The sequence below is a fragment of the Fringilla coelebs genome, assembly GCF_963513975.1.
Source record: "Fringilla coelebs genome assembly, chromosome: 25".
NCBI classification, from domain to species: domain Eukaryota; kingdom Metazoa; phylum Chordata; class Aves; order Passeriformes; family Fringillidae; genus Fringilla; species Fringilla coelebs.
In genome coordinates, this window is record NC_140051.1 from 1 (window position 1) to 222853 (window position 222853).

At 51.2% G+C, this 222853-nt stretch overlaps 9 protein-coding genes across 11 annotated transcripts; 3 read left to right on the forward strand and 6 right to left on the reverse strand.

The window, feature by feature from the left end:
* Positions 1-64942: 64942 nt before the first annotated feature.
* On the reverse strand, positions 64943-66096 carry LOC311162944 (uncharacterized protein). Its single transcript, XM_084221568.1, has 6 exons — positions 65966-66096; positions 65846-65887; positions 65710-65753; positions 65565-65608; positions 65443-65483; positions 64943-65361 (listed from the first exon to the last, which is right to left on the reverse strand). The coding sequence occupies exons 1-6, from the start codon at positions 65983-65985 to the stop codon at positions 65208-65210; spliced, it is 345 nt and encodes a 114-aa protein (XP_084077694.1). The 5' UTR covers positions 65986-66096; the 3' UTR covers positions 64943-65207.
* A 24523-nt stretch (positions 66097-90619) lies between these two features.
* Positions 90620-108603, reverse strand: C2CD2L (C2CD2 like). The gene is made up of 14 exons (XM_084221663.1): positions 108328-108603; positions 106995-107090; positions 106501-106620; positions 104497-104607; positions 103551-103664; positions 102816-102933; positions 102529-102652; positions 101927-101991; positions 101205-101332; positions 100731-100902; positions 99285-99386; positions 98516-98649; positions 97745-98027; positions 90620-96342 (listed from the first exon to the last, which is right to left on the reverse strand). The coding sequence occupies exons 1-14, from the start codon at positions 108571-108573 to the stop codon at positions 96122-96124; spliced, it is 2034 nt and encodes a 677-aa protein (XP_084077789.1). The 5' UTR covers positions 108574-108603; the 3' UTR covers positions 90620-96121.
* Positions 108604-109726: 1123 nt separating this feature from the next.
* DPAGT1 (dolichyl-phosphate N-acetylglucosaminephosphotransferase 1) lies at positions 109727-115358 on the forward strand. Of its 2 annotated transcripts, none has more exons than XM_084221446.1 (9): positions 109727-110399; positions 110477-110597; positions 110683-110896; positions 111429-111575; positions 111720-111804; positions 112268-112456; positions 113072-113159; positions 113511-113666; positions 113784-114809. In XM_084221446.1, the coding sequence occupies exons 1-9, from the start codon at positions 110245-110247 to the stop codon at positions 113814-113816; spliced, it is 1188 nt and encodes a 395-aa protein (XP_084077572.1). In that variant the 5' UTR covers positions 109727-110244; the 3' UTR covers positions 113817-114809. The 2 variants fall into 2 exon arrangements, with proteins under 2 accessions (XP_084077572.1, XP_084077571.1); XM_084221445.1 differs by lacking the exon at positions 113784-114809 and adding an exon at positions 114841-115358 and having other exon boundaries at positions 109730-110399.
* A 1999-nt stretch (positions 115359-117357) lies between these two features.
* Positions 117358-117841, forward strand: H2AX (H2A.X variant histone; the record flags this gene model as incomplete). The annotated part of the gene is made up of 1 exon (XM_084221450.1): positions 117358-117841. The coding sequence occupies one exon, from the start codon at positions 117358-117360 to the stop codon at positions 117757-117759; it is 402 nt and encodes a 133-aa protein (XP_084077576.1). The 3' UTR covers positions 117760-117841.
* A 644-nt stretch (positions 117842-118485) lies between these two features.
* Positions 118486-127635, reverse strand: HMBS (hydroxymethylbilane synthase). Of its 2 annotated transcripts, XM_084221560.1 has the most exons (13): positions 127466-127635; positions 125834-125906; positions 125111-125160; positions 124963-125018; positions 123894-123971; positions 123512-123589; positions 122507-122582; positions 121697-121810; positions 121137-121175; positions 120182-120301; positions 119894-119947; positions 119234-119320; positions 118486-119016 (listed from the first exon to the last, which is right to left on the reverse strand). In XM_084221560.1, exons 1-13 carry the CDS (start codon positions 127610-127612, stop codon positions 118843-118845), a joined length of 1146 nt encoding a protein of 381 aa, XP_084077686.1. In that variant the 5' UTR covers positions 127613-127635; the 3' UTR covers positions 118486-118842. The 2 variants fall into 2 exon arrangements, with proteins under 2 accessions (XP_084077686.1, XP_084077687.1); XM_084221561.1 differs by lacking the exon at positions 123512-123589.
* A 179-nt stretch (positions 127636-127814) lies between these two features.
* VPS11 (VPS11 core subunit of CORVET and HOPS complexes) lies at positions 127815-137927 on the reverse strand. The gene is made up of 16 exons (XM_084221552.1): positions 137752-137927; positions 137271-137415; positions 136944-137079; positions 135729-135892; positions 135378-135625; positions 134772-134973; positions 134346-134497; positions 133214-133400; positions 132661-132804; positions 132019-132207; positions 130991-131152; positions 130379-130518; positions 129863-130065; positions 129114-129285; positions 128782-129004; positions 127815-128083 (listed from the first exon to the last, which is right to left on the reverse strand). Exons 1-16 carry the CDS (start codon positions 137907-137909, stop codon positions 127919-127921), a joined length of 2790 nt encoding a protein of 929 aa, XP_084077678.1. The 5' UTR covers positions 137910-137927; the 3' UTR covers positions 127815-127918.
* A 3741-nt stretch (positions 137928-141668) lies between these two features.
* On the reverse strand, positions 141669-157387 carry DDX6 (DEAD-box helicase 6). The gene is made up of 14 exons (XM_084221379.1): positions 157263-157387; positions 154847-155310; positions 153482-153545; positions 152913-153017; positions 151594-151723; positions 150972-151118; positions 150605-150703; positions 149967-150085; positions 149348-149476; positions 148901-149017; positions 147342-147405; positions 146390-146491; positions 145475-145658; positions 141669-143864 (listed from the first exon to the last, which is right to left on the reverse strand). Exons 2-13 carry the CDS (start codon positions 155044-155046, stop codon positions 145483-145485), a joined length of 1452 nt encoding a protein of 483 aa, XP_084077505.1. The 5' UTR covers positions 155047-155310; positions 157263-157387; the 3' UTR covers positions 141669-143864; positions 145475-145482.
* A 1768-nt stretch (positions 157388-159155) lies between these two features.
* Positions 159156-163966, forward strand: CXCR5 (C-X-C motif chemokine receptor 5; the record flags this gene model as incomplete). Its single annotated transcript, XM_084221374.1, has 2 exons — positions 159156-159267; positions 162890-163966. Exons 1-2 carry the CDS (start codon positions 159229-159231, stop codon positions 163964-163966), a joined length of 1116 nt encoding a protein of 371 aa, XP_084077500.1. The 5' UTR covers positions 159156-159228.
* A 6497-nt stretch (positions 163967-170463) lies between these two features.
* On the reverse strand, positions 170464-214896 carry BCL9L (BCL9 like). Its single transcript, XM_084221619.1, has 8 exons — positions 214779-214896; positions 180628-180991; positions 178835-178957; positions 177490-177700; positions 176573-176657; positions 173788-176179; positions 173093-173353; positions 170464-171842 (listed from the first exon to the last, which is right to left on the reverse strand). The coding sequence occupies exons 2-8, from the start codon at positions 180926-180928 to the stop codon at positions 170683-170685; spliced, it is 4533 nt and encodes a 1510-aa protein (XP_084077745.1). The 5' UTR covers positions 180929-180991; positions 214779-214896; the 3' UTR covers positions 170464-170682.
* Positions 214897-222853: the final 7957 nt, after the last annotated feature.

Below are 222853 nucleotides of genomic sequence, written 5' to 3' on the forward strand. Positions count from 1 at the left end.
GGGCAGCCAATCAGCCTAGGGTTAGGGGCAGGTGCCAAGGAGAAAGGCTCGAGGAGGCCAGGTTGTGGCAGTTTTGCGATGCCCCTGGGATGCCCTTGTGCAGCTGCAGTGTGCCCGCAGCTCTGGGCCTTTTAGTTTGCGGAACCCTAACCCTAGGCCTAACCCTAACCCTAACCCTAGGCAGTGGGCAGCCAATCAGCCTAGGGTTAGGGCAGGTGCCAAGGAGAGAAGGCCTCGAGGAGGCCAGGTTGTGGCAGTTTTGCGATGCCCCTGGGATGCCCTTTGCAGCTGCAGTGTGCCCGCAGCTCTGGGCCTTTTAGTTGCGGAACCCTAACCCTAGGCCTAACCCTAACCCTAACCCTAGGCAGGGCAGCCAATCAGCCTAGGGTTAGGGCAGGTGCCAAGGAGAAAGGCCTCGAGGAGGCCAGGTTGTGGCAGTTTTGCGATGCCCCTGGGATGCCCTTTGCAGCTGCAGTGTGCCCGCAGCTCTGGGCCTTTTAGTTTGCGGAACCCTAACCCTAGGCCTAACCCTAACCCTAACCCTAGGCAGGGCAGCCAATCAGCCTAGGGTTAGGGCAGGTGCCAAGGAGAAAGGCCTCGAGGAGGCCAGGTTGTGGCAGTTTGCGATGCCCTGGGATGCCCTTTGCAGCTGCAGTGTGCCCGCAGCTCTGGGCCTTTTAGTTTGCGGAACCCTAACCCTAGGCCTAACCTAACCCTAACCCTAGGCAGGGCAGCCAATCAGCCTAGGGTTAGGGCAGGTGCCAAGGAGAAAGGCCTCGAGGAGGCCAGGTTGTGGCAGTTTTGCGATGCCCCTGGGATGCCCTTTGCAGCTGCAGTGTGCCCGCAGCTCTGGGCCTTTTAGTTTGCGGAACCCTAACCCTAGGCCTAACCCTAACCCTAACCCTAGGCAGGGCAGCCAATCAGCCTAGGGTTAGGGCAGGTGCCAAGGAGAAAGGCCTCGAGGAGGCCAGGTTGTGGCAGTTTTGCGATGCCCCTGGGATGCCCTTTGCAGCTGCAGTGTGCCCGCAGCTCTGGGCCTTTTAGTTTGCGGAACCCTAACCCTAGGCCTAACCCTAACCCTAACCCTAGGCAGGGCAGCCAATCAGCCTAGGGTTAGGGCAGGTGCCAAGGAGAAAGGCCTCGAGGAGGCCAGGTTGTGGCAGTTTTGCGATGCCCCTGGGATGCCCTTTGCAGCTGCAGTGTGCCCGCAGCTCTGGGCCTTTTAGTTTGCGGAACCCTAACCCTAGGCCTAACCCTAACCCTAACCCTAGGCAGGGCAGCCAATCAGCCTAGGGTTAGGGCAGGTGCCAAGGAGAAAGGCCTCGAGGAGGCCAGGTTGTGGCAGTTTTGCGATGCCCCTGGGATGCCCTTTGCAGCTGCAGTGTGCCCGCAGCTCTGGGCCTTTTAGTTTGCGGAACCCTAACCCTAGGCCTAACCCTAACCCTAACCCTAGGCAGGGCAGCCAATCAGCCTAGGGTTAGGGCAGGTGCCAAGGAGAAAGGCCTCGAGGAGGCCAGGTTGTGGCAGTTTTGCGATGCCCCTGGGATGCCCTTTGCAGCTGCAGTGTGCCCGCAGCTCTGGGCCTTTTAGTTTGCGGAACCCTAACCCTAGGCCTAACCCTAACCCTAACCCTAGGCAGGGCAGCCAATCAGCCTAGGGTTAGGGCAGGTGCCAAGGAGAAAGGCCTCGAGGAGGCCAGGTTGTGGCAGTTTTGCGATGCCCCTGGGATGCCCTTTGCAGCTGCAGTGTGCCCGCAGCTCTGGGCCTTTTAGTTTGCGGAACCCTAACCCTAGGCCTAACCCTAACCCTAACCCTAGGCAGGGCAGCCAATCAGCCTAGGGTTAGGGCAGGTGCCAAGGAGAAAGGCCTCGAGGAGGCCAGGTTGTGGCAGTTTTGCGATGCCCCTGGGATGCCCTTTGCAGCTGCAGTGTGCCCGCAGCTCTGGGCCTTTTAGTTTGCGGAACCCTAACCCTAGGCCTAACCCTAACCCTAACCCTAGGCAGGGCAGCCAATCAGCCTAGGGTTAGGGCAGGTGCCAAGGAGAAAGGCCTCGAGGAGGCCAGGTTGTGGCAGTTTTGCGATGCCCCTGGGATGCCCTTTGCAGCTGCAGTGTGCCCGCAGCTCTGGGCCTTTTAGTTTGCGGAACCCTAACCCTAGGCCTAACCCTAACCCTAACCCTAGGCAGGGCAGCCAATCAGCCTAGGGTTAGGGCAGGTGCCAAGGAGAAAGGCCTCGAGGAGGCCAGGTTGTGGCAGTTTTGCGATGCCCCTGGGATGCCCTTTGCAGCTGCAGTGTGCCCGCAGCTCTGGGCCTTTTAGTTTGCGGAACCCTAACCCTAGGCCTAACCCTAACCCTAACCCTAGGCAGGGCAGCCAATCAGCCTAGGGTTAGGGCAGGTGCCAAGGAGAAAGGCCTCGAGGAGGCCAGGTTGTGGCAGTTTTGCGATGCCCCTGGGATGCCCTTTGCAGCTGCAGTGTGCCCGCAGCTCTGGGCCTTTTAGTTTGCGGAACCCTAACCCTAGGCCTAACCCTAACCCTAACCCTAGGCAGGGCAGCCAATCAGCCTAGGGTTAGGGCAGGTGCCAAGGAGAAAGGCCTCGAGGAGGCCAGGTTGTGGCAGTTTTGCGATGCCCCTGGGATGCCCTTTGCAGCTGCAGTGTGCCCGCAGCTCTGGGCCTTTTAGTTTGCGGAACCCTAACCCTAGGCCTAACCCTAACCCTAACCCTAGGCAGGGCAGCCAATCAGCCTAGGGTTAGGGCAGGTGCCAAGGAGAAAGGCCTCGAGGAGGCCAGGTTGTGGCAGTTTTGCGATGCCCCTGGGATGCCCTTTGCAGCTGCAGTGTGCCCGCAGCTCTGGGCCTTTTAGTTTGCGGAACCCTAACCCTAGGCGTAACCCTAACCCTAGGCAGGGCAGCCAATCAGCCTAGGGTTAGGGCAGGTGCCAAGGAGAAAGGCCTCGAGGAGGCCAGGTTGTGGCAGTTTTGCGATGCCCCTGGGATGCCCTTTGCAGCTGCAGTGTGCCCGCAGCTCTGGGCCTTTTAGTTTGCGGAACCCTAACCCTAGGCCTAACCCTAACCCTAACCCTAGGCAGGGCAGCCAATCAGCCTAGGGTTAGGGCAGGTTGCCAAGGAGAAAGGCCTCGAGGAGGCCAGGTTGTGGCAGTTTTGCGATGCCCCTGGGATGCCCTTTGCAGCTGCAGTGTGCCCGCAGCTCTGGGCCTTTTAGTTTGCGGAACCCTAACCCTAGGCCTAACCCTAACCCTAACCCTAGGCAGGGCAGCCAATCAGCCTAGGGTTAGGGCAGGTGCCAAGGAGAAAGGCCTCGAGGAGGCCAGGTTGTGGCAGTTTTGCGATGCCCCTGGGATGCCCTTTGCAGCTGCAGTGTGCCCGCAGCTCTGGGCCTTTTAGTTTGCGGAACCCTAACCCTAGGCCTAACCCTAACCCTAACCCTAGGCAGGGCAGCCAATCAGCCTAGGGTTAGGGCAGGTGCCAAGGAGAAAGGCCTCGAGGAGGCCAGGTTGTGGCAGTTTTGCAATGCCCCTGGGATGCCCTTTGCAGCTGCAGTGTGCCCGCAGCTCTGGGCCTTTTAGTTTGCGGAACCCTAACCCTAGGCCTAACCCTAACCCTAACCCTAGGCAGGGCAGCCAATCAGCCTAGGGTTAGGGCAGGTGCCAAGGAGAAAGGCCTCGAGGAGGCCAGGTTGTGGCAGTTTTGCGATGCCCCTGGGATGCCTTTTGCAGCTGCAGTGTGCCCGCAGCTCTGGGCCTTTTAGTTTGCGGAACCCTAACCCTAGGCCTAACCCTAACCCTAACCCTAGGCAGGGCAGCCAATCAGCCTAGGGTTAGGGCAGGTGCCAAGGAGAAAGGCCTCGAGGAGGCCAGGTTGTGGCAGTTTTGCGATGCCCCTGGGATGCCCTTTGCAGCTGCAGTGTGCCCGCAGCTCTGGGCCTTTTAGTTTGCGGAACCCTAACCCTAGGCCGTAACCCTAACCCTAGGCAGGGCAGCCAATCAGCCTAGGGTTAGGGCAGGTGCCAAGGAGAAAGGCCTCGAGGAGGCCAGGTTGTGGCAGTTTTGCGATGCCCCTGGGATGCCCTTTGCAGCTGCAGTGTGCCCGCAGCTCTGGGCCTTTTAGTTTGCGGAACCCTAACCCTAGGCCTAACCCTAACCCTAACCCTAGGCAGGGCAGCCAATCAGCCTAGGGTTAGGGCAGGTGCCAAGGAGAAAGGCCTCGAGGAGGCCAGGTTGTGGCAGTTTTGCGATGCCCCTGGGATGCCCTTTGCAGCTGCAGTGTGCCCGCAGCTCTGGGCCTTTTAGTTTGCGGAACCCTAACCCTAGGCCTAACCCTAACCCTAACCCTAGGCAGGGCAGCCAATCAGCCTAGGGCTTAGGGCAGGTGCCAAGGAGAAAGGCCTCGAGGAGGCCAGGTTGTGGCAGTTTTGCGATGCCCCTGGGATGCCCTTTGCAGCTGCAGTGTGCCCGCAGCTCTGGGCCTTTTAGTTTGCGGAACCCTAACCCTAGGCCTAACCCTAACCCTAACCCTAGGCAGGGCAGCCAATCAGCCTAGGGTTAGGGCAGGTGCCAAGGAGAAAGGCCTCGAGGAGGCCAGGTTGTGGCAGTTTTGCGATGCCCCTGGGATGCCCTTTGCAGCTGCAGTGTGCCCGCAGCTCTGGGCCTTTAGTTTGCGGAACCCTAACCCTAGGCCTAACCCTAACCCTAACCCTAGGCAGGGCAGCCAATCAGCCTAGGTTAGGGCAGGTGCCAAGGAGAAAGGCCTCGAGGAGGCCAGGTTGTGGCAGTTTTGCGATGCCCCTGGGATGCCCTTTGCAGCTGCAGTGTGCCCGCAGCTCTGGGCCTTTTAGTTTGCGGAACCCTAACCCTAGGCCTAACCCTAACCCTAACCCTAGGCAGGGCAGCCAATCAGCCTAGGGTTAGGGCAGGTGCCAAGGAGAAAGGCCTCGAGGAGGCCAGGTTGTGGCAGTTTTGCAATGCCCCTGGGATGCCCTTTGCAGCTGCAGTGTGCCCGCAGCTCTGGGCCTTTTAGTTTGCGGAACCCTAACCCTAGGCCTAACCCTAACCCTAACCCTAGGCAGGGCAGCCAATCAGCCTAGGGTTAGGGCAGGTGCCAAGGAGAAAGGCCTCGAGGAGGCCAGGTTGTGGCAGTTTTGCGATGCCCCTGGGATGCCCTTTGCAGCTGCAGTGTGCCCGCAGCTCTGGGCCTTTTAGTTTGCGGAACCCTAACCCTAGGCCTAACCCTAACCCTAACCCTAGGCAGGGCAGCCAATCAGCCTAGGGTTAGGGCAGGTGCCAAGGAGAAAGGCCTCGAGGAGGCCAGGTTGTGGCAGTTTTGCGATGCCCCTGGGATGCCCTTTGCAGCTGCAGTGTGCCCGCAGCTCTGGGCCTTTTAGTTTGCGGAACCCTAACCCTAGGCGTAACCCTAACCCTAGGCAGGGCAGCCAATCAGCCTAGGGTTAGGGCAGGTGCCAAGGAGAAGCCCTCGAGGAGGCCAGGTTGTGGCAGTTTTGCGATGCCCCTGGGATGCCCTTTGCAGCTGCAGTGTGCCCGCAGCTCTGGGCCTTTTAGTTTGCGGAACCCTAACCCTAGGCCTAACCCTAACCCTAACCCTAGGCAGGGCAGCCAATCAGCCTAGGGTTAGGGCAGGTGCCAAGGAGAAAGGCCTCGAGGAGGCCAGGTTGTGGCAGTTTTGCGATGCCCCTGGGATGCCCTTTGCAGCTGCAGTGTGCCCGCAGCTCTGGGCCTTTTAGTTTGCGGAACCCTAACCCTAGGCCTAACCCTAACCCTAACCCTAGGCAGGGCAGCCAATCAGCCTAGGGTTAGGGCAGGTGCCAAGGAGAAAGGCCTCGAGGAGGCCAGGTTGTGGCAGTTTTGCGATGCCCCTGGGATGCCCTTTGCAGCTGCAGTGTGCCCGCAGCTCTGGGCCTTTTAGTTTGCGGAACCCTAACCCTAGGCCTAACCCTAACCCTAACCCTAGGCAGGGCAGCCAATCAGCCTAGGGTTAGGGCAGGTGCCAAGGAGAAAGGCCTCGAGGAGGCCAGGTTGTGGCAGTTTTGCGATGCCCCTGGGATGCCCTTTGCAGCTGCAGTGTGCCCGCAGCTCTGGGCCTTTTAGTTTGCGGAACCCTAACCCTAGGCCTAACCCTAACCCTAACCCTAGGCAGGGCAGCCAATCAGCCTAGGGTTAGGGCAGGTGCCAAGGAGAAAGGCCTCGAGGAGGCCAGGTTGTGGCAGTTTTGCGATGCCCCTGGGATGCCCTTTGCAGCTGCAGTGTGCCCGCAGCTCTGGGCCTTTTAGTTTGCGGAACCCTAACCCTAGGCCTAACCCTAACCCTAACCCTAGGCAGGGCAGCCAATCAGCCTAGGGTTAGGGCAGGTGCCAAGGAGAAAGGCCTCGAGGAGGCCAGGTTGTGGCAGTTTTGCGATGCCCCTGGGATGCCCTTTGCAGCTGCAGTGTGCCCGCAGCTCTGGGCCTTTTAGTTTGCGGAACCCTAACCCTAGGCGTAACCCTAACCCTAGGCAGGGCAGCCAATCAGCCTAGGGTTAGGGCAGGTGCCAAGGAGAAAGGCCTCGAGGAGGCCAGGTTGTGGCAGTTTTGCGATGCCCCTGGGATGCCCTTTGCAGCTGCAGTGTGCCCGCAGCTCTGGGCCTTTTAGTTTGCGGAACCCTAACCCTAGGCCTAACCCTAACCCTAACCCTAGGCAGGGCAGCCAATCAGCCTAGGGTTAGGGCAGGTGCCAAGGAGAAAGGCCTCGAGGAGGCCAGGTTGTGGCAGTTTTGCGATGCCCCTGGGATGCCCTTTGCAGCTGCAGTGTGCCCGCAGCTCTGGGCCTTTTAGTTTGCGGAACCCTAACCCTAGGCCTAACCCTAACCCTAACCCTAGGCAGGGCAGCCAATCAGCCTAGGGTTAGGGCAGGTGCCAAGGAGAAAGGCCTCGAGGAGGCCAGGTTGTGGCAGTTTTGCGATGCCCCTGGGATGCCCTTTGCAGCTGCAGTGTGCCCGCAGCTCTGGGCCTTTTAGTTTGCGGAACCCTAACCCTAGGCCTAACCCTAACCCTAACCCTAGGCAGGGCAGCCAATCAGCCTAGGCTTAGGGCAGGTGCCAAGGAGAAAGGCCTCGAGGAGGCCAGGTTGTGGCAGTTTTGCGATGCCCCTGGGATGCCCTTTGCAGCTGCAGTGTGCCCATAGCTCTGGGCCTTTTAGTTTGCGGAACCCTAACCCTAGGCCTAACCCTAACCCTAACCCTAGGCAGGGCAGCCAATCAGCCTAGGGTTAGGGCAGGTGCCAAGGAGAAAGGCCTCGAGGAGGCCAGGTTGTGGCAGTTTTGCGATGCCCTGGGATGCCCTTTGCAGCTGCAGTGTGCCCGCAGCTCTGGGCCTTTTAGTTTGCGGAACCCTAACCCTAGGCCTAACCCTAACCCTAGGCAGGGCAGCCAATCAGCCTAGGGTTAGGGCAGGTGCCAAGGAGAAAGGCCTCGAGGAGGCCAGGTTGTGGCAGTTTTGCGATGCCCCTGGGATGCCCTTTGCAGCTGCAGTGTGCCCGCAGCTCTGGGCCTTTTAGTTTGCGGAACCCTAACCCTAGGCCTAACCCTAACCCTAACCCTAGGCAGGGCAGCCAATCAGCCTAGGGTTAGGGCAGGTGCCAAGGAGAAAGGCCTCGAGGAGGCCAGGTTTGTGGCAGTTTTGCGATGCCCCTGGGATGCCCTTTGCAGCTGCAGTGTGCCCGCAGCTCTGGGCCTTTTAGTTTGCGGAACCCTAACCCTAGGCCTAACCCTAACCCTAACCCTAACCCTAGGCAGGGCAGCCAATCAGCCTAGGGTTAGGGCAGGTGCCAAGGAGAAAGGCCTCGAGGAGGCCAGGTTGTGGCAGTTTTGCGATGCCCCTGGGATGCCCTTTGCAGCTGCAGTGTGCCCGCAGCTCTGGGCCTTTTAGTTTGCGGAACCCTAACCCTAGGCCTAACCCTAACCCTAACCCTAGGCAGGGCAGCCAATCAGCCTAGGGTTAGGGCAGGTGCCAAGGAGAAAGGCCTCGAGGAGGCCAGGTTGTGGCAGTTTTGCGATGCCCCTGGGATGCCCTTTGCAGCTGCAGTGTGCCCGCAGCTCTGGGCCTTTTAGTTTGCGGAACCCTAACCCTAGGCTACCTAACCCTAACCCTAGGCAGGGCAGCCAATCAGCCTAGGGTTAGGGCAGGTGCCAAGGAGAAAGGCCTCGAGGAGGCCAGGTTGTGGCAGTTTTGCGATGCCCCTGGGATGCCCTTTGCAGCTGCAGTGTGCCCGCAGCTCTGGGCCTTTTAGTTTGCGGAACCCTAACCCTAGGCCTAACCCTAACCCTAACCCTAGGCAGGGCAGCCAATCAGCCTAGGGTTAGGGCAGGTGCCAAGGAGAAAGGCCTCGAGGAGGCCAGGTTGTGGCAGTTTTGCGATGCCCCTGGGATGCCCTTTGCAGCTGCAGTGTGCCCGCAGCTCTGGGCCTTTTAGTTTGCGGAACCCTAACCCTAGGCCTAACCCTAACCCTAACCCTAGGCAGGGCAGCCAATCAGCCTAGGGTTAGGGCAGGTGCCAAGGAGAAAGGCCCTCGAGGAGGCCAGGTTGTGGCAGTTTTGCGATGCCCCTGGGATGCCCTTTGCAGCTGCAGTGTGCCCGCAGCTCTGGGCCTTTTAGTTTGCGGAACCCTAACCCTAGGCCTAACCCTAACCCTAACCCTAGGCAGGGCAGCCAATCAGCCTAGGGTTAGGGCAGGTGCCAAGGAGAAAGGCCTCGAGGAGGCCAGGTTGTGGCAGTTTTGCGATGCCCCTGGGATGCCCTTTGCAGCTGCAGTGTGCCCGCAGCTCTGGGCCTTTTAGTTTGCGGAACCCTAACCCTAGGCGTAACCCTAACCCTAGGCAGGGCAGCCAATCAGCCTAGGGTTAGGGCAGGTGCCAAGGAGAAAGGCCTCGAGGAGGCCAGGTTGTGGCAGTTTTGCGATGCCCCTGGGATGCCCTTTGCAGCTGCAGTGTGCCCGCAGCTCTGGGCCTTTTAGTTTGCGGAACCCTAACCCTAACCCTAACCCTAGGCAGGGCAGCCAATCAGCCTAGGGTTAGGGCAGGTGCCAAGGAGAAAGGCCTCAGAGGAGGCCAGGTTGTGGCAGTTTTGCGATGCCCCTGGGATGCCCTTTGCAGCTGCAGTGTGCCCGCAGCTCTGGGCCTTTTAGTTTGCGGAACCCTAACCCTAGGCCTAACCCTAACCCTAACCCTAGGCAGGGCAGCCAATCAGCCTAGGGTTAGGGCAGGTGCCAAGGAGAAAGGCCTCGAGGAGGCCAGGTTGTGGCAGTTTTGCGATGCACCTGGGATGCCCTTTGCAGCTGCAGTGTGCCCGCAGCTCTGGGCCTTTTAGTTTGCGGAACCCTAACCCTAGGCCTAACCCTAACCCTAACCCTAGGCAGGGCAGCCAATCAGCCTAGGGTTAGGGCAGGTGCCAAGGAGAAAGGCCTCGAGGAGGCCAGGTTGTGGCAGTTTTGCGATGCCCCTGGGATGCCCTTTGCAGCTGCAGTGTGCCCGCAGCTCTGGGCCTTTTAGTTTGCGGAACCCTAACCCTAGGCCTAACCCTAACCCTAACCCTAGGCAGGGCAGCCAATCAGCCTAGGGTTAGGGCAGGTGCCAAGGAGAAAGGCCTCGAGGAGGCCAGGTTGTGGCAGTTTTGCGATGCCCCTGGGATGCCCTTTGCAGCTGCAGTGTGCCCGCAGCTCTGGCCTTTTAGTTTGCGGAACCCTAACCCTAGGCCTAACCCTAACCCTAACCCTAGGCAGGGCAGCCAATCAGCCTAGGGTTAGGGCAGGTGCCAAGGAGAAAGGCCTCGAGGAGGCCAGGTTGTGGCAGTTTTGCGATGCCCCTGGGATGCCCTTTGCAGCTGCAGTGTGCCCGCAGCTCTGGGCCTTTTAGTTTGCGGAACCCTAACCCTAGGCCTAACCCTAACCCTAACCCTAGGCAGGGCAGCCAATCAGCCTAGGGTTAGGGCAGGTGCCAAGGAGAAAGGCCTCGAGGAGGCCAGGTTGTGGCAGTTTTGCGATGCCCCTGGGATGCCCTTTGCAGCTGCAGTGTGCCCGCAGCTCTGGGCCTTTTAGTTTGCGGAACCCTAACCCTAGGCCTAACCCTAACCCTAACCCTAGGCAGGGCAGCCAATCAGCCTAGGGTTAGGGCAGGTGCCAAGGAGAAAGGCCTCGAGGAGGCCAGGTTGTGGCAGTTTTGCGATGCCCCTGGGATGCCCTTTGCAGCTGCAGTGTGCCCGCAGCTCTGGGCCTTTTAGTTTGCGGAACCCTAACCCTAGGCCTAACCCTAACCCTAACCCTAGGCAGGGCAGCCAATCAGCCTAGGGTTAGGGCAGGTGCCAAGGAGAAAGGCCTCGAGGAGGCCAGGTTGTGGCAGTTTTGCGATGCCCTGGGATGCCCTTTGCAGCTGCAGTGTGCCCGCAGCTCTGGGCCTTTTAGTTTGCGGAACCCTAACCCTAGGCCTAACCCTAACCCTAACCCTAGGCAGGGCAGCCAATCAGCCTAGGGTTAGGGCAGGTGCCAAGGAGAAAGGCCTCGAGGAGGCCAGGTTGTGGCAGTTTTGCGATGCCCCTGGGATGCCCTTTGCAGCTGCAGTGTGCCCGCAGCTCTGGGCCTTTTAGTTTGCGGAACCCTAACCCTAGGCCTAACCCTAACCCTAACCCTAGGCAGGGCAGCCAATCAGCCTAGGGTTAGGGCAGGTGCCAAGGAGAAAGGCCTCGAGGAGGCCAGGTTGTGGCAGTTTTGCGATGCCCCTGGGATGCCCTTTGCAGCTGCAGTGTGCCCGCAGCTCTGGGCCTTTTAGTTTGCGGAACCCTAACCCTAGGCCTAACCCTAACCCTAACCCTAGGCAGGGCAGCCAATCAGCCTAGGGTTAGGGCAGGTGCCAAGGAGAAAGGCCTCGAGGAGGCCAGGTTGTGGCAGTTTTGCAATGCCCCTGGGATGCCCTTTGCAGCTGCAGTGTGCCCGCAGCTCTGGGCCTTTTAGTTTGCGGAACCCTAACCCTAGGCCTAACCCTAACCCTAACCCTAGGCAGGGCAGCCAATCAGCCTAGGGTTAGGGCAGGTGCCAAGGAGAAAGGCCTCGAGGAGGCCAGGTTGTGGCAGTTTTGCAATGCCCCTGGGATGCCCTTTGCAGCTGCAGTGTGCCCGCAGCTCTGGGCCTTTTAGTTTGCGGAACCCTAACCCTAGGCTAACCCTAACCCTAACCCTAGGCAGGGCAGCCAATCAGCCTAGGGTTAGGGCAGGTGCCAAGGACGAAGCCCTCGAGGAGGCCAGGTTGTGGCAGTTTTGCGATGCCCCTGGGATGCCCTTTGCAGCTGCAGTGTGCCCGCAGCTCTGGGCCTTTTAGTTTGCGGAACCCTAACCCTAGGCCTAACCCTAACCCTAACCCTAGGCAGGGCAGCCAATCAGCCTAGGGTTAGGGCAGGTGCCAAGGAGAAAGGCCTCGAGGAGGCCAGGTTGTGGCAGTTTTGCGATGCCCCTGGGATGCCCTTTGCAGCTGCAGTGTGCCCGCAGCTCTGGGCCTTTTAGTTTGCGGAACCCTAACCCTAGGCGTAACCCTAACCCTAGGCAGGGCAGCCAATCAGCCTAGGGTTAGGGCAGGTGCCAAGGAGAAAGGCCTCGAGGAGGCCAGGTTGTGGCAGTTTTGCGATGCCCCTGGGATGCCCTTTGCAGCTGCAGTGTGCCCGCAGCTCTGGGCCTTTTAGTTTGCGGAACCCTAACCCTAACCCTAACCCTAGGCAGGGCAGCCAATCAGCCTAGGGTTAGGGCAGGTGCCAAGGAGAAAGGCCTCAAGGAGGCCAGGTTGTGGCAGTTTTGCGATGCCCCTGGGATGCCCTTTGCAGCTGCAGTGTGCCCGCAGCTCTGGGCCTTTTAGTTTGCGGAACCCTAACCCTAGGCCTAACCCTAACCCTAACCCTAGGCAGGGCAGCCAATCAGCCTAGGGTTAGGGCAGGTGCCAAGGAGAAAGGCCTCGAGGAGGCCAGGTTGTGGCAGTTCTGCGATGCACCTGGGATGCCCTTTGCAGCTGCAGTGTGCCCGCAGCTCTGGGCCTTTTAGTTTGCGGAACCCTAACCCTAGGCCTAACCCTAACCCTAACCCTAGGCAGGGCAGCCAATCAGCCTAGGGTTAGGGCAGGTGCCAAGGAGAAAGGCCTCGAGGAGGCCAGGTTGTGGCAGTTTTGCGATGCCCCTGGGATGCCCTTTGCAGCTGCAGTGTGCCCGCAGCTCTGGGCCTTTTAGTTTGCGGAACCCTAACCCTAGGCGTAACCCTAACCCTAACCCTAGGCAGGGCAGCCAATCAGCCTAGGGTTAGGGCAGGTGCCAAAGAGAAAGGCCTCGAGGAGGCCAGGTTGTGGCAGTTTTGCAATGCCCCTGGGATGCCCTTTGCAGCTGCAGTGTGCCCGCAGCTCTGGGCCTTTTAGTTTGCGGAACCCTAACCCTAGGCCTAACCCTAACCCTAACCCTAGGCAGGGCAGCCAATCAGCCTAGGGTTAGGGCAGGTGCCAAGGAGAAAGGCCTCGAGGAGGCCAGGTTGTGGCAGTTTTGCGATGCCCCTGGGATGCCCTTTGCAGCTGCAGTGTGCCCGCAGCTCTGGGCCTTTTAGTTTGCGGAACCCTAACCCTAGGCCTAACCCTAACCCTAACCCTAGGCAGGGCAGCCAATCAGCCTAGGGTTAGGGCAGGTGCCAAGGAGAAAGGCCTCGAGGAGGCCAGGTTGTGGCAGTTTTGCGATGCCCCTGGGATGCCCTTTGCAGCTGCAGTGTGCCCGCAGCTCTGGGCCTTTTAGTTTGCGGAACCCTAACCCTAGGCGTAACCCTAACCCTAACCCTAGGCAGGGCAGCCAATCAGCCTAGGGTTAGGGCAGGTGCCAAGGAGAAAGGCCTCGAGGAGGCCAGGTTGTGGCAGTTTTGCGATGCCCCTGGGATGCCCTTTGCAGCTGCAGTGTGCCCGCAGCTCTGGGCCTTTTAGTTTGCGGAACCCTAACCCTAGGCGTAACCCTAACCCTAACCCTAGGCAGGGCAGCCAATCAGCCTAGGGTTAGGGCAGGTGCCAAGGAGAAAGGCCTCGAGGAGGCCAGGTTGTGGCAGTTTTGCGATGCCCCTGGGATGCCCTTTGCAGCTGCAGTGTGCCCGCAGCTCTGGGCCTTTTAGTTTGCGGAACCCTAACCCTAGGCCTAACCCTAACCCTAACCCTAGGCAGGGCAGCCAATCAGCCTAGGGTTAGGGCAGGTGCCAAAGAGAAAGGCCTCGAGGAGGCCAGGTTGTGGCAGTTTTGCAATGCCCCTGGGATGCCCTTTGCAGCTGCAGTGTGCCCGCAGCTCTGGGCCTTTTAGTTTGCGGAACCCTAACCCTAGGCCTAACCCTAACCCTAACCCTAGGCAGGGCAGCCAATCAGCCTAGGGTTAGGGCAGGTGCCAAGGAGAAAGGCCTCGAGGAGGCTAGGTTGTGGCAGTTTTGCGATGCCCCTGGGATGCCCTTTGCAGCTGCAGTGTGCCCGCAGCTCTGGGCCTTTTAGTTTGCGGAACCCTAACCCTAGGCCTAACCCTAACCCTAACCCTAGGCAGGGCAGCCAATCAGCCTAGGGTTAGGGCAGGTGCCAAGGAGAAAGGCCTCAAGGAGGCCAGGTTGTGGCAGTTTTGCGATGCCCCTGGGATGCCCTTTGCAGCTGCAGTGTGCCCGCAGCTCTGGGCCTTTTAGTTTGCGGAACCCTAACCCTAGGCCTAACCCTAACCCTAACCCTAGGCAGGGCAGCCAATCAGCCTAGGGTTAGGGCAGGTGCCAAGGAGGAAGCCCTCGAGGAGGCCAGGTTGTGGCAGTTTTGCGATGCCCCTGGGATGCCCTTTGCAGCTGCAGTGTGCCCGCAGCTCTGGGCCTTTTAGTTTGCGGAACCCTAACCCTAGGCCTAACCCTAACCCTAACCCTAGGCAGGGCAGCCAATCAGCCTAGGGTTAGGGCAGGTGCCAAGGAGAAAGGCCTCGAGGAGGCCAGGTTGTGGCAGTTTTGCGATGCCCCTGGGATGCCCTTTGCAGCTGCAGTGTGCCCGCAGCTCTGGGCCTTTTAGTTTGCGGAACCCTAACCCTAGGCCTAACCCTAACCCTAACCCTAGGCAGGGCAGCCAATCAGCCTAGGGTTAGGGCAGGTGCCAAGGAGAAAGGCCTCGAGGAGGCCAGGTTGTGGCAGTTTTGCGATGCCCCTGGGATGCCCTTTGCAGCTGCAGTGTGCCCGCAGCTCTGGGCCTTTTAGTTTGCGGAACCCTAACCCTAGGCCTAACCCTAACCCTAGGCAGGGCAGCCAATCAGCCTAGGGTTAGGGCAGGTGCCAAGGAGGAAGCCCTCGAGGAGGCCAGGTTGTGGCAGTTTTGCGATGCCCCTGGGATGCCCTTTGCAGCTGCAGTGTGCCCGCAGCTCTGGGCCTTTTAGTTTGCGGAACCCTAACCCTAGGCCTAACCCTAACCCTAACCCTAGGCAGGGCAGCCAATCAGCCTAGGGTTAGGGCAGGTGCCAAAGAGAAAGGCCTCGAGGAGGCCAGGTTGTGGCAGTTTTGCGATGCCCCTGGGATGCCCTTTGCAGCTGCAGTGTGCCCGCAGCTCTGGGCCTTTTAGTTTGCGGAACCCTAACCCTAGGCCTAACCCTAACCCTAACCCTAGGCAGGGCAGCCAATCAGCCTAGGGTTAGGGCAGGTGCCAAGGAGAAAGGCCTCGAGGAGGCCAGGTTGTGGCAGTTTTGCGATGCCCCTGGGATGCCCTTTGCAGCTGCAGTGTGCCCGCAGCTCTGGGCCTTTTAGTTTGCGGAACCCTAACCCTAGGCGTAACCCTAACCCTAGGCAGGGCAGCCAATCAGCCTAGGGTTAGGGCAGGTGCCAAGGAGAAAGGCCTCGAGGAGGCCAGGTTGTGGCAGTTTTGCGATGCCCCTGGGATGCCCTTTGCAGCTGCAGTGTGCCCGCAGCTCTGGGCCTTTTAGTTTGCGGAACCCTAACCCTAGGCCTAACCCTAACCCTAGGCAGGGCAGCCAATCAGCCTAGGGTTAGGGCAGGTGCCAAGGAGAAAGGCCTCGAGGAGGCCAGGTTGTGGCAGTTTTGCGATGCCCCTGGGATGCCCTTTGCAGCTGCAGTGTGCCCGCAGCTCTGGGCCTTTTAGTTTGCGGAACCCTAACCCTAGGCCTAACCCTAACCCTAACCCTAGGCAGGGCAGCCAATCAGCCTAGGCTTAGGGCAGGTGCCAAGGAGAAAGGCCTCGAGGAGGCCAGGTTGTGGCAGTTTTGCGATGCCCCTGGGATGCCCTTTGCAGCTGCAGTGTGCCCATAGCTCTGGGCCTTTTAGTTTGCGGAACCCTAACCCTAGGCCTAACCCTAACCCTAACCCTAGGCAGGGCAGCCAATCAGCCTAGGGTTAGGGCAGGTGCCAAGGAGAAAGGCCTCGAGGAGGCCAGGTTGTGGCAGTTTTGCGATGTCCCTGGGATGCCCTTTGCAGCTGCAGTGTGCCCGCAGCTCTGGGCCTTTTAGTTTGCGGAACCCTAACCCTAGGCCTAACCCTAACCCTAGGCCGGGCAGCCAATCAGCCTAGGGTTAGGGCAGGTGCCAAGGAGAAAGGCCTCGAGGAGGCCAGGTTGTGGCAGTTTTGCGATGCCCCTGGGATGCCCTTTGCAGCTGCAGTGTGCCCGCAGCTCTGGGCCTTTTAGTTTGCGGAACCCTAACCCTAGGCGTAACCCTAACCCTAACCCTAGGCAGGGCAGCCAATCAGCCTAGGGTTAGGGCAGGTGCCAAGGAGAAAGGCCTCGAGGAGGCCAGGTTGTGGCAGTTTTGCGATGCCCCTGGGATGCCCTTTGCAGCTGCAGTGTGCCCGCAGCTCTGGGCCTTTTAGTTTGCGGAACCCTAACCCTAGGCCTAACCCTAACCCTAACCCTAGGCAGGGCAGCCAATCAGCCTAGGGTTAGGGCAGGTGCCAAGGAGAAAGGCCTCGAGGAGGCCAGGTTGTGGCAGTTTTGCGATGCCCCTGGGATGCCCTTTGCAGCTGCAGTGTGCCCGCAGCTCTGGGCCTTTTAGTTTGCGGAACCCTAACCCTAGGCCTAACCCTAACCCTAACCCTAGGCAGAGCAGCCAATCAGCCTAGGGTTAGGGCAGGTGCCAAGGAGAAAGGCCTCGAGGAGGCCAGGTTGTGGCAGTTTCGCGATGCCCCTGGGATGCCCTTTGCAGCTGCAGTGTGCCCGCAGCTCTGAGCCTTTTAGTTTGCGGAACCCTAACCCTAGGCGTAACCCTAACCCTAGGCCGGGCAGCCAATCAGCCTAGGGTTAGGGCAGGTGCCAAGGAGAAAGGCCTCGAGGAGGCCAGGTTGTGGCAGTTTTGCGATGCCCCTGGGATGCCCTTTGCAGCTGCAGTGTGCCCGCAGCTCTGGGCCTTTTAGTTTGCGGAACCCTAACCCTAGGCCTAACCCTAACCCTAACCCTAGGCAGGGCAGCCAATCAGCCTAGGGTTAGGGCAGGTGCCAAGGACGAAGCCCTCGAGGAGGCCAGGTTGTGGCAGTTTTGCGATGCCCCTGGGATGCCCTTTGCAGCTGCAGTGTGCCCGCAGCTCTGGGCCTTTTAGTTTGCGGAACCCTAACCCTAGGCCTAACCCTAACCCTAACCCTAGGCAGGGCAGCCAATCAGCCTAGGGTTAGGGCAGGTGCCAAGGAGAAAGGCCTCGAGGAGGCCAGGTTGTGGCAGTTTTGCGATGCCCCTGGGATGCCCTTTGCAGCTGCAGTGTGCCCGCAGCTCTGGGCCTTTTAGTTTGCGGAACCCTAACCCTAGGCGTAACCCTAACCCTAGGCAGGGCAGCCAATCAGCCTAGGGTTAGGGCAGGTGCCAAGGAGAAAGGCCTCGAGGAGGCCAGGTTGTGGCAGTTTTGCGATGCCCCTGGGATGCCCTTTGCAGCTGCAGTGTGCCCGCAGCTCTGGGCCTTTTAGTTTGCGGAACCCTAACCCTAACCCTAACCCTAGGCAGGGCAGCCAATCAGCCTAGGGTTAGGGCAGGTGCCAAGGAGAAAGGCCTCGAGGAGGCCAGGTTGTGGCAGTTTTGCGATGCCCCTGGGATGCCCTTTGCAGCTGCAGTGTGCCCGCAGCTCTGGGCCTTTTAGTTTGCGGAACCCTAACCCTAGGCGTAACCCTAACCCTAACCCTAGGCAGGGCAGCCAATCAGCCTAGGGTTAGGGCAGGTGCCAAGGAGAAAGGCCTCGAGGAGGCCAGGTTGTGGCAGTTTTGCGATGCACCTGGGATGCCCTTTGCAGCTGCAGTGTGCCCGCAGCTCTGGGCCTTTTAGTTTGCGGAACCCTAACCCTAGGCCTAACCCTAACCCTAACCCTAGGCAGGGCAGCCAATCAGCCTAGGGTTAGGGCAGGTGCCAAGGAGAAAGGCCTCGAGGAGGCCAGGTTGTGGCAGTTTTGCGATGCCCCTGGGATGCCCTTTGCAGCTGCAGTGTGCCCGCAGCTCTGGGCCTTTTAGTTTGCGGAACCCTAACCCTAGGCCTAACCCTAACCCTAACCCTAGGCAGGGCAGCCAATCAGCCTAGGGTTAGGGCAGGTGCCAAGGAGAAAGGCCTCGAGGAGGCCAGGTTGTGGCAGTTTTGCGATGCCCCTGGGATGCCCTTTGCAGCTGCAGTGTGCCCGCAGCTCTGAGCCTTTTAGTTTGCGGAACCCTAACCCTAGGCCTAACCCTAACCCTAACCCTAGGCAGGGCAGCCAATCAGCCTAGGGTTAGGGCAGGTGCCAAGGAGAAAGGCCTCGAGGAGGCCAGGTTGTGGCAGTTTTGCGATGCCCCTGGGATGCCCTTTGCAGCTGCAGTGTGCCCGCAGCTCTGGGCCTTTTAGTTTGCGGAACCCTAACCCTAGGCGTAACCCTAACCCTAACCCTAGGCAGGGCAGCCAATCAGCCTAGGGTTAGGGCAGGTGCCAAAGAGAAAGGCCTCGAGGAGGCCAGGTTGTGGCAGTTTTGCAATGCCCCTGGGATGCCCTTTGCAGCTGCAGTGTGCCCGCAGCTCTGGGCCTTTTAGTTTGCGGAACCCTAACCCTAGGCCTAACCCTAACCCTAACCCTAGGCAGGGCAGCCAATCAGCCTAGGGTTAGGGCAGGTGCCAAGGAGAAAGGCCTCGAGGAGGCCAGGTTGTGGCAGTTTTGCGATGCCCCTGGGATGCCCTTTGCAGCTGCAGTGTGCCCGCAGCTCTGGGCCTTTTAGTTTGCGGAACCCTAACCCTAGGCCTAACCCTAACCCTAACCCTAGGCAGGGCAGCCAATCAGCCTAGGGTTAGGGCAGGTGCCAAGGAGAAAGGCCTCGAGGAGGCCAGGTTGTGGCAGTTTTGCGATGCCCCTGGGATGCCCTTTGCAGCTGCAGTGTGCCCGCAGCTCTGGGCCTTTTAGTTTGCGGAACCCTAACCCTAGGCGTAACCCTAACCCTAACCCTAGAAAGGGCAGCCAATCAGCCTAGGGTTAGGGCAGGTGCCAAGGAGGAAGCCCTCGAGGAGGCCAGGTTGTGGCAGTTTTGCGATGCCCCTGGGATGCCCTTTGCAGCTGCAGTGTGCCCGCAGCTCTGGGCCTTTTAGTTTGCGGAACCCTAACCCTAGGCCTAACCCTAACCCTAACCCTAGGCAGGGCAGCCAATCAGCCTAGGGTTAGGCCAGGTGCCAAGGAGAAAGCCCTCGAGGAGGCCAGGTTGTGGCAGTTTTGCGATGCCCCTGGGATGCCCTTTGCAGCTGCAGTGTGCCCGCAGCTCTGGGCCTTTTAGTTTGCGGAAGCCTAACCCTAGGCCTAACCCTAACCCTAACCCTAGGCAGGGCAGCCAATCAGCCTAGGGTTAGGGCAGGTGCCAAGGAGAAAGGCCTCGAGGAGGCCAGGTTGTGGCAGTTTTGCGATGCCCCTGGGATGCCCTTTGCAGCTGCAGTGTGCCCGCAGCTCTGGGCCTTTTAGTTTGCGGAACCCTAACCCTAACCCTAACCCTAACCCTAGGCAGGGCAGCCAATCAGCCTAGGGTTAGGGCAGGTGCCAAGGAGAAAGGCCTCGAGGAGGCCAGGTTGTGGCAGTTTTGCGATGCCCCTGGGATGCCCTTTGCAGCTGCAGTGTGCCCGCAGCTCTGGGCCTTTTAGTTTGCGGAACCCTAACCCTAGGCCTAACCCTAACCCTAACCCTAGGCCGGGCAGCCAATCAGCCTAGGGTTAGGGCAGGTGCCAAGGAGAAAGGCCTCGAGGAGGCCAGGTTGTGGCAGTTTTGCGATGCCCCTGGGATGCCCTTTGCAGCTGCAGTGTGCCCGCAGCTCTGGGCCTTTTAGTTTGCGGAACCCTAACCCTAGGCGTAACCCTAACCCTAACCCTAGGCAGGTCAGCCAATCAGCCTAGGGTTAGGGCAGGTGCCAAGGAGAAAGCCCTCGAGGAGGCCAGGTTGTGGCAGTTTTGCGATGCCCCTGGGATGCCGTTTGCAGCTGCAGTGTGCCCGCAGCTCTGGGCCTTTTAGTTTGCGGAACCCTAACCCTAGGCGTAACCCTAACCCTAACCCTAGGCAGGGCAGCCAATCAGCCTAGGGTTAGGGCAGGTGCCAAGGAGAAAGGCCTCGAGGAGGCCAGGTTGTGGCAGTTTTGCGATGCCCCTGGGATGCCCTTTGCAGCTGCAGTGTGCCCGCAGCTCTGGGCCTTTTAGTTTGCGGAACCCTAACCCTAGGCCTAACCCTAACCCTAACCCTAGGCAGGGCAGCCAATCAGCCTAGGGTTAGGGCAGGTGCCAAGGAGAAAGGCCTCGAGGAGGCCAGGTTGTGGCAGTTTTGCGATGCCCCTGGGATGCCCTTTGCAGCTGCAGTGTGCCCGCAGCTCTGGGCCTTTTAGTTTGCGGAACCCTAACCCTAGGCCTAACCCTAACCCTAACCCTAGGCAGGGCAGCCAATCAGCCTAGGGTTAGGGCAGGTGCCAAGGAGAAAGGCCTCGAGGAGGCCAGGTTGTGGCAGTTTTGCGATGCCCCTGAGATGCCCTTTGCAGCTGCAGTGTGCCCGCAGCTCTGGGCCTTTTAGTTTGCGGAACCCTAACCCTAGGCCTAACCCTAACCCTAACCCTAGGCAGGGCAGCCAATCAGCCTAGGGTTAGGGCAGGTGCCAAGGAGAAAGGCCTCGAGGAGGCCAGGTTGTGGCAGTTTTGCGATGCCCCTGGGATGCCCTTTGCAGCTGAAGTGTGCTTGCAGCTCAAGGCCTTTTAGTTTGCGGAATCCTAACCCTAGGCCTAACCCTAACCCTAACCCTAGGCAGGGCAGCCAATCAGCCTAGGGTTAGGGCAGGTGCCAAGGAGAAAGGCCTCGAGGAGGCCAGGTTGTGGCAGTTTTGCGATGCCCCTGGGATGCCCTTTGCAGCTGCAGTGTGCCCGCAGCTCTGGGCCTTTTAGTTTGCGGAACCCTAACCCTAGGCCTAACCCTAACCCTAACCCTAGGCCGGGCAGCCAATCAGCCTAGGGTTAGGGCAGGTGCCAAGGAGAAAGGCCTCGAGGAGGCCAGGTTGTGGCAGTTTTGCGATGCCCCTGGGATGCCCTTTGCAGCTGCAGTGTGCCCGCAGCTCTGGGCCTTTTAGTTTGCGGAACCCTAACCCTAGGCCTAACCCTAACCCTAGGCAGGGCAGCCAATCAGCCTAGGGTTAGGGCAGGTGCCAAGGAGAAAGGCCTCGAGGAGGCCAGGTTGTGGCAGTTTTGCGATGCCCCTGGGATGCCCTTTGCAGCTGCAGTGTGCCCGCAGCTCTGGGCCTTTTAGTTTGCGGAACCCTAACCCTAGGCCTAACCCTAACCCTAACCCTAGGCAGGGCAGCCAATCAGCCTAGGGTTAGGGCAGGTGCCAAGGAGAAAGGCCTCGAGGAGGCCAGGTTGTGGCAGTTTTGCGATGCCCCTGGGATGCCCTTTGCAGCTGCAGTGTGCCCGCAGCTCTGGGCCTTTTAGTTTGCGGAACCCTAACCCTAGGCCTAACCCTAACCCTAACCCTAACCCTAACCCTAGGCAGGGCAGCCAATCAGCCTAGGGTTAGGGCAGGTGCCAAGGAGAAAGGCCTCGAGGAGGCCAGGTTGTGGCAGTTTTGCGATGCCCCTGGGATGCCCTTTGCAGCTGCAGTGTGCCCACAGCTCTGGGCCTTTTAGTTTGCGGAACCCTAACCCTAGGCGTAACCCTAACCCTAACCCTAACCCTAGGCAGGGCAGCCAATCAGCCTAGGGTAAGGGCAGGTGCCAAGGAGAAAGGCCTCGAGGAGGCCAGGTTGTGGCAGTTTTGCGATGCCCCTGGGATGCCCTTTGCAGCTGCAGTGTGCCCGCAGCTCTGGGCCTTTTAGTTTGCGGAACCCTAACCCTAGGCGTAACCCTAACCCTAACCCTAGGCAGGGCAGCCAATCAGCCTAGGGTTAGGGCAGGTGCCAAGGAGAAAGGCCTCGAGGAGGCCAGGTTGTGGCAGTTTTGCGATGCCCCTGGGATGCCCTTTGCAGCTGCAGTGTGCCCGCAGCTCTGGGCCTTTTAGTTTGCGGAACCCTAACCCTAGGCCTAACCCTAACCCTAACCCTAGGCAGGGCAGCCAATCAGCCTAGGGTTAGGGCAGGTGCCAAGGAGAAAGGCCTCGAGGAGGCCAGGTTGTGGCAGTTTTGCGATGCCCCTGGGATGCCCTTTGCAGCTGCAGTGTGCCCGCAGCTCTGGGCCTTTTAGTTTGCGGAACCCTAACCCTAGGCCTAACCCTAACCCTAACCCTAGGCAGGGCAGCCAATCAGCCTAGGGTAAGGGCAGGTGCCAAGGAGAAAGGCCTCGAGGAGGCCAGGTTGTGGCAGTTTTGCGATGCCCCTGGGATGCCCTTTGCAGCTGCAGTGTGCCCGCAGCTCTGGGCCTTTTAGTTTGCGGAACCCTAACCCTAGGCGTAACCCTAACCCTAACCCTAGGCAGGGCAGCCAATCAGCCTAGGGTTAGGGCAGGTGCCAAGGAGAAAGGCCTCGAGGAGGCCAGGTTGTGGCAGTTTTGCGATGCCCCTGGGATGCCCTTTGCAGCTGCAGTGTGCCCGCAGCTCTGGGCCTTTTAGTTTGCGGAACCCTAACCCTAGGCCTAACCCTAACCCTAACCCTAGGCAGGTCAGCCAATCAGCCTAGGGTTAGGGCAGGTGCCAAGGAGAAAGGCCTCGAGGAGGCCAGGTTGTGGCAGTTTTGCGATGCCCCTGGGATGCCCTTTGCAGCTGCAGTGTGCCCGCAGCTCTGGGCCTTTTAGTTTGCGGAACCCTAACCCTAGGCCTAACCCTAACCCTAACCCTAGGCAGGGCAGCCAATCAGCCTAGGGTTAGGGCAGGTGCCAAGGAGAAAGGCCTCGAGGAGGCCAGGTTGTGGAAGTTTTGCGATGCCCCTGAGATGCCCTTTGCAGCTGCAGTGTGCCCGCAGCTCTGGGCCTTTTAGTTTGCGGAACCCTAACCCTAGGCCTAACCCTAACCCTAGGCAGGGCAGCCAATCAGCCTAGGGTTAGGGCAGGTGCCAAGGAGAAAGGCCTCGAGGAGGCCAGGTTGTGGCAGTTTTGCGATGCCCCTGGGATGCCCTTTGCAGCTGCAGTGTGCCCGCAGCTCTGGGCCTTTTAGTTTGCGGAACCCAAACCCTAGGCCTAACCCTAACCCTAACCCTAACCCTAGGCAGGGCAGCCAATCAGCCTAGGGTTAGGGCAGGTGCCAAGGAGAAAGGCCTCGAGGAGGCCAGGTTGTGGCAGTTTTGCGATGCCCCTGAGATGCCCTTTGCAGCTGCAGTGTGCCCGCAGCTCTGGGCCTTTTAGTTTGCGGAACCCTAACCCTAGGCCTAACCCTAACCCTAGGCAGGGCAGCCAATCAGCCTAGGGTTAGGGCAGGTGCCAAGGAGAAAGGCCTCGAGGAGGCCAGGTTGTGGCAGTTTTGCGATGCCCCTGGGATGCCCTTTGCAGCTGCAGTGTGCCCGCAGCTCTGGGCCTTTTAGTTTGCGGAACCCTAACCCTAGGCCTAACCCTAACCCTAGGCAGGTCAGCCAATCAGCCTAGGGTTAGGGCAGGTGCCAAGGAGAAAGGCCTCGAGGAGGCCAGGTTGTGGCAGTTTTGCGATGCCCCTGGGATGCCGTTTGCAGCTGCAGTGTGCCCACAGCTCTGGGCCTTTTAGTTTGCGGAACCCTAACCCTAGGCGTAACCCTAACCCTAACCCTAGGCAGGGCAGCCAATCAGCCTAGGGTTAGGGCAGGTGCCAAGGAGAAAGGCCTCGAGGAGGCCAGGTTGTGGCAGTTTTGCGATGCCCCTGGGATGCCCTTTGCAGCTGCAGTGTGCCCGCAGCTCTGGGCCTTTTAGTTTGCGGAACCCTAACCCTAGGCCTAACCCTAACCCTAACCCTAGGCAGGGCAGCCAATCAGCCTAGGGTTAGGGCAGGTGCCAAGGAGAAAGGCCTCGAGGAGGCCAGGTTGTGGCAGTTTTGCGATGCCCCTGGGATGCCCTTTGCAGCTGCAGTGTGCCCGCAGCTCTGGGCCATTTAGTTTGCGGAACCCTAACCCTAGGCGTAACCCTAACCCTAACCCTAGGCAGGGCAGCCAATCAGCCTAGGGTTAGGGCAGGTGCCAAGGAGAAAGGCCTCAAGGAGGCCAGGTTGTGGCAGTTTTGCGATGCCCCTGGGATGCCCTTTGCAGCTGCAGTGTGCCCGCAGCTCTGGGCCTTTTAGTTTGCGGAACCCTAACCCTAGGCCTAACCCTAACCCTAGGCAGGGCAGCCAATCAGCCTAGGGTTAGGGCAGGTGCCAAGGAGAAAGGCCTCGAGGAGGCCAGGTTGTGGCAGTTTTGCGATGCCCCTGGGATGCCCTTTGCAGCTGCAGTGTGCCCGCAGCTCTGGGCCTTTTAGTTTGCGGAACCCTAACCCTAGGCGTAACCCTAACCCTAACCCTAGAAAGGGCAGCCAATCAGCCTAGGGTTAGGGCAGGTGCCAAGGAGGAAGGCCTCGAGGAGGCCAGGTTGTGGCAGTTTTGCGATGCCCCTGGGATGCCCTTTGCAGCTGCAGTGTGCCCGCAGCTCTGGGCCTTTTATTTTGCGGAACCCTAACCCTAGGCCTAACCCTAACCCTAACCCTAGGCAGGGCAGCCAATCAGCCTAGGGTTAGGGCAGGTGCCAAGGAGAAAGGCCTCGAGGAGGCCAGGTTGTGGCAGTTTTGCGATGCCCCTGGGATGCCCTTTGCAGCTGCAGTGTGCCCGCAGCTCTGGGCCTTTTAGTTTGCGGAACCCTAACCCTAGGCCTAACCCTAACCCTAACCCTAGGCAGGGCAGCCAATCAGCCTAGGGTTAGGGCAGGTGCCAAGGAGAAAGGCCTCGAGGAGGCCAGGTTGTGGCAGTTTTGCGATGCCCCTGGGATGCCCTTTGCAGCTGCAGTGTGCCCGCAGCTCTGGGCCTTTTAGTTTGCGGAACCCTAACCCTAGGCCTAACCCTAACCCTAACCCTAGGCAGGGCAGCCAATCAGCCTAGGGTTAGGGCAGGTGCCAAGGAGAAAGGCCTCGAGGAGGCCAGGTTGTGGCAGTTTTGCGATGCCCCTGGGATGCCCTTTGCAGCTGCAGTGTGCCCGCAGCTCTGGGCCTTTTAGTTTGCGGAACCCTAACCCTAACCCTAACCCTAGGCAGGGCAGCCAATCAGCCTAGGGTTAGGGCAGGTGCCAAGGAGAAAGGCCTCGAGGAGGCCAGGTTGTGGCAGTTTTGCGATGCCCCTGGGATGCCCTTTGCAGCTGCAGTGTGCTTGCAGCTCTAGGCCTTTTAGTTTGCGGAATCCTAACCCTAGGCCTAACCCTAACCCTAACCCTAGGCAGGGCAGCCAATCAGCCAAGGGTTAGGGCAGGTGCCAAGGAGAAAGCCCTCGAGGAGGCCAGGTTGTGGCAGTTTTGCGATGCCCCTGGGATGCCCTTTGCAGCTGCAGTGTGCCCGCAGCTCTGGGCCTTTTAGTTTGCGGAACCCTAACCCTAGGCCTAACCCTAACCCTAACCCTAACCCTAGGCAGGGCAGCCAATCAGCCTAGGGTTAGGGCAGGTGCCAAGGAGAAAGGCCTCGAGGAGGCCAGGTTGTGGCAGTTTTGCGATGCCCCTGGGATGCCCTTTGCAGCTGCAGTGTGCCCGCAGCTCTGGGCCTTTTATTTTGCGGAACCCTAACCCTAGGCCTAACCCTAACCCTAACCCTAGGCAGGGCAGCCAATCAGCCTAGGGTTAGGGCAGGTGCCAAGGAGAAAGGCCTCGAGGAGGCCAGGTTGTGGCAGTTTTGCGATGCCCCTGGGATGCCCTTTGCAGCTGCAGTGTGCCCGCAGCTCTGGGCCTTTTAGTTTGCGGAACCCTAACCCTAGGCCTAACCCTAACCCTAACCCTAGGCAGGGCAGCCAATCAGCCTAGGGTTAGGGCAGGTGCCAAGGAGAAAGGCCTCGAGGAGGCCAGGTTGTGGCAGTTTTGCGATGCCCCTGGGATGCCCTTTGCAGCTGCAGTGTGCCCGCAGCTCTGGGCCTTTTAGTTTGCGGAACCCTAACCCTAGGCCTAACCCTAACCCTAACCCTAGGCAGGGCAGCCAATCAGCCTAGGGTTAGGGCAGGTGCCAAGGAGAAAGGCCTCGAGGAGGCCAGGTTGTGGCAGTTTTGCGATGCCCCTGGGATGCCCTTTGCAGCTGCAGTGTGCCCGCAGCTCTGGGCCTTTTAGTTTGCGGAACCCTAACCCTAGGCCTAACCCTAACCCTAACCCTAGGCAGGGCAGCCAATCAGCCTAGGGTTAGGGCAGGTGCCAAGGAGAAAGGCCTCGAGGAGGCCAGGTTGTGGCAGTTTTGCGATGCCCCTGGGATGCCCTTTGCAGCTGCAGTGTGCTTGCAGCTCTAGGCCTTTTAGTTTGCGGAATCCTAACCCTAGGCCTAACCCTAACCCTAACCCTAGGCAGGGCAGCCAATCAGCCTAGGGTTAGGGCAGGTGCCAAGGAGAAAGGCCTCGAGGAGGCCAGGTTGTGGCAGTTTTGCGATGCCCCTGGGATGCCCTTTGCAGCTGCAGTGTGCCCGCAGCTCTGGGCCTTTTAGTTTGTGGAACCCTAACCCTAGGCCTAACCCTAACCCTAACCCTAGGCAGGGCAGCCAATCAGCCTAGGGTTAGGGCAGGTGCCAAGGAGAAAGGCCTCGAGGAGGCCAGGTTGTGGCAGTTTTGCGATGCCCCTGGGATGCCCTTTGCAGCTGCAGTGTGCCCGCAGCTCTGGGCCTTTTAGTTTGCGGAACCCTAACCCTAGGCCTAACCCTAACCCTAGGCAGGGCAGCCAATCAGCCTAGGGTTAGGGCAGGTGCCAAGGAGAAAGGCCTCGAGGAGGCCAGGTTGTGGCAGTTTTGCGATGCCCCTGGGATGCCCTTTGCAGCTGCAGTGTACCCGCAGCTCTGGGCCTTTTAGTTTGCGGAACCCTAACCCTAGGCCTAACCCTAACCCTAACCCTAGGCAGGGCAGCCAATCAGCCTAGGGTTAGGGCAGGTGCCAAGGAGAAAGGCCTCGAGGAGGCCAGGTTGTGGCAGTTTTGCGATGCCCCTGGGATGCCCTTTGCAGCTGCAGTGTGCCCGCAGCTCTGGGCCTTTTAGTTTGCGGAACCCTAACCCTAGGCCTAACCCTAGGCCTAACCCTAACCCTAACCCTAGGCAGGGCAGCCAATCAGCCTAGGGTTAGGGCAGGTGCCAAGGAGAAAGGCCTCGAGGAGGCCAGGTTGTGGCAGTTTTGCGATGCCCCTGGGATGCCCTTTGCAGCTGCAGTGTGCCCGCAGCTCTGGGCCTTTTAGTTTGCAGAACCCTAACCCTAGGCCTAACCCTAACCCTAACCCTAGGCCGGGCAGCCAATCAGCCTAGGGTTAGGGCAGGTGCCAAGGAGAAAGGCCTCGAGGAGGCCAGGTTGTGGCAGTTTTGCGATGCCCCTGGGATGCCCTTTGCAGCTGCAGTGTGCCCACAGCTCTGGGCCTTTTAGTTTGCGGAACCCTAACCCTAGGCCTAACCCTAACCCTAACCCTAGGCAGGGCAGCCAATCAGCCTAGGGTTAGGGCAGGTGCCAAGGAGAAAGGCCTCGAGGAGGCCAGGTTGTGGCAGTTGTGCGATGCCCCTGGGATGCCCTTTGCAGCTGCAGTGTGCCCGCAGCTCTGGGCCTTTTAGTTTGCGGAACCCTAACCCTAGGCGTAACCCTAACCCTAACCCTAGGCAGGGCAGCCAATCAGCCTAGGGTTAGGGCAGGTGCCAAGGAGAAAGGCCTCGAGGAGGCCAGGTTGTGGCAGTTTTGCGATGCCCCTGGGATGCCGTTTGCAGCTGCAGTGTGCCCGCAGCTCTGGGCCTTTTAGTTTGCGGAACCCTAACCCTAGGCCTAACCCTAACCCTAACCCTAGGCAGGGCAGCCAATCAGCCTAGGGTTAGGGCAGGTGCCAAGGAGAAAGGCCTCGAGGAGGCCAGGTTGTGGCAGTTTTGCGATGCCCCTGGGATGCCCTTTGCAGCTGCAGTGTGCCCGCAGCTCTGGGCCTTTTAGTTTGCGGAACCCTAACCCTAGGCCTAACCCTAACCCTAACCCTAACCCTAGGCAGGGCAGCCAATCAGCCTAGGGTTAGGGCAGGTGCCAAGGAGAAAGGCCTCGAGGAGGCCAGGTTGTGGCAGTTTTGCGATGCCCCTGGGATGCCCTTTGCAGCTGCAGTGTGCCCGCAGCTCTGGGCCTTTTATTTTGCGGAACCCTAACCCTAGGCCTAACCCTAACCCTAACCCTAGGCAGGGCAGCCAATCAGCCTAGGGTTAGGGCAGGTGCCAAGGAGAAAGGCCTCGAGGAGGCCAGGTTGTGGCAGTTTTGCGATGCCCCTGGGATGCCCTTTGCAGCTGCAGTGTGCCCGCAGCTCTGGGCCTTTTAGTTTGCGGAACCCTAACCCTAGGCCTAACCCTAACCCTAACCCTAGGCAGGGCAGCCAATCAGCCTAGGGTTAGGGCAGGTGCCAAGGAGAAAGGCCTCGAGGAGGCCAGGTTGTGGCAGTTTTGCGATGCCCCTGGGATGCCCTTTGCAGCTGCAGTGTGCCCGCAGCTCTGGGCCTTTTAGTTTGCGGAACCCTAACCCTAGGCCTAACCCTAACCCTAACCCTAGGCAGGGCAGCCAATCAGCCTAGGGTTAGGGCAGGTGCCAAGGAGAAAGGCCTCGAGGAGGCCAGGTTGTGGCAGTTTTGCGATGCCCCTGGGATGCCCTTTGCAGCTGCAGTGTGCCCGCAGCTCTGGGCCTTTTAGTTTGCGGAACCCTAACCCTAGGCCTAACCCTAACCCTAACCCTAGGCAGGGCAGCCAATCAGCCTAGGGTTAGGGCAGGTGCCAAGGAGAAAGGCCTCGAGGAGGCCAGGTTGTGGCAGTTTTGCGATGCCCCTGGGATGCCCTTTGCAGCTGCAGTGTGCTTGCAGCTCTAGGCCTTTTAGTTTGCGGAATCCTAACCCTAGGCCTAACCCTAACCCTAACCCTAGGCAGGGCAGCCAATCAGCCTAGGGTTAGGGCAGGTGCCAAGGAGAAAGGCCTCGAGGAGGCCAGGTTGTGGCAGTTTTGCGATGCCCCTGGGATGCCCTTTGCAGCTGCAGTGTGCCCGCAGCTCTGGGCCTTTTAGTTTGTGGAACCCTAACCCTAGGCCTAACCCTAACCCTAACCCTAGGCAGGGCAGCCAATCAGCCTAGGGTTAGGGCAGGTGCCAAGGAGAAAGGCCTCGAGGAGGCCAGGTTGTGGCAGTTTTGCGATGCCCCTGGGATGCCCTTTGCAGCTGCAGTGTGCCCGCAGCTCTGGGCCTTTTAGTTTGCGGAACCCTAACCCTAGGCCTAACCCTAACCCTAGGCAGGGCAGCCAATCAGCCTAGGGTTAGGGCAGGTGCCAAGGAGAAAGGCCTCGAGGAGGCCAGGTTGTGGCAGTTTTGCGATGCCCCTGGGATGCCCTTTGCAGCTGCAGTGTACCCGCAGCTCTGGGCCTTTTAGTTTGCGGAACCCTAACCCTAGGCCTAACCCTAACCCTAACCCTAGGCAGGGCAGCCAATCAGCCTAGGGTTAGGGCAGGTGCCAAGGAGAAAGGCCTCGAGGAGGCCAGGTTGTGGCAGTTTTGCGATGCCCCTGGGATGCCCTTTGCAGCTGCAGTGTGCCCGCAGCTCTGGGCCTTTTAGTTTGCGGAACCCTAACCCTAGGCCTAACCCTAGGCCTAACCCTAACCCTAACCCTAGGCAGGGCAGCCAATCAGCCTAGGGTTAGGGCAGGTGCCAAGGAGAAAGGCCTCGAGGAGGCCAGGTTGTGGCAGTTTTGCGATGCCCCTGGGATGCCCTTTGCAGCTGCAGTGTGCCCGCAGCTCTGGGCCTTTTAGTTTGCAGAACCCTAACCCTAGGCCTAACCCTAACCCTAACCCTAGGCCGGGCAGCCAATCAGCCTAGGGTTAGGGCAGGTGCCAAGGAGAAAGGCCTCGAGGAGGCCAGGTTGTGGCAGTTTTGCGATGCCCCTGGGATGCCCTTTGCAGCTGCAGTGTGCCCACAGCTCTGGGCCTTTTAGTTTGCGGAACCCTAACCCTAGGCCTAACCCTAACCCTAACCCTAGGCAGGGCAGCCAATCAGCCTAGGGTTAGGGCAGGTGCCAAGGAGAAAGGCCTCGAGGAGGCCAGGTTGTGGCAGTTGTGCGATGCCCCTGGGATGCCCTTTGCAGCTGCAGTGTGCCCGCAGCTCTGGGCCTTTTAGTTTGCGGAACCCTAACCCTAGGCGTAACCCTAACCCTAACCCTAGGCAGGGCAGCCAATCAGCCTAGGGTTAGGGCAGGTGCCAAGGAGAAAGGCCTCGAGGAGGCCAGGTTGTGGCAGTTTTGCGATGCCCCTGGGATGCCGTTTGCAGCTGCAGTGTGCCCGCAGCTCTGGGCCTTTTAGTTTGCGGAACCCTAACCCTAGGCCTAACCCTAACCCTAACCCTAGGCAGGGCAGCCAATCAGCCTAGGGTTAGGGCAGGTGCCAAGGAGAAAGGCCTCGAGGAGGCCAGGTTGTGGCAGTTTTGCGATGCCCCTGGGATGCCCTTTGCAGCTGCAGTGTGCCCGCAGCTCTGGGCCATTTAGTTTGCGGAACCCTAACCCTAGGCCTAACCCTAACCCTAACCCTAGGCAGGGCAGCCAATCAGCCTAGGGTTAGGGCAGGTGCCAAGGAGAAAGGCCTCAAGGAGGCCAGGTTGTGGCAGTTTTGCGATGCCCCTGGGATGCCCTTTGCAGCTGCAGTGTGCCCGCAGCTCTGGGCCTTTTAGTTTGCGGAACCCTAACCCTAGGCGTAACCCTAACCCTAACCCTAGAAAGGGCAGCCAATCAGCCTAGGGTTAGGGCAGGTGCCAAGGAGGAAGCCCTCGAGGAGGCCAGGTTGTGGCAGTTTTGCGATGCCCCTGGGATGCCCTTTGCAGCTGCAGTGTGCCCGCAGCTCTGGGCCTTTTAGTTTGCGGAACCCTAACCCTAGGCCTAACCCTAACCCTAACCCTAGGCAGGGCAGCCAATCAGCCTAGGGTTAGGGCAGGTGCCAAGGAGAAAGGCCTCGAGGAGGCCAGGTTGTGGCAGTTTTGCGATGCCCCTGGGATGCCCTTTGCAGCTGCAGTGTGCCCGCAGCTCTGGGCCTTTTAGTTTGCGGAACCCTAACCCTAGGCCTAACCCTAACCCTAACCCTAGGCAGAGCAGCCAATCAGCCTAGGGTTAGGGCAGGTGCCAAGGAGAAAGGCCTCGAGGAGGCCAGGTTGTGGCAGTTTTGCGATGCCCCTGGGATGCCCTTTGCAGCTGCAGTGTGCCCGCAGCTCTGGGCCTTTTAGTTTGCGGAACCCTAACCCTAGGCCTAACCCTAACCCTAGGCAGGGCAGCCAATCAGCCTAGGGTTAGGGCAGGTGCCAAGGAGAAAGGCCTCGAGGAGGCCAGGTTGTGGCAGTTTTGCGATGCCCCTGGGATGCCCTTTGCAGCTGCAGTGTGCCCGCAGCTCTGGGCCTTTTAGTTTGCGGAACCCTAACCCTAGGCCTAACCCTAACCCTAACCCTAGGCAGGGCAGCCAATCAGCCTAGGGTTAGGGCAGGTGCCAAGGAGAAAGGCCTCGAGGAGGCCAGGTTGTGGCAGTTTTGCGATGCCCCTGGGATGCCCTTTGCAGCTGCAGTGTGCCCACAGCTCTGGGCCTTTTAGTTTGCGGAACCCTAACCCTAGGCCTAACCCTAACCGTAACCCTAGGCAGGGCAGCCAATCAGCCTAGGGTTAGGGCAGGTGCCAAGGAGAAAGGCCTCGAGGAGGCCAGGTTGTGGCAGTTGTGCGATGCCCCTGGGATGCCCTTTGCAGCTGCAGTGTGCCCGCAGCTCTGGGCCTTTTAGTTTGCGGAACCCTAACCCTAGGCCTAACCCTAACCCTAACCCTAGGCAGGGCAGCCAATCAGCCTAGGGTTAGGGCAGGTGCCAAGGAGAAAGGCCTCGAGGAGGCCAGGTTGTGGCAGTTTTGCGATGCCCCTGGGATGCCGTTTGCAGCTGCAGTGTGCCCGCAGCTCTGGGCCTTTTAGTTTGCGGAACCCTAACCCTAGGCCTAACCCTAACCCTAACCCTAGGCAGGGCAGCCAATCAGCCTAGGGTTAGGGCAGGTGCCAAGGAGAAAGGCCTCGAGGAGGCCAGGTTGTGGCAGTTTTGCGATGCCCCTGGGATGCCCTTTGCAGCTGCAGTGTGCCCGCAGCTCTGGGCCATTTAGTTTGCGGAACCCTAACCCTAGGCCTAACCCTAACCCTAACCCTAGGCAGGGCAGCCAATCAGCCTAGGGTTAGGGCAGGTGCCAAGGAGAAAGGCCTCAAGGAGGCCAGGTTGTGGCAGTTTTGCGATGCCCCTGGGATGCCCTTTGCAGCTGCAGTGTGCCCGCAGCTCTGGGCCTTTTAGTTTGCGGAACCCTAACCCTAGGCGTAACCCTAACCCTAACCCTAGAAAGGGCAGCCAATCAGCCTAGGGTTAGGGCAGGTGCCAAGGAGGAAGCCCTCGAGGAGGCCAGGTTGTGGCAGTTTTGCGATGCCCCTGGGATGCCCTTTGCAGCTGCAGTGTGCCCGCAGCTCTGGGCCTTTTAGTTTGCGGAACCCTAACCCTAGGCCTAACCCTAACCCTAACCCTAGGCAGGGCAGCCAATCAGCCTAGGGTTAGGGCAGGTGCCAAGGAGAAAGGCCTCGAGGAGGCCAGGTTGTGGCAGTTTTGCGATGCCCCTGGGATGCCCTTTGCAGCTGCAGTGTGCCCGCAGCTCTGGGCCTTTTAGTTTGCGGAACCCTAACCCTAGGCCTAACCCTAACCCTAACCCTAGGCAGGGCAGCCAATCAGCCTAGGGTTAGGGCAGGTGCCAAGGAGAAAGGCCTCGAGGAGGCCAGGTTGTGGCAGTTTTGCGATGCCCCTGGGATGCCCTTTGCAGCTGCAGTGTGCCCGCAGCTCTGGGCCTTTTAGTTTGCGGAACCCTAACCCTAGGCCTAACCCTAACCCTAACCCTAGGGAGGGCAGCCAATCAGCCTAGGGTTAGGGCAGGTGCCAAGGAGAAAGGCCTCGAGGAGGCCAGGTTGTGGCAGTTTTGCGATGCCCCTGGGATGCCCTTTGCAGCTGCAGTGTGCCCGCAGCTCTGGGCCTTTTAGTTTGCGGAACCCTAACCCTAGGCCTAACCCTAACCCTAGGCAGGGCAGCCAATCAGCCTAGGGTTAGGGCAGGTGCCAAGGAGAAAGGCCTCGAGGAGGCCAGGTTGTGGCAGTTTTGCGATGCCCCTGGGATGCCCTTTGCAGCTGCAGTGTGCCCGCAGCTCTGGGCCTTTTAGTTTGCGGAACCCTAACCCTAGGCCTAACCCTAACCCTAACCCTAGGCAGGGCAGCCAATCAGCCTAGGGTTAGGGCAGGTGCCAAGGAGAAAGGCCTCGAGGAGGCCAGGTTGTGGCAGTTTTGCGATGCCCCTGGGATGCCCTTTGCAGCTGCAGTGTGCCCGCAGCTCTGGGCCTTTTAGTTTGCGGAACCCTAACCCTAGGCCTAACCCTAACCCTAGGCAGGGCAGCCAATCAGCCTAGGGTTAGGGCAGGTGCCAAGGAGAAAGGCCTCGAGGAGGCCAGGTTGTGGCAGTTTTGCGATGCCCCTGGGATGCCCTTTGCAGCTGCAGTGTGCCCGCAGCTCTGGGCCTTTTAGTTTGCGGAACCCTAACCCTAGGCCTAACCCTAACCCTAACCCTAGGCCGGGCAGCCAATCAGCCTAGGGTTAGGGCAGGTGCCAAGGAGAAAGGCCTCGAGGAGGCCAGGTTGTGGCAGTTTTGCGATGCCCCTGGGATGCCCTTTGCAGCTGCAGTGTGCCCGCAGCTCTGGGCCTTTTAGTTTGCGGAACCCTAACCCTAGGTCTAACCCTAACCCTAACCCTAGGCAGGGCAGCCAATCAGCCTAGGGTTAGGGCAGGTGCCAAGGAGAAAGGCCTCGAGGAGGCCAGGTTGTGGCAGTTTTGCGATGCCCCTGGGATGCCCTTTGCAGCTGCAGTGTGCCCGCAGCTCTGGGCCTTTTAGTTTGCGGAACCCTAACCCTAGGCCTAACCCTAACCCTAACCCTAGGCCGGGCAGCCAATCAGCCTAGGGTTAGGGCAGGTGCCAAGGAGAAAGGCCTCGAGGAGGCCAGGTTGTGGCAGTTTTGCGATGCCCCTGGGATGCCCTTTGCAGCTGCAGTGTGCCCGCAGCTCTGGGCCTTTTAGTTTGCGGAACCCTAACCCTAGGCCTAACCCTAACCCTAACCCTAGGCAGGGCAGCCAATCAGCCTAGGGTTAGGGCAGGTGCCAAGGAGAAAGGCCTCGAGGAGGCCAGGTTGTGGCAGTTTTGCGATGCCCCTGGGATGCCCTTTGCAGCTGCAGTGTGCCCGCAGCTCTGGGCCTTTTAGTTTGCGGAACCCTAACCCTAGGCCTAACCCTAACCCTAACCCTAGGCAGAGCAGCCAATCAGCCTAGGGTTAGGGCAGGTGCCAAGGAGAAAGGCCTCGAGGAGGCCAGGTTGTGGCAGTTTTGCGATGCCCCTGGGATGCCCTTTGCAGCTGCAGTGTGCCCGCAGCTCTGGGCCATTTAGTTTGCGGAACCCTAACCCTAGGCCTAACCCTAACCCTAACCCTAGGCAGGGCAGCCAATCAGCCTAGGGTTAGGGCAGGTGCCAAGGAGAAAGGCCTCGAGGAGGCCAGGTTGTGGCAGTTTTGCGATGCCCCTGGGATGCCCTTTGCAGCTGCAGTGTGCCCGCAGCTCTGGGCCTTTTAGTTTGCGGAACCCTAACCCTAGGCCTAACCCTAACCCTAGGCAGGGCAGCCAATCAGCCTAGGGTTAGGGCAGGTGCCAAGGAGAAAGGCCTCGAGGAGGCCAGGTTGTGGCAGTTTTGCGATGCCCCTGGGATGCCCTTTGCAGCTGCAGTGTGCCCGCAGCTCTGGGCCTTTTAGTTTGCGGAACCCTAACCCTAGGCCTAACCCTAACCCTAACCCTAGGCAGGGCAGCCAATCAGCCTAGGGTTAGGGCAGGTGCCAAGGAGAAAGGCCTCGAGGAGGCCAGGTTGTGGCAGTTTTGCGATGCCCCTGGGATGCCCTTTGCAGCTGAAGTGTGCTTGCAGGGCTGGGCCTTTTAGTTTGCGGAATCCTAACCCTAGGCCTAACCCTAACCCTAACCCTAGGCAGGGCAGCCAATCAGCCTAGGGTTAGGGCAGGTGCCAAGGAGAAAGGCCTCGAGGAGGCCAGGTTGTGGCAGTTTTGCGATGCCCCTGGGATGCCCTTTGCAGCTGCAGTGTGCCCGCAGCTCTGGGCCTTTTAGTTTGCGGAACCCTAACCCTAGGCCTAACCCTAACCCTAACCCTAGGCAGGGCAGCCAATCAGCCTAGGGTTAGGGCAGGTGCCAAGGAGAAAGGCCTCGAGGAGGCCAGGTTGTGGCAGTTTTGCGATGCCCCTGGGATGCCCTTTGCAGCTGCAGTGTGCCCGCAGCTCTGGGCCTTTTAGTTTGCGGAACCCTAACCCTAGGCCTAACCCTAACCCTAGGCAGGGCAGCCAATCAGCCTAGGGTTAGGGCAGGTGCCAAGGAGAAAGGCCTCGAGGAGGCCAGGTTGTGGCAGTTTTGCGATGCCCCTGGGATGCCCTTTGCAGCTGCAGTGTGCCCGCAGCTCTGGGCCTTTTAGTTTGCGGAACCCTAACCCTAGGCCTAACCCTAACCCTAACCCTAGAAAGGGCAGCCAATCAGCCTAGGGTTAGGGCAGGTGCCAAGGAGAAAGGCCTCGAGGAGGCCAGGTTGTGGCAGTTTTGCGATGCCCCTGAGATGCCCTTTGCAGCTGCAGTGTGCCCGCAGCTCTGGGCCTTTTAGTTTGCCGAACCCTAGGCCTAACCCTAACCCTAACCCTAGGCAGGGCAGCCAATCAGCCTAGGGTTAGGGCAGGTGCCAAGGAGAAAGCCCTCGAGGAGGCCAGGTTGTGGCAGTTTTGCGATGCCCCTGGGATGCCCTTTGCAGCTGCAGTGTGCCCACAGCTCTGGGCCTTTTAGTTTGCGGAACCCTAACCCTAGGCCTAACCCTAACCCTAGGCAGGGCAGCCAATCAGCCTAGGGTTAGGGCAGGTGCAAAAGAGAAAGCCCTCGAGGAGGCCAGGTTGTGGCAGTTTTGCGATGCCCCTGGGATGCCCTTTGCAGCTGCAGTGTGCCCGCAGCTCTGGGCCTTTTAGTTTGCGGAACCCTAACCCTAGGCCTAACCCTAACCCTAACCCTAGGCAGGGCAGCCAATCAGCCTAGGGTTAGGGCAGGTGCCAAGGAGAAAGCCCTCGAGGAGGCCAGCTTGTGGCAGTTTTGCGATGCCCCTGGGATGCCCTTTGCAGCTGCAGTGTGCCCGCAGCTCTGGGCCTTTTAGTTTGCGGAACCCTAACCCTAGGCATAACCCTAACCCTAACCCTAACCCTAGGCAGGGCAGCCAATCAGCCTAGGGTTAGGGCAGGTGCCAAGGAGAAAGCCCTCGAGGAGGCCAGCTTGTGGCAGTTTTGCGATGCCCCTGGGATGCCCTTTGCAGCTGCAGTGTGCCCGCAGCTCTGGGCCTTTTAGTTTGCGGAACCCTAACCCTAGGCCTAACCCTAGGCAGGGCAGCCAATCAGCCTAGGGTTAGGGCAGGTGCCAAGGAGAAAGCCCTCGAGGAGGCCAGCTTGTGGCAGTTTTGCGATGCCCCTGGGATGCCCTTTGCAGCTGCAGTGTGCCCGCAGCTCTGGGCCTTTTAGTTTGCGGAACCCTAACCCTAGGCGTAACCCTAACCCTAACCCTAGGTAGGGCAGCCAATCAGCCTAGGGTTACGGCAGGTGCCAAGGAGAAAGCCCTCGAGGAGGCCAGGTTGTGGCAGTTTTGCGATGCCCCTGGGATGCCCTTTGCAGCTGCAGTGTGCCCGCAGCTCTGGGCCTTTTAGTTTGCGGAACCCTAACCCTAGGCCTAACCCTAACCCTAACCCTAGGCTGGGCAGCCAATCAGCCTAGAGTTAGGGCAGGTGCCAAGGAGAAAGCCCTCGAGGAGTCCAGGTTGTGGCAGTTTTGCGATGCCCCTGGGATGCCCTTTGCAGCTGCAGTGTGCCCGCAGCTCTGGGCCTTTTAGTTTGCAGAACCCTAACCCTAGGCCTAACCCTAACCCTAGGCAGGGCAGCCAATCAGCCTAGGGTTAGGGCAGGTGCCAAGGAGAAAGCCCTCGAGGAGGCCAGCTTGTGGCAGTTTTGCGATGCCCCTGGGATGCCCTTTGCAGCTGCAGTGTGCCCGCAGCTCTGGGCCTTTTAGTTTGCGGAACCCTAACCCTAGGCCTAACCCTAACCCTAACCCTAGGCAGGGCAGCCAATCAGCCTAGGGTTAGGGCAGGTGCCAAGGAGAAAGCCCTCGAGGAGGCCAGCTTGTGGCAGTTTTGCGATGCCCCTGGGATGCCCTTTGCAGCTGCAGTGTGCCCGCAGCTCTGGGCCTTTTAGTTTGCGGAACCCTAACCCTAGGCCTAACCCTAACCCTAACCCTAGGCAGGGCAGCCAATCAGCCTAGGGTTAGGGCAGGTGCCAAGGAGAAAGCCATCGAGGAGTCCAGGCTGTGGCAGTTTTGCGATGCCCCTGGGATGCCCTTTGCAGCTGCAGTGTGCCCGCAGCTCTGGGCCTTTTAGTTTGCGGAACCCTAACCCTAGGCGTAACCCTAACCCTAACCCTAGGCAGGGCAGCCAATCAGCCTAGGGTTAGGGCACGTGCCAAGGAGAAAGCCCTCGAGGAGGCCAGGTTGTGGCAGTTTTGCGATGCCCCTGGGATGCCCTTTGCAGCTGCAGTGTGCCCGCAGCTCTGGGCCTTTTAGTTTGCGGAACCCTAACCCTAGGCCTAACCCTAACCCTAACCCTAGGCAGGGCAGCCAATCGGCCTAGGGTTAGGGCAGGTGCCAAGGAGAAAGCCCTCGAGGAGGCCAGCTTGTGGCAGTTTTGCGATGCCCCTGGGATGCCCTTTGCAGCTGCAGTGTGCCCGCAGCTCTGGGCCTTTTAGTTTGCGGAACCCTAACCCTAGGCCTAACCCTAACCCTAACCCTAGGCAGGGCAGCCAATCAGCCTAGGGTTAGGGCAGGTGCCAAGGAGAAAGCCCTCGAGGAGGCCAGCTTGTGGCAGTTTTGCGATGCCCCTGGGATGCCCTTTGCAGCTGCAGTGTGCCCGCAGCTCTGGGCCTTTTAGTTTGCGGAACCCTAACCCTAGGCCTAACCCTAACCCTAACCCTAACCCTATCCCTAACCCTAGGCAGGGCAGCCAATCAGCCTAGGGTTAGGGCAGGTGCCAAGGAGAAAGCCCTCGAGGAGGCCAGCTTGTGGCAGTTTTGCGATGCCCCTGGGATGCCCTTTGCAGCTGCAGTGTGCCCGCAGCTCTGGGCCTTTTAGTTTGCGGAACCCTAACCCTAGGCCTAACCCTAACCCTAACCCTAGGCAGGGCAGCCAATCAGCCTAGGGTTAGGGCAGGTGCCAAGGAGAAAGCCCTCGAGGAGGCCAGCTTGTGGCAGTTTTGCGATGCCCCTGGGATGCCCTTTGCAGCTACAGTGTGCCCGCAGCTCTGGGCTTTTTAGTTTGCGGAACCCTAACCCTAGGCGTAACCCTAACCCTAACCCTAGGCAGGGCAGCCAATCAGCCTAGGGTTACGGCAGGTGCCAAGGAGAAAGCCCTCAAGGAGGCCAGGTTGTGGCAGTTTTGCGATGCCCCTGGGATGCCCTTTGCAGCTGCAGTGTGCCCGCAGCTCTGGGCCTTTTAGTTTGCGGAACCCTAACCCTAGGCCTAACCCTAACCCTAACCCTAGGCAGGGCAGCCAATCAGCCTAGGGTTAGGGCAGGTGCCAAGGAGAAAGCCCTCGAGGAGGCCAGCTTGTGGCAGTTTTGCGATGCCCCTGGGATGCCCTTTGCAGCTGCAGTGTGCCCGCAGCTCTGGGCCTTTTAGTTTGCGGAACCCTAACCCTAGGCCTAACCCTAACCCTAACCCTAGGCAGGGCAGCCAATCAGCCTAGGGTTAGGGCAGGTGCCAAGGAGAAAGCCCTCGAGGAGGCCAGCTTGTGGCAGTTTTGCGATGCCCCTGGGATGCCCTTTGCAGCTGCAGTGTGCCCGCAGCTCTGGGTCTTTTAGTTTGCGGAACCCTAACCCTAGGCCTAACCCTAACCCTAACCCTAGGCAAGGCAGCCAATCAGCCTAGGGTTAGGGCAGGTGCCAAGGAGAAAGCCCTCGAGGAGGCCAGCTTGTGGCAGTTTTGCCATGCCCCTGGGATGCCCTTTGCAGCTGCAGTGTGCCCGCAGCTCTGGGCCTTTTAGTTTGCGGAACCCTAACCCTAGGCCTAACCCTAACCCTAACCCTAGGCAAGGCAGCCAATCAGCCTAGGGTTAGGGCAGGTGCCAAGGAGAAAGCCCTCGAGGAGGCCAGCTTGTGGCAGTTTTGCGATGCCCCTGGGATGCCCTTTGCAGCTGCAGTGTGCCCGCAGCTCTGGGCTTTTTAGTTTGCGGAACCCTAACCCTAGGCCTAACCCTAACCCTAACCCTAGGCAGGGCAGCCAATCAGCCTAGGGTTAGGGCAGGTGCCAAGGAGAAAGCCCTCGAGGAGGCCAGCTTGTGGCAGTTTTGCGATGCCCCTGGGATGCCCTTTGCAGCTGCAGTGTGCCCGCAGCTCTGGGCCTTTTAGTTTGCGGAACCCTAACCCTAGGCCTAACCCTAACCCTAACCCTAGGCAGGGCAGCCAATCAGCCTAGGGTTAGGGCAGGTGCCAAGGAGAAAGCCCTCGAGGAGGCCAGCTTGTGGCAGTTTTGCGATGCCCCTGGGATGCCCTTTGCAGCTGCAGTGTGCCCGCAGCTCTGGGCCTTTTAGTTTGCGGAACCCTAACCCTAGGCCTAACCCTAACCCTAACCCTAGGCAGGGCAGCCAATCAGCCTAGGGTTACGGCAGGTGCCAAGGAGAAAGCCCTCGAGGAGGCCAGCTTGTGGCAGTTTTGCGATGCCCCTGGGATGCCCTTTGCAGCTGCAGTGTGCCCGCAGCTCTGGGCTTTTTAGTTTGCGGAACCCTAACCCTAGGCCTAACCCTAGGCAGGGCAGCCAATCAGCCTAGGGTTAGGGCAGGTGCCAAAGAGAAAGCCCTCGAGGAGTCCAGGTTGTGGCAGTTTTGCGATGCCCCTGGGATGCCCTTTGCAGCTGCAGTGTGCCCGCAGCTCTGAGCCTTTTAGTTTGCGGAACCCTAACCCTAGGCGTAACCCTAACCCTAACCCTAGGCAGGGCAGCCAATCAGCCTAGGGTTAGGGCAGGTGCCAAGGAGAAAGCCCTCGAGGAGGCCAGCTTGTGGCAGTTTTGCGATGCCCCTGGGATGCCCTTTGCAGCTGCAGTGTGCCCACAGCTCTGGGCCTTTTAGTTTGCGGAACCCTAACCCTAGGCCTAACCCTAACCCTAGGCAGGGCAGCCAATCAGCCTAGGGTTAGGGCAGGTGCAAAAGAGAAAGCCCTCGAGGAGGCCAGGTTGTGGCAGTTTTGCGATGCCCCTGGGATGCATTTTGCAGCTGCAGTGTGCCCGCAGCTCTGGGCCTTTTAGTTTGCGGAACCCTAACCCTAGGCCTAGGCCTAACCCTAACCCTAACCCTAACCCTAGGCAGGGCAGCCAATCAGCCTAGGGTTAGGGCAGGTGCCAAGGAGAAAGCCCTCGAGGAGGCCAGCTTGTGGCAGTTTTGCGATGCCCCTGGGATGCCCTTTGCAGCTGCAGTGTGCCCGCAGCTCTGGGCCTTTTAGTTTGCGGAACCCTAACCCTAGGCATAACCCTAACCCTAACCCTAACCCTAGGCAGGGCAGCCAATCAGCCTAGGGTTAGGGCAGGTGCCAAGGAGAAAGCCCTCGAGGAGGCCAGGTTGTGGCAGTTTTGCGATGCCCCTGGGATGCCCTTTGCAGCTGCAGTGTGCCCGCAGCTCTGGGCCTTTTAGTTTGCGGAACCCTAACCCTAGGCCTAACCCTAGGCAGGGCAGCCAATCAGCCTAGGGTTAGGGCAGGTGCAAAAGAGAAAGCCCTCGAGGAGGCCAGCTTGTGGCAGTTTTGCGATGCCCCTGGGATGCCCTTTGCAGCTGCAGTGTGCCCGCAGCTCTGGGCCTTTTAGTTTGCGGAACCCTAACCCTAGGCGTAACCCTAACCCTAACCCTAGGCAGGGCAGCCAATCAGCCTAGGGTTACGGCAGGTGCCAAGGAGAAAGCCCTCGAGGAGGCCAGCTTGTGGCAGTTTTGCGATGCCCCTGGGATGCCCTTTGCAGCTGCAGTGTGCCCGCAGCTCTGGGCCTTTTAGTTTGCGGAACCCTAACCCTAGGCCTAACCCTAACCCTAGGCAGGGCAGCCAATCAGCCTAGGGTTAGGGCAGGTGCCAAGGAGAAAGCCCTCGAGGAGGCCAGCTTGTGGCAGTTTTGCGATGCCCCTGGGATGCCCTTTGCAGCTGCAGTGTGCCCGCAGCTCTGGGCCTTTTAGTTTGCGGAACCCTAACCCTATGTCTAACCCTAACCCTAGGCAGGGCAGCCAATCAGCCTAGGGTTAGGGCAGGTGCCAAGGAGAAAGCCCTCGAGGAGGCCAGCTTGTGGCAGTTTTGCGATGCCCCTGGGATGCCCTTTGCAGCTGCAGTGTGCCCGCAGCTCTGGGCCTTTTAGTTTGCGGAACCCTAACCCTAGGCGTAACCCTAACCCTAGGCAGGGCAGCCAATCAGCCTAGGGTTAGGGCAGGTGCCAAGGAGAAAGCCCTCGAGGAGGCCAGCTTGTGGCAGTTTTGCGATGCCCCTGGGATGCCCTTTGCAGCTGCAGTGTTCATGCAGCTCTGGGCCTTTTATTTTGCGGAACCCTAACCCTAGGCCTAACCCTAGGCAGGGCAGCCAATCAGCCTAGGGTTAGGGCAGGTGCCAAGGAGAAAGCCCTCGAGGAGGCCAGCTTGTGGCAGTTTTGCGATGCCCCTGGGATGCCCTTTGCAGCTGCAGTGTGCCCGCAGCTCTGGGCCTTTTAGTTTGCGGAACCCTAACCCTAGGCCTAACCCTAACCCTAACCCTAGGCAGGGCAGCCAATCAGCCTAGGGTTAGGGCAGGTGCCAAGGAGAAAGCCCTCGAGGAGGCCAGCTTGTGGCAGTTTTGCGATGCCCCTGAGATGCCCTTTGCAGCTGCAGTGTGCATGCAGCTCTGGGCCTTTTATTTTGCGGAACCCTAACCCTAGGCCTAACCATAGGCAGGGCAGCCAATCAGCCTAGGGTTAGGGCAGGTGCCAAGGAGAAAGCCCTCGAGGAGGCCAGCTTGTGGCAGTTTTGCGATGCCCCTGGGATGCCCTTTGCAGCTGCAGTGTACCCGCAGCTCTGGGCCTTTTAGTTTGCGGAACCCTAACCCTAGGCGAAACCCTAACCCTAACTCTAGGCAGGGCAGCCAATCAGCCTAGGGTTAGGGCAGGTGCCAAGGAGAAAGCCCTCGAGGAGGCCAGCTTGTGGCAGTTTTGCCATGCCCCTGGGATGCCCTTTGCAGCTGCAGTGTGCCCGCAGCTCTGGGCCTTTTAGTTTGCGGAACCCTAACCCTAGGCCTAACCCTAACCCTAACCCTAGGCAGGGCAGCCAATCAGCTTAGGGTTAGGGCAGGTGCCAAGGAGAAAGCCCTCGAGGAGGCCAGGTTGTGGCAGTTTTGCGATGCCCCTGGGATGCCCTTTGCAGCTGCAGTGTGCCCGCAGCTCTGGGCTTATTAGTTTGCGGAACCCTAACCCTAGGCGTAACCCTAACCCTAACCCGAGGCAGGGCAGCCAATCAGCCTAGGGTTAGGGCAGGTGCCAAGGAGAAAGCCCTCGAGGAGGCCAGCTTGTGGCAGTTTTGCGATGCCCCTGGGATGCCCTTTGCAGCTGCAGTGTGCCCGCAGCTCTGGGCCTTTTAGTTTGCGGAAACCTAACCCCAGGCATAACCCTAGGCAGGGCAGCCAATCAGCCTAGGGTTAGGGCAGGTGCCAAGGAGAAAGCCCTCGAGGAGGCCAGCTTGTGGCAGTTTTGCGATGCCCCTGGGATGCCCTTTGCAGCTGCAGTGTGCCCGCCGCTCTGGGCTTTTTAGTTTGCGGAACCCTAACTCGAGGCCTAACCCTAACCCTAACCCTAGGCAGGGCAGCCAATCAGCCTAGGGTTAGGGCAGGTGCCAAGGAGAAAGCCCTCGAGGAGGCCAGGTTGTGGCAGTTTTGCGATGCCCCTGGGATGCCCTTTGCAGCTGCAGTGTGCCCGCAGCTCTGGGCCTTTTAATTTTCTGAACCCTAACTCTAACCCCTAACCCTAACCCCCTAACCCTAACCCCTTACCCTATCCCTTACCCTAAACCCTAACCTCTAACCCTAACCCTGCAGATAAATGCTGAAAAATACCCTAAGCCTGCAGATAAACACTGAAGAATAAACTTACCTATCATCCAATTTGGCGGCGCCCAGTAGGTCATGTAACACAGGACTATATGGCGGTGTCCTCTGGTCACGTGGTATGCGGCAAGATGGCCACCCCCAGGGAGTCATGTGGTCCGCGGCAAGATGGCGGTGCCCATGGAGTTGCCTGATGCAGGACAAAATGGTGGTTTTCGGGACAGATGTTTTTTCCTCGGTTTCTGGTGCTTTTTTGTGCTTTCTGCGCATCCCGGCTAGACGTGCTGCTACTCTACTTCGTCAGTGACCAGCGGTGTCGCGGGAAGTTTTTTTTAGGGAGCAGTTTTTATATTGCCGTTTCGGTCGGGCAGCTGGCAGGACAACTATGTCGTGGGGTCTTTTCTGAGGCACGACGCATCGGTTACATCATTAGTGAGCGCCTGCAGCGCCCCACGCAAGACAGCAGGGGGAGCTGTGAGTGCAATGCGGTTTGAAGGACAGCAGGGGGCGCTGTGAGTGCAATGCGGTTTGAAGGAGGGCAGGGGGCGCTGTGATTGCAATGCTTTTTGAAGGACGGCAGGGGGCGCTGTGAGTGCAATGCAGTTTGAAGGACGGCAGGGGGCGATGAGTGGGTGTTGGGACGAAGGGAGACCGGACATCATTTGATCATCTTTATTAGGCGAATACAGCAGGTTAAATACATTTCTTAATAAGCTTCATACATATTGCAAAAGCTGAGCTCAGGATTGGTTAGCTTACTTATCATCCAGTTACATCTACCTCTACAATCTTCTAGGTTTTTATTGTAAACTATTGAAACTGATCTCACTATTCTGGCAAGGTATTATCCTCCTACCTCTTCATGTTGCAGTAAGGTCACTATGACCCAGCTTTACCATTGGACACTGACTGATGACTGTCAGGCCTGTATACATGCTCTCTGTCAGCTAATCCTCCCTGCTATGTCCCTTGCTCACAAGCCAGTCCTGCACATAATCCTTCTACATTTCCCCCGTTTTCTTTTTGGACAAGCAAGGTTTAATTAAATGCAGCAGATATCAACAATATTTTGCAACCATATACAAAAACAAGGCAAAATTAACACTACTAACAAAGCTATAATGCTTACTATAATACCAGCTTTAGCAATAGCACGTAGCCAGGACCCCAGGCCTAAGGATTTAAGCCAACTATCAAGACCAAGGCCTGATTCTACCTGCAAGTTCTCAGTCAGCCTCCGCAACTCAGAGAGCTGGGCGTGGATAGACTGAGAATGGTCAGAAAGGTTCATACAACACATGCCTTCAAATTCTTCACAACTATGGCTTTGTGCAAGCAAAAGAAAATCAATTGCAGCTCTATTTTGAAGCGCTGCATGGCAAATAGAATTAACATCAAGCAAAAGGCTAGAAAGCGCCATAGAAGTAGCATTGGTTTCTTTCGCGAGCCAGCATCCCAACTTATTTAGGGTGTCATGGGCACCTGCAGCTGACACCCCTGGAGCTAGAAAGGATGCTGTAATAATGGCCTCTGGGGACCAAAACTTTACATCATCTTTCCAGTCAGCAGTAAATGCATGGGCCATTCTTTTACTGTATAATGGCAGCGGCTCATGGAAGTGTTTGGTATAAGCAGAGACAGCTGTCCAATTGTACGTGGCCCCCCTGGCAGCATAGAGGGGATACTAGGCTAGGCACGGTCTCCATATATTAAAAAGTAACCTGCTGGCAATTGAATAGGGTCATTTGATGAGATTGACACCTTCTTTGTAATATAACTGCACTAGACAGTTGCAGTATGGTGTTTGTATCATAGAGAAAGAAATATTTCTAAATGAAATTAGTACATTTAATGGTAGGCTTCACTTAGCAAACTACTTGGTGTAAAGCAAAAATGTGTGTGCAGAAGCTTCAGACTGACAGTGATTTTTGCTTTAGTGTTTTTTGTTTGTTTTTAAACTCTTGATGGAAAGGTACATTTGTAAAAAAGTCATTTGTTGCAATTCCACTTGTTATTGAGCTATCTGCCACTGTTGCCTCATATGCAGACACAGATATCATATATAGGCTTTATAGTATTCATCTGCAAAATAGTCTTTTTCTTTTTTTTTTTATGTCATACGAAAATTACTAAAGATGTTTTCTATAGTCACCTATAAAATACCAGATGTTAGCACAAATTATATAAACCTCTATTTGCAAATATTTTAAGTAGCCACCAAAATACTAGAAATCACTAGAAACTACAAGCATCATTTATCAGTACAAAGCTAAAATAGTTTTGTTCCTCTTTTTAAAGGCAATTGCTCAACCCACACCCGGTCTTCTGTTTTCTATTAGGAAAGTCCATGCAATGGCAGTCTTTATAAAGATGTCTTAATTGTGCTCACAGGTCACAGCTTAGCAAGGCATGGACACCCTCAGGGAGTGGTATTACAGAAACCGCACAGGTGACAGTCTTTCCTCTATAAGAATTTTCAGCAGAGGGGATGTCCATGCAAGCGTGAGTCTTGCTACTCCTGTCACTGTAGCAGTTCCTTCATGGGTGGGCTAAGGTGGCCATTTCTGCGTCCCTATGATGCTGACGTCTGCGCCGGCGTCCAAGAGCGCAATCAGGGTGTTGGTGTGACCTTGATACTGAACGTCAATATGTTTTTTAGGACAATGCTTTAAGTCCACTGTTAACAAAGCCATTGTTCTTGTGGAGCCAAAACTACTCTCACCCCGTTGCTGCTTGTCTAGTGATAAAGTTCCTCTGGTTAACTGAGGCAAGCGAGTAATTCGTGATCCAGCCCGAATGAACAAAGGGAACAACGTTTGTGCCATTATTTGTATTTTTCTTGTATAATCAGCATCAATAAGTCCAACAAGAATATTAAATCCCACCATGCTGGCAGACGAGCATCCAATCTATAAAGCCACCACTGATTGTCCACTTGCTGTAACAGGACTTTTAATCCCCGTGGGAATACGCTGAGGTTTACAGTCTCTTAAGGAACAGTCCACCGAGGTTGCTAAGTCCAAGCTGAGGCTTCAGCACCAAGTTCTCTGATACATCCTCATGGGTCAGAGGAGCAGCAAACCTGGTCCATCGGGCAGTTGGTGACATGGCCTGACATTTGCTAAGTGGATTGCCTAAAGCACACAAACAGGAATAGATGTTTAGAGTTGCTTCAGAAAGTGAGACTTGAGCAATAACCACTGCTTCAACACACTATTCAATGCTCACCGTGCCTACCTCACCTTGACTGCTGATATCTGCCTTGACTTCCTAAAAAGAAAGACCAAGAGCAGTGCTGTGACAGAGTCACCATTTCCACTCCTCCTGCAGAGACAAACACTGACTGACCTGCTCGGGGGATGCCCCTCACCCAGGATGGGGCACGCAGCCCTAGATTTTATGCTTCCTCACCTGAAAGAAAGTGAGGAAAGAAGTCAAAGTGCTGCAGGATAATTTAAGAGCCCCAGACATCTTGCGTCCATCTACAAATCCTATCTAGAGTCCAACTACACCCCACATTACCAATTTCAAATCCCAGGGACATCTCCTATACCACCACACTATGCAGCAGGGCAGAGCAGCTCCAGCACAAACCTGTGCAGACACTCGTGACACAGGACAGGACATGACAAACAATGGGCACACAACAGGGACAGAAAGCACGAGGCAAGGAAAATGACTGCAAGGACTGAGAGAAGGCAAAATGAGATAACTGAGATGAGACCGAAGGTGAGCTGATGAGGCTCAGAGAACCCTGGAGGAAGAAGATGCTAACTGAATGCAGTTCTTGGAATAAATCAAAGATGGATGCCTGAGAATCCTACAGTCAGAAGCCTCTACTTCATCTCACATTCTAACAAGTCCTAGTCTGACATTGTGGATCCTTGTGAGGCACAGCTGTCCATACAGCTCATAACAAGACCTGAGAAGACATGGGACTGGATGCTTCTAAAGAGAGAAGAGATTCTGATGCCTGTCTGAGCTCCCGAGTCAAGAGTTCTATGGCATTGGTGCCAGGAAAAAGAACATAAAGAACACAGATGCCAAGAATGGTTTCTGATAAGCCCCTCAAAGGGCTAAGGTAAAAGACAGGACATACCCAAACAACACAGAATGCACGACAGACAAGTGACACAACACACACCGGGACGGCTCTGCCCTGCGCACCTCACCTCTGTCATCAAAAGTGAGAATTTCCTTTTATGTGGTCTAAGGAGCCACTTCATGGACACCCCCATCTCCAAAGCCAAATCAAAAACCCCTCCTGGTAATTCATGATCATCTCCTCTGTGGGTCTTGGCCCTCTACTTATCTCTCAGACATCTGGGCACGCCAGTCTGTGTCAGGTGCACAAGAAGGCCACCTGGCCATCTGGGAAGCACCTGCTGTCACCAGGCTGTTGTCTCTCAGTCTGCCAAGAGAAAGGAAACCAAACATCAAAGCACAACCTCAGCAGCACAGCGGCCAAAACAATTCTGCTACTCACTATTCTCCTGAGAATGCCCGGCTCCTCAGGCCCCAGGCTTCAGGCTTGCTCGGAGGCCAACACCATTGTGGCAGGGTGCACCTGGGTTAAGGGGAAACAAGGTGATGTGGCACTGCTGACACCTGAGGGGAGCCTCGCTCCTCCTCCTCCTCCCTACCTCCCCGACTCACCACGTCTCCTCAGCAGTTGCCGAAATCTACCTTGGTGACACCTGCGAATAGAAAAGGCTGAGGCTTCATCACCAAGTCCTCTAATGCATCCAGAGGGCTCACAGGAGCAGCAAACCCCGTGCATCGGCCAGTTGGTGACGGGGCTTGGCAGACTCCAAGTGGATTGCCTAAAGGACACAAACAAGAATAGATGCTTAGACTTGCACCAGAAAATGAGACTTGAGCAATTACAACTGCTTCAGCACACTATTCAATGCTCACCTTGCCTACCTCAACTTCACTGCTGCTCTCTGCCGTGACTTCCTAAAAAGAAAGACAAAGAACCGTGCTGCAACAGAGTCACCACTTACACTCCCCCTGCAGAGACAAATGGTGACTGACCTGCTCGGGGGATGCCGCTCACCCAGGATGGGGCACTTTGGCACAGATTTAATCCAGATGAATCTGAAAATAAAGTTAGGACAACAGTCAAAGAGCTGCAGGATAACTTAAAAGCTCCAGACATCTTGTGTCCATCTACAAATCCCATATACAGTCCAACTGCACCCCACATGACAAATTTCAAGTCCCCAGGACTTCTCCTTTTGCACCAGGCTAAGCAGCAGGGCAGAGCAGCTCCAGCACAAACCTGTGCAGACACCAGTGACACAGGACAGGACGTGACAAACAATGGGGACACAACAGGAACAGAAATCTCTGGGCAAGGAAAATGACCAGGAGAACTGAGAAAAAGCAAACTGAGATGACCGAGCGAGGAGAGATGTTGAGCTGATGAGGCTCAGAGAATCCTAGAGGAAGAAGATGCTAACTGAATGCAGTTCTTGGAATAAATCAAAGATGGATGCCTGAGAATCCTACAGCCAGAAGCCTCTACTTGATCTCACATTCTAACAAGTCCTAATCTCACATTGTGGATCCTTGTGGGACACAGCTGTCCATACAGCTCATAACAAGACCTGAGAAGACATGGGACTGGATGCTTCTAAAGAGAGAAGAGATTCTGATGCCAGCCTGCGCTCACAAGTCAAGAGTTCTACAGCATTGATACCAGACCAAGGAAGGCAGGGATCACAGATGCTAAGAATGATGCCAGGGATTCTGATAAGCCCCTCAAAGACCTAAGGTAAAAGACATGGGATACCCAAACAACACAGATAGCACGACAGACAGGTGACATGACACACATCGGGACTGCTCTGCCCTGTGCACCTCAGCTCTGTCATCCAAAGTGAGACTTTCCTTTCATGTGGCCTAAGGAACCGCTTCATGGATGCCCCCATCTCCAAAGCCAAATCAAAAACCCCTCCCGGTGGGTCCTACCCCAGCACCCCACTCTCATCCCCTCTGTGGGTCTTAGCCCTCTACTTATCTTTCAGACATCTGGGCATGCCAGTCTGTGTCAGGTGCACAAGAAGGCCACCTCGCCATCTGGGAAATCCTTGCTGACACCAGGCTGTTGTCTCTCAGTCTGCCAAGAGAAAGGAAACCAAACATCAATGCACAACCTCAGCAGCACAGCGACCAAAACACAGTTCTGCTACTGGCCAGTCTCCTAAGAATGCCCAGCTCCTCGGGCCGCAGACTTCAGGCTTCCTCGGAGGGTGACGCCATTGTCACAGGATGCACCTCGGTTAAGAGGAGACAAGGTGACGTGGCACTGCTAACACCTGAGGGGAGCCTCGCACCTCCTCCCGACCTCCCCGACTCACCACAACTCCTCAGCCATTGCCAAAGTCTTCCTGGGTGACACCTTTGAACAGAAATGGCAGAGCCTTCATCACCAAGTTCCATAACACATCCAGAGGGCTCACAGGAGCAGCAAACCTGGTCCATTGGCCGATTGGTGACAAGGCCTGACACAATCCGACGGGACTGACTAAAGGGCACAAATGAGAATAGATGCTTAGAGTTGTACCAGAAAGTGAGACCTGAGCAACAACTACTACTTCTATACACTACTCACCTTGCCCAGCTCACCTTTACTGCTGGTATCCAGAGTTACTTCCTAAAAAGAAAGACAAAGAACAGTGCTGTAACACAGTCACCATTTACACTTCTGCTGCAGAGACAAACATGGACTGACCTGCTCAGGGGATGCCCCTTCACCTGGGATGGGGCACTCTGGCACAGATTTAATCCAGATGAATCTGAAAAAAAAGGGAGCACAATAGTCGAAGTGTTGCAGGATAACTGAAGAGCCCCAGACATCTTGTGTCCATCTACAAATCCTATCTAGAGTCCCACTACACCCCACATTACAAATTTCAAGTCCCAGGGACATCTCCTATACCACCACACTATGCAGCAGGGCAGAGCAGCTCCAGCACAAACCTGTGCAGACACCCGTGACACAGGACAGGACATGACATGACAAACAATGGGCACACAACAGGGACAGAAAGCACGAGGCAAGGAAAATGACTGCAAGGACTGAGAGAAGGCAAAATGAGATAACTGAGATGAGACTGATGGTGGGCTGATGAAGCTCAGAGAACCCTGGAGGAAGATGCTAACTGAATGATTTATTCCAAGAACTGCAAAGATGGATGCCTGAGAATCCTACAGCCAGAATCCTCTACCTAACCTCACCATTCTTACAAGTCCTAATCTGCCATAGTGGATCTATGCCAGGTGCAGCTGTCCAGACAGCTCAGAACAAGACCTGGAAAGACATGGGACTGGATGCATCTAAAGAGAGAAAAGATTCTGATGCCTGTCTGAGCTCCCGAGTCAAGAGTTCTATGGCATTGGTGCCAGGAAAAAGAACATAAAGAACACAGATCACAGATGCCAAGAATTGTTTCTGATAAGCCCCTCAAAGGGCTAAGGTAAAAGACACGACATACCCAAACAACACAGAATGCACGACAGAAAAGTTACACGACACACACGGGGACTGCTCTGCCCTGCGCACCTCAGCTCTGTCATCCAAAGTGAGACTTTCCTTTTATGTGGCCTAAGGGGCCACTTCTTGGACACCTCCATCTCCAAAGCCAAATCAAAATCCCCTCCCGGTGGGTCCCACCCCAGCACCCCACTTTCATCCCCTCTGTGGGTCTTGGCCCTCTACTTATCTCTCAGACATCTGGGCACGCCAGTCTGTGTCAGGTGCACAAGAAGGCCACCTCGCCATCTGGGAAATCCCTGCTGTCACCAGGCTGTTGTCTCCGAGTCTGCCAAGAGAAAGGAAAGCAAACATCAATGCACAACCTCAGCAGCACAGCAGCCAAAACACAACAATTCTGCTACTCACCATTCTCCTGAGAATGCCCAGCTCCTCGGACCACAGACTTCAGGGGTGCTCAGAGGCAGACACCATTGTGGCAGGGTACACCTGGGTTATGGGGAGACAAGGTGACAGGGCACTGCTGAAACCTGAGTGGACCCTTGCTCCTCCTCCAGACTTCCCCGAGTCACCACAACTCCTCAGCCATTACCAAAGGCTACCTTGGTGACACCTTTCAACAGAAAGGGCAGAGGTTTCATCACCAAGTCCCGTAACACATCCACAGGGCTCACAGGAGCAGCAAACCTGGTCCATCAGCCGATTGGTGACAAGGCCTGACACACTACGAGGGGATTGCCTAAAGGGCACAAACGAGAACGGATGCTTAGAGTTGTACCAAAAAGTGAGACTTGAGCAATAACAACTGCTTCGGTACACTACTCACCTTGCCCAGCTCACCTTTACTGCTGGTATCCAGGGTTATTTACTAAAAAGAAAGACAAAGAACAGTGCTGTAACACAGTCACCATTTACACTTGTGCTGCTGAGACAAACGATGACTGACCTGCTCAGGGAATACCCCCTCACCCGGGATGGGGCCCGCTGGAACAGATTTCATCTATCTCAACCTGAAAATAAAGTTAGGACAATAGTCAAAGTATTGCAGGATAACTTAAAAGCTCCAGATATCTTGTGTCCATCTAGAGACCAACAACACCCCACATTACCAATTTTCAGGTCCCCAGGACTTCTCCTACTGCACCAGGCTATGCAGCAGGGCAGAGCAGCTCCAGCACAAACCTGTGCAGACACCCGTGACACAGGACAGGACACGACAAACAACGGGGACACAACAGGGACTGAAATCTCTTGGTAAGGAGCATGACTGCAAGGACTGAGAGAATGCAAAATGAGATAACTGAGATGAGATCGATGGCAGGATGATGAGGCTCAGAGAACCCTGGAGGAAGAAGATGCTAACTGAATGCAGTTCTCGGAATAAATCAAAGATGGATGCCTGAGAATCCTACAGCCAGAATCCTCTACCTAACCTCACCATTCTTACAAGTCCTAATCCACCACAATGGATCCTTGCAGGGTGCAGCTGTCCAGACAGCTCAGAACAAGACCTGGAAAGACATGGGACTGGATGCTTCTAAAGAGAGAAGAGATTCTGATGCCAGTCTGAGATCCTGAGTCAAAAGTTCTATAGCACTGATGCCAGGCCAAGGAATGCAGGGATCACAGATGCTAAGAATGATGCCAGGGTTTCTGATAGGCCCCTCAAAGGACTAAGGTAAAAGACAGGACATACCCAAACAACACAGAATGCATGACAGACAAGTGACACCACAGATACTGGGACTGCTCTGCCCTGCACACCTCAGCTCTGTCATCAAAAGTGAGACTTTCCTTTCATGTGGCCTAAGGAGCCACTTCATGGACACCTCCATCTCCAAAGCCAAATCAAAATCCCCTCCAAGTGGGTCCCAACAGCACCCCACTTTCATCCCCTCTGAGGCTTTGGCCCTCTGCTTATCTTTCAGACATCTGGGGACGCCAGTCTGTGTCAGGTGCACAAGAAGGCCACCTCACCATCTGGGAAATCCCTGGTGACGCCAGGCTGTTGTCTCTGAGTCTGCCAAGAGAAAGGAAACCAAACATCAATGCACAACCTCAGCAGCACAGTAGCCAAAACACAATTCTGCTACTCACCATTCTCCTAAGGATGCCCGGCTCCTCAGGCCCCAGGCTTCAGGCTTGCTCAGAGGCCGACACCATTGTCACAGGGTGCACCTGGGTTAAGGAGAGACAAGGTGATGGGGCACTGCTGACACCTGAGTTGAGCCTCGTCCCTTCTCCCTACCTCCCGGACTCACCACATCGCCTCAGCAGTTGCCAAAATCTACCTGTGTGACACCTGTGAATTGAAAAGGCTGAGGCTTCATCACGGAGTCCTCTAATGCATCCACAGGGCTCACAGGAGCAGCAAACCCGATCCATCGGCCAGCTGGGGATGGGGACCTGGCAGAGTGGATTGCCTAAAGGGCACAAATGAGAATGGAAGCTTAGAGTTGTACCAGAAACAGAGATCTGAGCAATAACAACCGCTTTTCTCCAATGCTCACCTTGACTGCTGGTATCCAGGGTTACTTCCTAAAAAGAGACACAAAGAACAGCGCTGTAACACAGTCACTATATACATCCCCCATGCAGAGACAAACACTGACTGACCTGCTCAGGGAATACCCCCACACCCGGGATGGGGCCCTCTGGTACAGATTTAATCCATATGAATCTGAAAAAAATGTGAGGACAATAGTCAAAGTGCTGCAGGATAACTTAAGAGCTCCACACATCTTCTGTCCATCTACAAATCCCACCTGGAGTCCAACTACACCCCACATTACAAATTTCAAGGCCCCAGGACTTTTCCTATCACACCAGGCTATGCAGCAGGGCAGAGCAGCTCCAGCACAAACCTGTGCAGACACCCGTGACACAGGACAGGACACAACAAACAATGGAGACACAACAGGGACAGAAAGCACGAGGCAATGAAAATGACTGCAAGGACTGAGAGAATGCAAAATGAGATAACTGAGATGAGACTGATGGTGGGCTGATGATGCTCAGAGAACCCTGGAGGAAGAAGATGCTAACTGAATGATTTATTCCAAGAACTGCAAAGATGGATGCCTGAGAATCCTACAGTCAGAAACCTCTACCTGACCTCACATTCTAACAAGTCCTAACCTGCCATAATGGATCCTTGCAGAGCGCAGCTCCCATACAGCTCAGAACAAGAACCTCAGAAGACATGGGAGTGGATGCTTCTGAAGAGAGAAGAGATTCTGATGCCTGTCTGAGCTCCTGAATCAATAGTCCTACGGCATTGGTGCCAGGATAAAGAACACAGATCATAGATGCTAGGAATGGTTTCTGATAGGCCCCTCAAAGGCCTAAGGTAAAAGACAGGACATACCCAAACAACACAGAATGCACGACAGACAAGTGACACGACACACACTGGGACTGCTCTGCCCTGGGCACCTTGGCACTCTGATCAAAACTGACACTTTCCCTTTATGTGGCCTACGAGGACACTCATTGGATATCCTCATCTCCACAGCTGACTCAAAACCCCTTGCAGCCAGCCCCATCCCAGAGGTGCCTTTTCATCCCCTCTAGCCCTTGACTTATCTCTCAGGCATCTGGAGATGCTAATCCCTCTCAGGTGCATGCCGTCAAGGAAGCTGCTGCTGACAGCACTCTGTTGTCTCTGAGTCTGCCAAGAGAAAGGAAACCAAACATCAATGCACAACCTCAGCAGCACAGTGACCAAAACACAATTCTGCTACTCACCATTCTCCTGAGAATGCCCAGCTCCTCGGGCCCCAGGCTTCAGGCTTGCTCAGAGGCCGACACCATTGTGGCAGGGTGCACCTGGGTTAAGGGGAGACAAGGTGATGCGGCACTGCTGAAACCTGAGTTGAGCCTCACCCCTTCTCCCGACCTCCCCGACTCACTACAACTCTAAGGAAATTGCCAAAGGCTACCTGGCTGGCACCTGTAAATTGAAAAGGCTGAGGCTTCATCACCAAGTCCTGTAACACATCCACAGGGCTCACAGGAGCAGCAAACCCGATCGGTGCTGGGGGCCTGGCAGAGTGGATTGCCTAAAGGGCACAAATGAGAATGGAAACTTAGAGCTGCACCAGAAACAGAGACCTGAGCAATAACAACCGCTTCTCTCCACTGCTCACCTTGACTGCTGATATCCAGATTTGCCTCCTAAAAAGAGAGAAAAAGAACAGTGCTGTAACACAGTCACCATTTACACTCCCCCTGCAGAGACAAACACTGACTGACCTGCTCGGGGGAACCTCCTCACCCAGGATGGGGCACGCTGCCCTGGATTTTATCCTTCTGCATCTGAAAGAAAGTGAGGACAGAAGTCAAAGTGCTGCAGGATAACTTCACAGCTGCAAACATCTTGTGTCTATCTACAAATCCCATCTAGAGTCCAACTAAACCCCACACTACAAATATCAAGTCTCCGGGACTTCTATTTCACCAAGCTATGCAGCAGGGCAGAGCAGCTCCGGCACAAATATGTGCAGACACCCGTGACACAGGACATGACAAACATGGAGACAGTAAACACAACACATTATGCTACAAACAGAGGGACACAAGGATAAGGGAAGAGTTCCTGGCAGGATTAATAATGGCAAGGACCAAGAGGATGCAAAAGGACATGACCGATGCTAAGATGACAGTGGATGGAGGAAGCTCCACTAAGGAGCAAAAGAAAAGACTGGAACAGAGTGACCTAAGAACTGTTGGTCACAATGACCAAGATGCCTGTGAGACAATGCTACATTTAAAATGCTCTCCATATCATACCATCTTATAAGGCCCTGAATGTACAGCTCACAGCTGGAAAGGATGGATAGTGATAGGCCTGGAAACAAAGCCTCAAAACACACCTGACTCGATGCTGCTGAGATGTGACTCGGATGTGGCCGAGCCCACAGGTAAAAGAACAAATTATATTGGCATTGTGCCGAGAAGTGCGAGCATTTGAGAAGCCAGAGATGATGGCTGATACTCATGGTGAGGGCCTCAAGAGGAAAAGGCAGAGATATCTGATCCAAGGTACCCCAAAGACACACGAGGTAACACAGGACACCAGACAACACAACACAGACTGGAGCTGTTCTGCACCGCATACCCTACAGCTGCAATGAAAAGTAGAGCCTCTCCCTTTAGCTGTCCTAAGGGGCCTCTTAGAGGACATCTCTTCACCCTCTACTAATTTTTAAATCTGTCCCAGGAATTTCCAACCCACTACTCTCCCATCCTCCCACCTCCAGGCCGTGGCCCCCAACTTATCTTTTGGATGACTGGTGATGTGAATTGGACCTGAAATGAGCCTGCCTCAGAGGGCCCCGTGATGGCCTCTTAGCCTCTCGCTCAGCTACAATAAAGAAAACCAAGAACAATGTATGAGTTCAGGGTTATGTGGGCCAGATCCCAGCAAGTCAGCTACTTACCCTCACCTGAGTGCGCCTGGGTCTTGAGTCTCCAGCTGCATCCTGATTCCAAGGCTGTGCCTGTTATCTTGAGTGGCACCTGGGTTAGAGAAAGAAAAATTAGATGGCATTCATCTGAGTGCAGTGGAGGAGTTTGTGTGCTCTAAGACCTGGGAATATCTCCACTACACATGTAAAAACACTTTGGGGGCCCCTCAAACAGACACCCTTTCTCACCCTGCTGCCTTCAACCCCCCCCAATAACTCCTAACCAGACACCTGCTCACCCTCCCTCTCCTCGTCACAATCCTCAACTCACCTGAGGCCTCAATCTCAAACACCATCTTTGGCACTGGGCAGATGCCTTTTGGGACACAATGAATCTGCTGAAAAACATGCTGTACTTGACCCAGCCTGGAGTTTCTGGAAGCTGCACTCCTCCTGAAAAAAATAAATAAAAAACAACAAAATAAGAACAAAACCAGGAATTACAAAAGCACTTTACCACCCCTGAACACACAACCCAAAACGATGAACTTAAATACTCCCTGTGTTCAATGCTGCTTTCTTCCAGGATCTTCAAAGCCTCTATGACTTTGGATGCCCAAAAGCACCGACAGAAAACAAGCAGAAAAAGCCTTATCTCAGAAACAAAAGGAGACCACTCACCCCAGCACAGCCCAGAGACAGAATGAAGCCCCTAGCCAAGGCTGGGGTTAATATACCCCTGATTGTGCCCACCCCTCGTTCCCACCACACCCAGGAAAAGGGAGGGGGCAAATCCCACTGGGTATAAAAGCCCTCGGAGCAGCTGCAGCTGGTTTGGCTCCTCTGACTTGGATTCCAGGGGGTAAAGGGCTTGATAGAGAAAAAAAAAAACTCTTCAGAGAAATAACAGCACTTTCTTTTTTGCCACAACTACTTGGGGAAGAAAACTGGTAAGAAATAAAACTTCAGGAAACCGCTAAGAAATAAAACTTCAGAAAACTGATAAGAAATGAAACTTTGTGCTTAGGAAGCACAGCTAGGTGAATCAGGTAATTTGCTGCTAACTTACATAATTATTCCTACAGGTGTCGCCCAGATAGCCTTGATGACTACTGAGAAGGAGAAGAATGTTAATGATGTGAAATAGTGTAAGCCTCCATGGGACTGCTAATTAGGTTTATCCATATTGTGAACAAAAATAATAAATAAATAAAAGCCTCCTTGGCAGTATAAGGGTGAAGGAGATGCCAGGCTCACCCTTCTCTGAGTTATCTGGTCCTAAGGTACAGAATGAAGTGCCCTGAAATGCACATTTAAACGCTTAAAATGCTGGCCCTCAGGGCCCCTCTCGGCTTCTGTGAGTCATCCTGAATCCCACTCCTTTGCCCCTTTGCCCCTCAGCCCCCTCTCAGCTGCTCTCAGCTCCTGTGTGTCGCCCTCAAGCTCCCTCTCAGCCCCTTGGTGTCACCCTCCAGCTGCCCCTGCCACCCTCAGCATCTCTGTGTGTCACCCACTGTCCCTTCTCCCTGCTCCTCCCTCAGCTCCCAGCCTCTGCCACTCTCAAGCCCCCCGTTTGCCCCTCAGCCCCCCCTCAGCTCCTGTGTGTCACCCTCAAGCCCCCCCTTTGCCCCTCAGCCCCCTCTCAGCTCTTGTGTGTCACCCTTATTCCCTCTCCTTTGCCTTTCAGCCCCCTCTCAGCCCCTCGGTGTCACCCTCCAGCTGCCCCATGCCCCTCAAGCCCCCTCTCAGCTCCTGTCTGTCACCCTCAAGCCCCCTCTTAGCTGCCCCTCGACTCCGGTATGTCACCCTTAGCCACTCCCCATTTGCCCCTCAAGCCCCCTCTCAGCCCCTCTGTGTCACCCTTATTCCCTCTCCTTTGCCCCCCAGCCCTCAGCCTCTGTCACCTCCAAGCCCCCCCTTTGCCCCTCAAGCCCCCTCTCAGCTCTTGTGTGTCACCCTGAATCCCTCTCCTTTGCCCCTCAAGCCCCCCTTTTGCCCCTCAGCTCCTGTGTGTCACCCTCGAGCCCCCCCTTTGTCCCTCAAGCCCCCCATTTGCCCCTCAAGCCCCCTCTCAGCTCCTGTGTGTCACCCTTAGCCCCTCTCCTTTACCCCTCAAGCCCCCTCTCAGCTGCCCCTCAGCCCCTGTGTGTCACCCTCAAGCCCCCACTTTGCCCCTCAAATGTCCCCTCAGCTCCTGTGTATCACCTTTAGCCCTCCATCTGCCCCTCAAGCCACACCTCAGCTCCTGTCTGTCACCCTCAAGCCCCCGCCATGCCCCTCAGCCCCCCCTCAGTTCCTGTGTGTCACCCTTAATCCCTCTCCTTTGCCCCTCAAGCCCCCTCTCAGCCCCTCAGTGTCACCCTCCACCCTAACCCTAGGCCGGGCAGCAAATCAGCCTAGGGTTACGGCAGGTGCCACAATTAAAGGCATCGCAGAGGCCATGTTGTGGCAGTTTTGCGATGCCCTTGGGATGCCTTTTGCAGCTGCAGTGTTCCTGGAGCTCTGGGCTTTTTAGTTTTCAGAACCCTAACCCTACCCTAAATACACGTGCTTCCGGTTTCAAAATGGGGGCGCCCGTCAAAAAACACGTGCTTCCGGTTTCAAAATGGCGGCGCCCGCCAAAAAACACGTGCTTCCGGTTTCAAAATGGCGGCGCCCGCCAAAAAACACGTGCTTCCGGTTTCAAAATGGCGGCGCCCGTCAAAAAACACGTGCTTCCGGTTTCAAAATGGCGGCGCCCGCCTAAAACCACGTGCTTCCGGTTTCAAAATGGCGGCGCCCGTCAAAAAACACGTGCTTCCGGTTTCAAAATGGGGGCGCCCGTCAAAAAACACGTGCTTCCGGTTTCAAAATGGCGGCGCCCGCCTAAATACACGTGCTTCCGGTTTCAAAATGGCGGCTCCTGCCTGAAAACACGTGCTTCCGGTTTCAAAATGGCGGCGCCCGTCAAAAAACACGTGCTTCCGGTTTCAAAATGGCGGCGCCCGCAAAAAACCACGTGCTTCCGGTTTCAAAATGGCTGCGCCCGTCAAAAAACACGTGCTTCCGGTTTCAAAATGGCGGCGCCCGCCTAAAAACACGTACTTCCGGTTTCAAAATGGCGGCGCCCGTCAAAAAACACGTGCTTCCGGTTTCAAAATGGCGGCGCCCGTCAAAAAACACGTGCTTCCGGTTTCAAAATGGCGGCGCCCGTCAAAAACACGTGCTTCCGGTTTCAAAATGGCGGCGCCCGCCTAAAAACACGTGCTTCCGGTTTTAAAATGGCGGCGCCCGCCTAAAAACACGTGCTTCCGGTTTCAAAATGGCGGCGCCCGTCAAAAACACGTGCTTCCGGCTTTAAAATGGCGGCGCCCGTCAAAAAACACGTGCTTCCGGTTTCAAAATGGCGGCGCCCTTCAAAAAACACGTGCTTCCGGTTTCAAAATGGCGGCGCCCGCCAAAAAACACGTGCTTCCGGTTTCAAAATGGCGGCGCCCGCCAAAAAACACGTGCTTCCGGTTTCAAAATGGCGGCGCCCGCCAAGATCACGTGCTTCCGGTTTTAAAATGGCGGCGCCCGCCAAAAAACACGTGCTTCCGGTTTCAAAATGGCGGCGCCCGCCAAAAAACACGTGCTTCCGGTTTCAAAATGGCGGCGCCCGCCTAAATACACGTGCTTCCGGTTTCAAAATGGCGGCGCCCGTCAAAAAACACGTGCTTCCGCTTTCAAAATGGCGGCGCCCGCCTAAATACACATGCTTCCGGTTTCAAAATGGCGGCGCCCGTCTAAAAACACGTGCTTCCGGTCTCAAAATGGCGGCGCCTGCCTAAAAACACGTGCTTCCGGTTTCAAAATGGCGGCGCCCGTCAAAAACACGTGCTTCCGGTTTCAAAATGGCGGCGCCCGCCTAAAAACACGTGCTTCCGGTTTTAAAATGGCGGCGCCCGCCAAAAAACACGTGCTTCCGGTTTCAAAATGGCGGCGCCCGTCAAAAAACACGTGCTTCCGGTTTCAAAATGGCGGCGCCCGTCAAAAAACACGTGCTTCCGGCTTTAAAATGGCGGCGCCCGCCAAAAAACACGTGCTTCCGGTTTCAAAATGGCGGGGTCCGTCAAAAAACACGTGCTTCCGGTTTCAAAATGGCGGCGCCCGCCTTTAAACATGTGCTTCCGGTTTAAAAATGGCGGCGCCCATCAAAAAGCACGTGCTTCCGGTTTCAAAATGGCGGCGCCCGCCAAAAAACACGTGCTTCCGGTTTCAAAATGGCGGCGCCCGCCAAAAAACACGTGCTTCCGGTTTTAAAATGGCGGCGCCCGCCAAGAACACGTGCTTCCGGTTTTAAAATGGCGGCGCCCGCCAAAAAACACGTGCTTCCGGTTTCAAAATGGCGGCGCCCGCCAAAAACACGTGCTTCCGGTTTCAAAATGGCGGCGCCCGCAAAAAACCACGTGCTTCCGGTTTCAAAATGGCGGCGCCCGCCAAAAACACGTGCTTCCGGTTTCAAAATGGCGGCGCCCGCAAAAAACCACGTGCTTCCGGTTTCAAAATGGCGGCGCCCGTCAAAAAACACGTGCTTCCGGCTTAAAATGGCGGCGCGCGGGACGGGGTTTTTTCCTCAGTTTCCGGCACTTTTTCTTGCTTCCCGTGCCTCCCGGGTGGACCTGGTGCTATTCAAGTGCAACTGCAACCAACGTCGGCGCGGGATCTTGGTTTCAGGACACAGTTTTTGTGTCGGTGTTTTGGTCTGGCAGCTGGCTGGACAACTGCATTTTGGGGGTCTTTCCTGGGGTGTGTCGTTATTCTGATGTCATTGAGTGGCTCTGTGCGTGCAACGCAGTGCACAGGACAGAAGGGGGTGCTGTGAGTACAGGTCACGAGGCACTGCGCATGCAATGTGGTGTGTGGGACAGCAGGGGGCACTGGTGGTGGCAGCTGATGAGCACCAGGTATGGGGAGCTGGGTTAGGGGATAGGGTTGTTGGTGGAGGGGTGTCAGGAGCTGGGTTAGGGGGTGGGGTGGGGGCTGGTGATGGTGCTTGATGAGCACCAGGTGGGATGGCGTGTGGGTGGGAGGGGCTGGGTAGGGGGACCCTCTATACGATATATAAAAAGAAGAAACACTATATGTCCAGTGCAGCAGTAGAAATTTTCAGGCTCCCGGGGAGTAAATGGGGTGCTTTTTTTCTTTTTTTTTTTGCATGCTTCACAGGGGGTGGGTGGGACTTGGTGATTGACAGGGGGTGTGGGTCAGGGGGCTGGCAGGGGGTAGGGTGAGGGTGATTGAGAGGGGGGTGGGGTGAGGGGGTGGGACCTGGTGATTGACAGGGGGTGGGGTTAGGGGTGGGGTGTTGGTGATTGGTGAGGGGGCCTGGTGATTGGCAGGTGAGGGGGGTGGGACTGGGTGATTGACAGGGGGTGGGAGGGGATCCCTATACATAAAGAGAATAAAAACTATGTCTGGTGCAGCAGTAGGAATTTTGGTGCTCCCGGGGAGTAAAGGGAGTGCTTATATTTTTTTTTTTTTTTTTCCTTCCCTTTTACTCCCTGGGAGCCTGAAAATTCCTACTGCTGCTTTTTAAAATCTAAAGCTAGAAAGGAAAGGAAAGTTAGAAAAAGGGGGAGAGAGAGAGAGGAAAGGGGTGAGAAGAAGAGGGAGAGAAGAGAGGGACAAGAGAAGGACAAGAGAGAAAGGACAAAGAGGGACAAGAAGAGAGAGAGAAGAGAAGAGAGACAGAGAGAGTGAAGAGAAGAGAGAGAGAGTGAAGAGAGTGAGGAGAGAAAAGAGACAGAGAGAGTGAAGAGAGTGAGGAGAGAAAAAAGAGAGTGAAGAGAGAAAAGAGACAGAGAGTGAAGATAAGAGAGACAGAGTGAGAAGAAGAGATGGAGTGAAGAGAAGAGAGACAGAGATTGAGGAGAAGATAGAGAGAGTGAAGAGAAAAGGGACATAGAGACAGAGAGTGAGAAGAAGAGGGACAGGGAGTGAAGATAAGAGAGACAGAGAGTGAAGAGAAGAGGGACAGAGAGACAGAGGGTGAAGACCAAAGACACAGAGACTGAAGAGAAAAGAGAGACATAGGGTGAAGAGAAAAGGGACATAGGGTGAAGAGAAAAGGTACAGAGTAAGGAGAGAGAGAACACAGAGAGGGAAGAGAGAGAAGACAGAAAGGCAAGAAGACAAAAAAAGGAGATGGGACAGAGAGAGAGAAAAGACAGAGACAGAAGGGAAACTGAAGGAGGAGAGGGGTGTGAAAAGAAAAGGTGAGTTTAATAACTGAAGGAAGATGAAAGTTAGAGGGAAAAGAAAAGGAGAGCGAGAGACTGAAAACAGAGAGGAGCTAGGGGGAATAGAAAAGGAGAGTGAGAAACTGAAGAAAGACAAGAGCTAGAGAGAAAATAAAATAATTAGAGTTACAGTTAAAGTGAAACAGGGCTAGAGGGAAAGAGAGATTAGGAAGAGAACAGACAAACCAAAAAGAGGAGAACACAGATAGGAGAAGAAAGACAACTTACTTACCTTTACAGGTAAAAAGGGGAAAAAAAGCTGCAAGGTATAGACAAGAGAGAGAAAGATAAATACAGTCAGAGACAAATAGTGACACGGACAAACAGAAAGAAGGAAAGACAGAGGCAGAGACAGAGAGTTAGAATGAGTGAGGACCAGAAACAAGGGGTTAGACACAGATGGTAATTTAGAAATAGAAGACTAGAGAGAGGAAGAAAAGGAGGGAACGGGGCAATAAAGTGACACGACCGCACCAAAAGGACATGAAGGCCGGGGTTGGGGGAGGGTGGGGGTTATCTTTATTAGGGTTGATTGAACTTTATTAAATGAATGATTTTATTTACACTTCGGCAAAACACATGGAAATGTTGTCTACAAATGTAGGTACAGATACAATCCATATACACACTGGAAAAGGTCTAATTTACATAGACAGCAATACAGGGAAATGCAGCAACTAATGCAAATACAGAAGAATACAGAACAATACAACACAGAACCCATATTTACACAATATGATAGCCTTTTGTATATTTTCATTACAGTATGATGTATTGTTACAGGAACCCTAGAACAACAAAGGCACACAGAAAACAATGCTCTACCTTTAATAGCCCCCTCAGAAAACACATAAACTCACCGTTGCTCTCATTACAACTGCTAAATAAGACACTGGTAATCATTGGTCCTCGGGAACGTAGTTCCTGGGAGCCTCCCGGAAGATCCTCCTGCCTGACGAAAGCCCCGGTCCCTGGACAGTCCGTGCCCAAACTTTGGCGATGAACGTTGCCTCGCGGACTGGCCGGGACCGAGGAAAAAAAAACCCAGCCGGGGGGGAAAAAAAAACCCCCCGGCTGGGGATTTTTTATTCTAAATTTTAAAATGAGTTGAAAAGCCTGAAAGGCAAAAGTCAAACAAGGTTAGAATCCTACAACACACACACACACAGAAAAACACACTTCCTTCGGCTTACACACCAACCCACCCTCGCTCACACCTCAGCCGCTCCGCTAACCCCCCAGCACGCATTCCCACCGCTCCTCGGGAACGTGGTTCCCGGGAGCCTCCGATACATCCTCCTGCCTGACAAAAACTCCGGTCCCTGGACGGTCCGTGCCCAAACTTTGGCGATGAACGTCACCTCGCGGACCGGCCGGGACCGAGGTAAAAAAACCCTGCCGGGGGAAAAAAAAAAAAGACCCCGGCTGGGGATTTTTTATTCTAAATTTTAAAGTGAGTTGAAAACCCTGAAAAGCAAAGGTCATACACACAAGGTTTAATCCAGTCCACATGCACTCACACATGCAAATATTGGCAGACGCAGACAGACATGGTCGCATGCTCTAACACACGCTCAAATGCTCTTCCGACCTACACGCTCGCTGAGGCCTTTACTCGAGACAGTGAAGAACATGCTTCGATGCATCTTCTGGCTGCCGCTCCTCAGTGCCGGATGGTAGATTCTGGGGAAATCGGTTTCCTCGGGACCTGTGAGATGACAGAAAGCGGTCGATGAGCAGCAGTCTGACAGCTGAGACTTGTCCCCGCTGTGGCCCGATAAATTTTCTACCCAAAATCCCATAGAGGACAGATAGAGAGTAAAGATTTTATAGATGTTCTACCTAACTGACTACATGCCAGGGCAGGGCAGCTCTGATCATAAGTGGTACAACATAAGTACGCACAATATAGGCGGCGCATACAGTGGAAGCATACAGTGTAAGTTCACAAAATATAAGGCGGCACAGTTGCCCACAGTGTAAGTAGACAAAATATAAGGCGGCACATACAGGGAAGCATACAGTGTAAGTACACAAAATATAAGGCGGCACATACAGTGGAAGCATACAGTGTAAGTACACAAAATATAAGGCAGCGCAGTTACCTACAGAGTAAGTAGACAAAATATAAGGCGGCACATATAGTGGAAGCACACAGTGTAAGTAGACAAAATATAAGGCGAGGCAGTTACCTACAGTCTAAGTACAATAGAAACCAACACAGGTACGTACAATATAATTACACACAAAATAAGCCAGCATAGGTACATGCAATATAAGTACACACAAGATAAACCAACATAGGTACATGCAATATAAGTACACACAAGATAAACCAATACAATATACATATACAATAGGTACATCCAATATAAGCCAGGCTTGAGATAACTCTCTGGAAGATTAATTCTGGAGCCCTAAATCCTTTGAGAAGATGGAACCTACGGAACTACTGCGGTCACGTGAGGAGGGTGTAAGACGCTCCCTCTAAAAGTCCAAGAGAATGGCGTGGAAAAAAAGACGCTGCCAAAGCTGGTAGTGGGAAAGATGATGGATGAGAACACGTTTTGCAATCCTTCCTGTCTCAAAGAGTAATGATGTAAAGGTGGCAGAATATGGGATATACGGGAAGGACCGGGAGTAAAGTAGGGCCGAGATGGCGCAGGATAGTGCCGATAAGGCGCTTAGATGTGAGGAAGGCCTATGACACAGAAGAAAATAGACAATGACTACATAACACGGACATGGACAACATAACATCGACACAGGTGACATAACACAGAGACGAGTGGAGACTGCCCGGTGGTCTTGCATTATAGACCCAAGATTCGTAGCACAAGATGAGCCAGAGGCCGAGGATGCTGAAGGAAAGAGAGCCCTATGATGATAGCGCATGATGAAATGTAACTCATCAAGATAAATTAGTGCCAAAGCACTTAAGAGGATGCTCAAGAGGCTCAGTAGGCCTGGAGAAGGAAGAAGAGACTGCCGGGTGACTGCGGCTATAGCTCCGGCCCCGAAGGCGAGCTCCTCGGGGGAAAGATCCGTGACGTCGGGTCGAAGGAGGCTGACGACACGAAGGTCACGAGCGTGTGGACATCAGTCGAAACTGCCCTGTCCAGCAAAGACTCGGCTGAGGCTGAGGAGAAACCCTCTTCCTTTACTTCCAGACAGCCTAGCCCACTACAGACCTCTCTGCTAGTCTGACATCAGATTTCCCCCCGTGATGGCAAAGGTTTTACCCCTCCGCCTGACCGCCGGCCCTGACACTTAGCTTTTGGAAGATGAGAGGACGGAATCCATCGGCGGTCGGATGTGGACATTGAGAGGTTCTCCGCGTGTGCTTTGGTGCTGCCATTTCCAAACTTTGGCTACAAACTTCCTCGGGGTACCTAAGGCAAAACGGAAAATGTGACTATTGCCCATGAAAAGAGTTATCCCCAGGACTCCTCTGCACCGCTGCCCCGGCTCACCTCGGATCTTGATTTGACTCGGGAGGCTTCCCAGAAGATCCCTGCAAAAAGAAAAGGTACACGCTCAGCATGCTGCTGCATAACATTCACTTATGAGTCGACCTGCCTAAACACCGACTCACCTGCTCTCCTCTGTTCCTTGGTAGGCCTAGGGCACTGACAGCACCTGCAAAGAAACAAAGCAGAAAAGCATGCTGAGATACTGGGAAAAAACAACCTCCCTAATCTGACGAGTGTGCCACACCTATACCTTAAGCTTGCACCCACCTGGCATGGGCTTGCTCCGCCCAGATGGATTGCAAGTGGACCGCCTAAAATGAAAAAAACAATAGATGCTTAGAGCTGCACCAGAAAGCGAAACCTCAGCAATAACAACTGCTTCTGTATGCTACTCAATACTCACCTTGCCCATACAGACTTGACTGCTGCTCTCTGCCTTGACTGCCTAAAAAGAAAGACAAAGAACAGTGCTGTAACAGAGTCACACTTGACACTCTCCCTGCAGAGACAAACACTGACTGACCTGCTAAGGGGAATCCCCATGACAAGGATAGGGTGGTCTGCCCAGGACTTTATCCATCTGCATCTGAAAGACAGGACAAAAGTCAAAGGGGTGCAGGACAACTTAAAAGCTCCAGATATGTTGGGTCCATCTACAAATCCCATCTAGAGGCCAACTAGGCCCCACATTACAAACTGCAAGTCCCCAGGATTTTTTCTACTGCACCAGGCTATGGGGCAGGGCAGAGCAGCTCTGGCACAAACCTGTGCAGACACCCGTGACACAGGACAGGACAAACAACGGGGACACAACAGGGACAGAAAGGACTTGGCAAGGAAAATGACTGCAAGGACTGAGACAATGCAAAATGAGATGACCGAGGAGAGAATGACAGCAAGCTGATGGGGCTCAGAGAACCCTGGAGGAAGGAGATGCTAACTGAATGATTTATTCCAAGAACTGCAAAGATGGATCTCTGAGAATGCTACGGTCAGAATCCTCTACCTGACCTCACATTCTAACAAGTCCTAATCCACCATAATGGATCTTTGCAGTGTGCAGCTGTCCATATAGCTCAGAACAAGACCTGAGAAGACATCTGACCGGATGCTTCTGAAGAGAGAAGTGACTCTGATGCCTGCCTGCGTTGACAGGTCACAAGTTCTATGGCATTGGTGCCAGACTACAGTATCCAGAGATCACAGATGCTAAGGATGATGCAAAGGTATCTGAAAGGCCCCTCAAAGGCCTAAGGTAAAAGACACGAGACACCCAAACAACACAGAATGCACAATAGACAAGTGACACCAAACACTGGGACTGCTCTGCCCTGCACACCTCAGCTCTGTCATCAAAAGTGAGACTTTCCTTTGAGGTGGCCTAAGGAGCCGCTTCATGGACACCTCCAGCTCCAAAGCTGACTTAAAAACCCCTCCCAGATGGTCCCAACCCCTCACCCCACTTTCATCCCCTCTGTGGGTCTTAGCCCTCTACTTATCTCTCAGACATCTGGGGGTGCCAATCCGTGCCAGTTGCAAAGGAAGGCGACTGCAACATCTGGCAGCTCCTGCTGGCACTTTGTTCAACATCCTGCTGTTTTGTAATCAGCTACATTAAAGAAAACCAAATATCAATGCATGATCTCAGCAGCACAGGGGCCAAAACCCAACAATTCTGATACTCACCGTTCTCATAAGCATGCCAGGCTCCTTGGGCCCCACGCTTCAGGCTTTCTCGGAGGCTGACACCATTGTGGGAGGGTGCACCTGGGTTAAGGGGAGACAAGGTGATGTGGCATTGTTGAAACCTGAGCGGATCATCGCTCCTTCTCCCTACTTCCCAGATTCACCTCGTCTGCTCGGCTGTTGCCAAAGGCTACGGGGTGACAGCTTTAAAAAGGAAAGGCAGATGCTTCATCACTGAGTCCCATAATATCTCCAGAGGGCTCACAGAAGCGGCAAACCCGGTGCGTCGGTCGGTTGGTGTCCAGGCTTGGCGTGCTCCGAGGGGAGCACCTAATGCACACAAACAAGAACGGAGGCTTAGAGTCGCACCACCAAGGGAGACTTGAGCAACAACTGCTTCCGTACACTACTCAATGCTCACCTTGGCCACCTCACCTGGACAACTGATATCCAGCTTTACTTCCTAAAAAGAAAGACAAAGAACAGTGCTGTAACAGAGTCCCACTTTACACACCCCCTGCAGAGACAAACACTGACTGACCTGCTCGAGGAAACCTCCTCACCCGGGGTGGGGTGCTCTGGCTCAGATTTAACCCATAGGAACCTGAAAAAACAGTTAGGAGAAAAGTCAAAGTGTTGCAGGATAACTTAAGAGCTCCAGATATCTTGGGTCCATCTACAAATCCCATCTAGAGGCCAACTACACCCCACATTACAAACTGCAAGTCCCCGGGACTTCGCCCTTTGCACCAGACTATACGGCAGGGCAGAACAGCTCCGGCACAAACCTGTGCAGACACCCGTGACACAGGACAGGACGTGACAAACAACAAGGACACAACAGGGACAGAAATCTCTTGGCAAGGAAAATGACTGCAGGGACTGAGAGAATGCAAAATGAGATGACCGAGGTGAGAATGATGGTGAGCTGATGAGGCTCAGAGAACCCTGGAAAAAGATGCTATCTGAATGATTTATTCCAAGAACTGCAAAGATGGATCTCTAAGAATGCTACGGTCAGAATCCTCTACCTGAGCTCACATTCTTACAAGCCCTAATCTGCCATAATGGATCCTTGTGGAAGGCAGCTGTCCATACAGCTCAGAACAAGACCTGAAAAGACATCTGACCGGATGCTTCCGAAGAGAGAAGTGGCTCTGATGCCTGCCTGGAAAGGATGGATGGTGATACACCTGGAGACAAGGCCTCAAAAAACACCTGACTTGATGCTTCTGAGATGAGAGTCAGACACTGCTGAGCCCACCTGTAAAAAAACAAATGACATCGCCATTGTGCCGAGAAGTGCGAGCGTTTGAGAACCTAGAGATGATGGCTGATGCTTTTGATAAGGGCCTCGAGAGGAAAAGGCAGAGATATCTGATCCAAGGGCCTCCAAAGGCACATTAGGGAACACGGTACACCAGACAACACGACGCAGACCGGAACTGTTCTGCGCTGCGCACCCAACAGCTGCGATCAAAAGTAGAGCCTCTCCCTTTAACTGTCCTAAGGGGCCTCTTAGAGGACATCCCTTTACCCTCTGCTAATTTTTAAATCTGTCCCAGCAATTTCCAACCCATTACTCTCCTACCCTCCCATCTCCAGGCTGTGGCCCCCAACTTATCTTTTGGATGACCGGTGATGTGAATTGGACCTGAAATGAGTCTGCCTCAGAGAGCCCTGTGATGGCCTGTTAGCCTCTCGCTCAGCTACAATAAAGAAAACCAAAAACAACATATGAGTTTAGTGTTATGTGGGCCAAATCCCAGCAAGTCAGATACTTGCCCTCTCCTGAGTGTGCCTGGGTCTTGAGTGTCCAGCTACATCCTGGGTCCAAGGCTGTGCCTGTTATCATGAGTGGCACCAGGGTTAGAGAAAGGCAAAGTTACGTGGCATTTCTGTGACTGCAGTGGATGAGGCTGTGTGCTGTAAGACATGTGAATGCCTCTGCTATGCTTGTGAAAAGCCTTGGGGGGCCCTCAAATAGATACCATTTCTCACCCTGCTGCCTTCAACCCCCCCCAGTAACTCCTAACCAGATACCTGCTCACCTTCCCTCTCCTTGTCACAATCCTCAACTCACCTGAGACCACAATCTCAAACATTATCTTTGACACTGGGCAGATGCCTTTTGTGACACAATTAATCTGCTGAAAAAAGTGTTGTAGTTGAAACAACCTGGAACTTCTGGAAGCTGCACTCCGCCTAAAAGGAAGAAAAAAAACCCAACAAAATAAGAACAAAACCAGAAATTACAAAAGCCCTTTACCACCCCTAAACACCCAACCCAAAATCATGAACTTAAATACTCCCTGTGTCCAATGCTGTTTACTTTAGAGTATCTTCAAAGCCTCTATGACTTTAAATGCCTACTGAAAAAAAGCTGAGATAAGCCTAAAAAGCCTCTTCTCAGAAATGAGAGACCTCTTATCCCAGCTGATCCAAGACAGCCAGAGAGAGAATGAAGCCCCTCAGCCAAGGCTGGGGTTAATATACCCCTGATTGTGCCCACCTCTCATTCCCATGACACCCAGGAAAAGGGAGGGGGCAAAACCCACCGGGTATAAAAGCCCTCAGAGCAGCTGCTGCTGTTTGGCTCCTCTGACTTTAATTTGAGGGGAATAAATAGCCTGATACAGGAGAAAACTCTGCAGGAAAATAACAGCATTTTCTTTTTTGCTACTGCTACTGTGAGGAAAAGGGCAAAAAACAGGTAAGAAATAAAGCTTTATATTCAGGCACCAGGGCTGGGAAGTTAGGTAATTGGCTATCAACTTACATATTTAGTCCTTAGTGACTATTAGGTATTGCTACACGTGTGACTAAGTACAGTGGAGAGGAAGACTAGTTTTACAAATAGCCAAAGTCTCCTCGGGACCTCTAAGTACAACTATCTACATTATGACTAAAAAAGGAAAATAATGTATTCCCAGGCAGCATTAGGTGTAAGTATGTGCCGGGCTCACCCTCCTCTGAGATACTGGTCCTAGGGTACAGATAGAGGTTAGGGTTAGGGTTAGGGGTTAGGGTTAGGGTTAGGGTTAGGTCCTGAAATGTAGCTTTAAACCATTAAAATGCTGAAAAAGGAAAAGCTTCCTTTGAGTCAAGCACTTAAAATGAGGAAATGGGCAGTGGCTGCCACTAAAACTGATAAAAATGCAAATAAATCTCTGGTGCTCTTTAATTTAATCCCTTAAAATACTGGGGAAAGAGGGAGTTTCCTCACTTTAAATCTCTCCAGTGATGAAAAAAGAGGGATTTTTCCCTCCATCCAATCCCTTAAGAAGGGGGAATGGCTGGGCTTTGCCCTCAATTTAAGCCTTAGGACATCAACAAGGGGGCAGTTACCCTTAATTCCAACTGATAAAAAACATCATCAAGGTTTTCTCCTTCTATTTAAACTAGAAAATGATGGAAAATTTGGATTCCCTGTCAATTAATACCCCTAAGTGCATAAAAAAGACAGGGATTCTTTCAACTGAGACCACTGAAATTGCAGGGAAAGCAGATTCCCTCACCGTTTGAACACCAAAAATAATGGAAAAGGAAGGTTATTCCCTCGATTTAAACCCCTTTTCTCCTGATACTCCCTCTCTTTTCTGGGAGTGCTGCAGAGGGTCTGGGAGCTCTAGGGAGGGACTGACACAATAAAAGGAGAAAGTTGAAATCTCTCCCCTGGAACCCCACGTCCTGCCCAGGTGCTGCCGCTTGGCAAGAGGGCCCTTCCCTTGGCATTTTTTCGAAGCGCTGCTCTGTGCCCAGGTGGGTCTGCCTGCGCCGTGGTCCCTTGCTGAATGTTCCGACCGTGGTTCCTAGAGGGACGCTTGGGATACCCCCGTTGGCCCCTCTGGACTGGTGGCTCCGTGTGTGGGTGTGCCCGGGTAACCCTCTGACAATGGTCGGTCGCACAGGTGACCGCTACACCTTGGAGTGGGAGGCGAGGTGAAGAAAGGTCCTGTGGGGAGTTCCCTCCCCTACACGGCCCTTAAACAATGGGGTGTCGGACTTTTCTTTCCAAGGAAATTGATGGTCTTTCCTCTCTGTGTGCCCGTGGCCAAAACTGGGATTAGGCCTCCAAAACTGCAGACAGTGAACGATTTCTCGCAGACTGCAGCTGCCTTTTTGGAGGGTGTGTACTCTGACCCTGGCCATAATTGTCAAAATTATATAAAGAGTCCTAAAATGGCTTTGAAAAAGCCCCCAAAATACCCTAAAGAATCCCAGAAAAGTCCTAAAAAACCTTCCAAAATCCCCTAAATATCTTTAAAAGTCCTAGGAAAAAAATCAAAAACACATGCTCAGCCTCCAAACTATACCTTTTGCTCTCTAGTCCTCAGATGTCATCCCTACCCTTTTAGCAGTGGGTCTTCTTGTCTCTGAGGGTTCTGTCGTTGTCCTGGTGTGAGGGTTGCCGTCTTGTCCCACCGGGAGGGTTCCGGGGTGATCTCGCTGTTTGGGTTGCTGTGTTGTGCTGCTGTTGAGGGAAAAGGCTGTTGTTAGGGGGGCTGGTTAGGGTGAAGTTAGGGCTGAGGTAAGGGGTGGTACGCCTGTACACAAACTTACCTCCTAAGGTGTACTCTGTACCCCTGATCTCCACTGGACTGGCCAGCCCTCAAGCCCTCTCCCTTTACCCCTCAACCCCTCCTTCTGCCCCCCAGCCCTCAGGCTCTGTGCATCACCCTTGAGCCCCTTCTCTGCTGCCCCTCGACTCCTGTGTTTCATCCTGAATCCCTCTCCTTTGCCCCTCTTCCCCCAGCTTCTCTGTGTGCCCTCTGGCTGCGCCTGCCACCCTCGGCATCTCTGTGTGTCGCCTGCTGTACCCCTGTCCCTGTTCCTCCCTCAGCTCCCGGCCTCTGTCAGCCTCGAGCCCCTGCAGTGCCCCTCAGCCTCTGTGCGTCGTGCCATGAAAAGACCCTAAAAACCCCCAATCTTAAAAATGTCCTAAAACCCCTTCAAAATACCCTTAAAATACACTAAGAACCCTGTACTTTCAAGAAACACCTAAAACACCCCAAAAATCCCTAAATATACCCTAAATAGTCCTAAAAGAGCTGAAAAAATACCCCAAAAATCCTTAAAATTCCCTGGTAAGACCTTTAAAAAAAACCCCTAAATATTCCCTTAAAAACAGTAAAAATACCCTAATCCTTATAAAGTCCTCATATACCCTCAATAGTCTTAAAAAAGCCCCAAGAACACCCAACACCCCCCTAAGAAATTCTAAAAAGTGCTAAGAAAGCCTTTAAAATACCCTAACAAAATCATTTAAAAGCCCTAAAAGTATCCTACACATTCCCTTAAAGTCCCTAAAAAACTCCCACAAAAAAACCTTAACATTTCCTTTTCAGGCCCTGAAAAGAACACTAAAAAAAACCCTACAAAACTACACAGTCACCAGTTCCTACCTTTCACTCTCTAGCCCACAAACATCATTGCTACCTTTTTATTAGGATTGCTGCCTTGTGCTGCTGTTGGGGAAAACTGGTGATGTTTAGGGTGAGTTTAGGGCTGGGGAGAGGGCTTCTGCACCTGTAGCCTAACCTTACTTGCTACTCTGTGTCTTGTCCTTTTTACCTCTAACCTGCAGTGTGTGCTGTCCACCTGTCAAACCACCCCTCTTTGCCCACATGTCTTTGTGTCACCCCCAGCCCTCCAACTTTGTCCCTTGGCCCCCTGACCTCGACTGCGAGCTCTCCACCTGGGTAGGGGTGGTTTTTAGGGTGAGGAAAAGGTCAAGGCTACATCAATGAGCCCTGTACTCCTTCCCGAGTTCCCGTGAGAGCGACGAACAAGGTATGTTGGCCCATTTTTTATTCTCGGCATAACATGCATGGACCATCTAAAACATGCAAACAATAATGGATGCTTAGAGTTGCATCAGAAACACAGGTAGACAAATACGTAAGTTTTAAACAACAAAACTCAAAAAAAACTCCACCAGAAAACCCAGCTCCAATTACCTATAACCACCTACCTAATATAAAAACAAAGACCCCATGTACAATCCCCCTAATAAAACCTGTAAAATCTTTACCAAAAAATCCCTAAAACTAAAAAAACCCTTCCTGTTACCAAATAAAAGAAACATGTCTTTTGATCCATACAAAATCATTAACCTAACACATAAAAACCACAAAAATATAAAACCTTACTGAACAGCATTACATGCTAATTTCATTACAACATATAAAATTCCACCTATTTTTAACATAACAAAATCTAACTACAATAAAACCTTAAAAACCTCACTAAAAATAAAATTTGAAAATTCCATTATAACCCGAAAACTCATACATTACTCATACATACTAAACATGGATTTTCTCCAAAAAAAAATTCCTAAAACCCAAATATCTCAAATAAACATTTGAAATAGCTACTAGTACATAAAACAATTAAAAACCTGGCCTCAACTATCTAAAACCATGTATAATAACTCTTCTTAAAAAACACTCCAACAAATACCAATTACCACCTCAACAATACACCATCAGCAACACCCAACAACTCAAAATACTGTCATTTCTGTCCCAAAAATAAACTAAAGCACCAAAAACAAAAACAAAAAAAACCCCACAAACCAGCAAAACCCACTCACCCTTTAACAACCCCATTTAACCTACACACATAACCAAAACAAATAAAAATTAACTATAAAGTATCATACCTTATTTAACTCCACCATTAAACACTGCTATACTAAGCTTAATTTTAAAAAAATCACAAAAACCAAATTACAAGTAGTAAATAACACCAAAAAATAAACCGACGCACTATATACCACCAAAAAATGCATAAAAGTCACATATAAATGCCCCTATTTATTAAACGGCACTGCCATTAAATATATTTACCTGTATGTATACATAAATGTATACATACAATTAAAATAGATTAATATGAGCATTAAACCGACACTATAATAAAATAAGACATCCTAAAGTGATCATATAGTAGGATATCCGCTATCATCCTCATCCAAATCCTCTCTAAACTATATTGCCAAACACCAACAACAGAAAAAAATTCCATTTTTTACTTATTTTACCTAACGTCTCATGTATTAGCCAAAATGAAAAATTTGGTCAAAACTGTAATTTCTTCTTCTAAAGCTATTCAACTTTCTTCTAAAACTCTTAACCACTCCGATACAAAAAACCAAACCACCAAAAACCTCATGACGAAGAGACGCTCGTCACACCCCCTCTGCAATTCCTTCTGCCCCTGCCGCTGGATGGACGCAGCAATGAAAAAACGCACACCCGGAGGGCTCACGACACAGTGCGAAAAGCATGGAACGCTGTTTTCAGAAGACGCCCGCGGTATTACTTAAAGCTGTGACTCGCTTACAGAGCAACACCAACAAATCCAACACACAAAAAGCCTGCGTGGTCGGGGCTGGGTTTTTTTTCCCCTTCCCTCCTTTCAGCGACTTTCGCAAGCACGCTCCGAAGACGAGAAGCCGCAGGCGTCCCCCAGCGCCCCTTGCCGGGACTCGCTCCCGGCTGGCGCCGCGCCGGGGGCGGGAGGCGCCGGGAAGACCACGCGAGCCAGGGGAACGGCGGCACTCGGCGCCCCGGGGTGGCCCGGCGGTCCCGGCACCGGATGGAGCGCGGCTCCCGGCAAGAAAGCGGCTCCGCCGGCACGCGAGGGCAGCGCCGCGCCGGGAGACTTCCACCCGCTCCCACCTACCTGCCCGGCGGGGCTGGCACCGAGCCCGAGGGCCCCGGCGGCGCCTGGGCCCCGCGCCCGGAGTGGACAGAGCGGAACCGGCCGGAGCAGCGCAGCGCCCGTGCCGCCCCTCCCGCCCGCCGGCCCGGCGAAGCTCCCCTCGCCTCCGCACGGCTCTCGCCGGCGCGTCCCGCCCGCGCGCCACCCCGGAACCGCCCCGGCGGGAATTTCCGGCACGAGGTCGCTTCCGCCGCCTGGACAGGGGCGCGCGCGGGGGTCGGGGGGGGTGCAGCCCTGTTCCGACGCTGCTCGCCCACCCCCGCCCGCTGCTCCCGGCCCGCGGAGCGCTGCGACCGCGCCCCTGCCGCCCGCCGAAACCAGCCCGCCGGGCCACCCTCGCCGCTGCCATCCACTTCAGTCATCGTGTCCTTTTGCACTCCTGAATCTCCTTCACCCCTCCCTTCTATCTACAGACACCGCCCCGCTCGCCGCTCGCTCCCCCCCCCTCGCCTTCCCTCGCTCGGCAGCTGCTCTTCGCCCGCGCCCCTTGCGCCCAGCGGCGAGGGACGGGGCGGTGGCTCGGGGGGTCTGCAGTACCGCTCTCTGTCCACAAGGTGGCAGACAGACCGTGATCCTCGATTTTCCCCACCTTTTCCCGCGCCATGTTGAGAAGGTCAAGCGACTCCGCGACATCGGCGACACGCCACTCCAAATATGGCGAGAGCCATGACAGGACCCGGGCAGAGAGAGGCGTTTCGTCGATGCCTGTCGGCAACCCGCCGCAATAAGCCCGCTCGTGGCGCCGCTGACCACACAGCCCGTGTTCGAGGCACTTGAAATGCCACACAAAATCCCTCCAGGGCCGCGTCGGAGTCGAGGTGTCGTGCAGGCAGCCCGTTTAGACAGACCGCGGTCCTCGATTATCCCGCCCTTTTTGCCGCCACCTTGAGAAGGTCAAGAGAGTCCGAGACACCCGCGGCATGCCACTCCCAACATGGCGGCCGCGCGGCTGCCTGCCGCTGTAGGGCTGCAGTACCGCGCTCTCCCACAGTGCGGCAGCACTGCCGCGCACCCCAGCCGGGGGCTGCCTTGGGGCTGCGGGCAGGGAAGGCGGAAAAAAAGAACAGGGGCGATCCCCGCCAAAAACTCCTCTAAAATAAGTGCCCAGGATTTCTCCCGGAGCAAAGCTGCCCCTGCCGAGAACTCGTGCTGCCCTGGCAGTGCCAAGCACCTCCTGCAAACTGGCATGAGGAAATGCAGGGGGTGAGTTTTTCTGCGCAGAAGTTCTCCAAGACCAAAGGTGAGGGCATCTAACCCTAACCACAACTTAGCTAGGTCTAAAACGTACAGTCTTCGGACTGGCAGTGGGGGACCTAATCCACTGTGCCACCACTGGCCCCTTTCTAAAGCATTCCACTGCAGTCCTAAAACTTTGCTTTTTCAGAGGGTGTTTCCTCTGACCCTGACCATAATCTTCAAAATATGCTAAAGAACCGTAAAATGGCTTTGAAAAAGCCCCAACAATACCCTAAAGAATCCCAGAAAAGTCCTAAAAAACCTTCCAAAATCCCCTAAATATCTTTAAAAGTCCTAGGAAAAAAATCAAAAACACATGCTCAGCCTCCAAACTATACCTTTTGCTCTCTAGTCCTCAGATGTCATCCCTACCCTTTTAGCAGTGGGTCTTCTTGTCTCTGAGGGTTCTGTCGTGGTCCTGGTGTGAGGCTTGCTGTCTTGTCCCACCGGGAGGGTTCCGGGGTGATCTCGCTGTTCGGGTTGCTGTGTTGTGCTGCTGTTGAGGGAAAAGGCTGTTGTTAGGGGGGCTGGTTAGGGTGAAGTTAGGGCTGGGGTAAGGGGTGGTATGCCTGTACACAAACTTACCTCCTAAGGTGTACTCTGTACCCCTGATCTCCACTGGACTGGCCAGCCCTCAAGCCCTCTCCCTTTACCCCTCAACCCCTCCTTCTGCCCCCCAGCCCTCAGTTCCTGTGTGTCACGCTTAACCCCTCTCCTTTGCCCCTCAGCCCTTCTCGGCTGCCCCTTGACTCCTGTGTTTCATCCTGAATCCCTCTCCTTTGCCCCTCTTCCCCCAGGTTCTCTGTGTCACCCTCCAGCTGCCCCTGCCACCCTCAGCATCTCTGTGTGTCACCCACTGCCCCCTCTGCCTGTTCTTCCCTCGGCTCCCAGCCTCTGCCACCCTCAAGCCTCCGCAGTGCCTCTCAAGCTGCCCCTCGGCCTCCATATGTTGTACCATGAAAAGACCCTAAAAAACCCTAAAGATTTTCAAAATGTCCTAAAAATCCCACAAAATCCTAAAAATAGCCTCAGAATACAGTTAAAATACACTAAAAATACCCTACTTTTAAAAAACCCTGAAAGCACCTGTAAAAATCCCCAAAGAACATTTAAAAATCCCTAAATATACCCTAAATAGTCCTAAAAGAGCTCTAAAAATACCCCAAAAATTCCTAAAATGCCCTGATAAGACCCTTAAAAAACCTAAAAATTCCCTCAAAAACCCCAAAAATACCCTAGTCCTAAAAAGTGCTCAACATACCTTCAATAGTCTTAAAAAAGCCCCAAGAACACCCAAACCACCCCAAAAATTCTTAAAAGTACTAAGAAACCCCTTAAAATAACCTAATAAAATCTTTTAAGAGCCCTGAAAAAGCCCTGAAATGATCCTAAAGATTCACAAAAAATTCCTAAAAACTCCTCCAAAAAAGCCCTAAAATATCCTTTTAAAGCAATGAGAAAAGCCCTAAAAAATTCCCTAAAAACCTGCTCAGCTCCCAACTCCTGTCACTCTCTAGACCACAAACATCATTGCTACCTTTTTATTAGGGTGGCTGCGTGCAGCTGCTGAGAGAGTTCTGGGGCTGTCCCACCATTAGGGTCGCTGCCTTGTGCTGCTGTTGTGGAAAACTGGTGACCTAGGAGTGCTGTTTATGGTGACCTTAGGTTGGGGGTGAGGGCTGCTGCACCTGTACCCTAACCCTACCTGGTATTCTGTGTCCTTTGCACCCCAAACCCTCAGTGTGAACTCTCCACCTGTCAAGCCTCCCCCTCTTTGCCCCTCAGCCCTCAATGTCTGTGTGTCACCCCCAGCCCCCCAACATTGTGCCTTGGCTCCCTGACCTCCACCGTGCACTCGCCACCTGGTTAGGGGTGGATTTTAGGGTGAGGTTAGGGGTGGTGTGAGTGCTGGCTCACCTGTCCCCCTCAAGCAGCCCCCACTATTCCCCTCAAGGTGTCTGCTCCCCCTCAGCCTCTCCTTGTCACCCTCAAGTTCCCCACTGCAGCCTCTCAGCTTCTCTGCACCTGGAGCCATCCAGTTGCTCTTAAAGCCCCCTTCTGCCTCTCAGCTGCTCCCATCCTCTGTGTCACCCTCCAGCCCACCCCCCTCAGCCCATGGCCCTTTGTGACACCCTGCAGCCCACAGATGTTGTCCCTACCTGTCTTATTTAGATGTTGTCCTGCTGCGAGAGCTGCACTGTCCTCCAAGGGCTCAGGCTCCCACGTGCTGCTGGATGGGACTCACAGGTGGGCGGTGAGTGAAATAATGGATGGAGCAGGGAGCATGCTGGGGAGAGGTGAAAGGCAGAGAGAGGGATGGAGCAAGAGCGGGCTGGAAAACAGAGTAGGTGTTAGGGGTGGAGAAGGGGATGCAGCAGTAGGGGGCTGAGATGAGGAGATAAGGGTTAGGAGGAAGCACCCCATAACTCCAAGACCAAACCTGCAGCCAACGAGAACTCTGAGTGACCTGGGAGTGCCAGACACCTTCGGCAAACCGATGTAAGGAAACTGGGGTGGTGAGTTTTGTTTCCCATGGAAAAGGGAATGCATTCGTGTCCATGGGCCTGCACCCTGCCCAGGACCTTTGGTCTTGAGTGGGCTGCCACCTCCTAAAATTCCAAACATTGCAGGTGAGACAGGGGCTTGAAACTTGGGGTAGAAACCAATTTTGGATTTAGCTGGTAAAGTCTGCTGGTGAAACTTGTGCAGTCTGTTAATTGGTGTACTTGCAAAAAGGCCTGCAGAGAGAACAAAGGAAGGTCAAGGCTACTTAGAAAGAAATGCAGGCATCCAAGCTGAAGAGAGATAAGGAGAGGGGCCCCCACCATCGGAAAAAGTGAATCTGGATTACAACTGAGTGCATGACCTTGTCCCTGTGTGAGTAAAAGTTTGAGGTTTTGCCGGCAGCCATCGCCGAGTGCTGAGGGGCCCCCTGGTCGATAGGGCAACTATGGATGGGTATAATTTTAACTCAAGTCTCGGGACAGAGCTGATGGCTCCTTTAGGACAACAATATTTACATGTAGAAGCAATTCCCTCACTTTCATCTCATTTTTATTTAATCCCCAATAATTCAATACATATCACAAGCAATGTGCAGTTCTGGATTTTCTCTGTACGCTATTTGTACAAAGGACTTGAACACAGAATGCAGTCGAGATTCAATTGAATAAATCCTGGTTTACATTTCAAAGGGTCACGCTGTGAAAAACATGTTCACTCTGCTGTGAAGATTTAAAAAGTTTATTAAAGGACAATAGGAAACAAGAACCATAAAGCAAAGGTTATTAAACTATTTTACATTTTCCAGGAACTATTTTACGTGGCTCCTCCTCGGGCCCGCCTTTTAGAGCATGCATGTTTCTTGGCTGTGGTTTTGGCTCCTCTTCATCACTTCCAATTTGGTCCTTGGTCCATATTTTATTCAGATGGAGAGTGCTGATAGTTGGCATATCTGTAGCACGTGTCCTCATCCTGTGTTCATTGGATGTTATCTCATCCAAGCAGGCATTTAAACACAAGCACAGCTATTTCACTGCTATGTCTAAGCTTAATTAACAGTAGAAATAGAAGCTATATTTTTACAACAAAGTTACCTTAACATCGCACATATAGAATCCATTTTAATATATGTGAAAAGCCAATATTATAGTATGTATCTAAAACATGGCACTAGCACTGCATATTTCCAGATCTGGACTGCTCAGCTACCCTGGTGACCACATTCAAGTATGTGTGCAGCCCCAATCACAGCCCTGCAGTGCTTACAGCTCCGGCCCTACAAGTCCCCTTTCTGAACATGGGTGCTTTTGGCCCACAGCCCACAAACTTTATTTCACTACCAGCTATGTTTTTCCACCTCCAGTTGAAGATTTCTCCAGCTCTGCTTCAGGGCAGGTTCTGCTGCCCTTCAAAGGGAAGCATATTCATCTTGGCTCCAGATCTGCAACAATTCAGCTCCCCCCTGAGGGCTGCTAAGCCCACCCCAACATCAATATCCCAGCCCCACCGTGACTGCCAATCCTGCTCTACAATCCCCTGTAACTGTGACAGCTCCTGCATGAATTCACCTTGATGCCCAAAAGCCCATTCTCAGGTCTAGATTCTTTTCCATTTTCATTCAAAGTCCCAGCCCAGCAGTCCACTTCCCACCCCACAGTGATTTCACGTCCAGCCCTACATTGAAAATCACAGACCTAGGCAAAATCCTGGCATCATTAGGATTTTGAGGCACAATGTTGCAGCTCCCATTTCAGATCCACGTGTCAATTTTCAGTCACTATACGAAGTACCAGCATCGATGTCCAGGGCCTACAATTATACTGGTGCGAGAACACTGGATAATGGTACAAACACAACAGTTCCTATGCCGTGTTCAGCCCCGATGCCAGCCCTGCAGTGATGAAACCACTGGCCCTAAAGACACCTTCACACACAAAGCAATTTTAGCTCTTGACCCACAAGCTTTATTTCACTGCCAGCTCTCTTCTTCCAGCTCCAGCTCTGTGTTTCTCCAGCTTCAAAGGGCAGCATCTTGGCCTCAGCTCCAGCTCTGCAGCATTGCAGCTCCCACCCGAGAGTCTCTAAGGCCACCCCACCATCAAGATCACAGCCGCACTATGATTTCAAGTCCTGCCCAACAATCCCCAGGCACTGTGTCAGCACCAGCATAAATTCAACTCAGTGCCCACAGCCCCATTCACAGATCCAGTATCTTTTCCATTTTCATTCCAACTCCCAGCCCCACAGGGGTCCTGGCTCTATCCCTAGAGGTACCATCACATACCTAGGTAGTATCCTGCCATCGACGGCATGTGCAGGGGCAAGTTTGCAGGGCCCTTTTCCACCCCTCACAACCCATTCCCCTTTCAGCCACAATACCCAGCCCCTGGACGCATGTCACAGGCCAACAGCGGTTTCGGCACAACAACACTACTGTGTCTGTGGCAGCCCTGTGGTTCCTATGCCGTGTTAGGCCCCGATCCCAGAGACACAATGATGACACCTGGAGGCACAGTGACTTCAGCCCTTTCAGCTCCTGACCCACAAGCTTTATTTCACTGCCAGCTCTCTTCTTCCAGCTCCAGCTCTGTGTTTCTCCAGCTTCAAAGGCCAGCGTCTTGGCCTCGGCTCCAGCTCTGCCGCATTGCAGCTCCCACCCGAGAGTCTCTAAGGCCACCCAAACATCAAGATCACAGACGCACCATGATTTCTGCTCCCGCCCAACAATCACCAGGCACTGTCACAGGGCTAGCATAAGTTCACCTTGGTGCCCACAGCCCCATTCACTGATCTAGTATCTTTTCCATTATCATTCCAAATCCCAACCCCACAGTCCGCTTCCCAGCCCCACAGTGATTTTGGCTCTATCCCTAGAGGTACCATCACATACCTAGGTAGTATCCTGCCATCGACGGCGTGTGCAGGCGCAAGTTTGCAGGGCCCTTTTCCACCCCACACAACCTATTCCCCTTTCAGCCACAATACCCAGCCCCTGGACGCATGTCACAGGCCAACAGCGGTTTCGGCACAACAACACTACTGTGTCTGTGGCAGCCCTGTGGTTCCTATGCCGTGTTAGGCCCCGATCCCAGAGACACAATGATGACACCTGGAGGCGTAGTGACTTCAGCCCTTTCAGCTCCTGACCCACAAGCTTTATTTCACTGCCAGCTCTCTTCTTCCAGCTCCAGCTCTGTGTTTCTCCAGCTTCAAAGGGCTGCATCTTGGCCTCGGCTCCAGCTCTGCAACACTGCAGCTCCCACCCGAGAGTCTCTAAGGCCACCCAAACATCAAGATCAAAGAGACACCATGATTTCTGCTCCCGCCCAACAGTCCCCAGGCACTGTCACAGGGCTAGCATAAGTTCACCTTGGTGCCCACAGCCCCATTCACTGATCTAGTATCTTTTCCATTATCATTCCAAATCTCAGCCCCACAGTGATTTTGGCTCTATCCCTAGAGGTACCATCACATACCTAGGCAGTATCCTGCCATCGACAGCGTGTGCAGGCGCAAGTTTGCAGGGCCCTTTTCCACCCCAAACAACCTATTCCCCTTTCAGCCACAATACCCAGCCCCTGGATCCATGTCACAGGCCTACAGTGGTTTCAGCACAAGAACAGTACAGCCTCTGCGGCAGCCCTGCCGTTCCTATGCCGTGTTAGGCCCCGATCCCAGAGAGGCAATGATGACACCTGGAGGCACAGTGACTTCAGCCCTTTCAGCTCTTGACCCACAAGCTTTATTTCACTGCCAGCTCTCTTCTTCCAGCTCCAGCACTGTGTTTCTCCAGCTTCAAAGGCCAGCGTCTTGGCCTCGGCTCCAGCTCTGCAGCATTGCAGCTCCCACCCGAGAGTCTCTAAGGCCACCCAAACATCAAGATCAAAGAGACACCATGATTTCTGCTCCCGCCCAACAGTCCCCAGGCACTGTCACAGGGCTAGCATAAGTTCACCGTGGTGCTCACAGCCCCATTCACTGATCTAGTATCTTTTCCATTATCATTCCAAATCCCAGCCCCACAGTCCGCTTCCCAGCCCCACAGTGATTTTGGCTCTATCCCTAGAGGTACCATCACATACCTAGGTAGTATCCTGCCATCGACGGCGTGTGCAGGCGCAAGTTTGCAGGGCCCTTTTCCACCCTACACAACCTATTCCCCTTTCAGCCACAATACCCAGCCCCTGGATCCATGTCACAGGCCTACAGTGGTTTCAGCACAAGAACAGTACAGCCTCTGCGGCAGCCCTGCCGTTCCTATGCCGTGTTCGTCCCCGATCCCAGAGAGGCAATGATGACACCTGGAGGCACAGTGACTTCAGCCCTTTCAGCTCTTGACCCACAAGCTTTATTTCACTGCCAGCTCTCTTCTTCCAGCTCCAGCTCTATGTTTCTCCAGCTTCAAAGGGCAGCATCTTGGCCTCAGCTCCAGCTCTGCAGCATTGCAGCTCCCACCCGAGAGTCTCTAAGGCCACCCCACCAAGATCCCAGCCGCACCATGATTTCAAGTCCTGCCCAACAATCCCCAGGCACTGTGTCAGCGCCAGCATAAATTCAACTCAGTGCCCACAGCCCCATTCACAGATCCAGTATCTTTTCCATTTTCATTCCAACTCCCAGCCCCACAGGGGTCCTGGCTCTATCCCTAGAGGTACCATCACATACCTAGGTAGTATCCTGCCATCGACGGCGTGTGCAGGGGCAAGTTTGCAGGGCCCTTTTCCACCCCACACAACCTATTCCCCTTTCAGTCACAATACCCAGCCCCTGGACGCATGTCACAGGCCTACAGTGGTTTCAGCACAAGAACAGTACAGCCTCTGCGGCAGCCCTGCCGTTCCTATGCCGTGTTAGGCCCCGATCCCAGAGAGGCAATGATGACACCTGGAGGCACAGTGACTTCAACCCTTTCAGCTCTTGACCCACAAGCTTTATTTCACTGCCAGCTCTCTTCTTCCAGCTCCAGCTCTATGTTTCTCCAGCTTCAAAGGGCAGCATCTTGGCCTCAGCTCCAGCTCTGCAGCATTGCAGCTCCCACCCGAGAGTCTCTAAGGCCACCCCACCATCAAGATCACAGCTGCACTATGATTTCAAGTCCTGCCCAACAATCCCCAGGCACTGTGTCAGCGCCAGCATAAATTCAACTCAGTGCCCACAGCCCCATTCACAGATCCAGTATCTTTTCCATTTTCATTCCAACTCCCAGCCCCACAGGGGTCCTGGCTCTATCCCTAGAGGTACCATCACATACCTAGGTAGTATCCTGCCATCGACGGCGTGTGCAGGGGCAAGTTTGCAGGGCCCTTTTCCACCCCACACAACCTATTCCCCTTTCAGCCACAATACCCAGCCCCTGGACGCATGTCACAGGCCAACAGCGGTTTCGGCACAACAACACTACTGTGTCTGTGGCAGCCCTGTGGTTCCTATGCCGTGTTAGGCCCCGATCCCAGAGACACAATGATGACACCTGGAGGCGTAGTGACTTCAGCCCTTTCAGCTCCTGACCCACAATCTTTATTTCACTGCCAGCTCTCTTCTTCCAGCTCCAGCTCTGTGTTTCTCCAGCTTCAAAGGGCTGCATCTTGGCCTCGGCTCCAGCTCTGCAACACTGCAGCTCCCACCCGAGAGTCTCTAAGGCCACCCAAACATCAAGATCAAAGAGACACCATGATTTCTGCTCCCGCCCAACAGTCCCCAGGCACTGTCACAGGGCTAGCATAAGTTCACCTTGGTGCCCACAGCCCCATTCACTGATCTAGTATCTTTTCCATTATCATTCCAAATCCCAGCCCCACAGTGATTTTGGCTCTATCCCTAGAGGTACCATCACATACCTAGGCAGTATCCTGCCATCGACAGCGTGTGCAGGCGCAAGTTTGCAGGGCCCTTTTCCACCCCAAACAACCTATTCCCCTTTCAGCCACAATACCCAGCCCCTGGATCCATGTCACAGGCCTACAGTGGTTTCAGCACAAGAACAGTACAGCCTCTGCGGCAGCCCTGCCGTTCCTATGCCGTGTTAGGTCCCGATCCCAGAGAGGCAATGATAACACCTGGAGGCACAGTGACTTCAGCCCTTTCAGCTCCTGACCCACAAGCTTTATTTCACTGCCAGCTCTCTTCTTCCAGCTCCAGCTCTGTGTTTCTCCAGCTTCAAAGGCCAGCGTCTTGGCCTCGGCTCCAGCTCTGCAGCATTGCAGCTCCCACCCGAGAGTCTCTAAGGCCACCCCACCATCAAGATCACAGCCGCACCATGATTTCTGCTCCCGCCCAACAATCACCAGGCACTGTCACAGGGCTAGCATAAGTTCACCGTGGTGCCCACAGCCCCATTCACTGATCTAGTATCTTTTCCATTATCATTCCAAATCCCAGCCCCACAGTCCGCTTCCCAGCCCCACAGTGATTTTGGCTCTATCCCTAGAGGTACCATCACATACCTAGGTAGTATCCTGCCATCGACGGCGTGTGCAGGCGCATGTTTGCAGGGCCCTTTTCCACCCCACACAACCTATTCCCCTTTCAGCCACAATACCCAGCCCCTGGATCCATGTCACAGGCCTACAATTGTTTCAGCACAAGAACAGTACAGCCTCTGCGGCAGCCCTGCGGTTCCTATGCCGTGTTAGGTCCCGATCCCAGAGAGGCAATGATGACACCTGGAGGCACAGTGACTTCAGCCCTTTCAGCTCTTGACCCACAAGCTTTATTTCACTGCCAGCTCTCTTCTTCCAGCTCCAGCTCTGTGTTTCTCCAGCTTCAAAGGCCAGCGTCTTGGCCTTGGCTCCAGCTCTGCAACACTGCAGCACCCACCCGAGAGTCTCTAAGGCCACCCAAACATCAAGATCAAAGAGACACCATGATTTCTGCTCCCGCCCAACAGTCCCCAGGCACTGTCACAGGGCTAGCATAAGTTCACCTTGGTGCCCACAGCCCCATTCACTGATCTAGTATCTTTTCCATTATCATTCCAAATCCCAGCCCCACAGTCCGCTTCCCAGCCCCACAGTGATTTTGGCTCTATCCCTAGAGGTACCATCACATACCTAGGTAGTATCCTGCCATCGACGGCGTGTGCAGGCGCAAGTTTGCAGGGCCCTTTTCCACCCCACACAACCTATTCCCCTTTCAGTCACAATACCCAGCCCCTGGACGCATGTCACAGGCCTACAGTGGTTTTGGCGCAAGAACAGTACAGCCTCTGCGGCAGCCCTGTGGTTCCTATGCCGTGTTAGTACCGATCCTCGAGACGCCATGGTTTCAGGTCCCACCCGACAGTCCCCAGTCATTCTGACGGCCACTGCATAAATTCACCTTAGTGCCCACAGCCCTGTTCACAAGTCTAGTATCTTCTCCATTTTCAATCCATTTCCCAGCCCCACAGTGATTTCTGCTGCATCCCAGATGTTCTGACACACACACATAGGCATTATCCTGCCACCGACGGGGTTTTCAGGCGCAAGGGTACAGCCCCCTTTTCCACTCTGCACAACCCATTCTACTTTCAGTCACAATACCCAGTCCCTGGATGCATGTCACAGGCTTACAATGGTTTTGGCGCAAGAACATTAAAGGCTCTGTGGCTACCCTGTGGTTCTTTTGGGGTGTTCAGCCCCGATCCCAGAGATGCAATGATGACAACTGCAGGGCCAGTGATTTCAGCCCTTTCAGCTTTTGACCCACAAGCTTTATTTCACTGCCAGCTCTCTTCTTCCAGCTCCACCTGCGCTATTCTCCAGTTCTGCCAGACAAGCGTGTTCCAGGTTGAGACAAGAAGGTTTTGTGTTTGGGTGCAGTTGTGAGGTTTCAGCTCCAGGTCCCGATACCATTCTCACCCCATTCTAGCAGTTGCTGTTCTATTTCTGGCTTTTTCATTTTTTGTCCTATTCTATGATTATTTTCCAGATTTACAGTGAGTATCCCTTTTAGCAGTGATTGATGCTATAACACTGTGATCCCCACCCTGGCCCCAGTGATTTCAGATCCAATCCCACAAGCTTTATTTCACTGCCAGCTCTTCTGTTGCTCTTCCTGCTCAACATCTTCCCAGCAGTACTACATAACGCTACTTGTGCTTCTCAGGGCAGGATCTTTGTTTTAGCTCTAACTCTGTGTGGTTTGAGCTCAGATCACAGCCCTTACAGCAATTTCAGGTTCGACCATGCAGTTCACCTCCCAGCTCCACATTCCCTATCCCAGCACCATAGGAGTTTTACCCCAAACCCTACCATATTTCTGTCTCCTCCAGCTCTGCTGCCTCAGCTCCAGCTCCTCAGCTTCCTACTGCCTGCAGCTAAAAGCTGCTTCTGCTTCTCACTGCACCTGGAGGCTGTTGATAAGGTCACAAATCAGTTACTGCCATCATTTCAACATGTCTAGAAGCTGTCCCACCCATACTCATGGCATTCCAAGTTCGGGGACACTTGAGGCCTGAAGCCCAACATCTACCTTCCCCCTCACCCCGGGTCTCAGCCCAGCACCTGCACAAAGGCCCCCTCACCTCCCCCCAGGCAGCTCCAGGGGCTGGGAATAGCTACCGAGTGCCAAAAGGCACCCCTGGGCTGGTTCTTGGGCCCTCAAACCCTCTGAGCCCCCACACACGCAGCCTCTGCTTGGTACCATGGGGCAGGGGCTGGGAACTCCCAGGCATGTCCTGCAGGCCCTGTGCTGCAGCTCCATACCCTTCTCCCACGGCATTTATCTAGCCCCAGCATTTCCACCGCTCCACAATGTTTTGTGCCTGACTCATGCCAAAGTCCTTATTCCACACCCTGGGGGTTTGTCCCCACTGATCTCACAACTGGTGTTTCAGCCCCAGTCCCACAACCCTTACTGAATTACCATCAGAAATCTAGTAAAGAAAACAAATTAAACCAAAAAAATGTGACAAACAAAATAATAAGAAAATAAAGAAAAAAATCATTATTACTAAAAGCAAAAACAAAACAAAATAACTAAAATGCAAAAAATCAACTTTATTCGCAGTATTCTGAACATTAGTTTAATCCAGAAATTGCAAAATGTCTACTTCCCGGCCTCCAATAAGAGCAGCCGGTCACCCCCACGCCGCTCCAGGCCCCACACACCAGCCGCCGGCTACCCAAGCCGCACAGGGCCCGGCGGTAAGAACCGGACAGCGCCAGCCCCCAGACGCTGCCGGAGGCGTCGCGTCCGTGCTCACCAGCGCTCCCCAGATCAGCTGCCGCGGAGGTCCCGTCCTGGCGCAGCGCCGCTCCTCGGATCGCGCATCCATCCATCCAGTCGCTCCCAGCTCCGCCGCCGAACTGACGCCTGCGCCACTCCAACGCACGCTATTTATCCCCCAGGGCCGGGCCAGCCAGCCAATCACAACCCGACGCAGCGCCGGCCCCACCAATCCCAGCCCGCCCATTCCCGCCGCTCTCGGCTCCGCGACCCCCCGCGATCCCCTCAAGTACTGCTCCCGCCGCTGCCGCCGCTGTAGGGGCCGCGTCCGCCTGCTCCCCGCCGTCTGCCCGTTTCCCTGGGAGAAATCCCGGCGAGAACCTGAACTGGAAGCTCCCGCCCGCCCTTCCCGGCCCCAACAGCGCCTGCCGAGACTACGGCAGCGGGGACACAGCTCCGCCGGCTCCCAAAGCGGCGGTGGCGGGAGCGGCGCCTCAGGCGTGGGGGGGAGTGGAGCCAGGCTGAGGGGCCGGGCCGCGACTGAGCGGGCTGAGATTGGCGGGACCGTGGTCGGATCGAAAGGGCGGCTATGATTGGACAGGGCGGGAAAAGGCGGGCCGTGATTGGCAGGTTTAGGCGCCGTGAGGGTGCGGCCCGTGGGAGCGTGGGGCGGAGCCCGGGCGGCTCGGAGGGCTCGCGGGCGCCATGGGACCCGTTCGCGAGACCCCCGTACCCTTCTCCGGCCCTCTGTCGTGCCCAGGTCCCGGCGAAAAGACCCCGCAGAGCCCCTCCGGAGCGCCCCATCGGCACCCAGGGCAGGGAGCGAGGAGGGGCGTAGCCCGGGAGTTCCGGGCCGCAAAGGCGGACTCCCCGACAGCCGGGCGGACCAGGGAGTGGCGGCGACGTGGTGAGGAGGGGGCTCCGCAGCAGGGAGTGGGGAGGGCATGCAGAGCCCGCTGCGGGCTCTGAGCGCCTCTTCTCCCGCAGTGCTTCCGCTTCGGGGGGGACTTTGCCTGCTCCGACTGGCCGAGATCAGCACCCTGGCCAAAGTTAAGTGCCCGCGTCCCCCTGCCCGCCCTTCGCCGTCCCGCTGCTCACCGTCGTTTTCCCCCACAGTCGTCGGATGTTATAGATGATAAAACAATATTTGCTTTCACATTCAAAGATTAGCTTTTTGCATCACAGGTATTTTGATATGGTACAACTTATACTTACTTTTAACTGCTTTGTATAGTGTAATATGCCAGTTTGTGTATGCACTGTATATTTCATATGAATAGTAGTGTGATGAATATATTTTATCGTAGGCTTTAGCAAAATGTTAAAATAGAAACTAAACTACTTCTATGTAACTAACTCAGAAAATGGTGTAAATTATTCTGTTTCTTATTACTGCAGATTGGCCCTACCAAGTGGTAACAGTGACAAAAAGAGCTTAAGCATCCAGGAAAGATTTATCGACTCTTATTGGCGTTATCAGGGAGTGTGAAGCAACAGGATAAAACTACAGGAAGAAATAAAATATGTAGACCTAATTTACAGAATGTTCTGCAGCCAAGTCAGAGGTTAAAACCAAACAAGAGTGTTACTGGAACATCAAAAACTCAAAGGAATGTTTGAATAATGTATAAGCTAATGAATATGCATGTAACCCCAGTAATGTAACCGTATGTAGTGAACATGATTTTAAGCTACCTCTGTGCTCTTTAGCTATGTGCCAAAAGCACCCCAGTGCTGGATTATTTTTTCCTTTTATTGTTTTATTAAACTTTCAAAAATTTTAAAGAGTGAGCTCTATTTATCACATCAGTGAAGCTGAAGCTGATCTGCATCCAGGTGCTGCGGGACCTGCTGGGGGAGGCCATCGAGGTAAGTGTGGGGCTACCACAGTGGAGGCCAAGTATTTCAACACCACAATAGCATAATCAGCAACATTCTATACCGCCCAAAAAAATCTCTTTTCCCAGCAATAAAAACAATTTTAGAAATAAATAATAAACACTTTTATTTTTAAACAATTCATCTTTAAAACAATACCCCATAAAGTAACATAACCCATAAACACAACTATAAAAAACAAAAAAATTCTCAATTACAAATTTCCCCAAACAACTACTATTCATAAAAAAATTAAAAACCACAAAAAGCCTATTTTTCCTTATAAAGAAATCTCCATAACATTAACAAAACAAACTTCTCTCCTTAAACTGAAAAAAACCTAATTTAAAAGTAATAAACAAACTAAAATTTTAAGGTTTGTTTCTTTAAATTATCAGTAAGAAAAACATTATAAAGAAAAATATTCTAAAAATTTTATTCTAAAAATTCTTATTACTTTTTTTTAATTACTATTAGTAATTTTTTCTTTGTACCCTTTTAAAATTTTAAACCTATTTTACCTTTCCCCTAATCCTATCTCCCAACAACAAAAAAAAAACCCATTAAAAATTAGCCAACACCAAACTCACCACACTCTTTAATACGTTAACCAAAAATATCTCAAAATTAACAAAATCTCCAATTAACAAACCAAAATCACTACAATATTTTTTGAACAAACACACCCCCTAAACTCCCAAGCATTTTTTGGCTGTAACCTTCCTTTTTTGGGAGAACCTCACCCAAACCTTCTCATAGCTTACTCACCTTCTCCTCCACTGTAGGTATTTCTCCTATGTGACAACCTAGAGTAAAGGAAACTCAATTTACCCCCACATATTTAAATGTTTCGGGGTGTTACAGACACTTGCATGAATATACACAGTTTGCCATCATTTGAGTGGGAAAATTCAGGGCAGAAAAGGACAGGTTGGAGGGAAATTCACAGCACTACAAGTATAAAATCAGACTCAGGTTTTGATTTTCATGTGGTTTAATAAATTAACAGATTCAGCCATTACACAGCAATAGAATTCTTCTTTGAGATTTACAAAGGTGCAAGAACTTCATTTAGTCATATGTAGTTTTCTTTTCATTATTAGCTACACAGTTCCAATTCTTTCCCACCTGAACAATGTGGGGTCAAAATAATCCACCCAGACAGAAAGCATCAAAGTACAAAAGAGCACACACAAGGAAGGGTGTTAATTCAAATTCCATGTGGGTATTTGGTCCAGTACCTTACAAAGCAAGGAACGGTGATGTGGAGCAGTCATGCCTGTAGAAGGAGCTGCGATATCACAAGCACACCTTTGCCAGAAGTTTGACCAATGCTGGGACTCTTACTCTACCCTGAGACTCACAGTGACCTTGCAGCAGGGGAGGTGGGATGGAGCGAACAATGCAAAAAGACCACAAACAACAACCCTCCAAACACTCAAGCATCTCCACAGCTACTCAGAAGTAACTTCTTTGTAGGTTTAGCAAACAATGTCCCAAGAGAAGCTACAGCATTGCTTTAACAAAAACATTTGCCACACATGCAGTTCTAATCTAAAAATAGCACTTGCCTGTGGTTTGAACAAGTTTTCATTACATTTCCCTTCACTGAACTTGCTCTTCCCCGTTTCAGTCAAGCTGCCTAAAACCCCACCCTCAACTGCATAAGCTGCATGAGGGTGCTTGCAGGGGGCAGGAATTGGACTTGCTTGCTCAGGTCTGCCCCCGCAGAAGTCTGTGCAATAAAGGGATATGAATGCCACAGAAGCTGGTACGGCCACTCTTCTGTCCCATCTATCGGCACTGTCATCCTCAGTCACTGCACCACATACTCTATAATTAAAGTATGCTCTAATTATAAGCACATGCAAATACATATCCATGCACCCAATTCCTCTGGCCTCAGACAACCATCATGTTAAATCCTATGGCACCCTCAGAACACTGAGGTTTTGAGGTTCCCTTCATTTTTTTGGTGTCTGTTCTCCACTGACTCAAGAGGATATCTCTCGTGGGCCAACGCCGAGGGCTTTGTGGATGATGAGACTCCTAAACAGCCTTGCCTAAGCATAGGGAGAAGATTTACCCAGAAATATACTTACAAGCATAGTTACAGCTTTCAGCTAGCGTAAATCTATTTTCTTCAGAGAAGTAAAAATACACAGGTAAATTCTAGTAAATCTGTTCAGCCAAAATAGGAAACTAACAAACAAAACCAACAAAACCCACAAACAAACAAGAAACCCCCAACAAACCAAAAAACCCTCCAAGCAAACCAAAACAAACAAAAACCCAAAATAATCTCAACAAAATGCCTACTTTGGCTTCATGTACAAGTCAGTGCTCCACTTGTGCAGCCAGTCGCAAAAAACAGCATCTGGAAAGCAGGCTCTCATATGCAGGTTGAAGCCTCCATGCATTCAAGCCCACTGCTCTGCTGCTCCTCTTCCACCATACATTTGGTCAAAGACCAATTTCACAAGGTGCAAAAAGCAAGCCTACCCTGAGACAACAATCTGCCAACTGCAGATCACTCGAGCTTAAAAATTTTGATGGTGGCCTGTGCCATTCATGGGATTGCTCTGTGATCCCAAGCATTATGAAATGCCACAGAGCCCACAGCAGCACCAAGGCAAGGACACAGGTATCTGAAGTTAAACAGGGGAAGTAGATTTCAAATAGCATTTCTTCTGTCCTAAAGCCAGAAACACAAAATACATTAAATACAAAAGAGGTTTCGGAAAGCAGCCATTCTGTGGGGGGAAATTCCCGGGGACTTCATCTTTGCAGCTTCTGGAGAACCCTCTGTCACCTTCTCTTTCCATCTGAGAAGACTAGGATACACAAATTGTTTCTCACACCAATAACCACACCTCCACCACGAGGCAAATTCAATACCATTGATGCCTTTGAGGAACCAGGAACCTGTGCTCTCAAAGTCAGGATTAAAAAAAAAGGCACCTGCTGCCTGGGGGATGAAAACATCTTTGTGGGACAGAAAGAAAGCCTCGCTCAGATAAGAAGAGGAAAGATTAACACATTTAATGAGGAGAGTATCAGAACCAAAAAATTTCCAATGCACACGGCAGACCCATACCCTGCTACCCCTCTGTTCCTCAAACAGTACTTTTGACAAACAGCTCGAAAGCCAGTCTGGACTTACAGAGAACATTCAAAAGAAAATAAAAGGTTACAATACCACTCCAATGCTGTACAACTTTGCAAAGCAACACAGTGTCAGAAAAATACATCTCCTCTAGGGAACACAAGCAGATGTAGGACCTAATTTTTGGGGAAGCGCTCTGCCAGCACTTGACAACATCCCTTTCCTTTGCAAGCTGCTTAACCCAATAGTCATTTGCAGCACAATTTACTGCCAGTGGTAAAAAACACTGCTAAAAATTCAAGGGAGGATATGCCCCTACTGGCATGCTTCCCATGTACCAATCACTTTGCCAAAGACAGTGCAGATGTCTTCTGCCACATCAAATTCAAAATCAAAAACCATACCTCCACTTCAAGTGACTGGAAGGCACAGCCTGGAGCCAACCAACCAGGAACAAAACAGGAAAGCCAAAGATGTTTCTCACACCAATAACCACACCTCCACCATGAGGCAAATTCAATACCATTGATGCCTTTGAGGAACCAGGAACCTGTGCTCTCAAAGTCAGGATTAAAAAAAAAGGCACTGAAAACAGTGAAAATAGAAACAGGAACTGCCCATTTAACATAGCTAGAAAGGGTCCCCAAGGCCATTAAGTTAACTTGAGCTTTTGTTTTACTCCCTTTCCTATCACCTCCTCCTACAAGCCACACCAAAATACGCTGGTCAAGAATCTAGGTATGTGTTTGTCAGACAGAAACCTTGCCTTTTCTGCCTCCAGTCTACAGTGACAAGGACAACACCGGCTAGCCCTCACAGTCCTCCTTGCGTTCATGAGCCTCAGATCCCTGATTCTGAAGAATGGTGAACGGTGTTCACCTCCAGCCCCTCCACACCAAGACAGCTCAAGCTCTTACAGTTTAAAGAAAAGAACACAGGACTATCAAATGTGACTCATGGTAGGTCCTTGACTAACCCACAACTGAAATGCCATAGGCTCTTCTGCTCAAACCAGCATTTCTAGTGCAAGGCTTCACAGTCTCCTACCAGAGAAGTGGTGCCGTCTGGATTCAAGTCTTCATGGTTTAGTACCTTGAGATGGTGGCCTAATGAATAAATAAAATCCAAAAATGGAACATAAAGTACTGTCATAGCTACAAGTCATAGAGGGGATGGTGCGAGAGAGTACCAAAGTGAAACCAAACTCTCAGACTTTGAGAACAAGGGTGTGTCAGACCACATGTGACAGCACCGCACCAACCCAGCAAAAGAAGGTGATGTGAAACTGGTGGCTGGATTGCTATAGGCAAGCTACAGATTGCCAAGTTCTAATGGCACTGTAGTGCAAACCAGTCACTCACATCAAGGAAAATTAGTCTCAGCGAGAAACAATGAGTTCTCTGACATCCGTAGTGCACAGAAGTGCAAATAAAGCCACAGTGCCATGTGGACAAGGAACAAAGAAACAAAGGATAAAAGACATGACAGAGCTTGGGGACAACAAAAGACTCCCAGACCAAAACAGACGTAGAGGTTCCTGGTCGGCCAGCTGAACCAATGTGATTTTTCAGATTCATACATGCCCAATCATGTGAGGGATCAGCAGGAAAAACAGCCAAGAGTCCCTCCTGCTAGCACATGCAGGCACTTTCAGTTACAACCCTTGGTAACTCTGGCCTTCCCCACCCGTACAAATTCGCAAGAAACAGCCATGTGTAAATCCTTTTGCTACAGCACACCAAACACATTCTGGTCCTTGGAAATGGCACACAACAGCACTATCAGCAAGTTAGGGTTTGTCCTTCCAAGAAACACATTTTACCTGTGCCATCAAGAGAACTGCTTTTTCAGTTGGCAGCATCCTGTACAAGGAAGGGCAGCAGACACCACCACAGTAGATACTCTGATGGAAAAGCAGAACTAGAGAATCCAGTCAGGCCTGGGAAATAGCTCTTCCGTGAGGTTTTTTCTCCCCTCTGTCCTACCTCCTTAGCTCAACAACCCACAGCATAGCAGGAGGTTTCTCTCAAACCAAGCATGTAGACAGGGCATGAGTGTTTCTCCAAAGAGCATTGTTATGTGCTATCTGAAGGGAACCTCTGGGGATATTACACATAAAATGTGTATGGGCCAGGAGACTGAACAACTGTTTCTCTAGAAGGACAGTCTCCTCCTGCACAGGGACCCCTGCATACCTCTCCTTCTCTGCAAGTACCTGCTGCAGAAATGCGCTCTGTTTGAACAGAGGGGACCATGTTTGCAAGAAGAAAGGAAATACCAAATACAATCCAGAAAGATTCCCTCTGCTAAAGGAAACCCATCAGTGACAATATGTAAACTCTTGCCTCTTTCTGCCATGTGCCTTCAGGCTCCCCATTAGACTGCCCTTCACTAAATTCCTTGTCTTATTCCTTGCCATCCACCCCCAGCATGGTGCCAGTCCTTGGCATGAGAACCATGACAGAACGAGACTGGACACTCGGCAGGTCTGGAAGACAGCCTGGCAGCCCTTTGGCAACATCCCCAACCATCCGCAAGAGTAAGGGATCTGCTCATACAATAGCTGGTGTGTGCATTCAGTACAGGCCCTTCCCGTTCAAGAACACAGATGTGGAAGGAGCGTTGTGTTACGGGGTGGCTACACAGGGTGGCAGAACCGACAGCACTGACTGGGCATTCTTGCGAGGGCGAGGGCTTCTACGAAAACTGGTGCAGTGGTTAAAACTTCCTTCTTCTTAGAGACTTCTTCCTTCACCAACGGAAAACAGGGGTTCCTCAGAGCTGTCTGAACTAGATACTGTTCCAATGGCAGAGCCAGATGGAGGACCACAACTCTGACAGCTGTCTTCTGAGAGCTCACAGCCCAGGAACACATCACCCTGTAGCACACCTCAAGTTACAGCCTCTGCACCAAGCACAAGCAAGAATAGTGTTTAGATCATCAGTAACTGCGTCACTCTCTGCCACTAGAAGACCTCAAGGAGGCTACATCTCACACTTCTCGGCACTGTAGCTAACCCAGTAGTTTCTCGATTTTAACTCTGAAGGTTGCCACTTGAGAGACCTGACCCTCGTTTCCATGAGGCGCCTGATGACACACACCGAGTCATTTCTGCAGTTCCTGGAACCCCCAGGGGGGATTAGCATGCCACCTGGATTTTCTGGGAGAGCACAGTAGGGTGCAACAAGCAGAGAAGGCTAAGCCAAGGCAGCCAAACTACCTAAGTCCCGGGTTTGCCACCTCCGCTCCCCAAACGGCATAAAGCACTGGGGTGTCTTCCCTCAGCCAAGGTTGGAAAGAACTGGACTGCAAGTCACAGATACCATGGAGTGGGAAGACAAGAGACTAGAAAACAATCTCTGAGAAATCTTTCCAATGGCCTTCTCCCTCCTTCAGTTTTCACCAGCTGATGTGTTGTCACCACCTTTGGGTTTGGATTTAGACTTGAAGGAGAAGCGTTTGATGAGGCGGTGAGAGAAGCTACTGGTTTTTTTTCTGGTGGTGGAGTTGGCAGTGACATTGGACAAGTCATCGTGTGACTGGCTCAGGCCTGCTTCCTTCTGCTTGCTCCTTCTCCGGAAGATGAGCTTGGTACCACTCCGAAGAAAGCTAACTGCAGAGACAGGAAGAAGACAGAAACCATTATAGCGTCCTGCACTGGCAAGTTTCAGGGACAGTAACACACCCAGCCATTCTCGGATATGCAGCAGTCCTCTTCCACACTGGGAGGCAGAAGTACGCACCAGGTTGGCTAATCCCAGCTTCCCAAGGCAAAGTCTCAGTTCATGACAGACTGCAACACCAACAAGCTGCCTCACTAAACATTCCGTCCCAGCACCCCCCTGCATAAACTTCCTTTTACACAATATCCTCCTCTCAGTGGAAGCGTGCGGCACTTCAAATGACAACCAAGATGCATATGAATGGAAAATAAGTGAGATCATCTGAACCCGAAGACCCTGAGAGGAACATACAAGATGGAAAAGGCCTCTCAGATCAGCCTGTCTCAAGGGCACAGGGATTAACTTTGTCACCTAGCACCTGGAACAACTGCCTGCATTTTCATGACGTGCCCAGTCTGGAGGCAAATAATGCCAATGACTCCTTATGACTCCCACAAGCAGGAGAAGGTGGAGATGCCAATTGCTTTCAACCTCAAATGGATCAGAAAGACAGATACAAAACCTGCCGGCCATATAACATTACAATGGTATTTCCTACAGAGGGGGTTTGCTTTCCATTTTCCCTCTGTTCCCCACCCACCAGCTCTCTTGGGAATCTGGATTGCACACCCTTCTACCCACTGACATTTAAAAAAGGGGCCCCTGCAGCTCAAACCATACCTAGTTGTAACAGGGTACAACTCCCCAAAATTTGTCCCACTCTAACACTCTGAGTAATCAAGATTTTGATTTGCATTTCTTTACATAAGTCGGTAGCAGAAAAATCCAAGGGGCACCATACACCTGACAAATGTGTGGAAAGGCCAGGACAGCAGTTAAGTTGGGGCAGCCCACTCCATCATTTAAAAGAAGTGAGTTTGTGTGAACATCTTACATTACAACAGGTCAGAGGCACTAGCTGCTTCGATACTAATAGAAAAAGAAGGAAGGCAATCAAGGCCCATACAATCCACATTGCTGGGCGGCCTCCATGTCCACACCACAGGTGGCCAAACTCAGAGGCTGAATCATTATTTATGGACATGCGCCCGATCTATGAACCCAGAGACCAGGGAGAGAAAAGGGGTTCTCTATAATACCAGGGTTCCCATCTAAAAGAGCACAGAAACTTGAAAGGCTACAGGAATCAGACACCTACAAATGAAGACCTTTCAAGTCACTCACAAGACAAAGGCAGGCTCTTCCCAGCCCCATCAGAAGCTGCTCTTTGCTATGCTGAGAGGTGGATGCAGACCCCATGCTTGGGTGGGGAACCTGGATGTCACTCTGTCCTCACGTACAGCTAATGTTATGGGCTCATGTTAGCTAACCTACCTAACAGCTCATGCTTACCTTTGTGATCTTTCAAGCTCCTTGTCTCAAGGGCTCCCGTGGAGCCAGTTTCAGATTCAACATCTTCCACGGATGGTCTTTCAGAGACATCTGATCGCGTTGTCTCATCCAGCTCCTGACTGTCCCTTTGACCCAATGGCAACGCTTCCAGTGGCCGCGACAATTCAGTAAAATCGTGCATCTGGTCAGCTGTGCTGTCTGCCTCAGAGTCCCCATATGCTGTGGCCTCCAGGGATGCAGCATAACCCAGAGAAAGTGCCATTTCATCTTGAGCAATAGGTACCTGAAGAGAGGCAGACAGGCATGAAGACAGGATCAAAAGAATTCCATTCATCTGCCTACTTCCATCTACACCTACATATGGGTGGCCCAGTTCAGACCATCGGAGCTAGATGGCAACAATGGCTAACTGTCACTCTTTGGCTGAAATATACTGGAACGTGGCCGATTACAAGGCATTCTGCTGCGCATCCCTCACTCCCTCAGCAAAGTTTAAGGAGAACTCCTTATATTCTCCATAAGGTTCAAAACCAGTTATGGCAGCCACATCCCCTTCTACAGCTGCCCATTGTGAACTCCCACTGGCAGCTGCCCTGCAGACTGGCAAGGAACCTTTTAATGCTCACTGGGGAGCAGCTAAAGGTTTCTGATGAGCCAGTCATCCATGCTGGAAACTTCCCACACCAGTCCCTACAGGACAGGTTAGTTTCATGCACATATCCCTAGAAACAACCTCCCAGACTGGAAATGCAGCTCCTAACTACCAGAGACCTTGGACACTCCTGAGATGATCAGTGTACTACGTTTCGTTGGTGTCTTCTTGGTGGTCTTGTTATTCGTCTCAGTTAGCTGCCTGATTGCCGTCTCAGCCACCGGATCAAGGCCATTGGGCAAATGGCTATCCCCTGAGCACAAGAAAAATACCGATGCTTAGAGAAGCAACCTTCAGCAGAGGCAAAAGGTCACTTGCGAACTGCAATGTCTGCAATAGGCAATTTACATGCACACAAATGCAGTTTCCCCACCCAAAGTCTATGACAGACTTGTCCAAATAAACAAAGTGAACGAAGCTCAGTATAGGTAGCTCTTGGCTTTTTCAGGTCCTGAAAAGTTTCATTTCCCACCAGGCATATCATTAAAATACACCTCCCCTTCCCCCCACCACTCAACAAAGACTTCCAAAGACTCCCAATAGTTTGCTTTGGCAGAAAACTGTCAAAACGGCTGCAGTGCTCTGTTCTAGACACAGTCAGAGCCCCAAGTGCAGGGTGACCAAAGTTGTTTGGGTCCAGATAGCCTGGAAAGTTCTTGTCAAGCAAGGAAACGCTCAGAGTCACTGACTGGATAGTCAAAGGGGAATGTCTTTTACCTGCCCACACACCACCACCACCACCAGCCTTCTGCCCCCACCTTCACTCAGGCACCTGGACATTCTCTAAAGCAGAAAATGTCAGCAAGTTCAGGGAACCACACTCAGACTGCCACTTTCTAAAACAGGCTAAGGCTCTTCAGTAAGAGCCTCAAATTTCAAAGCACTTACGGCTACTGCTGGGCAAGTGGCCGTGAGGACAGCCCGTCTCCAATAGCACTGTTGTCTTCTTTTCAGTCACTTCCACTTTGGAAGGCGACCTCGATGGTGAATCTTCACGGCAAAAGAGACACCGAGATACCAGTAAATGGAGATGAAACTTACTACGCTATCATATTATGCCCCCTACACAACACCAAAAAGCCTCAAGTGAGCATTCAGAGAGCCTGCAAGGCAGATCTGTAAGGCTTGGTGGCAGTAAGAAGCCTACTGGGGAAAAAATCAGAATCCCTGAATGGTTTGGGTTGGAAGGGACCTTAAAGACCCTTAAAGACTTAGTTCCAACCAGACTGCCATTAGACCAGGTTGCTTCAAGCCCCATTCAGCCTGCTCTTGAACACTTCCAGAGACAGGGCAGCTACAGCTTTCCTGGGCAACCTGTGCCAGTAACTCAGCACCCTCAGAGGTAAAAATTTCTTCCTAATGGCTAATATAAATCTACCGTCCTTCAGCTTAAAGCCATTCCCCTTGTCTTATCACTGCATGCTCTTGTAAAACAATCCCTCTTCAGCCTTCCTGCAAGCCCTCTTTTAGATACTGGAAGGCTGCTTGCTGTAATGTCTCCCCAGAGCCTTCTCCTCCTCCCTGCCCTAAACAGCTCCAAACTCTCTCAGCCTTTCTTCACAGGGAGGTGTTCCAGGTATGTGACCAACTTAGCGGTCCTCCTCTGGACTCCCTCCAACAGGTCCATGTCTTTCATGTGCTGGGGGGCTGCAAGGCTGGACACAGTACTCAAGGCAGAATCTCACAAGAGCAGAGCAGAGGGGGAGAATCCCTTCTCTCAGCCTGCTGGCCACGCTTCCTTTGATGGAGCCCACAATATGGTTGCCCTTCTGGGCTGCAAGTCCTGTGGGGCTGATGCACCACAATACCTCATTCATGTCATTTCCCAGCCCCACCTCTTGGAATAACCAGCACCATATTCACCTGGATGCCAGACCGCAAGCAGCAACAATCCCTAGTAAGCCAGGTCAACATGCTTTTGGCTCCACAATCAGTATGCTCAGCCTAACTTCTTTAGCAGTGAAGAAATTAGAGAAAGCATGGCTAAACACACATCATGCACAGGTTATGTGGCAGCATATGCACTAGACCTCCCACCACCAAAAGGGTGTGTGAAAGGCTCATCCCTCCCTCAGACACAGAACTGCAATTCTCTACCCTAGGGCTACACAAGAGTTTCCAGCCGGCCACGAAGATGCTAGGGGAACAGCATGGATGCCCATGTTCTGACCCACACACCAAAAGCAATACATAAAGCGTGAGCCTGCAATACCCAGGTGTGATGGCTAAACAGTTTTGCTACTGCCTTCATAAGGAGCCATGGGAATATTGCAGCTACGTCTATGCTGCCATAGGAGCCACCTGTACAATACACCTGCCGCTGCACAGCCTCACCCAGTTTGCAGTCTGCCTTGGGCCGGGACTGAATTGTGGTGACAGTAGTCACGATGGTGCCGTCAGGCATGATGGTCCTGTCCATCTCCACCTTCTTAGTGGGGGTGATGCTGGTCCTCAGAGATGTGGCATGCGGAGCATTCAGAGATGCAGGAGACTCCTGGAACAGCAGCTATAAACAATAAAGCACTGATCAGAGAGGCACTCTTCTTCACAGATGGAAAGGCAGGCATGTTTGGGCAACAAAAGCTATGGCTCTGAGCATCAAGGAGCCATCTCCAGTACAGTATCAGATCATCAGCGGGAGGCTCAGGGACCAAGGGTCAGGTGACATCCACCCCTCCATGGCACAAGGGTCTGCTAGCCCTCTGTGCCAAGCTAAGGCTCAAACATGCGTGTCTCCAGCTAGAGGCTCACATTATGAACTCTTCCAGAGCATGCACGTGTGCAAAGCTTGTGGAGTCATGAGCTCACCTCCAATGTAATGGTAGCTTCAGCTGTCAGTGACTGTCCAGCTCCCGGGGCCAGTGAGCAGACCTGTCTCCCAGATGGCTGCTTGTCCAAAGAATCGATGAAAAGTGTGGCATATGCCAGCAGCACATCTGCAAGAAGGAAGAGCAAAAATGAAACACTTCACATGACCCCAGCACCTCAGATATCTCCAAGGTAATCCCTGCATTTGGGAAGCAGCACAATAGGCTAACAGAGCAGATGGCCACAACTCTACTAACTTCCAGGTTCAAAAGGGAGAAGGGGCAAGCAATGCTCCTCTGCTCCTCTTTAACAATTCAGGAATCAACTCCCTTAAAAAGGTGACCACTGTGTGGCCTCCATCAAAAATAGATGCTGTAGTTAGTCCTCGACTGAGTACAAAAGAACAGTTAAGAGCCTTATGCAAAGCTCTCCTAATACAGGAGGCAAAATCCTGCATGCTTCTCCCTGCTTCAGAATGCAGACAGGCAGGCCACAGGAACCTCCTGATTCAAGGTCAGACCCAGACCCTTTTGGCAAGAAGAAGAGAATGAGTTACTTCACAGTCACAGAATGTCACATAAAGCTAAATATGAAAAATCCTTTGCAGAACTCATCACATGTTGCACCAACAGAGAACTACCATGAGCTTAAAGCACAGGGAGTCCCTTAGGCAGCTTTGCCTCCCAAGTCTTAAAATCCATCTCATGGTTGTTGGTACTCACTTCCCCCTCCGTCGCTGCTCCCCAGCACCTGTAGTTTCAGTTCTTTGCTTCTAGGTCCCAACTCCCTGTTAAAACCGAAGATGGGCCGGTGTTAGGCAATCTTTCTTTAAGTGGCCACGGAGCAAACAACCTCATTCTGTATCTTCCCTCCCTCAGATCTCACATGCCTTGTCACTCTCCCTAAAGCTTCAGTAGCATGCACTACCATGGAGAAAATGACTAGAGCACCAAACGACACAAATGAGAACTCTGGTATGTGTGCCCTGTAGAGCTGTGTAGGCAGACAATGGAAGTCGAGAGGGTAATGCCTCTGGAAGGCTGTTTATGCTACAGCCCTATTGCACCTGCTGCGCCTACATTTAGCATTTCTGCCCACCCAGTTAAAACACAGAGTGTCCAGAGAAGTGAGAAATATGTATGCAAGGTGGGGCCAAATGCTCAAATCAGCAGTCCGGCACAGGGACAGCATAAATAGACATTGGCCTGTGGCACAGCCTTCATCTCTGCTCTGTGCACATCACTTACTGCAGCATGGTAATGATACCCAGAGACCACGCCAGTCTACCTACACTGTGCCAGCCAGAAAGAGAGCAGACACTTACAGAAAGAACTCGTCATTCCACTCCATCTCTCCTGCAGCACCGACACTGCCACCTGTCATTGGCCTCGTCCACTTCTGCTGCGGGGGGCTGTCTAGCTCTGCCACGCAGCAGATCTCCCCAACTCCTACAGGAGAGACAGAGGGCACATATGCACTCGTCAACAAGAGGCAGTGGTTCGTCATGCACACACCCCTCTTTTCCGTTCAAACCCACCCAAAACAACAACTCACTCCAATCTTGCCACCTGCACACTTGCCCCTGTGGATCAGCAATGTTTTCATGCTTACCTCCCTTCCCCTGGCAGCCCAAGTTCAGCACTCGAAGATTCCGGAGCAACAGCTTAGAACCCAGAGGGGCTGCTGATACTCTGGATGGGGACTCTCGAGCCAACTTATTGCTGGGTACCTGAGGAATGATGAGAGCGAGACCAATACCTTTATCATTCACTTGCCAGCAGACAGCAGCAAGAGGCATCGTCCTTCTATCAAGTAGCTCCTCACACCAACACAGGGGAATACCCGCAAAGCCATCCAGAGATGCTGCAGGTTTCCAAGGCTATTAACCTCCAGTGGGCCTTCGTCTTATTTCAGATGGGAAGTTTAAGGCAGACAGAGAAGGAGACGGGCAAGAACAAGCTTGCTGGCTACAAGACAGTCAACTGACAATGACAAAGCATGGGACATTCCATGTATGTAAAGGCTGCCTTGGAGAGAGCCCTGGTATTCAGAGCAAGAGCAACTGCTAAAAGAGAGATGCACCTCAGGCAGTCCAGCTCCACAAGTACATGACCGACAATCAGCATTCAAGAAAAAAGGTAGAAGCAGCTGCCCTTGGGAGCAATTTCTAATTATCCCTAAGCACCACGTTGAAGTACCCAAACTCCTATGATAGTGCAGGCCAGGATTCGGCTGCCGCCCAAAAGCGAAAACTCAAGCCTTGGATTCCTGCCTGAGCCTCAGCCCTCAGAAGTGTCTCGGGGCCTGTGTTTGGGGCACAAGAATGGCACAAAAAGAGTGACTTACCGCACTGGCTCCAGCGGTACAGGCCATCAAATTCACCATCATGGCTGGCTTCGTGCTGACAATGGTATCCTCAATCAGATCCTTTATAGTGGACAGATCTGCTCTCCCTTCATCCTTCTCTCCATAAATCAAGGGGAAATGTAGGAACGTAATTAAAAAATGGACACATTTACAGCTCCGCCTGCCTCTCAAGCCTCTAATATGCTACACAGCTATTCTCCCAGTAATAACCTCCCAAATACTCTTCCCATATTCCATACTCACTCTCCTCAGAGCTTAAAGCTTCTGTGTAGCAGCTGCAAGCAAATGCAAGCTTTCTAAATGAGACAAACTAAGCCTCTAGTTTATCTGGTGTAAATTTTTACAATACAGATTTTATAGTTTGTCACATGCTCACCACCTCAGGAGATGGTGCCACCACACTTTTGGGAAAACAGCCGAATTCCTATAACTACTCAGGATAAAGTAACAAAGGTGTCAATAAAACAACAAATCAACCAACCTGTTTGAATCATGGAAGTGCGAGCACACCCACATTCTGTTCATTAAACCTCTAACCCAGGGATTCCCCACATTAATCTCTAAAATCTTAATTAATCCCTTCAAAAAAACCCAATCAAACTTAACCGGCACAACAACAACAAACACCACCTCACACAAAGAAAGAGTGGCAACCCAGCTCGTTTTAGCTCTACATCTGACAACAGCAGGAGGAACCAACATAGACAGAAAGCCTTCAACAGATACTGGTGCTACTTCAGCCCTCTTGAGGATGCTGCTTTGACACAGTTGAGCTAGTACTGATTCCAGGATGAAAGAATCCTCTCCACTGTCCATGGCAGTGAGCTGCCAACCCTTCTCCTCCACTGCAGCCCACCTTCTAGCTGTTTCTGTTCCTTCCTTCCTTCCTCCGCTCACAGTCAGCCTCCCATTGTTATCCACTCACCTCAGGAAGCCCAAGTCGTGGAAGAACAAAAAGGTCCAAGTCTGGTCTGTCTTTGAATGTCCATGACACCAGGAGACCCTCATTCCGTATCTCCTCCAAGTGGATCTCCACCTGGCCCAGAACAAATATCCACAGTCGGAAGCAGTTTCTGCTTACATTAGGTGATTTTTGCCCCATTCCAAATTCAGCAATTGAAAGGCCCTCACACCAGCACAACAGTAAAAAATAGAACATAGGAACACAAGCGCTCCCAGGCCTACAGGATGAAGCAGCTGCAGAAGCTCCATGGCGCAATCTGGCTTCCTCACTGCAGCTGGATGCCCAGGCACCAGAGGGAAAAATGATCAATTTTTTTCTGAAGAAAAAACCTGCAGAGTACAATCCAAAAGTGCCCAACTGGGCACCAACACATAGGATATTTACTGAGTTACATTGCTTATGCATTGCCAAATGTAAACACAACCATTTATAAGTTAGCAATGCATCTCTAGGAGATAATCCTCAGGTTGAAGACCTACCTGGATCACCAATAGTCTGCAACAACAAACTAGAATATACACCATCCTGTAGTTTAGCTGAAGTTAAGAATTTGCACACCCATGTATCCATAAAAGCATCACTAATGAGACAAGAGGCAGAACCACACATGAATGGAACTGAACTGACCTGAGAGCTCTACTAAAAACTGGGTAATAGAATTCGGTGTAGTTCTCAATTGCCAGGTTGACATTTACTGACAACACAGAAGGTCATCGGACAGAAGCAACATATATGAGACACAGTGGCCACGTAAGTAACCAAAGAGAGGTGTGCCAGAATAGACAGGGCACAATTGGGAACACAGTACTTGAAGTATTCCAAAAAACAGGTAGGCATGTGGCAATCTAACCTGCATTTCATAAAGCAGCAGCAGCAAGACCTCAATTAGAATACTATACGCAACTCCTTACATGATCGACCCAAAACTTCACCAGGTGCAGACAAGGAGACCTAGAAAATGCCAATGAGTAGGGGAGCAATTGGATGAGACGTGAAAAAGGGGACCTTTCAGGAACAAAAAGTGACTGCCGTTGCTGCCCATAACTAGACTGGCAGCAGGCACACTACGTGCTAAAGAGAGAGAGGAGCTCTCTGGAGCTCTGGATCTCTGGAGGAGATGACCATAGAACAGAGGTACAAAATCAAACTGGAATTACCCGATAAATGTAGGCTGAAAATTGTAATAAAGCTTCTGAGAGCAAAAAGGTTCCAGAACAAGCTTCAAACTGTCTGCAACAGCATGGGATTGGCTTCTGCTACCACTGAGTTACTTCTCATTTTGCCACGTCTATTTTTTCCTTTTTTTTTTTTTGGTGCACATATGAGCACACTACCTCCAAGCAAGATACCATCTCCAGCGTCATGTCCTTCATCAAACAAAACCACATTCCAAAGAATCAAATCCAGCCAGAAAGAAACTATGGAGTTACCACCCATTGTGATTTCAGAGCTTCTTTGCTGGAATAAGCATCTCCAATATCTAACACAGAGAAAAAGTTGCACTGTGCTCTTGTGAACATAATGAGGGGAACTGACAAGCAAACTGTTCCTCACCACAGATTTCTTTTTCTCACCCGCTACCAGGACACCATACTTTTACATAGCCTTTTTCCTTCCATACCTTTCCCCTTCCACTATGCCACAAGGGAAAATGAATTTTCTGAACTTCTCACTTCCTAAATAACCACTTGAAAGCAGTATATAGAATGCTGCCATGTCTCGAAACTATCTGGAATTTCTTACAGCTATGTTTCATAGCCAAAATCTGCATATGAAGACTCAAAAAACAAGACTCAGCATGTAGATGGGGAATACTTGCTACCTCACCAAATGTTAGTGACACCACACTGCTTCTTCCAGCCCAACACAGCCTTTATTTGCACTTTGAATCAGATCCTCCTTCCTCAATCAGTGTGGGACTAGATGGAGGAGTAAGGTCAATGTTTAACTTCTCGTAATCCTTACCTGAGCCTGCAGCACAGCCAAAGTGACATGATACGTGTCCACAGAAACAGCAGCTGGGGACTGCTGAGTAACAGAGACAGGGAATTTCACAGCTTCAGCTGACAGATGGCAGCACAGCACCTAAAAAGAAAAGGAAAAGATGAGTTTATAACCCAGCAAGAGGCTGCTGTGTTATTCTCACCAAGTTCAAAGCTGCAAACCTGCAACTTCAGACCCTGTGCTGTGACAAGAGCTCTCCTCTGCTCTCCAAAGAGGAACCCTGATGTTTGGGTTCAGCCTCCACACATCCCGGCTCCACCAACATATCTTCTCTCACAGAGCTCACTGATGCACAGCTCCAGAGCCTCCAAACAGGAGACAGGTCTCCAAACTCCTCCAAACAGACCTCACCCAAAACCTCCCTGGTTCCACCATCTCCATCAGAAAGGCCTCAGCAGCCTCTGTAGAACACACCATCACACCAACCTACACAGTTCAGAACAGCAAAGCCTTACCATGCTGTGGTCCGACTGTCCCTTGCATGTCACACAACTTATATTGGCAGCTTGTGGTAACTGAGGACCCTCTTCAAATGTGATCTGCACTGAACCCTGCAAAGAGAAAACTCTGCTAGTTCCCAGTAGTCAGAGCCACCCTAATAGTTCCAAAGAGGATGAATGATGTGGGGTCCCAGAGACACTCCAGCCTGTTTTCACAAATCCAGCCAGCACCCAGAACTATCACACATGTAATTCTACCCACATCGACTTGTCTACACAGAGAAAGGAAACAAGGTGTCCAGTTGAAGCTTGAATTCACAGATACACGAGCACCTTCAGGAAAGTCCAAATCTCAACCAGAATCTCACATAAGCAAAGTCCTTCAGGACAACTCCCAGACCCCGCTTCAGAAAACAGGTTTTAGACCCAGAAACTCACTGAGGCAATGCTGCTTTCTGAGCAGACATGCTCCAGACAAGGAGCAGCTACAGCAGAAACTGAAGCGCAGCCTTCCAGGGGCCTCCATGCCAATTTAGCCACCGGATAATCCTCCCTTTACAGGAGTCCTATATTCTGGAACTTATACATTCAGGTCATTTGGGGATAATCTGAGTAATTCAACACATGACAGAAAAGCACAGCATATGAGATATGGGAAACTGGCGACACTTTGACTGTTGCATCGTGGTAAGAGGGGCACGGAAGCAGAGGGTGAGTTTCTACAGGGGAAGCCAGGGAGCACAATGCCCAGTGGGGGAAGGCACTTCACATTGAATCCAGCCTAGAATTTGTTACTCATTCAAAAAGGGTTATGCTTTTCCTGTCTTGCTGAAAAACTCAAATACAAGTTTTCATCATATTCTTCAGGACTTTAAATGCTTTTTATTCAAGTATGTCAGCTTTGGACCACAGTTGCTGTAGACATTAAGTCCCTGCCTTGCAGGCAACACAAGCTATAATGGAATTATTTCCATATGGAATCATCAAGGCATACTCTCCTTCATGAACTTCAAAACTGCAGATAATACAGTGGTAATACTGGGAGATTAAAGAAAATAAGCACCAGAAAATTTCGAAGAGATTGCTGTGGAAACATCAGTGACTACAGCATTGCCCCAACCCGCGTTAAACAACGCGTGGTCACGCACTCCGCCCTTTCCGCGCTCGCACATCGCAGCGTGCTCCCCGCAGGCCGAGCTGAGCCGTCCGCAAGGTGCCTCACGGCTCCTCCGGCCGGAGCGCCGTGCGGGGAAGGGCTGCCCCGGCACCCGCGAACAAAGAGCAGGCGGGTCGGCCCGCCTCACCTCGCCGCCGCTCCCCGCGCTCCCCCGCTGGTGCCCTGCCGTACCCCGTGCCGGCGCGCCTGGCTGTTGAGAGCTCGCACCCAAGCTCGCTGCCACTGCTCCCGTAGGGACCTCAGGGCGAGAAGGGCCGCCAGCAGCGCCCGGGCCCCGGCCTCCTCCCCCGCCGCTCCGCGATGCCGTAGTGCTCGCAGGGCCGTGGACCGCCAGTACTGGAGCAGCCAGGCCGCCACGGTGAGTAGCGAAGCGGCGAAGAGCAGCACCAGCGCGGCCCAGCCCAGGTCTGGCCCCATGACACAGGGCGCGGGGCTCACGGCGGCGCGGCGGGCATGGCGGGCGGGCCGCGGCGCTGCCCCGCTCGCGGCACCGGGTGCACGTGGCCCCGCCGCAGCCCCGCGGCACCGCACGCGCACCCGCCGCGCCTCTTTCCTTCCGGCGCGGCGGAGCGCGCGCGCCCCCCGCGGCCCGGCGGCACCGCCCGAGCAGCGGCGCACCCCCACCCGCTGCTCCGCCCCGGGCCTGCGGCCAGGCTGTGGCACCCGGTCTGAACGGCCAGGAAACCTCACAGCTGCTGCCGCGAGCCTTCTCTTCTGGGGGACTGAAATAGGAGCACAGCCGCGATCTGAAAGCCCAAGTCCCCACCGGCTTTCCGAGCTTCGATTAGCGACGCTTTTCTCCTGCACGTCACGCTCTTTTCTGCTGCGAGTCACTACCCCATTCCCGCCAGGCACGCAGGACACAGCAGCAACGTAGAACCTTTCCGTTCGTCGGCTCGCGATTGTGCCACTCTCGCCGTGGAGGGCAAGTAACACGAGTTTTGATCACCTCCCGACAGTCACAACCCAAACTGGCAGCGGCCTCAAGCCAGACATTCTCCCCTGCACCTCCGTGTTGTGCTTTTCTCGCCGGCAATACCGTGTGCCCGCCTCAAAGATGATTTAAAGTTTACAAAATCACTTTTGCATATGTGCAACAGACAGCAGAGCAGAGGTGGCCTCTCAACACAGCAGCAGCTCCTTAGGTGGCCATAAAGCCATCAGAAAAATCAAATAAAGCCATCAGAAACCATTTCAGGTTGCCATACAGGTGCAGGGCACGTAAAAGTTTTTCTTAGTGCTACCGGACTTTCTGCTGCGTCTCCCCCTCTGCTCATCGACTCACACCTGAACGAACAGAACAGTGAATGGACATTGACCCTATCCTGCCTTCCCCTCTCTGCCCCCCAAAAATGCCCCGAGGGCCCATCAAATTCCCCGACAATCAAAAATCTCCAGTAAGGCATTTTACTGAATTTTCCCAACATCTGAGGAAACACGTGAGGAAACGAACCCAACGGCCGCTCACTTTTCCGATCTCGCGCATTCTGCACACCGGTAACATAGCTCGCCACCCCGCCGGCCGGCGGTAACTGCGCTGGCCGGGGCTCGCCCGCAGCCGCGGCTCCCCAGAGCTGGGCAAAAGGCGGTTCCGGCCGGCAGGCGGGTGGAGCCGTCGCTCATTCAGCGCGGACCCCGGCCGCCCGCCCTCCACTGGGGCTCACCCGCTCCCCGCATGGGAGGAAGTGACGTACCTATGAGGGGCAAGGGGGTGGGGCAAGGCGGCCATGGCGGTTGTGGGCATTGCGGGGCTGGGCCGTCCCCGGGCGAGCGCTGCTCCCGGCGTAGAGTTTCCGAGGAACCCTGCGGAGGAGAGAAGCACCGCAAACCTTAGCACCGGGGACAGGCCCTTCCATGCGCCCTAAGCGCAGGCTGAAACCGCTACCGATCCCGGACGTCGTGCGAGCAGACCTCCGTGCCGGCAGGAAGCTCATGCCAGGGCTAAAGATGGCGCCCCCGCCCCCCATAGGCCGCGAGGGCCCCGCGCATCCGGCGCCGCCCGCGTAACGCCCAGCCGGGAAGGCGGTGGGCAGCGCCCCCGCCCGGCCTCGCTCCGCGCCCTTGGCAGGGGCAGCGCCCGCCGCGGCCATGGCCGCCTGGCCCGCTGTGCCCCTCCTCATCAACCTCGGCGGGTCGCTGCTGGGCTTCGCGGCCACGCTCACGCTGATTCCGGCCTTCACGGACCACTTCCTCGCCGCGCGACTTTTCGGAGAGGACCTCAACAAGACCTCAAGGCGGCCCGTGTGAGTAGCGCTGCCCCAGGGAGCTGCCCCGCGGGGCCGGTCCAGGCACGGCTGACTCCCCCCGCTCTGCCTTCCAGCCCCGAAGCACAGGGCGTGATCAGCGGTGCCGTGTTCCTGATCATCCTCTTCTGCTTCATCCCCGTGCCCTTCCTGAGATGTTTTGTGGAGGAGCAGTGCGCGGCCTTTCCTCACGACGAGGTGAGGCTCGTCTAGTGCTGCAAGCGTGGCAGGCAGGGGCAGGGAGTGGCCACCGGTGACCGGGGTACTGTTCTCTGTCCTGCAGTTCGTGGAGCTCATCGGTTCTCTCCTTGCCATCTGCTGCATGATTTTCCTGGGCTTTGCAGATGATGTTCTGAACCTGCGCTGGCGCCACAAGTTGCTTCTTCCTACCATGGCTTCCCTCCCACTGCTCATGGTTTACTTCACCAACTTTGGGAACACGACCATTGTGGTGCCTAAGCCCTTCCGGATGCTGCTGGGCATGCACTTGGACCTGGGTAAGTTATGAATCACCAGAAGCCACCATCCATGTGGCAAGCAGTCAGTGGAAGGGATCACCTGAAGCACTTCTTACTGCAGAGGGAGCAGACTAAGGATTTACTTAAGTAACCAGTAAGAGAGTGGCAGTCCACCCACTAAACATCAGGCTGGAAAGAACATCCAGAAACCAAGCACACATTCAGGTGTGCACAGACAGACACCAGTCATTTTCCCATGATCCTGGCAATACAGCTGAGTAGTGGGGCACACAGCACATGGCCGATAACACCAGGACGTTAGAAAGACAAAAACAGCACTACAGCTGGCTGCCATGTCACGGCAGTTTGTCACAGTCACAGTACACGTAGACAAGACAGCCAGCTCATAAGAGAGGAAGCAATCTTATTTGTAAGCTACCACTATCAAAACTCGCTGAGATTGTTAGGCAATAGGTTGCTGTATAAAGCAAGAAGTGAGAGCTTCAGTGAATTGGTCTAGGGCCTGCTTTGCCTCCAAATACTGAAGCACTTGGCTTGCTCTGCTCTGCAGGTATCCTCTACTACGTGTACATGGGTATGCTAGCAGTGTTCTGCACTAATGCCATCAACATTCTTGCTGGAATTAATGGAATTGAAGCAGGACAGTCGCTGGTGATAGCTGCTTCCATTATCATATTCAATATTGTAGAGCTAAACGGTAAGGAAAATAACAAACATTTGTGGGAACAAAAAGCAAAGGAAGAATGAATCTAGAATGAAATTCTAGATTTCAGTAGCTGGTATTACTAAAAATGAACCAGTCTTGTCTTATCACAAACACATGTTTTTCTTTTTTCTATAGGGGATTATCGAGATGATCACATTTTTTCTCTCTACTTTATGATTCCCTTTTTTTTTACCACGCTGGGCCTATTTTACTACAACTGGTAAGAGGATAGACATTCAGAATTTGTTTGGAAGCATCCTTTCCCTCTAGTTTCTCCCTTTTTGAATGAACAAAACCACTTGAACACCTCCAGATGTGGAATGCTGGAGGGTAGAGAGGCTTCTTGCCAGAACAAAGAACAGAAAGCATGGATGGAATAGTAGCTTTTCTTTGTATTAAAAGAATTGTGGTCACACCAGCTCACCCAAACATGCAGAATACACTGTCTCCTGTGCCTCACTGGCTGTCTTTTCATAGAATATTCTCCGCTAGTCAGGTGGTGGGTCCCAGTCCTGCAAATCTTAGAATAAACACCTACAATTGTTCTTACTCTGTAGATCTGCTGCAGATCTCCATTGGCCCCTGACCTGCAATGTGGGCACACATTCAGTGGTTATAAATAGTCATTTTTGAGGCAGTAGCAGTTATGTCAGTTCTTTGCATTTCTGCTTAATGGATTACAGGTACCCATCTCGAGTGTTTGTCGGGGATACCTTCTGCTACTTTGCTGGCATGACCTTTGCTGTGGTGGGGATCTTGGGACACTTCAGCAAAACAATGCTGCTTTTTTTCATCCCGCAAGTACTCAACTTCCTCTATTCGTTGCCTCAACTCTTCCACGTCATTCCTTGTCCCCGTCACCGGCTACCGAGGTAATGTACCAAGTGACCTATAGTGGTACTACAGGTTGTGTCTTTACCTCCAACACCAGCTGAGAAAGGTGGTAGAAGGTGCTCTTTTAAAGAGAAAACATACTTTGACGGCTTTTAAAAAGACAGCAGCTCACTCTGCCAGCTACAGTGAGATCATACAGTAGAGGTTTCTCAAAGAAGTGCACTTTTCTGACCAGCCTGCCACTCAGATACAGAATAATTTTTAACAAGGTTAGAATATGATGATTCTAACCTACAGGACCGAGAGAAAGTGACACATGCTGCTTTTAATACTGCAGCAGTGGGATCTGCTAAGATTTCATAGTAGCAAGCATTCTGTAGCACTATGCCACATCAGCAGTTCTCTCTGCAGATGTTAGATTCTTCTGTTTTAATCTTTAAACTACACAGCATATATTGGGGGTGCAATGGGAAGGAGTCTTCTCTGCCCCACTTGAGAGGCTAGATACCAGCAGCTGTTTTTAAGTGCATCAGGTTATTCCTGTTTCTTCCACCACTGGATTTCTTTCTCAGCTATGGATCTAAGTCTGCTTACAAAGTGATCTCTCTTATCTCCTTGATGCATCTGGACTAAATTTTAAATGTTTCTTTTAGGCTTAATCCTAGTACAGGGAAGTTGGAGATGAGCTACTCCAAATTCAAAACTAAGAGCCTCTCTGCCCTGGGAACAAGCATTCTGAAGGTAATTTGTGGAAAACATTAAAAATTCAGATGCATTTTGAGGCAGTCATCAAGTGCAAGAGAAACAGGGTGGGAAAAAATGCAGAACTTCAGGGTTCAGTAGTTACTGCGTGGCTCAAATCTGGAAGAAAGTCTTACCATCCCTCACAGTCACCTGATTGTGTTAAAAAATCAGTCTTTCAGAGTAACCACACGTAGAAGTGCCCCAGGACCATCCTAAGTCTGTCCTGTCTTTTCAGTAAGAGCACAACCAGGATTTCAGGGCTGGTGCAGCAAAAGGGCTCTTGAGCAAGATTAGCCAGTGAACACCAAACATACCTGGTGAAATAGCGTCCAATATTTCTTTCCTCAGGTAGTCAAGATCTTGCACGTAGTAGATGTGAGGAGTGGAACAGATGAAGATGGCGAATACACTGAATGCAATAATATGACACTTATTAATTTTGTCATAAAGCTGATCGGACCCACCCACGAGCGAAATCTCACTCTCCTGTTGCTCCTCATTCAGGTCAGACAAAGGGTTCCTCCAGCAGAAAGACTTACTCTGCAATAGAAACAGATCCAAGTCAGTCTCAAGAGCTTTAAGGGGAAAGGGGAAAGTAAAATACCGTGCTCTTCACACCAGGTACAGTTGAGCTGTGGAGCTTGGGAAGAATAAGAGGCTTACACACCTCAAGGAGGAAAGAAATCTGCACACACCTCCCTGTTCAATTGAGAGCTTATAAAAAAAGTCAGAAGATTAGCTTAAAAAGATTCCCGAGACACAAGTCATTGGTTGCAAGAAAAACATGAGCACAGCAGAGTGCCTTGTCACTCTGACTCAAGACAGCCTTTTGGTATGTTCCTGTTTTTCAGTAATACCAAATAACAGTCTCAGAGTTGTTGCCGGCAAGCAGACTTGTGTAAGCATGGCATGTGGCTCAGCAGTCTCTCAGTCTGAGGGGCATGCGCAAGCATTTTGAAGCCACTTGGAGCATAAGGATATGCTTCACAGATCCTGCCACTACCTCTATTCAGCATGAGAATTCTCAAGCGTAGTACAGTAAAAATACCACTTTTGGAAAGGCCTGCATTGGTTAACTGCCCACAATAAAATAATTCTTTTCATCTTCAGATTTGAGATAAGGGATTCTTACTAGGAAAGAGACACTTAGACAGAGTCCGATTTGAGAGGAAGAACTTGCAACGAAAGCCTCTTGAGGGCTCAGGCAGATGACATCGGGAATGGGAGAAGACAGGAAGTACATAGCACTTACCTTGATCCCAGTCACAGCAGAGAAGTCCTGACAGCACCTTATTGTAAGGATGCTGAATTTCAGCTTTGACATAAGGTATTTTCCATTACAAACCATGGGGTTTATATTAAAATATAGGCTCCTTAAAGGGGAAGGAGTTGTTCCCAAACTCTTATCTCATGCACATGTTCTTAGAATGTGACTGTGTGCAGGCACATGGAAATATATCCGACTGATACCTAAAATCATCAGAGAAAGAAACCATGTATTTGGATAGACTTCTGCCATTTATCTTCCTATACCTAAAGAAAGGAGCCTTTAGTTGCTCTTTTATGAAATGAGGCATGCTAGAAAGCTTAGCAAATCCATTTGGAAAGGAGAAATCTGACAGCCTGTACACCATTTGACAGTATAATATTTCTGTTATGTGTCTTGATTTTTACCTAGGTCCTTGGCAGCACGATTGCATTTTCGATCCGGTACCAACTAGTGCGCTTGTTTTATGATGTCTGACTGGACTGTCAGGAGCGAGGGAAAGAGTTCTTCTACCTGCCAGTCCATTTTCTCCAGTTGCTTGACCAAATGATTCAACTGAAGTTGCTCCCACCCTCTGGGAACCTCAGAATACCTGTCAAAATGCAAGCAACTGCTTTACATGGGCTAGTTTTGAAGGAGGATTTTGTGCACCAAAGGGTTTTGTCCAATTCTGTGATAGAAAAGATTCACTGCTACTTGGACATCGTTACTAGGAATACCTTTTAGAGGGGAAGCAAATGACAGCACATAGGGAAAGTGGGAAAGGTGGAATCTCTATACGTCTAACAAAGACATTACTGTTCACCAAGAGAGAAAACAGCAACTTTAATTTCTGTGAGCAGTATAAGTAAACCAGACTCTGTTCCTGGCTTCTTCCCATACTCCAAACTCAGAATGCTCCAAGAATAAAATAATTCATGGTACCCTTTTCCCTGCAGTGGTTTGCCTTGACAGTATTAACATGCAGTGAAACTAGGTTGCATGATCCATCCCTAGCTTTCTACCCTGTTAGGCAGCTGATCATTTCTGCAGTGGACACTCCCTGTTTTTTTATGGCTACTGGGAATGTTCCTGCTGATGAGCTTTTAATTCTGAATACCTTTATCATCTGCCTTCCTCCCTGGAAGAGGACACATCTGAAACAGACTAGCAGAATAAAGATCCCCATGTCCTTGTCTTAACAGGGCATCAGTAAGATCCTTTTATTAATGCAGAACTAAGACTGCTGACTGCCAATCCATGTTCTTCAAATACAAATAATTATTTATAGAGCAATATTAAGCACCATAGTTAAACACAGAATTGCTACCTACCAGACAGAAGAACATAGAACAGCCATTGGGGTACCAGGTTATAGTCTTTGCAAGTGCAGTGGTAGTGAAAGTGAGATAATGCAACAGCAGAAACAGGGATGCTGAGGTGACTAGGAGTAGAAATTGCCAGGTCCAGTACCCCAGTAGAAGTAAGGGCACTGCACCTCCCCACACCCAAGCTGAGCTAGTAACAAGGCTTGGAATGTATTACCAGAAGGCAAAAATGCCTGTGTCCAGCAGCACTGATCAACACAGAAAACACACAGCACTCAAGTATGGATGGTATGAGTGGCTGAATCCTCTTCCTCCTCTCCAGCCGATAAATTTGTAAGTCTACTAGTACAGTATATTCATTAACACTTATACACAAACATCATGAAATCATTCAGTACCTGGCTGTAAACAGTCTGTCCAGTAACCAGCTGCTGGATTTCCTGGCATCAGGGCATATGAACAGAGAAATTGATCTCCCTGCCAGCTGATCTAGGAATGTGGCCTTCCAATAGGTACTTCTCAGGCAGCCACCCCATTTTCCCCAGTAAGCTGGCTTAGCCCTACCTCCAGTAAGCATCCTGCTGACCCTGATCTCTCCCACATCTGGTCCTGGGCTCCAAAGCCCATTCTCCTACTTGCTCTCTAGTCTGGCTCCTTCCCTAGGGATCACACACGCTTGCATTCCACCTAGTGCTGGCCCCTCCCTGCACGTGCTGAAGTCTTCCCATTTGCTGGAACCACTGGCTGCTCTGATCTGTGTCCTAACACCAGCTGCTGGCACTCAGACCTCCAGAGGCACACGGTGTAGACAGTCTGCTCACTCTGCAGAAAAAAAAACATACATGCATATGGGTTAAGTAAGACAGCACAGACTGCAGATATAAGTCTTACTGATCAGCAACATTTTAAAACATTACCACTTTCTTCACTTATATTTTTCCTCCAATGTTCCCATGGGTTTTTTTCTTCTAATCCAGTTTGACTCCTCACTTTCCTTTGCTGCTTCTCTTTATATACCCATAGTAGAAACCCATAATATATCTCACACATTCCCAGAATTCCCTAATAAAGGACCTCATGGTAGGCTTTTTCACATCCCTAACTGCTCTTCCCCCCATGCGCCGCCCTAACACAAATGCCCCTACAGACAGGGATACCTCTCAGTCTCTAAGCATCCCAGGAGCCCCTCTTCCTCGCTCTGGGTGGAAGCCAGGCCCAGACAAGGGAGCAGGCCCAGGGACTGACTCCAGCCCTCATAAAGCACCGTGCGCCTGGGCCGGGCGGCGCGAAGCGCTCTGAGGGATCGGCGTCCCCCGCCGTGGGCGGGCCGGCATCGCGCATGCTCGCTGAGCCCGGCGACAGCGCCCCACCAATCCCCTCGGCGTGGTTTAAATTTGGCGCCTCGCTCGCTGATTGGTCGGACCCCGCGGCCAACACGTTCAGAGCAAGCGCGTTGGTATCACACAAGCGACCAGTCAGCAAAAAGCTTCTTCCGGCAAACGGACCAATAGTTAGGGGCGGTGGCACTGTCCAATGAGCTGGACCCTACTTGGCGGGAGGTTATAAAAATCCCGGGCGCGGCCCCTCCAGTCGCATCGGTTCGGCAGCGGAGCGAGACGCCATGTCCGGCCGTGGGAAGAGCGGCGGTAAGGCCCGTGCTAAGGCCAAGTCTCGCTCGTCCCGGGCTGGGCTGCAGTTCCCGGTAGGGCGCGTTCACCGACTGCTGCGGCGCGGGCACTACGCGGAACGGGTGGGGGCTGGTGCGCCCGTCTATCTGGCGGCCGTGCTCGAGTACTTGACCGCTGAGATCCTGGAGCTCGCGGGCAACGCGGCACGCGACAACAAGAAGACGCGCATCATCCCCCGTCACCTGCAGCTAGCGGTGCGCAACGACGAGGAGCTCAACAAGCTGTTGGGCGGCGTTACCATCGCGCAGGGCGGCGTGCTGCCCAACATTCAGGCCGTGCTGCTGCCCAAGAAGACCAGCAAGAGGGGCAGTGGGCAGCAGTCGCAGGAGTACTAGGCCGGCCGGCCCTCCCGGCCCAACTCAAAGGCCCTTTTCAGGGCCACCCCATTGCTCACTGGAAGAGCTGCGATCCGCGGAGGAGTGGCGTGGCTGCGGAAAGGGGGAGGGGAGGGGGCGGTGAGGGGAGCGGAAGCGGCCCGGGACCAGTCAAAAATTGAGCGTGAGAGCTGCTCCGTAAGGACCCGTTATTTTAACTCTTACCTACCTCTGGTACATTCAGTGAACGTTGCCTAGAAAAATAAACCTTCTTTATTTACGACACAGGACTGCCGTTACAGTGTTTCTGGAAGGCACTGTAACAATTAAACCCTGCTCGAAGTATGCTGACCTAGTAGCAAGTGCAAGAAGCCACAGTATCTGGAATTTGGGCTTCTGCTTCAGCTCTCCCTTCACTGGCAAGTCTAGCTAACTGGCTCTCATGACTTTTGTGGACAAACATACAAGGAAAATCAAAATGACTCCACCCCCCTCATTTAATACTAGCCAATCCAGCTAGTATAGCTAATAGATAAAAATATACATATAGAGTATCAACCTAATACTAGCCAATTGGCTAGTATATCAGGTGCATCTACCTGATAACAGTGAACTTAATTTATCTTCACTAAGGCCAAGGGTGAATGTAGCATCTCTGCTACTTTACTATAAGGAACCTAGTGAGAGCCTTCAGTGACACAGTGAGTGAAAGGCCCAAATAATGACTCCCAAAAGCACTCAGGAGAGCACAGCATTTTAGTACCAGCACAGCTGCATATCCAGTTATAACCCACTGGGCACATCTGTCCTAAATGGAATTGAACATTTAAAGGCTTTTATTTTTAATTTTTTGTTTTAGCTCTAGCTACAAAAGTTGTTGACAATACTTCATAGAGACGCTTAACAATTTAGAGAAATGTGGAGAGGGGTGAAAACTCTCAAGAGCAGAAACTACTCAAGTTAGCTTCATATTTCAGGTTTTTTGCACCCAAACATCAGGTAAGACTGGTGTGAACGTTGAAATAAATCCCTCCAGAGGATCATGATGTAGCTGCACAGACTTGTAGCTAGAGTTGTAGCACTCCTGTTGGCCACGCCCCAGGTTCAGTGGGCATCATTGAGCTGCCTTGCCACGCTAAGGATATGCTTTGCTCCCTTGCTTAGAAGTAAACTAGCTAGTTCAACACCCAGGTTCTCTGCAGCTTCCTGGGCCTGACCAGGAACGTTCTTGGCTGTGATGCCAACATGCTGCACGTCATCATTCGGTCCATCTTCATTCTGCAAATATAAACACCTCAAAGTAAAGCAGCAGGAAAACAGTGGACAAGGAATTAAGACACCCATGAAACAGGGTAAAACCTAGTCTGAAGAGCCTCAAGAACAGTATGCTGTTACAGGTTACAAGAAACCAGACCAAGTATAGTTTATTTCTAAAGGCCCAGTTTTTGTCATTTAGCTTCAGATTTGAATTTTGAAGCCACCATCATTCACGTACCTGATGGGGATAACTAACACCAGTTTGCATGGTCTCCTTCAGGCTATCAGATCCATCCAAGCTGTAGACTGCTCCTGTCAAATACAACTTGGAAAAATACATGGAATGGATTATTACCACATTAACAAACAAACAGGCAGCCAACTACCCTCTCTTTAAAAAAATCCAGCCAATATACAAAGCTTACTCCGTCAGGAAGGGCTTTTGTCATGCAGTGGGATCAGCATGAATAGCGATACAATACAAGTATAAAGAAAAGTAATCCCTGTTAGGGAAGATGTGACTTCTCAAGGAAAAGGCCGAAGTTTTTTTCTAGTTTCCCACCTCCTTAATCACACTCCACTGTCTAAAAACAGGTTTGGTAGGGTCAAAAGCAATAGTTTCAGACATCAGGACAGCATGAAATAAGTAGCAGGGGTGGAGGGGGAATCTGGTATATATTATAAGGGAATTTTCTGAAAGACAGCTTCAGTAGCCAGACCCATTCTTGTACTCCTGCTTTGGACACAAACACAGAAGGGTCGAGTCAGGAGACTATCTGCGCTAACTGGCTATAAAGATACCTGCTGAAATTAGCTTCAGGAAAAGATATGGAAACATGCACAAACTTGGAATAGCTTTTCAGAAATAATCAATGGAAAAATACAAAGTACGCCTCACCTGGCCATCCTTCAGCAGGGTGTTGACAGCAACAGGGACGCTACATCCACCCTCCTAAAACACAAAGCAGCTGACACTGAGGCTCCTACACAACACTTTCAAAGCAGAGGCCTCTGAAAAGTTTAGGCTGCACACAACCCTGCCCATCACTCTTCTGGCCCTTTTTGATTCAGAAGTACTCTCCTTTGCAGTTTAAGAGAAGTGTAACAGATTTCCCATATTATGGCATCAAGTCAACTAGCAGATCAGTATTTACTGCTGCAAGCAGAGGAAGAGTGCCAGACCTACCAAACGTTTCATAAAGGCTCTCTCAGCAATGCAGCACAACACAGTGTCTGCATCATGCAGGGCAGATACCATATTCAGTATCTCTTGGTCTTTGGCACGAACTTCCACTGCTAAGGCACCCTAGAAGAAGAAACACACAACAAAATATAATTCTTCAACTACATACATCAGCATTGATCATGAAACAGAACTCAGACCCTTTACACTAAGGGAAAAAGAATGTTTACAGAAATTAATTACAATACACTCTGCTGGCTGCAGGGTCGTCCTACAGCAGGTGCCATAAGCAGAAGATCAGGACTTATTCACACAAGTGTTAAAGATCATGCTTGCCACCTCAAACCATTCCAGAACTCTGCAGGTACTTAACAAATGCATGATCAAAATCACTTTTCAAACTGAATGTGCAGATTTGTCACTTGCAATCACTAACAGATCACCAGCTCTAGTTTATTAAGTTTGATACTAGCTGCATAAGCTCAGCCATGCAGCCAGCATGGACTAGAACAGTCCGCCCACCCAAAAACAGGAGCACTAAGAAGGTGCTCCAAGGCAGGTGTCTCAGCTCCACCCTGCAGGAGTCAGGACACCAGGCACAAAGGAGGGAGCATCACAGACCAAAGACACTGCAGTGGCTTTGCACAGTTATCCTGGTGCAGCATCTTACTCACCCTGCCAGAACCTGCCCCATATCTGCCGTGCTGCCCCGCTGTACCTTTCCCATTTACTGTTTTTTTACTACTGATAGGAACTAGTCCCTAACACACTGGGTAGAAGAGCAGACTTCCAGTCTTCAATCAAGTTGTGCCTCAAACAGTTTAACAGCCAACAAAAGAGATCAAAGTACTTTTCTGATAACCAAGACATGAGAAGTCTTCATCACAGTTAACTATTCAGATACATCATATTGCTGCTGGCTTTCACTGCCCTTTAAGGAACAAAAGTTGTAAAGTACCTGTCCGACAGCATACAGACAATCTTCAGGGCCTAGGAGCTGGAAGAAAGTAAAATCAAGAGTTAACTCAAGTTGCACTGTTCACAATACAGAAAACAAGAGCCAGATTCCTGTCTCTAATACTAATTGATTTCATGTCAGACCAAAGAAATATCACCTCTCCCTTCCCACGCCTCAGTGTTTCCACCACAAAAGAGAGATAACGCACTTTCCATCAACTGAAGTGTAACACTTTGTGAATTAGCTAATCACTAAAATCTCAGTCTTGCACACTGCTGCGTTGCTAGACATGAGTGCTGTGAAGTGCTATGAGACAATCAGATTACAAACTGTTACTGAACCATGGAAAGCTGAACATGAAAAATTTCTGTATGAAAAAAAAAAAAGCAAGCAACCAAAAAAGCCAACCACTCCTTCCAGAAGTGCCTGAAATTAAAGCTAATATGGCAATGGAGTCAGGAGATCGCATGCCTATCTTGGATAGGACAACCACAAGGTCTGAAAGGCAAACAGTTGGTATTTCAGTAGAGAATGGTATTTTCTGCTTTGCTGCACCTCACCTGGCCAATGCGACTTTCCCAGCCCATTCTCTTCAGCCCAGCAGCAGCCAGGATGATGGCACTGAAGTCTTCCTTCTCATCTAGCTTCTTTAAACGAGTATTTAAGTTTCCTCTCTGTAGAAGTGATTAAGCAAGCACAGAAACAGCCAGAAAACAGTCCTACAACCAGGTGAGTCTTTAAAGACTGTACAGAATCCAACAGTCTCCAAACAAGAATGTCAGTACCATCCTGAAAGAAGTGTTAAATATGCACAATTGTTTCTTGAGATAGAATTTTGCCAAGTATTATGGAATATTAATTCAAGTGCTGAGTCTACAAAGATACGCAAACCAGTGAAGTGCACTATTAGCACCCAACTCCTTCTGTACTGCAAAGAACTCTGCTCCTAGGACTGAAGTAACAATGCCTTTTCTTAGTAGGTCAGCCACCCACAACGGAATTAGTGGTCCAAACAGCATCCAAGGTTACTGGAAACCCAGCAACATTTGGTCACATGCCCATGACAAACACATGGGAGGCACCATCATGCAGTTTTTCAAACACTGCAAAACATACAATTCATCTGTATGCTGAACCCCCTGCTAGATCAAGGCCGGCTGCTTCTTTACCGCCTCATGAGAAGCAGAGGACAGAATGGCTACAGTACTACCTCCTCCTCAGAACGGGGTAGTGGAGAACAGCCTTTGAGGAAGCAGTTTGTTCTTGTAAGTGAGGTGGCACAAATCAGCCTCGAATCTAGATTTTACACAAAATTGTACTTTCCTGTTTGCAGCTTTACCCAGCTCCCACGGCTTGCCAGGAAAGGATACAATATCCCTGAATTCTAAATGAGGGAACTTCTTCTTGAGCTGAGCTGCTCTCCGAAGTGAACTGGTTCCAATCACACTGCAGGGAAAAATATAATCACTGAAATCCAGAACACTCCTAACAGTTACCTCCAGCCACATATATGACAGAAGTTTCAAGGAAACAACAACTTCTTTTTTGCTGTTGTTGAGATGAAGATCAAAAAAACAGTCAATGATTTGTATCTCCTTAGAAGAAAGAAAACCACTCTGTGAAGTTTAGCACAAAGCATGTCTGAAGCAACTCCCAAGGAGCCAATTTACAGGATATGCTTCTGATGAGCAGTCCCTAGCCACTGTCAAGGACTGATGAGAACTCACTGAGACAACATTTTTCACAGAAAAAGGCTCCACTGCCCCAAAATGAACCAGACAAAGCCAGACAACTAAGTGATGAAGTGACTAAAACAGAGGAACTTCACCAAAGAAATGCAGTAACCTGAAACCTAAACCTAAACGGAAACACAAGTCTTTGTGTCATGGCTAGTTTATTTCTTTCACTTTAATAAAAAAATATCTTTCTAATAGCTACCTTAATCTGAGTAATTTCAATCATCTGTCTCAGACAAAGGATTCCAATAATCTCTATGGAAAGACAGGTCATTAAAAATGGAGAAACCACAAGAAAGTGATGCCAAAAACAAAAGGAAGAAATCAGAAGAGGCTAAGTGAGAACAGAAGCATAGTTCAGGTCCATGAAAGCCAAAATCCTGCACCAGACACCCTGTCTGCATTGTACGCATTCCCTAGCAGTAGGCAGAACACCAAGGAACAAGAATTCACTCAGGAGGTCATGGCAAGAAAGGTTCTAACTCGAGAAAGCATTGCCACTCTGTGGAATGCTCACAAAAGGCTGTGTAAAAACCACTACAGGATAAAGCAATGAGCTGACTGACTTGCCAATGGAAAATATCAACCAACTGATCCCTTCTGTTTTTACACCTGTCTTCCCCTTCTTCTCCCACTCACCTCTTTTCAGGAAGGAGGCTCAGTGTTTTTCCACAGTTTTTGGGATGAAAGACAACAGCGTCAAGTGGGTTTTCCCTTCTGCAAAATAACGCAAGTGCAGAATGCCTGACACATCATTTAAGGGAAGGCTGGCAAGGTCAACAGTTCTGCTATCACTTCCGGGAAGAACTACCTCTGGCTCCACAATACTTCATCATCACTGTACAAGCAAGAATCTTCAGAACACTTGCCAGCTATGGAACACTAGGGCAACCCTAGTGTTCCACTAAAGCTTCCACTGTTTTGGAGACCAATCACAGGACCTACGCTACCTTTGCTCTCCTTCACCAACACTATAAAATGCAAGACTCTCAAGAGAATCAAGTCTCATGTCCACACTTACTTGCAGACAGCGCCAATCGTAAAGCCAGGAGGAAGACAAGTTGGCAGGTCCTTCAGGGAGTGAACCACAAGGTCAACCCTAAAAATTAGAGGACAGTAATCAGAGAACAGATGGTGAAGCTCATTCAGGGATCTACCAGAGGCCTGCAGGTCACCTACAGAAAAGTTTGAATCTATTCTGGGAATTAATTTGGAGAAGGGAGAAGAATTTCAGGATTCCATAGCCAGGATTACTATACAGTTTTTGTGTTACTCCTAAAAGGCTACTTCACCTTCCTCTGTCTCGCTTTTCCCCTTACCCAGTGACAAAAGACACTTAAACAATCAGACTGAATGAGGGGAAGATGCTGGAGATGTTCACACAGAGACACTCACCGTACCAAAATGCATCAGTATGTGAGTTGGCATTATGTATCAAACTTTAAGTAACAACAAGCCAAAGTACAGGCTACCTGTTTTGTCACACAGGAACTGAGCATAATGGTAAACACTTGAGTCTCCAATAGCTTTTCACCAACTTCACTGAAAATGCAGTATGATGTAACTATGTGGCAGAGATGCAGAAGAATACCTTTGTTTTTAAACATACTTTAACTAGAGACAAGTTGCATAGAACACAGCACAATTTGCCCATGTCGAATTCTCCTGCACCTTTAGCTGTCATAACTTAATAAATTTTAACATTTATAGGATGACAATAAATCTGTTTTGCAATACATTACCACTAGTAAGAAAAGTACTTTTTAAAAAAATATATTCATAAGCATTAATCAGACGAGATCACATTCTCCCTATGTATTACCGCATGTAATACACAAATAACAGAAGAAAACCTAACTGGGGCAGACCAAGTGACACAACAGCTCCACTTCAATATACATTGCCTGAGCCCAGGGTAGAGAGAAAAAAAAGGGAGGAAAAAAAAGACAGTGACTTATCAAAGGATTACTTTTTTGAGCCTGAGAGGTACTGGTACAGGACTGAAGGAAAACAGATCACCTATGCAGCAAGGCAAATATGTCCAAAGAGCACCAAATGCTAAGGAGAAAGACAAAACACCAAGTTCTTACTCATTTCTTTCAAGCGCATTTTCCAACTCCTTGGTGAAGAGGCTCTTCTCCCCAATCTAGACATAAATGGAAAACCATAAATCACGAAAGAACATCAGCCAATACAACATAAATACAATTAGTTCTTGAATAAAGGAAGATCCTTTACCTTGGAAAGCGCTGTATCCAAGATCTTGTCCCCAGTTGTTGACATGGCCACTGCTCAGAGACAGTACAGGTAAAACGTGAGGCTTGATAAAAGCACTGGGCTTAGGCTGAAAATATCTATGCAAAATGCCATGAGCGGTCACACACTACTGGGTGAACACTGACTCAAGCTCAATACAAGAGCAGCTCACTTCTAGAAATGCATCGCACTTAAGACAAGTGAAATTGAGACTTCTTTCACTGTCCTCAAAAACAAAAGCAAGGTGAAAGAGGACGGCCGGGGGGGGGGGCGGAGAGCAGACCCATTGGAAACTGGCATGGTCTGTCTCTGGAGTGCCAGTGAACACATGTAAAGCAGTTCTCTTCAGTGCATGGCTGAGCTCCTGTTATTCCTGCTGAAACCCTTGAGCCCCACACCAGAAAAGAGGCGCGCAGCCAAAACAATACCAAGTTTGCAAATGTAGCAACACAACACCCTATCCATCCCATACTCAGCACTAAAATCATCAAGGGCTTATGAAATCCAGCTATCTCCCCGAGAAGAAACAAGCAGCAGCAGTTCCTCAGCCACACAATTGAGCTGAATTTTCAGATAGCACTCTCAGATAAATTTAGACAGATCTCCTCCTCCTGACTCTACACACACCTCTTGCACACAAAGATAACCCGCTGGGCTCCTGCTCCTTGCCATCTACCCCGGGGCAACATCCAAAAAAAAACTTACCAATCTCAAAGTGGAGGTCAGGGTACCGCTCACGGAGCATCGTAACTACACTATCAGTCTGGATCCGGGCCAGCTACAAGGAAGCAGAAAACAAAGTCCTAAAGAAAGAGCACACTGTCCATACAATAGCTAAGGAGGCTTTGCCCCTCTCCCACAGCAAGGCACGCATGACAAGTACGTTCTCTCTAAATCAAAAGCATTAGAAATAGGTTGCTTCAAATTAAATCGCTCATAGGTACAAACTCCTTGAATTGTATGAACTCCTCTCATGACCAGAACACTTCACTGAAGAACTTCTTTTATTGACTACAGTGCCACAACAACATCTCCCCATGTCCAGCATTACTGTGGTGCAACCCCTGATGAAACACTGCAATAAATTCATCGAAATAGGGAGAGCGATTACAACAGGAACCTACAGATCATAATTCTCATGCTTTCACTTCTTGGTTTCACCTATGTGGAACACAACTGCTAAATGATGAGCGCTCATCAACAAGTGGGCAGAAAATGTATGCAAAACCATTATTCTGTTGCTCAGCAATGAAAGACGAAGTCATATTGCACACTAGGCTGGGGTTGAGGTTAGGGTTAAAGCCTCCTTCTTTCTCTAAGAGTATGAATTTTACCAATACTGCAAGCTTTGGGAGAAGCCAGTAGGACTTCACTGAGCTGGCGGAAAAATCCACAGTTAGGGTCAAATATAAGTTACTTATCTTCTATAAGAACAAAGACCTAGTTAGGGGTTCTACACACACACAAAATTAACAGCTTAAATCATCACGTACAGCAAGAAACAAATCTCAAAGCAGTAAACTGCATGAAGAACATTCCTTTGCATAAGAAAACCAGAAGCAAGTAAAATACAATCACTAATGTATCATCATGTTTCTGCACATGCAAGCGGCAGCAGACTCAAGCAACTACAGATGAGTTTCAGCTTTTCTCCCACCGAAGGGCTCAAGACCCTTTGGTAATTAACGTCGTTCTCAGGACTGCAGTTCCCTATAAGTACAATGAATCTATGTAGCTGCCTCCCTCTGTAAAGTGTCCCAAAAGCCTCAGGTTATTACATGAGATAGCATATATGCACGGCTATCTCCCTTGTCCTGATGTCTACGTAAAATGCCTTTGTGACAGCACGGAACTCTTCCCAGAACGTGCTACCAAAAGGAACGAGATTATCTCAGTGCAAAGGCCTGAGGGTCGCTTTTATCTCTCTTTGCGAAGCTGCTCCTCCCTACTGTAGCCCGCTGGCAACAGATACCTTCTCTATCTCTGGATATGTCCCTTCTCTGGCCTTTGAGCAGGCTGCAAGCATCAGTTATCGGGGTGTTTTCCCTACAAGACCTGCACAGACTTTGCAAGTTGCTCCCAGCCAGATCCGGGAGAGACCCGCGCCGTCGCCCCCGGCCCCTGCACCACGACAGCGCTAACAGAGCTGACCGTCCCCTGGGTTCCGAAGGAAGGGCTTTCCAAACTTCTTCCCGGAATTCCACGGCAGGAGTCGAAACGCGCGAACTCAGGAAGCTGAGGCCGCTCCTCAGCCCCGAGAAGCACACAGACCCTGCGCCGCCATCAGGGTACCCGGGCGGCGGGGGCTCCCCGCACCCTAATCCTGCCACTGCGTACCTGGCTCCGGCGGGTGCCCACGCGGATTGCTCTGCCACCCACGCCGTTCTCCTCCTGCGGCAGCAACGGGTCGCCGCCCGCTCCGTCGGCCCCGCCGCCAGACTCCGCTCGCCCCAGGCCCACGGCGGCCGCCCCCGGCTCTGCCATGACCTCCGGCCCTCGGCGCCGCGCGGCCCCGGCCCCGCCCCCACCACGTGACCGGCCGCCTCGCCCCCGCTGCCCCACCACGTGACCAGCTGCAGCGCGGGAAAGCCCCGCCCGCTCCAGAGGCCCCGCCCCGTCCCCCCGCGCCGCCGGAGCCGCCCGGCCGGGCCGGTCAGTGAGGGCCGGGGTGCGGCACTGCCCGGCCACTCTGCTTTATTGGGGGCCAAGGGATGAAGCCAAATACAAGTGGCCGAGGACACAGCGGGGGACCCCGTACAACACGAGAGGGCGTGTAGACAGGGCCTGGAGTCAGGTACTGCGCTTGGTGTGGATGAGCAGCTCCCGCTGCAGGCCAGCCTCAATCGTTGTAGCGGTCTTTCCCGGAGGCAAGTCCGTGATCAGGGTGAGCTTATTGAAGACGCCGCGACCAAAGTAGTCAGCAACGACTGAGAAGCCATCATTTGAACACTTGAGCTGCCAGACAGAAAGCAGCAGCATCAGCAAAAGCCTTCAGAGCCTCTTACTTCTCACCTCCTTCCTTTCTCCCTCTGCACTTAGAAGCCTTTGGCTTAGTGGACAGGGCAGCTCTTTGCTCAGTCCAGGCAAGGGCTGGGTGTAGCAGAAGAACCTGCTCGATTTTCCAACACTGGCCATTCCAGCTCCTGTTTCAATGCCATTTCTGAGCCATGCACCGAGGTAACGAGCAACTGAATTAAGCAGGAAGGTGCGTGCCTCAACTGCTCTAGTTTCCATGCGTGTTAACATTTTCCAGCTAATGTCCCATTCTCACACTCACCACTTAACTAATTCTTGGGGAACACAAGGTAGATGTTACATTTTGGTGCTGTCCCCATTCCAATTCACACTGTTCTTCTCCCTTTCTCCCCAGTTAGTTCTATAGAACCTGTTGACCACCTGTCACACTGATCAATAGGTCTCAAGGGTCAGGTGAGGATAGATTCTCTCTTTCACCTTCACAGAGCCAACAATGACGCTTCGTGCCCTTTACACAATGCAGTCACCCTAGGGTCTAATGCCTCGTTATCCAGGTTAACATAGCCTTGTTTACAAAATACTTTCAAGCCTTACCTGTCTCTACCAGCCTCCATTTACAGATCCATAAATGAATCTAAATTTATTTCAACTTGTTAAGATAGACAATGTTACCCTACCTGATGCTGAAACTGGTCATGCAGATCTCTCTTCTGCTCCTGGGCTCGGATCATGTCCATCACTTTGCGATTTTCTGGCATGCAAGTAGGACATTCTGAATCACTCTCAGAGTAGCTTTCAAAGCAGTGCTGGTGAAAGGAATGACCGCACAGGAAGTGGACTGAAGGGAGCTCCAATGCACTGGTGCAAATGCTACACTTGGTCTTCTGAAAAATCTTGGGACTGAGTGACAAGATGGAAAAGCATGAGAAAGACAAACTACACCTTACTAAAAGAAAACAGCAGTTCTATCCTTGAATAGGACTAGACAAGACAGCACACATTCCTGCACCTTGCTTTTAGCTCTTCAATTTCCAGGCGGATCCTTGTAGTTTCTTCTCGGTATTTCTGAATTCTCTGCTCATCCTGCTCTATCTGGCGGCTTTGCTTCTGCAGCTTGTTGACAAGATAATCCTTAATCACAGACAGGGTGGCTGTGGAGTTATGAGCCAGCGTCTGCACAACTGAGAGCAACTGAGATGTTAGTTTAAACACAAGCACAAAAACTGCAGCTACGCTTGTACTGCCAGGGCAGACTGCTTTCCTGGGACAGGCCACTTACAGGCAAAGACAGCTGGCATTCTCACAGAATTGGAAGAGCTCACTTAAAGATTCTCTTTCAGTTTGATCTCTTCCTGAAATGGGTGACTGGGAGCATGTCCGGATAACTCAGACCAAAAGGGACATAGGAAGGATCTAATAGTGGATTGGATTTTAGTTCTCCACCAAGGCTCAACAGCAGTTTCAGCACACCCTGCACTGCCCCACAATGACAGACAGAAATCATGTATGAGACATCTCACTGACACTGCAGATCTTTCTCCCTAGCTAGGGAGCTGTGACTGACACTTTTTCTCTATGGAGCAGGTTATTACTTCAAATGGTAGGCTCCAATTTCATTGATTCTTCTAATGTCTGATCTACAGAAAGCACTACAAACAAGTCTGGGTTGGAGTCTTTTGTGTTTTGTTTTTCTGCTTTTTGCTGTGCTTGGGGTTCTATGGCAGGGAAGGCTGAGGGTTGAATGTCCTATGTCATTACCAAGCAGCGGAGGCATAAGATTCTTGTTCTCGATGTGTTTCAGCACTGCAGCAATATACTCTTTGCAGTTCTCCTCCTTCCGTGCAAAGTAGCTAAGAGCTTGTTCCCAGAGACAAGCCTCTTGGTCGCCATACAACTCGCACACCTCAATCACCTTCTTGTACTGCTCATTCTGCATGTGGTAGTGCATGATCTGTTGGAAACTATGGGAGAAAGACTCATCAGCTGCAACAATCCATCTTGCCCTTTGATGTTTTACAGGGACCTCAGGTTTTCATCCAGCCATGCAATCCCCAGACTCACACAGAAGCCAAAGAAAAGTCTTTTTTTCACTCTATATAACTGCCTTGCTTCAACAGTGAGGCATTTCTGCAGAGCAATCATCTACCATGCCCATCTTGAGATGCTAAAGAGGTCACTACCATTAATAATGGTACAGACATTTATGGCTCAGAAATCGCTGCAGTGGGGGCAAGAGGGGAAGGACAGGACTCTATAGACAAAAGTAACACTCACAGTTTGCCCTGCTCATAGAGGTAGAGAACACCATCCTTGAAATTGTGCATCTGACATAAGACCAAGGCCTTATCAAAGACTGTTTTGAACCTTCCGCTCTTCAGGAGGGTGAGGGCTTCATTGTGCAACTTCTCCTTGATCTACAAAGAAGGAGGAGAGGTCAAGAAGAGGAACCCCGGCACACCCACATACACACTATTTTGCACTAAGACCTGACAATTTGGAGCTCTTTCACGCAGGTCAGTTTTGGTACTTGCTCTTTAAACCTTTTAAGCAAACAGGACATGATTTTCTCTGCCCAAACAGCCAACATCCTCACAGACCTAGGCAAGCAAGTAAAGATACTTTTGTGGGCAAGCCATCTGCTCAGAGGCTGTGTTGTCTGGAATCTGTCCTTAAATGACATACAAACAAAACAAGTTCAGCCATCCTGAAGGGAATACTCTTCCAGATACAAGGCTGCTTTACTATTTCTGTGTCATTTGTCCAGCACAGCATATGTATTGCCTCATGTTGTCAATGCCCAGCTGGAAAGGGCATTGTAGGAATACAAGTATGACTCACAGACACCAAATCTTCCCTTCAAAACACAATGCTGGAGGGAGCTCAAACCTGCTCATCTTGTTCATGTGCCCAGTTCTGCAGTCGAAGTTCCAGTAAAGTGTCATAGACACCCTGTGGAGAGTCAGCCTGCACCTCAGTCATGTGCTCCAGAAAAGCTTTCAGTTCTCGGGAATTGTTTGCAAAGACTGGGATGAACTCCTCTGAATTAGCCTGTAAAACAGTCAGAAAAAGACAAGCACCCACGTCAGTCTAAGCCACACTAGTGCTTCCTTCCTGCCATGAGGAATGTTTGTTTCCAGAGTCTCAGACAGGACAGATACAGCACAATACAGGATGCTGACAACATCAAGGATCAATCCTGAGCAATAACTTTAAGAGGTCCCCTGCCTCTAGGACTACCAGTACATCAGAACGGGGCTTCTCACAGAATCATTGAATAGTTTGGGTGGGAAGGGAACTTTAAAGGTTGTCTAGTCCAATACCTCTGCAAAGAGCTGAAACATCTTCCGTTTCACCAGGTTACTCAGGTCCACATCCAACCTCACTTGAGTGTTTCCAGGGATGGGGCCATCTACCAATTCTCTGGGCAACCTGGTTCAGTGTTTCACCAATCTCATTACAAAAAGTTCCTTCCTTCTATCTAGTCTAAATCCGCTCTCTTTTACTTTAAAATTATTACCTCTTGTAGCATCACAACAGGCCCTGTAAAAGTTTGTCCTCATCTTTCCTATAAATTGAGTACTGAAAGGCTGCAATGAGGTCTTCCTGAAGCCCTCCCTTATCCAGACTGGGCAACCCCAGCTCACTCAGCCTTTCTTCAGAGCAGGTGTGCTCCATCCCTCTGATCATTTTTATAGCCCTCCTCTGAACCCACTCCAAAAGGTCCATATCTCTTCTCTGCTAAGGGTTCCAGAGCTAGACACAGTATTTCAGGTGGGGTCTCATCTGAGCAGAGTTTATTAAGTTATAATTCTCATTATACCTAAAAGATCAGGATGGCAACACAACGTATGCAGAAGCACTCACTGCGAAGTTACTACTGGAGAGCAACAACTCTCAGTCAACACAAACCCTACCTTTTTTCCTTCTAGCATCCCAGGGCCTTCATTAACTCCCGAGGGACGGTAATCAGTGCAAAGGATCTTCAGCAATTCAGTGGTCTCATTAGGGACATGGTGCATCAGAATTTTACCATATCGCTTCATGTTACTCTCTGCCTGTTCAAAGGGCAGTTTTCCAATGTAGTGCAAAGCCTCTTGGTAGTTCTGTGAAGACAGACAACAAAACAATCACAGGACACTGGCCTCTGCTCTCCACTTTGAGCTTAGGACAGAAAGCATTGAAGACATGCTGTGAGTATGCCACAAATACCATTTGCTCTGAATTATCACCTAGTTCACTATTCCTGCTTATTTTCCTCCTCGGGGAGAAAGAGTGGATACAGCCTGCGGGAAAAATTTAGGTGAATCCCCAACTAAGCACTCTCCTTAGAGTGTTCCTCTTAAAGGACACTGTAAAAAGCCACATCAGAAAGAAAACAAGATGTTCTGATTTCCCCATCTAGTCTAACACACAAGCCAAAAGCAGAAAGGCATGGTGCTCTCATCAGCATGTTATCCTCAGCAAAGAGGTCAGTGAAATTATATTCTCACTAAAGAGGAGGCATGGGAATTGGTATTCTCCCTAGTAAGAACACACGTGCAGTTTTGTCTCCTCACCTTGATGTCCTCTAACTGGATTTTGAGGTACCATTCATGATGCTCATGCTTCTCTGCCAGGTACACAGCATGGGAGTAGTAACCAGCTTGGCGAAGTACCTTGATAGCCGTTTCCACATCAAAGTGGACCTCACTCTCACTTGTCTCCAAGAACAAGAGCAAAGAGATGGTCCCTCAGGAAAATTCTAACAGTCCAGAAGCAGTAATCATTTATGTCAGAGGAGGAAAGCATGAGCAGAGACAATCATAGTACCTCTCATGCAAGAGAAAAATCACCCATGCACAAATGAAGGAGTCTAGCCACTTCTCATTTGCTTGCCAGTTGCACTGGCAGAAGCAAGCACACTCCAGACCCAGATGGCAAACCAACCAAACTGAGAAAGTAAGAAATAGAGCTTGAAAATAAAGGAGCAAAGACCAGGGTATTGAGCGGTAAATTCATTATTCTCTCTCTCAACAGTCGCAGAAGAGGGAATTTACAATGTCACCACAGCCCCTTTTTTATTATTATGATGACATAAAAATGCAGCATGAGTCCATGTCTCCCCAATACCTTAATGAACTCTTCCAGTTTGGAGCTGTCTTTGAGTTTGGTATAGCAATTCAGCAGAAGTGTAGTGTGGTCTGCATTGGCCAGGGACTGCAGATGGAGCATCTGTAGATAAGCAGTAAGGTTGTGGATACGCTGAGCATCCAGGAATTTCCGAATAACATAAGATGGTTCTAGCTTCCCTATAGTTCTGTAAGGGAAAGAGTGACAAGGTATTGTATGCTCATCAAATCAAAATAAATTGAGAAATTAACAGCAGAACACAGAGAAGCCTTAACTTCAGCAGGTACTAACCCTCTTGGGACTACTCAGCTATGCATCAGAAGCAACAACTAGTTATGGTGTAACCCATCTGCACACACACTGATACAAAGGCCTTGATTGGGACAACCATGACAGCATACAAGGAGTTAATCTTCCCTTAAAGGTGGCAGTGAGAAGACAGATTAGGCTCTGAGCACAACAAACTGGAACAAAAGCTACATTTTCCTTCATTTTAGTCACATAACTCAAAGTCAGCTTTAAATGCTCATGCTCTAAACATGGAGCAGTTTAGCCACAGTTACTGTGACAGTTAAAACAAGTCAAGGTAAAAAGACATGCTGACTCTCACTGGATGTCAGGGACTCCAAAGCATCAGCTCCACAATAATTTACCACTTTGTGGCATTTTAAAAATTGAACATTAAGTTTTCAGTAAGCCCCAAAACAAGGCTGCTCTGAGTTCTGGTTTTAAAAAGCCCAGGATGTTTTAAAACTGAACACTGAACTGTTTGAGTACTTTACAAGAAGACTGCCATACATGGTCAAATTCCATCATCTATCTTGCACAGAGTGATCCCTTCTTTATAATGATGTCACCAGGCCCCACTCCATCCCAATGGGCCTACATTATTCATGTTAAATATGATCAAAGGGAAGAACTTTATCCTAAGGTGTACAAAGTGATTTTCAAGCAACTTGTTCAAAGACTTTTAGTCTCACTGAAATCTTTCTCTGTACACATAGAATTTTCACCTCAAGTCATACTTTTTTTTGTTTTGGACTGTTTTAATTCCTGTGCTGAAACAGAAATCAAGGCCTATGTTGCTCCTACTTGTACTACAACATCACAGCTCCACAGGACCCCCACCTACCGGATATACTGCTGGATGGCTCCATCATGGTTTCCCTTGTTATAGAGATGATCACCATACTGACGGAAAATCTCTGACAAACCATCGCTGTCCAAGTGGTGGCTCTTGGCCAGGTTAATGGCCATTTCAAATAAGTTCTTTCTGAATAGCATCTGTTAAATACATGGTAAGAGCAGTATGAGAGAAATACCACCCCACAAAACAAGCTCAAACACACCTGGAAAATAAATTGTTTCTTCATCTTAGTGCATACATGCACTTGGGCCTTTACATACCAACTGTCTTACAACACTGGCTATACCAAAAAGCTGTTTGGTCACTTGTTATGTAAATCACTTACCTGAATGGTTTACTTTTTCAGTCTGCAGAGCCAGTACAATCTTACAGACATAACGCAGAGACTAATAGTAAAACAAATTCACATGCCTCGAGTTTGGTTTGTGTATCCTTCTCCTGCAGTACATGGATCTTCCCATCTCTGGTCAGCACATAGAGAGATCCCCACTCTGCCAAGACATCCACTATGTCATCAAAGATTGAGCTGTATGCAATGAATTTGTTGCACAAGTCATAGATATTCAGGACTTGTTTGTCTGAATTCTGTGCCTCATTCCCAGCAAATTCTGACCTGGAGAGCAGAATAAAATTTTAGAAAACAAGAAGAACATAACTTCAAATCTTGGTACCTTTTCAAACTAGGGATGTATAGAAAGCAAGACAAACAGAGTTCATTCAGGCAATTAAACTAAGTGGATCCTGAGGGAAACCACCATGTATTTAGACACAAATTCCATCATCCTTTTACACTGAGAAATTCACAGGACTGGAAAAAAATCCCCCTCATTCAGCACATTTAATTGTGCTACTCTCGTAATGGAAGTTAATCAATACATGGGTCGGGATGAACCTCAACAACATCTGACAGAGTTGCAATCTGCCCCCAAGAGCAAAGCTTCACAGGGAAGAAGGAGAAGGAGAAAAAGCATGAAGCTGCGTGAGCAAAAAGAACTCATCTGTTTCAAGGAGACCTACTTTGGGGAAGTCTTTCGATCCTTGGAGACAATGATGAGGTACCCCCGATACCAGTGAACAATCAGCTTTTGTCCCTCGAAGGCAAAGCAGGGGCCACGTTCGTCTGGTTGGTAAAGGTACACACATTCATTTCCTGCCACAATGAACTGGAGATCCTGGGAGGGGTCACTGAGAGATGAACAGCGCAATCCACAACCGTGAGTGTCCAGCTCCAGGTGAGGATAGTCTTTCACTGAAAGCATATAAGACTACAGAGGAAACTCGAGGGTTTGGGGAATCCCTCTGAACTAGACTCTGAAACCAAGAGAATTTGGAAGTCAGAGTCACATTTTTTTTCAGCTAGCTTCTCACCTGGATGTTCTCTGTGGTCACCACAAACAGATGTGTTGTTTTGCCAGACTGTCGAAAAGCAAGGCCAGTAACAGGGTAATTGCCTTCATGTAGGATCTGGGTCTTACTATGCCGATCCCGAGTGATGTCTCCTTTAGTAAGTACAACACTCCCATCTGCAAAACCTGGTGAAGCAGACAGACTAAACTATTACTTATACAATACACCTGAAACTTTATCCAGCGTAAGTTAGGGAAGCTCCAGTCAGCAACACCACCATGTTCACTAGCACAGTATAAAGCAATGGGATTGCCACAGGTTCTCATGTCAAGTCAATCTTTGCCAAATCACTTCTCACTGCTCCAGTTACAGTTACAGTTCAGAGCTGCCACACCACTGCACATCGGATAGCACTGTTCAGCCAGGGTTAACTAGCTTTCCACACACAAACTTCACATGCAGATTAATTTGGTTTGTCTGTATTTTGTTTTACAAATGGCCTTTCCATACTGCAAGTGTAACTATAATTTCCAGTCCCTTGCTTATTCAAAACATACTACACACTGCAAAAAAGAACAGAGGGAGATTTTTTTCAGAGTAAAACACACAGTTTTCATAGCTTGGCAACAGCCCCAGTCTTGTAAGTTGTTCCAGGGTTGAAAGCCACCATACACACAAGGAAAGCTTTTTTGATTTTCAGGGACCAAGTCAGCTGAGATCACTTGTAATCTCACAACATTATTGCTCTTATTCTGTCGGAAGAATTAAGCAAGAAACATTATCAAGGAACGGTTAAATCCAAAAAGGGAAATTTGCTTCTTTTCTTTGAAAAAAGGTTTGCATAACAAGCTTGAAAAAGTATCTCTGTAACATTAGGTATCGCAAAACTTGCATTTTTTCCTGTACCAACAGAAGCTAAATTTAGTACAAAGTTCAATAAATACGTAGCCTTCCCAACTGCCAGGGAAAAGAGGACACCAACTAAAAATACATGCTTCTAAGTATCAAAGTTATTAGTGAAAAATATACACTCAGGCTAAATTTACGCATTTAGCTCTTGAGCTCTAGGGTAGCAAAAGATGCACAGTATCTCTGTGAGGATAATGTAACAATGGAGTGAGAAAAAAGATCATCAGGATCTTCTATGCTGGTTTTTGTATTATCTATTCATGTTCCTTACCTCTCAGTAAGGACTGTAATATTTTTCCTAAGCTATTATAGTTCAGCTTTACTTACCGATAGCCATGAAATTAAGATTCTCGTGGACAGTTAGGCAGGATACAACCGTGGGCTTGTTACCTGGTATTGCTGGAAAAATTCGGGTGCAAAGAGGATTACCACCATCTCGTTTCTCCAGGTTCCAGACTTTCACCTACAAACAACAACGATCTGGCATAAGCAAAACATGGGGTATAAGTAGGCCATGACCTGGCATCAAAATGTTATAGGACCCAGAATGAAGAAGCTACTCGAGGTAAGAAAGGGCAACTGAGATGATCACAATAGTTTTTAAGAAAGAACCGTACTACAAATGCATTTCCCTCTCTTTGTCATTTAACTTACCAAAGGATTTATACCTTCTTCATCCTCACCAATAGAAACCAGGATACTGTGCTGCTTCAGCTGGTACAGATGCGTCACCCTTAGCTTGTAAGCCTGGAAACTGCTGAGTTGAAGGGAGCGAGGCAAAAACCAAATCTGACCTTCCATATTTAGATTACAGTTAAGGCACATAAGGGGACCAGAAAAAAAAAAAAAAAAGAAAGCCCCACACCTCCAATCGTACAAGAATCTGCACGCCTTTTGCTGACTCCTGGTAGAGTTACAGCAAATACTTCTGCAGAGCAACCCCGGAGCACCAACACATCCAGCGGCGCTTTGGGGTTTTTGTTTAAACAAAGCACAGCCAAAAGCGGAAAGCTGCCGCATTTCCCAAGGCCGGAGTACCCTCCGGCCCGCGCTAGACAGCGCCCAGGACTCGCCTGCCACGCAGCCTCGGCTCGACCGAGCCCCGGGCAGGCCACAGCGCCCGGCCCCGCACAGGATATCTCCGAACACGAGGCTTCCCCGGCCCGAGTCGCAGACTGCGATGCCCGGGGGCAGCGCGAAAGGCTTCGCACCGGCTCCATCCGGCCCCGACGGCTCCCTCACCGTCTCTCTGTCGAAAAAGACGAACCGCCGCCACTGCAAGTAGGCAGCCATGTTGGGGCCAGCCCCGCGCGCCCGCCCCTCACGTGACCGGAGCCCCGGCCCTCACGTGATCAGAGCCCCGCCCCTCGGGTGGCGCAGCAGGGCGTGGGCGGGGCAGCTGCCGAGCCAAGACGCTTAAAGACTGAATTTTGAACATACACATTGGAAAAAAATCCCAGAGCCTGCTAGGAACTTAAAACTCAGAACGGTATCAGCAACCTTAAATGAGTCATTTTACAGTAATATCTTTGCACTACGGTGTAGAATATATAACCTTTTTAATTTCCCTCTCTCTAACGGGAAATAAGTAGTAGTATATACACAATAATTGTATATACAGTTAATAGTATATACAAAAAGGCTTAACCTTTAAATGTGGGTAAGAACTAATGAAATCTGGATATTTGCTGTGAGCTCAGCAATATGATTGTTTGTGTTGTCACAGATTAGGCTTCTTGGCTTAACAAAAGCAAATATATTAAAGTAAATATATTAAAAATAAAGCTATACCTTTGAATACATGTGTAAGTTAGTTTCAATGTAACCCCAGCAAACCAGAACACATTCGGCATTTATGTACCTATGCAGTACTTAATTTCACTGCAACTGTACACTTCTACTGCTCCAGTGCCCCAGGCACTGCTCAAAGCAGGACCTTGTTTACAATCTGAAGTACTTAAGTTACTGTTATGGTAAATTCCATACGAATCTTTTGGTAAATTGTTTCACTTAAGCTATCAATTAAGTGCTGTTAAAACTTTATGCATAAACCACTGGCCAAGTACAGGGCCTAGCTGAGCAGGGGGGTTGACTCTGAACCCTGTGACTCCACTTATCTATTCCTATCCTTACTCTTTTGGCCCTCCTCCCCCAGCCCCCATGTCGGTAATTTTGGGTTTAGACTGGGCGTAGCTTGCTTTAACACTGCGTGCTGTAACCATCTAGGCCACAGCAGAGAGAACCTTGTCACTGAACTTTGCCCTGCTTTCACTTTTACATTAAACCTGCTCTCGCCAACTCCTTTGCTAGTGATTTTTAAAGCATCTTTAAAAGACTCTTACCAACCACCAGAACCACAGCACATACAATGTCTTCTGCAGCACGAACAGCCAGCAAGGTAGAAGTCAGGATGACTCCTGATGAAAGACATGAGGACACAGCCCCAGCAGTGCTCTTCTGGCCCCTTGCAGAAATTCTCATCGTCAAAGAAGCAGCTAACTTGGCACTGCAACCAGATGCCACGCAGAGCCTTCTAGTCTCGACGAGACAAGACTGTGGAGCATTCAACCCTGGAAAAAACAGCTGCCGTGTGGAGGGTCTGTGCAGAAAAAGGATGTCCTCTCACAGACATAGGAGAGCACTTTTCCTTTCATTGTGAGCCTCCTTTTCTTGAGGCTTCTCTCCAAAGGTTGTTGCATCCAATGCAGACCTTGAGTCTCTATATGGACACCAGCATGTTTTTTCACTCAGCAGAGTTAAATAAAAAAAAAAAAAAAAAAAAAAAAAACAGAACAAATGGGAGTTCCAGGGAGCTTTTATTGAGTTTAATTAACAAAATCAAGATTTTTCCATTCATCATTTTTGCACTCACAACTCATGAAGCTCTTCACAAGTCAGTGCTGCAACACATACAAAGCCAGAGAGAACACATTCTCAACAAAATCTGAGCTCCACTGGAGAGTTTGCCAATTGCCAATTTAACAGAAAGCCAATTTTCCCCTCCCTCCCTTGACTGTTTTGAAGGACTAGACCATATTGTTTGCTGGTCACCAGTTAGAATAGCAACCCCTTGTCTAGGGTCTACTGGATCATGACACTCCACTTGAATTGCAAATTTTTTTTTTCTTGAAATAAAAGTTCCAGTTTCTTTCAATAAGGGGAACAGTGACTATTTTCTTCTCCTGACAACCCTTCCCCAAAATTACTGGTTAAAATACAGCAAGGCTGTATCTTAATAAAGACATCCCTACTTCCCTCCCCCCACCCCCCCCCTCCACTCCTTCCTAATTTGTCTACAGCAGAATTTAACAATGCTTCCACACAGAGGCATTTTAGCAATGCAGTGATGAACTGAGCAAAGCCTACAGGATAATCGGCCAAAGCCTTCTTGTGAAGTTCAGATGCATGCTCTTTGGTCCAGAGACCTGGCTGATTACAAAGATAAACTGTGATTTGAAAAAGATGGACCAGAAGTTCACAGCAAGCAGAAACCTCCCTGCAGGGACTACAGTTGCCCAGCCTCTACTATGGCAGCTCTACTGCTGGAGTCTCTGGGAACAAAATTAACTTTGTTCTCAGGAAGTAATGACCAGCAGCTCCAGCAACATTATGAAGTTCAGCATCAGGGCAAGAACCACCACAACAGCAGCTCAAGAGATGTGGCATGACAGCTCTGTAACCTCTCTTACAGAAACTGAGGCAAGACAGCCATCTGTTCAGGTATGTGTCCTATCAGTCATTTGTAAAGAAAAAAGTGTTTGAAGCATTTTTAAATCCTTGGAGCAGACACCCTCCCCCCCATCCCAAATAAAAATAAACAGAAGATCAGAATGAGATGATTTGATACCACCATACAACACAACATGAATTCATGTTGAGCTTCCCTGATCTTACCCACAAAAACAGTCACAGAGGGCAAGGAAAGATGCTCCCATCTCATTCTGGAAATTGAAACATGTATTTGAGACCAACCCACCCCCCTCCCTTTGGGAAAAGGCCTCCAGCAGCTACAGTGCCCACCTGACAGTGGACACCCAGAGACTGGCCTATAGGTTCTCTCAAGTGGCTGAAGATTTCTTCTTCGCAGCCACCTCATCCAGTTGTGAAGCTCCATTTCAGAGACTCAAAGAGTGACACTTTCAGGCTTCCAACAAAAAAAAGGAATGCAGAACACATCAGGTCCTCATTCTCATCAACTCTGTCAGAGAAAGTATTTGACCTAGGGCTCATCACTGAAGGTTCTGACTAATCCATCTGTAAAGGCTGATAACCAGCAAAAACTGGAGCTCACAAGAAATCTCAGGAAGCCAAGATTTATACACACTCCTTACTCTTCAGTAGGGAACAAAACTACCAAGAAAACCCCAAACCAAAATAACTGAAAACAAGTAAAAGCCCTGAACAAACAAACAAAAAAGGGAAGAAAATAACAAAACAAATTAAAAAAAAAAAACCCAAACAAAAATGAAACAAACCCCCCCCAAAAAAATAAAAACAAAACAAAAACCCCCCAAAACAAACAAACAAACAAAAAACACACCAAAAACCCCAAACAAACAAACAACAACCAAAAAAAAAAAAAAAAACAACTAGGATTATCCTAGTCTTCTGGAGCATCTTTCCATTTGCAAGATCACATCTGTTTGAGATAGCCTACTCACACCAAAAATAGGCTGCTTCTTCCTTGACAAGAAGCCACCTAAAAATGGTGCCCCCGATAGTTTAGGTAAGTGCCATTCCTCAATGAGAGGCCAATTTTAAAGTAATACTTTCAAAAGTTCTGTGCTTCAAGAGGGACCATCAATGCATGGCACCAGGCTAACCTACCACAAATCCATGCAGAGCACACACACCAGACTTGACATCGCTATCCTGTTCTTGTTACATGTGCATGCCCTGGTGAGATATTTACATTTTCATGTCTTTGTTGCATTAAAATGATCCCTCTTCTGTCTGGAAAATCATAAGCTGGCTGCAGTACAGGAGCAAGATTTTACTTTTGGTCAAAGTTACCACCCAGAAGCTCCCACCCCCCACCCCCAAAAAGCACCCCAAAACTGTTTACATTTAGTACCTGCCAGTCAGATATAAGCTATGTGGCTCACAGAGACCAAGCTCTTGAGTTTGTATTCTAGTGCAGCATTTGCTACAATTATGGAGTCACTGCTGACAAAAAGAAGAAAAACATCCCGAACACAAAAACCTTTCAATCATGTAAAGTTGTTGTCAGGAGGCACCTGGCTTCTATTTATGATCATCAAGGAAAGGAATGGCTAGTCCACCTTGTGATTCCAAACTATTTTACTCCAATTCAAAAAAAGGGTCAAAATGGGGAGAAATTAAGACAATTAAATCCTGCCTCAAAGGTAAGCAAGCATGGTGTGATGCAGCATCTGTATATGCAATAAATGACTGAGCAAAAGGGATTGCATTCACCCAGGTGCCTCCTGACAGTGGTGGTTAACAGGTTAAAAGGGATTTTAAAAAGAGTAATTTTTTGATTTGTCTCACTCCTCTTGCCTGTAGATCAGGCCAAACATCAAGCATGTTGGGAGGGGCACAATTTAAAGCAACACTACTTGACCAGAAAGCACTTTTCAGCAATATACAATGCAAAATGACAGACAGCAACTCATGGCAAACAAGCGTAGTTGACAAGCAGCTTCCTGCAGCTTCTGACAATAACAGGGGTTTGCCCTTACCTGCTCTGCACAGAGGCCCCTCTGGGCAGAAAACGCAGCACTGCAGGAAGTGAATCAATTCCACAAAGCTCCAGAACTGTCAGTTTATGCACGTGAACTGGTTTTTTTTTATGGTCTCTCAAACCCAAATCCACATCTTACGCATATACTGCTCAGCGACACCCACTGGATTTCCCTCACACCATGGTGGAACACAGGTCATGGACTCCTTCAGAGCTTGTCAAGTTCCTGAAGTTTCTAAAGAGGAAAATCAAAGAGCATCTCCCAAAAGTCTGAGCTATGGATTTGGAGGCCTTGGAGCCCCACAAGAGATCTCTTCCATACAAGCAGTACAGGACTGTTGCTAGCACCAGAGTAAATCCACCCTGACAAGGGATACTTGTGGTGGCCTGCAGTTCACAGAGGTCAGAGAACTTCTCATTGTTTAGTGTTGCAGAAAACTGAGCCCCTCTCATCTTTAGCTGCTCCCATAATCAGTCTAATCCCTTTAACCTCAGCAACCTTCATCATAAAAGAAAAAGTTATATATGAACCCAAACAGAAAAAAAAAAATCATATTTACAAAGTTTGTACAATATACACATCTGATTTTCTATGGGACACACTGCACCAGAAGAAAGAGGGCCATGGCTCTGAAACAAGTCTACCTATCAAGTGCTGTAACTACTAATGAAGACTCATGGAAACCAGTCTTTAGTGTTCTGCTAGAGCACAGGGCTTTTCTTATGGCTCCTGCAAAGGATCATAGGCTACTCTTTCCTTCTGGAGCTATGATGCTGCACCTAATCAGCCCAGATTTTAGGTTGGTTTCATTTTAAATACAGATATTTACAGTTTGGGTGAACTGCAGATGCATATCAACTCCTCCAATTAAAAAAAAAAAAATTAAAAAGTTTTTTAAAAAGTTGAAAAAAAAAAAAAAAAAAGGAGTATTACCAATAACCAATGCATTTCACCTCCCAGCCCTGGGCTTGAGTACATGGGAAGGAGGAGAAGGGGAAGAGAGGGGAACTTTGACCTGAAACCAAAAGCAGATGTCAATTCCTTGGGCTGTGTGGGAAAGGTGATATTCTGAATGGTCTCATAGCATAAGGCACTTTGCACGAATAAGTAAGAAGCTCTTTAGCTTAAAAAACAGATGAGTAACCGGGGAGAAGTTGAAATGCACTCAGTCAATAGTTAGAGAATTTGAAATAGCAGACAAGCTCGTGTTCATCAAGATTCTTCTCTTTTCAGGGTTTCTCTTCTTCCCTTGCTGACCCTCCCGCCCAAAGAAAACAAAATTTAAAACCAGCAGTTAGTGCAACTAATGTTCAATCAGCACACAGTGCAAACAAGTGGAAAAACAAAAAGACATTCCTCCTTTTATCTTCTTTCTTCCTTGCTGCCAAATTTAAAGGGAAAAAAAGGCCGAGCTCTTTTAGTCTTCATAGTTCCAAAATGAAAAGATGAAGAAAAACCCACAAAGAGAAGGGTATCCCCAAAGAAACGATGTGTCACAGATCTGGATCATAGGGCTTCACCTTCTGGCATGTGTAATCAAAGCCTAAAAAAAAAAAAAAAATGAAACAGAACAACAACAAAACCACCAAAACAAAAAAACCACGAAAACCAAACCAAACAAACAACTCCCCCAAAACAAAAAACAAACAACCAAACAAAAACCCACATAAAAACAAACAAACAAAAAACCAAATAAAAACCAAACAACCAAAGAAATCCCACAAACAAAACAAAACAAAAAATAAACGAAAAAAGGCAGAAAAAAACCCAATAAAACAAACAACCACAACACCCTCAGTTAAACCAGTTCTATACAAAACCAGAACACAAAGTCATCAATCACATACAATAACTATGCAACGGCTCTCAAAAGGCAAAGGGCATATTGAACAGCTCAATACCAATTTCAGCTCTGTAAACAGAGGCGCTGCTAAAGCCCTTCTGTACCTATGGAACATGACTACCTCCTGGTTTCTTGTATTTTACATGACTACCTCCTGGTTTCTTGTATTTTAGGAAGCAGCAAACTGCTCTTTGGCAAGGTCCCACCATTCCCCTTGGGGAGCTGTTCCACATGCATTAACTGTTACCATCCAGGAACCTGTTCCACATTCATTACCTGCTTTATATTTATTTATTTATGAACACGGAGAAGGTTCAATCATCAAAGCAGAAGTTTTCAAGTCAGCTTGGTATGACTATCTAGGGCTATCCTTGGATGACTTCAAAGCAGGAACCATAGGTTCATTTTAATGCTATCAAGCAGACTGCTTCTATAGCCACTTTTTTTATTTTTGGTCATCTGAAAAGAATTTCAGCAGCTTCACTGGTATTGTCTTTCTAATTTCTGACCTCTGAGAAGAGTACACATAAGAATGATTTTCAGCCCAAACTGTATGGTGATGGATCTTGCGTGACATCTTAACTAAGGTCAGATCATCATCCTGCAGCCAATTTAGCTTGACTGCAGTCTAGGGCAAGTCATCTTCCTATAAAAGGACTTAACTCAGCAGCTTTTCCTGAGACAATGATCAGAAAGGGAACACTTAGATGAGTCTCCAACAGTGAAACCTCATTTTCTGTTGAAACTACGTAGACGACCTCAAGTGGCAGCAAAGATGAATTACAGCTTCACTCCCTACTTTGTTCACTTCCTAGAATTCTATGAATCAAAGCATACAAAAGAGGCAGCACATTTTGCTTGAACCTGGTCCTTTTCGGCTGGTGAGGTGCTTACTCTTCGGTTGATATTCTGTTCTCACAGCTATCCATTTTATCTCCTCACATTTTTGAGGACTACTTTCCTCTATGCCCCTCACCAATTTCTCATTTCAGCTTGGCAATACAGAAAGAATTCATTAGGCTACTAGTACTCCATCCTGGCCTCTCCCAACACCATTACCCACTCCCCCTTTTCCCCATTTTTGAACTCCTTACCACACGGTCAGCATTTCAATTAAAACAACTAAAAAATACCCATCCCTCCCCTCCCACCTTCAGCATATCCATGGAATTCCTTGCATTGATACTCTATTTCAAACCCTCACTTTCACATTCAGGGCTTTTTCATCACATCAGTTTCCCTCTTCCCCTGAGGTAACACTGACATTCCTATCATTCAACACATCACCATTCAGCAAGGCACTTACATACCTGCATGTTTACTGTTTCTCTTCTTCTACAGGTTCACTGTGGTATTCTGCCACATACAAGCTCTTGTCAATGTTGCTTGGTATGGGTTTAATTTCAGTTCCCAACTGCTCCTCAATACTTTTCAGGTTGAATCGATCATCATAGGTGATTAAGTTGATGGCCAGGCCAAGATGACCAAAGCGACCTTGACAAAAAAAAGTCACACACCTAAACTGAACTGAGTTAACATAAGGGCTGACAGAAAAAGTCTGCAGACTGTGAAGTTAGTATCATTCTGTGATGTTAAAAACAAATCCAACCACAGGTCTCTACACCTTTCACATCAGTTTTTGGTAAGGAGTTTTGAAGTGCTGTAGAAGTAAGAAAACTCAGGAGGTTCAAAATGCTCTGACCAAAGCTCCAGGATAATTACCATCAAAAAGTCTTCCAAAGCTCTTGAACAAGTCTGAACTATAAATAAAGTTCAACTACACCAAGTTCCTATGGGTTTTGCCTTTCTTCAGGTCATCTGCTGCTGATTCCCAGACAGCAGAAACAGACCTCAAAACACACACAGAAGAGAGCATACATCTCTAGGCTTGAGACACTCTGAAGCTGAGATTTTAGTATAGAATTTTCCCAAACTGCAAACAGGGGGAATAGTAAGTCTCCTGAGATAAAAGCAAAATATGCCTTTTTTCTTTTTTTCCCCATTAGATTGTTCAGACCAGTTTCAAGAGAACAGCCCTTTATTCAGATAATATCCTCAGCGAGGATAGCCATCTGAAATGATACCCAAAAATAAATTTGTCAGAAAAATCAAAGCTACCTAAGGTAATTCTCAAATATAGTAATAAAAAACCAAAAGCCAATTCAAGGCTAAAAAGCATCACAGTCATCTGCAAAGTTGCGCCTAAAACAGGTTGTTCTTCTTACCTGATCTGCCAATGCGATGAAGATAAGTTTCTGCCAGCTTTGGGAAATCAAAATTTATCACCACGTTCACAGCCTGGATATCAATACCTCGGGTAAACAGATCTGAAAGACAATCCAGATCACAAAGAAAGTTAATTTCAATGAGCTCAAATGCTGACAGTATTAAGGGTGTAAAGATTGACAGTGATTAACATTGCTTTGCACTAGCTTCCAGATATAAGCTTTCCTTGTATCAAATGCAGTTTACATACAATCCTGTTACGGCTTCCTCTTGCTCTGCATACCTTGTAAACATGAATAACGTAAGAAGAAAAACCAAAACAGAAAAAATAACCACAAAACTATTTTTTCCACATTACACTCTTTCAGAGCAGTTCTTCTCAAGCATCTCTTCACACAGAATTGTGCACTGCCAGTGTCACAACAGACTTGAGACCTGAACTACATTCCACCACCTCAACTACTTCTTTTCTGCTTCTAGCGATTTTTGTTAAGACGGCCCAGACATATGTAGTGATAGCAGACACTGCCAGGTATTGCCAAAAACAGTCCATACAATAAAGAACTCGGATCATACACAGGCCAGTCAAAACTACAGAAGTATTTAGAAAAAGTGAGCTATGAATACTTTAAAAAATCAGATAACTTCAGAGCTCTACTGATATATCATACAGTTTACAACCCAACAACTCACACGTGAACCCCCACATGTGAAACTGAAAAGAAAACACTACTGCAGTAAAATGATTTCTTGGCAAGCTGCACCTTCACAAAAGACAAAATTCCTCATGCCTAAAGGAGTGCTGCACACTGCTAACATGCAGGCTTCACAAAGAGATATCTTACTAAAACATCTTGTTTTGGTTTATTACAGCTAACTGATCTGCAATACTGGGATAATGCACTTTCTATCATAAACTTTAGGAACATGAAAATGTTTAGGAACTCTCACCAGTGCAAACGAGATTGCGGCACAAGCCATTTCGGAAATCATGGAATACACGATTGCGGTGCTCCTGGAAATACATACATATAAACAAAGAGAAACAAAAAAACCAAAACCTAAAAACCAACCAGCTGTTACTTTCAGATATACTCCAGTAACTAACACTCAACTTCAATCACATGCATTTCTTCTCCTTGTAGTTAGAGAACAGCTGAATTGAAACAAGATGCCAGCACAAATTTTTTAGCACTCCTTATCATACATTCTAAACAATTAACTCTAGAGGGTCTTGATCCCACTTCTCAACAATGGCAATTAACTTACTGTGTTTTAAAACCTCCTATGGTGGCATCAAAACCATCTCAGAAAAGGACTATCTGAAGTTAAAACCACATCAAGGAAGTTAAACTGATATTCTGACTGCTCTCTTTCTCCAGTCTCCTCTTGTCAAATTTCCTATGTTTGATTCAAAAACTGAAGCTGGTAGTAACTTCCTTTTCCACTATGAAGTATTTCTCACTACCAATTCAGAATTAGGGGTGGGATGAGTCAGTTTTCTGTGAAGACTCTTCCCCTCACCAACACCTCCCTTTAGGCCACACTAAGATTAAGTAATATCACTGTTGAAAGAAATTTAGAGAGGGAATGAACAAACTGAAGCATTCTGCAAAAACATAGCTGTACTTATCCAAAGATCATCTACTGACTGATCAACAGCATACAAAAATCAAACATCGGAAACCCACTTCCAAATCTCTCTGTTCTCAATAACACCACCACTTCTGTTTCTGTGCAATTATTGCTCTGCCTCTGGCCCAGCAGACATTGGCACTACCTGTCACTTGCATGAGCAGCAAGCTATACTAGTTAACATATAAAATTTAAAAAAAATGTTTCAAAGTAAGCCTGCTCTACACGCATCACTTCAGCCTTCTGACAGCTTTTAATAGTATGAAGCTAGAGGAAGTATTGTACAGGAGCTACTGTACAATTAACAGAAACTTCTGCACCAGCAAAGCTGCAATGGCATTTTTTACCAGCACCACCGTGGCCACAAGTGTCTGGTCACCATACACTAGCCGCAGCTTTCACCAAGAGGTTTGATCCAATCCATCTCCTCAACTTCTCAGATTCCCTTGCAGTCACAGTGCAAGATTACTGTTTGCAAAGCCACAGAGGGCACTCAATGGGCTACATACTGGGGTTTTTGTAATTTAATTCAGGGCTGTTTTCATCTGAGCTAGTTACACTGTGTGCTCTACCCTGGCTCCCCATGCGGCCAAAGCAAGGCAGCAGCGCTAAGACCTGTGACTTCTGGCTGCAGTTTGTGATTATACTGGGACTAATTAACCTGACCTGAAGTAGTAAAATACCAACTGGTCACCGAATAGTCCGGAAAGAGAGCTGGGATGGGGGAAGGTTGGCAGTGGGTATCTAAAACCAAAGCTATAGCAAAGCAATACATGTTTCAGTTTATGAAGAACATGCAAACTTAAAGCAAGCATGAGACTTAATTCAGCTGTTCAGTAAAGCCTGAGGTGGGGTGGAAAAGACTTCATACTCACCTGCCTCATTTTAGCATGGATATAAAAGCAGGAATAGCCCAGCTGGGAGATCTTTTTGGCTAGCAATTCAACCCGTTGAGAGGAGTTGCAGAAAATGATCGACTGGTTAATCTGGAGCTGAACATATACACAGTGTTCTCAATAAATGCAGCGGTTTACTAACAGAGGATCCCAGAAACATCTAAATCCCATTCAGAAAGAAAGCACAGCAAGTATGCTGCTGGTGATTTACATCAGATATATTTTTGTATAGGAAGGGAAATAATTAAGAAAGTTCTGTAGCACAGAGATGCTGGACAAGAAGCATGCATTTTTAGCCTTAGATACCATAGCACGTTTTGACAAAGAAAAACTTTCATTAGGCTGCCTTTAAAATACTCAGCCTTATTCATGATCCCAAGAGAGAAAAAGCTTCTGGTATGCTCCTGACACATCCCTGCTCCTTACCCTGGAAAAGAGTGTATTGAGGCAGTGCACTTTCTGACGCTCAGTGACATAGGCATAGTACTGAGTAACTCCCTTCAAGGTCAGCTCCTCCATCAGATTAATCTCATAGGGTTTCTGCAAATGGGAATTCTGAAAAATAAAGATATTGATAGAGCAGGCAGATCTACGTGCAAAACAATGTACATAGTTCCCACTCTACACCACACTTAACTTCCTCCAAGGCAAGGATGCACTACTTAGCCACTCACTCTTCATGCTATGCTGAAAACAGACAGGGTGGGTAAATTTTCATAAACAATTATTTATAAATCCAAGGTGACTAAGCAGGCCAAACAGGAGCACCCTCCAGAAGCAAATCCATACAGACGATGTAACTAATACACAATGTGGAAAACAGCACCTGATAGGCATACACCTAGCTTCCCATTAATGCAACTACGGGTCAAAAACTGCTTTCAAACTTCTGTCCTAGACTTAGGCTGATTTAGATTAAACCTGTGAAGTTTAGATATTAGGTATTTAAAATACCAAGCACTAACAGCTATGTACCACTCATTCACACCCTTCCTGCACAATGTCACCACCATCACCATACCTACAGGGACACATCTCCACTCACCATGAACTTCTGCACGCTCAAAGGAAAAGTGGCTGAGTAGAGCAAAATCTGTCTGTTTTTAGGTAGCGTGAGAATTATGTCTTCCATTATTTGAACAAAATCTTGAGACAGCAACTTATCTGCCTGTAACAACAGAAGTAATAAACAGCAAGTTAAAATAATGGCATAAGATTTTGGCCTTTTGGTAGCTACATATTTGGGGGAAGGAAAAAAACCAGTTACCAGGGCTCCTACCAGAGCCATCTAAGAGCTTTTAAACTACTATATTCTCACTCAGAAGCTTGTATGCTATTGGATGTTCATAAATCAATTTTATATACAATTACATGGTAAGCACAGCTGATTCAAACAGAAACCAAATGAAATGCATTCCTCTGTTGCAGAATAGACTGCTACTCTATTCTTCAGCATCGGCAAAGACAGGAAGGGCAAATCTTCCTAGGCTGCTTTCTTAGAAGATTTACAGGCAAAAAATTCCTACTGTCAAAACAGTTTCTCAAAAATACTCAGAAATGGAGGAGACCTTAAAATGTTTCTAAGCAAGTGTGAATCACTGCTGTGCACCAAAAGGACACTCACTGAGACACATCATTCTTTTAACTTGGTGTTAAAATCATGGAATATTTAACATAAGCAACTTGCCTCATCCAATACTATCATCTGGACATGCTCAACTTTTGCTACTCCTTTCTTGATGAGATCGAGAATTCTCCCAGGGGTAGCTATCACCACATGCACTGTAAGATTAGAAGAGAGAGAGAAAAAAAAAAAAGAGTGAAACAAAAAAACCCACAATGTTATGGTGATTAAAACTGTCTTTCCTTCCAGTATTCATGGCCATGTTTCACATGAACACTTTGGAAGAATGACGACAGTATTCGAACACCAAACAAGACACTGTAGTCTGTTCTGTAAACAGGCAAATAGTAAGAAGCAGAAATTCTACGACACCATTGCAAAAGCCACAAAGAAACAGCAACCTTAGTGTAGCTAAAGTGCTCTGACCTGTATCATCAAGTCTCATTATGTCATCTCGCAAATTGGTTCCTCCCGTTGTTGCCATCACTTTGGCACCTCCCATGTGCTTGCTGACTTGGATACAGATTTGACTGACCTGCAGGGCTAGTTCACGGGTGGGAACAATCACCATTGCTAGAAGTTAAAAACATCACTGTGAGTTACTAGTAACACCCTGTATCTTAAAAACTCATCCTCAAAGGAGACAGAGACTTCATGTAAAACAATGAAAAGCACAGTCTAGGAATTCCACTCTGGGTATCCTGAACAAGACCTAGGAACTGCTTTTGACACGCCAAATTCTGTGCAAGGGTTCTCCAGCCCTTGATGCACCCATTGCACAAGTATCCCAGCCAGCATGCTTGCTTATTACTCCACATTGGCTTTCCAGGGCAAGACAGAAAAGTCTACAAGCCTTCTTCTATTTGAACCTTTTGAAAACAACTGTGGGACTTTGCAAATTCACCTCCCCATCATCACTCCCCATAAGCTTTCTCTGGAAGCACAAGCAGATAACATACACTGCCCAACTTCATTAACCAGTTTTAGATTCAAATCTCTAATGTAGTGACTGACACCACTGGCAACAGTGTGATCCACCTCAACTGACCTTGTATATTGTCCTTCTTTAAGTCTAGCCGTTCAAGTAAAGGAATGAGGTAGGCTCCACTCTTGCCTGTTCCATTTTTTGCTCTAGCCAAGATATCCCTACCAGATAAAGCAATGGGGATGCTCTCCTCCTGAAATGCAAGGACAGAAAATGCATGAGCAATTAATATAAGTCATGTTTCACTGAAGAGGCTGACCAAATTTAACTCCCCTCACTAACAATACCACATGAAAGCTGACTGTTTCATGACCATTATTATTATTACTATCCTGCAACTACAAGCATGAAAGACTCACAACAGGAAGAAGTTAAACCCATCAGCAAAGACTTCCCCAGCACTTCCCACCTAGAAATCTTATCTTGCCTGATCATAAGAAAGGGATCAAGTACCACAGGTAAACCCATACTAACACATTAGGAAAAAAGTGAAAAGTTGGGAAAACAAAGCGAAGAGACAGTGACAGCCACTAGCAAACGCCTCCTAAGGAAAAAGATTTCCCCCTTAATCTGAACATTAGAACCACCTCAGCCCACGTGATTCCAGCCTCTATATTCCTGTGATACACTTCTCATAAAACCTTCAGCCATCCAAACACAAGCCCCATGTATTTTTAATTTCACTACCTTTTTCAGCAACATCTAAAGAAATCTCAGCGTTTTGGAAAAGTGGCATAATTACAGTCAGCTTATAAACAAAGCAAGCCATAGTTTTCTCATGCCTTAAAGAGACAAGGTGGTAGAGCTGTGTCAGTGATAAACCCTGAGAGACCATTTAAAAGAGAATTCAACCTTCCACCCCCTGAAGTTTACAGTAAAAGAAAGGTGGAGGTACAGAAAAGTAAACTTACTAAGATATTATTCTCTCTCCTACAATCTTCACAACTCATCTTCCACAAGATTACAATAAAACAAGCCAACACTGTGATAAAGCCATAATTATATTTTTAACAACTAAAGCTACATAGCCACTGGTAATTCAGTTTTGGAAAATTTCTAGAACAGACCTCTGGGACTACTTATGTGAAAGTACTGTTACTGAACAGAGAATTAACAAACTAACACCTCCAGCTTGAAAAGGAAAATGCAAGTTGAATGTTTCAGAAGTGTAAGGCAGCTCCACCACTAAGTCACTCAAGGACTGACGTAGTGATTTAGTTGGGGGTTAGAAATTCTTGCTTTTCCCAAGGGACACCAAGTTCTTTCATTCACATCTTCAATTTCCCCCAATGACGGCATAAGTATTGGACATTTAGGCATAAGAATGTCAATACATTTACAGAAGTTAAAAGCAGCATCTAAGTAGTCTGTTTGCAAACAACCTGAATAGGAGATGGCTTTTCCCAGCCCATTTCAAAAATTCCCATCAGCAACTCCCGTTTCAAACAGTAATCTTCAAACTCATTTCCTTTTGTGGAGGTCACGTCCTGAATAATCAAAAAAATAAGCACATCCATAAGATCAGGTCACACAACTTGCAGCTGTTAATTTGATCTGAAATTGCCTGTACAGGAAGACCACAAATTACTATACAAGAGTTCCCATTAAGTCATGCAACACCCTACAGCGGCAAAGGAAACATTGGCTTTCTCAGAGCCAAACACAGCTCCTGAGTGTATACAGTGACACCTTCCCATCCGCCTCACATGATGCAGAGGCTGCCTGTGTCATGTTATAGTACTAATAAAGTAAGACATCCACAGTGAACTCAATTTTTGAGCTTTCCAAGAACAGCATCACTCGCAAGCAGTTGACAGAACAAATGAATTCTTCATTTAAAACAGCAGGAGCTGAACTACTTTTTAGCCTTCACTCAGGACAGTATTTTACCACTGCAATCTCTCCCACAAGTTTTATTTAATATTTATTCCTACAATTCAATCATCCTTACCGAAGTTTTGATTCTCAAATCCTTTGGAGGGAGTTTTAAAGTCTTCTTCCAGTCATCACCAGGTCTATAGCAAAATAAAATTAAAACAGATTTTAAAATAATTATTATTTTGATTTTGCACTTCTTTTCCTTAGATATAGTGATGAACACATAATATTTTCACCTCCTCAAATCTAAAAGCGCCTACACATGAGCTCAAGTCTTCTCTGAGCTAAGCAGGATGTAACAGGCAAAAGACTGTAAACAGACAAAATCAACTGTCTGCCAAACAAATCTGAGAGATCTTTATCCCGTCATGATTCAGGTCCCATTTTTAGGGCACTGAATCAAACAGCAGAACAGATATAAAACTGAGCACTTACTTAGTCACATAACAGAAACTGGCTATAATAAAGGCACACAAGAATATTTCATGACTTAAAAGAAAACATCTCTTGCCCAGGGAAGATCCATTCTTAATCCCTAAGTAAGGTAAAAAGGTAAAAAACACTCCTGGTGAAAAAACTTAGTAAGCAATCACTCCACGTGTTGACCAAACTTCGTTTTCTCTCAGCGAGATTTAGATACCCATCCTCTCTTGAAAGCCACTGGAGAGTGGAGAGAAAGCCTTTCTTGTCACCAGCCCCAGGAAGTTATGCGTGAATTTTGATGAGTTTAATTCAAAATATTCATTAGAGTAACCATGTAATGCATTTTTAAAAAAGGAGGGGGGGAAGGAGCAGGTTAGGCAGATTTTAAGAACACATTACCATACCGTCCAAGTATTTTACACCTTTTAGAAATTCCAAGCAGCACACTTCCAAAACTAGCTGGATGGGAGCAGGATATCACAGTGGGACTGTATCCTCTCAGCTCAGCCTTTGGTAAATTAAAGCCAGAGCATTACAATGAGGAGATCGGGTACTACTATTTCAGATCAGTGACAAAAGATAAGTGACTTCAGAGCATTTCTCACCATGGGAAAGAAGTGCAACAAACTGAAAGGCATAAACAATTAGACTGAGACCAGGTGGCATTTCCTCCTCAATCTTAAACGTCAGTTCAGTTCCTTCCCACTCCTATACTTCCCTCTTGCACCACTTTCAACAAGCAAAAAACACAGGATTCTAAAGCTAGGTTACCTCTGACCGTGGCTCACACTCAGAAAAGCACAGCATCAAATTGGATTTTCATAACAATAACTGTTGGGAGAGAAGCTTCCACATGGAAATACAGCTTTTTTCATAACGTACATGACAGGACACTTCTAACCACCCATGTGACAAAACAACAGAAGAGAGCATTTTCCAGGTGGGAATCCAAGAATGCTTTCCCATACACAACTTTTAAAACATTCCTTTCACGGCAGCCAATACAAACACTTACTTAATAGTGGTGGTCATACTCTGTGCTTGCTGTTGAGTGCCATTATTGATTGTGTTGGCATTTTTCAGCTGGTTCATCTGTTGCTGAGTTTGTGTGCCTCCACCTCCTGGGCCCCCGCTGGGTTTTACAGGGCCTCTCAACTGCCCATTCTGACTGGATAGACCCATTATAACAGGGTTCTCTGTTCTGGCCGTGCTCATGCTTTTATCTTTAAAGATGTCTTTTTAGACTTCAAAACTTTGAAAGTCAGTACAGAAACTGTAATAACAGTTTATTAGACTCTCCAAAATGAAGAGATAAATAAGTCTTGCTCAATATATGAGTCCTTTATTGCAATGCAGGCAAGCACCTGTAAGTCACTCAAAAGTAAAGCAGTAACTTGCTCTGATGCACTGTGGAACAACTTTTTTTTAAAAAAAGCCCTCTATTGAAGTTCAGTTATATCACAATTCACTTGCTTCAATCTGAAAGAGAAGCAGACAATAACAATTAGTATGTGGATTTTTGTCTATGCAAATCACATCAGTTTACTCTTGTATTTTAGAAAAATTTCTTCCCAGGCAATGTGCAACAACAGTACTTGCTTTTTTGTTTCCTCAGTGATAATTATAAAGACATGCATCAAACTTTTTTTGCCTTTCTAGAAAGTGTTGCTTAACATCTTTGGACACCAAAGAAAACTTCCTAAACAGCTGTACTTTCAGCAACCTTCCACTACCTATCCCCTTTCATAAAGTAACCATTAAGTGTATCAATTGCTTTGATGGCTCTTCAATTCCCCCATAAATTCCCACACTTCCAGGATGCAGCCAACCAGCCCTAAAACATGAAAAATATCATGCATAAGTTTGTGACAAGAAGCAAGACTACAACAGCAAGTGGACAATCCAGTTAGAACTGACAAAACCCTCACGTTACACTGACTGCCCTGTTCGGTTTGCATGGGAAATATAGATTATGTAAACCCAAAACAACAGCTTACACTCCTCCAACCCAAAATGCTAGCTCAACCAGCTTACCCCCAGTTTTCAACCGGGTATTGATTTAAGGCTATTCAGAAGAGTGACGAAACAACACCATTGTGCTGAATTGAGAGCAGCTGCCTTTTTCAGTCGAAGGGACTGAGCTTGAACTGAGGCAGTAATGCTGCTGGTTATGCAGCTTCCTGCTTGTGATCTTACCTTCCTGCTGTCAGCGACAACTTATGGGGTTCTCAGAAGATAACATTTCATACACATGACTTAATATTGACTCTGCATGTAACTGAAAGGTTGTAAAACTGTGGAAAGACAATACAAAGTCTGCCCCTTACATAAAGCAAGCACGGACGAGAGCTAAAGACTCCTTACAATAGTACCAGGGAGACAAAATGTCCCTAGTCCAAAATCTTTTGGAACAAAAAGTAGGCTCACCTTGAGCATCTGCATCTTGGGAAAACACAAAGGGAAGACCAGAAGACTACTGCTTCCTAACCTCGGCATTCACAACAAAATGCGTGTTTTCCCAGTGAATAAAAAGGCACATGGAAGAACGTTTCAAGAAAGTAGAAAAGGAATTCAGACTTCCCAGCTGTTTTAAGGTGTGTCAGTGCTGGCTTCCAGCAAAATTTTAAAGTTTGCGATACTAGGATTTTTTGCTAGTTAACTTTCAAGGCATGTTCGAAAAGGTATTTCTCTTGACCATTAACTTCGTAAAAAACAGAGGAGTTACGAAGGTAGCCAGAGACGCCAATGAGACCCGACTACTAACGCCGAGAAGTTCTCCAATAGCGTAGGAAATGAAACCTCTGTCCCTTGTGCCCACACGCTCGTAACTATCTTTTAGAAGAACACAAGTTTAAAAAACCCGAGAGGCTCACGGAACACAAAAAAATCTCCCTGTTCCGATAAAAGAGACGCCACCATTTCGCAAACCAGCGGACTGAAAAAAAGGGGCCTCCATTGCATATCTCTGCTCTCCGGGCGCGGGCGGGCAGGGAGTCCGGGCATCAGCTCCGGACCTTTCCCTTTCCGTCGGCTGGGCCCGGCACAAAGGGAGCCCTCGAGGTGCTCAGTGTGGCCACTGAGCCCGGGCCGCAGCGCAGAGCCCCGGGGCAGAGCAGTGGGCCCGGCGCCGCCCGCCGATCGCAGCTGCGCCACACCAACACCTCCCGCCCGCGAACAATGGAGCGGCCACAGTTTGCCGCCTGAGCCGGCGGGGAGCGAGAGCCGCCCGGGCCCGGCCCCGCCCCCGCGGTCCCCCGGTCCCGCCGCTCCCGGTGCGCCCAGGCCCTGTCCGGCCGTCCCCGCCCCACCCGCGGCGCCGCCAGGCCCCGCTCAGGCCCGCGCTCTCGGCGCAGGCCGCGAGGCGCGGCCCGCCAGCAGCGGCCCCCTCGCCCTGCTCCCACGGAGCTGTGTCCGCCCTGGCCCGTCCTCACCGCCACCAGCCGCGCTCCCCCTCGCCCAGGTACAAAATCCTCTCGCTCCCCCGGTGCCTTGTTATGGCGACTCGACGCTCCAAGATGGCGGCTTCCTCCTTCCTCCTGTGCGCCCTCCCCCTCCCGGCGGGCGGCACCGCCCCGCCCCACACGCACCACGTACGTACGTGCGTACGTACGTACGTTCGGCGTGCGCCACGCGTCACGCGTCACGTCCCACCCAGCGTGCGGTGCCCGCGTGACCGCGCTTGCAGGGCTGCTGCTCGTGCTGCTCCCTCAGGCCTGCCCCTTTCCTTTTAACCTGGAAATGTAACGGGGCTGCGCTGTGTGGCCATTAAAACAGAGCCAACACGAACGTAAGAATGAGGGACTGAGCCACAGCCTGGAGGAGTCCTTACCGCCGATCGTGACAGGCTGGGGATTGGCATTTCTTTTTAGACAGCTGTTACTTAGACGTGAATTTTGACAAACCGAGACACAATGGGAACGTAATCTTAGTAGTTACTGCTTTGCAAACAAATTTTTCTTCAAATGTTTTTCCAAAATACATGCAAAACATTCCAGACCAGAACATTCCCGGTTTTATCTAGTTCCTCACATCTACAGCTGTCTGTAGGTGGTTGTTTTTCCACCCTCAGCAGCAAGAGCACAAGCCCCACCCTGCAGTTGTAGCGGGTTGAGAACATCCTTCCTGACCTCTTCGTCTCCCGGGCCCAGTGATGCCCCACTCGCCTTACCCCTCAGCCCTCGCAGCACAGGGCTTGCTCAGTCTGTGCTCTCCCTGTGAGTGAGGCACAGTGCGAGCTCCCTCCGGTTTTGCTGCTCTCCATCCTCTCAGGAGAAACAGTGCCCAGAAGCTGATGAGCACATGCAGATGCACACAGAGGTACTCACGGCAGGGGAGGACAGCGACATCCTCCGGGCAGCAGGTGCCCAACAAATCGGCATCTAAGAAACGTGAGGAGTGGTTGTAATCCAGCAGTGTTCACGAGAATAACACCGCCTCCTCCTTCACCAGTCCAAAGTCCCACCAGAGTCCTTGCTGGTAGGGAGGCCTTGATGCAGCTGTGCCTAGACAAGAGGAGGACAAGAACTGTGCTTGTCAAACCACCTCAGCTGCTCTCACAGGAAAAGCTTTCTGCCAAAATGCCAGCTGCAATGCCATCCTACTCTGCTGACTCAGACCGGGGCATTCTCACTGTGAGTCTGTTGCTGTGACATCACTGAACAAAATGCCCATTTCCCTGAGCAGAGAAAATCTTGATTTCCCATCCTGATTCTCCTTTGTTACCCTTGTGAAGTCAAGCTGCCCAGCCCCTGCTAGCCCTGCTCTAGACTTGCAGAGTGGCTGCCAAGGCCTTGCTTTCCTGTGCAAGCCACCTCACACTCCCCCAAAACCCAGACGAGGGGTGAAGCAGCAGAAGAAGGAGCAGAAGACAACTACAAGTCACTGGGGTTAAAGCAGCCAGGAGGACCCCAAGGCAGAGGGTGATGATCATACAGACCATACCCATGCTTCAAAGTCCTGCACAGCTCCAGAGAAGTGCCTGGATCCAGGAGGTTTCTGGTAAGGGTGGACCTTAGCACAGACCTTTTCAAAGCCTTTTAGACTACCTGTAACAAGGACAGCTGTGGGCAAGAAGGTTTCCAGGGAAGACCTAAAGATGGATCGCAAGATTTTTTTGGGTTCGCAGGATTCTGGATCTTCTGCAGTATAGACCAAAGGAATATGGACTCTTAAAACTGTACTTTAAAAGTCAACTTACAGCACTAGTAAAAAGATGATAAAGCTAGGTGTTAATCTTTACATCAATCACGTCACTTTATGCCTGGAACTCATTTGCCTTGCAAATACTCTGTTGTTACATTCTGTGCCTCTCCCCGCTCACTTAAATGGTTAACTCCACCCCAGAAAAGAACTTTTGTCGCAATTTCTGGAAGAGAGACGGATCTTGTCCCTCAAACCATGGGGCCTGTCAGCTACTCCTCAGAGACCTATGACTTGGTGAGTTGGGCCTGGCTTTGCTTGCTAACAGGGATGGCAGGTAGAGCTGGGGTGGGCTGAAAGGCCAGGTTTCTGGCCATCCATCTTCTAACCCTCCTGTTGGCAGAGGCAGAGCTTGAGCCGAGCATAATCAGTCCTTGCATTCCTTAAGTCCATACCTGACCACAAGCTGTTGCTTGCAGAGAGCTGGTGTAGTGTGGCTACAGCCACTGGGATCCAGGGATGCTGGGTATTCTGTTGGGGAAAGCTACCAGGATCTGTACTGGCAAGCACTAAGCCCGAGTGCTGTCCTTGCATGAGGACACAGACCAGAGGCTCTGCAAAGGGCCAGGTGACTCACCTGGAGAGCGCAGCTCCAGCAGTCCCATCCTGTGCTGCCAGCCTCTGCTTCCTGCTGCCTTGCTGTCTGCACACCCATTAGCTCAGTGTGGGCATAAAACACTTATTCTGAGCTAGGCACCTTTTGCACCAGTGGTACAAATGACTGTGTACACAGTGTGCAAAGCCCTGTACACCTTATCTGCTCTCCTTTGACAGCTGGAATACCCAAGCAAACCCAGTCTTCTCTCTCTGTGTGTGAAAACCCTTGGTATGACCACCCTGCTTGCTTGCTCCACATACAAGCTTCCATACATATGGCTCCACATATGTACAGGCTCCACATGAAAGGGGAGCATGCAGTATATTTACAAGAGAGGAATTTTAAAGAGTGGAAGATAAATTGCAAGTACTACTTCTAACGGGGAGTGATGACACTAGGTATTCTACCTCATAGTGTCTTCCCAGCCTTTACAAGTGAAAAAGAGCAGCTGCACCTTATAGAGTACGTTGTGCTATCCAACGGCAAGGACACAGCAGCATTATCATTACCCTGGTTTTCAAATATTGCATCTCAGAATTTATTTCTTTACTACAGTGGCTCCCTGCAGCAGACCGCAGGATTAGTTATTCCAAAAAGAGAAATGTTGGATTCAATTGTTACCAAATTTTCTGTTCCTCCTTTTTTCCTACACACCAGGGAAGAGCAAGCCTTACCCTTCATGGAGAAGACCTGTACAAAGGTCCCTCTGCATGCTCACTGTTGACTTATCCTGTCCCAGATCAGGCAGCCACCCACTTCCAGTCCCAGAATTGCAGCAGACTTCCCAGAAGTCTCAGCTTGTCATATTCAGTGCATCTCCTGCAGCTCTGGTCCCTGCCCTTCCTGTCTCAGCCCAGAGTCTGATTTTTCATCCTCTTTTATTTGTCTTCAGCTCATCTCTGTCCACTCCTGCCCCTCTGTGCTGCTCTGCTCAGAGGTGCAGGCAAGGACGATTCAAATGCAGCTCCACACATGCTTCCCCTACCCACAGCGAGTGGTTTACAGTAAGAGCCCTCCCTACTTGCTCTCCATCAGCAATCAGATGGTGTCTGATAGTGGCACTCAGCCTCTGCACTTCCAGCTCCAAATACAAGGTGATGCTGGAAACTGGTCTGCAGCCAAAGCCAGTGAACACCGACCAAGCTGCCCATCCACTGCCATCAATGGTGCTGGCATGGCTCCAAGGGAGGACGGACACTCCAGCCACCAAACCCTGCTATTTTCCATAATTTCATTTTTCCCTTCAAAGCTTTTTCCCTTCAAAGTCCAACCTCTCCTGAGTGAAATTTCCCATTCCATCATATAATCTGTTTGGGGTTTTCAGCACCGTCACCTGCACTGCCTGAGCAGCCTGGTTTGGTCACTACACAAAATTGCAAAGGTTTTTAGGTTGTTTTGCTTTTTATCTGAGAGGTTCAAGGATCTGGCCTTGGCCAACACATCACAGATTTCTATGTGTGTTGTTAACTCCTCATGAAAGGTCCAGGTACAGTGTAGGTAGGAAATACTTTCAAGCTGGGTAGGAAAATAACTGGGAGGGATTTCTTAAGGCCCAAAATCATATCCTAAATCAGAAAAAGAAAAGTTCTTTGGTAGTACAAAATGCTTCTCACCAAAGGCTTGCAGCCCCACAGTTAGATTAGCAAGAGCTGGGCAGGGTTATTCCACACTTTTCCCAAGGACTCATTCCCTTGGGAAACTGGAGTGCTCCTAGGGAGTGGACCCTCCTACCATCCATTGCTTGGAGACTGCCTGCACCTGCTGTCTGCTCTACAAGTTTGGTAATGCCCCATAGACTTATGCCCCATCAGCATGCCCAGGTTCTTGGAACCATGCAGATGGTTTCAGTAACAGAGGAGTTTAGATAAGCCCCCACGGTCATGTGCAGAGGCACCCAGTGCATTACCCAGGGAAAGCTGCCTGAGAGAGAAGACACATTAATCACCCTTCCTTAGCTAGGTACAACTCCAGGCTGGTCACAGTAATTTTGCTCTGTAGCCCCTTGGGTGAGCAAAAACCCCCAACATCAGGTCTAAAACTGTGTAAAGCAGGGCTTATATTTTTAGACAGGAACTTTGGCTGATGAGCGAAGGAGCAGCAGGTGCAAACTGTTGCAGCTGGCAGTGAAAGGTATGAAAGCATTAGCAGAGACTTCCGCTGTGGTCAACACTGAAGTCTCAGCACAAGTCTCCAGAGAGGGTGTGGGTGGGGGACCTCCGGGTGACTGCTGCTGAGCTCTTCCCAGTTGTCACTAATATTCATATTGCCACAAGCCTCCTCCACTGCTCTCTTTTGTGCAAGGCCAGCTGAAGCATGACCACCATCCAGGAAGCTCATCCTGAGCAGAATTCCAGCTTCCTGGTGCTCGAGACTTGCCCTCAGCTTCAGCCTGAATGCAGGCTGGTCAAGATACAGCAAGCCAAGGGCAAGTCACATCAGCACCAGCTCTATTGCACTTTCCTTACTGGATATCAGTCTGGGGTCTGAGTGGTGTTTTCCCTTCCCTTTCCTGCTCTGACTGCAATTAACTCAGAACTGAAAGGTTTATCAATAGAACAGATCTCCCTCTCCATCATCTATTCCTGTAGCTATGGCATCACAGTGCCTCAGAGGCTTTGCTCCCATTGTGTTGAACACCTGCCCCACACCTTCCTCCGAGTGTGTGGGAAGCGATCTCAAAGGGCAGCTGCTGCTGACCCCACCTCACCTTGCTCTGTCATAGGCAGCTCTCAGGCCTCTGAGGAGGATAAGGGGACAGTTCACTGCACAGAATTTGAGGTACGGATGTGCTGTGTGGTGAATCCTACCACCTTCATACTTGACAGCAGGCAGGCAGGACAGGAGTGGTCCATATAAGAAGTGGGTGGAAAATATCAGGAAAGCTGGTAGAGGAGGGTTCCATTCTATGTGAGAAAGCAAAATTCGCCAGCAGCTAACTTGGCAAGAACCAGAAGATGAAACTGATCATCTGATTGGACACCAAAACATCTCCAAATACTCCAGTTAAAGATTATAAGACTGAGCAGCCCTCACTGTCACAGATGGAGAAAACCCTCTCCACTTGCTGCTGCACCTCTTGGCAGTAGAGGGGCATCCAATGCAAGAGGGGCCTCATCACACTGCAGACAGCACCTCCTCCTGATGTAGGTGGGCTGCAGGACATGAGGGTGCTCTGCTTTAGGTCTGCCAGGTGCAGCTGGGGGACTGGGTTCTTGTGCTGAGAAACTGCCCTCCATTAACAAGACTCTCTCTGTTCCCCAGAGCCAGGTGGAGCTGAGTGGTTACTACGAAGCTGAGAACACCACCCCTTCTTTGGAGGGCTACTTTTGCTTCAACCCAGCCTCATCTGTGGTTGGTAACCAGGGAGACCCCTTCAGAAAGGTCTTCATGCCCCTCATATATCTGCTGATGTTTGTTTTGGGGACGCTGGGCAATGCTCTGGTCCTGGTGATTTTAGAGAGGTTCAAGCGGTCTCGTACCACCACAGAAAACTTCCTTTTCCACCTCACCCTTGCCAACCTGGCACTGTTGCTCACCTTCCCATTCAGTGTGGTGGAGAGCCTGGCTGGGTGGGTATTTGGAAAGTTCCTCTGTAAGATACTCAGTGCTGTCCACAAGATCAATTTCTACTGCAGTAGCATGCTGCTGGGGTGCATCGCAGTGGACCGCTACCTGGCCATCGTCTATGCAATCCACACCTACCGCAAACGCCGAGCTCGCTCCATCCACCTCACCTGCATGGCTGTATGGCTCTGCTCATTGCTTCTGACTTTACCTGATCTCATCTTCATGGAAGTCTGGACAGATGACAGCAACCGCAGCATTTGCTATTTTCCAGAGGTTGGGATTGATGGAAACAATGCGTGGCTGGCAACTCGCTTCCTCTACCACACCGTGGGCTTCTTTGTGCCTCTGCTGGTCATGTGTTACTGCTACATGGCCATCATCCGGGCACTGTGTCAGTCCCAGCGCCTGCAGAGGCAAAAAGCTGTCCGTGTGGCCATCCTGGTCACAGGCATCTTCCTCCTGTGCTGGAGCCCATACCACATTGTCATCTTCCTGAACACACTTACCAAGCTAGAAGCCTTCACCAAGAACTGCCTCCTGGAAGACCAACTGGACACAGCCATCATGGTGACAGAGGCCATCGGCTTCACACACTGCTGTCTCAACCCCATCCTCTACGCTTTTATTGGGGTCAAGTTCCGTAATGACTTTTTCCGGATCCTGCAGGAGCTCGGCTGCATAAGCCAGGAGACCCTGCAGGAGATCCTGGAGGTGACAAGGAAGGGTAGTGGGATAGAGTCTGACAACACCACCTCCATCTCCACTTTCTAGCTGGGAAAGGCTGCCTGTGGGGCAGAACTGGCCTGGGTCTTTCCTTCCCAGTGGGACACTTGCTGTGGTTTCAGTTACAAGTTTCACAAGCATCCCTACAACTTTCTTCACTCCTCAGGAAACAGGTCCAATAACCACCAAACACCCAAATCCCATCAGACACCTTGCTTGGCTCTTCCTGGTTCTCAGACTTGTAGAGATCCATCTAGCAGCTGTTGGTGAATGCTGGAATGTCTGATGGTCACTCTTGTGGAGCTGGATGAAGATGGTCACTCAAGAGGATTGAAACTGACATTCCAACCTCTGCCTTGAAAAACCGACTACAGGCACAAAGCCCGGCACAGGACTGGGGTGCCAGGGTTAAGGAAAAATGTGCAGCCATGTAAATGAGTCATGTCAGTAAACAGGTCTCCATTTCACTAGCTAAGGTTGGTACATGCATGCTCAAGGGAAGCTGTGGGACTCAGTGGCCATCGCAACTAGAGAGATGCAGGTAGGACTGATGGGGGCTGCAAAGCTCAATCCAATAGCATGTACTGGACGCTCTTTGACTGCAACATTGTCCTCCTGCTGCATAACATCCCCCCAGTCTGCCACAACACATTCATCTTCCCAACACAGCTCGTGCCAGGAGGTCCTCCCACAGACTGAAAGATCTGACTGTCGCAGACTCCTTTCCTGACACCAGTTGCCTCCTTCCCCACTCATTTGATCTGTTTTACTGCTGTTACGATCTCCTGTGAGTGGCTGCTGAACTAAATGCCTGACTATGCAAAAGTTTTCCTTTAAGGAGGAACACCATCTGAGGAGATGGCTTCTGTCTTGTGAATGCACACAGGGGAGAGAAACCATACAGCTTTGTAAAGCTGATGGTGTAACTTTTTTTTTTTTTTTTTGGGCAGCTAGTTGTATGGCTATTTATGGGTTCTGAGAGCAAGGAGACTCACTGCCCCAGAGGAAGGGAAAGTCTCCTTTGTTTTTAGCAAGGCTAGAGGAAATGTGGCATTTTGTTTTGCACTATGCTGTTAGTTTTCCTCCACCTGCACCTACAGGGCTTTCAGAGATTAACTGCATCCAGGTGTACAGAGGACAGACCTGGGTGGTGATCTTGCCCTGAACTGCAAGTATGGAGAAACTGCTCTGATCAGGGCAGCTTGATGATAATTTGCTTCAAAGTCAGAGCAGCAGCTTTCCCCATCATTAATTCTTGCACCACAAGCTGGTGTATGGGGAAGCCCCAGCAGACTCATGACAGCTTGCTGATGCCTAGGAGGTCTTGTCACAGTTTAACATGGCAGAGGGCCCAGAACACTGCTCCATGACATTTCTGTTCCTAAAGAGTGCTGTGGCCTGAACTGTAAGAGAGCCATACATACCAATGTCAACCTCCTCACATGCACACTTTAAATGTCCTCTACCCTTCACCTCACATTTTAAGCAATGTCGAAACAATGTTAGTTCTCCTGTGGCAACAGGAATTTTATGCTAACCTCACTTCTGAAGTTCATCCCACTAGCAGATGGCTCAGCCCCAGGTGAACTTCACAGTACTCAAGGGCCCTGCTAAAAAGACCAGCCAGTATGGAATGGGCCACATTACCTCAGCATGACTCAGGCAGAGATCTCAACAGCTTGGTCTCACATTGTGACTTGACGAGAAAATTCACCTAGTATAAGGCAGTCCTCCATTTCCTGCAGCACGGCATCTTCAAAGATGAAACTTTCAAGTAATGGCAACTGTGGTTGTTCAGGCACATACACGCAGCAGAGAAGGGCAAGTCTCTTAAGCCTGCAATTGTGTTCTCCATGCTTGTACCATTGAGAAAACCCATTGCAGAAGCATTGTAAACAACTCCCCAGCAGGTTATGATGACAACTGTGTTTCTACATGAAAAAAATAATAAAGTATTCAATAATAATGAAAATTTTTACAGTGGTCACAAAGTAAAAAGAAAATCTGCACTCAAATGAGAGTGAACAGACTACACATCTATTGTTACTATACCTTTTAACACTGGTATGTACAAGCCTTTAGGAAGTCTTGAGGTAAGCTGTTATAAACAGGTGAATAAAACACCATGTTCTCATGTGCAGTGCTTGTAAGCATTTGTCTGTAGCTGTGTCACTTTATTCAAGGGAGACACATCAGAGAGGACTAAGTGGGCAGATGGCACCTTTCTGACAAGCTCTGCTCAAAGAGCTTAGGGGAGCACCTTGCACAGATTCCCCTTCACCAGTGCCGCAGAAGGCTCTGCTGTGTTCAGAACCAGTCCAGACCTGTATTACCTCTCTGTTTTACGGAGCCTCTTCCACTAACTGCAGCACCTCCTGCCCCAGTTTTACAGCAGCTGCTAACCTGACTGGAAAACTGCCCTTACACCTACGTTTGGCCCAGACAGCCTGGGAATGGCTTGGCACAGAGCTGGCAGACCTTCCCCAAAGAGCTGCCATTGCTCCTCCCAGAGCTGCCTGCAGCCAGCCTGCTGAATGTGGATAAGAAGAAAGCAAGAGGAATTTTCCTTCACTGCAGAGGAAGCTCTGCTTTCCACTCAGCAAAATCCCTGCTACCTCCTTAAGGTTTGCATGGCTGTCACAACACCTTGCCCCAGAGCGGGCTTCCCTGCTAAGTACTCACACTGCCAAAGCCACCCCTGCAGCCCTCGGGCAGACCTTCATCCTCCCCAAGGGAGCTCTGCTCAGCCCCTGTGCTACAGCTGCCGAGTCAGGCAGATGCACTCTGCCCACCCAGGCTACCAGGAAGGGGGATTGAGCCAAGGGGGGCTTCAAGGTGGCTTCTGTAGAAAGTAGGGAGATGATGTGTGGGAAGGCTATGTCACCACCATCCACAGCACAGCTTCCGCAACCCCAGTCCCTGACTGTGCTCTGCAAACAAGGCTCCAGCAGACAAGAGGAAGCCCTGATGAAGGCAACCCCAAAGATGGGAACACAAAGACCCTCACAACAGCACACTGCTCTGCATTTCCTGCAGGGCAACCAAGTCTCCCAGGAGACAGAGCTGGGGTTCCAGCAGAGCATCCCACTACGCACACACAGTGATCACAGGGCCGTGGCAGGCAGTGGAGCATGCATGGGTGAGTGCAAGTAAGGGAACGCATGAATGAACGTGTGCCTGGGAGTGCTGCAGAGAAGGGGCTCCCCCGATGCCCACACAATCCTTCCAGCACCTCTCACACTCTGTCTCTGCTGCAGTTCTGTGGAAAATCACGTGGAAAAATACAGGCACAGGGTCAGGTCTTGAAATTTGTCTTTTTAATAAAAAGGCACCTATAAAACAGGTCAATACATTACAGGCAGCACAGATACCCAAAAACAAGCCTAAAAATTGTTTCAAATAAAAACCAATAAGATGTCTTCACATATTGTATTTATATATTTATATTTATATATATATATTTATATAATGGTACAAAATGACTGGGGAAGTTTCTCCATGGGATGACAGAGAACAGGTCAGTCAACTTTACCTCAATGTGAAAGCTAATTCCAGATGTGTGATTATCCAACATACTGAAAGATGCAGTTTCCCAGCATTCGCTTTTTTGGAGCTGGAAAAACATGGCAAAGTCATGGCTAAAAGATGGGCAAACCTTCTACTGTGATTAGGTGGAGTCAGTACACAGAACTCAAGGTGAGGAGCCGAGCAATAAACTACAAGACACAAGACTAGACACAGGTCACGGCAGCGGGCAACCAGCTGATGGCAAACCTTGCCCAAGTCTAACAAGGACTGGCTGTCACTGAGCCTCCAAAGGAACGCCTGCCACACTGCTGTTCACAGACATGGTTGGGAGCCACGCCCAGGGCACAGGGGTGTTAGGCAGCATTTCTCCTCCCCATTGTTCAGCCATCACAGTGGTAGGGGTAGGGCTGGCTCCAGGGCAGTGAGATTTTGCAGAAGAGCACCAACTGCTGCTCCAGAGTCCTCAGCTCTGACCTAGCATCAGGATTTCCCTTCTATATCCAGGGCTGCTGAGTCAAAAGGCTTATTGGTCACTGAGGGACAGGTCTTCCTCCTGTTGCCAGGCAGAAATAGCATCACACTGCCATGTCCCTGTGAGCGCTCAGCACTAGTCTTCAGAGCACTGCACATCAGCCTGCAGGCTCCTGCTGATACAGGGACAATGTGCTGCTGACACAGTGAGGACGGCAAGCCCCAGGCAACTTCTGTGTCGGGCTGGGCAAAAGGGACAACAGGGAAAGTACAAACACATGGAGAGCTCAACCAGGCTAAAACAACAGCTATCTACAGGCAAACAAAAAAACTTCCATATAGAAAATGTTATGGCTTCAAATTAGCCAAGACTTGCTGGTAGGTGATGAGCAAAGTTTGGGACTATAATTGGTATTTGGATGTTTATGAGAAGCTACCAGCAGCCAACAGCCTGAAGAGCAGCCAAGAGAAGCTACAGCCTTTCAGGCAAGTCAAGCTTAGAAAGAGCTACATCTGTTTTAGCCACATCCTCCTGCATGAAACACACACTGAAAGGATCAAGAATCCAACCAGCTAACATGTCAGGTCCAAAGCCTGAGCTGAAGATTATTTTTCTGCGCCAACTGCCTCAGCAGGAAGGAGAACTTCTCATGATTGTTCCTGTTTAACCACTTCAAACAATGTTACTTGCTCACATTGTATACAACAAACCCCTGCAAAGCAGGAGACTAGAGCAGGATCCTTCCTCAGATCGAAACCCATGCTTCTCACCCAGCACTACAAAATGCCCCAAAGCTTCAGTGCATTCCTAACTGGACTTTATGGTTCCATCTTTTCACAGACTGGATCAAGACAACTGCTGGGCTGACACTTCAGCACCTACCAGCCTTTCCGAACAGCTTGCAACCTGATAAAAAGTGTTGCTGTTCACTCACTACTTGGCAATCTCCCTTTCCAAAGCCCTCTCCTCCTGGCAACAGCAAGTTGGGAAAGATGAGCTCTGTTATAAGAGAGGTAGTGTGTTAAGCCTGCCTCTGCAGAGATAATCCTCTAAGCAGTGTTCCTCCAGCAATTGTGTGTCCCAGGTTCACCACTGGATGCTGGAATTGCAAGTCCTCACAGAGGTCCAGAGATACTGTGAAGTGTGCAGAAATGTGCATGCATCATGACACATTCCCCTCTGTGAAAAAACATGGGAAAGACCATCAGGGCTGCATGCAGGAAGACCTTATGGAGTACAGGATGGAGAGGGTGGAGTGCATCCAGAAAAGCCAGAGTTATCCAAATGGCATGCTTTTGCCAGCCTAGGAATTCAGACTGCAATTCAACTTTGGCCCCTTCCGTCTGAAGCACAGGATGGCCATGCTGCTGACATGAACGCTGAGGTAGAGTATTGCACTCAAGGACCGGTCCTCTTCAAGAGCTGGACCTCTCCTGTGCCACAGGGCAGGGCTGCTGCCAGTAGCTCAGGTTATCATGGAGTGAAGACTGCCTGCAAAACTCTACAGATGAAGAACTGACAAGCACAAGGAAAACCTGGGAAAGCATTCAATGGCGGGGAAGCAGGACGCAGAGGTGAAGGGTAATGGATGGGTAATAGACTGGTGTAGGAAGGCTGCAGAAGATCAGGGTTCCCAGCTAGCCTCTCCTGGAAGCACTGGAATGCATCACCTCACTCACCTCAAAGCCCATCTATCCCTACCCACCACAACACCTTGCCTACAGGGGACACAGCATGAAGGGAAGAGAAGGGAGTAGAGGTGACAGAGCTGGTCAAGACCTTCAGGTCCAGCACCTTCAAGTCCATCTGTGAAGCCCAGATTCTTCATGCTTCTCCAGCTGAAGGGCCGGTATCCTTCCCATCCCAAACACAGCAGCTTCTCCAGAGAGCAGCAACAGCTGCATCCTGTAAAACTGTGGCCTCTGCCCTGCCAGATGAGCACCGCTCCAGCAGCATTTCACTGGGGCTACAGCTTGGCGGCCTCCCCCCGCCCAACGGCCCTTGGTCAGTGGTTGTGTTTGTGTACTCAGCATAGTATCCATGTATCCATGGGACCTGAGGTCTGCATGATACTGCACCACCCCCTCTCCACACACATGCAAAACCATTCTGATTCGTGAACAACACAGGTCTGACAGAGTCACTCTACAATGGGATCTCTCAACGCCCTGTGCACCCTGGGGATCCTCCTGCCTCCCCCACGGAGAGATTTCAATCCTTGTACACTGTTGCCTTTAGCATGTTTTTTCTTTCTGTTTTTTAAAACATTTTTTGAGGCTTCTATTAAAACACAGAAATACAGGACAATTAAAAACCAGCACAAATTTTGCCTTTCCCAGCGACCTATTTACAGCTAGTTCCAAAAACCCTCTTGCACATTTTGGTTGCTTAAAAAGGAAGGACAAAAGAAAAGAGAGAGGAAAAAAGGGCAAGAAAAGCACTTGACGGAGGAAAACCATAAGTGAAAACTTTACAAACTGCCACAAGCTCGGGATGTCCCTGGTCACCACACAGGGTTCAAAGTAACAGCCCCACTCCCAGCCTCTTCACCCTCCCCTTCCCCAAAAAAGAAAGGAAAAAGAAACCCAATTCACATCAAGTTTACTGCACATCTGGTTTGCTGTGTAGAGGCAAATCCAATATGAAAAGCATCCCACGTGGTGTCCTCCACTGGCATTGGCCCCCAACCCGCACCCAGAGAAAGGTTTAAAAATGTTTGTAGGTGCAGCCCCATCCCCGCCCCAGCCCTGAGCGCCAGTCAGGGTTAAAAAGGCAAGTTCGCCATGTTCCCAGGCCCGGGGATATAACTCATCTGGCTGTCCAGGGAGACACTCCTCTGCCTCATCTGGTGTGTGACCATGAGGTTCTGCTGAGGCGGGGGCCCCATGAGAGAGCCCTGAGGTGACATCATATGTCCTGTCTGGGCATACATCTCCCCTGACACAGACATGCTTCTCTGCTTGGCCTGCATCAGCATGAAATTCTGCTGGGCCATCAGGCTCTGCTGCGGAGACATCATGCCCTGGTGCATGCTATTGCCCATCATGCCTTGCTGGGGCGGTATGCCTGTCCTGCCCAGCATGGGCACTTGTCCAGGATGGCACATGGGCATGCTGAGTCCCCTCTGCACGCCCTGCTGCCCGGGGAGGCTGGGAGCATTCATACCTGGACGCACGGGGGGCTGCTCAGCCATCATGTTCTGCAGGTTCATGAGGTGGAGGTTGGAAGGCTGAGATTTGGGTGCCTGGCTGTCGCTCTTGGGGAAATACTGCAAGGTGCTGCTTGGCTTCTCTGATGGGATGATCCTGGACAGGTCAAACTCCGGGATCCCCGTGGGCGTGGGGCGGATGACCTCACTGAGCTCGGGGTCGTTCAGCACCGACGCCACCCCAGGAAGCACGGGCGGGTAGGGGTCACCAATCCGAGGAGGGATGTTCTTGCCCATCATGTGCTGCTGAGGGGGCATCTGGCCAGGCTGCTGGGAGGGAAGGTCCTCAGGTGGCAAGGGCATCCCTGGCGGGTAATGCTGCTGCATCCCAGGGCCACCTCCTGCACTGGGGGCCATGGGCATTCCTCCGGCAGGAGACGGCATGGCATTGTGGGGCTGCTGCATGCGGGGGAACACGAGCTGGTTGGAAGGAATCATCTGTGAACTGTTGGGCACAGGGCCACACTGCTGGTTCAAAGAGTCCTGGGGACCCGGGGGCAGCATCATGGGGTTCTGGGGGGGCACGCCTGCCCCTGGCCCACTCGGATGCATAGGAATGTTGGAGCCCAGAGGGTTTGGGGAGGACATCATGGAGGTGGGGGGTGGTTCGTGGGAAAGGGGCTGCTGACCAGGTAGGTTCATTCCCATGGGGCTCTGAGAGGATCCAGGCCCCACAGAGTTCAAGTGCAGTTGATTTGGCTGATTCCCCGTCACGCCTAAGGACAGGAAAAAGAGAGAAGAGTTAATCCTTCCTACAGACCTTTCAGGGCTGTAAAATCCACATCCTGAGAGCCTGCCAAGCAGTCCTGCTCAGAATGCCCTGAGCCTGGAGCATGATGCTCAGAAAGCAGCTCCAAGATGGGCTTACAAAGCACCAAATCAGGAAAAAGTGTCTCCAACTCCATCTCCTCAAGCCCACAAGCACCAGAAGGCTCTTCCAGCTTCATCAGTCCCATGCTAGATTTGTAATTTCTTACATTCCCCTGATTTTAGAGCCCTGACTGGCTCTGTGTGTGCCTTACATCATGGTCTCATCAGGTTTCTCAGCTACCTGAAAGGCAGCAAGGAGTGACCCTTCACCCCTGCCTGCCACAGGTTTTGCCACCCAGCAAGCTCCAGTGACCACACAACCTTGGGTGCTGAGGAGGAAAAAAGCAGAAGAATCAGCAGCCTGGCACAGGTGCTGTCTGGGCAGGAAAGTCTGTGCCCCTCAGAAAAGCAGAGCAGCCATCAGTGCCTGCGGAGGCTGCCAATGCATTTGCATGCCTTTGGCCAACCTAAGTGACTGCTCAGTGGTGAAAAAGTCAAAAAGTTGATTTTTCATTTTTACAACTGACAAAAATATTTATCAGACAGCTTCAGCCCCCTAAATCAAGTGGTAGAGCATGTTGGAATTCCCCTTTGGGCTGGTCACCACGTGACCAAAAACACTAATTTGCCTAGATGTCTTCACCAGTGCCACCAGTTAGTGAAGCGTATCTGGCCTACTGAAATCACAACTGCGCTACAACACAGCCCTGCCTGTGCAGGCACTTGGGCTCCACTCAAAACACCAGACTCCCAAGCCCCATTCAGAGCATCCCTGTCCCACTGCACAGGAACACAAGGGCTCTACGGAGACCTCTGCCTGCAAGTCCTGGACCTCACAAAACTCCAGGAGCCATGAAAACTTGGGCCAAATACATCTCCATGGGTAAAGGTAAAAAACTTCCAGGTCTTGTGGAAGAAGGAGTCCTCAAGCCAGACCAGCTCATGTCCTTCCACCCAAGCCAGAAGCTGATGGACAGCCTGGGCAGAGGGCAGGGAAATGCACAGACTGTTACAAACAACGGGAAATTTAAGCTATGGGACATGGCAATCATGGGGAGATCAGAGTTCCTAATACTTTCTCCACCTGCTGCCTCAGGTCCACTGGCAGCCACAAGACAGTCCAACCCCTTGCAAGCCCACCTCCAGAAGTAGATACCTGATATACTTCCAGGTGGGAGCATAGGCCTGTCTGGCAGCAGCTCATCGTCAGAGGTGGCGATGGTTTTGATGGCATTGTGGTAGAGTGGTGTGGAGCTGGGCATGGCATACTTGGACATCTGGGACATCATCAGTGAGAGGGGGTTCTGGGAAGGGGATGGATCTGGAGAGGAAGTAAAAGGCATGTTCGGATTCATGGTGCTAGAGGTGTTGCTGGCTGGCGCAGAAGAGCTGCTCCGAGGCCCAGAAGGGAGAGAACCTGCAAGAATGGAAGAGATCAACTTAGTATTGTTCACATGCAATGGCTTGCTCCCACCAGAGAGCAACCCTGACTTCTGGTCATCGTAACCAGAGGAGGCTGTAAAGCACAGAGCTGGCACAGTGCAGCACTCTCTGGACTCTAAGAAGGCTCATGCAGAGACCCTCCTCCAGAGCAGTGACAGACTTCCACTGAAACCTGCCCCTGACTGGGCCCAGCACAGACACAGTGTTTGCTGCATGTGTCACAGATCTACCTGAAAAGGCCCTGTTTGCACTGCTGGGAAAACATACTTGCTCTGTGAGATGCGGGGCCAGGCACAGGAACATGTGTTCCTGCTCCACAGAGAGCTTGTGGGCTGGAGAGAAACCCTGTCCACACACTCATCAAAACGAAGCACAGACATGCACTCGCATGCAAGACACCCAGCATACCCTGCTCCAGTGCTCCGATGGAAGCAGATGAGTTCATATTGAGAGTCTGCTTGCTCTGGTTGACTCCTGGGCTGGGCATGGTGGCTTTGGGAGATGGCACCCAACCAGGGGAAGAAACAGCCATAGAAGGGGACTTGAGGCGGCTTGGTGAGCCAGTCGGAGACCGGACGTTGAGGGAGGAACTCATCACCTGGGGGGACTTGAGGGGTCCAGACTGGTTCGAGGGTGGCATGCTGATCATCTGCGAGGGTGTCTGTGGGGACTTGAGACTGGCAGATGGGGAGGTGACCAGCGGCGAATGCACCTGGCTAAGGGTGGGAGACTTGAGGTGACCCATATTGGGGGAATTCATCTGGTTGATGTTGATGGTGAGGTCAGAGGGCCGGCGGCCCAGCCCCCGGGAAGGTGCTGGGTGCATGTTGGCCAGGTTTCCCCCCGGTGTGGGAGTGGGATTGGAGGCTGGAGGCAGAGGAATGTGGCTGAGTCTGGTGGTGCCACTGATGCTCCCAACAGGCATGGTGCCCTGCTCAGGGCTAAACATGTCTGAGCCACTGCCCATCTCCTGGGGCAAGTTGGGATATGACCCTTGCCCTGTCGAGAAGCCTTGCTGTCCTTGGTTAGGGAACTGTGAGGGAATCATCATTTTCTGGGGTCCCGTTAGTATTGCACTGCCATTGCCATTCTGAGCCCTAACCCTGGCCAGCTCCTCAGGGTTCATGCCCTGGTGGGTCATCATTTCAGGGCCCCTCATCTTCTGGGACATCATCATCTGCTGCTGTGGGGTCATCTGGACATTGAGGTTCATGTTCATGTTCATATTGACATTCATATTCATGTTGAGGTTGCCAGGGCCCATGGGTGTGTCCATGTCCCGAAGGCCTGACTGACTCATAGGGGGGCTCAGCATCCCCCGAGTGCCTGCAAAATCCATTCCCATTGGGGCACTGCTCAGGGTCTCACCCGTTATCTGCCCAGCAAACATGGATGGATCCATCTGCCTGTGAGCCTGCATCATCCTCTCCATTTCCATGCCCTGGCTCATGGAGTTGTTGGCTATCCCCATGGGCCTGTGCATTGCCACTGGGCGTTTCTCCATGAGCTGATGCCGCAAGATCTCCTCTCTGGCACGGGGATTCATAAACCTTTCTGGGTCTCCTTGCCCTGGTGGGTAGGGCAAGGTGCCCTGTGGAAAGTTTCCAGGGCCTCCCATAGGAGACATATCATCACTCCATCCCATGCCAGGCCTGACTGGCCTCTGCATGGCATTCATGGGCCCAAGAGCATCCAAGGGCATGTTCTGCATCCCTCCAAAGCCAGAGACTCTCTGCATTTGATTCCCAGGGAACCGTGGGCCAGGGAAGGGTGGCCCTCCCCGCAGCTGCAGAGGGTCCTGCACATCTATGGGTCCCCGCAGCTGGTTGCCCATCCCCGGTGGCCACTGCTCTCCAGGCTTGCTGTGGTAGGGTGGTGGAGGCCCACGCATCATCATGCTCCCCATCGACTGAGGGATCATGATCTCCTGCATGGGCCGGCCATGGATGCTGATCTGCTCCTCTTTCCGTCGCTTTTCCTCGTAGTACTCTTCCTGCAACTTCCTCCAGGCCACTTGCTCTGGTGTCAGGCTGTCCTGGTTCAGCCGCTGCATCATCATGTTCATCTGCTGTCCCATGTCAGCGCCAGGGTGGTGGGGCACCTCATGTTCTAGGCTGGGCCCACCAAGGCTCTGGGTCTGGGAGATCATGGACTGCAGAGGCTCTTCATACTTCTTGATGCTGGCAGGGGGCGCGGGGGGCTGGGCAGGGGCAGCCTGTGGCTGAGGAGCAGTCCCCCCCTCACCGGCATTTTGGCCGGACTTCAGGAAGGGCTCGGCCTCCCCACTGCGCAGCAGCAGACGCTCAATGTCTCTCAGGGTCTGCAGAGAGCGCTCTCGGTGCTCCAGCTGCTCCTTTGAGAGCCCTTCTGAGTTCATGGTGTTCCTGGGGCCCAGGCCTGCCTGCCCATTCCCCGGCATCCCTGGGCCCTCTCCAAGGAGGCTGGAGCTGGGTGTGGCAGAGGAGTCCACTTGCCCAGGCTGCATGGTGCTGGCAGATGCAGTGGGTGTATTTGGATGGTTACTTCCAGGCTGGTTGTTGCTGCTATTGTTCCCCAAAGAGTTGGGAGTCAGATCTCTCCGGCCATCTTCACTTGTCCCTTCCTGGGGCAGGCTGCTGGGTGCAGGCAAAGGTGTTTGACTGATGGCCGGAGGTGGTGGGGCTGGAGGCTGTGGTGGGGGAGGCTGCGGCTGTGGTTGACTTGCTTGAGGGGCCAGTGGCTGGGACTGTGGAGTACTGGCAGCAGGAGGGTTAATTGGAAGTGGCTCAGCAACGCCCAGCACTTTAGGAGCAGGTGGTGCCTGGCAGAGAAAAGGGGAAGAAGCTTGAGCAGGGAAATATCATAGGAAGATATTCTTCCCTGCACCCTGCAGGAGACCTCTCTGTCCCAAAATGAAGCCCCATGGCAGTTCACCTTCATTCCTTGCAGGAAAAAAAATGTAAGTACTACTACATGATCTAGGAATGCACAAGCAAGTACTCTGCACACATGGCTGTGGGGAACATGCCACGTCCCATCCCAAAATTGGGCCAAAGAGATTTTGCAGCAAAGCAGCTTCCCACCCCACTGAAAGGGCACTCTGGCAACCCCTTCTTTCACAGCTGAGCCAGGGGATGGGGGAGAATGACCACATCAGACTGGAAGGGAAACAGTCGTCAGCACAACAGGAGCAATTGCTTCACAGGTGGTATACCTGGTCCAGCTTTGCCCGCGGGACGTTCTGTTGATGGTAGGCCAGAATGGAGTCAGCTCGGCCCTGCAGGACAGCTTCTGCAGCTCTGGGGAGAGAGCACAAATCACTTGAGAACAGGCACTGCGCCCCATCCTACCCATCCAAGGCCCCAGCTGCCACCTCCGTTCTTCAGTTCAGCAGAAAGAAAGAAATCCCTGGAGGTAACCAAGAAGGGGGAATGTTCTCAGAGTCCTTGCATATGTCCTGCACAGCCCCCAGTGAGGATCTCCAATGGATGATCACTTGAGGTTCAATTTCCCTCTTCCCACATCCCATGACAGGCTTTGCTTTGTGCCTGCTGCCCTAAGGTGGTTGTCACCAAGATGCTTTGGAATCTCCCACACTGAACCTGTGATATAGCAGAGCTCTAAAACTAGGCTAGTTTTAGCCTAGGCTAAACAGGCTAAACTAACTTCTAATTCTCTATGGCTGAGACAATGCAGGACAGAAGAGAGGAATTGTATGGAGAATACTATGTGTTACATTACACTCCCCCCTTAGATACTTACACACCCACCCCCTTAGATACTTTCAAATCAGACCAGCAGCCCACACTGCTTTGGAAGAATCATTTTGTTGGATGCTGACTACACAGGCTCCACAGTGGGTGCAACAGAGTGCAGAGCCAGGCCTCACTGGTAGGAAGTGGGCATTTAAGTCCAAGTTTGTCCACCTGCAACAACTGTCAGAATACCTCACAAACCCCAGAGGTTTCCCACTCTGTGCAACCAGAGGGACACAGATTTCTTCAGCCTTCTTGTGCTCAAGTGCTGCCCGCAGCAGGCAGGTGTGACAAGGCTGGCCAGGTGTGACAAGGCCGGCCAGGTGTGGCAAGGCCAACCAATACCAGTGGGGGAGGTGTGGGGTTTACCGCTTACGTGTTAGCAAGGTGCGTTGTAAAGACGTAAACAAACTGTGAAGGCTGCTTCCCTGTTCCGCCGCCTCCGCCTCCTGCAGCCTCTGACCGCAAGCCAGGGGCAGCACCATGGGGCACGCCGGAAGCACTGCTCTCGCTCAGGTTAGGCAGCGGGTTGGACCCTGGGCCAAGCTGTGGGGCCGTGGACATCGCAGGATCTGCTACATTACAGCCTGCGGGAGCAGAGGAGACGAGCTGCCGGCGGCGCTGCTGCGGGGCCGAAGCCCGCGGGCGGCGCGGACGAGCGGCCAGCAGGCGGCAGCACCGGCCCGCCCGGCCCGGGGCCGCTGTCAATCGCCAGACGTTATTAAGTAGGACCCATAATTAACATTACTAAGCGCTGCAATTACCAGAGGCATGCCTTGCCTTCCTCTACCTTAGCCCAGCTGGCTCCCTGCTCCCCTCCAGCTGCCTCTCCCTATCGCAGCAGCTTCTGCAGCGCGACCCTGACACCTCGGCATTTACACAGGAGACATCGCTGGGAACCTGGTGCGGGGACACGGGCGCTGCCTCGTTGGCAGCCCCTGCCCCTGGGCAGCCCCACCGTGACCCATTCCCGCCAGAGAGATCTGGGAGCAGGCTGACAAGGGAAGCGGCACTATCCCTTCCCGCACAGTCTGTGGACTGTGCTGAGAAGTGTAAGTGGATGTTCCAGAGACAATGGCAACAATGTGCTGGCAGGCACAGAGGCCACCCTCTTCTTGCTTTTCTACACGTTCATGTTCTCCAACAGAGAACACAGGCTTCTCCTCGGGCCCACAGGACCTTGCCCCATCTCTCATATATTCTCCCTGTTACAGTTTGAAAGCAAAGCGAATTGTGGATACAAAATGTCAAAGAATGCTGATGCTTTTGGAAAACAGAGGAGACCTACAGTTCATTGTGCCAAAAAGAGCACACCTCAGCCCAGCTCTTTACACTGAGCTGTCTTTACAACACAGCTGCAGAGAGAAAGGTGAGTGGCTTGGCAGAGACTCAGCTGCTGCAACAAGAGCAATGCACATTGCACTCTGGCTGCCATTATGACCACGGTAGTGTGGCCAGAGCAACGTAGAGCAGGGACATTCAACCTCAACACTTTTCCCTCCGGCATGTCTGCAGCATCTGCACAAAGTAGGTCCAAGGCCTCACTGCATGGAAAGCATTCTCACAGCATAATGACCACCAACTGCAATGGGCCCCACAACACTCGGCTAAATGAGCACACACAGGCAAAGCTAGAGGTGCCAGTGTCATCAGCCCTCCTGAGCCGTAGGAAGGACCTGGCTTTATTCAAGCTTCAGAGTGGTGAGGAGGCAGTCACTCACTGTGTGCACTGCTGATGGGTTTGTCGTCTTCCTCGCTGTCCGGCCCAGAGCACCATTCATCGCCGCTGTATGGCTGCTTCCTTTCCAGCACACACCGTCGCTTGCTGCGGGGAGCCACCTCACCTGCAAAGGGAGAGGGCCAGCAGAGGTGCTTAAGGGGCTGAAAGGCTGGGGTCCTGCCCAGCTGGGTGCTGTGTGCTGGCAGTGCCAACCCAACCAGGATGCACTGAGCAGTAAGCCTTATGCTAACATCTGCCAGCACTGGTTGAGGACCTGAAGCATCTCCTCAGTCTGGGCTCCTTGTCTTAGCAGCCAGATCTAGTGAGACTTCCCTATGAGAGCCAAAGTTTCAGAATGAGATGTATTTCTTACTGCCTGAAAGGAATCTATGCACACAGGATGTGTCTACCTGCAGTTCCAAACTAGAGAGCTTTGGACATTAACTGTAAATTTAAAGGGTCTGTGATTCAGCAATTAAAGGAGGGGAGGGCACATTCACATCCTTTGTAGGAACAAGAGACAGACTCTGCCCTTTGTTGACATCAATGAGGCAGAGGCCTTCATGCTCTTTATAAACTTGTATGCTCCCTCCACGTGTCCACCCTCTCAGATGGGACTGATGCAGCTCAGAGAGGAAGTGGCTTGCCTAAAGGCACTTAGGGACGTGGGGAGAGCAATCAGACACAGGAGGAATAACTTCCAGTCGTGTGCTTTAACTAACGAAACATTGTCTGGCCTTACTTTTTTTACATCGTCTTTTTTACATCATGACCATATTCACATGGTCTGTCAGTGTATTAGGAACATAGGAGATTCGGGCATTTCTGATCAGGGCATTTTAATAATTTTCCTGTGCAAGTGTGGTTACAAGACAGCTCTGGGATAAAACTGCAAATGCTTCTGATCAGCAGTGTATGGTTACCCCTGTAACACTATGGGGAGAAAGCCTTCCTGGTGGCAGGAGGTTCATTCAGGTACAGTTTACCTGTTGTTCCATGGCACAGCTCTGGTCTAAGCCAGTCAGGCAACGTGACTTTGACTGTGAAAACAAATCCTTAGGGTCACAAGCCAGAACTGCAGCTCTGCGTCTGCAGACTGGGTGTGAGTCTTGCTTGGAACCAAGGGCACCACCGGAGTTTTTCCCCCTACAACTGTCTGTGAGATGCTCAAGTATCCCACACAGCCACTGAGCACAGAGCTTGATGGAATGCAAGAGGCTACAGGGAAGGCCTCTGAGGACAGGGTAGGCAAAGGGTTTAGAAGCACTGACTCAGCCCTTTTCCAGAAGCCACATGCTGTAACACAAGAGTTATCCATTGCTGTTGAAACCACAGAACTGTTCAGACTGTGACCCTTGCAGCACCTCCTTGCTAACCATGACTGAGTCGTTAGGCAGCTGCAACACCACAAAGTACCTCTCTACCAGCAACAAGATAGAAAACAACTCAGTCTCAAGTTAAACATTTGCAAATCACACATGCAGGGGCATTCGGTGTAGTATCAGTGAATCATGCTGTTGCTTAAATGGCCTCAATAGCCTGTGAAAACCAGTGCCAGATTCTGGGTGTAACAAATGGTTCAGAGAATGAAATGCAAAGCAACTGAGAATTCAGCCACTCTAGTCCAAAAACTGCAGATGTGACAAGCAGTGATGCAAAGTCACACAGGCAGCCAGGACAAGCCTGAACAGAAGACAGCACAGAAACCAAAGGTGCTCCCATCTCAAGTCCTGCCAGGATGTTTGTAGCAACTGAGAGGAGGACATGCTGAGGCAAGGTCTAGGAGAGCATTACCTTTTGATTCTGTGTCCTGTGATGGGGTGCTGGCTTCTCGCTGTTCTCCGGAGTCCACCGAGATGCTTCGTTCCCGCTTCACCTTGCCCTTCAAGGAGCTGAAGTTTGGGACACTGTTCTGGCTGTTTTTCAGTCCAGAGTTGCCAGGGGAAATCTGAGTGGCCTTGCTGCCATGGCTGCCTGCCCCCACACCCTTTGAACCCAAGTTACAGGTGGGTGCTTGGCTCACATTGTGGTGTTGGGCCAGGGCACTGCTGCTGCCTGCCTTGCCATGGCTGGGCAGTTTGTTGTCAGGGTGCATTGGCTTGGCTAAAGCTTCCCACAGTGCCAGTGGAGGGAGCTCGCAGGCCCTTCAATCAGAAACCTGCAAGAGAAAAGAGCAGCAAGTCAGCACGGTGCCCCTCACACGGGTGCAGCTGCTGGGGGCACAGCGCAGGACCAGTGCACGGGCGCTGTTAGTTGGTCACAGGGCCAGACAAAGTCAATGGCAAGGCCCAACCCAGAGCTGCTCATGCTGGGAATTAGCCCTGGCCCCTTTGAGCAAAAAATCCTGCTCTGCAGTTACTCACATCATGACAAGCTGTAAACTCTCACCCAGGCATGGCAGACTTGCCAGTACTTCAAGGAACAGCCACAGACACAAGAGCCCTTATTTTCAAGGCCAAGATGAGAAATGGGTTCTCCATGCCAGCCTGGACCTTTGGTGGGTAGAAGGATGCTCAGAGCTACTTTCCAGGTGGCTCCCAAAGACATCTTTGTGACCCTAGAGAGAAATCGAGTGCCCTACTGTTTTCAGGAATCCCCTTTGCTGATAAATAAGTTTCCTCTGTGCTGCAAAACACACAGAAGACAACTAGACAACTGAGCAGTCTTGACACAAGCCTATAAAGAGAAAACTGGGACAGAGGAGGGGACAAAGGTTGAGGCAACCAAGAAGGAGGCAGTGGGTTCCAAGGCAAGGACAGAGCCGGGAAGTGCAGGCACTCATCAGACAAGCTCTGCCTCTCCCAGGGGCCTGAGGAACAGTTCCAGCTCCTGCTTTAAGGCTCTGGGTGAGGGGGTGTCCCCTTTAGCAGGAGCTTCCAGCCCAGCAGGATGATGCAATGTGCCACATGCCTGGGTGATGCTCTCCTGCTCAAAACCCAGCTCAGCTACCTGAATAGCCCCGCAGCCTGAGGCAGAGTTTGGCAGAAAAGAGAAGGTTAGGGCAGAACACAAAGGTTTCTGGGCTGAGGGACATGCATGCAGCTAAGCCATGCTACAGCAGCCCTCCTTGCGGATCTAGTTGCCTTGGCAGAGTCTCATGCTCACACCTGGAATATTCCCCTTGGAACTCTGCACAGGCATTAGAGATGACTGGGATGCAGCTCTGTATCACACTGTATATTCTGGAAGGCCACCACAAACCCTTGGTCCAACACACAACCCTAATCCTGTCACAGTAGTTTTTACTTCTTGCGGAAGCAGGAGGGAAGGAGAGTAAACCACACGTTCATGGAAGCTGAGGTATGACTCTGTTTGCTCACATCTGCTATAGGCTTCGCATGATACCCCCACAATGCACCTGAGAAGCTTCCCTGTGCACAGGCTGAGAAACTTCCCAGCACAGAGGAAGGGGGTTGCTGTGGTCTGCTCCTCCCATTTGGACCACGCAGGCCAGATGCTGTGCACAGATTTCTTCTGCCACCCAGGGACAGGAAGCACCAGCTCCAGACCAAACCCCAGGTGTCTGAACAGTAGCGCAAGAGCTCAGCAGCACTACACATGCTGCTCCTGGCTTGCTGAAGGTGAGCCTGGAGATGCCACTGGCAAAAGCCAAGTGCTTGCTCTGTCAGGGCAAATCACTGCACCCTTGCAAAGAAAGGAGAGTGGAGCACATTTGGCAGATCCATAATCCCCAAAAGATTGTGATCACCACAAGGCACAGGCTGCAGCTTATCATGCACCGTGAGGGAGTCCTGTGCTTGCAGAAAGGGTCGTCTCTGCAAAGGGGTCTTCTTGGCACCTGCCTCCCTGCAAGCTGAGCCAGGGGCTGCTGGCATGCTATGCAAACATGTGGCACAGCTCGCCCAAGCATTCTTCCCTAGTTATGCACAGCTTGGCCTATCACTGCTTCCCAGCTAGGAGTTGTTACTTGCTCCCTCCTCCTCCACCTCCGCTCCATACACCTCGGTGAGGGCTTTGCTCAAGCCTGGAGGAAGATGGTGAGCTACGGCGCTGATTAATTTTCACAGCACATAAGGGAGTTGCTAGCCCTTTAAGTGTCAGCCAGTCTCACTTGCTCGCTCTTGTTCTCCAGAGACCTATTAATAGCAGCTGGAAAGATCACATCACTCTCTGGATATTTATACCCCTCATTCCACACCAGGAGAGATTTATGTCAGAGCTGCTGTCCCAGTGCCTGCCCAATTGCTCTGTCAAACCACTTGCAGGGGGAGGGGAGCTGAGTGGGGAAGGAGACACAGAGAGGGCAAGCAGGGAGGAGGAGAAGGTCCATACGGCACAGGCTGCAGCATTAAGCACACATGCTGCCTGCAGTCGCTGGCTGGCCAGCCACAGGGAGCCTTCAGCCCCACTGGAAGAGGTTGCTGCCAGACAGTACTCCAGAAAGCAAGCCCTGCAGCAGCTCCTGCTGCTGGTGGCTCAGAGGCCCTCCCCCACCTCTGCTTTGCCACACTCACAACCCCTGCAACGCTGCACCACAGTCCTGAGGGTCACAAACCCACTGACGCCATTGTGTGGCTGCACCCGCTGAAGATGTGCTTCCATTTCAACGGAAGGTTGGGAATCCAGGTCTGCCTGCGGCACATCTGCACAGGCACGATATTGTGTTTGTAACAGATCCCAAAAAGCTTCACTGAAAATGTGAATGCTCAGCAGCACTGCAGCACAGCCCTAGCACAGTCCAGCACGGTGAATACTTCAGGGAGGGAAGAAGAAGTCTGGGGCCCTGAAAATCCCACACCTGCAGAGTCCAGAGATATACCTCCTGTCTCCCCGGTTCTCAGATGAGACTGCATGGAACACACACCTCGATCCCAAAGGACCCAGCAATTGCCATGACAAAACCTTCAGGCACTGCCTGCAGCGTGGATGAGCTTCATCAGCCGTGAGGTTCCTCCAGCATGTAACATTTGGGGGACACCTACCTTCTTTCTTTAATTTGGATTAGGCTGCTGCTCCAGGGAGGTCATTCAAAACCTTGCCTGAGGCAGGATGGAAAGCTACCCTGGGCTGACAGAGGGACCTGGCTAAACTTTGGAAAGCCTTCCTCTTCTAGTGACCACTCAAGGGATAACACTTGCCTCACAATTCCTAATGGGACAAATGCCAGAAGCAGCTGCCTGAAGATTCTGCTCTGCTTTCAGAAGTAGCAACAGCTGGATTCTGTTGCAGATGGATAGCAGGGATCTGCCTCAGCCTCTCATCTGTCTGGCCGCAGCCTGACAACAGGCATCTCGACTGCTGTAAGCTCTTTCCCCATACCTTGAGATTCAAACTAGATTTCAGCAGGCATGCCATATATCTGGGCCACAGAAGATAATTAACCCGAAAGTAGATACAGTGACACAAGGAGACAAACAATTCAAAACATCTTGAAAAGAACACGACAAAAAGAAGACTGCACAGAAATCTGTCTTTCTCAGCAATTTAGCAACACACCCACTCCAGCCTGGTACTTTTAAAGACAATAGCAAACTTAATTCCCAGTCCTGGTTTCTGCCCCTGGATACCTCCAATCCGAAGCAAGATGTCCGGGTTTTGGGTGCCTTGATTCCACCGCCATTATACAGAGGGACAACCCAGCCAACCTCATGCAGGGAGGGAGGCTTTCAAGGCACAGCAAGTATCTGTTGAACAAAGGGCTACATCCAAATGCAGACAGTGTTTGCACCTGAAAAGTCACAGTTTTAAATCAAAGCCTAGGACCTTCGCAGACAAGAAATCTTGAAAAAAAACAACAAAAACTGCTCTCAGAAAGTCTCCTCCAGTACAGGCTGAACAGCAGCAGAGGGAGAGAAGGAGTAAACTCTGGGCAGGAGAGACTGGGCTGACATATTTGCAGTCTGGGAATCGCTAGCTGATAGCTGAAGAAACCTGAAACCCCCCCCCCACCGCTGCATTCCTGGAAGACTTTCTGGTGAATCATGCTCCCGCTGTCATAACGCTGTCATAACGTGGATTGCCAACACAGCTGCAAAGATGAGGAGCCCACCCCTGCCACCAGCCTTGCAGCTTCCACATCTGGAAGCTGGCTGGCATTGCTGCTGTGCTATCCCTCTTGGAAGAAGGTACAAGAGAGGAAGCCAAGACAACAGAGCCACAACGATTCAAAAAGGAAGGAAGGTGCTTCACCACACCTCCCTCCCATCAGATGCTGGGAAAAGCTCTTGTGAAACTCAGAAGACTACCAAGTTGAGCAGACACAGTGGATATCAGAACCCAGGCCTCCTGAGCTGTGCTGCGTGTTCCACAGGTCACAAAACCGAACGTACAAGACACCCAACATACAAAACGGGCTGTGACACGGTGATGCAACACACAAAGTTCATCGAACCCTTCTCTGCCAGCCTGTCCAGGAAGTAACAAAACCAGATTACTATTGCAAACACCCTCTAAGCGGATAACCTATGATGATAACCACCCAATCACTCACTACAAGATGCAATCTTGGACAATCCAATCCAAATCCCATCGACACCACCAGAAACTCATGCTGAACACCTTGGCTTTGGAAATGAGAGGTCCTAAGCAAGCTGAAGGGCTTGTTGAAGAAAGACATTAGGCAGAGAACAGCAGGAGAGACTCCAGAAACCCACCGCTCCTTCCTGACATACTGTGCACTCAAAATCTGGATGAGATCCCCAGTACATTACCCAACACCTAGATCCTAGATTACCAGTCCTCCCAGGGGTTGAAGCAGAAGGGGTTGAACACCACAAAAAAATACCATACTATGTCAATAGAGTCAGTGTATTTCATGAAGGGAAAGACTACGACAAAATTTCCAGAAGTGAGATCTCTGAGGTGTGAGACCCTTGAATCATTTATGATTTGAGAGAAGACCAGAATGAGAAACTTGAGCTTTCCCATGCAAAAATCATTGTTTGAAAACAATCATTTTCACAAGACCATTCAACAGGTTTTGAGTCTATTTCAGTGAGAAACAAACCCCCCAAAACCAGTAGTGAAACAGCATTGCTGTCAGCCAGCCAGCTCCAGCCAAGTCAGGGGTGGGTTTGAACACCCAGATGAGCCTGAAACCGACCTGAGCCCTACAAGCACAGCTGCGAGACAATCCACGCTACTGCCACCAGTGACTACAGGACCATCCCCTCCGACCCCGGTATGGGAACACCTGCCCAAGAGTGCTCATCACCAGCATCAACAGCTTTAACCCAGGCCACTGCTGCTAGAGGCATTCTCATTTAAGCTTTGCTTTGGCCAGAGAGACTCAGAGACACTTGAAGACAGGGAGTTCTACTGGGCAACTCTGCTAACAAGGGTCATCTGTTTTGAATGTGTCATGAAATTATCTTGCCCTTATATCATCAGACTGATAAACTAGAGAAGCCCCTGTTCACTCATATTTATTTCTTGGATCCTTCTCATGCCCTTTTAAAAGGCAGAGAAGGTGGTGCCCTCGACAGAGATATGGGAGGGCTCTAAAAGACCTGCAGAGAGAATCTAGTGCTCTTTTGAATCCTAGCACTTCTTGAAGTCATTTTGGCAGGCCCTGCTGGCCTCCTGTCATTTGGAGCTGTTTTGAGAAAGATGAATTTCTGCGGGGCTACTTGGCCACAAGTCTCAAAGGTCTTTAGTAGAACAGAACCTCAGATTCACGTTCCCCTCCACCTGGAGACACATATCCCATGTAATGTAGGTGGAAGCTGAGGCTCAGAGACGGCAAGGTGAATCAGGAATGCCATTTGCTTTCTGACCAGCACCCTACAACCTCTCTCCTGTAACAGCTTCAGCCCAATCCGGGTTAGAAGACCTCTTCTAGCCCTTACTTGTCCTCCTAGTTCAACAGTTTCTCCCACTCTTCTCCTCCTTACTGCAGCACCAGCCAGAGCCTGGTTTCCTATCCTGTGCTGAGAGAGTTTCCAGGTCTAACGCTAAATTTGCAGATCTAGCTTCCCAGTTCAACTGGTGTATTCCCTACAGAAACCCTGTGCGTGCCAGACATTACTCGACAGTCACATGTGGCTCCCTTGGGACTATAACAAGGAATTGCATGATACCATGGCTAGTGCTTCTTGCTAGGGATGGGTCAGCGAGAGACCTGCAGGAAGCTGCAGGTGCCCCACACGGAGGGCAGAACAGCCACCTGTATGCTGCACCTTGGTAGACTGCAGTCGAGTAACAGAATCCAGTAGGTCAGGAAGCAAAGCCAGAACTCTCTTCCAAAGGTACTACTGCCGCTCAGGGAGTTCAATTTCCTCTGAGGCAGGATCTCATCCTGCAGTATATGAAATCTGGCCAGGAACATGGGCTGCTGCGACAGCTGGATACCCCCACGCAGCCTTTGGCTGCACTGGGATGCACAAAGACAAGCTCATCTGTAGATGAATGGAGCAGTTTCCCTGAGAAAACCCTTCTGGCAGATAACACCACAGGCTGCAATGCAAGGCCACAACACAGATCTCCCTGGACATTTGCTACATGGGATGAAGAAGACCTCCTCAGGCCATTTCCACTGTGTTTGTGCACTGGGGTTACTGGGACTGGGCAAGTAATGCTAAAAAGCCTAGCTAGTGAGCTGTGCCTCACACTGCATCTGCTACACCAGCTCTCACGAGCAGCAGGGCTCACAGCTGAGACCTTAAACACCCACCTTTTCACAAGAATTGCGTGTCTTGCCTAAGGTCACACATGTCAGGTAAACAGCTGATGTAGCTGAGCCTATGAGGACAGTCTTACCCCCTGCATCTAGAATTCAGTAATCGCTTTAGGATCCTTTGGCAAGAACAAAAGAAGTCTGCAATGCCAGCAGTGTTCAGGATTGGAACCCAGCAATGCCAGAACTTCCTGAGGAGCTTCCAAGCTTTAACGCAACAGTTTCTGCTCTTCTTTTTACGAGAAAGTCTCTTTGCAGGGCTCTGTGACAGACTAGCCATCGTCAGCAGGGAGGGCCATCACACTGGCAGCCTTCCCTACCCCCTGTCTCCAAGCCAGAGACACATGGGCTCCTGAGCACTGCAGGGTCTGTTGCCTGTGGTCGGTCCAGCTACATGCCAGCTGTCCAGAAGCTTCAGATTTTCTGGGTGCCACACCTCTGGGCACGAGGTGGAGCCTATGGGACGAAGCCACTAGGTGTCACCGTCAGCCAGGGCATCCCCAGCACAGCCCGGGCTAAGCCCAGGCCAACTGGCGGCACTCCTGCCAGAGCAGCATGCCCGGGCTGGGGCACGGTGTGTGTGCTCAGAGCCCAGGCTTCCTCGGCACCTCAGCCCTCAGCCAGGGCCTCCGCAGGGTGCGGAGGGTTGTGCTGGGGAGCACAGCCATGCACCACATCCCTACACTCTTTCAGATTAAAGCTGCACGGAGATGCCTGTCGCACACTGCAAGAGAGGCCTAGACACCCACCTTGCAGAAAATCTCTGAAACACTCGCTCTCTCTCTGTGAGCAAGCTCGGATCACTTTCCAGCCTGAAGAATGGCACAGTCCTTGCAGACAGGGTCCCAGCAGGAAACCCTCATGGCAGGGGCTCCTCTCCCGCCTCTCTCAGCGCCATGTACCCCAACTGCACCCTGCTGTATGACCAGCAGTGCAACAAGTTTGTTCGCCTTCGAGGAGGCTCATGGCAGAGAGCTGGGGATGAGCTGGACTCTTCCTATGCCCAATCCTGGCACTACATACAACATACAAAGGATACACCTGCACTAAAGGAAGAGGTGGGAACATCTGCAGGCCTGCAAATTGCCTGGATTGCAGCACCATGTCTGTGCAACACGCATCCCTGGGGAGGGTGAGCTGACAGAGGAATGTGGGAAAGAGAGGGAAGCAGGGTGGCTGCCCCAACACCTTGCCCCCACACTGCTCTCTGCCAGCTCGGACTGTAGAAGAGATGCAGTGAGCTGCTGAGCACTCCTCCAAGATTATAAATACCAGGCCCAGCAGCAGCAAATGCTGGGCTCTATAATTAAACCACGGCTGAGGTCACTTCCTTTTCCCAGCAGCTCCCTCCAGCCCCCACCCCCTTGCCTCGTATTTGCATGCCATCATGACTAAGGCACATCAGGGTGTAAGGTCATAGGGGAAGCAGCCATGCAACTACCTCGCAGGAAATTCCACCCTGGGAAACCTTTCACCTTCCCCAGTGCAGAGAGGATCAGCACAGGCAGCTGATCCTGCAGCTGAGTTGGGCTGGAAAGGGAGGGACATACCTCGAGGAGAGGGGAGCCACAGCTCCCCATCTAGCTTTACCATCAGAGTCTGGGCTAGCAGTGATCTGGAGAGGTTAACCCACTGTGCACCCCAAGACAGCAGCTGCTCTACCTCCTCACCACGCTTCACCTTTACCCCCTCCATACAAAAAGCTGAAACTCCCCAGCTTCTGCTGCTCGACAGGTGCAAAAAGCAGCACGGCCTTCCCCATAGATCCAGTCCTGAGTCTCGGGGGCTATTCTGCCCTTATGCAAACACTCACGCAACTCACAGAGCTCCTCCAGAGACAGGGATCTAACCCTGGCCAAGCCTCCAACCACCCAAAAAAAGGAAACAGGCAAAAAGAACTAAGAATTGCCCCATCTCACTAGCTGCATCCTTCCAGGGAGGCAGTGAGCCCTCTGCAGGGCTCACTGTGAGCCCTACAGCAGATGTACAGCCACAGATGAAGAGAAAGGCCCGGAGGCAGCCCGCCCTGCGGCTCCTACCACAGAGCCCCTCTTCCCCATCAGGAGGGAGGCATCTTATTAACTTGTGACCGGCCAAGTGGGCAAGGACTTCTGACATTCCTCCAGCTCTGAGGTTTGCAGGAGGCTTTGGGGTTTGCAGTGGTCCTTGTGGCCAGAGGCCAAGTGCCCAGACTCAAGCAGATCAAGCTCTGAGGCATTGCTTGCACTAGGTACAGTAGCTGGGGTCATCAAGTGCTCACAACTCAGCCCTCGGCCCTCCACAGTTAACTCTAGTTCTGCCCTAATTTAAGAAACAGAACATTTTAAGAAAAGTTATTGCAACAACAAAGACCAGAGTACAAAGGAGGGGAGAAGAGTGCAAAGGCTACTGAGTGGGAGGAAATAAGAGATCTTTTGGGAGCAGGACAGCCGTTTAAATAATGATATAAACAAGTTAGCATTGGGGTTTGGAGAACAACTAGTTGGTGACTTTCACAAGCTATCTATTAGGTTTCAAAGTCCTCAAGTGTTTGGATTACCGAGCCAAGTCTCCAGTCTCTGAGCTAGCATGACATATATGGGGGTTGACATCTCTGAAGACTGACATCCAGAAAGTTTCCTGTATAGAGCCTTAGCATGCTATTCAAATGCTTCTTCCTCTCCCTCGTCCCATGGATTCTGGAGAGGAAGTTTGTGACAGAGGCAGGGGTGCTGAGGCAGCCCTATAACCCCTGGAATCAGCTGATCAGGAAACACACATAGCAGAAAGCTGTGGGGAGGCACAACTGCTATCGAAAGATGGACAGTGCAGAGCCAGCGAGCAGAGCGGGACACGATTGCCCAGCTCCTTTGGCCAGCGACAGGGTACTTGTTGTCCTCTTCAGCACACGGATATTGTGCTTTGGCTCCGAGCCTGCACCCGCAGCGAGGCACGCCTGTGCCCTCCAAGACTCTGTCTCCACAACAACAGGAACCAGAAGCCACAGCAGACCCTGAGCAGCTCATTGGCCCGAGATCACATTACAGGACAGGAAGGAAGAAGGCACTTTGATCAGTCTGGAATTGCTTTAAACAGGTTCCACACCGATATCTCAGCCACTGGAATTAACCCCCCACCACCCTAAATGTCCCATTCCTAAAAACATGTCCTGCTCCGGCATGCACATCAGGGCCCAAGCAACCCAGCCACTGGCGGCTGCTCCTGAGGAAAGGTCATGGCAGAAAGCAGCCTAGAAGAAGGCAGAGAGCCTCCCTATGCCTTGTCAGAGGAAATCAAGGCTCAACAGGACCCTACCTCTCTGGTGTATGTCTTTAGCACAGGCACATGCTAGCTGTCCTCAAAACAGCAGCAAGAGGCAATTTTAGAGGCAGCCAGCAGAGACAGGCTGGTGCTCTGCTGCAGCTCCCCTCCTCACAGTCAAGGGCAGTGGGAGCTCCTCCACCTGCCTATGGCACCTCCTGCCCCATGCATGCCCATCCTGCAGCCTGCTCCTAGCAGGCAGAGGGTTAACGATGCCCAGGGAGCTGCAGGAAGCCTCTTCCTTGCCCTCTCAGGAACAATGGGGCCTTTGTGGGAGGCTGGGCAAGTGTGGGCAGATCCCAGGACTGGCAGTTACCCAACTGGGCACATTGTTCCTGCCAGGTTCTCTCTCTGCCTCCTCAGGTAGGAGGAGAGCGGGTGGCTGCCAGCCCTTCCTGTGGGCCCTGGAAGAACGCTGGCCAGCCCAGCCACAGGAACACCACGTCAGCATGCCCCGTGGCCCCACCAAGCAACCTCGCTCCTACCGATACGTACAACATGCAGTCAGACAGCCACAGACACAAAGCTGCCAGATGACACCACCACGCAGCAGACCAGACTGTGAGCTGGTTGAGCGCTGCCAGCACAGCCAGCCTCACACCTGGGTATCCAGCAGGATCAGCTGTGCTTTCAGGATATGTGGGGGGGAGGCGCTGCAGGAACCAAAAGTAGTTTTCCTCACCATAAAGCCACATTTTGATTGTGGGTGCAAGTGCTGACCTGGGACCAAGAGCTTCTGGGAAAACTGAGAACTCCTCCATGTGACACACAGGTGAGCAGTGAGAACACAACTGTGTGTGGGGGGACGACGGTGACTGCTTTCCAAGCCCCCGCAGTCTGAAAGCGGAATGGATAAGCAAGGACGCAAACAGCTCCAATATACTCCCCCTCCCTACAGATTTGCATCTCCCATGCCCAGCACATCAGTGTACAGAAAACTCGGGGATGCTCTGAATTCACACCCTCAAAGCACAGAGCTGATCCCCAAGGCAACATGAGCACTCTACGTCACACTCCCAGACTTTCCAGCAGAGCTTCATGCCCCCTTGGGCATGGAATCAGGATAAACAACAACAAACCCAGCTCACTGAGGCATACACTGAGCATCTGTACAAAACCTTTGGCCAAGCACCTGACTCTGGACAAATAGCCTGCCTTAGGGCTGCTGCATGCCACCTCTAACATAGGAAATGCCTCTGGCTGGTTCACAGGAGATGCAGTGCAAAGACAAGTGGAAAACAGCCCTATAAGACTCAGCATTGCCTCCCTGGAATCTCCACGCTAGGCACAAGCTGGTAGGCAGAGAGCAGCTCCAAATATCTGGATTAGCTGAAGTCCCAACAGAGGAAAGGTGCAGCCCAGGTGCATGCCATGTGTGCCACTGTGCACAACCACTGCAGCTCAAACCCTACAGGATCAAATGCCTATGGTCAGTTGTGAGGGAGGAACGTCCTTTTCCACTTGATGCTGCAGCTGCTTCCCCCATCTCACAGCAAGACTCAATCTTCCAATTTTTAGGAGCACAGATACAGACCATTGTTCTTGGACCTAGCAGCACCAACTCTTCCAGTAGCAAACATTTCTGTTTCTTTTTTATCCAGTCTCAGTGACCTGCACCAGCTCCAGGAGTGCCGCTGCTCCCTAATGTTGCCAGAGGCACACTGAAAAGCAGCTTGAGCAGACACACAGCTCCCCAGGTCTGCACCCCAGTTCATCCTTTCAGAGCCAGTGTCTTCTTCCCTCCAACTCTCAGATAACTGCTCTGTCAGTTCTTTACATGTCCCACCCGAGGGCATGGCTTTCTTCCTTCCCCCCGATCACTTTCTCCCATGTCTGATACTCAGCTCTGTGAAGGCCACTTCAAGACATGCCAGACAAGTTAAACACAACACTACCACAGACCCCAAAAGGGAGGCTAGATGCTCTCTAAGAAAGGACTGCAAATAGAGCTGTCACTGCAAACCTGCCATGCGCCTCACTTGGCAGTCAGTTCTGTTCAACAAAGCAGCACAACCCCCAGATGAGTTTTGCTCTTCCCTAAATGCTCAAGCACAAGAGTCCAATATGACGGCAGGTAAAGATGGATCTGACAGGGCAGGGTTTAATCTGTATCTCTTAAGAAGATGGCAGTGCCTGAAAGAAAACAGAGTATCTGCTTCCAACAAGGAAAAGGAAGAATCCACATAACCTTTTGCTAAAAGAGAAAAGAAAAAAAAAAAAGGAAAAAAAATCAGGGCAAGAGGGACAAAACAATCTTTGTCCTCATTTTGCTGGTCACGCAGGCACAGGGCAGCCGGAGTACCCGCTGCCCCAGCTTGGTCAGCAAATAATAACCACAACCAGCCCATTTTTACCGAGGTTTATAGAAACCAGGCTCCATGGTCTAGGGAAAGCTGCATCCTTTGAGAAAGAGGTAGAGCGTAGATGGGATTTCCAGACTACACTGATAATCGGCTCACAGAAACCAGATAGGACAGCACACCCTCAGAGGTCATCACTTGGCTCTACCATGTTTGCTCCAGATGCTGTCCCTTTAAACATGGCTCCAGAGACCACACAAGGGTTAAATCTGCCTATAAATATCTGTTCTCAGCAGGGCTGCTGCTCTGAACCCTCCAGCCATCTGTTCTAGCTTTCCCCCATCTAAGACTCTAACATCTGAAACACGCTTACAATTCTTAGGAGTGCTCCCAAAAATAGACCAGTGCCACGGCTTAGCTCCGTTGCCAGTGTCTGTGAGCACAGGAGCATATACACTGGTGCCTGTGCCAGCACAAGCCCGGAGTCATGCAAATATGAACATGTCTGCCTCTATGACAGCAAGCAGGCCTGCACCAGCACGGGTCTGTGCTGGCGTGGGTGTACCTGCTTAACTGCAAATTCATGGGAATCCGCACGAGCGTGTTCATGCTGGTGTGAACCTGTATCTGCACACGTGTGCGTGTCAGTACCAGCGCGTGGGTGTGAGAGAAGGCAGAAGCCTCTCTGCTGGTGGATGTGATGGAAGTCCGGCCGTGCCTTCTTCCTCGGCGGACAGCAGCGCTGCAGGACACAGCCAGACACCTCTCCTCCTGCAGGCCCAGCCCTGCTTGGCCTCAGCAAGAAGTCCCACTGCATCCAGGCCCTGGCCCTCCAGTCTAGACAGGGAGCCTACCCTACAGCACAGCAGGGAACAGAGGACACCAGTTCTCTTGTTCAGTGCTTGGCTCAGCAAATTCAGCAGTCCCACCTCTGGGCACTAGAACCTCACTGCGAAAGCAAGTAACGCCTGATATGTGTGAGGCCAGGACACACCACCCTGCTCACATCCAGCTGCAGCGTAAAGGATTTTCTCAAACATTCCAGAGAGAGCACGGGCAAGGTTGCAGATGTATCAGCTTTGGAGCAGAGTGAGCTCCAAGTCCCTCATAGCTCTTTCCAAAGATCCCAGACATGAGTGGGTTCACCCTTCTGACTGCCAAGTCCATTAGCCTCACTCCACATGGGCAAATCCAGGAGACAACAATCATCCTCATAGTCAAATGCAAAACAGGAAATGAGCTGTCAGCTCCCAGATCTGGACATACAGTCCAGGAGCAGACAGACCATTCTCCTGAGCATCCTCAGGACACAGCACCCGCTCTGTGCCAAACAAAGCTCATTCCTGAAGTCCCATTATTCACTGGAGACCATCACAAAGAAACTCAGCCCTGGCTACTGGCCCTGCTGACACCACATCACAGGATGATGTACATGCACGGCCCCAGGGAAGGGACATGCAGTGTCCATCCTCCGCAGAGTGACAACAGCCCGAGGATGAGATAGCAGCTACATTTTCATCTCTAACTACTTCCACAAGAGTGATTTTCCCCTCCAGACCAAGTAAAACTAGAGACAAAGCTCCAAACACGCAGTGCCTGGCTGTGGAGGATGGGGCTTTTCCAGAACGCTCCAGTTCTACCAGCCCCTATACCCCATGGTGACGTGATGGCAAACACCTGCCACAACACAGCACACATGGGGCTGAGCCTCCTTGTCCAGCACATGCACACACAGAGCCCAGGGCAGGTAACACTGGGGGGGGCTCCCTCAAAACTCTCCCTAGAGGGATGGGCCAGTGGCAGGGACCAAGTCCCCTGAAGTGTCATTTGCCTTTTTCCAGAGTGCATTCAAAAAGGCACCTGACAAATAGGAAGGTTGGACGGCAGAAAGTACATACCACCACAGTTTTACTCAGGATTTGCCAAGCTGCCCATTGCCTTTCACCCCTCTGATGTACTGGAGATAGGCAGCTAACTCCAAGAAATATAAGCAAGACTTGTAATGGAGCCTAAAATGCAGGTTCTCCTTCAACTCAGGTGACAACAGAAATGGAAAAGAGCTTGATATTCCAGCTCTTTATTTCAGGCTTTGGCAGGGAGATGACCTAGGAAACAGCCTCAGCAGACTGAGTCAACACAGCTGTATTCTGAGAGAGGTAAAAAAACCCCATTGATTCAGGTATTGATTTGCTGCAGGAGTTTGTGTTTGTTTAGAAGTTTGCCCATGGGTCAGACCTTGTTACAAGCATCTTTCCTGGTGATGAGGTTAGAAACAGACTGTGCCAAGCTCCAGTCACCTGCCTGGGGAGCAAAATGCAAGCAAGTCTGGAAGTTAAGTAGTCCCTCAGGGATGCATCCCTCCTCCACTCCCTCAACTTTAAAAACCATCTTGTTGGGTGGAGGAACACCACAAACAGCTGTAAGACAGCACCAGCATTTTGAGGAGTCCAGCTAGGGTGTAAACAGAGGGGCTGAAGGTCAGGCAGTTTATCAGAAGTTTCAGATCATGAGATGGAAAGGATTTAAACAGCAGATCCATTTCAGGATTATTTTCCCCACCCCTATCTGTCAGAAAGAGCACTGGGATTTCGAGATCCCCACAGGTTTGCAATTCAACCAGGCAAGGACTGAAAAATGAACCAAAACTGAACTGACAAGTCTTGTTTCCTTCTCTCTGGCAAAACCAAAAGGTTAAGTACCAGGATCAAGTAGACATCCACTAACAGAGACAATTACCAAAAGCACTGCACACAAAAAGTTCCTGTAGGGGGTCGGGTCCCCAGTGTGCTCCATGTTTGGTGGAAAACAATCATGTCCACTTCAGTACCTGGCCACAAGTGTCAGCAAGACCACTATATTCTTTTCCAAACCGTTCCTCCTCCTCTTCTGCCTTGCATGGTTGCTGAGTGAATGACCACAAATCGGTTTAAGGAAAAAGAGTGGCTCTGTCAGGCACAGTGATTACTGAGAGATACTCAGGTATTGCTAAAGAGCTCTCTTCTTCCCACACCTCATCAAGCCTATAGGCATAAGCTCTTAAGAGATGGGAAAGGAAAGAAAAGTGATGACAGACTGAGGACTAGGCACTAGGCTGGAGATATATCCCCTGTATCCTCCTGATCTGAAAGCTCCCCTTACCACTCAGCAAGTGTGCAGCATCCATTACCCTCTACTAATTTCCAGTCCCAGAAATCTCTGCCAACACCAGCTCCCAGCATCGCTTCTCACTTTTCCTCACCTCTTCTGAGTTGCTGCCATAATTCCTGTATGAACTGCATATGTCTCCCCACTGCAGCACTTCCACAGCCACCTCCAGCTTAACCCCATAGCGGACCACCAGAGGTGGCCACCAGCCATCAGAGAAGAGGTGGGGGCACAACTACATGTGCAGAGACATACATCTTGGGGAATAATAGAGCTATCTTTCCTCGCATGTCTACATTCCCCATGTGACAGGTGGAAAACACGCTCAGCCTTACCAGCAACTTGTGGGTACCTTTCCCCACTGTGTTCTTAAGCCTTTGTCCATCTTTCAGTCCCCTTCATTTCAACAGAGCAAAATATTGTGAAGGATTTACTTTGCCTTTTAACATCACATCCTTGCTAAAATAAAAAACAGTAAATCAGCTTCTCCCCTTCCCCACTTTTGCTGCCTTGCAAGTATGTCCTGTGATTAAGTTGTGAGATATGACAGAGGAAGCAACAAACTAGTTCAGACCAATGTGGGTATCCTCAGCTACTTCAAGGCTCACAGCAGGCAGCCAGCTGCTTACTCTCATGCACCTCCGTGCTGAAGTACACAGAAGCCAGTCAGACTGGAGAATTTGCTGCATTGTACACATTTGAAATAGCAAAAATCAACATGAAAATTAAGAAAATCTGTCTCTGAAGCCAACCGGACAATTTGCATCTGAAAACAACTCATTGGAGGAGCCTCCTTTATTTACAGCTAGGTTTTATTTCTGTGGGGTGCCACATGTGAGCTGGGACACACGTTGAGATTCCATTACTTGTCACGATCTGTCACACACCTCAGGCTGGAACTAAGGCTTGCCACAAGGAAGGAGGGAAGGAGCAGAGTGAGTACTTACGTCACACCTGCTTCACCCCCTGCACCATCTCCTCTCCACCCTGAGAATGGGTAACAAGGCTGCTCTCATATTGGATTTGGCTACAGGATTTGGATGCCCAGGAATTAAAAATGTTGATGGCCAAACCACAGGCCACAGCAAGAAAACCACCCCTTTTGCTCCCGTTCTCAGGATACATCACAAGCAACCCAACAGCACAAGGTGCTCGAAACCTGGCCAGCTGCCCATGCAGACTGCCACCAGAGCGGCCACCCCTGGTTCCCCCTTGGCCAAAGATTGTCTTGGCCCTCTACAAATGTTGGCTATTCACACAGGAGTGTTGCTGGGTCCCATCTTCCCTATGGAAGAGAAAACTCCAGGGCACATTTCAACCAGACTATCCCTACACCAACAGCAGCCAGGAAAACACTCAGGAACCTCAGATAGCTTCCTGTCCCCTGAAAGCCAGCCCAAGTCCAGCATAGCTTCTGGGTGTGATGGTCCAAAGGAGACTTGACTCTCGGCTCCCACCCTCCCAGGCATGGCCTTGGAAAGGCACTTCACCTCTCTATCTAATTGCCTGTACCACAGCAGACGCTGCCATCAGCCTGCAAAGGCCTGAATGCAGCAGGGAGCTCCCTCTCCTCCCAGGCAGCATCACTGTGAGCAGAAGCAAGAAGGCAAAGCCAGGCTGCCCTCCTGTACCTTCTCTCCCAAGGCTGATTCTGAAAATAAAAACCAGCTTCCATTTGTCCCAGCCCCAAGAGAGAAGGAGGCAGAAAGACGTTTGTTGTAAATACATGAAACTGTCGCTAAGTGAAGGAGAAAAAAAATCCGGGGGGGAGGTGGGGGTGGAACAAGGGAGGGGACAAAACCGCATTTTTACTTCTGGTGGCCAGCCAGCTGACTGACTCAGCCAGTTTGGTTGCTTGCCATATAGATTTAAAAACAAAACCAAGCCTCAGAGAGAGAAGGGGGTTCGGATGAATGTGCTTTTTTCTTATGTTTCGAGTAAATCCTAGACCGGCCCAGGATACATTTAGGAAAATGGCTTCCCTGCCTCATTGTACCCAGGGGTGCAGCACAGAGCAAGGCACAGCACAGGTCTGCCAGTGCCAGTGCAGTATGAGACTTCTGCTAAGGCACTTTGCTCCTGGCTACTCACTGGGTCTGAAAAAGAAGTGCAGTGAAGGCCCTAAGGCTCCAGGGCTACCCTCAGAGCTGGTTTCCTCCAGCCACCTCAAGGGCTAGGGTCTTTGGTTTGGGTCCCCAGGCAGGTGTCACATGCCTGACAGGTGGCATGGCCAAGGCTAAGGTGACCTGCTCCATTCAATGTGTCCTACATCTGCTGGGAAGAGGGCTGTAGAGTCTAGGCTGCCTTCTGCTGCAGGTGCTCTTGGGCTATGGGCTACAGCTGCATTCTGTGGGCACCTTCTCACCTTCGCCTGCTTCTCACCAGAGGAATGTGCACAGGAGGTGGGAGGAGCAGGGAAGAGGTTGTTTTGAAATGCCAGCTCCCATTTTATTTATCTGGATCCCACAGTGCCCATGGCATGGTAGCCACTTGTAAGAGTGTTCTGTTCCCAAAGTACTGTACAAACAAAAACACGTGCTCCCCACACCCTTTGCAGCAACTCAGCATGCTGGCATGTTCAGCACAGCACCAGACAGGCAGTGCTCACTGCTCTACGCCAACTCGGCACTTCCATGCAACTGGATGGTCACAAAATCCTATGTGAATAAGCAGTTCTAGGCACTTTCCAGCTGCAGCAGTCATTACAAACACTAGCTGGTGAAGGAAGCCTCATGAGCCTCCCACGCAGTGATCTCCCATAGAAACTGGCCAGCCTCCCTGGCAATTAATCTGTCGCTCACTGCAGGGAGTGCAGACAGAATAAGTTACCTAAGGAGCTGACGACAGGTAAGTGCAAACCCTGCTCCTATTCCCATTTCAAGATTGCAGAACCAAGGCAAAGAAAAACCAAGGCCCTGTCCACAGCTCTCCCAGCCATCAGCAAAGGCCAAGAAGAAAATCTTTGTTCTTTGGTTCCCAATCTCCAGCATGGACAATAAGACAATACGTTAGTGTGGTCCATCAGCAGAGGCCCACTGGCCCCATGGGGGCTCAGAAGAAGGGTGCAGATATGCACCCTGCAAGTGGGGGAAGCAGGTACAAGATTCCCCCAGGGATTGCTGCAGCTGCCTTCACTGGCTCATGCAGAAAGCAGGCAGACAGACACAAGTACAGCAGCCAGACTGGATGGGACCCACCACTGCAGGGTGAGGGGACCTGTTCATGAACCAGTGGCTGGAGCTCTCCCCAGCCTTCAGCCTTCCCCAAGAAGGCCTGCCTCACTTAATAGAGGTGTTTTGGGCTTGAGCAGGAAAAGCACAGTGTGGGGCTAGGGACAGGGTAGGGGAACAACAGGCAGAGGTTTGCTGCGAGCTAAAAGGGGAGATTTAATAACTGTTGGAAAAAATGGCTGCTTTATTGCAGGCAGCTTGTAAACCCTGGAGCCTGAAGGTCTGGGAGTAATTTCTCCCTCCCACGTGCTGGGCTCAGTTTGTACTGGGGGTCAGAGGCCAGTGCTTTTCCAAAGCATTCTGGGACAGACGCCAACTGGAGCAGGCTGCTCAACACCACTCCTGCAGCAGGGCCTGGGCTTGGAGCAGCAGGCTGGAGCTACTATTAACCCTTTGTGGGGTGATTTCTCCCTTCCCCCTCTCCTGGCTCCATCCCTCCAGTGCAAAGAAGACAGCTACAGCAGGCCCACTGGAGCCACCCCAAACGAGTCCGGGCTAGGGAGGCCACTGGTCTCCCAAAAGGGCCAGCTGGTGCTTCAGTGCTGCCCAGGACCTGTGCTTAGCTCCCTGTGTGCTGGCTCAGTGTGCTCCTGACCCACTACCTGTGGGTCCAATCCAGGACTTGGACTCCTTGCAGAGAAAAACGAGAGCCCAGAAGAGTGACAGCCGAGCACCTGGGATAAAGTCTTGCACCAGCCTTGGCATGGAGGGAATGATAGCTCATAGGAATGCACCCAGCACCACCAGAGAAGGAAGAAGAGCCAAGTACCACTCTCCTTGAGCCCAGCACCAGTCCCTGCAGTCCAGACACCTACACCTGCCATGCCACTTCCTTCTGGGAAGCTTTTGGGCACAAAGCCACAACCAGAGGTACTAACCAAGGCGCTCACAGGAGAGAGTGCTCCCATGTCAAGGGTCCTGCTGGACTCTTGGCACCCCTTCTCTGCTCAAAGGAAGGATGCCCTTCCCAGCAATCTCCCGGGCCCCAGTGCTCCCTCTGTCTCCACTTATCAGTGCTTTCTTCTCAGGATAACATTGTGCCCAGCTGCTTTCTCCTGCACTCCCTCACTGGACTCCTGGGGGAGGCAACAACTGGCCTCCACAGGGCACCTTCTGCTTTTCCTCAGCATTGGGTAAACACCAGAACCTACCAGTCCTTGCCTCCAGCTGCTGCTGACATCCCTATTCCCCACTGGGGGTTTAAAGGCTGCCTGCCAGAGCCCTCTAACCTCCTTAGCTGTCTCCTCCTAGGGTCTGGGACAGGGTCTAGATGTCTGGGGGAAGCATGACTTTGCTGTGTCACTCCTGAGTTGCAGCAGCTCTGGATCACCTGTGCAGCCAAGAGCATGGCTTCCTGCAGCATTTCAGCTTCCCCTCTCAGGGATGTGTGCGAGTGTTTCTGGTCTGCAACCCAGCCTCTCTGCCCCCACCCAGCTGAGTATTTGCCTGCACAAAAAGAAGCAAGCTCAGTTCTGTTTCTCAGTGGCATCTCTCATCTCCCTCTCAAACACATGCCTCATCCTTCCCTTGCTTCATCTCCTTCGTGCTCAGCACCACACCAACAAGGAGAAGGGGCCTGCGGCTACTGCCCAGGCAGACAGCACACCCAAGCACTCAACTTGGTTCTGGCTGCTGGATCTGCTCCAGGCTCTTTCCTTCTGTGCAGCAGCACTGAGCCCAGCTGCCAACAAACAGACTGGCACCCAGAAGTGTTCACCTTGGCCCTGCCTGCCATGCAGCCCCTGGCCTCACTGCTCCTGTCAGCCAGACACTGGCCCACAGCTCCCATCACCATGCCACATCCATCACTGGCATTCAGATGATTTTGCAGGCCCCTCCAGCAGCATTTACATGGCATCCACGCAGCTCTCCCACTACTACTTCTTCTGACACCGGGTACAGTCGCTGTCCACAATCTTACTAAGCAAACAGGGGAGCCAGAACCTACTGTCAACCGTGTGCCAAGCAATACTTCTCCACATAACACCAAGCTTCCTCCAAGCTGCCAGGGGGATCTGGCTGTGCCTCTGCCCTCCTCCACTGCAAAGATGCTCACATGAAGATGATGATCCCTTCTCCCTCCAAACACAGAGTTGTGCCTTCTTGTCTAAATCAGTTCAAATTGTGCTCACATCTTTCTGATCCATGTACAAAATGGCAAATTTCCCTACTAGCTTTGTTTATCCCATCTTTCCAAGCTCCTGTTTTCATGTCCCATCTGCAATCCCTCCGGCTTCTTCTTCCAAAACTGCCTTTACAGTCAAAGGTGCAGAATCCTCTTTCATCCTCTACCATCCCTTCTGACTAATCCACATACCTCAGCCCTCCTTCTGGGCATGCCCTAAGATCACAGACAGGCATTGTCTTCATGCTTCCAGCTACTGCTTCACTGGTTTCAGGAGAAAGGAGTTTGCTACACTTCTCATGCCCACTTCATTAAATCCTTCTGCTTCATCCCTCCCAGCTCCTCTGCTCTCAAGAGAAGTCCCCAGGCTGGAAGCATACAAGATGCAGCCAGAGCACCTTGGCAACTGTGGCTTAGGGGACTGCCTGGGCTTGGGGTAAAGGCTACTGCCACACCTTCTGGTGCCAAACACTGATACCTGCAGACGGGAACCTGGTGCAGCAGCACTGAGAGATCAAACCCACAAAAATGCTGCTTTGCCAGGGGCTTCCTACTGCCAAGATGGCAGGACTATCAAGCCTGGGGGTTACTCTCAGGAGAGAGAAACCCACAGCCCTATGGCCATCTACATCCAAGGAGCACATCATCCCACTACTTGGCCAGAGCAGAAAGAAACAAAAGCTCCCATCTCCTGGAAGGGGCTGCATGAATACCTGCAATAGTGAGCTTTGCCTCCCTTTGCTGCACGTGACATACTCAAGCCAGACACTGGCCCACAGCATCCAGCTCTGGCACCAGGGCTGCAGTTCACAGCTGACCTACCCACATCTGCTCCAGTCAAACAGCTCCAAGCTTTTTGCCCCAGACTCCATGCCTGTCGCAGGCCCCAGGCACTGGCTGGAGCCTTGCCAAAGACAGGGCTGCCTGTTTCAATCTTAAGCCAGAACCCGGTAAGAATCACCTTTAATAAGCCTTTCTCCTCCATCAGGCACCCTGATTTTTTTCAGCTATGGTCTTGTGAAGCAGAAGGCTGCTTGGAGCCAAGCCAGCACCGGGGAAACCACCATTTCAAGGTCCTGCGAAGGTGTCTGTAAGAGCAGAAGGGAGCCTTGGTGGGGCGTGCAGGAGTGATGCAAAGAGCAGGCTGTTTGCTGGGAAGCTGCTGCCGCTTGCCAGGAGGCAGTGGGGGAGGAGGCAGCAGATGTCCGCAGACAGCATTTGCCGAGAGCCTGCAGTGCTCCAGCCCAGTGAGGGGAGGAAGGCAGCGGCTGGTGCCACTGCTGCTGCACTCTAATGGAACAGGACAAACACGACAGGCTCCACCAAGAAAGCTTATGTTGCTTTTCCCTCCAATAACCACTACTTCAGCAATGGGAAGTGGGAGTCCTGGCACCTCAGCTGGGGTTAGAGAAAGACTTCAGGATGACTGCGGAGAGACCTCAAATGCATGAAGAAAAATCCCTGTCACGAAACTGCAGGACCCTTCTTGTCCTGGAAGCAGTGGCAGCTGCAAACCCCAGCACAGCTGTTGTGCTGGGGCCAAGTCTGTCTAAGGGGCCCTGGGTGAAGGCAGTGTGCCACAGCCCATGAGCTGCCTTTGCTCCTGGCATACACAACAGCTGGACACTCACAGCGAGAGCCCAGACAATTGCCTACGGGTGGATGCACAGCAGAAAGAGGAAGCGAGACCAGCTCTGGCTGCAGCCCCCCCTTTGAGCACTGGAGCCAAAAGGGGACACCCCTTTTGTTTCCCCCCCCCGCTTGCAAACAGAGGACACTGAACAAGGCCACCAGTGCTGTGGCAGTCAGCCAGCGAGCCCAATCCCAGCCACACTGCTTTTACTGCAAGCATGAGTTGCCGGTGAGGCTCCAAGTCAGCCCACGTGGTTCTCATTTCCTCCCTCTGGGCAAGGAAGGTTGGCTTTGTCCCCGTCCCACAGCAGCGAGGCTGACCAGAGGAGCTCTACAACCAGAAGCTACCTTGCAACTACCCCTCTCCCATGGGTTCTGTCCTGAACCCGAGATGTAGTCAGCCAAGCAGCATTGGGTCTGACAAGTCATACGATGATGGGAAGCAGAAAATTGGTCCCTTGGCACCGGGACCCCCGAGGGCAGTGGCCGGTCCCAGGCAAACCATCCTACCATCAGAGAGGATCCTGTGACTACAAGACTGTCACTCAGTTGCTGCCCAGACTGTTCACTGGGACCTGAAGATTCCCAGAAAAATTGGCATTTACCCGTTTCAGACTGAGAAGAACTGACTTCACCCCAAGGATTATCTTTGGCTCATTAAGCGATACCATCCACAGGCTTGTTCAGTTCAAATCAAATCATTCCTGGGTTCTTCCTACAGCATACTGAGATGCAGTCTGGCACTTGGGTCCACTTGAGTCCTCTTAAAATAAAAATTAATTGATATGCAAATCAGACAAGGCATTAGACTAGTCTATTGGCCAAGGGCAATGCACAGATTCCCCACTGTTTCAATGCTGCAATCCCAGCTCCCCCACACTCCTACTCCTTTCTGAGCCCAGGGTCAGCCATTAGCCATGGCTCACCAAAGCAGGGAAGACCCACAGACACACACCTGGTGTGCAAAATGTGGCCTAGATGCCACGTGTTCTTGAGCCAGGTCCCAGCCGTGCCTCACCCCCTGCCTGATCATCAGCACCTCATGTCTGGCAGAAGCACTGCTGGGCTCTCACCTGGTGCTGAGACACTTGCACACAATCTGAGTCAGAGTACAGGCACATTAGTATCTGTGTCCAGTGGGAAGGCAAGCAGGCAGCAAGAGAAGTAAGAGCCTGACTTCCTGGAGTGTTTGCTACTGGGATTCTCCTATCAGTTTCCAAGAAAGATCAACTCTTTGCATACCCCTGGTAGCTTTTCCAAAAAAAAACCTGCAAACAGCCACCACAGCCCCAGCCACAGGACCACCCACAGACAGAAACAGCCACAAACAGTGAAAGAGCAGCCACCCAAAATGCTCAGGAGCAGGTCTTGGAGGAAGGACAACGCCAAAACACGGCCTCACTCTTAGATATGGTCACCTCTTCTTTCTCCCCTTCCAACTAACTATCCACCAGCCACAGTTACCTTCTTCTGCAGTCTTGTTTCAGTCAGAGGCTGGGCAAAGCAATTAATTTCTCCCTCTGGTTGCAGCAAGATGAATGCAAACGTCATCACCCATACAGGAATCAACAGCCCTGAGCACTGTCAACATCATCCCTTTCCAGTGAAAGAGCTCAGAAAATGGCACTGCCAGCACTGGCCTCAGAAACAGAAATCCCAGGAAGGCTAGTTTGCTCCTCTGCTGTTAGACCCACTGTGGACCTTCAATGGCAGCCTGTTATTGCAACAGCATAGAAAAATGCCTGGGGCCCTTAAACTAGGGCGGAAAAAAAAGGACAACTAAACCCTACTAATATAAGGAATACATTTTAATCAGACTAGGACTTTGTAAAATTACTTTTGATTAAAAAGCATAATAAACTAAACTATAAACATTTGCCACCAGTAGCTCAGTCTCTAAATATTCTGAAATCACAAGGTGGGGGGAGAAGCAATTGCTTACAGGTAAGGTCCTGACCACACAAGCAGGTGGAAAAATCACTCTTCTAACTAAAATAACACATCAGGGCCTAAAATTATATAAAAATATTTGGAATTGGCTGGACACTTCTTTGCTGAAGCTCTGCTTTAGGCAAAGTAACTCTTATCAACAAGATGTTTACAATTTCAACTCATGAAACTGACTTTTAAAGAGCAAAAACAGGTCTGGGTTTTGGAAAGGCTTTGATTTGCTTTGATTTATTTTTCTTTCTTTTCTTTTCTTTTTTTTAAGAGAATGAGAAGCAAAAACTCATACTGAATTCTCCAATGGAGGTGGGCAGTCTAGGCAGATTGTTACTGAACCTCTGACCCGTAGAAATATTTTGGAAGGAGAGATGCCGCAGACTGAAGCACAGCCATGCCCCTGCACTTATCTGTGCTTCCTTTGGGTTTGTACTGTTCTAACAGCAAAGAAGACAAACAGGGCTTGGTCTTTTCTTTCCTAGTGTCAAGTTCACATGAAACAGGATTCCCCACTGAAAATTAGGAAACTAAAGGGTACAAAAACCATCCAATTCAGCCATTCTAAATCATATATGTGCAGACGGCATCACAGAAAAAAATAACAGTAAACTATTTAACTATTTTTTAAATAGTCTCTCCAGCAGCTTCCCACACATTTTGAGCTCTGAGAACAATCTGGGGTAAGAGAAGCTCATCACTGCAAGAAGCCAACAGGAGGGCCACTCCTGTAATTCCCAGCAGCAGAGTGAAGGTGCTCGGTCTCTCCTGTCAAATGTAACCTCAGCTTCTGCACCCGAGAAAGGAAAGGGGATATATCACTCATTTCCCAGGTGGAGGAGGGGACACAGCCATGACGAGGTGCTTTTTCTCCTGCCCAACACAGCAGAAAGCAGGGGATGGGTAGAGCAATGAAAAAAGGGAGAGTAGGGCACAATTCTGCTGCCTCCACCCCACTCGTAGGGCTACCAGGCCTGCACAGGCTGCCAAAACAAATAGCTATCCAGAGCCACACTCCTGACAAGTGTAACAGGCAATGCCCTCAAAGTAGGATCAGTGTGAGGCTCCTTCCACCCAGAGCCACCGCTGCCCACGTCTGATGCTCATGCACAATGACTGGCAGCAGCTGATGCCTATGGATCACACAGAAACCTCGATCCCTCCCATTGGAGAAGTTCCACAACTCCCCAGGCTGCTGCCTTCTTACAGGCTCCAACCAAAACCCCCACCCCAGTCTCCACACATGAGTTTTCACTGTTGGAAAGGGATCTGGGACACTGGGAGGACATGCAAGGAGGATGGAAAGAAGCAGCCTGTACCCTTAGTGCCTCTCCAGACAGAAGCATTGTTGGGAGATCCATGACATCACCAGCGGGCTCTCCTGAAGGAAAACAGACAAATCCAAGGGCAGACTTCCAGCACCTCGCCAAGGGGGAGGTTATCCAAACAGAGGGCTCCTTGCTCCCTTCTTAGCACCATCTTACAAAGGGAAGACTTACAAACAGTAAGTCACCGTTTATTTTGGGTCCCAGTTTCTCATCCAAAGGGGGAAGTTACACTAGACTATCCCTCTTGGGTCAAACATTGTGCTGCAGCACCTGCATTCCTTGCCCTGTGCCCACAATATCCTGCCTGGGCACATGCTATCCCTGATAAGGAAACCACCAGCACAGCACCTGGTGGCAATCCTTCCCCCGAGCCTTGAGGACCAACATGCAGCTTGACCATGTGGCCTGCAACCACAGTAGAAATAAAACCACCACCATTCAAAAAAAGCATAATTAGCAAAGATTAAACAGCCAGTGACTATGCTGGCAGCTGGAGGGATGACACAGACCACCACCTCCCTGCAGCAAAGGAGCCACAGATTCTTGTGTCCATGCTGCATCTGCCAAGTGCCCTGCAGGGCTCGCCCCCACTGTGCCCACTACAGGAACATGCACCAAGCCCACTCGCCCTGATCACTAGAAAGTGTATATACTACCATCTACAAAATCCTTCCTGTCTTCTTTTCCAAACTCATCTCACCCTCTCTCAGCTGGGACCCCCTCATAAAAGTAAGAAGAGACAGGCCTTTCCTGGCATTTCCTTTTTCTGAAAAGGCTGTAAAATTTTCCAAGCATAGCAAAAGCCAGAGCAAAGTTTGTCAGGAGCTCAGCTCGTTAGGCGGCTGCTCAAGAGCCCCGCGGGAGATGCAGGCTGCGTAATTCAAAACATCTTGGACCTTGGAAAAGAAAATAGAAACCAGGCTGCGAGAATGAGGGGGGCAGCTCCAGCTCCAGTGTAACCCCTGCTCTGGGAGAGCCCCAACTGCAGAGCTCAAGCAGCGCTGCAGCCCCAGCAGAGGTGCTGCGGCCAGCCCAAGTGGAGCTGGCACCAGGCAGAGGAAATTCCAAGCCTGTTGCTTCTGGCAGCCACACCGGGCCCTGGCTAGAACCTCGGCAACCTGGAAACCAGCTACTCAGCAATTTTCTTGCCATCCAGAGGACTCGGTCTGAACCACAGTTTCACTTCCCCCTCCCTGCCCAAGAGGCAGGGAACACCAGAGGGAAAGAAACGTTTGCTCAAAAGCTGTCATGACCAAAGCCCCTCCAAACTGCTTTGCTCTGAGAGGACAGTCTTGAGCTGCTGCTATCGCCCCTACCCGCCCCTCCTTGCATCTGGGGGCGGACAGAGCAGAGGAAACTTGCTTGGACTAGCCCTAGGTCTCCCCAATTCCTTTTGCTCCTTGCCAGAGGAAAGTTCAAACAAGGCTGCACAGAGGCAGGACACAGGCAGCTTTCAGCCCAGCCTAACTGCCACGCTTGAGGCTCGCCTGTGGCTGGACCTGCTCTGTTCAGGCCCTGTCGGGCCCGATCCTCTGCTGCAGATCAGTGCTGGAATAAATCCTGCCAAGGAAGTGGTGAAAGCGCCAGCGCTGCAGGGGTTTCCACAGCCTTGGCCAGCCTGATGTTGAGAAGAGTTGACCAGAGATACAGCCCTTCTGCTCAGTTACTACCCTTCAGAGCCACCCATCCAGTTCCTCCCCATCCTACAGTGTGGCTTGTTGGTACCCAAGCCTTTTATAAGCCACCTTTTTATAAGCCAGCATCCTTTCCCAACTGCATCCTTTCCCAACAGGCCTGAAGCTCAGCACGGCAACAGAACAAAGCAATAATCATTGTACCCACTGCTGAAGCCCCTGCCCATCTGAAGGACAGTACAGCTATTCACTGATACACAGCTATTTAGCAGGATCTTTCTTCCAAAGAGTGGATTAAGAGTCTACTTTCTATTAGGAAGACTGCAATGCTTCAGAGTCCCTGCCTGCAGAACCAGGTAACTAATGCAGACTGATCAGACAGGTACCATGCCTTAGCCAGCAAGGAAGACCGTTCATGAAGCAAACTCCAGCAGGGGATACACTGCAAGCAGAGGACTCCTAACATAAACCCTTAAGAGAAAGTTGGGCATGGCCCTCCAAACAAAGGCACATCATTCCTGGAGAGCAGCATTTCTTTGCAGGGTGAACAGAGGACCACGGTGCTCCTCGGAGTACAGAAACTCCACCTGGTAGCCAAGGACAGAGTCTGCAGCACTGCTGTAATCACATGAGCCATAGCTTTCTAACTTCAGCAGGACCAATCTTGCCAGAAAACTCAAAGATGCACAGGGCATTGAAGATACTTCAAGAGAGGAGCTCGTGACCTCCATCTTCTCAGAAGAATAGAAAAACCCTGCTTTATGTGTTGAATAGGAGGCTGAGACCCAGAGAGGCAAGAGAGTAGGAGTGATGAGCAGGAACTGGAAATCCTGGCTTCTGTCCCAAGCTCTGCCACATATTCCCTTCCTGTCTTTGGTTAAGTCACTTCCTTTCACTTTTCCTGCCAGCCTCTATTTTGGAGGTAAAAAAAAAAAGCAAGCACTTGCTTCTGCAGAGTGTTTAAAACCTCTTCTGTCCTGTGACAGGGCAGAAGATTGCTGCGGCCAGAGGCTGCGAGACACCCAGCATGCAGGAGCCACGCTGCTCACACAAACCCCAGCAGAGCCTGGCATTTCCTGTGCTTACATTTTGAGAAGCACAGAATCTGTAAACAGTCAGTGCCACAGTGCATCTTCTACACAAACCATATCCTGGCCCATTTCCTCTTCTCAACCACAGGACTAGGAGCTGAGCAAGGAAAAAGTAAGCTGCTCAGCTGACCTGTGACAGAAAGAGCAGTGCAACTGAACACAGCAGTGCTCTGGACAGCACACCTTGCAAGGAGTTGGCTGTTAAGCCAGAAGCAGCAAGGATGGGGAAGATCCAGCAATACCAGAGGCAGGATTAAAACCGAAAAAAAAATCAACACAAAACAAAAAGCAAAAAACCAACCCAACCAGCACCCTGAAGAGGCACAATGGTGCAGACGTGCCTGAGGAGCACAGCCCTCCTGCTCCCTAGCAGATCCATCCCGTGGCCTCCCACGTACTTTGGGAAGAAAGAAGACAAGTAGGCATAGGCAGGAACAAGGAGCACTCTGTGGTTTTGCTCAGTATTTCAGTCCATCTCTCACTCAGGAGGAGCTCTGCTTTGCTTTCCAAGTCTCGCCCTCTCTGGCATGGATCACAAACCTGGCTTCTGGCCCAGGACTCAGCTCCAGCAGCGCTCATCACCAAACAGGGTGACGCCCCACCTCTGGGCACAGTGCATAGCACAGTCCTAAAGCCATCTTGAGGCTATTACCCCAGCATCAGAAGAAGCTCCCCATTATACCCCAGCTAGGATTCCAGGCATCCTGAGCTGCAGCTGAAAAACCCAACACCCAAACATAGCTCCAGCTCTTTGGGGGAAGAAAAACCCAGCATCAAAGTACTGTTTTCTCTAGTGGCTCCAGCCGAAGCTGCCAGACAAGCTGCCTGCATTGGAGAAATCCTGTCTCCCAAAGATGCCCAGGCATAGCTTGCATGTTCCTCCGCCTGGAGCTGCCCAGAAAGATGCAGCAGGATGATGCCAGGTGAAAGCACTGCCCTCCCATCACAGGAAGTGGAAAAGGGGCTGGGAAACCACAGCCCGATGCACCCATCTGACAATTCAGCAAGAATACCAGGATACAGGGAAGCCACCTGTGCCCAGGCAGCAGCAGCTGTCAAAGAACCAGACCACCTCTTCATAAAGAGCTGAGCAAGTGGGAAGCAGGCTTCACTGCACTGACTGTGCCCCGCAAAGACACACACTCAGCGAGAGCAGAACAGGTTCTCATTCCCCTCTTCAGGGCACTGCAGCCCACCATCCTCACACTGGTTTGTTTCTCCAGTGCAGGGTTGTAGCTGGCATCAAGGCAACCCTGTTTGATTCAGAGTCATATTGTCTTAGATGGCCCACCGCACACCTTGGAAGAGGGGCAGCAGCAGGTCTGGGGCCAAGCAAGCAGGACTTGGAGCCAGTCAGGATGCCCAACAGCAGCACACCCATTTCCAAGGCTTGGTACAAGCTTCAGATAGCCATGCCAAGACAAGCCATGCTCCATCTTCCTGCCACGCCATGGCCCAGGCTGCCCTGGGCATCAACAAGTGCTGATCTGCTGGCCAAGGATGCGGGGAGCGAGCAGGACTCCTGACAAGCTGTCTCTCCATAGCGTAGCTTTCTCTTAAACCAGAAGCAAGTACCAGTGACACTAACTACTTCCCCTACAGTATCTCCTGCTGAGTATAACCCTGTGGCAACTGCAAATGCCATCGTGAACTGGTCCCAATTAGAACAAATCCATCACTCTATCCACCTTTGAGTTTCACAGAAGTTCAGGTAGGAAGAAAACAAAAACAGTTCCCTGTTCCCAGGAAAGGGTCCGGTGCTAAGCAGATGACCTGCAACAGGCACCACAGAAGAAGGAAGGGTGCCTCTCCTCCATGCCATGTGATTTGGCTGGTGCTGCCTCCTCAGGAGGGGCTGATGAAGTGCAAAATACAGCAACAGAAACCATGCCAACCGATCTCCAGTAAAAGCTCCTGGGTACCTTCCTGTCAGGGCTGCCAGAGGTGGTGAAGAAAGGAAGCCAAACCAAAGCAGCAAAGACTGGCCCACTGGAAATCAGCACACAACTTCAAAACAGAAATCAAGAACTGAGGAATATCACTGTGGCCATCCTCACAATCTGCACCACACAGAGCTGCTGAAGATGCACAACTGAGAAGCAAAGCACTCACAACACTTCCTAGGCCCCTTGCTCCAAGACAGGTGCATTTTTTCACAGCTTAAGCGCTATGAGAAACCACATAGGGTAACTAAATCTCACGGAGATCAACTACATAAAGTCAGAATCCACAGCTCCCACCACCCTCTGGAATCACAGGACCACACATGAGATCACCAGAGAATGCATTTGCCAGTCAAAATCTGCCTGGGAGGAAAGGAGAGCTGACTGACACCAAGTCCTGACCTGCATTAGATTCTGATTTTCCAGAAGAGTCATGCTGGCAATCCTCCTTGCACTTCGCTGATACAGCTTAAATAACACTGACAAAATATTGCTGCATCTGTACATCATATCATAGAGATACTATGATATCTCTACCCTGCATTATATTATATATCCATGTATCTACATACCACATTTCCTGTTAAAAATGTCAAAAGTAGTCAAACACAGCTCAAAGTCTCCTATGTGCTCTCTCCCACCCCCAGTCCAGGGCACTGGTATGATCCTGGGTCTCAGCCAAAAGAGCGACAGGAAAATTATATTTTCAGAGCAAGCTCTAGGCTTCTGCCTGGCTAAGGCTGTTGGGGGACAGCAGACAGCCCTGGGAGGAGGGAGTGACAGAAGCTCAGGAGCAGGCTCACAGGTGGAACAGACTGCTGATGCATTCTCAGACAGGAACAGCAAACTTGTGCTTTTCCACATGGGACTTATTCTCCCAGAAGAGACCAACTTGAGAGATCTGTCTGGCAGGGTATTTAAAACTGGAGGAAGCCCTAAGGAATAAAGCACTGGAACCAGCCTGTGCCATCTCCAGGAAATTACTAGACCTGAGCAGATTAAAATCCATTACAGCAGCACATCTGGACATCCAAGGAACACAAACACATCCTCAAGTGCTTTGACTGCTAAGAACTTTCCCTCCTAGCAGCAGCAAAGCCTGATGCTATCACCTGAGACAGGGCAAGGAAGCAAGGGCTGTTCTGATGCCAGTTCTGAACTGGACGCTGTACTGACAAGAGATGGGGCTAAAAGAGACAGAAAACAATCCCAGGACCTATTCTGGGACCCTGAAACAAACTGGAGAGTAACAAAGAGCAATATCTCTACAGCAGTAAGAAACAGCCACTGGTTGGGACCCAGCTGTTGCTCCCCACAGAGGAAACCAAGAGCATCCTCTCCAGCTATCCCTCCTTTCTACACCCCTCCATACAGCAAGCATTGACAGAAGGGAAAGCACTCAGAGTGTTCAGCAGGAGCGAACAGCAGGGGAGAGAAGAAAAAGCAAAAAAGTTTTTTTCCCCCAAAACAGCAAGTATGGAGGACATGATGCCAGCTGGGCTGACAACTTGACAGAAAAGTCAAAGGCTGAGTTGAGCTTGGACCTCAGAAACTCCAGGCCAGTATGAGCAAAGCCCACAGCTCATGGGATGGAGTCTAAAGTGAAACTAAAGTGCACTGGAACTAGCCTGGAACTAAAGTGCAACTCCAGCACATCTTGGGCAGCTGCCCTGGAGCAGCAGAGCCCCCAGTGAGCTTGCTATGATCAGCTTTGTGATGGCCCAGTTGCTTCATGCAGCTGTCTGTGCCCTCTGTCACACAGTGGCCAGAGAGCCACCTTCCAACAGCAAGATGCAAAAGGGCTTAAAAGTACAAAACAAGTATTTTAGTTTCTTCAACTGAACAACAACTGTGGTTTCTAGTTTCTAAGCAGGCTTTCCTTTAGCTGCTGCCTGTTTATTTCTTTACAGTGGCGTGGATCTGGAAAGAGGAAACGGACTTTCAGGGGAGGGAGACACAGTAATACCTACAACACTGCACCACGGAAAACACCATGAAATGGATTTTCTAGGTAATGAGGATGCAGGCCAGGGTAGTAAGGAACAACCAATCCCAGCACCTGCTCAGGTAAAATGGCAACACACATATTAAAAAACAAACAAAAAGATTCTTCACCACTTAGGTTATGTATGCTCTGGCAAAAGTCCCAATGGAGCAGACAGCTGCTGTAGAGACAGCACACTGATACTCTCATCTTTCCACCAAGGAGAATCAGGCAGCAACATCGACCTGGACATTTCTGCACTAGTTCCAGCTTTGGGTATTACATACCCACGTGTGGTGGCAGCCAGCATCATCACAGGCACCAGAGTCAAAGGAGGTCTTGATTCAGCACCAACACACCCTTGCCAAGTGACCTTGGGCAAATCGCTTCCTCGGTGACTCATTGTTCTTATCCCTCCTGCCACCAAAGTAGCAAAGCAAGGCACACACACAACCCCTGTATGTGATTGATGGATGGAAGGAGCTGCATGTCGTTACTGCATGCCTGGCACGAAACTGCATTTCGGCAGGGTCATGAGTGGTAGCCACATCCACAGAACAGATCCTGCAGGTCAAGAGTACACACTAAGGCTCCTGTAGCATCACTCTGCAGCCAAAGGTGCATGGCTGTCCTCTGTGCCACGCTGTTGGCAGCCCTTTGCCTGGCAGAGCCAGGACACAACCGTATGCTGCCGCAGCCTGACACCCGTCAAACAGAGCTGCCCCCAAGGCGTGCAGACGCTGCCACACACAACAACACAACAGCCTGCCCTGTCATGTAGCATTACTTATGTGTTCAGATATGCATCCTTCTCGCATTTCTATTCCAGAAAGAATGGGGCTGGAACAAGTTCACCACCTGCTAAAGACAAGTTCCTAATACAATGCAGGGGACGTTTTGTTACACTGATTCCTTTCTGTGCACAAGAAAAATATGTATGTACATGTGGTGTTTCTCTCATTTTTCCTCCAAGCTGACCAGACGCCTGATTGATCTCAACAGGGAACGGAATCCTATCGAGTAGAACACAGCAAATAGAGGGGACAGGTCTCCCCTGACAGTTAGGATGGGCCCTGACAAGAGCGTTTGTTTAAACCCTACGTGAAACGTGCCAAGTTCCCATCCTCCCTGGGGCTTTAACAGCACCGAAAACATCTTGCAAAATCCAGACCCACTCCGGTAAAACCAGACGGAACTCGATTAAGTTCTTTGCACCAGAGAAAAGCCCCAGTCAAGCACTTTTGTTCGCGAGGAATCGCCTGCGGCCGCAGCAATGAGTGACAAGGACCCGGGAAGAGCGGTCCCCGAGACGTGAGAGCGAATCGGGGAGGGTCCCGCGGACCAGGGGCAATGTCCAAGGCAAGCGGGAGCACTGACAGCTCATCCCCAGCCGGCCGGACTCGGCGGGTAGGCCGAGCCGAGGCCGGCGCCGTCCCCTCGTCAAGTTATCGCCGCCCCCGGGAGCGATAGTACGGCGGCTAGCCCGGAGTCTCCGGCTCGGACGGCGACTCCCGGCCGCCCCGCCGGCCGGATGACAGCCCCGAAGCGGGCTCGGCTGCGTGGAGCAAGTGGTCGGTGCGGGGGCGGCGCGGAGCCCCGGCTCCCCCCCGGGGCGGAACAATGGGACGGCGGCTGCCCGGGCCTGGCGGGGCACTCACCTCGGCGGCGGCGGAGCGGCTCAGGGTAGGCCGGGAGAGCCCGCCGGGGCGGCGCGGCGCGGCTCCGCGGGCTGCTGGGGGCCGGCCAGCGGCGCGGGGCCGGCGGCGCGGGCCGCGCTCATGGCTCGGCCGCCCGCCGCAGGGCGCGGGGTCGGGGCCGCTGCCGGCGGCACCCCCCGCCCCGCCGCGCCGCTCCTTCCGCCGACCGAGCCGGCGGCTCCAGCCCGCGCCCGCCGGCGGGGGTGGGCGTCCGGCCGCGGCGAGCCCCGGCTGCCCGCCCGGCCCCGGGCCGCGGACGGCTTCCCCGCGCTGCGGCGGGCGGCCGGGCGCGGGCGGCGGGGAGCGGAGCCGGCGGGCGCGGCGGCCCGGGCGCGGGCGGGGGCGCCGTGGCGAGGGCGAGGCGCTGCGGGCCGAGTGCTCCTTTCTCCGCCGGAGCCTGAATAATCATTTGGAGAAACAGGATCATTCACTTTCCTCCGAGCCGGAGCCAGGCACTGCCCTGTCAAAATAAAAGCCCCACGCGCCGATTAACCGCTTCCTGGTCGCGGGCGCCCCGCCGGCCGCCCAGCGGCACCGCCCGCGACTGGCACCGCCGCCGGGGACCGGGATCGGCACCGCCGCCCATTCTGGGCCTCCCGCGACGAATGGCCGGCGCCCCGCGAGTGGCCGTCCAGGTGTCGCACACCCACGAGTCTCACAGACATGTACGCGATGGCACACGGGTCTCATCACAGCCGGGACCTGCAGAATTGCATCCCACTCCTCTCCGCGACAGCACCGGGACTGCTCCTGCTGAGCATCCTTCTGCCCTTTATCATCCGAAACACCTGTTCTGCTCGGGCCGACACCCTGCAAGTCCTGCTCTCGAGCCTCAGTGTGTCGGGGAGGTCCCACACCTGATCCCATTTTTGCTGCATGTCCCAGAGCGGATAATCCTTGTGGGTCACTTCCAATTCAGAATATTTTGTAATTTTACACACAAGGCACAAGGACTGGCTCCAGCCCTTGAGAAAAGCAGCATGTTATTATCTTTACCAACAAGTTTTCCAGGCATTAACCACCCTCCTGCCCTGAGCAGCAGACTCCACGGACAGGAGCAGCACAGTGCACATGCATACCAGGCTGTGGAGGCAGCCTGCCCGCTCCTGGGCGATGCCACCAGCATCCTAACCAGGACGTGTAACCTTCCTGCCTGAAGCGCACCAGCCGCCCAGGAGCGGGGCTGGGAGGAGAGGGCTGGAGGCAGGGACCACTTGCCAGCGTCCCCAGAATTGCAGAGCTCAAGGTGATGTGGGGACAAACAATCCAGCTCCACCGACGGGAAGCAGCAGCCCCGGCTGAAAATTAACACAAGACTCGCCCCTGTGCTCACACCCGAAGCGCCCAAGCGGGGCGAGGAGGAAACGGCGGCCGTGGGGACAGGGACGGGGGCGAGGGTGGGGGCGTCAGCCCGCAGAGCCGGGGGCGGCGCGCGGCAGCGCCCCCTGCCGGGGCGGGGCGAGAGCTCCCGGCGGGGCGGGGCGGGGCGGGGCAGCGAGTGCCCCGCCCAGCCCCGCAGCACCGGGGCTCCGCTCCCCAGGCAGCCGGGAGGGGCTCCCGGCGAAACCCCGGCCGCCCCCATTCCCCACGGCACGTGAGGGGCATGCGGCGGAGCCCTCCCGTTCCCCACGGACGGACGGTGCTGCAGCAAGAAGGAGGGAGCGAGCGAGGGAGAAGCGCCGGCTGCTCCCAACCCCAAGTGAAAAGACGCGACATCAGGCTTTGCAGGCGCCTCTTTGGCAGCTGGCACAGGATGGCTTCGCCCGTTTGCAGAAGTGCCTGTGGAAAGCACCCGAGGCCGAAGCAGACGGAAGGGGCGGGTTGCGGATGTTCTGGGTTTTACCTCGGGGGGCCGCAGTCTGCACGAGTGGCAGGCACTGGGAACCCCTCTGCATCGAGCATCGTTTGCCTCCACTAGCCATCCAAGGTATACCCCTCCAGGGGAGTGCTGAGGCCATACATCTCGCTGCCTCTTTGGTGAACTCCCAAGTGCCTCATCAGCAGGCAGTAACATATTTTCACACTTTCATCCTTCCCAGTAGCAGCACTGGGTTCATGCCGCTGCAGACAGCATGCACAGGCGCAGTGGGTTAAAAACGGTGCCCAGCCACCCTTATTTGGCATGAATGTCTGTCTCAGTGCCAGAGGCAGACGGGCAGTTCATTCCCTCCAGCCAGGTGTGGTGCATAGGGGACACATAGAACCATCTGTCCTCTGGCTGCCTCTCCCTGCACATTCCCTGCAACCTTCTGGGCTTTTTACATCACAGCCCTTCACACCTCTCCCAGCCTGCACACATGAAAGTAGTAAAGCAAGACTGGGAAAGGTCAGAAGGAGGACCAGCTGCTTGCTGGTTCAGCAGAGCCTGCTGGTTTCAGAGCCTCTACCTTTAATTAACATCTGCCAGGCTAGCTACCCTCCCTGCACTTGATGATGACTCCCAGTCTCCCGTTCCCTCCTCTATAATTATGCCCATGCTAGGAGAGACAAGATAGGAGAGGAGATGGTGAACCAGGTTCCTTGGAGCACCTCAAAGCCTCTCTTTGCCAAAGCCATCGCCACCACCATGGCAGCAGCTCATTCCAGGAGCTGCCTGGTACAGCAGCACCTTAGCAAGCCTCTGCCAAGGTGCCCAGACTTGGCTGTTAACTGCTCCTTTTCCTGCCTTTGGACCACAAAACTTACATACAACATACAAAACAGAAAAGTCTCCCTAAATAGTTAAGGACCAAGAGGGAGCCATCTGTGACAGTGACTCCAGCCTTCCCTAGGAAGAACTGTGACTGACCACCCAGAAGTTCCTGACACATCTGCCTCTATGGGATGCAGAGAATACAGGGCTACAGGGTCAGAAGGACTGGCCTTGTCCTGTCATGTTTTGCCAACAAGGACATGTGGAGTAGATGGAAGCTGGTCCTAAGCTATGTCCAAGGCTCTGGGACTTGTTCATTCCCACCGGCACTAAGCTTGGACCTTCATAAGACCCCTGTGGGCAAGGCCCTCATTATACTTATGAATATGATTAATTAGGTCCAATTAATTGTACTGGAATTAATTATGTGATTCGCATTTAGCTGGGGCTGCCTTTTTGTGAAGCATTTCCTGAGTAGATTACTCCAGCAGATCCCCAGCAGAGGCCCCAGAGATAGAAGAGTCCAGATGAATTGTGCTGAAGGAAACGAGTCTGGGGCTGTGAAATGCTCGTTTTGGGAGCAGCTCTCTGTTTTGCTGATCCATGTAGCTATGGAGCAGGGAGCTGGTGGTAGTCCAGCATTAAATCCACAGACCTAGCACACAGATTCATCCTGTATTCTCCCACACAAAGGCAATAGTCCTGCAAAAAGATGGAAGAGGCTATATTGCTACTGCTGAGGTAGACACAGGCCTAAAAACATCTTTTCATCTCTTCCCAGGCTGCTCTCAGTCTTGCCCATGCCCATGCCGACTCCTGGCCAAAGTGTCCTTTTCTTCTGCTCAGACACTAGCACAGATTCTATCCCATAGTCTCACAAGTCCCTGATGTGCCTGATCTCCCTTGGACTGCACTGCAAGGTCTCAATCCCACTTCTGTTTTGGTGGTACTGCAAAGCCATTGCTCAGGGAAAAGGCTCTGTTTTTCACAGCCAGCCTAGGAGAGGCCCCAGGTCTGCACCCAGCCCTGCAGTCAGCTGGGGAAGAATGGGCTTCTTCATTTCATGCTCACTGGAGTTTGAGCAGGGCAGCCACCAGCAGCAGGCAACTGCAAGGAGCCTGCACTACTTTTGCCACCTCTGCAGCTGCTTAGGCAGCCTGTGCCATTGTCTAGATGGACTTGGACAGCATCAGAAGTGCCCAGTTTGGTTTCTCCTTTTAAACAGGATCACCTTTCTTTATTAACTATCTCGTCCCCAGCAGACCAAGACTGTTCACCTGCTGCAGTCAAAAGAAACATGGAAGCTCAAAGACAACACATGAAGCAATGCAGCCAGCCAGAGTCTCCTGCTTAGCATCGTCATGCTAGAGCTGGGCACTGGCCCCCTCCATACGCTGGGATTTTCCTTTGCTGCAGTCCTAAAGGCAAAACACAGCCTGTGCTGAGGCACTGAGGGAGAATTTAATCAAACTGAGACATCCTCTTTCCAAATGAAAATATGCTGTTGCTGCTGCTGCAGCTTCAGCATGGCTGACAGAAAGACAAACTCCTGACATGGTTCCAGCATCACAATGACACCAAGACTCAGCATCCTGGATGCCTTGCTATTGCTTGGATGCCTGATGCATTCCTGATGCAGGCAGGATGCAGCTCTTCAAGTCTTCTCCCCTTTCTTGTTATGCCTGAACACCAGCCTTATCCTCCCAATACCTCAGATGCTCACTGCAGTCCTAGGGAAATCATCTCAGGTCCACATAGTCCTGATGTTGCTGGAATCCTGGCATGGGGTATGAGCTTCACTCCTACCACAGCTGCCTGGCCTCAGATGGCCTTTGCTACCTGCTCTGGAGGTATTTGGACTGCTCTGTGTGGGCCCTGCCTGGCTGTCCCTCGTCTTGGGACACTGCTGCCGTCCAGGGCAGGCCCTGCCAAGCAGCAAACCGAGAAAAGGCGGAGGTTTCCTGGCGCCGGAGCCGCGAGGGAACTTCTGCTCCTGCCAGCCGGTAGGGTCAAGAGAGCCGGAGCCCACCGGGCAGTCTGCGGGGCCGGACAGCGCACCCGCCCGGCGCCTGCGGAGGGGGCGCGAAGGGTTAAATCGTTTGGCGAGGCCACCAGCGCGATAAACGCAGCCATCGGCGGAGCCAGCGCCTCCCACCGCCCCGGGGCTGGACTGGCGGGAGCGGGCGGCGGCGGCGGGGACTCTTATCCTGATACGGCGCCTTCCGCCGAGCGCGGCTCTGGAAACACGGAGCGGCGGGACTGGCTCCGCGGCCGCGGCGCTCGGCGACACAAAGCACGCCAAGTCCTCGCCCGAAAACCGGGCGGGAGGGAGCGGGGGGGCCGGGGGCAGCCGGGGGTCTCGGCAGGGATGCGGGATCTCCCACCGGGGGCATCCCGGCCGGCCAGCAGGCAGAAGCGGGCACCAAGCGCGATCCCGCTACTGCTGGAGCAGGCCGGCGGCTCCCGGAGCTCCGTGTCCGCTGGCCCGGGCTCTGCGCCGCCCCGGCCCCTGCCCGGCACGGCGGTACCCCCGGGCGGCCCCGGCGTGCCCAGCACGCACCGTGCTCATCGCGGACGGGAAAATCTTCACGCGGATGTGCCCGGGATGGGTGTTGGCAGCTGTGCCGGGGCAGACACACGTTCGGCAGGCACGCACGAGCATGTGCAGCCACAAACAGCAGGAGCAGAGCACGGCACATGGGCGCCAGCCCTAGAGCTACGCTGTAGAGCAAGCAATCTGTAGTGCGCCGCACCAGGGAATAAGGAGACAGTCAAGGAAGGTGCAAGAACAGCTTCTGCTGTCGCTGCTACTACGGTCTTACAATAAGACTGAACTAGAAACAGAGCAATCCCTCCTTTTGATTTATTTACTCAGTGTTTTTATGTCCAGAGGACGCCTGGAAGCCTGGTCACTGCAAATGTGCAAGTCTGTGCCAACGACTTGCAGAGCAGAGATCAGGAGAGTTTTCAGAAAGGTCACAGGCCTGACACAAATCCAATTTTGTACAATGTCTCTATTAGATGTAATAAATGGGCAGGAGACCGTTTTCCTTTTGATGCCTTTATTAAAAGTGATCAGCTCAGGATAGGGGAACCCGGCAGGTCTGCAGCTCCTGTCGCTGTTCCCAGGGTGACTCAGAGGAGGAGGAATGTGCAGCAGTTTTGTCCCCTGAGGGGCAGAGCTGGGGGTCCCGTCCTCACGAGAGTGCTAGGGTAATACCCGTCTTGATGCTGGCCAGTCCCGGGGTCCTCACTCGCGTTGTGGTCTTCTCCAGCTAGGGTGAGGGGCGACCGAGGCTTCCAGCATTCCTGCAGGCTTGGGACTCTGTCCTTGATATCCAGACCTCGCTCTACTGTTAATTGAGTTGGCTCGTTGTTTTGGGGGGTTCATTAGATGAGTTTGGGGGTTTTCACCCCCGTTGCACCTTGGGTCTAGGATTCATTTCCATGTTTGGATATCGCCCTCCCATCCCATCGAGAAACAGTCGGCTCAGGCCAGGTGATACTGGTACAAAACAGCATTAACGACTACATTAGCATATCAATCTGTCGGGGCTGCCAGCACTTGGGCTACGCCCAGCAGCTGTCCCTGCAGGGAAGGGACTCGGGGTCAGTCTCTTCCCCCCCTTTGTCACCCCCGGAGTGCCCCCTCCCCGTTGGTACCCGTGCCCCATGGGGGGGGCAGCCCGCCGCTCCCGGGACGCTCCCGGGACGGGCCGCTCCCCGCTGACACCACCCGCGGGGGCTCCCCCGGCCCCGCGGGACCCGCGCTGGGGAGGGGCCGCTCCCACATCATCCCCAGCCCCGGCGGGACCGCGCCGAAGGGAGGGGGTCGGCCCCACCACTCCTGGGCGGCCCCGCAGTCAAAACTACATTGTTACAGAACATTACAACAACTTGAAATTACAAACTCTCAATCGGACTCCCACTTGGCAGTTCTGGGTTTTAGTTGTAAACTTTGCAATCTAAGAAAATGGATAACCTTTTTCTTGTTCATAACATTAGATATTTGGGTCACTTGAAATCACCACTCTGTAAACTGGCTCATAGCAGGAAAACTTAGCAAGCTTCTGCCTTGTGCCATCTGCCAGCATGATAAGGACTTGTTTTGGTGGTAGCTGGACTACCACTTGAGAACCCCATTACTCCCACATACAATCTCTATTCCTAAAACAGTCATGTGCATCTTGTATGCAATGCCTCAACCACACAAATCTCTAGCTTGGGGAAAAACCTCTCCCACAGCATCTCAGACCTGTTTTTCAGGGAAGCAGGGCATATGCCCTGGCACAAAGGACTAACACAGCCCGATTCACCTGCATCAACACTCAGCTGGCTGGCTAGGCCCATGAGCCTTGCACGTTCTAGCAAGGGTGACCACCTGAGTGAGGCCACAGGCTCTACCTGTGCGTTCAAGCTCTGTTTCCTAGGTTTTCACCCAGCCCTGTTTCATCTGTACCTCTGTCTCCCAAGACCTGTGTGCATTTACACAGGTCTGATGGTACTCTCAGGCCAATAGTGCTGAGCACCTTCTCCAAATGCTGTGAGGGCTCTACAGAATTTGGGACCAGAAAAAGGTCCTTCTTGTCCAGACCGCCCTGCTCCTGAGCAACTACTTATTATTTGCCTTTCTGTTCAGCGTCCTCTCATACTCCAGATATCTCCGCCTTACCTGAACCTGCCGTTCGCATGCACTCCTGTAGACTCGGAGGAACCCGGGGACACGGGAGGCGGCGGGACCCGGCCCGGCCAGGGCGCGGAGCCGGCGCCGCGCCCGGTGGCGCCGCCTAGCGGCAGCGCCCGGGGCTCCCCCGGCGGACGCGGCCCGGCTCGGCCCGGCGCGGCTCTCGCTGCGGCCAGACCGCCCCTCTGCGCGCCTGATGCCGCGAGGCAGCACTGCAGCTGGGACAAGGAACACCAGAAAACGTGCTGCTTCACTGTATTCCCCCCACTTCTCCCTCTGATAATGCAAAAGAGATGCAGCCGTCTCCGAGAGCATTGTGTGCACAGCAGAAGGGAAAGTTTTAATTAACAGGAAAAGGAGAAACTGTAGCTCTGGTGACAAATGCCGAACGGGGCTTTAGCACCCAGGTGGCAAAGCAAGGAAATGGATTTCCACATCATGCAATACTATCTTTGTCTCTCCAGTTAAGAATGACCATTTGGTTACTTCTAGTATTTTGGAGCTGGTACAGCATTCTGACAGGGCCTTCGGTACTGGGGATGTCCTGGGGACTGATAAGGCTGCCATGCTATCCCCCACGAGGTCAAGCCAACCTGCAGTTTTCACTGCTGGGATATTGCATCCAGGTAAAGAACGGCAGGTGTGTGCAGGAGCTGCTGGCACCACCTGTGGCTCATTGTACCACTGGCCCTGCAGAAAAAAGGTGGGTGGGCCCAGGAG

Excerpts from the sequence above, each read along its gene's own strand:
- LOC311162944 (XM_084221568.1), bottom strand. The coding sequence starts at position 65,985 with ATGGGGATTCCCCTTAGCAG. Across the intron at positions 65,754-65,845 it reads GTCAAGTCTGTATGGGCAAG|GCGGTCCACTTGCAATCCAT; the intron begins GTGAGTATTGAG and ends TTTTCATTTTAG. Across the intron at positions 65,609-65,709 it reads GCGGAGCAAGCCCATGCCAG|GTGCTGTCAGTGCCCTAGGC; the intron begins GTGGGTGCAAGC and ends GTTTCTTTGCAG.
- C2CD2L (XM_084221663.1), bottom strand. The coding sequence starts at position 108,573 with ATGGGGCCAGACCTGGGCTGGGCCGCGCTGGTGCTGCTCTTCGCCGCT. Across the intron at positions 102,653-102,815 it reads GGGCTGCCAGGGGAAGGGAG|GAGTTGGGGAGATCTGCTGC; the intron begins GTAAGCATGAAA and ends TCTCTCCTGTAG. Across the intron at positions 96,343-97,744 it reads GAGCTTGAAAGATCACAAAG|TTAGCTTTCTTCGGAGTGGT; the intron begins GTAAGCATGAGC and ends CTGTCTCTGCAG.
- DPAGT1 (XM_084221445.1), top strand. The coding sequence starts at position 110,245 with ATGGCCGCCTGGCCCGCTGTGCCCCTCCTCATCAACCTCGGCGGGTCG. Across the intron at positions 111,805-112,267 it reads GGCCTATTTTACTACAACTG|GTACCCATCTCGAGTGTTTG; the intron begins GTAAGAGGATAG and ends AATGGATTACAG. Across the intron at positions 113,667-114,840 it reads TCCTGTTGCTCCTCATTCAG|GTCCTTGGCAGCACGATTGC; the intron begins GTCAGACAAAGG and ends ATTTTTACCTAG.
- HMBS (XM_084221560.1), bottom strand. The coding sequence starts at position 127,612 with ATGGCAGAGCCGGGGGCGGCCGCCGTGGGCCTGGGGCGAGCGGAGTCT. Across the intron at positions 125,161-125,833 it reads TGACCTCCACTTTGAGATTG|TGGCCATGTCAACAACTGGG; the intron begins GTAAGTTTTTTT and ends GTCTCTGAGCAG. Across the intron at positions 119,948-120,181 it reads GAGCCTTTATGAAACGTTTG|GAGGGTGGATGTAGCGTCCC; the intron begins GTAGGTCTGGCA and ends TTTGTGTTTTAG.
- VPS11 (XM_084221552.1), bottom strand. The coding sequence starts at position 137,909 with ATGGCTGCCTACTTGCAGTGGCGGCGGTTCGTCTTTTTCGACAGAGAG. Across the intron at positions 131,153-132,018 it reads GGATGCTAGAAGGAAAAAAG|GCTAATTCAGAGGAGTTCAT; the intron begins GTAGGGTTTGTG and ends ACTGTTTTACAG. Across the intron at positions 129,286-129,862 it reads TCTTATGCCTCCGCTGCTTG|TTGTGCAGACGCTGGCTCAT; the intron begins GTAATGACATAG and ends AGTTGCTCTCAG.
- DDX6 (XM_084221379.1), bottom strand. The coding sequence starts at position 155,046 with ATGAGCACGGCCAGAACAGAGAACCCTGTTATAATGGGTCTATCCAGT. Across the intron at positions 150,704-150,971 it reads AATGAGACTTGATGATACAG|TGCATGTGGTGATAGCTACC; the intron begins GTCAGAGCACTT and ends CTAATCTTACAG. Across the intron at positions 149,018-149,347 it reads TCAATACACTCTTTTCCAGG|CTCCAGATTAACCAGTCGAT; the intron begins GTAAGGAGCAGG and ends GTATATGTTCAG.
- BCL9L (XM_084221619.1), bottom strand. The coding sequence starts at position 180,928 with ATGCACCCTGACAACAAACTGCCCAGCCATGGCAAGGCAGGCAGCAGC. Across the intron at positions 176,180-176,572 it reads CGCGGGCAAAGCTGGACCAG|GCACCACCTGCTCCTAAAGT; the intron begins GTATACCACCTG and ends TTTCTCTGCCAG. Across the intron at positions 171,843-173,092 it reads CCCACCTGGAAGTATATCAG|GCGTGACGGGGAATCAGCCA; the intron begins GTATCTACTTCT and ends TCCTGTCCTTAG.